Here is a 288358-nt window from a genome sequence, read left to right as displayed (position 1 = left end):
CTAACAATGGAACAGTTGTTGCACTTTCTTCACATTTCCCTTTAAAACATGTAAATGTACTATTTTTAGAGCTGTATTGAGCTGTATTAGTATGAATGAATGTATGAATGTCTGTTATATAGGATGTGGTTTACAAAATGAATTAATTAAAGACTTTTTTACAATCTATAACAAAATAAAATGAATTTGTGATGTAATACCCTTTGCCTTGTTCTTCAGTTGCTCTCGTGTTTCCGGCACCACCACCTGTTTCATCTGTTAGAATCCACTGTCTTGTTTTCATGTGCATATGCAATGCCATTCTAGTAAATGCAAAGTAAATCAGTAAAGAGGAAGCCACTCTTACCAGAATCATGAATGATGTTTCTCTTAGAATGTTGTGTTCTGGCAGTATATGGCACTATTTCCTTAAGAGAAACTCGCAGCGTTCTCCTAGTGATATCAACAAGGAATAGTTTCCTTTCTTTAACTTCTTTCCCTCCACGCTGCAGAGCACCTTGTTGTATATTGAAGCATATATAATCTAGCTACAACTTTTCTATGATATGCTTCAGCCTTACCGACCAGCATCTGATTTCAGACATATTCCTGCGAAACGGTTCCCTGTAAAGCTTAGTTAGTTAACCCACCACATTTATATTGAGAGGCTATTCACTTAAGTTAATGCTAGCATGGCACAAGTGACTTTGTATAGATACTGAGCTCAGGGAGTAAGTTACCGTTCAAAGGTGAACATGTAGGTGCATTTCAACGATGAACATGTAATGCTTTGTATAGCCTCTTCCCCTGAGAGATGTACATGTATATTCAGATAGGCTAGGTCTTTCCAGCATGATAGCATGCTTCTGCTTGTGGAAATGTTTAACCGAAGTATGCTCCTGGATAGCCGAATGACTCCTGCCTAGACATTTGAGGGTATAGTTAATGTCTGAATTGGTAAAGGGATAGCTTTATTAACTTAGAACAGTATCCACATACACTATCAGATTGCACTGAAAATGTTAGTTTGTGGATTATCACATTTTGAATAAGAATGCTATTAACAAAATGGGGTAATGTTGTTTAGGGTAATGTTGTTTAGCATCTAGTTTGACTTCTAAAATCAAATTATTATTTCATATTATTCTTGCTAGTTATCTTTGCTTTTCACGTTCCCTTTAGTCATGTGTCTGCTGCTGTGTGCTAATTGGTCAAAAATGTCTATTTTTGATTGGGGTGACGGTGGTGGTTATTAGATGAAGGATAAAGCCGTATATTTCATATAAAATATGATCCAGTAGTAGTTTGCATATCACACATGTTTGTCTGTTTTAAACTTGGTTTGTAAATGCACTGTGTTTAGATGGAACTCTTGCCAAGATTATTAGCACAAAGCAGAACGAGCCATCTTGTTTTTTTTCTAATATCTGCACACCCCCAGAAAGAACAGTCTTCTTTATCCTTTAAATACAATGTCAGTACCATCCAAAGAAAAACTTTATCTGATTCGGCTCTAATCCAAACAGAATCCTAGATGCAAGTTAATGGTTGCATATTGTAGGTAGTATTGAAGAATGTGAAAACGAAAATACAGTGAGAGTGTGTTGAGGCTGAGCATGTGTACTGTGGAAAAACAAAATGGAGTCCTTCCCCTGGTGCCTCTGGATGTAATGCTGTAAAATGTAACTCTGTTCGCCAAAACTGTATTATACCTGTATAAAGTGTTAATTGACAGCCACCAGTTTTAATTGTTTGAGGCTGGAATAAAAACAAATACTAGGCGATTAATTTAAATGCTATAGCACTCCATTACCAATAATGCTGTAGAAAGTAAAACTATCGTTGTGCCTTATAGGTTTGGAGGGGCTAAACCAGCCTTATTTGTTCACTGTCTTTAATGATTAACGCCTGTTTGAGCCATACCTTCTTGCAGCCTGTGCTAATATCTGTTACTAGGCAAATGAGCTATTGCTGGGCTGAAGTTTATCACTAGCCACCACCATCCTTCACTTATTACTGGTGTGCACCATTCTGGAGTGACTTCGCGGACATACACAGGTGTGCATGGGATGAGAGCAATGTGGAGTCCCATTTGCAATCAACCTGATAAAATGGCATTCATGTTTTTGACTATAGAGCCTCGTACTCATTCCACTGATCTGTTGTCTGACGATTTTCAAATATAAACGAATATCAACGACACCGCAGATTACCTATTTTCTAAATCCAGAACACAGGACAGGAAAAGAGTCATTATTGAAAGTGTATGGTAACTAGACGTTTTGTGGAGCCAGGGCAGCCATTTTGAAAGGTTTTTCAATTTCAAGTGTGACCGGATTTCCTCATTTGTAGCATCTAATAAAGCTCTCCTAACAAAGCAACATACTGAATTTATATGTTTCCCTATGTAAGTATCAACCTAATGAAATTGGTTTATTCTACTTGGGAATGTGAAATAAAAAAGTATCCATTAATATATATATACATATATATATATCATAGGTTGTCTGTGGGAAATGGGTGCAAGCACACACTTTCAACACTAGGTGACAGAACAGTTAAAAGTAGATTCTTTAATAGAACACAAAGCAGTTAAATGTACCAACCAACATACTAGATGGACAGATGGTGTAGGCGCCCTCCCCGTCTTTAGACGTGCAAGAATAAATGAGACACTCCCCAGACTGGGAATAATGCTACAAGAATAGGTTGCGTGAGTTCAAAAAATATTTTATCTAGTTGGCATCCAAAGAACTCTGCTGCCTGAGAGCGCTCTGACAAACATTTCAATTACATTACATTATAAAGAGAGAAATAGTCATAGATGGCGTAATTAACATAGGGTACTAAGTCAGCGCAGGATTGGACAGTCCTAATAGCACTATTTGTTTGCAGAGGCGCTGTTTCATCTGGATTGGTTGCTCCTTTGGCGGGAGGGTGGTCATCACGTGGCTCTATTGTCCATGTCCAGGAGGGGCGAAGGTCATGTTCCTGTGAGGCAATGTAATCACTAACTAAGCTAACATAATACATCTCTATGACGCATGCACTAAATGCTTACTTTGAAATATATTTATTGAAACTTCTACAAATCACTGAAAGCCTTGTATTTATTTACATAGTTGATTATTGTGGCTCAAGCGGGTCATCCGGTTACAAAGGTTTTGACCATCATGATAGCATTGATTGAAGCTTGGGTCTGTACCCATAAAGGATCTAAGGCACACTGGTATGTGTTAGTATTGGAAACGATATATGGTGACAGAGGTGTAATGTTGGTCAGGGGTCTGCCGGGTAGGCATCGTGGTGGGGTCACATATTTGGTACATCAAGAGAATACTTTGCAAGGACACAGGGTTACACTGGCAGTAATTTTCCAATAGCGAGGGTGAGGGGGCATGGACAGGTTTGTGGAGATGGATGTTTGGCTCAAGCCGGTTCACACACAGGGCAGTGATCTCAGAGGAAGACTGGGCTGTTACATTTGTTCTTTGTTGCAATTACCTCCGGCTTCAGCTTGAGAATGGAGCCGCAGAGTTTTCCAGGCACCAAGGGAAGAAAGGTGGGGGCCATGTGTACTGCGTGCTGTGTGGGTGTCACTATAACGACGGAGAGAAGCTTTTTCGTACTATCGCAGCGAGGCCTGGTTACCAAGATGATGTCAAGGGGGCACAAAGATGGATGCCCTGTGTCCTGCATGATGGTCCCATCTACGCTGATGCTGGCCAATGCTGACATCGCATAAGGGCACAGGGGCATTCCCCACCATTAGAGGCACATGGTCCACATTTGTACTACAGAAGTGAGGGAGGGGGGTGCCTGCTGGCCCCTTACTCCCATACATTCCCCCCTTTCGTTACATCTAAAGTAACAAACTATTAGTTCTTTTGTTCTCACTTTGGTAATACTCAACTTCAGCTATTGCTTCATCCCAGGCCGGTGTACCTTTTATGGGCATCCGCGCTCTTCATACATTCTTCAGGCTGTGCCCTTTCCTTGCATACTCATCAGGGGTACATGTCATATATATTCCTCCATCCCCATCTAAGTCCACCCATACTTCATTTTACCACTGTAACTCTCTGGGTTCTTTTATAGTAGTGTGATAAAGGTTGTTAACCCTATCCCCATTTTGGCGGTATACTGCTGTCATACGATATCTGGGTGTTTTAAGTTCCCCAGTTTGCATTTGGGCATCTGTCATGGTCGCTACCGTTGTCTGGTGGCCTTTTGTTACCAACATCATAGCTGAACTAGGCATAGATTTTGCACAACATTGGATACCTAATTGGCACACACAGAGAAATAGCATTATGAAGACGATAACAGGAATGAAGATTTTCATCACGTTGTTGAACCAGGATGGTATCCAGCTGAACATGTTGTCAAATCAGGTAGTAGGTTCTACTCCTCCTTCTTGTGACATTCTTTCTCCCAAACTATGCAATGCTGATATGACATGGGAAAGTGTTCCATTGTCTGCGTCTTCAGATGGCACGAACGTGCAACACGTGCTCCCAGTTTTTCACCAAATACCGCCGTCCATCGCCGTGAGGAGATCTAAAACATACCTGTTCTGCATTGTCATTAGGCGCAAGGCACGGAGTTCCACCTTGATCACATTGAACCCCTCTTCAGTGTCATAGGCGAGTTGGATCAGTTCCCAGCGCACGATTTGTAACAACTTGGCGTTTGCTCGAGCCTGGAGACCTGGTGTTAGGACTGAAGCAAATAATGTCTCTGCAGCAAGAAGATCAGTCGATTCGAAGGAGATATAGTTTGTTGATCGCCTTCTGCGAGAGAGTCTTTCCTTTAAGTCTTTTTCTGACAACAGTTCATATGCTAGAGTCTCTGTTACTTCTTGTTTGGGCGCTGCTGATTTGCCAGCCGATTCTCCTGCTGCCGGTATGTCAGCCGATTCTTCTTTCCCACCTTGGATGTGACTTTCTGGTATCACCATAAGAGCTGAATGTATGGTTACCATGGCACAAGTGCCCTTCCATGAGGCTGGGAGATGCAGGTATGCTTGTTTGGCGCAAATCCAATACATGTCCATGAGGGAGACTGTTTACTTTTTCATATCTGGTATTATGATTGTTTTATTGCAATGCCTGTTTGTTCCCATGGGCACTTTCCCTTCTCCGTGAAAGCACAGTTTGTGTGGTATCTCTTTCTGCGTTTTGATTTGTTTTTCTGGTGCTGTAACCCATGTTAGCTTGGCAATGTGTTGAGACCATACAGGCTTGCACGTTTCCTTTACCCAATTAAAGTTTTGTTCAGCCAGTCCTCGAAGTGCCTCAGCTTTGCACTCAATTGTTTCATCACACCATTTATTTTCTGTATATCTTGTTCCTTTTATGACAAAGAATGGTTCCTTGATGCAAATTACCCCTTGTCACCTGCTGGTGCACATTCTCTCTTTCTCCAACATTTCTATTGTTACTGTGTGTGCCTGGAAGGTGCTCCGAATCCTACACAATACGAGATGAATTAAACACTGGGCGTCAGACAAGGGTACCTCTGGAGGCACCAGTATTTTGGGTGTGCTTGATGCATGGGGAATAAGAGAGAAAACGTAACTGCTCTCATTGGAAGTTTCCTTTCTGTATCTGTGTCATAAGTCCACATATGCTTCTAGTTCACTTGAATGACTTCTTGCCTTTACCAACGCGTGACTCTCACACACTTTTCTTTGTGCTATTTCTCCTGGTTACTACTCTGCTTTCACACTATCCAATAGCGTTTTGCTTTTACTTGTTCACTTTGTTCGCAAATGCTGTCTCTTTAAATTCATCTTGTTTCATTCGTACAATAGTCTCATATCTTTTCCACAGTTCATTCAAAACTCATTAAGTGCTTTGCATCTTGTTCATTATTTAATAGTTCACGTTTAGTCTCCAGACCCATTTGTCCTGTATTTTCACTTGTCCAGCATCTGCCGTTAAACACACCATGCCCCGGAAGCGCCCTGGCCCGAGTGATCCTTCCCTGTCACTCACTGGTGTGTGGCCGTTCCTCCTGGTACCCTGGTTTCACGGTCGGGTTCTTGCTGGCTCTTCTCTCAATCCTGTGCAGCTCTGACGAGCAGCGCTCGCTTCCTCCAGACTCTCCTGCAGCGGTTGGCAGCATCGGGGAGGTCTCTGTGTTCCCCACTCCCAACAGGGAAAGCACCGCATAGGGCTCTGTTTAGCTCCTGATCCTCTCGTGGCCCGCTCTGGGCTCAGCGTCTTGTTGGCTTCTCTGGAGTAGTTGGCGTCTTTTTCACCAGCCTATATTCTGCATGCTCAACCTAAGTTTGCTGTGCTCTCCTTTGCAGCTGGATCTCGACCTCGAGCTGGATCTCCTACTCGGTCTGTTCTTTGCTCCTGATTTCTCCTTTTATACACCTTTAACCATTTAACAGGTTGTAGGTGTGAGTTCTTCGCTCCAATTGCCTGACCATAGTTATTGGGACATGCCTGATCCTCACAACAGTCGTCAGGCCTCTTCCTTGTCTCAGGCTCAGAGTGGTGAAATGACAAGTTAGTGTGTACTAGTCCTAGTCGCCTCTTCCGCATCCCAGTACTATGGTGATAAGAATGTGGGGAAGTGATTGGTAACAGCCTATAAAGGAGGGGGATACCATGGTTTCATGTGATAATGTCTCTTCAAAAAGGCTTTGTGTGTCGTGCATACTCACTGAGGTGCCGGCTGAGCGAAGGGGGTCCGGTTCTGCGGCGGCGCAGGCCGCGCTTGCCATCTGTCCCTGCACCTGCACGCGACTGTGCTTACCCTTTGCCTCCACTCCTGCCCGGCGGCTTACTACGTCCCGCATCTTGTGGCGCTCATGTCTGAGTACCATTTATTTGACTGATCTGGATGGCGTGGGTCTTCTATTTCATCTAATCCCAGGCCATGGTAGACATCATACTGTTTCTTATCCACCCCCTTTTTCCCTCCCCTTGTAGCTTTGCACCTTTTGATAATGTATTGGAAATACCCCAGACCATGCTGTGTCATTAATGTTATTTACTGTGTCTTTGATCGGTAGACCTGTGGATTTATCGATAGCAGCAATATAAGATGAGGTAGGGTCACTGGTTGTTTTTGCATTCATGTTTTGTTCAGTTAGGTTATGTGGCCAAAAATAATCACCATCATATTCATTCCACTCATTGTTGTTATATTCTCCTACTGCAGCAGCTAATGAGAGGGATACAGCGGATGTGTTACTAATGTACATCATAATGTGTGTTGTATTGTCGTCAATGTCATCAGCTGAATAGTTTTCTTTCCACAATGTTTTCACCCCTCTCCAAATTAACGTTGAACTTTCCTGTATTAGCTGGGCCCCGCTCCCCCCTCTTTGCATATCATCTACAAGGCATAATAGTGTGTAGTACAATGCCATAAAGAATAACATTACAGATAGCAATACTGCTGAATTTTTTATCATGCACTCACATTGTTATATTTGTTAGCTCTGTTTACATTCCTATCGTTAACTAACAGTAAACCATTCCCCTGGAGTGCACTCCTTTCGAACATTGTATTACCTGCAGGGGCGATATAACATGGTTAAGTGGCAAGCATATATTAACATTTTAATTTGCATAGGTATACTTCATGACTTTCACAACGTTTAATTTCACTTCATTTGAGCACTGTCATAAGTTCCCCCCCAAAACAGAAAAAGGTGAGAGAAATGGGGAGAGAGAGAGAGAGAGAGAGACATTCATGTAAGCATTTTATGATACATTTAATTCCTTAAATCCTTCACAATTGTTTTTCAGCAGTATTCCCCATTTCGGTGTTGGTTATTTGTTCACATTGGGGGAGAACCGTGTCACGTGCCCTTCTCACATCTGAGAGGTGCACCCAATACTTCAGTCCCTTTACTTTGACAGTGGTGGGTGTGCAGTACACTACCTCATATGGTCCATGAAATCTTGGTGAGTTCCACCGCCGCACCAAACTGCACACATACACATTTGTACCTGCCAGTAACGGGCCATTTGGGCTGTCAGGGGCTGTATTTACTGTGTCTGTTGCAGCATTTTCTGTGAATGGTGGGGCAATCTGGCTCGCTATACTACGTACTGCACGTGTCAACTGTGTAAGGTATTCCCTAAATTCTTCCCCTAGCACTGTGGCAGCTCGATGTGCATCTGATGCTTTTCTTATTGGGGAGAGTGGCATGTGTATACGCCGGCCAGTTACAATTTCATGGGGGCTCAAATGGTGGTCCTTGCTCAGCTGCGTTCTGAGTTGGAACAGTGCTAGGGGCAGGCAATACACTCAATCTTTCTTGAGTGTGTTGCACAATTTGGACAATTTACTTTTCAGTAGGCCATTGACCCTCTCCACCACCCCATTAGCCATCGGATGATAAATAGAACACAGTTTGTGCTTAACCCCCAGGAGTGATGTTACTTCCTTGAAGAGGTCATTCACGAAGTGTGTGCCATTGTCTGATCTTATGACGTCACAAATCCTCCATCTGGAGAAAACCTCCCGTACCAGGAATTTAGCCGCGCATTTCGCGTCTGCGTGGGGATACGGTCCTGCTTCCACCCATCTCGAAAACGGGCACACTACCACAATCAAGTATCTTGCTCCATTACATCTTTCGTCCATGTCTGCATAGTCAATGTGGAGCTCTCTAAAAGGCCCCACGTGCATTCTATGATGAATTTTGATAAGTATTCCTGCAGGTTAGGAATAAACCAGTGCTCTTGGATGCCTGTTGCGATATGTTGCTTCGTCACATGGGCTGGGAAATGTAATTGCAGGAATGCTACTTTTAATAGTTCCACTGGCATCACTACTTTTCCGCTCATTTCCTGTCTCCAAATCAAATCCGTGGGTGATTGCTTGCACCCTTGTGTTACCCATAGTTCTTGCTCTTCCACTGGTGCTCTCCTCTGTAGTTCTATTATTTGTGCTACCGGTGTGTTGCTATACCTCTCTTCTAGTGGTTGTGTGGTGGTCGTCTTAGTAATAAATTCAAGGGTGTGTGGTATATTAAAATACGAGGCCTCTTTTGCTGCCGTGTCGGCTGCCGCGTTCCCCAATGAGATTGTGTCTGTGTTGTTAGTATGGGCCTGGCATTTCACCACTGCCACTACTGACGGTTCTGCTAATGCTTCTAACAGTTTGTTTAAAAGCGTAACATGTTGAACTGGTGACCCATCTGCCCTTTAGAACCCTCTCCATCGCCATTGTGATAGCCCCGAGTGTACTGTTGTGGTGGCATAGGCTGAATCTGAGTATATAGTTACTACACATCCTTTTGCTATGTGGAATGCTTCAATTAATGCCATTAATTCAGCTGCTTGTGCAGAGAAATGAGATGGGAGGCGTTTTTGTATTATTGTTTCATAGTTATCTTCCTCCATTCTTACCACTGCCATCCCTACATATTTGTCCCCTGTTTCGGTGTCTATGGACGCTGACCCATCTATGAAATATATTTCTCCTTCCTGCAATGCGTTCTCACTGGCTTTGGGGATGTCGTCCTCTTCTCCTTCGTACGTTGTACAATCGTGCTCCTGCATGTCCCCCACAGTACATGGTTCTGTGATGAATGTAGCGGGATTTACAGTTTTACATCTCACTACATGTACATTTGGGCTAGAGATTATTATTTCGTAGGCTGTCGCTCTCTGTGTTGTTAATGTTGATTTTGATCGTTCTAAGATTGCAAAGAGTGAATGCTCTGCGTACAGTGTGACCGAGCAGCCCATTACAATTGTGGCGCTCTTTTCAATCGCAAAGGCCGCTGCAGCGAGAGCTTGTTTGCATGCGAAGTGACCTTGCATTACTGCGTCCAGTGTTCCACTGTAGTAGGCCAATGGCTTGTGACCTAGCGATGTTTTTTGAGTTAATACTGCAGTCATTATTGTTCCATTGCTGTGTGAGAAAAGATAAAATTCCCTGTCATAATCTGGGTTCGCAAGAACTGGCGCATTCGTGATCATGTCCTGCAGTTTAAAGTATTGTGTCATCATTTTGTGCATCCATTTTATGGGGATATGATTCTTTTGGGACTCTTTCAAGGCCTGCAACAATGGGCGGGTGTAGGCTGCATAATCAAGTATCCAGGCTGGGCAGTAATTGCAGATGCCTAGGAATTTCTGCATGTCTTTTACAGTTTTTGGCACTATCATGTGGTGTATAGCTGTTGCCCTGTCGGGAAGTATTCTTTTACCATCTTTTGATATGAGCTGTCCTAAGTACAGTACCTCCGCTAGGCAATATTGCAGTTTTTGTGTATCCACCTTGTATCCTTTTGTAGCAAGCAGGTTCAGCAGTGCAATAGAATCTTCTCTGCACTTTTCTTCAGTCATACTGCAGATGAGCAAATCATCCACGTATTGTATTACCACGCTCTTTACATCAATATTTTCAAGATCCTCGTGTAAAATTCTATTGAAAATGCTGGGGCTTTCACATTATCCCTGTGGTAATCTGCAATGTTCATATCTGTTTCCTCCCAGCGTGAATGTCGTGAGGTAACGGGAGCCTTCGTCAAGTGGTATGGAAAAGAAAGCATTTTTCAGATCCACCACTGTAAAGCACGTAGCTTCTTTGGGAATGCTGCACAGTATGGAGGCTGGATTAGGGACCAATGGGAACTCTTTCTGAATGACGTCATTAAGTGGGGGGAGGTCTTGTACCATCCTCCATGACCCCCCTTTTGCCTTTTTGATCAGGAAAATTGCTGTATTACATGGGGAATTGGATGGCACTATTATCCCTTGTCTCAACAGGGCACTTATTGTTTCGTTTATTCCTTCCTCTGCCTCTTTTGATATCGGGTACTGTTTAACCCTTGGGAGTACTGCACCTGGCTTCAATGTTATCTTTGTGGGAGTTATATCATGCAATAACCCTACATCATGTGGGCCTGTAGTCCAGACCTCTGGCAGTACTCTTTTCATATCTTCATCAAAGATTGTAGGTGGGATGTTTACGCTGGGCATAAGGGGGTTGTGCACTTCCCTATGTTGAATCATGATGTCACATGGCATGCTTATTTCCATTATTATCTCCCCATCACTCTCATTGTCAGTGAACAGTTCTTCATCGGTTAAATTGCACAACTTTATATTTGGGTCTATGCATAGCACTGTTCTCCATCCACAGCCATGCGTGTCCAGTCCTATTACCGTGTGTCATGATGCCTACCCACGGGCATCCGGATCAAGCCCATCAGTCCTGGGAGCAGGCATCCAGATATTTAATAAAACCCCAGCAGCCCCGGCTGGGGGCTGTCTGGGTTCAGTCCTGGTGCCTTAGGCGCCAGGCTCATAATAGAAATCAGTCCTGGCGCCCTAGGCGCCAGGCTCATAGACTTTACTTACCTCATGCAGACCATGTTGCAAATGAATCCAAGCCAACGTGAGGCCTGGATGGGACTATTTGACTACAGGGACTTTTTTTTACTCGGTTGTGGTTCTAGGGACTTCTGACCTGGAACTACTTTGGAGGCTATTTAAACCACGCCCGAACAGCAGCACATGCTTCGCGTTATTCTGCATCCAGCAGCGTAACGCTCACCGTGCCTGCAGTCAGCATCCAGTCTTCAGCCACGCCTGTCTCGAATCCAGAGCTCCTAGCAATAGAAGAAAGAAGAAGGAAAGGTTAGAATACAGATATTATTTCAATCCTTACCTGAATTCCGGATCCATCACGTCTTTGAACTTGAAAAGGACATTATTCTACACGCGTCGCATCGCCAGCTGCAACGCCGCGCCATACTCACCAGCCATCACAGCATTTTTCGATCCGGCGCAGCCTCCATCATTTTCTTCGCCGAATCCCACCATCTAGGGGACAAAAGAAACATAAGGTGAGCCGAGAGAGACAACAAATAGAACCTCTCCACCATAGACTTACCTGATTAACAACCGGAGGCATTATTCTGTAACAAACCGCAACTTCTTACGCCGCACCTGTAAGGAGAGAGAAACCAGCAATTTAAATACACGCATCTTTTACCGGACAGTGTTGGGTAATACAGACTCTTACCTGAACACCATCAGCTGCCACAAGACAATATCCCTTCGATCCAGCTGCAACACAAGAAAGGAATGTACAAGAGTGAACATCGGACATATTGAATTCTTTGAACTTTATACTTACGGGTTCTTGCCTGGAACCTCGGAGTCAATATTCATCCGGAACTCTTCTAACGCCTTCAAACCAGTGAAGTAACTGGTATCTACGCGCCCCTGCATTCCACGCAGGATGGAGAGCTCATTATTTAAAAACATAAGGTGAGCTTAGTGAAAGTGAATATCGGTGGTGATTAGTGGGGAGAACAGTAGGGTGCCATTACTAGAATCCACGGGTGGCTAAATCCCTTTCTCCACTTGCAGGAGAATACTTCTGTGGGTCAAGCAGACGAAATTAGGCGGTCCAGTCCAGTCTGTCATCTCTGCACTACGCTTCACGTTGGAGGAGGTTGCAGCTGTCCGGGTCCGATCGACGCCCCTGTGGGAGCCAGGTGAGCGTAACACCGTGATACGTTTGCTTGAAACCTAAACCCCCTCTAAATCTTTAGATAGGATGGTTCCTGGTACAACATCTGTATTCACAATTGGACGAAAAATGAAATCCGCGGGCACCCTCCATTCCTTTCTAGTTATTTCTGGTACCACTCGAGCAAGCACTCTGATGCCATAAATGAACATGTCCATGTCAATTGGTACCCCTCTTACCACCACTTCATTTGTCATTGTGCTGATCATTAGCATCGCTCGTACAGGGCACACTCCGGGAGTTGAACACACTATTCCCCGCTCAGTTAAGGAGATGGTCATGTTTAACTTGCTTAACAAGTCCCGTCCCAGCAAATTGATTGGCGCGTTTTTGTGATATAGTAAGGGAGCGTGCACTGTTCCCCCCCCCACCGTAATGTCCATACCTTTTGTGTAAGGAACTTTTAAAATAGCCCAAGAGAACCCCTGTGTTTCCAAATTGTTTCCCGAAAGTGGAAACCGGCCTTCCATGAGGCACCTTTTTTCTGTTCCTGAGTCTACCATGAGGATAAACTGCTTGTTTCCTATCTCTGCTCCCATTAGTGGTTCCTCTTCTGCACGTAGGGTAGTGGATAGGACTGGACACGCAAGTGCTCTCTGTGGGCTGTCCTAGTCTGCATATGTTTCAGTTCCTGGTGCTGAGAAAACATTGTCTCCTACCACCGCTGTGCCGCGAAAAGGCGCCGGCGCACCATTTGCTGATGTTGCAAAAATGTTGCTATTTGCACCACCTACTGTGTTTTGTCTGGCCATCGGTTGCAGTGCTCCCCTCTGCTGTGGTGGTTGTGGCTGGGATTGTTGCCTCTGTTGCATTTGTGGCTCACTATAGTATTGGTTACATTGTCCAACCCCTCCCAGGTTGGGACAATGTAACCCTTATGGGCTACGGATGTCCGTACTGTTGCTCATTTCTCATCGGTAGCTGCCCTTGATAATACCCCATAGGTCGCATTCTACAGTCTCTTGAATAATATCCCCATCGATTACAATTCTAACATGTTCCTTGTGGCCCTCCACTCATTCCGGGCCCTCCAAATCCCCTGTTCCCCATTCCTCCGAATCCCCCTTGTGGTCCTCTGTACCCACCTCGTCCTCTTGCTGGTCTTCCTTGCCACTGTGTCCTCCGTACTGCTCCTCTCCATCCCACTGTTCTTGCCCTTCCATAGCACATGCTACAGCCATCCTCACTGGCACGTGTCCTGCTCCATTGTCTCCTTCGCTGCTCCTATCTGTCGATGTGGTGGCGTTCAGTGCTGCGACCTTCACAAGCTTGTTCTGCACTAACTTTGCTTTGTCTGCCAACCTTTTCTGTGCTATCTCCTTTTCTCTTTCTTTGATCCTCCTGCAGTGGTGTACAATTATGCTTTGAATCTCAGGCCAGCCCTTGCCTTCTATCCCAGCTATTTTGTCCAAGACCTTCTGTACTTCCTTTGGGAGCCCCTTTTTAATTATGAAATAGAACAGGGCGGTGGACTGATTCCATGTCGTACCCGTTTCACTCCTCTACAGATCTTGCACCAGGAGGATGAATTACGTAGGCTCCTCGTCCTCTCCCATCGCGCACTGCATCACTAGGTGTAAATCTGGTATGTCTGGAAACGTGCGCCGCAATGCATCTCATACTTGTGCTCGAACATTGTTAAATGGCGATCCATCGTGACGGTCACAGCTCATAGTTACTCCCGGCAACCCCACCTTCACCCATACCGCATCTGCTTGATCTCCAACTGCAGACACCAACAAACTTTTCATTTCCCCTATGGTTAGTGGCACTCCGGCTGTGTTCTTTTCGAATGCGTGTATCCATTTTCCTGCCCCTCCCGAAAGTGGGGGGAGCAGTTTCAGCCAGTTATTCTTATCCATTTGGGCCCACGGAATATATTGCGGCCTTCCTGCTCCTTTGTGTATCAATGGCATTTGTAATTTTAATTTAGGTTTTCTTCCTACCTTACCTACCGTTCCCGTCTTTGTCTTACTCAACAGCATATTCCCTACTTGTTGCCTTAGTCGCCCCTGCCATCTTGGTGGTGATCTTTCATTTAAATCATCAAAATGGAATGGCAGCGGGGACACCACTGCTGCCACCCCTTCTTCGTATTCATCGAGGTCAATCCATACTTCTTCTACCTCTTCCTCTTGCTCCCTTTCTTCTCCTTGTCCTTCTCCCTGCTGGCTATCTGGTGTTGTTGGGCATATTATTCTTACTGGCTTCCCATTTAGGTGGAACAGGAACTCCCCTGATTGCCATTCTTGCCCTTGTCCTCTTGGTACCTGTCCTCCTTGTGATGGTGCTGATTATGATGGTGTTGGTGTAGCCGGTGTCGATTCTCCCGCTACACTTGGTGGGGGAGTTAGGTCAGTCGCCGCTAGTGGTGGTACTTCCCCTCCCCCTGGCAACATCTGGCCCTTATCACACAATGCTCTTAATCGTGTTATTTCTGTCTGTGCGTGTGGGAGTTGTCTATCTAATTCTCCAGTTATTCGGGCTAGGTTTACAGGTGGGGCACTGGTCGGCCCATATAGCCCGCGTGCCCCCTCTCTCGTACGGTGGTCGTGCAGTGGCTGTTGTTTCTGCAGAGGTGCTTGGAGCAGAACTTGCTGGAACATGTAGGGGCTCGCTGTATCCTACTGCTGGCCTTGTCACCAATGGGTATATTTTGGTGGTGTCGCTCTCATTTGCGGGTGTTGTGGACTCTCCTCCTGTTGGTTCACCTACCTCTCCTGCCATTTTCTCCTTCTCAGTTTCTTTGGTTGTACTTACCTCACTTGGTGTTATTTCCTCAAACATTCGCCACAATTCTAATATTTCCCTTCTGTTCTGCAACTGCTTTCCCCTTACACCTGGCCATTAAATGCGTCGAAACTAAGTCTAATACCCTTTTATCAAAGGATCCTCCCTCTGGCCATATCAGAGTTACACTATCTCCCTTTATCTCTGTCACTCACTGGTCATGATATTTTGTATCTTCTCACTATACAATGGGAGGTGTTGACAAATATGCGCTAAGGGTGTTACTCCCCTATGATAACGCAATTACCTACGTACGGGCTCATTCAATGTTAAGTGTAACCCTTTTCCTTCCCCTTCAATATCAATGTTTTTCAACAATGTTTCCTCTTTCACCACTTACCGATACCATAAATTATTTCAACCCTGAACATTCGTCACTTATTATTACACAAAACCTTTTGTACACATTGCATTTTCAATTTTCCTAGTCAACCTTAATCGCTTGGCATATGAACAGTTATTGACAAATTGACATGTAATATCTTGATGTGCACGAGAACATATAACATAAAGACACACCACATATAACATATACTACCTGCGTACTTTTACTCCTCTTTCTGTTTCTTCAGCTTCTCACCCCTCTTTTCTATCTTTCTGACGCACTCCCCACCTCTTATTTTCCCTTACTACCTCACCAAGAATTCTCTACACACGGAAAAAGAATATTCTAAATTACTACTCCGAGTCTACTAGATATATGAGACCCCTACTATGTTCTCTTTATCTTCACTTATTTAACTGCACTGGACGAGACAATGCTACGCGGCGCCGCCTTCTACCCTGTTCGGGGTAGGATTCCTCACTCTTCTCTTACTTCTTTATCTCAAAAAAAAACCTAATGGCCATATAAGGATAGATCAGAAAAAGCCTCAGTATCATTCACATAGACTCTAACTTTCTTTGAATCACTTGTTGCTTGTTCCCCTTTATTTTTAACCCCTCCCTTACCTCTTTGGAACTTACGCAACCGGTACTCACGTGTTCAGTCGGGTAGTCCGAGAGTCACCGTTCACGGGTCATCCACAATCTGGACCGCACCACAACCAAGCCGTGGCCCGCCTCGGGGAGCAGCTTTTAAAGTTGGGTTTTCGTTAACCAGGAACCCTTGACCCTTTCTCGTTGTGCGCAGAGGCTGGTCGGCCGCGGAGGCGATGGTTTTGCTGGGGGCATCCCGGATCTCGCTGCACTTCACGGGCCTTGAGGCACTCATCCCAAATCACGTCGGGGTGACCAAAAATGTAGGTGCCCTCCCCGTCTTTAGACGTGCAAGAATAAATGAGACACTCCCCAGACGGGGGGGAATAAGGCTACAAGAACAGGTTGCGTGAGTTCAAAAAATAGTTTATCTAGTTAGCATCCAAAGAACTCTGCTGCCTGAGAGCGCTCTGACAAACATTTCAATTACATTACATTTTAAAGAGAAAAATTGTCATAGATGACGTAATTAACATAGGGTACTAAGTCAGCGCAGGATTGGACAGTCCTTATAGCACTATATGGTTGTAGAGGCGCTGTTTCATCTGGATTGGTTGCTCCTTTGGTGGGAGGGCGGTCATCACGTGGCTGTCCAGGAGGGGCGAAGGTCATGTTGCTGTGAGGCGATGTGATCACTATCTAAGCTAACATAATACATCTCTATGACGCATGCACTAAATGATTACTTTGAAATATATTTATTGAAACTTATACAAATCACTGAAAGCCTTGTATTTATTTACATAGTTGATTATTGTGGGTCATCCGGTTACAAAGGTTTTGACCATCATGATAGCATTGATTGAAGCTTGGGTCTGTACCCATAAAGGATCTAAGGCACACTGGTATGTGTTAGTATTGGAAGCGATCTATGGTGACAGAGGTGCAATGTTGGTCAGGGGTCTGCCGGGTAGGCATCGTGGTGGGGTCACATATTTGGTACATCAAGAGAATACTTTGCAAGGACACAGGGTTACACTGGCAGTAATTTTCCAATAGCGAGGGTGAGGGGGCATGGACAGGTTTGTGGAGATGGATGCATGGTCAGAGGAAGACTGGGCTGTTACATTTGTTCTTTGTTGCAATTACCTCTGGCTTCAGCGTGAGAATGGAGCCGCAGAGTTTTCTAGACACAGAGGGAAGAAAGGTGGGGGCCATGTGTACTATGTGCTGTGTCACACTATCGCAGCGAGGCCTGGTTACCAAGATGGCGTCAAGGGGGCACAAAGATGGATTCCCCGTGTCCTGCATGATGGTCCCATCTACGCTGATGCCGGCCAATGCTGACATCGCATAAGGGCACGGGGGCATTCCCCACCATTAGATGCACATGGTCCACATTTGTACTACAGAGGTGAGGGGGGGGGGACTGCTGGCCCCTTACTCCCATACAATGGTATGCAGGATACAGCTAGTATTCTATATTTAGGACATTTTAAAGGAATCGAGCAGCACATTCAGATATGAAAATATAGATACACCCATTTCTGAAATCCAAGGTTTGTAGCAGTGAGGGATTCCTGCAGGCAGCACCTGGAAAACAATCTCATGCCCTGATTGAGGAACAGAAATGCCTTGTCTATCTTCCCTTCGTACATGAAGAACTTTCGTTCTTCAAATTCATGTATTTTATATGTTAAATTTGAATAACTCTATTCGCTCGATAGAACAGTTTACATTAGTAAAACATTGGTTTGTGGTTAGACAGGTTGTGCCACCCCTCTTGGAATCCAATCCAGACGTTACTTAGAATAGATGTGTAAGTAGTGATAGGTTATAAAATTCTGCTTCTAAACATTTTAATTTCTACCATTTTTTATTTTAAGAAAAGTGCATTAAAAAAAGCACTTGAATGTAAAGCAGTCTATTCTTTAATCTCTAAATATGTATATTTCTTTACACCTCTTTTCCTAAAAAGAAATACCATTATTGATAGTTCACAAGTGTCGATAGCTCTTAACGAGTAGGGCCCAAATAAGGTAAAGAAGTGCATCATCCTCTGCCTGTGTAATGAAGTTGCAACTCAATAAAGGATCAGCTTGACGACCAGCTGAAGAGGTGAAGCAGTTGCCACTCCAAAGCCACTTCAACACATGTTGACGATCTATGGAGCACCGCTGTTCAAGAACTTCTAAGTGCTATATTTACATGAAAGCTACGCAGATATGTGCAGGATGACACTGCAAGTTATATTATGGTCTTTGTTAATATACCGTAGCATCTCATTTTTCTAGAGCCAAGGCTGTGGTGTATGTTCAGTTTTTATGACCCTACAGCACTAAAGTGTATTTGTTTGAATTTACATGAAAAAAACGTTGAAGTTGCTCATGTTTATTTTTTTAAAGGGTGGAATTTAGATTTTGTTCCTGGCTCTGCAAATGGTATGTAATATTTTGTGTTTATATTTCAGTAATATAATTATCATTGTTTAAATCTTTGTAGCGCTGCTGTTTGAAATGGACCAAGCTTTGAAATGTTCAGATACCTCGAGGTTTGCCTTTCATATCTGCCGTCAATGTCAATGTATTGCTGTTAGCCAGACCGGCCATTATTTATTAATTTTGTGCCAGGGATTTTTCCTACAATATGTTGTAAATAAACTACCAGACCCTCTTCTTTGCAAGTCTGGCTGCTGTTTTGTTTTGTGATGTAATGTGAATACTAAATTCTGTGGGTGGAATGAGGGTATCACTGCTTCACAGCACTTGCATGGTTTGCCTTCTTATCAAGAATGAGCTTCCTAAAACTGCACTACAAAAGGGATATTTGGTTTTTCTTTGTTCAGCTCAACAAATGTCCCCCTTTTGTTTGAGGGAAGGGTGAACACACACCTATGGGGGTTACAACTTGGTAAGTGTGTACACGTTACTCTAAATGAATTTTGACAAGAATGTATCAAGACAATTCTGAGTACTGCAGTCAGATTTTTAATAAAACTGCAGTTTACGTGTTTGTAGGTACACTTAACTAGGAGTTACACAAGATACAACAGTATTTACACATTTTTCAGGTATAGTAACCAGTTTGTAAGTGACAAATTTCAAATATTTGTAGCGTCTTTCCAATGCTTACACATCCACTGAGGGGTCCTTGGGAAGGAGACCAGTGGATTTAGTGAGGTGATAGCATGTAATAATCAGCACATATACATCAAAACAATGTAGGGTTGAACAAGGACAACACAGACAATATAACAGTCAACACAACAGTGTTTCAGCCACAACAGTGTTTCGAGCTGAGATGAGCTCTGATGGTGTGGCCTTCATTAGGACGAGATATTCCAAAGCGGGAAGTATCTTGTGGGGTCTGTTGAGATAAACAGACGAGGTGTTATAGGAGTGGGCACATTCGTGGGTATCTAGCACAGGTAGAGGTATCAATACATGAAGGACCGGTGTTTACCGGAACTTGGGAGCACAGTGGCTCAGGGAGTAGCAGTGTCAGGAGTACACTGGAGGATTTTCGACATCCTAGAAGTGGCCGTTCCTGTGGAAGTAGGAAGGACATGGAGGCTGTGTGGGAGCAACTAATGGTTAAAAAGGGGTAAGAGCAAAGCTTACCTTAAGGAGGCCTGTTACCGTGCAAATTATGGGTGGAACAGGCTGGCGTGATGAATACGCAAAATCAACCGCAAGTGTGAGGGGCTGCGGAAAAAAGGAGACACAGGGCTCCGAATGCGGGACTCAGAGTAAAATAAGTGTCATGGTGCCCGTGAGGGCTGGTGAGGCGTGCAGGTCACAGATGGCCATGGATGAGGTGTGGCGGATGAATTCACGAGTGGGTAACATAACAAGTGTGTCCCACGAGGAAGTAGGTCGGAGCATGACTTATAAATGGACAGAAGTGTGAATCGTTGTGTTCGCGGTGTCAACGTCTGTGATGCTAAAAAGGGTATAATTACAACCTTAAAAACCCAGGCGGCGGATTAGCGAGCTTGCCAGTGCAGGATGCCATGCTACGGTGAAGGTCTGAAATGGAGGCTAGGCTCCCGTTCTTAAGTGAGACATGCAGCCGAGAATTAGGTGCAAGGGATCACATAGCTGCAGTGGTTGCATGCGCGCGTACTCACCTAGGGTTAAAGGAAGGATGAGCGCTTCAGAGCAGGCTGTCGGCGGTCGCGGTCCCTGGCTGCGCACGGAGTGAGCTGGGGAGCTGACTGTGATTAAATGGGGTGAGCGGCCATGATGAGGTGCGTGAGGCCGGGGTGCCTGGGAGGGTGCCTGACCAGAAATGGCGCTTGGTTCCAAAGGCAAAGTAAAAAACACACTCAGCCATGGGGGAGCATACTGGTGTGTACGCATACGCATGAAAGGATGCCTGGCTCAGGTAGGTTGTCCATGGGCAGGCAGGCGGGCGGAGGACGCCTGATGGCCAGGCTAGGATGCTGATTGGTCGGAGTCAAGGGTGTGGTGGAATGGATGATGCGAGCATAACAACATGTTTTGGTGACACATATCAAGATACATATTTACAGGAAATGCCCCATTTTTGATGGTGGTTATGTTTAGCAGTGACACAGGAAAAGGCACATATTAACCAAATAGGGTGGCGTTTGCAAAGTCCAGCAGTGCCACATGAGGTCAATTAGGAGTGGATGCATTGTCTCAATTAGAGGAAGTGTTTCCACTCTACGCAGATGTTTAAACCTGACCGGACAGAATTTAATTTGTGCACCCATTTCTGTTCTAAACGGGTTAAGATTCTGTTGACGTCTCCCCCTCTGATGGTGGCAGTAACTTTCTGTATTACCACCCATTTGAGGTCCATATTGGTGTGATTTTTCTTGACAAAATGATCTACAAGGGGTTTATTAGGTACTTTGTTTTTTATGCACGAGCGGTGCTCGCAGATCCTGGTCTTGACTGGTCTCATGGATTTGCCCACATAAGTCCACAAGGGCAAGTGATAACATATATGACCAGTTTCGTATTGCAATTGGTATGGTCCTGCAGAGTCCAATTAATGTCATTATGTTGGAATATTTTGGTAGTCTCTGTGAATTGGCAGACAGTACATTTGCCACACCGGTAGTGGCCTTGTACGGGTGGGAGATTCCATAGAGTGCTGGTAGACTTGGTGGGTTCGATGAAGGTGTCTACCAAGGATTCTCTGATGTTCCGGTTTTTCTTGAAGGCAAACAGTGGGACTTGTTGTAGTGATCCCACGTTTCTGATGATGGGCCAGTGTAGTTTGATGGTATTTTTAATGAGGTCACTGAGTGGGCTAAACGTGGTGACGCATATCAGTCTGTCAAGTTCCTTTTTGGGTGTTTTGGTGAGACGTATAGTGCGGTCGGTGTTGGTGGCCCACTTCTTGGCATTTTTGATGGCTTTTCTGGGGTACCCCCTGTCGGCGAGCCTAGTTTGGAGGTCAGTGGCATGTTTGTCAAAAAGAGGTGGGTTCGGTGCAGTTTCTTCTGATGCAAAAGAATTGTCCGTACGGTAAATTGTACTTCATGCTTTCCGGGTGGTAGCTGTTGAAGTGAAGCAAGGTGTTCCTATCGGTGGCTTTGCGAAACAGTTCTGTGTTGAGATGGTCGCCAGATCTATAGATGTGTAGATCTAGAAAATCGATCCCATGGAAATCCCAATGTATGGTGAATCTGATGTGGGGGTTGCGCTGGTTGAGCCATCCATGGAAAGCCATCAGATCTTCAGAGTTGCCTCCACATTCATGCCACCACTGCACACTATCCCTTGTGAATTTGATACCTACGAGAAAATGGTAACCAACGCGATCCAGAAAGGACTCTCTCAAAGGAATTTTTTATCTGGATAACCTGTCCACAGAAGAAAGAAAGGCCCTCTCCTCACTTAAAGCCAATCACGCCATCACAATCAAACCTGCCGACAAAGGCGGGGGTATTGTCATCTCCAATACCACAGACTACAACATGGAATGCTTACGTCTATTGAGCAACGTCAATACATGCTCACCTCTACACAGAGATCCCACCAAAGAACTGCAGGAATCAATTATGACCCTGACCAACCACGCTCTACAAGAATCCTGGATATGCGACAAGGAACATCGATTTTTGAACAAAAATCACCCGCGCATCCCTGCATTTTATATACTACCCAAGGTTCACAAAACCCTCACCAATCCACCCGGTAGACCTATTGTCTCCGCTTGTGATTCTATACTCGAACCCCTTTCGGTCTATACCGACTTTTTTCTCAAACCCTTCGTCAGCAGAATGGACTCCTATCTCAAGGACAGCACAGATACCATTCTTATGTTGAATGAGATTGACATGCAACCTGAATACATCCTGATCACCTTGGATGTGGAAGCTTTATATACATCGATACCCCAGCTAGAAAGCTTGGAAGTACTGAAACTTTTCCTCGACACCAGAAACAACATCACGGCAGTCCCTACTGAGTTAATCTTGGAATGTGTCAGATTGGCCATGACCAAAAACTTTTTCCTGTTCCGAGACTAATTGTATTTACAGATTAAAGGGGTCAGCATGGGCGCCACGTTCGATCCTGACATAGCGAACCTATACATGGCCCATTATGAAACAGAATACATCTTGTCAGCGCACAATCCCTACCAACAGAACCTCATCTTATGAAAGAGATATATTGACGACTTTCTTCTCATCTAGAAAGGCAACTCTGAAGATCTGATGGCTTTCCATGGATGGCTCAACCAGCGCAACAGCACATCAGATTCACCATAGATTGGGATTTCCATGGGATCGATTTTCTAGATCTACACAACTATAGATCTGGCGACCATCTCAACACAGAACTGTTTCGCAAAGCCACCGATAGGGACACCTTGCTTCACTTCAACAGCTACAACCCGGAAAGCATGGACTACAATTTACCGTACGGACAATTCCTTTGCATCAGAAGAAACTGCACCGAACGCACCTCTTTTGACAAACATGCCACTGACCTCCAAACTAGGCTCGCCGACAGGGGGTACCCCAGAAAAGCCATCAAAAAAGCCAAGAAGCGGCCCGCCAACACCGACCGCACTATATGTCTCACCAAAACACCCAAAAAGGAACTTGACAGACTGGTATGTGTCACCACGTTTAGCCCACTCAGTGACCTCATTAAAAAGACCATCAAACTACACTGGCCCATCATCAGAAACGTGGGATCACCACAAAAAGTCCCACTGTTTGCCTTCAAGAAAAACCGGAACATCAGAGAATCCTTAGTACACACCTTCATTGAACCCACCAAGTCTACCAGCACTCTATGGAATCTCCCACCCGTACAAGGCCACTACCGGTGTGGCAAATGTACTGTCTGCCAATTCACGGAGACTACCAAAATATTCCAACATAATGACATTAATTGGACTCTGCAGGACCATACCAATTGCAATACGAAACAGGTCATATATGTTATCACTTGCCCTTGTGGACTCATTTACGTGGGCAAAACCATGAGACCAGTCAAGACAAGGATCTGCGAGCACTGCTTGTGCATAAAAAACAAAGTACCTGATAAACCTCTTGTAGATCATTTTGTCAAGAAAAATCACACCAATATGGACCTCAAATGGGTGGTAATACAGAAAGTTACTGCCACCATCAAAGGGGGAGACGTCGACAGAATCTTAACCCGTTTAGAACAGAAATGGGTGCACACATTAAATTTTGTCCGATCAGGTTTAAACATCTGCGTAGAGTGGAAACACTTCCTGTAATTGAGACAATGCATCCACTCCTAATTGACCTCATGAGGCACCGCTGGACTTTGCAAATGCCACCCTATTTGGTTAATAAGTGCCTTTTCCTGTGTCACTGCTAAACATAACCACCATCAAAAATGGGGCATTTCCTGTAAATATGTATCATGATATGTGTCACCAAAACGTGTTGTTATGCTCGCATCATCCATTCCACCACACCCTTGACGCCGACCAATCAGCATCCTAGCCTGGCCATCAGGCGTCCGCCCGCCTGCCTGCCTGCCCATGAACAACCTACCTGAGCCAGGCATCCTTTCATGCGCATGCGTACACACCAGTATGCTCCCCCATGGCTGAGTGTGTTTTTTACTTTGCCTTTGGAACCAAGCACCATTTCCGGTCAGGCACCCTCACGGGCACCCCAAGGACCCCTCAGTGGATGTGTAAGCATTAGAAAGACGCTACAAATATTTGAAATTTGTCACTTACAAACTGGTTACTATACCTGAAAAATGTGTAAATACTGTTGTATCTTGTGTAACTCCTAATTAAGTGTAACTACAAACACGTAAACTGTAGTTTTATTAGAAATCTGACTACAGTACTCAGAATTGTCTTGAGACATTCTTGAAAAAATTCATTTACAGTAACGTGTTCACACTTACCAAGGTGTAACCCCCATAGGTGTGTGTTCACCCTTTGTTAATCAGCCAGGTATCCCATGACCTTGCTCATTTTTGCTCTTTAATATATGACTACCCACCTGGGTAGAGCAAGGCATCAACCAGGTGCCCTTTTTGACAAACATCCCTTTTGTTTGAGACATCATCATGCTAAATCTACCAACGGGAGGACAGCATGATGAGAGCATAACACAATCCATCTAAGTTTGGCAAGTCTCCTCGTAGGTTGAAGAACTTCACATTTTTGCTGCTGTTGACTTCAATTGAGCTTACCTTCACTCTGAGAGAAGTTGTCCAATATGGCTTTTGTGAGACTTATGATGTAACAGAAGGTATACTGTGTTCTTCACTGTCAGTTTGATGTGGACTGTTTGTAAAGAAAATAAGACCTCTATAGTTTCTCCATTATCTGGATGTGTTCGACCCTTGACTGGCTGGAGCACTTTGTGAGTGTCTACAAATGTTATGTCCATATGCTTTTATAGTGGCCTCATCACCACCAAAGTGGATTTACAGCACCAAGGCTCATCTAAATAGTGGTATATTGTGAGCACGCCCAAAGGCAAACAAAATGTGGTGGAATGGAAAACTGAATGAGTGCAAGGATAGAAGTGGGTGTATGATAGAAACAAACACACAGACAATTGAGGGTTGAAGGGAGGCTGTATGATTGTGGAAGTAGGGATATGTGTGTGTACTCCTCCGTAGTGGATCAAACAAATGTTGATTAGGAAAAGTGGGACTAAAACCTGCCTGTTGTGCCGAGCAATTTTCTATGAGGGCAGTTTCTAGTACTCTGATTGCATGGTACAAGAATTAGTCAGCTCATGGTTTTGTGATGAAGTTGACATGTACTAATGGGTGCCCTTGAAACAGGGAGGCTTTTTCATCAGATAAAGATTTTACATTTCACTCTTGTTAAAGCAAAATGATAATCTGGGGGTCCCAATCCAATTTACAAGAGGGGCTAGAACCAATTGTTGGCTGTGTAAAGGTGAAGGCAAAGGAATATGAGAAAGAGGATGGGGGAGAAATGAGTAATATTGCTTCTCCGATGGCCATACCTTCTTAGCCACTTGATGATGGATGAGATTCTGTGATCAATGTTTGGTAATGTGAGTAAAGTGTGGTGTAGTAATTGGGAGTAGGCTATCCAACCATCTTGAATAACAAAAGTAGACCCTGACCTCCCTATCCAGGATGTGTTCAGCTGCATACTAGAGGCCTCGCTATTTAATCCTGGTGAGGGATCCATTCACTGTGTCCAAAGCTGCTACTTTGAGAAGTAGATACACATGGTGTCATGATGCCCGCTCCCGGGGAGCCGGTTCAAGCCCTGCGTCCCCGAAAGTGGACATCCAGTCCCCAAGGAAGGACCCAGCAACCCCATATAGGGGCCCTTTGGACAGTGTCCTGGCGCCTATGGCGCCAGGCTCATAAAAGACATCAGGCCTGGCGCCATAGGCGCCAGGCTCATTATGGAAGTGCTTGGGTGCACTTACCTGATGCAGACCATGCTGCAGGATCCCGGCCTCCTTGAGGCCTGAAAGGAACTACTTTACCTGTGGGACTAATTTACCACCCGGGCGTGGACGGGGAAGGATACATACCTGATTGGAGGAAGGATACATACCTGGAACTTCTTCCAAGGCTATTTAAACCCCACCCGAACAGCCACACGTGCTTCGCGTTGTTCTGCATCTAGCAGCTGGACGCTCACCGTGTCTGCTCCTGCATCCTGACTTCTGCCACGCCTGCCAGCATCCTGGATCACCTGCAAAGGAAGAGAAGAAGAGAACAGAAGAAGGAAAAGTCCTTACCTTCTAAATCTGCATCCCGGAGACATCTCGCCGACAATCCTGAAAAGGAAGACTTTTATTTAAAAGCTCATCGCGTCGATCGCTGCAGCGCCGCATTCCACTCACCTTTACAGGGCGCCTCCATGTTCAGCAGCGATCATCCGGATTCGCAGTCACGCCCCAGCGCCTAGGGAGAAAAAGACCAGAACAAAAGGTGAGAGAGAGAAGGGAATAAGGAAAGCTAAATCTCCATGTTAAGACTTACCTGTTGATTCATTCCCTCTTCATTTCGGGTCCGCACCGCATCCTGGCATTTCCAGACCCCAGCCCCTAAGGGGAAAAAGAGACATCAGCGTTAATGAACGAATGAAAAGACATTACCAAAATACGCTCATTAAAGACTTACCTGATTTCTACAAGGATTTCACCTCTCATCTCGGGTCGGTGCCTGGTCCCGGCATTCCATACCCCGGCCCCTATGGGGAAAAAGACACTGGCATTAGTACATTAATGCATGGACACAAGGGGAACCTCTTATCAAAAACTTACCTGGAAGCCAAGCAAGTTTGGTTCTCACCAATCCGAAAATCCAGTGAAGTAACTGGATACCAACGCACCCCTGCATCAGAAGCAGGATGGAGAGCTCGTCCTTCCAGACCCTAAGGTGAGACGCTACGAGGAATCACAGAAGGGTTTCGAGGAGGGTGAGAGGGGAAAGTGGGAGGCTGATTGCATTACCCAGCAGACAGTTAATCCCCTATTTTCGCCTACAGAAGGATACTTCTGCGAGCCAGACAAGCACGATTTGGGGGCCCGGTCCAGTCCGTCTTCCGAACCCTGCGCATCACCTTAGAAGAGGTCACAGCAGCGCGAACCAGGCCAGCGCCTCCGTGGGAGTCAGGTGAGCGTTACACATGGCCCGTATAATGATCCTCCGAGAACTTCGAAGTAGGAGATCTTAAATGTATCAGAAATTGCCATAGGTCCTACATGCTTTAAACAGAAGGGCACCTACGTGCAACAGAGCTAAAGGTAAAATGAGGTTATACAATATAAAGAAGATACCCATGGACATTACTTAAAAGAACCGATGTGCAATTTGTTGATCCCGTAATCTTGGTAAATATATGCCTGGATTCCTAACGGGAACGACATGTGAATTCACTGTTTTCAAGCACCTTTTCGAAATCAACAGGGTATTCACAGGTGGAACAGAAAGACCCAGATCTAACACCTGGGAGTCCAAGTAGAAGGCCAGAAAGGCTAGATTGAAAACCATCTCAAGACTCGCAAACCCGCAAGCAATTCCAGAGACGCTGAAGGGCACGAGAGCAGTATCCATTTACTGACATGGACGCAGACTCTTCCATCATATTCAGAGTTTCCACAGCTCACAGACATAATTAAACCACTACACTTACTGAACTACCTGGCACCTGAAAGGCGTGGGATGTGGAGCCGCACCATACAATGTGATAAGGGAGACCTGATCTTGCCTTTACATTGGGCACCCGAGCAAATCCACTGAACGACCCGGCAGGCATAGAAATATATATAGTGATCCCAAGAGGGAACGCCCATAGGCCAACAGACGCCTTGGATGGTCTGGGGACGGCCTCATTCCCGGGGGGCAAGTGACCCCAGCCTGAAATGAAAAGAAAATGTAAAAAAAATATATTATTTGTTAAAAAGGGAGGGAAAAAATGCCGCCCTGGGATCGGACATGCACGTTTGTGCATATGGCATCCTCTCATGGCCCCCCACTAAACGTGCTTAGTGTGATGGGGCCAGGCTAAGGGTCTGTGGGAGTGGCTGACCCAGGAAATAGAGACCTTGGAAGCACGCTGTACCAGGATTATACGAGGTAAGGAGGGGGGACCTAGGGTTGTTTGTGGTAAGGGTTTGGGGGGGGGTTGGGATGTTTTTGGTGCAGATGGGGGGCCACAGGGTAGTTTCTAGAGCAGGTGGGGGCGCCCTGGGGTTGTTTTTGGAGTGGGTGGGGGAGCCCTGGGGTGGTTTGTGGTAAGGGTGGGGGTTATTCTGGGTGGTTTTCAGAGCCATTGGAGGAGCCCTGGGATTGTTTTTGTAGCGGGTTGGGGAGCACTGGGGTTGTTATTGGAGAGGGTGGGGGGCCCTGGGAGTATGCAGGGTGTGGGTTAGGGGAGGAGTGTGGCAGGTTAGGCTCGTCCATAATGGGTGAGCAGGCATCAACCCAGCGGCCCCCTTACCCATTATGGAGGAGCTAGCCCAGTGAAACTCTGAGCGTTCCCTTAGCTGCTTTTTCCAACTGTGGGAGTGCTCCTCAGTTGGCTCAACTGTCAAAGGGAAACGCTGTTTCCCTTTGACATTTCAGTTCCCCAGCCGCACATGCTCAATAAGCCATGCAGGGCTGGGGGTGTTTTGCTTCGCCTGCCTTGCATAGCTCATTACAAATGCTGGTTGGGGAACTGCATGTCTGTTTGTGCGAGGGGGCGCTCCTGCGCCTCCTCGCACATACAGAGTAGGCTGGAGAGGGGCGTTTCAGCACCTATCCTCAGGCCCTGCACGCATGTGCAGGAACCGGGAAACTCTTGCGTCCCGATTCCTGTTCATGGTTCAGATGCTGGAGCTCTGGGGAGGAAACTTTAGGACCGGGCCGAAGGTACATTTATGTTCATTTATTTTGTATTTAAATATGTGTATGGATGCATGCATGCTTGTGCTATGGGTGAGTGTATGATGATGGGTGCTTGTGTGAATTTGTGTGTGTGTGTTGGTCCGTGGAGCTGATTTTGGCGCGTGGGTGGTGGATGGGTTGTACAACAAAACTATTTTAAAATGCCTTTGTTGCAAAATCCCCCTACCCACCTGACAAAATCAGCTCTCCTTCTGAGGTGCTGTGGAGCCCTGGGCAACAGGGATGGCATTTCTTTTACTGTACATCTCTAATAGATGTCCAGTAAAAATACCATGCTTTCCCCCTGGTCCCCTTAGCGCCTTGCATACACACATAATCACTTTTATTGTGTGCATTTGTTAGGCCCTGTGAGGCCCAGGGAACAGGGTTGGTATCATATTACTGGACATCTATATAGATTTCCAGAAAAATGAATGCCATGCCTGCCATCGTAGCCCCCCCTCCAAGCGCCATTTGCAAACTGTTTGGCTTTTTACCCAATTTGTTTTAAAAGTATTCTCTAAAAGGCAAGTTTTTAACCCATTATTTTAAAGGAATTACTGGGGGTAGAACCATCCCAGAACCCCCTTGATTGGTTTGGGCTACCTCGCTACGGTCGGTCACTATGGCATATCTGAGGGAAATATGTATGCCCCTCTACTTGAAAAATTCTCCAGACGCCACTGGCCCTGGGACCGTGCTGGAAGCGGGGTGGGGAGGACTGGGGTGGGAGCAGGATGGGGGGAGCCATGGGATAGTGGGGGAGCACAGTGGAGAGAGCCCAGGGTCTGTGGTGGGCACGGGAGAGCCCAGAAACTGGTATGGGAGCAGAGGGGGGGTGGTGGGTGGCAGGGTTCATACTGGGAATAGGGTGCGATGACTGTGCATGATAGTTCATAGCCATTTGGATTTACTGTCCATTCAGCATTTTTGGGGGGCCTGGGCTGCCCACATTTTGCTCGGGGGGAGGGGCAGGCCAAGAAAGCTTGAAGATCACTGACCTAGCCATGTTAAGCCCCAGACAGAGAAAAGACTACACAAGAATCGCCCGAGATCCTGATATCACCTACACTTGGAGCAGGGAGATTTGTTATTGGTTATCATGATAGATAAAAAGAACTCAGAAACCTCCATTGTGCTGTTCTCTCTGCTCCCACAGTCCTAAGAGATGGTGGCAGCTCTGGGATTTGATGGCTTTATTGAGTCTCCATTTTATTCCTCATTAAAACCCTAACTGATGGCAAGCTATCTAGCTACAATAATTTGTAATTATAATTGGTTATTTATAATGCGCTTTATACTCACAGCACGGACCCGGGGATCGAACTTGTGTTGCTCCGCGTCATCCTGCTTCCAAGGCGTGTGCGTTGCCCCTGACCTATCCTTGCAACTAAGGGTGGTCTCTACAAACTGCCACCCAGGAGGAACATCAACAGATCTTAACACAGCTGACCAAAGTAGTTGCTTCCACTGAAGCCCATCCTGTGGCACCTTCCATATTAAAGAAACATATTACAGCCTATCTAATAGCAGTTTTTAAAGGGGCACAAAGATTGCCAATTGGCCCCAGTAACGATGGGGCCAGTTTATCACACCTCCATTATCGGGACAGCTAGAGATTGCTTGCCAACTAGCTGATCCAATGAGGAATACTCCTTATGTTGACATAATGCTGTCTTATTTGGAGTGACTTTGGCTTGATGAAGAGATCTATCGCCAGATGTTTGGAGATGCCAACCTAGGTCCTGGTGAGACCCCATGTTAGCTCTATTTTCGGTTTAAAGACCTGGCTGACAGGTGGCTGCAGCCAGACAACTGTGGTACAGGCCATCACTGACAAGGTAGGTCATTTTCTAACAAGGTAGGACAGTTTCTCTACTGCCTCCTCCCATTCAACAATGGGTCCGACAACATTACAAACCCATCCATAATGAGGCAAATAATACAGCATCAGTATATCAGAAGAAATATTTTGGCTTTCTGCCATATGCAAGGAGTAGCCTACCAAAATTATTTTCTAAGAGGGGTGGCCCCAGGATGAGAGCTGCTTCCAGAGCCCTGAATAGAGGTTCAGAAGAATAACAGAATTATTGAAATAGTGCGGATGAGAGGCCAAAGACACAAGATCAAGCTCGTCCAAGTTATCCTTTTGCCCAAACAACCTCAATGGTATTTATGTGGGGCATGGTGCCATGGTTACATGACTGCAGAAACTCTAGAACGTGTGGAGATTGGTGCCTCTCTCATTCAGAATGAGGCGGAAACTGGCAAGAGACATTCCTTCCGAGGCCTTAACCATATACAGGCGACATACTGATAGACGTAAACCCCACCTATGCCACGTACACAGTGTGCTGTACATAGGGAGGGCACAGAACCTAAGATCAGAATCTATTGTATACATAGAGATGTGAAACCCCACCCCTCTAAAAGGATTTCACTACAAGTGAAGGACAAGGAAATGGGAGTAAGGGCCACTGTACTTTCCTTCCTCCCTGCCGGCTCCAGTAGTCATTAGGGGTAACGTCCCAATGTTTGAAGAACTTTCTATGAGACGTTGAGCAAGAATGGTTACATTAAGCATCTTTTTCCCAGATTGACATACCGCACCTCAAACCCCAACCGAATAAAGACTTGATGAAAGAAGAGAGATGCTCAGAGAGAATGGCAAATCTCCAATGGGCAATTGGAGTTAATCGACTATAACTTGAAGAGGGTGACCAGAATTTCTGCATGCTTGTGAACAAGCAGACAAAGAAAGTAGACCCCCAACCAACTGAGAACCTTGGTTCTGCAAGCAAGGCAGATTGTACTATAGGATTATCACCAACCTGGTGAGACAAGGAGGAGTCAATTACTAATACCTGAACACATTGAGATCTGCTAGTAAAGATGGGCCGTGACTTTGGAGGAGGAAACCACCTGCCCATTATGGCAAATTCCCCCTTTCAAGAGCATGTCCAGAGGAGAGCACAGATTTGGAGTTTATAGGCAAAAATTATGGAATAGTCTCCCTTTGGAGATTGGGGACCTCCAATCACTATATCAGTTCTGCAGGGGGCTGAACCCCCATCTATTTAAGTAATCTGATAGGTGAGACACCTAAAAGTGGTTTACGTTCACATCGTTCGGATTGATCTCTGGTAATAAGTGGTTTTTTGGCTCACTTTTAATTGTTTATTGCTAATCTGCGCCTAGACATGATTCAGTTGGTTGTTTACGAATTGTTCGAATGTCAATTGTTCGAATAACAATTGACCTTCTGCACAATTGACCGAATTTAAATGGTCAATTAGGATATATATGCAGGGAGAAATCCCCCTCAAGCCCCCAACCAATCCAACCCCCACCCCAAACCCCTCCCAATCCCCTTATATTATTATTACACGAACCCAACCCATAATATATATTAAAATGACCATACAGTCAATTGTGCAGAAGGTCAATTAGGACCCCTATTATTCGAACAATTGTGTCATTCGAACAATTGTAAACGAACAATTCGGGTAATACCATTCAGTTTGCATTACAAATGATTCAAAATAACATTCCTGAAAATCATCACATGCTATTCTTTGCTGATTTTACTGGCTGGGAATATATGGTGAGACAACAAGATTTTGCCAAAAGTGCCCTGCATGCCAATTAAAAAAAAGACATGTTTAATCACACCGGCTCTGCTGCAATGTGTGCCTCTGATAAAAGTACCATTCCAAGAAATTGGCTTTGATCTAGTTTGACCACTAGAACCATCCAGTAGGGGGTGCTGATATATTCTAGTGATCGTAAACTGTATCCTGTTATCCAAGGCCTTACCTATGAGGGGTACATTGGCTAAACAAGTATGCGATCTACAGATATCCTTCTTGAAAAATGGTATATTGACTAACACAAAATAGCCACAAACAGATGGACCGGTGGAAAGATATCACCAAACCATAACACAGATGATCAATGTAAGGAATTGCCATCTGGTAAGGTCGTAGAAGCCCTAGATTAAAAAATATATATATTCTTGTATTTAATAATAAAATGATGCAGATAATTCAATCTCAGAAAGGGTAGTCTGTCAGACACCCATTTCAGAAACTCTATGCTAAAAGCATAGTGTACGCCTATGCCCTGCTGCATCAGTCAACTTTCTCTGCAACGTCCACTCTCCAGTGGCACAGGGCAGGTTCAAATGTTGCAGGTATAGTGGTTGACTGCTGCTTTGACAGGAAAGTCACTACAGGCCAAAGTTTCATTTATATGTCTACCTCTAATCCTAAACCACAATAATTATTATAAACTGCCACCTGTTGGCCGGGTAATCTTGAATAAGTCATGTCTGTGTTTTTGGTATGATGGCAGGTAGTTCACATAATTATTAAAGCCACATCTGGTTTGTAGCATGTTCATATCAACGCTGTGAGCCCAGGTCAGGAATGGAAAGGTTGTGTGTTTTCTCTCTAGACTGCTTGTCTCTGCTGCAACCAGCAGATGACGTTGTCTCTGTTTGATCCTTTGTGTGGTCGGGTAAACACCACTTTCCAGGCCAAAAAACTCTCAGTGGTGGGGTGTCCTTGGAAACAAGCTTCAAGGTGGCATACCATAAACAAATTGACCAGCATCAGAACAGGGTGTTGTATACAAAAGGGACTTTGAAGTTGCAGGCTGGGGAAGGGGTGGGATTAAACAGGCAGAGCAAAATGGAAAGAAGGGACGACTTTACCATCTTGATTTTCTGTGGGCTTACCTTTCCTTCCTGTCTCCTCCACTTCCTGCAAAGCAAAATACTTTTTGTATGATGCAAGAAGGCAAAGGTCACTTTTTACCTTGTCAGGGATTGGAATCCTTAAAGCAGGTTTGCTTTTACCCAATTCTGGGTGGCCTTTTGCCTTTATAAGGAATGGGTCTCCCTCTCCTTCCTTGATTCATTTTGGAAATTCAGTGCAGTTCCTTCGAAAGTCCTCCAGATGTGATGTATAGGCAGATGTTTCAATGCAGAGGCAAGCTCTGCTCTCTAGCCAGCCCCTTGGTGCATTGGGGTGAACTTCTATTGGACCAAGACCTGACTCTCTGCCAACTGCACTAGTACCCAGGCCCCTCATTGGAGGAGAATAACTCCTGTGAGTGCTCGCTAGTCTCCTCCAGTTGGGATTGAAGAAAACAACGCCAGTCAGATAGCACAGCAAGCAGGGCCAAGTAAGCCTTTCATCCTTCCGAGGTCAATAAATTGAGTACGATGGAGTGGGATCAAATTATCAACTGTTATTTCAGCGCTTAAAATCCTGCAGGTTTGTAGCGCTATATAAAACTAGATTTAAAAAGAAATGAGGACCATTCTTGACTCTGTGGTTCTTGGTTTGGACCAGATAAAGCAAAGCAGCTGGACTACTGCATTTTGCAGCTTCGAACCACCATCCAACCAGATCCTCCCCAGTTGGGAGTGAAGATATTGGGCCCATCTTATCCCCAAGCTCATGGATTGGGACTGTCAGCACGAGACTAAGCAATGCTTTTGGGTTGCTGCATTCTACAGTTCTGCATCTTCAAACAGCCATCGAACCAGGGTTGACCGTGTTTGAATGCCTTAGAACCACCAGTACCTGCAGTGTTGCTTTTGGCATTTTTTCGAACTGCTGTGCTGCATTCATCAAAGTGGCTCGACACTGCATCATGCCAATTGGAGTACATCCCCTGTCCGGCTCGAAACAGTAGCTTGCTGCTGTGGACGACTTCGAACCACCACATCTCGAATAACGCATTCAACCACCAGTTTTATATTGACCCAAGGTCAACTGTTGAAACAACCCCGGTGAGCTCATCAAATTGCATCGCCAAATGCCGCTTTGGAAACGCACAGAGCTTCCACTTCGAACCGACTCAACACCAGCTCAAGTGTGGACCAGCATTGGTCATTCCGCATACACCGCATTCCAAAGCCTTGTTCAACACGTTGAATACAGAGAACTAAGAAAGGTACTGTTCGAAAGGCCCTAGCCCTCATTGTGAACCAAGAGACTTCTACGTCACCCATTTGCACCTTTTTCAACAAGACATATCCTTTTTGGCAACATTGTTTACGATATATTACCTTTCATCCTTGCCACTTAGTGGTTGCATCATCTACATTCTGCATACTCTTTGTTCTTTCAACAGGGTTGTGTTTTGTTAGTGTTTTTATAGTACACTTGTTGCCTTTGGGTGTGTTTCAATAAAGTATATATATTTTCATAGAACCTTGAGCGGACATTTCTCTCAAGAGTATAGCTTGCCCTCGGCCCATATTACCACAAAAGGTGAAGGAGGTATATCTTTCGACTATGCCTGTTCCACCTCTACGATTGGGGCAGATGGCTCAGTTTGCAACACACATCGGGTTGTGAAATCTGGGCATTTCAATGACGGGCATTTAGACAACATGTCCTTCAGAGTGTCGGAGTGTCAATGCCCAAGGCAGCTTGTGCTATGTCTCTTGGCTTGGTTTTTTGGTGATGTTGCAAAAGGTTAGTCAGATGAGCTACCAGCATGGCAAGACGCATGATAAAACACTGGTAACGGCTAACAAACACCAGGAATATTACTATATCTGTTTTGGTATTTGGAAAAGGGAAGTTTGACCAATGTATACTATGTTGTTTCTGGCCTTGCAGCCCTTTTCTTTCTACAGTCCACCAGCCAGACCAGGGTGGACATCCTATCCAGGGGTTCACTCCATGCCCAATTGTTAGAGCTAGGGTGTGAATCCCCATGATATGAGCCCCTTGTCAAAATCTGCAAGGCGTTCACACGAAGGGGGGACAGGAACCGAAAAAAACAGGAAATCTTAAGGCCAGCTTTAACACCTCGGACTCCAATGGTAAAACCACAAAGAGGAGATGGAAAAGAAACGCAAGGGTCGGTGTCTCATGAGTCATTCCGCTGATGCTGAACGGTCCGACGGCAATATCCATTCACTGATACAGCCCCAGACTCTGAGCCAGGCAAACTCTTAATACGAACTAAGTGATGCAAGCAAAATGCAGTCACACAGTTTAACAAATGCCAGAGTACTCAACAGAAAGCAGAGCGACGTGGAATGGCACCATGCCACATCGGTACACGGTGCAAGAAGGGAGATATGACCTTATCTGTACACAGGGCACCGTAGCAAATCCAGAGAAGGGGCTGGCAGAGGGAGCAGCCCATAGTGATCCCAGAAGGGAATATTCTTAGACCAACATAGTCCACGGATGTTCAGGGGGTGGTGCCAGAGCCCCGAACAGCCAAGAGGGCAAAACCCACAGGAAATAGAATAAAAGCAGGAAATGGCCTGGAATCAGTGTTGTTCTTTTTTCCACCCCATACAAGAGACCAAAGATGAACTGGAAAGATATAGCCGGGCATATTAAGCTCCAGACAGCGATAATACAACATGGGAAAAGCCGGAAATGATGCTTCAAAACCTACCCATGAAGTAGGGAGACCTGATATCAGTTATTTGATAAATGTAGAACTCCGAAACCATAATGGAATCCTTACTTACCCTCTTAGCCAAGCTGAAAAAAGATCCTGCCTCTTGTGCATCATACTGCCCAATAGCTCTGCTAACAGTGACAGTAAGATATTTTCCAAAGTATAAGCAAATTGTTGTTTAGAGAGTTGTTGTTACCTTCTTTAATGTGAGGTCCCGTCATGGAAACAAATCAAAACCAATAGTAACGCTGAGGAAAACACCAGAGAGAAGGCAAGCTGCACTGCCATACCCTGCAGGAGTCCTGTAACCATGGTTCAATAAGGAGGGAATCACTGAGCGGTTTAAGGGAGTTTTGCAGGGCTTTGTAGGCTGGCTAGGAGGGAGAATGGTGCATTATCAGTTGGTCCCTGACGTTAGGGGTTTAGTGGTGACTGGCATGAGGTAAAGTTGAGAGAACATAGTGGGGGTCGTGTTTAGCAGCCGCCACAGCTCAGGTGCGTTGATCGTGGTTGAAGGTGCACATCTTGAACTACCAGGTTTATGTCCTTCCCTTTCTTCAGTGTAGATCATTCGAGGAGATTGAGCATGAAGCTCCACTGGGACTCTGCCAACCAATAGGTCAGAATCTGGAATGAACGCGAGCTCACTTCACGCTGAGCAGAATTGAAAGACTGGTTGTAATCCCAAGGCTAGGAATGATATGCTTAACGAAATAATGGAGCACCAACTCTAATTCTATGGAGGACTCAAAGCTCAATAGAAAACTGGCCGGCAGTTTGAATGTGCCACATGATATGTCAAGCAGCTCAAAAGATTCGAGCAATACTGCCTCGTCATACCGAGGGGAGTCTCAGGGATTCCACCAGAACAAGACATCTACAACCAAATCCATTGGTGGCCACACTGTTCAAACTCAAGAATCTGAAAAAGAGTGTGAAGACGTCTAATAAGAATGTGCAAGAGTTCATTAAAGAAATCAAGGGCATAAATGTCGTGCTAGCCTAGCAAGAGGACCACCAAAGATAACCAAATGAATAATATTAACAATCTAAACTGCAGAATCGTTAGCAAAATGCAAGGCCTGAACTCTAAAGTCAATGATTTGCAAAATGGTTCCAGTGGTGGCAACCTCTGTTTCATTGACCTCCATGAAATGAAGAAGGTCCCAACATCTATCCCTTTCTTCACACTAGTTCCTAAACCTATATGTGATCACACACCTCGATAATCAACTTCATTTTACTAATTGAGCAACATAATGAGCAGATTGTTCAATACTTCTGATCAGGTCAAGTAAAGGTACAGGGCTAAGTAATACAACTCTTCCATGACCGCTCTGCGATGCTACTTTGACAGAGAAGTTTGAAGAATCCCACCACTGAGGTGTTCATATGCTCACACCTGGAGTAACATTTCATCGAACAGATTGGGGGAAATGTCTTGGGTTAAATACACTTCAGGAATCCATAACATACCTATGGCAGCACTTCTCCTTTTTAGAGTACTCGCTTGATATGGAAAACATGAGTGACATTCAGAAGGGAAGTGATAGAACAGTCACATCTCAGTTTTGGACTTAGCAGTTGGCCATCGAAGGAGATCATGATGGTCAGTGTGGAAAAGCAGATCAGACTATTCTCTGGTATCTGCTATTGTGAAACAGGATAGTAACCATCATCCTAACTCCAATGCTCTATATAACTCTTGTCTGTGTCCTGATCTGCATTATGAATGTCCATCAAAGCATCCTTTTTGCAGTCAGTACACATAAGCAGAACAAGATGATGGACAGGCTGACATTTTACTAAACTTGAGTGGGAACTCTGGGGTTGCAGGCCTGTTCAACACGTTCCTGTTTTATTGTCAAGCATGACTTACGTTGTACATGTCTGGAAAAGGCTTCACATATTGGTCCCATAGCATACTGTCTGGTGTCTTAGTTGACGGTTTAACCGGGGCATCCACTACTGTTATCAATAGATTGCACCATGTTTTGGAGAACCTTTACATTTCAAGGTTTTTGTAATAACATTTGAAATGTAATCTATTGTTATAATTCACTGTGTTCCACAACTACATGAGATATAAACTACCAATCGCCTAATCATGCTAGGATTATTAATCCACATAATTAATACACGCACCACGCATTCCAGCTTACACTAGCGTGGATGCCGGTCCCTGAGATGGAGGATGGCAGGTCCTAAAAGTGGACTACTGCCACAATCGTAAAGGGCATGCATAAGGTACTCCACGCACAACAACTAAAACCAGTTACTGTTTGTCTTGTACAGCTCAATCGAGGCAGCCTCTTTTGACATACTTGAGGGATCTTCATTTGGCATCTGTCTAGCAAAGGATCTAGGATGGCATTGGAATAGCACATTTTAGATGCATGGTACAGGGAGGCATACCAAATGTGCCCTCTAGAGTTGCACAACAGGCTGGATTATGTTTATGGCTGGGGACAACATGTTGGGGTGGTCTATAATGGTCTCAAAGGGAAAAAGGGGGTTAGCATTGCATGCGCCATATTGGTGACTGGGGGGATGGTGATGCTGACGCAATGGTGCGATTTAGCATGTATCTAGTGTATGTAATGAGAATGGAACGAGTGTTACTATTAGTGTTATTTTGTGTTTAAGTTGATACATTTTAGATTTTCACGCACGTAGCAAGATAATGTCAAATCTGCCGATACATTAGGAAAATTATGTAGTTGTGTGGCATGCCACGTCGCGCCTAAAGATGGGGAATTAGGTGCTTCACATGAACACGAGAAAGGAGATTTGCGGATAGAGAAGCCACTGTGAGGGGAAGCAGTAATCTTGAACATACATGCACAGAAATATATACATGGGGGTCTTCAAGGAGATGTGTCTGGGATGGTTGGGGAACAAGGGCTACGTGGCAAATACACTGATCTGTATACCGCAGAGACCCTCATAGCTAGGCGTTGTGCAGGCCGCAGAAACCTGGTGTGGGGAGATAAACTGTGTGACCGGGGAAGCTGGTTGATCAAGGTTTGCAGGCTTGGGGAAGGCAGTTAATGCATGCGACCAGCTCAGGTTTTACGACTTTGTGCTATTGTGGAGAGGAGATGTAATCTTTTTAATTACATGGGAGTCATTGTCCAATGAGCAGGGAAGTCCGGCTCCGTGGTAGGGTTGACTTGGGGCCAGTTAATAAACCTGGTGCAAGAGGTGCTTAAGGGCAGAGTGAATAGATGGTTTATGGATTTCGATCAGGTTCTCAGGGAAGACCAGGATGTGGCCAGAGGCCATGCGTGCTGAAATGGTAGTTGGTAGGAATTAGCATGAATGAGGATGCCAGCAAGTCTGAGCAGACAAGATGCTTATCGTCAGTTGAAAGGAAACTTGTTTCTCTCCCACGTCATATTGTTGAAGTATCCTTGGAAAAGACATGCACAGCACGACTGGTATTAAAAATCCCAGACCAGTTGGAACTTGTAGTAAATTAGGACTGTGAAGATGTAATCATGCAATGATGTCACGACCTACTACAAAAAGATCCCAAAAAGGGGTGTGCTGTAAATATGAGATAATGCAAATATATCTTGAAAGGGGATGTGGTTAATGAGCACATGGGAACTGGAAGGAATTAGATTTCTTTGTATAGGGTTGACCAATAATGTTTGAGGGGGGATGACTGTATAATGAAATATGTGGGAATGTGTTATCTGTTGCCATACTGTAATGTATAATGTGAAATCTTTCTGTGGTTCGGGGAGACTCTGGTTAGTTTGGCTCAACCACGTTATCTAGCCCCCCCCCCGGTCGTTTGTACAATAAACGTGCTTTACTGACAAACTGCACTTGCTTCTTAAGAGGTGGGCCTAATTTTTGGGTAAGGAGTTCGGAGGTCCATCCACACAAACACTGTTCCACCAAAGCGGATTAGGGTTTGGATTGTTTGACCGTGGTAGAATTGTTTGTGGTGGACAATTTAGCCGCAAATACGATTTTACTGCGGCCAAACAAACCAAACCTATGTCCCCCCAATTCCCCAGTACAGCACCCCACACCTCCCACTTAGCTTTACTCCATCTGCCGCCTCTCCTGTATCCTGCAGCGTCAGTTCCGCACCTCTAACGCGTGTCGGACCCAACGTGGCTGGATTCGCTTGTCTTTTTCTTTTTTTTTTAATGTCATCCCCAGCCTCCAATATTGGGGAACGAGGGGACACCCCTGAACCCCAAAAATACCGAACATATGGAGTGGGGGACACTCCCACTATCTGTGTTCTGTATTTTGAAAACTCGATCAAATGGTACTGGCCGAAATCCGTCAAATGTACTATTCAATTGATTTTTTTCAATCAAGTTGGCTAATTCTGCGGCTTATACATTTTCCTGGTTTCAACATAGCCGTTATTCTCGGTTTGATTCAATGTTCATTCCTCTTACCATGCCCCCCGGCTGTGGAAGTCGACATTCATGTAATTATCATGCAATGTAAACATGGAAGCTGTATCTGGCTGTTGTACAGTATGCTGGCTTTAAAGAAAGATGCTGTCACATATACAGAATTATTGGCTTACTAATTATTTGCAGGAAGTAGTGCTTAATCTGTGCCAATGTTTGCAGTGCTGGTTCCCAGATTTATTTTACAGCTCCAGTACTTATGTTCTCATTTACATTGGCCCTCATTACGACCCTGGCGGAAAGTGACTGACCGGACCGCCACAGCGTAAATAGCGTTTCCGCCATTGCACGATGGAGCAAAGTGCGGCCCATTCCGACCCATCGGGCACGAGCACCACGGCATGGCGGAAGTGCAAAGTCCGCGATGGCGGAAATGACCCCAAAACGGCCCACACCGCCGCCGTACGGCGCCCTAGGTGCAACACCGCCACCCATCACAGCGGACACCGCAGTGTGCGCCTACCGGAAAGTACGTTGACCGGAAATATACGGAAACGGAAGTTAAAACATGGGCCCGGAACGGGAAACATCCCGCCGTACACCTATAAAACCACTAAAACCACACAACCACTAAAAACACTACCCAGAGACACACCCCAACCCGTCATCCACCCTAGCGAAACCAAGAAAAATGGGAAAAGTAGCGAAGAAAGCGTGCGACCGCAAGCGGCAGGTCCACTTCTCCCGTGAGGAACTCACCGTGCTAACAGAGACCCTCCAGGAGAATGCTGCCGTCGTCTTCTGCACGCAAATGACCAGGACGGCACTTGCAAACAAGAAGGCCATATGGGCTCTGGTGGCACAGCGGGTAAGTGCGGTGGGGACCGCACCCCGCACCCCACAGCAATGCCGAAAGCGATGGGACGACCTGCGGATACGCGTCCGCAGCATACTCTCTGCCAACCGCAACATTGCCACAGCCACCGGGGGAGGTCCTGAATCACCCATCAAGTTGACCCCCTGGGAAGAAATCTGTGCCTCCACCATCGGAATGGAGAGCATAGAGGGAGTCGGAGGGATGGAGAAAGGAGTGCAGACATCCGAAGATTCAGGTAGGTGGGCCAAATAAAACAATGCTAAATCCACAATGTCCAATCATGTGAAGTACCATGTGTCCACATAGTGCAACAGAAACACATGTCCAGGAGAACGTCCACACACATCGGCCTGATAGCGCACTTTAAAACTCACAATAAATACATAAATAATTAAAAACCCCTAAAACACCCACTACACGTGCAGCAGGCACACCCTAACTGCAGGCTGCCAAACAACTGCACCCTCACTCCACACACAAATGAAAGCACCTCCAAGGCCCCGACCCAAATCACCCTCAGGTACCACCCCAATGCATGTGATACAATGCCATTCCAATACCCACAGACCCATTAATAACCCTCGCCCTCCTTTACTCCACCACAGGGTCCGATCCAAACGACGAGCATCAGGACACCCCTACCAGCACACCTGCAAAGAGGGCCAAGACCAACGGCCAAAGACCCTCCACCTCAGCTGCACGCATCAAGACACGGCAGCAGCACAAATCAGGTGGCAGCACAGAGGAGGGAACATCAACAGGCACCCCAGCAGCCAGCATGCCCACAACACCACCACCACAGGTCCCCCCAACGGATGCCACAGAAGGCACTGCCTCTGGTGGCAGCAGCACCATAGGTGACACCCCATTGATGGCAGCATGCTCCGACACAGAAGACGGGGATGTCGAAGTCAGATCCATCCATGACCTGTCCCAATCCCCCTGTCTGTCCCATCCCGTACAACATGAGGATACCACGCAGGGGCACCCACAAGACGACGACTGGCCATCCCCCACAAGCCCTGTGGCAAGGCAACATGAGGTCAACAGCCCCTCTGTGACACCCCCGCAAATGGCCATGGCCCAGCAGAGGCAACAGTCCCTCGACCAGTTAATCGTGCAACAGCAGCAACTGGCCACGCTCCTCAAGGACCATGCCGATGAATGTGGGGGCACTAAGGCAGACATAGAAACATCAACTGAGACACTTAGGGCAGAAATGGTGAGAAGTACAGAGACACTAAGGGCACAAATGGAGAGTAGCACCGAGAGCCTGAGAGTCCAAATGGAGACTAGCACCGAGAGCCTGAGAGTCCAAATGGAGAGTGGCACCGAGAGCCTGAGAGTCCAAATGGAGAGAAGCACCGAGAGCCTGAGGGGGGAACTGCATGCGACGTCCACAGACGTATGTGCCGAACTTGCCGCAGTGCGCCGTGTGCTCACTGAGCTCTCACAAACCCTTAGGGACATGCATGGACGTGAGCAGGCAGAGACATCATCCGTTGCAAGTTCCGTCCAGGGCAGCCCCCAACGTAGATCTGGGAGGAACCTGCGCTCCACAGGCAGGGGTGCCCCTGATACCCGCAGAGGGGGCTTGCAATAGCGACAGCCCACTGACAATGAGCATCTTTGGACACTGGTGTTCGGGGGGGAGGTAGGAGGGTGGAGGGGGTGTGTTGGGCTCACTTGGGTGGCGGGTCGATAGGGTGTTCAATATGATATCACATATGCCATAAACAGTGCACGATCAACCAATGTGATGTGTGGACAATGATCATTGTGTACTAGGCCATCATAGGCGTACAGTCCATATTGTGCATGTACCAGACACACACAGTGCCACGAGTACCGTGTCCATGTATCAGCCACCAGGCGTGAGTGCTAGAAGCATGCATCAATGAGATGCTGACGAATGTCACGGCCCTCCAGTGCCTCGCAGACTCCTTGAGGTGCTGCCACATCCCCACCCTCATCATGACCATCATCAGGTGCTTGCAGTTCTGCGTCAGGGGGCATGGGCACATTTCTACGTACGCACATGTTGTGGAGCATGACACATGCCATCACCATCTTTGCAACCTTCTCATGGCGGTACAGGAGTGCCCCGCCAGACCTGCTGAGGCAGCGGAAACGAGTCTTCAGTAGGCCGAATGCCTGTTCAATGGCTACACGGGTACGTGAGTGGGCATGGTTGTAGTCCTCCTCATGCTGGTCCCGTGGGTTCCGGACTGGTGTGAGGAGCCATCTCTTCAGTGGATATCCAGCATCACCTGCATGTGGACGATAAACGGATTATGTGGAATGCCATTGCTACGTACGCACACCACCACCCCCCCTTCCTGCCAGGTCATTGCCGAATCACATACCCCACATTATCATGCATGTAATGAGACTCACCGAGTAGCCAGGATCTGTTCCCTGCGTGTCGCTCCATGTAGCGTGGTATTGTAGAGTTCCTCAAGACCATAGAATCATGGGTTGATCCAGGGAATCGGGCACAACAATGTGTAATGATCCTGTTGGAGTCACACACCATTTGTACATTCAGGGAATGAAATTGTTTTCGGTTGCGGTACTGGGCCTCCATGGCATGTGGGACGACCAATTCAACATGGGTGCAGTCGATGGCACCAATGCAACCCGGTATGCCGCCAAGTGCATGGAATCCCACTTTTGTGTTTGTAATTTCCTGCTCCGAGCGTGGTAGGGAGATGTAGTCGTCTGCGTGCTGCAGGAGGGCATCGAGCACTTGCAATAGTGTCCGTGAGAACAGTGGCTGAGAAATGCCATGCAACTGTCCGACTGTGTGCTGGTAGGTGCCTGTGGCCAGGAAGTGGAGTACAGACACCACCTTCAGTAGGGGTGGGATGGCGGTTGGGCTATCTATCATGCTGACAAGGTCAGCCTGTGTCATGTCCACAATGGCGGCTATGGTGTCCCGGTCCAAACGGTAGAGGGTGTGGATCTGCTCATCAGTGAGGTTGAACGGATGTGCTCGGAGGCGTGGGATTGCGGGCTGCCTGCGTGGTGGTAGTGGCTGTGCTGGCGGCCCTTGCCGGCCCTGCCTTGCCCTCCTCCTCCTCCTGCGTCTCCTCCGTGCGGCCGGTTGTAGTTGGTGTTCGTCTTCTTCTTGGAGTTGGAGTACTTGCAGTGCTATCAGGTCCCCCAGGGCCAACATCGCGAGTCCTGCCGGTAGCATTTCGGAGTGGGTGTGGTTGTGGGAGGAGACTGGGTGTGCAATTTATGTGTTTTCAGGCTGTATGGCCTCCACCTGTGGTGATTCATTCCACCTGTGCAAGCTGCTCTCCCCTTTGGCCGAGCACGTCCCGCACACAACGCTGCAATTCGGTAATGGCATCTTGCTATTGCAATCATGTATTTGTACCCGATGGCCGTGTAACATTTGTTGATATGTACATTCGGCTATGGTCCCATTGTTTCACATACAATCTTTGCCGTCGTGAACAGACTTGTGAAGGGTCAGTGGAACGTAGTACTCGAGTAACGGTGGGCCCTCATGCATCACTGTACCGAGTTGCACCGACGGGCGGGGCGTCCCATTTGTGGGTGAAGGCAGTTGCCATTTTCACACACAGCCGCACTAGATGGATTAATTTGTGATTTCAAACGGCCACAGATGCCTTTTCGACGTGATGTTGCAAATGAGGAATTCGAAGGGCGGCGCATTCGGTTTTCAGCTCGCGGCGAGGAGATGCCCACAGGTCTGACTGCAAATATAACGTTCTATTGTTCAATGTCCTTGAGACAGGGGCCATGGCGAGGAAGCAATGATTGATATGAATAGTTTGGGATGCGCAATAGCAACGTGGGCGATGAGGCCGGACGTTCCCAAATACATGTTACTTCACAACACTGGAATTACGGGCTGGGGCACTGTGGATTTTGCAGGCTGCATAACGCACAGACTCAATGGATATTTCTAATGTTATGTGAGTAAATGTTCTGGCGTTTTTATACCGGGATGAGGGAATGATGAATGGATGCATGGGCAGATGATTTGATACAGAGTTTGCCATGTTCAGGGCTTCTTGGAATCTATCCGCCTCCCCTGCGCTATGTGATGCAGGGCTGCCATAGTGGGACCATCGTCTATCTGGCCTTGTTGAGCCCTCCCTTTCTCGACGCGCCTTCAGACACTTGTGTCCATGCACGTTAACAATCCCATCTGATGGATTCTGTTTTCACAGACGCATGCACAGGTACACTCGTTTGTGATGGTGTTTACACCTCGATATAGATGGTTATGAGTCGCAAGTGGTTTTGGGGTGGTGATGATCCTTTGGAGTGGGCTAGCATGCATATGGCTGTGGATTCAGTGTGATCATTGAAGTGAGTTGTTCGGATGTAGTTCTGATGGCCATTCTGTTCTTTTTCTTTTCTTTTGGTTGACAGGTATCTCCTCCCCTTTTGCCACTGCCATCTGTATGCCACTCCTGCAGATGGCTTTTACTCCCGACACCTGCTGCTTCGTGTTAATCAGTGGAGCAGCATTACGATCTTATGGGACGATCGCCAATGGGCCACATGCCCTTACGCAGTACTGGTGGCTCGGAGCAACATTTCGGCCTTTCAGCTGGACTAGTGCCTCCCCATTGGGCCGGCCCTGCGGTTCTGTGCGCTTCCATGTTGCCTTTTCGTACGTGAATGTGGCTCTGTGTACCATGATGGAACAGGGCGTCACACAAGTAGTGGCTGGTCATTTCTTGCGGATGCAGCCCACAATGGTGAAATGTGTTTTGGAGTTCATGGCCTGATGGCTGTATGGGCTTGGTGATTTTGTTGTGCATTAAATTTCTATTCTGATTTGGCCCGTGTAGCGTTCTTCTTTGCAAGTGATGTGGCATATTCCTATTTGGGGAGCGATGTATTGTGAGGAGATCTGCATTGGGTTCCAGCTTCGGAGTTTAGTTGCGTGGTACTGTACTGGGCGCGTTTGCCTACGAAGCCCGTGAGGTCAGGGATGGGGGCTGCCAATATGACTGTTTGAATGTTGTCATGCTCAGGGGCGGGGGATTGGGTTTTGTGTAACAGATGCCGGTCAGCCAGGTGGACTGGTGGAATGATGTGATTTTAGGAATATTGCTGGTCGCAGGTGCCTGTGTTTGCGTGCGTTTCTTGGTGGGGGACTGTGGTCATGTCCATTGGGATGGCTTCTGTATTCGTGCCATCTGTGCCCTGCAGCTCCCATTGGCCCCTCTTGTGTTTCATTTGTTCGTTGGCATGCATGGGTGACTTGTACATTTCACTGGTTGCATTGTGACTTCATTGCACCTACGGGGAGTTGTACTTTGTGGCCAGGGAGCGGTGTACAGGCACTCAGTGGGGCCGTTTACGGTTGATTCGCGATGCCGTACTTCTCACCATGGCGGAATGGTACATTCCGCCATGCTTGATGGCGTTAGGTACATGTCCGCTAGGGTCGGAATTGGCGTACCCTTGCGCCATGGTGGTGTTTACGGTTTGGCATGGCGCGCGCGCGCTTGGTGCAGTTAGCGTTGGCGTTCACTACGGTGTCGCTAATGGCTTCGTACTTTGCGGTGACGGGTCATAGTCGCACCGAGCGCTATTCGATGGCGGTATTGCATTTCCGCCATCGTTTTTCGATTTCCGCCAGGGTCGTAATGAGGGCCATTGTCATGAACAGCATCTGGCTTGTGCATTTTCTTGCACAACAGCCAAAATAACATTAACAAGAGCCTGTCAAAAATGAACACATAAAATAGGAGCTCATAAATAAATATTCAATTTTTGCCTTTTAAAGTGGCAGTGAAAGGGCTGGTAGTTGGATGAGCCAACAATAGGCAAAACAGGCACTTTTCTTCTCTCACAAATTAAGCATTGGCAGAAAGTATCTACAGCCATTTGCTGGGGCACAATGACGGTAATGACCAGGGGGCATTGCACATCCAAGTGGCTATAGAAAGCTTTATGGTAGAAAATGTAAAGTGTCACTATGCGGTGTATAAAAACGGTGGCTGTGCAAAGGTCCTAACAGAGTTAACAAAAGGCTCGCTTGTCTGCATGAAAGTGAATGGGCAGCACTTGAAAAGTCAATTACTAAAATAAGAATTCAAAAAAAGGTAGCAGGCGCTCCTCTCCAGAAAGAACATGGCATGATAACCTGTTCTGAGACGAGAGTTTGCAGCACACTCTTTTTGCTCACTGTACCTTTCACAGATGGGAAATATCCATTTGCATATCAGTCTTTGCCCCGCCCACAAGGGCAGTCCAGCACCGAAATGCTATGGCAATTCCTCTCTGAACAAGAGTACTGACAGCAACCCCATCTGTGGGCACAGTGAGCAGGGAGTCCACGTCTGGTTGTCCCCAGGTAACTCAGGGTGACCAACCCCAAGTTCCTTGAAAGATAACCTGTTCTGAGATGAGAGTTTGCAGCACACGCTTTTTGCTCACTGTATCTTTCACAGATGGGAAATAAAGTAAGACTAACTTTTTTTTAATGCAAGCGGGAAACGCCTGAAGGTTGTTGACTGTCATGTTAAAATGCAAACAACAAGGCCATGTTATAAGCTCGATATTCACAGAGGGTGATACTGTAATCGTTGACCCCGAAGCTATAATCAACTGAAGTGCAGAGTGCTATGGAGGCCTATATGCAGAATGCCCCCACATCTCTTCATACCTGCCTCGGCCTTTGGGTATTTATTTGAGAGAGAGACTCTTCCGGCAATTGTGTAGTGGTGCCTCCGAAACTAAACACGCCTATCACAAGAATGGCGATAGAAATGGCAATAAAGGGCCTGATTAATGGAAGTGTTTTATAATGGCACAATCGTATACGAAAACGTTCCATGAATCAGGCTCAAAGGTTTTATACGGTAGTTGGCTTGCATGGTTGGATCGCCTCCCAATAGACCGCTACTCCAGAACATCGAAATGTTTCCCCAAAAACCTGAGCTGCTTTTTTGGGTGACTGACACCTCAAGAAAGGTACCCGTTTAAAATTTATGATGGCACCTTTGCCCTATTTTACAAAACATAAGTATGCATGATCATGCAAACCATGTAGGCAGCGTGTGTTTTGCAACCTTTGAAGGAAAACGAAACGCTTTTCTTGCCTGCTGCTGCCTGCTGCTGTGTCCTGCTGACCTGCGCTGGGAGTCAACAACAACTCGTGCTAAGTCACACGCTCGCTTCCAGGAGGAGGCGGGGCACCGTGGCTGTCACGTGAACAGTCACGTGACCTTTTTCTCACCATAAAACACAGCCCAATCCAGGCGAGCGGCGTGTGTTTTGCAACCTTTGAAGGAAAACGAAACGCTTTTCTTGCCTGCTGCTGCCTGCTGCTGTGTCCTGCTGACCTGCGCTGGGAGTCAACAACAACTCGCGCTAAGTCACACGCTCGCTTCCAGGAGGAGGCGGAGCACCGTGGCTGTCACGTGAACAGTCACGTGACCTTTTTCTCGCCATAAAACACAGCCCAATCCACCCTTGCGGCGATAAGCCCGGAGGGGTAAAGGGCGCTGGCTGTTGTGCGGCTGTTCGGCGCTGGAGGCGCACAAGACAATGTTAGCAGATTGACGGATAAACAACATCTGGGTAATCTTATCCAGAGCTGAGTTCGGAGACCGGCTGAACTCACTGCGCCGGACAAACAAGGTGAGCTAATCCCACACCCTTAGCAGATATTCAATTCTATCTAGTACTGAACGCCAATCAATAAGCGTACAACGTCAGATCCAAATAGTTAACCACCTGGGTGGGGTGCTGCCGGGAGTCTGCGGGAGGCCTGACCCCTTCGATCCCTAATCCCCCACAGTTCAGAGAACACTCTAAAACTGAGCTGAGCTAACCACACATTTGCAAAGTCTCGAGTACTCACACCAAAAAGAGAATGGCTGATACACAAGGCCATACTGGAAAACTTAATGCGGACCTATCAGTATCGACTAAAACGCTGTCTGCTGGCCGCATACACGCAGAAAACTTTGCACACCCACACACAAGATCACAGTTACGAAGATGGAACTCGCTGGCCACCTCATGTAAATCCCTACGGCCGCAGACGACCAAGCTCTATCGCAAACCCGAATGCAAGTCAGACTGTGACGGTGACTGCACGGGGGAGACAAACCGTTTATCATCAGCATCTGACCCCGAAAATAGACAAGATCTAGACCAAGACCTAGATCAAACACAAACAAGAGAAGAACTACTGAAAATTCCTGATGATATGATCAATAACCAGCGACACACTATAAGTCTGCAGAATGCGGGTCAAAATCGGATAGCAAGTTGCCCAGCTGCGATAGGTCTCGCTCTCACTAACACAAAAGGAGTCCCAGAAAGTGATCCCTCAAGCGTCCCCCTGAACAACGATATCTGTGACGCCGAGTTAGGCACGAATGGTTCTCCTTGCAAATTACCTCTACAAAGCGATAGGAGCCAGGTCTCGACCCACGACGAATGTAGCATCCTACCACAGGACACTGAGATGGAAGCGACGAAGGAAAGCCCATACATAAATAGACACGACTCCTCCACAACCTCCCCGAAGAGCTTACCAGCAAATGGAGAAGAGCATCTGCATTTAAAGCAAAAAACGGGACATATGGACGATTGGGTCGGTGCCTCAAATGACGATGAGGTCTTCCAACAAGCACATCATGACACAATTGAGACCCTTTGCATCAATGAGCCAATCGCTACGGGATCCAACAGGAGAAACTCATTGGAGGTCGTTAACAAGATACTGAACGACATCACACTAATAAATAAAGCACGAGGCGCCACAGCAAAAGACAAACTGGTCACTTCGATCAAAGAGCCCAGTGTCACCAAGGCCATTGAAGATATTGTAGATGTAATGAAGGAGACCTTGGGAGCTCCGTCCCTATCACAATGGAAAAACGCCCATGGGAAACGCAGGCGCATTGACCACAGCCTATCTCCTACCCTACCGTGTTCACAGAGAAAAGGCACAAAGATCCCTTCACAAATTTTAATGAGACCATCAACACCACCATCTAGGCATGGAGGCCTCTCAGAGACGACACAATCTCCCACCCCTCTTTCATCATCATCGTCTGACTCTTCTTACTCAGAGTCACAGCACAACAAACCAAGCTGCCCCAATCCTCGAATGCACCAACTCCCACAAAAAAAATATGCGGAGTTCTCTTCTGAAATAGTCAGTTGCATAATGAAAGAAATACAACCGCTTGTAATGTCCTCTCTTGCAATATCTATAGCTCCGTTTTTAAAACTGTATGAGCAAGTAGACGGCAACCTCAGAGACCTGTCCACACTAGTTGCAATGATCAATTCAAAACTGGTAGGTCTGGACATGGAAATTACATTAACAAATCAAGCGCAACAAGACTCCAACAAAAGAATTGAGGCTCAATTGAATACTCTCCTGGACCAAAGGAAATCTAACGGATCGGAAAAAAAGGTACTGGCAGAAATCGCTAAAGAAGCACTCAACCTCTTAAAAACAAGGAAAATTCCAACGCAGTCTGCCAACGATGAACGCATTAGTATCCGTCCGGATTCTCAAGAGCTGACTTGTATGAACAACAAAACAAGTCCTCAGGCGAGCACCAACCTGGAGCCCAATTTGAATAAACAAATTTCTCCATTGCAACAATTCGAGAGCACAACAATCGAAAGCCAAGGGGTGACTAGCCCCCTGCCTCCACCTATAGATCTAACCAAAGATGACGCCACACAGCAGATAAGTTTATATGATGACACAAGATCGGAGGAGACAAGAAATCCTGAAGTACATGATAACGCAACAAAAGCTATTCCATCTAACATGCACCCACAGGATCAACTTAACAAGCCTTGCTTTTAAACAATCTTAGATAAAACAAGATTGACACTGAATCCAGCCTCCCTCGATCCACAAACACCAACTACCTCAACTGACATCGAGAAATGCGCCAGACTACAAGACTGCGCCTCTGGGAATCTTGACACTGAAACTGAAAGAAATAAAGGCATCTTTGCGATCTTCAAGCAAAACACTAATCAGATCACGGGGACACATCCAAACCAAACTAGAAAGGAACCTCAAATTAAAAAAACAAAAAATCAACGCACTAAGAACTCTCGACGTGGAAACAACTCCAGAAAGTTCTTACGTAACATAAAAACAGTAAATGTAACTGTAAATCAGAACATAAAATCTGTGGATCCAACCCTGAATAAAAAGAGCACAGAAAAGGAGGTAATAGGCGAGCTCTCAAATCAAAAAAGCGAGGAATCTGATAAGGAAGCTGAACAAATGAACGAGTTGATAAATATGTCAACTTACGAGGACACTGACGAATTGGAGCCAATCGATCCTAAGACTTCAATTGGGTCACCTTCTAGTCTTAATGATCCATCACGAGACACAGTAAATAGGAACACAGAACAAAAATCAACATCTACATTGTTGTCCTCACATGTTTCAATGCTACAAGGAACTTGTACAATGATCCCCAAGAATGCAAACATCGAAAAAGCCACACCGGTGGAGGCTAGTCCTATCTTCCTCACTCTGACAGAAAGACGGGAAAGGCTGCTCAAGAAAAACGAGGATAGAGACTGTCAAAAGACAAAAATTCTCAAAAGCCTGCCAGAACCAGATCGCAGGAACGAAAATCGAGAGCCTTATGCTGATGTTCGAAAGTTTGCACCAAATAAGTGCTATGGGAAAGGACCCTCGGCGATCAAAGCTCCCGCAATAAAACATGTGCCTGGCGAATATAAAGGAAATGCCCTTCACCAAAATGAACAGCTAGGCAATAAAACAGCCATATCCACTTATAAAATAAAGATTGAAAGATTAGAAAGTCAAGACGACGTGATCATGAGCGGTAATAATGTTCTACGACTTCTCCACTGCGTCCCGCGTCTGAGAACGATACAATCGTATGACATCAAAACAGTGGAATTCCCACAGGAAGGCCAAAACGACCTCGTTCTACTACATCTGAAATCAAAAATGATAACCAACAGTATCTTGGATGCAATGCCTGAGCTGTTGTCACTCGGATTCGACATTCTGGAACTAACCAACGAAGATAAACACAAAAGCCACTCCAATAAAATTACAGAACCACAGCTAGTCTCATCCTTCTGGAAGAAAAGTAACGAAGCGAAGAGCCCTGAGAAAACGCAAGAGGTTGGTCAACACAATAGATATCAGTGCATCAACAGTGTCTGTGGCCTGAGAAAAGTGGAACACGCCCAAAACGACTCGGTGGAACAAATCCAAATCACAGTCTCTGGCACCCAAGCTTTCAACAAGAAAAACTGCACAGTGGAACTGGAAAACAACGAACACGAATCATCGGATAACTGGGGGTGGCTCGCAAAGGCCCTGAACAAAACAACTCAAAGCTAACGCCAACTAGAAAACTCGCCCTCAACAATCAAGTTTGGCTCTTGGAACACCAGAGGATTTGTGCATCTATACCAAGAGAGCTGCTTCCCAGAGTTGGATGTCGTGTGCCTTCAAGAAACGTGGCTGGATAACTGCCCCATCTCCGGAGAATACGAGATCGCTTTTAATCCAGCCATCAAACAATTGACGGGTAGGCCCATGGCAGGCCTTATTACTATGATCAAAAAAAGCTCTGGATATCAAATCCTCAATACTGAAAACGTGACTCCATACATTCAGGCAACGACAATTGCTCAAAGTTACGTAGGAAACAAGAAAATCCATATCCTGAACCTATACTGGAACCACAAGATTATAAGTGGTAATGGATATATAGATCAAGTTACAACTGTCATAGATGATTGGTTCGAAGCAGACGTTGGTGATGATACTGTGATATGTGGAGACTTGAATATGAACTGCCTAACTGCAAACAACGAATCAAACCCAAAAAATCCCAACAAAACACATCTCGCCAGTCAATGGGCGACAGAGATGGAGCTAAGAAACCTCATGCTGATGAACGGAAACTTAGCAGGTGATATCCCAGCTCAACCTACCTGGTCTAGAGGCACCCAACGATTGACGCTTGACTACTTTTATGTTAGTGAGAAAATACATCAACATGCAATATCACTCACGGTGCACCCTATGACCAATAGTGATCATGACTTAGTCATCCTGTCATGTATCACAGATTATGGAGTCAAACCCATAACATGGAAATTCCCGGTAATGATTGAATCCAACAGGGTGAGATTGAAATTAAAGAAAACAGAGGTCAAAAACATACTAACCACATATGTAGACGATCAAAAGGAGACTGAATACATCCATCTCTTAGACGACTACAAAGAAAAACATCAAGGATCCAAAGCACGTGGCTTTGCTGTTAGACATAAATTTGATCTAGAGCTGAGAAAAAGAAAGAGAGAATTAAGAGCGCAAATAAGACATCTATCGAAAACTGACTCCAATAGTTACTTAACTGCAAAAAGAAATTGCAAACAAAAGTACAAAAACTGGTTACGATCACACAAAGCAGATATGATGCAGAACGATTCAGAACTAATAATGCAAAAACTGCAAAACAAAAACTCCTCTGCTTTCTGGAAGATAATCAACAACGAAGGAGCCCCGCAAATGGCATTACTGACAAACGCAATTTCTGAAGCTGAGTGGATACAACATTTCTCGAAGCTATACAGCAAAAGAACAACCGCAGCAGAGACACCATCATCTACCTTAGAAAAATGGAAGTTGGAATTTGTTAAAAACGACATTGAGGAGATAATAAAAAGAGCTAGCACCAGGCCCGGACGGTCTAACAAACCACACAATCAAAGAAAACCCAGAGCTGTGGGCAGAGCTATGCCACATGATGTTCAAAAGAATAGCAGCTAATTGCAAAAGTCCGGATTCATGGAAATGCGCAATAATTATTCCTATTTTCAAGAAAGGGAATCGATCTGATCCAACAAACTATCGACCCATTGCGCTGCTAGATGTGTTAGGCAAAGTGTACGCGACTCTCTTACAACAACAACTTGTGAAATGGGCAGCTGATTCAAAACATCTGGACCCACGTCAGACTGGCTTTGTCAAGGGTGTAGGCTGCTCCTTGAATCTTCTCTTAATCAACCTCCTTAAAATGGAAGCCATAAGAACAAGAACCCAGGTGTATCTCGCACTGATAGACTTCTCACATGCCTTCGGCAGTATAGATAGAGAACTACTATGGGAGAAAATGAAGACGTGGGAATGTCCGGAAGATCTGATAGCGGCCATCAAAGAGCTACACACTGGCACAAGCATCAAAATCCGCCTGGACCAAAAAGGCACCCTGTCCAAAGCGATAAACACCTTTTGCAGGGTTAAACAGGGTTGCCCACTGGCTGCTATAATATTCAATTTATTTTTATCGGACATTGGAGGAGCAATTGACAGCGTACGCTCCTTCTCTCCAAAAATACACGGAGCCCCATTAAGCTGGATGCTATATGCCGATGACCTAATATTGCTAGACGTAACACCCATAGGCCTACAGCGAAAGATCGATGCAGTAGACCTATATGTGAGAGCTAATGGCTTACAAATCAACAAAAAAAAGTGTGAGGTGCTAACATTGCAAAACTTGAAAACAACAAAGCACAAAAAACCTAAATGGCACTTGGGAAAAGAGTGGCTAAACAACACAACAAACACAAGATACTTAGGCATGCAAATTAATTCAAGCCTGAACGACAGTCAATGGGAACAGGTAGCCAAATCCAAATGCCGGCAATTTGCATGCCAAGCTAGCGTATTACACAAGAAATACGGAAAATTTTCAATAAAACCGGTAAGGAACTTTTACTGTCAAAAGGTAGTGCCGGCCCTGATCTTTGGTGCTGAAAATGCCCTCGGATGCTCCGCGGATGTCTGGTCTACCTTCGAATACATCTTCTGGGTAAGAGTTCTGCAACTACCAAAGGGTACATCAACTGCATGTATAAGATACGAGCTAAACTTAACATCAATTAATGCACGAGTTAGTTGGAACCTGCTGAGCCTCTTCAGAAAGATAACCATGAAGAAAGTGGCCTTGCAATTTGAAATACTACAAAATCCTAGCAAAGGAAATCCCAACTGTCTGCTATCAATGTGGTATAAACGCTGCGAGGAAATTTTGGCTTTTTACGACATCGACCTAAAAACCCTACACGACAATCCGGACGCTGCAAAAATTAAGGTCTGGCGATTGGATTGGATCGTGACTGGGAACTTAAGATCAGCTAACAACTTAATGAAGGAGGTGCCGTGTGAAGCAAGAAATCTAAACACCCTACAGCCTTACATTGAACTGTCCCCAGACAACGGCAACAGAGCCTTGTTTCTACACTTCAGACTAAATGCATTTAAAACAAGAGAGTGGTCTAGAGAGCAACGCAAAACAGAAGAACTCAATGCAGCCTGTAGATTTTGCAATAAGAAGGAAGAAACTTTAAAACATCTAACACTCCATTGCAAAAGCCTACATCGGCAGAGAACATTGACATTAGGGCCTCAATTAACGAAATTTCAAACGCCAAGTGCGGACGACTGGTGGCAAGCTCTGTTCGACAGTCGGGAAAAACATCTGAATTACGCGTTAATTCGCTTTTTGAGCCTGTTGAAAAAACTACTGATGTAACACCTAAAACAAGGGCAAAACTGTGAGATCGCATTAAAGAGGCTCTCAACTGGTGAAGGATCGAAAGCGACTTACAAACTCATGATGTTAAGGTGTCAACAGACGAGAGATACCCGGCCATTTAAGGAGAGAAGAGTGAATAAACTGTAGTGTAATATTTGATCTCCTTTTTTAAAGGCATTTTATGCCAATAAAATAAAAAAATAAAAATATGTAGGCAGCTTTCCCTTTTCAGCTCAGATGGAAAATTATAAGCAAAATGTTGAACTTTGAAACTGGATCCATTGTTGCCTGAGCTGATGCATAGACCTCAACATCAGCCTTCGCTGACACAGTGCATTTGGTTATTTCTTGGCACAGAGAAGGTATCCAATTGGTTTAGGTGGGATTACACATTTAAAATGGCAAACACATTTGGCATCACAGTCCAGTTTGCACTGATGATACAGGTTTTTGTGTCATCGCTTCTGCCCTCACCAATGGCATCACCTCTGCTCCTTTACCCACTGACGCATGGCTTTTGTATCCCTTAGTTATAGACTTGAGTAGCCGTAAAAGGGCAGCAATAGGAAAGAATCGACAGAATGATGCCTAAACGCCAATGTAAACAAGTTACATCTCAGTATTTGGGGCCCCAATAAGTTGACCAATATCAACAGAATACATCATGACCTGGGCATAGCGAGCATAAAGAGACGTGCATTGTGGAGGGGCGGGCAGATTTTCTACCAACTCTCAGAGATATGCCATAATGACACCTTTAGAAGGTCATTCACGTCTGCTAATTCTGATTACCAATAGGCAAATTCTGCTCTGGGCGTCGTGGGGCATAAACTATGCTTAGTGACATTCTATTATTATTATGGTATTTATTGAGCGCAGACCTAGCATTGAGAAGCAACAGAGCGCCTTACAGAGCTATACACCAATACAAATGCATAACGGAGTGAATTACAGAGGTATACAACAGTAAAGATTTATAACTGAGCACTTTTCAGAGGTAACAACAGAACAGATATGCAGTAGTAGGGAGTACGATACAGAGGAGCACAGAGCAGTGGTACAGCTGTACCGGGTGGTGGGGACGAGAGGGGCGGGTGGCACAAGGTGCGATGTGATGGCCTAGATGTTGAGGAGGAGAGATTCCTTGAAGAGGTGGGTCTCTTGAGTTCTTTTCTGAATTGTATGAGCAAGGGAGCAAGTCTGATGCTGATGGGGAGGAGGTGCCATCGTCTTAGGATGCAGGCAGAGAAGGCTTGTTTTCTGGTCCTTTTCTTTTTACAGCAGCGGATTTCAAGTCTGAACGTGTCCTGGCTTCTGGTGGTGCGCTGAGATGCTGAGTTTCTCCGCAAGGTAGCTGGGTGATTTGAGGGTAACTGCCTTATAGATGATGCAATAAGACTTAAAGGTGATTTTTGCATGCAGTGAGAGCCAGTGAAGGTCGGTGAGATCATATCTGCGTAGCCCTTGATAGGCAGGCGGCCGAGTGTAGGACACTTCTCAGAGGCACAAGGGAGGATGACGGGAGGCCTTCGGGGAGTGTGTTGATCCCACCCCATCAAGGCGGGATAGGACCTGTGCTTCTAGGAGTATACGTCCTGCTTCCAATTTTAGCCCGGAGCAATAAAGAGACTTTGCTGCAACATTACCTGTTATGTCATTGTATGTAATTATAATTCTATTTTTTATAACATGCTTAATACCGAAAAGCTATCTAAGCGCACACCCGGGATTCAAACATGTGTTGCTCTGCATGGTCTTGTTTCCAAAATGAGCGTGTTGGCACTGAGCTATACTACCCGTGAAACATAATGTGACAGTGGTAAGGTGATGATGAGCAAATCGCACGGCTGTTGAGATAAAGTTATGAGTGTTAAAGGCACTGAATTCCCAAGGACCGTATTGTAATGCAGACATGTCTCTAAAAATGTGGGTTGCAAACAGAAACTAATGACTGTTTGTTTCTAGGATTTCCGGGTAGGAGATCGGTACGCTCAAGCTTATATCCAAATGGCATATGGTCCATCACATATTCTTTTGCAGGAGACCTAAGTAAATAGGTATCTGAACTTTGGGAGTCGGAAAGTTCTATAAAAGCTTTTTTAATCTCAAAAGCCTGTAAAGGATTCCTAAACACATTCCCTAAATTGTCATGTCTCGAAGTGATAAACGTACTGAGACATAGATATCTTACATTCTAAATACCTGTATTCCTAAAAGGTATCTTAGTACAGAACTCCTGAACACCTCCATCTCGGAGTCTTCCTGCACTGGTAAGCTTGGCAACCTGTCCATAACTCAGACATGCAAAGCCTCCCGATTTGGGTGGCAGACTCACGATTTTTAAATGAAAAATGGTGCTATTTTTCATGTTCTCCCACCTAAAATAATTCTAGCCCCAATGCATTCCTATGGGGAAATTAATTTCTCCCTATCTGTCTGATGAAATCCCTTCTTAGGTGCCTCAGGATGTTGGCCTGTATGATAACTGAGTGTCAGTCTATATAGGGTGACCAGATGTCCCGGTTTTGCCAGGACTGTTGCGGAATTCAGTGCTCTGTCTCCCTTTCTGAAGATTATGTTTCCATTCGAAGCTGCTGTTTTTTGTAGTAGGTCTTCATAGCTGGCAGGCAGGAAGGAATGCACAATGATTAATCCCTCTCACTAACGTGAGAGGGGGTTTAGATTCTATTGAAGACAAGGAGGCAAGTATTATGCAAAACAATCTTTACTACTGCCACATAGCAGCAAAGAAAATGTTTTGTAAAACAAACAACTTTTAACAGCAAAACAGGAAAACACAGTATTCCATTAGAATCACAGGGAGGAATCCCAGTCCAAGATGGGGCTCAGGTCAAGCCCTCCAGTAACCAATCAACAGGGATCCACCCCCATATAAATCCCTTCCTCTAAAAGCAACTTCTCCTCTGAAGCTGCACTCTGACACCATTTTAAGAGAAAACAGAAACGTGAACACTCCAATGAATGACCAGCTTCGGAATCCTCATATGCCAAACCATCCAGAGGCTCTCGAGAGACTTCCTTGCCTGAATCTCTTCAACCCGAAGCTGCATATAAAATAAAAGAGAATAGGGTGAGTGGGTGGTATAATACTCACCACCTTGTCTTTAATAGAATCTTAAACCCCCTCTCACATTAGTGAGAGGGATTAATCATTCTATGTCAAGACAGGAGGCTTCATATTATGCAAGTTTAAAGCCCATGCATTACATTAATAGCCACATGATCAATGCGCTTATAATGAAATGTCTTGAATGTGGACTCTCTGGACCAGTCAGCTGCTTTTAAAATTTGTTCAGGGCTCCCCCCATGAAGGCTGCTTTGGAGGCCATGGCCTCCCTTACTGAGTGTGCCCCAAAGGAAGAAATGTCAATCGCAGCTTCCTGCATCACCCACCTAATTCATCTAGCCAAAGTGGCAGGGGATACCGGTTTATAGGGTTTCCCGTAGGAAATGAGCAGCTGAGAGGTACCCGGGGGTCTAAGCCCCTTTGTCTTCAACTCAAAACATTTTAGACATTGTACAACACACAGTTTAACATTTAATGGAAATGCTGGATATGAAATGGAAGAAATCATGCATTTTGTTCTTTTAGACCCAAAGAAAGTCACCCCTTGCGGGGAGAAAACCTTATTGCCAACAGCCAGAGCTCTGATATCTGACACCCTTTTAATTGAAATGAGACACAAAAGCATGGCTAACTTTGAAAAAAGCTTGTGCAAGGATAGATCATCATTAAGGGGCCAAGAGAGGAACAAATCCAGGACCCTATTAACATCCCAAAGAACTGAATATCTGGCTTTAGGCAGAACTTTAATGTGGATCGACTTAAGGGCCTTCCTGACCATAAAATGCCTGCCCACTGGCTCTCCTTTAACTAGTACGTTGCCATCTGAGATGGCTGACCTGAACCCGTTAATGGTTCTATAAGCCTTGCCCTCCTTGAACAATTCAACCAAAAAATTAACTATCTCTACCAGAGGGGCAGAAATGGGATCGAGGTGCAGAGCCAAACTCAAGCCCAACCAGCAGCTCCATGCTGAGGAATAACCTGCTTTGGTGGGGGCTGCCCAGGAATCCTTTATGACACCAAGAGAGTCCTGCGAAAGTCCTCTGAAGCACCAGGAAGAGCTGAAATCTTTCAAGCCATAAGGGAGGGATGCCCCAGAATGACCAGGTCATGAGGGAGACCCATCAAATCCGTTAGGAGCTGAGGGTGGAGAGGTAGAAGACGAGGGACATCCACTGCTAACTCTAAGAGAGCGGGAAACCAGACCTGAGAGGGCCAATAGGGGGGTCACTATTTGGACTCCACTTTGTCCCTAAGGAAACAAGTGAACTCCCTGGCCTCATCCACAGCCACAGCCTATACCGGTAAACTTATTAAAGCATGCAGACCCTTCCTCTCACCAGCTAGTTGCATTATCCTAGCCAATGCACTAATCCTCTCAAAACTGGATTACTGCAATGCACTTTATGCAGGCACAAATAAATACATCATCAATAAACTTCAAACCCTACAAAACAACGTGCTCAGAACGGCCCTGAACCTCCCAGCTAGAGAGCACATCTCGAATGTGCGGAGAAAATACAACTGGCTAAAAATTAGCGATAGGATCACCTTCAAAATTGTCACGCTAACATTCAAATTTCTGAGCAATGCTGCTCCCCCATACCTTAGGGATAGAATAATAAGAAAAACCACTGCACGACCAACCAGAAAAGCCAACTTTCTGCCTCCAAACCCCTAGATTCCGACTAAAAAAAACAATAGCTAATAGCCCTGGTAACTGCAGGGGGGAGAGGTGCTAAGGAACACTCTGTCATGATGCCTACCCCCGGAGCACCAGGCCAGGCCCAGCACCCCCAGGAGCAGGCATCACGCCCCCGGGTAAAAGCCCAGCGGCCCTTTATAGGGGCTCTTTGGACTCTGTCCTGGCGCCGTTGGCGCCAGGCTCATGTTGGACATCAGTCCTGGCGCCATAGGCGCCAGGCTCATAAGGGGAAGTGTTTGGTGCACTTACCTGAAGCAGACCATGCTGCAAACTCACCTGATGCAGACCATGCTGCATGAAGAACCAAGCCAAATGAGGCTTAGGAGGGACTATTTTTCTGAAGGAACTATTTTGTTACTTGGGTGGAGCTGTGGAAGAATACTCACCTGGAACTTCTTCCAAGGCTATTTAAGCCACGCCCGGACAGCAACACGTGCTTCGCGGTTTTCTGCATCCCAGCAGCTGAACGCTCACCGTGTCTCCTCCTGCACCTGGACTCCAGCCACGCCCGCCTCGAACCTGGAACACCTGTAAGGAAAGAAGAGAAGAGAAAGGTGAAAACCAAGAACTTATTCAACCTTCTTACCTGCATCCGGAATCTTCACGCCAGCATTCCTGAAGGAAGACTTCCATTTAAAAGCACCGCGTTGCTCGCTGCAGCGCCGCGCTTCACTCACCTGTTCCCGTGACGCCGCCCGGCTCCATCGCGGCTCTCAGCACCGATCGCCACATCACTGCACCTAGGGGAGAGAAGAAGAGACAAAAGGTGAGCAAGGGAACACAAGAGGAAAGCCGAATTTTCAGCCATATTACTTACCGGCTTTTCTTGGTGAACCATTCCACATCTCGGGTCGGCGCAGCATCTTTGGCAGGTACCGCACCCGGCCCCTATGGGGAAAGGACAAAAGACATTACTGGGGAATTATAAAGACATTTAGAGGGGTCGCCCTCATCACTAACTCACCTGATTTTACCACCGGTAATTTAACCCCTCAGCGCATCGCCTTTGTTCTGCACCTGAAATAAAGGACGCACTTGAACTTTTGCATCTTCTTACTTACGGCGTATCGCTCAGAAAAGTCAAGTGGATTTGCCAGCGCCATTCTGAAAACCAGTGAAGTAACTGGACGAACGCGCGCCCCTGCACCATAAGCAGGATGGAGAGTTCATCCTTCCAAACCATAATGTGAGCTTAAACCGGGGGTTTTGGAGGAAGTCAGAGAAGAACGAAGGGGGAAAGGGGGGAGCAAGCACACTATTCAGCAGACAGTTAATCCCCTTTCTCATCTGCAGAAGGATATTCCTACGGGCCAGACAAGCAAGATTTGGGGGTCCTGTTCAATCGCTGGTCCGAATTCTGCGCATCACGCTTGAAGAGGCCACAGCAACCCAGACCAGCGCTTCCGTGGGAGCCAGGTGAGCGTTACACACTCCCCCGAACTCCTCATCCCAAAATCTTCCCCAGACCTTTCAGTTTTCTTAGAAGGCCTAACTTGGGTGCTAGCATCAGCTGAAGGGGCCCCCTCTGACCATTTGGATGCCTGCATAATTGTAGACCCCACACAAAAGAAAAAAAACAAATGGAAAAATGAAATGGTGTATTTATCAGAATACAACAGGGAGCACCTGGAACCCAAACAGGCTGAGGGGCCACCAATCTAAGTAACTAAATAAATAAATGAGAAAGGAACGTTCTTGCACAAAACTTCCACAAATACTGAAAAGGAGGAGTCACACAGGCGGCGCCTGCAGGCCATGCAGGCCACAAAACACTTCACAATGAAGGACTCTTAGTTACACAACGCTGTGCCTGGAGGCCAAGCAGGTTAGCAGACAACGCGTGCTTATGGAACTGGGAAAGGAGCAATGCTTTCCTCCCACTCACGCTTGTGTGCATCGAGCGTCGAGTTTGTGAGGAAAAAAGAAATTAAGATATGCGTTTGTCCTCTTTGAGCAGGCAAACGTTACTTTTCACAAAGAATGTCGCTCTTCACTCCGCAAATCAGGCGAATGCTAATTGCAGGATGTGGAAATGAAAATCAGCATTGAATGATAATGTGCCAGAGTGTCTGCGGAGCAGGTGAACGTTAAACAAGTAATGGGCGCATGAAAGGAAGTCCTCGCCGAGCAGGCGAGCGCTATGGAAACCACGGTGGGCGTTTGAGAGGAAAAGTTCAGCTCCAAGCACTGGGTGGACCAAAGGCAGAACTGCCTCCTCACACCTTGCAGCAGGGGAGCGAGAAAGGGCCAGAAGGCCTAAGTGAAATGGAAAGCTTCAGCCGCGTTCGATATACGTGACTGCTGAGGTCAAAGAAGCTAAATTCAGTGGTCGAAACAATGAATACACAAATACAATGCAACAAAGTATCACTAAACCCACGTTCTAAACAATCACTAGCAAAAAGTACAAGTGTGTCAACAAGTATACTTATCTCATGCATCAGCAGCAAAGAAAGAGGAGTTGCTTTTAGAGTAAGGGACTTAAATGGTGGTGGGTCCCTTTTGATTGGTTACTGAAGGGATTGACCTGAGCCCCATCTTGGACTGGGATTCCTCCCTGTGATTCTAATGGAATACTGGGTTTTTCCTGTTTTGCTGTGAAAAGTTGTTTGTTTTACAAAAATCTTTCTTTGCTGCTATGTGTCAGTAGTAAAGATTGTTTTGCATAATATGAAGCCTCCTGTCTTGACATAGAATCTCGCACAGAAGAAATGCTGCATTTTACAAATGTTAAAGGTATTTGTACTGCACACCGTCACCAACAGAGTTGGTCCCAGGCGCCATGCAGATCTGCAAACGAGAAGACGGGATGCGTTAGTAGGGTGAAGGGGGGAGTAGGATAGTGAGAGGAGTGGTGTTCTGTGGCAGGCTCATCTCGGTATACACCGTGCACTGAGCTTTGGAGCGAGTATCGGAGCGATATCAGTCCTCGTGTGCTGTTGGTGCGGCTTATGTGTTGTTGCGGTGTGGTGAAGTGCATGTGGCTTGCGGTGCGAGAGGTGGTTGTGTGAGCTTTTGAGAGAGTTAAGTATGCCGAAGGTTTGAGCTTTTTTTTTAGTGGGGTATATGTTTTGCAGCTAATCTTCATAGTATGGCTAAATGCCTAGATTTTGGGAATCCTGCATGGTGTGGAACAGCTAGATTTGAGAGTCCTGTATAGTGGAGAGAGGCCTGCGCCTAACAGAACAATTGGTATAGTATCATACACAGCTGGATTTGAGAAACAGTTGAATAATTCAGTACAATCCTAAAACACAGGCAGATTTAAGGGTCCCAGATAGTGCGAGAGAGGTCCACGCCTAACAGAACAATTAAGGTTTAAGCGCAGCGCACTCCCTGTTGTATTCTAATGAGCTATGTATAGTGTTGTATTCTAGTGGACTGTATATACTGGGATTGGAGTGTCTGTACTCTAGAGTGAGATTGTTGTCTATCAGGACCTCCAGGTTTTTTTACGATCAACAATGGCGCTGGGGTTGTACTAAGTTCTCTTGGCCAGGGGATGTAGTTTATGTCTCCTCCGTTTTTTGTGACGATCATTATCTCTGTCTTGCCTGGGTTAATTTTGAGGTGGTTCAAGTTCATCCAATTGAATATATCACAAAGGCAGTTCTCTAGTGTTGTGTTTTCTTCTTGGGTGTCTTGTATTTTGGAGATTATTTGCGTGTCGTTGGCGTAGTTGTAGCAGGTGAGGCTGTGTCTTTTGATGATTTTGATTAATAGATATAGGTAGATGTTGAATAAAAGCGGGGAGAAAGTTCATCCTTGTGGTACTCTGCATGTGGAGTCTCTTGGGTTGGACTTGAAAGGTTTCATCCATACGGTTTCCGTTCTGTTTGTTAGGAAGGATTTGATCCATAGTAGGGCGGTGTCAGTTATTCCCAGTCCTTCTAGTCTCATTAAGAGAATGTCGTGCTTAACTGTTTCAAGTGCCGCGGATAGGTCTAGAACTATCAAGGCAGTACTGTTGCCCGAGTCTGCGTTTGTTTTTAGGTCGTCCCATATGGAGAGGAGAGCTGATTCTGTTCCTCTCATTGGTCTGAATCCAACTAGTGCCTGGTCTAGTAGGCAGTGCTCTTCTATGAATTCTTGGGTTGTTTTGTAAGTGTACGTTTCTAGTTTGGCTATGTACGGGATGTTGGAGATGGGTCTGTAGTTGGATAAGTCCTCTACGTTTCCTGTTGTGCCTTTTGAGTAGCAGCCTGATGTACGCCGATTTGAAGGACTGTAGTACTTTGCCTGTCGAGATCGAAAGGTTGCGGGCATTCCTATAGTATTCCATGGGAGTTCCTTGTTTGAGAATTGATTTGTATATGTCCGGGGTCAGGGGTCTTCAACATTGATTTACCAGTTTGACGAAAGTCTCCACTGATATTTCGGGAAAGCTTCGTAGTTTGTTCGGATGTTCCTCGTGAGGATAGGTGGGGTCTATAATGTGATTGCGTGGTCTGCTTTGTGTGGTTTGTTGGATGGTAATGATTTTATTTTTGAAGTGTATCCTCGGTCATTGCATAGTTACATTAATGGCATTGGCGTGTTGTTGCATCCCGGTGTTTTTTTTATTTCATTTATGATTTTGAAGAGTTCTTTTTGGGTGTTTGGTGCTTTGAAGATTCTGTTGTTGTAGTGTTTCCTCTTCGCTTTTTGTATTTCCTTTTTGTACAAGCGGGTCTGTTGTAGAAATGTTAGTTTGTTCGCAGTGTTGTTGTTCATCCTTCATTCTGATCCTAATTTTCGTTTTTTTTCTGAGTAGTGGTGTGAACCATTTTGCCATTGTTTTTTGCGTGAGGGAGTGAAAGGTTTTTCTTTGGCGAGATCATATAGGGTTGTTACGATCCAGACGTGGAGTAAATCTACTTTTTGAGCTTCTTCCATAGTTGTTGCTTGTGGTTTGCTGAGTTCCAGGAGTTCAGTTAGGTTGGAATTTTTGATGGTTCTCCGGTTTCTTTTCATGGTGATCAGTGGTTTGTCTTGTTGCTTGTTTACTGGAACGGCCATTGTGATGATGAATGGGAAGATGAGGTGGTAGCTCCAGAGTATTTGAATTGGGGGTGCCGAGTTCTTTATTGGCGAAGATTGCATCAAGTGTATGCCTTGCCGAGTGTGTTGCTCCTTTGACTAGATGTTGTAGATTCATTGCTGCTAGTTGGGCAGTTAAAGATTTTTGTGTGGTTGCGGTTTCTTCATTGAACCAGATGTTAAAATCTCTGAGGATGATCAGTTGTTTGTGTTTGATGGCTACGATGATGATTGCTTCTGTGAAGGCATCTACGAAGGTTGCATCATAGGTTGGTGGTCTGTTTATCAGTATGAATTTCAGGTTTGTTTTGGGGTTTACTGATAGGCGTAGTATTAAGGATTCACATTTATCGATGTTTAATGGATCTTCCTGTCACGAGTGTTGGGAACCAGCGTATTATCCTCCAAATCTGATAAATCAATGTCCACCTCCCCTTTCTCTTCACCTGTCTCTTCCAGAACGGGGTTTCGTCTGAAGGTCTTGGTCTGGGGCTTCTTCTTCTTTGTGAAGAGGTACGGTCGTCCGCGGGAAGAAGCCACCCTGATCCCCTGATAAACAGGGAAGCAGCCAGCCCCCGTCCCGCAGAAACCAAGATGAGAGGAAAAAAGCAGCTGCTTAAAAAAAACCTCTCTACGGAAGTAGTTGGTACCAATGCTGAGCAGGAAGAGATGACTGTGAGCCCGGGAATGCAGGAAAAACCGGAACAGGATAATCAAGGTAAGTTTTCTCGGTGCAGCAGTAGGCTGGAGAATCCGGTGAAGCCGATACTGAACAAGGAGCAGTGCGAGAGACCGGAGTGGAGATACCGCCAAGAACCAGGAACGGGAGAAAGGAAGGAGAGGAGAGAAGTAGAGCGAAAGGATACCGCGATAGAGGTCGCGGTAAATGGCAACAGGAGTAAGGTAAGGAAAACAAAGTAGCACGGCAACAAGGCACAGGAAAACAAAGTTGCAACGCACGGAGCCCAGGGGAGGGCGTGGTTAAATACAGGAACAAGAGAATAAGACTAGACCGTCAAACCAGGAAGTGAAGAGAAAAAACACAGAACATTCTAATGGCGCCGCCAACGCCAAGCCTTCCATAACCGCCAGCGACCACCAAAAGACGGCGGCATGACAGTGTGCCCCCTCCCAAGGGACACCCCCCCCCGGCTTCCCCGGGAACAGACGTGAAACCGCTGAATCAACGCTGGAGCGTGAACATGAGACACCGGTTCCCAGGAGTCCTCCGAGTGTGGATACCCTTTCCAGTGGATGAGATACTCCAAGCGACCCCGCTGATAGCGGGAGTCACGAACGGAGGCCACCTCATACTCATCGGAAGGAACTGCCTTGGGGACCGGGTCCTGTGGCAAAGGGCGATGGTAGAGATCATCCTTGCATTCCCTCAGGAAAGAGGAATGGAATACAGGATGGAGACGGTGCATGTGTTTGGGTAACCGAAGGTGGAAGGCCACGGGGTTGATCTGGTGAAGTATAGGGAAATGACCCAGGTACCGGGGAGACAGTTTAGAGGGGCGAAGCCAGCGAGGCAGAAACCTAGTAGACAACCAGACCTTGGTGCCCCTCCGCCAAGCTGGAACGGGCTGGCGCTTAAGATTGCAGTATGATCGATACCGAAGACTGCTCGCCTGCAAACTTCCCGTGGCTGACTTGTGAGCCTCCGAGATACTGGTAAGTAAGGCATCCACAGATGGAGTGGTAGAAGGAGGAAAGGAGAGAGAAGGAATAAAGCTGGGATGGAAACCATAGGAACAAAAGAAAGGACTGAGACCAGTGGCACTATGCTCGGCATTGTTATAGGCAAATTCCGCGGTGACCAGCAGACTAACCCAATTATCCTGTTGGGCATTTGTGAAGCATCGAAGATACTGCTCCAGCGTGGCATTGGTTCTTTCAGTCTGCCCGTTAGTCTGAGGGTGGAAGCCAGATGATAAGGCCCGTTCCATTCCCAGTCTCTCACAAAGCTCCTTCCAGAACCTTGAAGTATACTGAGAACCTCTGTCAGAAATAATCTTGTCCGGAGTACCATGTAAGCGAAATATTTCTCTGGCAAATACAGCCGCCATCTCAGCGGCAGTGGGAAGACCAGCCAAGGGAGTGAAATGCGCCATCTTAGTGAAGCAGTCGACAGTTACCATGATGCATGAACAACCTTCCGAGGGTGGCAGATCCACAATAAAATCTGTGGAAATAAGGCTCCAGGGTCTCTTGGGAAGGTCCTGTTGTTGGAGAAAACCAATCGACTTTTGAGTGCAATGTTTGGATCGACAGCATACCGGACATGACTTGACGTAGGTTGAAACATCTTTGGCCATACCTGCCCACCAGAACCTGCGATGAAGCAATTCCAAAGTGTTCTTAACACCTCTGTGTCCTGCCGTTGGATCATCGTGGCACCACCTTAAAGCCAATTGACGGGTGAATCTGTCTGGCAGAAACAATCGCTGTTGCTTAAAACATAAACCATCTTTAAGGGATAGATCCTTTGAGAGAGGAGAGGTGGACCGCGTGGCCTTGCGGACCCTTTCTAAGAAAGACTCCACCGAACAGATTACTTTGACTTCAGGAAGCATGAGACTGGGAAATTCTTTCTGAGACATGTCTGAATAAGGCCTTCTAGAAAGAGCATCAGCCAGTATGTTCTTGGAACCTGGTAAGTAGGTCAATGTGAAATCATATTGGGAGAAAAAATGCGCCCAACGAGCCTGACGGGAGTTGACACATTCCATCTTTTGCAGTACTTTAAGATTCTTGTGGTCAGTTCTGATTTCAAAGGGATGGTTAGCCCCTTGTAGAAGATGTCTCCATTCTTCGCATGCAGATTTCATGGCCAGGAGTTCTTTTTCTATCACTGAATAGTGTGTCTGGCTGTCATTCAGTGTCTTGGACATGTAGGCAACCGGATGTTCCAAACCTTCATGTTCCTGTAGAAGGGCGGCACTTATCGCCGCAGAGGAGGCATCAGTCTCCACAATGAATCTTAGATTCTGATCTGGTTGATGAAGTACCGGGGCAGAGCAGAATTCCTCCTTAAGTCGTTGGAAAGCTCGGTTTGCCTCAGAAGACCAGATAAAGGGCATTGAAGACTTTTTTAACAGCTTTGTAATGGGAAGAACTCGATCCGAGAAACCTTGGATGAATTTGCGATAAAAATTGGCTAGCCCTAGAAACCTTTGGACGTCTTTGATGGAATGGGGTGTAGGCCATTGCAATATGGCGTCGATCTTAGCGGGATCCATGCGGATTCCTTCCGAAGACAGGATAAAGCCAAGATAGTTGACCTCGGAGGCTTGAAAAATGCACTTATCAGCATTGGCTTTAAGTAGATTGTCTTGCAGCCTTTGAAGGACTTGTTGGAGGTGATCCGAATGGAGTTGGGCGTCTTTAGAATAGACCAGTATGTCGTCAAGATAGACGACGGCACAATGAAAAAGTAGATCAGAAAAGATGCGATCCATGAATCTTTGAAATATTGCTGGAGCGTTGACTAGGCCAAAGGGCATGACACAGTATTCGTAGTGTCCGAAGGGAGTGCGAAAAGCAGTCTTCCATTCATCATCGGATCGCATCCGCAAAAGGTGGTAGGCTCTTCTTAAATCGATTTTAGAAAAGATGTTTGCTCCTTGTACTGCTTCCAGAATGTCTCCGATAAGTGGCATGGGATACCTATCCCTAAGCGTGACTTGGTTTAGGCCCCTATAGCCGATGCAAGGACGAAGCTCATTGGAACCCTTCTTTGGAACAAAAAAAAGTGAAGCCCCTGCAGGGGAGAATGAAGGTCGGATCAGGCCATGATGTGAATTAGAATCCAGATATTCCTTGAGAGCCTTCTTTTCCTTGAGGGAAAGGGAAAACATTCGTCCAAAAGGAACAACAGCATTGGGTTGGAGAATGATCTGACAATCCTCTGGTCTATGAGGAGGTAACTCCTGCGGGCCATCGTCCATAAACACCTCCTGGTAGCGGAGATATTCTTTAGGGATGCTGTTTACCTTCAACACATCTAAACTGGAGGTTATATCTGGTAAAATGTGGACAGAAGTATGCAGGGTCTGTGAAGAACATGACTGACGACAAAAAGTTGAGGTAAATGACAATTGGTTCTTTGTCCAATCAATGGTCGGGTTATGCTTCCGAAGCCAAGAGACCCCCAGGATTACTGGAAAATGAGCTGCTCGGATGAGGTCGAATTGAATGGTTTCGTTGTGATGTAGGATCTTCATCTGCATCGGAGGTGTGGTATGGGTGATTAGACCCGAGCTGAGTGGTCTACCATCTACACCTTCCACCTTTTGGTCCTCGTCTTTCTGCAAACGGCGAATGCCGACCTTTTCCGCCCAAACCAAGTCCATAAAGCAACCAGCAGCGCCGCAGTCCAGTAGTGCCAGAACCTCATAGGACTGCTGAGAGATAAATAACTCTACTCCGACTACCATGAGACGGTTGTCTTCTGTGGTAAGCATGGGTGTGACTGATAAAGAAACAAAGGGACAAGTAAATCCCCCTCGGTAACTTGTCCCTACTAGCTCAGAGGAATGGCGTTTCCCGAACGTCTTGGTGGTACATTAGGGCAGTCTCTAAGAATATGTTGGTTTGATCCACAATACATACACAGGTTGTTCTCCCTGCGTCTTCTTCTTTCTTCCGAGGTGAGTGGTCCTCGAGTAGTCCCAATTTGCATTGGCTCCTCTTTCGACGTACAGGTAGGAGAAGGAGAGGTAATCCCAGGATCAGGCGTAGCAGGAAAACCACGCTGTTTTCTACGTTCAGACCGCCGTTCTGAGAGACGGAAATCCAGCTGTACCACTGTAGACCACAAGTCGGTTAAAGTAGCTGGTCTGGTTACCCTTGCTAATTCAACCTTAAGGTCTTCCCTCAATCCTCGGCAAAATATGGTGTACTGAGCGTTCTCTTGCCAGCCTGCGTCTGCAGCCACCCGTTTAAAGCGGGAGATGTAGGACAGAAGATCGGAACTTCCCTGTCGAATATCCAGTAACTGTTCACTGGCGACTACCGCAGACTCTTGCCTTTCAAAGGCCGATTTGAACTGGGCGGTGAACCCGGCGTAATCGTGTAGTAACGGGCTGGCACTGGTCACAAGCGGAGTAGCCCAGGAAAGAGCGCTACCCGTAAGGTTAGATATCAGAAACCCTATGCGGGCTGCATCTGAGGCATATGTCTGAGGTCTGAAGGTGAAATATATTATGCAAGCCTCCATGAATTCTTTAAATCCAGTAGGTGAACCGTCATATTTACCGCAGGGTAAGGGCATGGGAGGCAGATCACTCCGGGACTGTTCGAAGTGGTCGACTCGCTGTCTTAGAGCAGCGTTTTCGGCTTTCACAGCCTGTAATTCTAATATCACATTCTGCATTGCTGTGAGCAGCTCTTGGACCTGTTCCGGAATAGACATTGTAATCTCTTTCTGGCGTTGCAAACTGTCACGAGTGTTGGGAACCAGCGTATTATCCTCCAAATCTGATAAATCAATGTCCACCTCCCCTTTCTCCTCACCTGTCTCTTCCAGAACGGGGTTTCATCTGAAGGTCTTGGTCTGGGGCTTCTTCTTCTTTGTGAAGAGGTACGGTCATCCGAGGGAAGAAGCCACGCTGATCCCCTGATAAACAGGGAAGCAGCCGGCCCCCGTCCCGCAGAAACCAAGATGAGAGGAAAAAAGCAGCCGCTTAAAAAAACCTCTCTACGGAAGTAGTTGGTACCAATGCTACTGTGAATGCAGGAAAAACCGGAACAGGATAATCAAGGTAAGTTTTCTCGGTGCAGCAGTAGGCTGGAGAATCCGGTGAAGCCGATACTGAACAAGGAGCAGTGCGAGAGACCGGAGTGGAGATACCGCCAAGAACCAGGAACGGGAGAAAGGAAGGAGAGAAGAGAAGTAGAGCGAAAGGATACCGCGATAGAGGTCGCGGTAAATGGCAACAGGAGTAAGGTAAGGAAAACAAAGTAGTACGGCAACAAGGCACAGGAAAACAAAGTTGCAACGCACAGAGCCCAGGGGAGGGCGTGGTTAAATACAGGAACAAGAGAAAAAGACTAGACCGTCAAACCAGGAAGTGAAGAGAAAAAACACGGAACATTCTAATGGCGCCGCCAACGCCAAGCCTTCCATAACCGCCAGCGACCACCAAAAGACGGCGGCATGACACTTCCAGTTTGATAGCCAGGTGTTCCTCGTGGATGATTGCTGGTCCCCCCCCTCTTTTAGTTTTCCTGTTTGCTTGTACGCATTTGAAGTTTTCAGGCAGGCAGTTGTTGAGAGTGATCTTGTAGTTGTCATCCAGCCATGTTTCAGTTACAAATAGGATGTCGATACATTCGTCAGATAGGAGGTCGTACATTTCGGTTCAATGTTTGGACATTGACATTGCGTTTATTAGATTACAGTGGATTTTCCTGGTGTGGTTTTGTTTATTGGTTGTTCCTTGTTCTGGTTTGTAGTTGTTCAGTCGTGGTGTTTCTGTATAGATGTTGATTGGATGAAGAACAGCGATGGCTGCTTCTTCATTGAAGCTGTCCACTGGGTTGATAGCATAGCTGTTCAATCGTGGTGCTTCTCCAGTGATGACGATTGGTTGAAGATCAGCGATGGCTTCTTCTTCATTGAATCGGTCTGTTAGGTTTATGGTAAGGTTGTTGGTTCCCAGGGCTTTGTTGTCTTGTCTGGTATGTTGTTGGTATCGATGGTGCCCCTCTGTTCTTGTGATGTATGGGGTAAGCGGGTTGGAATAATCCCACCCTCTTGTTGGATGCGCCTGTCTTTTTTCCGGATGTTTCGGGGGATTCTTTGTGGTGGCAAGGTAAGGTGTGAGATGTAAGGATATTTCTCTTTGTTTGTTCTGGTGATAGCCGTGTTAGGCGGGGTGTTTTCCACATTTGAGGCTGCTTCTGCTGGGTGCTGTTGGTTTTGTGTGTCCGTGGCCATTGTTGCACGATCTTGATCTCTTTCTCTGCATCCCTTTCTGGGTCGCGGCAATTTGGTTCACCGTCAGAGGTAAGTGGTCCTCTGTGATGTATTGTGCAAGCAAAGTATTGGGGTTTCTTTGGTCTTGATATACTCAGATGCTCTCAGGTTCAGCCTGTCCTTCCTGTCAATGGGTCGGCTGTGTTACCTATGGGTGCACTGTCAAGGGTTTTTGGGGTGGTGGGCGTTCGGCTGTCGGGTGGTATAGGACTCAGTTGGGTATGTAGTATTAGAACCCAGGTATTGGCCGGATGTTGGGGCTTGGTTTCGCCGGTGTGGATGATCAATAATGGCAGGCAGTGCTTAACGCTTCAATTGGGCCCAGATGGGCGGGGGGCCCTGTTTCAAACAGTCTCAGGTGATCTTTCGAATAGCTGTTTTCGGGCCCCTTGGTAGCTAGAGGACGGTCTGCGTTTTGGGAGTAATGATAAAGTGCCCAGAACTGAGGTGACTGTACAGCGGGAGAGGCCTGGCTTCAGGTAGTGACTTAACACATCTGGAAATGAGGGTCCTGTATAGTTGGAGAGAGGCCTACGCCTAGCAGAGGAATAGAGTATAATACCAAACACAGCTAGAATTGAGAGTCAGTAGGGCAGTTGAGGACAGTACCAAATGCTGTTAGACCTGAAAGTCAATTGCATTTGAGTGAAAGACTGAATGCAGCTAGATTTGAGAGACAGTTGAATAATCCAGTACAATCCAGCTGGATTTGAGGGTCCTGTATAGTGGGAGAGAGGCCTACGCCTAATAGATTAATGGAGTGCAATACTAAACCCTGCTAGAATTAGTTTGGCAATTGAGTACAATACCAATCACAGCTAGGATTGATAGTCAGTTGAGTAAATGAGTACAATACTGAGTGCAGTTAAACCTGAGAGTCAATTGTATAATTGGGTAAGAGACTAAATGGAGCTAGATTTCAGAAACAAATGAGCAATTCAGTACAGTCCTAAACACGGCTAGACCCGAGAGCCCCGTGTAGTGGCAGACACGCCCACGTCCAACAGAGCAGTTGAGTACAATCCTAAAACACGGCTAGGTTTGCGAGTCAATTGAACAGTTCTGTACAATCCTATGCACAGCTAGATTTGGGAGTCAATTGAACATTTGAGTTCAAACCTAAACACAGCTAAATGTGAGAGTCCTTTATAGTGGGAGGCCTACGCCTAACAGAACAATTGAGTACAATCCTAAACACAGCTAGATTTGAGAATCATTTAAACAGTTGGGTACAATACTAAACACAACTAAATTTGAGAGTCAGTTGAACATTTGAGTTGAATACTAAAACACAGCTAGATTTGAGAGTCCTTTATAGTGGGAGAGAGGCCTTCGCCTAACAGAACAATTCAGTACGATCCTAAACACAGCTAGATTTGGGAGTCAATTGAACAGTTGATGCAATACTAAAGACAGCTAGATTTGAGAGTCAATTGAACCGTTGGGTACAATACTAAACAGAGCTAGATTAGAGAGTCAATTGAACAGTTGGTTACAATACTAAACACAGCTAGATTTGAGAGTCAATTGAATAGTTGGGTGCAATACTAAACAGAGCTAGATTTGAGAGTCAGTTAAACAGTTGGGTACAATACTAAACGCAGCTAGATTTGAGAGTCAATTGAACATTTGAGTTCAACACTAAACACAGCTAGGTTTGAGAGTCAATTGAACAGTTGGGTGCAATACTAAACACAACTGAATTTGAGAGTCAGTTGAACATTTGAGTTGAATACTAAAACACAGCTAGATTTGAGAGTCCTTTATAGTGGGAGAGAGGCCTACGCCTAACAGAACAATTGAGTACGGTCCTAAACACAGCTAGATTTGGGAGTCAATTGAAGAGTTGATGCAATACTAAAGACAGCTAGATGTGAGAGTCAATTGAACAGTTGGGTACAATACTAAACAGAGCTAGATTAGAGAGTCAATTGAACAGTTGGTTACAATACTAAACGCAGCTAGATTTGAGAGTCAATTGAATAGTTGGGTGCAATACTAAACAGAGCTAGATTTGAGCCAGTGATATGATATATGATATGATATGGCATTTGTAACGCGCCTATACACAAGTGTTTCAAGGCGCGACGAGGCAGGGGGGGAACAAGGGGTGACAGATAACGATCCTACTAGGCCAGGTGTCATTCAGAACGCGCAAGTGCAAGGGTAGAGGGGAATGGGAAAAGTGCAAGGGGAAGGGGAGAGGGGAAAGTGCAGTACATGGTTAGTAGAATACAAGATAAATAATAAGGCCAGCTGGTGGCAAGTGCAAGGTAAGTGCCGGGAAAAGGGGATGTAGGAAACAGAGACAATCCCGTAGTGCAGGTAGGCAGTGCAGGGAAGAGTGGCTGGGCCAAGGACCGAGATCGGTGAATGGCCCAGTTGCAGATTCAGTGCAGGTTCAGTGATTTTAGCAGGGGAGAGAGGGAGAGAAAGCGGAGGCAAAGAGGAAGGTTTTGAGGTGCTTCCGGAACCGGAGATGGTTCTCCTCAAGTTTCAGGGAGGCAGGAAGGCTGTTCCAGAGGGAGGCCCCTGCTGCAGAGAGAGATCTACCCCCAACTCGTTGCTTGGAGAAGCGGCTGACCCTGAGGTAGTTGGAGGTGGATGAGCAAAGAGCTCGAGAAGGAAGATATTTAGGAAGAGCGAGTTGAAGGTATTTTGGCCCAAGGCCCCAGAAGGCCTTGTGGACAATGCAGAGGGTTTTGAACTTAATCCTCGCAGCCACTGGGAGCCAGTGTAGTGATTTCAGTCCTGGAGAGATACGGTCCCTGGGCTTGAGGCCAAGGACAAGTCTCGCAGTCCTGTTCTGGATGAGTTGCAAAGGGCGGAGAGTAGAGGCAGGAAGATTTAGATAGAGGCTGTTACAGTAATCCAGCTTCGAGAGAACCAGGGCTCTGGAGACAGTGAGCTTCTGGGGGAAGGAGAGGAAAGGAAGGATACCTCTGAGGAGGTGTAGCTGGTAGTGTGACTTCTTAGAGACGTCAGAGATGTGAGGAGAGAAAGAGAGTGTGGAGTCGAAGATGACCCCGAGGTTTTTTGCCTTGCAGGTAGGAGCAGGAAGAGGGCCAAGGGAGGCCAGCCAGAGAGCTGCAGGGAAGGAGGGAGTGGGTGTGCCGATGAGTAGAATCTCAGTCTTACTGGCATTAAGGCAGAGGTCGTTGGCGGCACACCATTCCTGGATAGCAGAAAGACAGTCAGAGATGAGGGAAGGGGAAGAGGAGGCCGACGGTAGCCTGAAAATGAGCTGGATATCATCCGCGTAGCACTGAAAGTTGGGACAGAGAGCGGCGATGCAGTGAGCAAGAAGTGCCAGATAATGGTTGAACAACCAGGGGGAGAGGTTATATCCCTGGGGGACACCACAGGTAGAGAAAAAGATGTCATAGAGGAAGGAACCCAGTTGGACCTGGGAGGGTCGATTGGAGAGGAAGGAGGTCAGCGACGCCAGAGCCTGACCAGTGATACCCAGGTTATCACAGAGATGGTTGAGCAGGATGGTGTGGTTGGCAGTGTCAAAGGCAGAAGAGAGGTTGAGCAAAATGAGAACACAAGGAGTGTTAGAGTCAAGGTTTGAGAGCAGGTCCTCACGGATGTTCAGGAGAGCGGTTTCCATGCTTCTGGCAGCTCTGAAGCCAGACTGATGGTCATGAAGACTACCAACAGATTCAGCATGGAGATTAAGCTGGGAGATGGCCAGTTTCTCAAGGGAGTGATAGAGATTGGGCGATAGTTAGCTGGGCAGGAGGGGTCGGAAGAGGGTTTCTTAAGAAAGGGGTGCACAAGGGAGTGCTTGAGGGGGATGGGAAGACTCCAGAGGCGAAGGAGTGATTGCAGAAGTCTGCCAGGGCAAGAGCCAAGGAGTCGATGTGGTCCTTGATAGTTTTGGAGGAACAGGGGTGGACCTGTTTTGACGAGACTTTCATAGATCGGACTTGTCTCGAAACCTTGTCAGCAGAAAAAAGGGGAAAGGCAGAGAAGGAGGGAGGAGGGGTGGCTGCAGAAGGGCCAGAGGAAGAGCAGGGAACATTTGGGTTGAATACTAAAACACAGCTAAATTTGAGACTCCTGTATAGTGGGAGAGAGGCCTACGCCTACCAGAACAATTGAGTACAATCCTAAACACAGCTGGATTTGAGAGTCAGTTGGACAGTTGGGTGCAATACTAAACACAGCTAGATTTGAGAGTCAATTGAACAGTTGGGTGCAATAATAAACACAGCTAGAATTGACAGTGTGGGGGCGAGGGAGGCGGTGGAAAAATAATCAGTGTTATAGATGAGTCTGCAAGCGGCTAGGCTTCCAGAGTAGAGTAATTGCTCTACTCCCCACCCAGCCGCTCCTACCGTACTAGTCCTAGTAGTTGCTGGTTGACGGCTGGCCGCTGGCTTCCCTGCTAACACTACAACTTAAGATAGTGCTAGTTTGTGATAAATTAATTGGAATATGTGTTTATTTGAATAGTAACACTTAAACCCCCTTCTCTGGCAAATGCTACTGAAGTGTAGTGCAGTGACAGCCACTTTCAAGAGTTAGTCCTACTTTTATGTTAGTTGCCATGTACCTTTTTTTGTACTTTTTTAATCTGGTCACCCTAAGTCTAGGGCCAGGATTCTTGCCAACAGTATATACCCTACCAAATGATGTGAATGAGTTATGCTATAACCATTAGAACAGAGGAAATCTATATAATGGGAAAGAAGATATCGTTCAATAAGATACACTAAAACCCACCAAATGAAGTATGGGTCCTAATGAGGGTCCAAGTGAATATCGAGAAATAAAAATGAATATTGTAAATGGTGACCCGGTGTTTCACATTCCTTTTCGAACTGAAAAAATAATGAGTGGTAACAGTGTTAATAGTATTCAAGAAAGGAGTTCAAATCATTGCAATCACTCAACGAATTGACAGAAAATAAACACACCGGACAGCACCCGCTCTCGTTTGCCAAGCAGAGGGCACCGCGCATGTGCACAGATGCTTCACGCTTACATGTGCAAAGGTAAATGTCATTGTTTGAGAATGGAGCGACCGGCAGGAGAGGCACCAGTTTATAGGTAACTTGCTGGTCCTTTCATCCCTATATAAACACTGGTGGATCTGCACAAGGGAGCATCGAGTTGGCTATTGTTATGGGCCTTGGGGCGTGCCGGGGCCTCGCTCGCACACACACACACGCATGCATGCAGGCACACAGAGAGTGGATGCCGGAGACGTGTGTCAGCTCCGGTCGCGGCGCGAACTGCCGGCGCACCGCCTTTAATGTTCTCTGCGCATGCGCGAGCCTCGATGCAGCTCGCACATGCGTATACAATTAGAATTGCTACGCAACATCCCTCCTTTTCCCCCCAAAACAAAACAACACTTTCAAACATGGGGGCCAACAGGGCCCATCATAACGTTCACGATACCTCTGCCTTAATTAAGAGGTAGGGTCCATGATGAAGTCTTTGAACCTCATCGGTGGCTTGCGCCCCGCCCTGCTCGGGTACCTGCGTGCTCCGGCGTCGGGGTCCTCGGGTGCCGCCGGAGCCTCTGGCGGCCCATCGTCTTCCACTGGCACTCCCGTACTCGGGTCGGGATCATCTCTGACGGCTGCTCCAGGGGTTTCAGGTTCTATGCGCTTGAAGAACGAAACATTTCTGGTCACAGTCCCTCTTGCATTGGTGGCCGTGACCATCGACCCTTTGACGTGGGTCACGCCCAATGGTTGTGGTTCATATGGCAGTGATAGCTTCCCCTCCGGCTTCCTGTTGTGCACCAGCACGGTGTCTCCTATTGCGATCGCCCTCTCGGGTAGTCTCCGCCGTGTGGTCTCTTTCTCATTCAGAGTGGACCTCGCTGTGCGCACTTTGCTGTTGTCGATCTCTCCTAGTGGTCTCCCTTCCACTTCGGGTAGTAGGCCTCTTGGTTTTCTTTTGAAAAGGGCTTCTGCGGGGGCCACTCCGGTGGACTGATGTGGGGTCGCGCGATACTCTCTGAGGAACTCGACCAGATTTCGCCTGAGATCTTCTCCCCCATTCACCGATATGCGGAACACTTTGTTAAGCGTTCGCATAAATCGCTCCACCTGGCCATTTGCTCTCGGCCATAATGGTGTTATTTTCCGATGTTTTATCCCCCTGTTCTCACAATATTGAGCAAAACGCTGGCCCTGAAACGGTGACCCGTTGTCCGAGCAAATTTCGAGAGGGAACCCATGTGTGGCGAATATTTTGTCCATGGCCAGAATGGTGTGGTCGCTGGATGTGGATTCGACCAATTCCACCTCTGGGGATCGTGACCACTGGTCTGTCACAACCAGAAAGTATAAGCTTCAGCCCGTAGGCCCAAATTCCGCGTGCACTGTCCCCCATGGGCGGTCACTCCTCTCCATGGCCTGAATGGGTGGCGCCTTCTCCACAGGGCTGGTGGCTTGACATGGGATGCAGGCCTTCACAAATTTCTCCACCCTTCCTTCTAGATCTGGAAACCAAACTTTCAATCTGAGCCGAGCTTTCATCTTGGCCATTCCTTGATGTCCCTTGTGGGCTAGCTGTAGGACTTTCTCAACCAGCATTCCTGGTATTACGATCTGGTGCCCTCTTAGCAGTATTCCATCATCCGCCACCAACAATTCGTGGCGTGCCTTCCAGAGTGCTTGTAGATCTCTTTGAGCTTCCGCGGTCCTTCGGGAGTTGTCAAGGAGGACCTCCCGCCATTCTCCTGTGTCCACCGCATCTTTTATTTTTCGGAACGCTTCATCGCTATTGGACTCATCTGCAATTTCCTGACGCGTCACAGCTACAGGCAGTGCTGCCTCCACAACTAGATGTACGGCTTCCACGCAGTCTGCCACCTCCAGTGAGTCCCTGGTCCTCCCGGTGCCCGGATGGCGCGACAGGTAATCCGCCGGGTTGTGTGTCCCTGGTCGATATAGCAATTTGACCCCATATTCCATGAGGGCCAACATCCACCTTTCTATGCGCGGAGGTGGTTTGGACGATGTTCCAGACAGTATGGGGATGAGGGGTTTGTGGTCAGTCACCACCACAACTGGCTTCCCTAGAATGTAGATTCTGAAATGTATACACCCGCACAGTATGGTCAAGGCTTCTCGCTCTATTTGGGAGTAACGCCTCTCAGTGTCGGTCAGGACCTTGCTGGCATAGGCGATGGGCCTCATGGTCCCTTGCTGGTCTGCTTGCATGAGGACTGCTCCCAGCCCTACCGGGCTAGCATCAACTACGATCTCCGACTCGCGACCGGGGTGGAAGTATGCCATTGTTTCTTGCTCCGACAGGGCATGTTTAATGGCGGTGAACGCTCTTTGTTCCTTCCCTGTCCATGTCCACGCCACGTCATTTCTGGTGAGCGCCCTCAGTGGTTCCGATAGGGAGGCTAGATCTCGGATAAAGCGGCCACAATAATTGACCATCCCTAAGAAACTTCTTACTTCAGCTGGGGACGCTGGCGGGGATGCATCTCGGATGTCTTTCACCTTCTCCGAATCCGGGGAAATCCCTCCAGCATGAAATATAAATCCGAAAAATTCAAGCCTGTCCTTCAGAAATTCGCATTTCTCCTTATGTAGGGTTAAACCGACACTGCACAGTCTCTCCAGGGTATGCTCGAGGCGCTTCAGGTGTTCCGCTTCTGATTTTGCAAAAACTAGGATGTCATCTGACATGTTGATGACCCCTTTTAGTCCTGACAGTGCCCCCCTGATGGCATTCTGAAAGACCTCTGCTGCGGACGAGATCCCGAAGCTAAGTCTTTTGTATTGATACAACCCCTCATGGGTCGTAAAGGTCGTAATATACCTGGACTCGGGGTGGAGTTCCAATTGGTGGTAGCCTGACCTTAGGTCTAGCTTCGAGAAGACCCTGGCTCCCTGGAGCTCTCCGACGATGTCATCTAGGGTCGGTGTGAGATGGCGTTCTCGTTTGATCGCTACATTGGGCAGCCTCATATCTACGCAGATGCGTACTGCCCCTAGTTGTTTCGGCTTCGGGGCCACCACAATTGGGGAGACCCAGGGAGTGGGTCCACCTACCCTCTCGATAATGAATGTCCTTGTCCACCAGTGACTGTAGTTCTTTCACCACTTGTTCTCTAAGATGAAAAGGGATACGCCGATGTTTAAGCGCAGGCGGCCTCACGGACTCATCTATGTGCAACCGTATGGGCTCTGCCTTGAGTTTTCCGATGCCAGTGAATATCTTCTCAAAACGCTGTAGTAGGCGGTCCAGATCGGTGAAGTACACAGCAAGGGTGAAGTGTACAATGTTGAGCGCTTCCGACGCGGCACAGTTTAGGAGGGAGTGTGGGCTTACGCTGGTGACGAAAAACCTCGCCTTTATTCTGTTTTGACCATGAGAGACCGGGGCCACAAACACTCCTTGGATGGGAAGAGGTGTATTCCCTCCGAATGCGTAGATTCGCGCTGTGGAATTCGTCAGCCTTGGTGGACCAGGAAGAGCATTGTATCGTTTTGTTGCAAGTACGCAGACGGACGCCCCCGTATCTATGAGGACCGGAGTTGGCATCTCGCTAATGTTGATGGTGCATTTGGGTTGTCGAAGGTCCCCAGGGCCTTGCGCAATGCTTGAGATTAAAAATATTTCTTCATCTTCCTCCTCCTCTTCCGCGATATTGAGATCTTGCATGCCTTGTTCGACAGAGGACACACCCCTTACTCTTCCAGCGACACCTCTGCCAACTCTCTCTGGTCCTCTCAAAACCGTAACTGCCGTCGTTGCCATGCACACTCTCGCATAGTGTCCCGGTGTGCCGCATCGACCACAGGTCCTTGACTTTGCTGGGCACTCTCCCGCATGCGGCAGATCGTATCCACAGTATGAACACGATGAGACATTCCCTTGCGTTGTGGGCCCTTCACTTCTCTTTGGTGTCCATCTTGCCTTCTCCATTGCTGAGCGTCCTATGGCGCATGCCTCTTCCTCCTTCCTGGAGCGTGTAGCAGCGTCCATTTTCGCCCCTCTTGCCTCCGCCAGTTTGTACGCTCTCCCCATGTCCAGAATTTGCTGCAGAGTCAGTCCGGGCTCTCTTAGCACGTCTCCTCAGTTTCCCTGAGCAGCAACCTTGCAGCAGTTGGTTACGAACCATTTCTTCCTCGTTGACCCATCTGCAGGAGCTCGCTAGTTGTCTCAGACGAGCGCAAAACTGGTCCAGAGATTCCTCTTCCAATTGTTTCTCAGCACCCATGACAAACCTGTCAAAGTCAACATTCGCCATAGGAAGGAAATGGTCGCGGAAGGCTTGCTTGACCGCATCATAATTCGCTGCTGGAATATTGAGAGTGTCATAAATGCGTTGAACCTCGGTCCCTGCAGAATAGACCATGATGGCAATCTTCGCCTCATCTTCCGTTTCCCCCGATGCTCTAAAAAACATTTCCAGCTTCTTGACCCATGTGATCCACTTCGGTCCTAACTTGGATGGGGGTCCCGTGGTATCAAATTCAGGCATAGGAGCTAGAGTACTGTGCATTCTGCGTGGTATTGGGGCGACAGCATTATCTTCTTCCTCTCCTTCTTCCCCCATAGTGTACTCACAGTGGTCCTTGTCTGGTAGGAGCCGAGGTAACTGGTGGCTTTCAGAGTGCTATCACACTCACTTTCTTGTCTTTACCACAACCCTGTGGTGTCTGGGCTGTGGTGGTTCCAAAAATTGCTCTGGAGCAGTGCAGGAGGCAGATGGCGCACGAGCACCCTCTCGGGCCGCAACCACTGCACTCCGCGTGTAGAGAAGAGAAAAAAGAAAATGACCGCCGGCCGTGCGCGTGGGTCCGTGTGCATCCGATCGATACACACGCAGCAGCGTTCCTTCACTCCGATGCCGTCGGAGCAGAGGATGGCTCCGTGTCCGCCCTCGTCGCCAGTGTTATGGGCCTTGGGGCGTGCCGGGGCCTCGCTCGCACACACACACACGCATGCATGCAGGCACACAGAGAGTGGACGCCGGAGACGTGTGTCTGCTCCGGTCGCCGGCGCGAACTGCCGGCGCACCGCCTTTAATGTTCTCTGCGCATGCGCGAGTCTCGATGCGGCTCGCGCATGCGTATACAATTAGAATTGCTACGCAACAGCTACAATGAGGTCATTGCGTAAGTGCGTGCTACCTAAGAATCATCCTGTGGCCATGCAGAAGATGGTCGCCGTCTAAATGATTGCCTTGATTCTGATTGTATCTGCCCTGTGCTTCTGTAATCTCAGGTAACACTTTCTTAAAGACTGCCATTTTCATTAAAAAGGAAAAAAGCCCCTTTGTGTAGCTATTGCTCTTGAATGAACGGTGCCGTGAATGAAGTTTAATACTCATTAAAACACCATCCTTATCAAGTAATGATATGTATATTGATGCGTTCATTCCAAAGCCCGCTCACCACGAGGCCTAGCTACACACGCCACCAGACAAAAACCTTTAATTTATATGCAAATACGCTCCTCCCTATCAGATAAAAGGCAAAGTTTGACATTTACATTTCGACATTAACAGGCAATTTCTGTCGGAAAATGGTCGAACACCTCTTTTTACATCTCGATTATTCTTGTTATACACAGAGGAAGACGGAGCAAGTCATTCCTATTCACAGCACTGCTGGTTAATCAGGGCACATGGTTTCTTTCGTCGGAGAATGATTGGAAATATTGAAACTGACCTAATTGTTTCTGTTAAAATCACAAAAAATGTGATGTATTCAGGGTCTCCTATGCTGGAACGTGATGTATGCTCTCATCTGGTAGCCTGTTGATGCACATCCTATGTTCTTACTTGTTCTTGAGGTGGGGTGGGGATAACTCAAGGGCAACGTGTTTGTCTTGGAAGAAGCAAGACCGCGCTGTGCAACACAGGTTTGAATCTCGATCCCACGCTTAGAAACCAATCTCTAATATTAAGCGCTTTATAAAAGAACAATTATAATTTTAATTATCTGTCTTCACATTCCCTGAAGATGGCAAGTGTATCTAATGCAGCAGAGCATGGTTTGTTGATGCAAATGCAGTTTGGGGTTCTACTGCTGGTGTCCATTTAGCTCCATATGCTCAAGTAAAAGTAGGATTTTCACGCCATATCATCTTTCCATGGACATGCAAACGGTTTTGGGGCACACACTTAAAAATGTAATTCACATATAAGGCTGCGACATATCCTGCCTACTGAAGACAAGCCCCTGCACGCTCACACCAGAAAAAATACAACCCACTAGGGAAAAAGGCCCAAGAAACTGCTTGTAAGGATAACACATTTTTATTCCTACAAAACAGAAGTGCATCAGCAAAGAACTCTGCTGCCGCTGAACGTTCTGCCAAATTAGCGGTGTGCAGTAAGCTAAAAGGGCGCCTGGTGTCTTCTATGTCGTCATTACATACAGTGAAAACTCGCAAGGCTGGTTGGCGAGACCCTATATATAGGAGGCCCACTCCATAGGGGATGCTAGGCCATTGGTCCCAGCCTTCTTGTCCGGCTCCATCCACATGGGTGCTGCTGGGCTCATTATCCCCAGTAGAACAGGGCCTAATAATCAATTAGTTACTTTGAAAACAATGCTACTCTATCACTGTAACGGTGCACCTGGCAGACACATATATGGGCCCAGGCGGACAGCAGAGGTCAAACTAACTCTCATACTTAATTCATTCCCAGATTCACCAGCAACTTCCCAAGGTCTTCCACCCTCGTTTTGGGCTATAATCTCATCCCTCCCCAGTACCTCGCAGCACAAATCACGTGACCCGAATGTGAACCCGAGATAGCCTTGCTTTCTGATCTTTTTGATCAATCGGGTATCTTACAGCTTTATGGTCAGTGGTCTGGGTCCGGCTGGCACTGTGGTATAAGGGTCTTGGGATCAAAGCATAGGAGGGCTGTAGCTCTGACGCAGGGGGTGTTGGGCCTGAGGGGTCATGCTATCTGTATCGTGGGATGGTAACTGGCGAGAGGCATTCTGCCCCCTTCTTGTGGCTTCGCAGAGTTAATTCGTCCCGGGGCGCAAAGGCCTACATCCTCAGGCAATGAAAGGCTTGTAAATCCCTGAAGCTCACTCGTGGTGTGGGCTGTGTCTGTTCTAATACTGCAGGCCTAATACTAACACGTTTGGTGATTTCGCTGCAGTTGGGCCTATGTTCCAAAATTACTGCCAATAACTAAGATGGCGTTTACACATGCCTCTACTTTATAGCTCCTAATGCATGCACTACATGATCGTGCACTCTCCTGCGTGCACACACCCCTGCTCTCTCGAAGTGTGGTCTATCGCTTGTTTCTCATTCAGAATCGCCTAGGAGGGTGGGAAGACGCTCTCCTTCCCAACATTCCCCTCTTTCATTAATTCTACATTAACAAACTCTCCCGCATTGTCCCCCATGCTGATCTCCCAACAATTATCCTCTTCCAATCTCTGTACCCCTAGTAACCCTTCAGCTTCCAAATATGGTGGCAATGCTTCCTTAGGAGCCCATGCTCAACACACATTGCTCAAACCTGTTCCAGATCTGGCATACTCCTCAGAGGTGCAAGTCATATATATATATATATATATATATATATATATATATATATATATATATATATATATATATATATATATATCCCATCCCCAGCTAAATCTAGTGCCATTTATTCTAAGGGACGTATTTGGATGTTGGTAGTTTGCTAAAGACCAATTTATGAACTTTACGCCGAAGTCGACTTAGGTTTCCTGGACGTAACCCAGTCTTACAGGCGAATGCTTTGAGTGCGTCGAGTGAGAGCACCATTAAGTCTTCCCCCGTTCTGGGGGTTTTAGGGTGCGCCTAATATTATCATGTGTGCTATGGCCTGGAATGAAGCACGTTTGGTCTGGGTGGATCAGATCTGGCATCGCCGGAGCTAGTCTATGTGCTAGGACAAACAAAACATATATTAAACTATAACTTTAAACATTCCCTTATTTTCCCCCTCCCTTCCCCTCTAACCCCCCTCCTACTGGTCTGCTGCTGCTAACCAAATACCTAGGTACTATGTAGCGGCTTCTAGCTCTGTGGAGTGCTTCAATATGGAAATTACTGCCCTACCCTCCTATCCCCTTCATTGAACAGGTTTTGTAGCAAGGCTTCCCAACCTATGAGCTCCGCTGTGCCCTTCCTCGACTCCCTCCCCATCGCTCTTCTCCATGCTGCCGATTCCGCCCTACCCCACCTATGAACGTCTTTCCACCATTCTTCAATTCTAGGACCTCGTGGCGATTTCCATGCCATTTATTATAAAATAAAATATTTATTTGATTTTGTATAGCACCGGGCGGCCCAAGGGCATCGTAGCGCTTGTTACAGAAGGCTTTTTGATTACATTCTTTTCTTATTTTCTTTAGTTATATACATACAACTTGGTTACAGGCTTGCAGGCAGGAGTGGAAGTTTCACATAGGTTACAGTGGTACATTGAAATTGTGTGACATGAATTCAGTTTATTATGCAAGGTACTTAATTAAACAGTTTGGCTTTGAGCAATTTTCTGAAAACAGTATAGGATTGTTCGTTTCTTAGAGTTGTGGGGAGGGCGTTCCAATTCTTTGGTGCTAAGTACTAGAAGCTGGCGCCCCCAGCTTTGGCTCTTTTGAAAGAGGGGACATAAATCTGATTGATGAGGTGAGATCTGGTGGGTCTGTCAGATGTGTGGGGGGTAATTCTTTCAGATAAGTACGGGGGAGCATTGAGTGAGAGGCACTTGTGGGTGATTGCTAGTGTTTTGAAAAGTATACGCTCTTTGACTGGGAGCCAGTGAGCGTTTTTTCTTGCTTGGGATATGTGTTCCCTTTTAGGAATACTTAGAGCATCTCTAAGGGCATTATTTTGCGCCACTTGCATTTTGTATTAAGTTTTTAGCAGAGGTGCCCAGGAAAAGGGAATTGCAGTAGTCACGTTTTGTGCTGACAGTGGCTCTGGCAATGGATAGTCAGTTTTGTATCGATAAGAAGGGTTTGACTGCGTTAATTATTTTTGTGGTGAGTCCTGCAGACGAGGCTATGGCATTTACCTGTCGGGTCATGGATAAGGATGAGTCGAGATATACCCCTAGTGTTTTTACTGCTGAGGATACTGTGATAGTGTTGCTGTCGACGTTAAAGGTGTTGTATTTTTGTGACAATTTGTTTAGCGTTTCTTTGGTGTCTACCACTAGGATCTCTGTTTTGTCTCTGTTGAGAATAGGGTGGCTGCATATTGTATATAGATGCCGGTGAGGGGGATTAAGACCTGTGTGTCGTCAGCATAGTTGGTATAAGCTATGTTGCGACTATCGCGCTCATTGAACAGTGGAAGGGTGAAGATGTTGTATAGGGTGGGTGCTGTGCAAGAAACTTGAGGTACTCCACAGTGTATGGTGGTTGGTGGGGCCGAGGCCGAGTCAGAGAAAACTCTCATGAGTATGCCACGGAGGAAGGAGTCGAACAATGCTGTGGCTTCTGGGGACAAGTGGGCAGCGCTTTTTAATTGCTTGCCTAGAATATCATGGTTGACGAGGTCAAAGGCAGTGGATAAATCTGGTAGAAGGAGAAGTGCCGGTTTGCCTTTGTCCATGATGTCTCCGAGTTGTATTTTTAAATCTAGTAGGGCAGATTCTGTTCCACGGCCAGGACGGAATCCGGATTGGCTTTTGCCTAGTATTTTGTTTTTTTCTAGAAATTGTTGTATTTGTGTGTATGCCACCTTGTCCAGAATCTTGAGGAGAAACGGTACAGTGGTGATGGGCCTTTGGTTGGTGGCTATTTCCGGGTCTAGAGTGGGTTTCTTCAGTAGCGGACGTACCCATGCTTCTTTTAACCAGTCCGGGACTGTGTTCATGTTAAAGGAGGCATTGATGAATGTTTTGGGGAAAGTGGCTAATGATTCAGTGCAGTCTTTGGCTAGTTTAGCCGGATATGCATCGCCTTTGCAGTTGGATGGTTTACTTTTTTTGACAATGTCTATTTCAGGTATTGTGACTTCCCTGAAGGAGAATGGTTTTATTTTCTGTGAGTTAGCCTTGATTTCAGGGCAGGCTGTCTGGGTGATGTGTTTGGAGAGGTTTTTGTGGTGTTCCAGGATCTTAACCTGCAGGAGCTCAATTTTGTTTACTAGGGCTGTCTGCACACTGGTGCACCATGCTATGTCTTTGGTGATTTCTATAGATTTGGTGGCTGGGATGGAGAGTTCTCTATAGATGGCGAAAAGTTCCTTGGATTCTGAAGTGGCGTTGGTGATTCTTTTGTTGTACGATAAGGATTTGGCAGTAACTATGGCTTTTTTTGTAACTAGCAGCAATGGATTTATAGGCCGATAGCGTATCGTCATGTAGGAAGGCTTGCCAGTTTTTTAATGCTCTCTGTTTTTGTGTCCGGAGTTCTTTGAGTTCAATAGTGAACCAAGAGTTGTTGTGTTATTATTTTTTTTGCTTTTTTGTTCTGGAGGGGTGCGATGGCTTCAATAGCAGATTCCATAATGGAGTTGTATGCTACTGCGAGCACAGTGGGGTCTGTGGAGGTGGGGAGGTGGAGGGATGGTGTTTCTAGGAAGGGGAGGATGTTTTCTTTAGTTAAGTTATGGGCACTTCTGGCTTGTGCCTGTGGGATGGGTTGGAACTTTTTGGACAAGTCTGTGCAAGTGGGGATGAAAAAATGGATGAGGTGGTGGTCAGACCAAGGAATAGGAGTGTTGGAGCCTACATCTACATTACAATTGTGGTCAACTACCCAGTCGAGGGTGCAACCTTTGCAGTTTGTGGGTGTGAGTTTTTTTTGCTGGAAGCCAACCTCGTGGAGGGTTTGTGCTAGAGCTTTGGCTGATTTGTCCTTGGGATCTGTAGATTGAGTGTCCTTGTGGGACTGCTTGTGAAATGGCTGGTCCTGCAGCTTGGTGGAGCCAGGACTTGGTTATAGCCAGTATGTCTAGGTTCAGGTTGGTTAGGAGGTCATAGATTTCTGTGGCATGGGCTGGGAGGGATCTGGCATGTATGAGTGTGCATTGGAAGTGGGAAGGCTCCTCTGGTTTGGACGCCTTTTTGTTTGTAGGGGGGGAAGGGTCGGCAGTGGTTGTGGTATAAGATTGTGTGGGTTGGTTCGAGATTTTGGTAATGGCAGTAGTGACTATAATATTATTACTAGTGGAGAGCTTGTTGGGTTGTGTAAGGAGGGGTGAGGTTTTGGAGGAGGCAGGGGGTGCTTTGTACTGGGAGATGGATGGGGGCTTGAGAGGGTTGGTGAGATGGGCATAGCGTGTGCGTACCCTGAGGAGCTTGTTTCTGCTGTTAAGTGGTCTGGGGCGAGTGGGGAATGTGGCGGAGCTGTGGTAGTGGGTTTGCAGATTTTCTGAAGTGGGTGTGAGTTTGGGGGGTGGTGTGATGATCTTGTGTTAGTGGTGTATGGTTTGTTGGGTTGTGTGAGGAGGGATGGGAGAAAAGGTGTGGGTGGGATGTTAGGGAGAAATGAACGTGTAGTGGTATCCATGTTGTGTGGCGATGTAGAGTGAGAGGATGAGAGTGGCTGGTAGGGTGGCGTGGGTGTGTGCATGGAAGTGTGCAGGGCAGTGCTGTGTGTAGAATGCATAGGCTGTGACTAGTGTGGAAGGTAGTGTGTCGCTGGCTGTGTGGGGCGGTGCGTGCTCGGGTGGTTAAGTTAATACATAGACCAGGGTAGACGGTTGACCTGATGAGGAGGTGCATATTGTAGTATGTTGGGGCGGGCATAGCCGAACGTGGCATACAATTTAGTTCAGTTTAGCAATTTTACAGTATGAAAAAAGTTGCCATTAATCACATTGAGCGGTCCACATTATGCTTGTTATATATGCGAGCAGGTTACGAGTAGTACGGCAGTTGATGCTAGGGCCGCGGGGATACTGTGGTGGCAGAATAGAGGAAAGAGTTAGGCAACACAATTTTAGGCCAGGTACCGGCACAGTAACATTTACATCAGTGCAACATAGTTTGGTATGAGTGAGCATAGCTATTGTTGCGGGGCGAGGAGATCATTTTACACATTGTTATAGATACTGTGGATACAATACATTGTTAGCGAGTTCTTGCATGGAGTATATGCAGGCTCTGGGTTTGGATCTTACCCCTTTAAAAGTTGGTGCAGCATGGGTGGCACTGAGTCCTGAAAGGGTCAAGGGATCAAGAACTTTCAGTGTTCGGAGGGAGAAAGCCCTGGGCAGCCCACAGCCCTTTTGGCTCTGACAGGCTCGGTACAGGGCCTTTTGAATCAGGCTTTCGGATGTCGGGCCAGCTTCCGCCTCCGGTGCCAATGGTGCATGTAAGAGGTGGCGGGGGCCAATCAGCTGCTTAGATGGCTTTGGCGGCCATTTTCCTGGTTTCCAAGGGAACGGATGGAAACACACGCTGATCAAACGAATTGTCGCGTGTCCTAGGCAATTGAAACAGGACTAATTCAACACTGCGGAAGACATTGGTTGTGCAGGGAAACTTGCACTCAGCTGCTGTAATGTGAGGGATTGCAGCCAGCAGTAGGAGCGGGTGCAGCAAGCGCGGCTCCTTTTGCGCTGCAACTTGTCTTGAGTAGAAAGGGAGGGAAGGGGGGGGCTCCAGCCCGGACCCACGCATTGCAGCTTCAGGAATGGCAATCCTGGGTTTGGCCAGGATACATGCCAAATCTTTCAGCTTGCTGATGTGTCTCATCCCTTTCGGGTGCGAAAAGCGGTCAAACAAGCAGGCCTCTGGGGACTGTGCATCCAGTACCACCTTCCATTTATGTAGTTTTTTGATACCTCTTGCCAATATGTCCTTGCTACCGGGCAAGCCCAAAACATGTGTAGCATCCCCGCTACAGCTGACTTGCACCTGGGGCACCTCTGCTCTCTCGCCCCCGGAAACTGCGATATTTGTTCCGGTGTCATGTAAGCTCTATGTTTCACCAGCAATTGCACCATCTGTAACCTCGCGTTCTGGGTCACTTTCTTGTGATATCCTAAGCTCTCCTTCCAGTGTGGCTCCATAAAAGCCTCTCCTACTTCTGCCTCCCATTTATCTTACAAGGAGTCGTTTTGATGCTTTTGATTTTTAATTTATTATTATTTTTCACATCGGCTTCTCTCCGCCGACTCCAGCACTAGACCAGGCTATCCAGCCCAACTGGCACCCGGACCTGGGAGGACCAGATATCAGCTCTAACCAGAACCCACCACCATACTCAATTAGCCCTGAAAAAGACTTAGGTTGAAACGCGCGTCGGCTGTTTGCACTCACCAATGTTGACCAACTGGCAGCATCTGCCACTTTGATGTTTCTTTTTTGCTCTGGTGAATTGACAAACATAATAATGAATTAAAAATCAAAAGCATCAAAACGACTCCTTTGACTTGACCATGAACCAAAACCAAAACAAATCTGCTATTTCTTGGACTATTGAACCCCCCCAGTGCCCTTAATCATCCACAGGTTTGTTATCCCATTTAAACATTCAGCAAATTGGGAACCCTGGAGTTGATAAACCAGGATCCAGGATGCAGGCTGACTTGGAATTGTCTAATAGAAGGAGCGCGGTGGATATGGAGTCCCGACCCAGACGACTCGACCCGACTGAAAACCATATACGCGATATAGTATGTCCGCCCGCTGCCATGTCATATTAGACATCCACTTTTTCGTGTTTCGCCATTAACTCGCTATATTCGGGCCACCGGAGCGTGATCACTCACTTCAATATGCCATACACCATGTATTGACCCGAGTGAATGCCTGTATGTTCAGTCAATTCCTCAAAGGGTATGTATACGGTATCATGTAATAAATCTCCTACACTGGCCAGTCCGCAGGTTTCCCAGTGCTTCCGGACTGCGATCTTTGCATGCACCAGGCGAGGCACCATGGAGACCAAAGGAATCTGTGTCAAGATAGGATCTGAGAGCCCCAACAGTACCATTGCTCTGTCCCACACCTTAACTCCCAGAGTCACTAGATCGGACCAACTTTCCCGTCTGGGCTTACCAAGCCATATTAACTGCACATAATTCTGCACATTAGCTTGCAGCATCTTTGTGTCTGGGTTGGGATCTTCTGCCAGCCAGTCTACCATGAATTGCAATTGTCCTGTTATGTAGTATCGCTCAAAACATGGTACCCTGATGCCCCCCTCTCTGTGCGGTCAATATAAAGTCAGCGCTATCCTATTCCTCCCATATTTCCACAGGAAACCTCTACAGACGCCCTCTATGGCCCTGGAGAAGGATCTTGGTATATAAAATGGTACTTTTACGAAATAATGCAGAAGTCCTGGCAGTACCACCATTTTCAATAAAGCCGCTCTACCCATCATTGACAAGGGTAGTTTAGCCCAGAATTTCATCGAGAACTTGATCCCTTCTAGGGCTTGCAGTGTATTCTGCGCGTATTTAACCTCTGGGTCGTGGTACACATTTATACATAGATATCTAAAACTATGCACTTTCCACTGCAGTGCTTGTACCGGCAAGTCCCGCACTGCCCTCCCCCAAGTCACGCTAGCAGAAATATCCCTGACTTGTCCATACTAATTGTAATTCCCCAACGCGCAGCAAACAACTCCATTGTTTCCAATAACAGTTATAGGTTATCCTCTGAGTTCTGAATATATAAAAGCGTGCCATCAGCATACAATGACATTAAATGCCTGTCGCCATCTATTTCAATCCCGGCCTCCCTAAATTCTGTCCTGAGATACTGGGCAATCAGCTCCATGGCTATGGTATACATATACATAGCTCCCATGCCACTGAAATGTGTTTCCCCGTTTTGACCCTTGCCATCGGCTCAGTGTACACCAGTCGGACCCATTTGATAAATGCCTGGCCAAATCCCAAACTATTCAGTGTTGCTTAGCGCCAATCCCAGTTCACTTAGTCATACGCTTTTACTGCGTCCAATATGGCTATGGCGCACGGTGCCTCCCAAGACCCTGTTACATCCAATACATGGCGTAACCTTCTCAAGTTCCAGGCCATGCTACGGTCTGGGACATAACCCGCTTGGTCTGGGTTCACTAGCTTAGTTATCACACCCTTCAACCTATTTGCTAGTATGGATGTTAATATCTTGCTGTCCTGATTCAGCAACAAAAATGGCCTGTACGAGCCACAGTCTAACAGGTCTTTATGTGGTTTAAGGAGAGGTATAATTAGTGATTCCCTTAGGCTAAGTGGGAGGGTCTCTGTTTCGTAGGCGTCATTGAACGTGGCCAGCAGATGGGGGCTAAGTCTTGCTCATAGTCTTTGTAGAATTCACTTGGTAACCCATCTGAGCCTGTCGGCAAACCCCTGATCCTAGTTTGTATTTCTTCCACTGTGATAAGCACCTCCAATCTGTCCCTCTCCTCTTGGGTCAATACTGGGAACACAACTTCACCTAACACGTCCTTCAATCAAGAGCAAACACCTGGGTCCGCTTTGATACAGTTGCTGGTAAAACTCTCGGACTACATCATTAATCCACTTGTGTGTGTGACACACTCCTTTCTGCAGAATATTTATCGCATATATGGGGCTCCTGTGTGTTTCATTCCTATATAGCCATGCTAGCAATTGACCAGGTTTATCTCCCTCTATATGTTGTCTTTCTGTATACTTTGCAAAGCTATGTTTAACCAGTCTATCCCAGCAATCCATACATTTCTGTTTTAGTTCCTCCTTTTTTTAGCTTATTATTTTGATCTTGCTCTTGGCTTTGTTCTATTATCCTCGATTGCTCCTCCGCAGCGGACAACTCCTTATTTACAGTTTCTTAAATGCTATTGGAACCTGCTATGACTGCCCCTCTCACCGCTACCTTCAGGGCTTCCCAGAAGACTCCAACCCTGGGTACACTGCCTAGATTGTTAGCTATATATTCACTGATAGTAGCTTTGATACTATCTCTGAATACCGGATCCCTCAATGATTCGCTTCTTTGTCTCCATGTGGGTATTGGGGCTCTAGGGACTGTGTATTGCCATTGTATAGGCAGAAGGGCGTGATCTGGTAGGACTCCCTCTTATATTCAGCATGCTTGATCTGGTGTTTTATTTCTTTCCCTACAAAATATAATCTATTCTTGTTTGTACTGCAGACATCCTCCAGAACAAAGTAATATAGGAGGGTCAGCAATGCTCTTGCAGGCGGTGCTGCCTTGGTAAATTTACTGTCCAATCTGTCCAAAACCGGATTCAGGGTACAATTGAAATCCCCACCCCATAACATATTACTGTCTCGATATGGTGCCAATCTAGAGTACAGGGTCTGGAAATATTTCGCAGTGCTATGGTTGGGGGCATATGTATTAATCAAACATGTGTCCACCTGTTCCAGGAGGCTCTGGATGAGCCCCATTCTACCCTCATTATCGGTCTTCACTTGAGTGACCTTGAAAGGTACTGAGGGCGCCACCCAAATCCGCACCCCTCTAGCGTACTGTGGGTCCATTGAGGCAAATAACTGGCCTTGCCAGTGTTTCCTTGGACAGTCGGATCCTCCGTAATATGCCTCTCCCCCACTGTGACAGCTAATGGGCCACTTGCAGGACGCTGTATGGCAGGGCATGCATCCGCTCTTCGCTGGGGCTGCTATTATACCTCTCCTCCTGACCAGATTCCACGGGTCCAACGCTAACGGTGCTTTTGCCGCGTGTGTCTACATACATTTTGTTTTAATTTTGTTGTATTTCCGTTAGACCAGGCAAGTGAATGCCTTCTTTGCACACTCCTAGTATGCACCTTCCGTTTGTGCAAAAGGGGGTCTAGGGCTCACCGGAGGGACTCGAGCACTTGCCTGTCACTGTGCTTGAGTCTCACGCTGCCGAGCCCCGCGGTAACCCTATAATGTAGTCCGTCCGGTCACTGTGGCTGCAGGACCTCTGATCACATCTTTTCATTTTCAGCATGCACCTCCGATACCCCACGTCGGTCTGTGCTAGGAGTCGCCGGCTTCTTCTTTGCTGCACGCCCTCCACTGGATTCGGGCTGCGCACACTCCAAAGGTTGTTTGGTTCCTCGCTCTGGGTCCTTTGTTCAGACTAGCACTGCAGCGCCATCTTGGGTCTTGCAGCTGTCCACGCCCGAAGTTTCGTCTTGCAGAACACTGCATCCTGCTGTACACTACACTCTGCCATGCAGCCTGGCGTTGCAGGGATCTTCATACATGTTGCCCTATATTTATGGACAATAACTTTTCCATAAAGTGCTGGTTTACTCAGGATGAGCTCGGATCTGGCGGGAGCTAACGAAGAAGCTGACCTACACCATCGGCTGTAGCCATGCCCCGAATTATAGATTCATATATGTTTACTGGACTGAATTCTATTTTTCCCCTTGAGTCTTTTATTGATGTTTTGTGCTTGCTACCCAGTAGCTGATTCCATTTCCTGAGGAAAACAGTTCAAATATTGCTCCGAAAACTATTCATTTATACAGTTTTCATGAAGTGCTGGATGAAATTGTTTCCAAAAGATTCAAAATTTAAAATGCCTGCAGTTCCTACAGTCACTGCGCGATCCGTGCTTCGCAAAAATAAAGAAACAATGTCAGCACTAAAAGCCTACCCTTCCCCAGTCTCCCCGCTAACCACGCAACAAAAACAAAGGCAGCAAAGAGAAACAACACACCACACAAAACAAAAATGGAAAGCGCACTGCTCACCTTGAAAACTGAAGTCAGCTGGATAAGGAATGAAGGCTGAAGCTCACCTCAGGAAACATGCCGCCGTGCACATGGAGAGCCGACTGCTGCCACCCGGAAATGCTTCAAATTACTTACAGCTGATCGCGACGCAGGAAAACTCCTCCTCCAGTCTTCACACGCGGTAATGAAGATGCTGCCAAGCAAGGTAACAAAAGATCTGTTCTGTTCTGCAAGCCAGTGGAAAATGACTAAGAAGTACAACACATGTACAAAAATAAACAGCAAACCCACGTGTCCTAATACCCAGTCAAATAACTACCCAATAAAACAACCTTAAAAACAGAACTGCTGTGAAAAAAATAATTTTGATATCAGCAAGCTACTTAGCTTAAATTATGTTTTTATTTCTTCTTTTCTTTAAATTTCTTCTTTCTTGAAAAAACCTGGAATCTTCTACTCTGCTTAGCTCGGTTGGCTAGCTCGGTTGGCTGTCTTGAAATACGGAACTTCTTCCTGTGGAAAAGTTTGCCTCACAGAAGACCTGGGCATAAAACTTAGGTACAACATTTTACATGACCTGCTCTCTGAAGAACTAAAATGAAAGGCAGTTTAGAATGTTTAGCCTTGTCCTTTGTTCTCCCATCCACCAATCTCGACTCCTGTTCCTTTCCTCCATCTTGGCTTGGGCCCCCACCATCATTCTGAACACCTCAGTTAAGGCCCAAACTGAAACCCAAAGAACTTCACTGAAGAAAGCAAATAATAAAATTATTAAAACTCAGGAAAGAGAAAGTGATCTACAAGGCAGGTAATAGTGTATGAAAACATGTTGGTAATCTTCTCAAGGACCTGAATTATGCTGGTTATGCTGGTTATATTCCCAGGGACCTGACACACTGGTCCCCCATCTCTGCCCTTCACATCTCTTGAATTTTGATAATGTACTGTGCAGGGTCCTCATCCTCTGCCATAGTGTGTTGCATTACAGACTGTACATTTGGGGTGTTGGGATATGCTTGCCGTAGCGCGTCTTACACTTGTGCCATAATGTTGTTGAAAGGTGCCCCATCGTGTGCATCGTTGTCCAATTTCACTCCCGGATATCCCGCCTTGACCCATATGTCCCCGGCCTGAGCATCAACAATTGCCACTAGCAAACCTTTGTAGGGGAGGCCTGGTATAACACTGACACAATGAGTACAATTTGTAAAACCTTTATTGAAGTTGTTGGGGCTGGACAAACTCCTACTTTGCCCTATAACTACGATGAGAGTAGTCTCAACTATCAAACGATAAACAAAACAGTCCTAATGGAGTCTGTCAAATCAAAATGGCTTATGCTAACAAAACCTAATGCCTGTCCTATCTCTTGTACAAAAAGTGTATAAAGAAGAAATGTATCCAAAGGAAAAATCAGTGTTCAAAAGAATAAATGTGATTGAACCAGCTCTCCTCCCCACGTTAGACCTCCCAGAGTAAGGCTGTCACTGTAGGCAGAATGACACACTCTGGCTCGGCTTTCAAAACAATAAACAGTTACACAACGTGGGTCGAAGCCCATCTGGCATTCCACGTTAAAGTCTCTTTTCCTGACTTCCAAATAATGTTTTAACACAAAGTTCACGTAGGTCTCCGCCCTGCACAGTAAAGTTCAACAAAAACTTGCAAGGGGGCTCCCTTCCCCAAGCTTATTTCACTTTGGGTCTCCATCTGTCGGCCTTGGACCACTTTCGGATGTCGAAGACTTTCGAATGTGCGTGGCTTTCTTTACAGACCACTGCAGGACCACTTCAACTCAAAGTTCACGATTTAATGTTCACTCTCCCTTTCTCTAGGAGTTCATCTTGCTTACTTCACTTTTGCTGTTCATTTGCTTTATTGCTTCAGACAATGTACCTTTCACAGAGACTTTCGAATGGGCTACTTCCTTTCGCCGGACCACTGCGTTATTAGTATCACCAATTTCACAGCTGTCCTTACTTCAAAGTTCATTCACAGGTTCACCACCCTGAGCCTTGTCTCCTCCCAGGTGATCCGCCTGCAGTACACCACCCCCAAGGTCAGGATGAGGAAACGTCTGCCCATGGGATGAGACTTCCTGTCTAATAACAAATTCTAAAGATCCATCTTTGAATAATTGTATGGGGAATACATCAACCCTTAAATCCAAGCCCATACCTAAAAGAACTGAAATTGTTGTTGGGAACTACAAGTCCATTAATCCCATGAGTACTGGTGCGATGAAGAGGGCTGATGAGTCATTCTGTGGTAATAGTCAGGCAATTAAGCCTAATAGGCCACACCTGAAGGAACCTGTGAGGCATAAAATGCCCCCTCAGGTGCAGTCTATGAGAAGACGCTGGAACTGTGACTAGAGTGTGTGCAATAGTAGCAGAAGCAGAAAGAAGAAGGCACAGTGTTGGCAAAGCAAGCAGAAGTGGGAGAACCAGAGGGACACCAGAACGTAATGGAGCAGATTTCACCTGCTTGTTCTAAGAGGGTCCTATTCCTCCAAACTCTGAAGTGCAGAGACTGTGCAGCAGAAGACATGCAAAGGGGCAGTCTTTCCCCATGTGAGCCTGATTGCTGTAGTTGCTGGAAACTTATCGAAGACTGAGGCGTGGAGCTTTGGGCGAGTCGTGGGTATCGGGGGTGAGAGGGGGTCCTTGAATGAGTGGCTGGACCAGTTACACCTGATCAGTAGATGTTGTACCCGAAGTCGTGGAAGTCAAGCAACCCGCAGAACAAGGATCACAGAAGCCGTTGAGTAAAACCTGGCCTATGATTCCTTGCGTGAGCACTGCCTGCAACAGTATCCAGTCTAAACTTCACTTGCGTAGAAGTAGAAGAAAGTTGAAGCTGTTTGTTGCATTTCCTAACAAGGTAACAATGGAAAGTAGCACTGGTGTATGATTGGAAAAGTCTCTCTTACTTGTGTGAAAGCAAATGCTAATGAAAGACATTGTTAAGCCCTTAAACGTTATCAAGAAGTGGTCACGTGTCTCACATTAAGCAGAACGAACATTGTGAAACCCATTGTTACACACTTAAAAGCTTCTACAACTTAAGAAGGGATCACGTGTGCCTAGTTTTGTTTTCTAAGTGAAGAGTGAACTTTATCTCTTTATTCAAACAAACACCTATTGCACATAAAATAAGTTGTGTTTAAACATTGTATCTGCAGTTGAAGAGAGTGCAAGCATTCCCCAAGTCAAAAGTATTCCCTTATTGAGATTAAAAGCAGCCTTTTTCAAAGTCAGTAAACAGTCTACAATAACTGTGAGCCCAATAGAAGATCACTTGTACAAGTTAAAAGAGTGCAAACATTACCTGAAGCCAAGAGAGTGGCAGCAAGGCTTCTGGGTAATTATCTGGCTAACAGTTGGCAGAGAGGTGAAGGCCAAGCTGGGGAAAGGAAATCTTGTTGCTTATGAACACTATTGAAGTTGTCTCAACCTATATTGCCAGAGACTGGTGTAGAAGGAACAATGTGGGTCTAAAAGGTCATTTTTTTATTTTTTATTTATAGGTTAGTTGTAAGGCACATATACAAAAAATGGTGTTTCGAGGCGCCACAAGACAAAAAAGGGAGGAACAGGGGAGAAAGGTAACAATAACGGTCCTACTAGGCCTTGTGACGTTTTGATCGTGCAAGTGCAGGACAAAGAAGTGCAAGGGGGGGTGTAAGTGCCAGTCTGCGCAAAATGCAAAGTGCTAGGGTGGGAAGGGAAGTGCAGGGTGAAAAGGAGAGAGAGAGTGCAAGTGAAAGAAGGGGTTGAGGAGGGGGGAAAGGGCCACAGGGCTTAGGCAAGTGCCCGGGATTGCATGGCGTGCAAAGGATGAGGGCCCACAGCTAAGTGCGAGGAAGGGGGTGGACTGGTGGGGAGCCTGGTGCCGTTTAGAACTCAGAGGGAACCAGGCAGCCAGTCACTGCGGCTGGAGGGGGTGTTAGCAAGGAATGAGGAGAGGGAAGGAAGGAGAGAAAAGGAGGATCTTGAGAAGCTTCTGGAACTTAAGAAGATCCGTGTAAAGCCTGAGTGGGGCAGGGAGACCATTCAAGAGGCAGGTTCCTGCAGAGGAGAGATATCTACCCTCCACTCTCTGCTTAGAGAAGTGACTGTTTTAGAGCTAGCAGGGGGGTATTTAGGGAGAGTCAGGTGTAGCGGGGTACCAGGCCCCAGAAGGCCTTGTGGATGCTGCAGAGGGTCTTGAACTTAATCCTAGCAGCAACCGGAAGCCAGGGGAAAGATTTTAGTGCTGGAGAGATGTGGTCCCTGAGCATGAAGCCAAGGATACGTCTTGCAGTCCTATTCTGGATTAGTTGAAAGTGGCGATTGGAGGATATGATATGATATGATATGGTATTTGTAACGCGCCTATACACATGTGTTTCAAGGCGCGACGAGGCAGGGAGGGGAGGGACAAGGGGAGACGGACAACGATCCTACTAGGCCAGGTGTAATTCAGATCGCGCAAGTGCAGGGGTGGGGGAGGGGGAAAAGTGCAAGGGGAAGGGGAGGGGGGAAGTGCAGTACAAGGTAAGTGGCGTAAAGTAATAAATAAATAAATAGGGCCTGCTGGTGGCAAGTGCGAGGTAAGTGCAGAGCAAGTGCTGGGGAAGGGGGGGGGGGCTGTAGGGATACAGAGACAGTCCCGCAGTGCAAAGGGGTTCCAGGGCATCAGTGCAAGTGGAGAGTGCTGGGCCCAGGACCGAGGCCGTTTAGAGTGGTCCAGTTGCAGGATCAGTGCAGTTTCAGTGAAGAATTTATTAGCTGTTCAGCAGGGGAGAGGGAGAGAGAAAGCAGAAGCAAAGAGGAAGGTTTTGAGGTGCTTCCGGAACCGGAGATGGTTCTCCTCAAGAGGTAGAGGCTGTTGCAGGAGTCCAATCTAGAGAGGACCTTGAGTTTCTGGGGGAAGGTGAGGAAAGAGAGAATGCCTCTAAGGAGGTGCAGATGATAGAGGGCCATCTTGGCAGGGTCCGCAATGTGAGGAGAGAAGGTGAGAGAGGAGTCAAGGATGACACCAAGGTTTTTTGCCTCACAAGAGGGTGAGGGGAGGAGATCCATAGAGAGCGGCCAGAAGGAAGGAGGGCGTTGGGGTTCCAACGGATGAGAGAGGAGGAAGAGGAGGCTGTAGAGAAAAAAACTTGGAGAGCTGCGTGTCGTCTGCATAACACTGGAAGTGAGGAGAGAAGGTGGAGATCAGGTGGGCCAGAGGGGCAAGGTAGATGTATATATAATAGAATATATAATATAATTGGTTATTTAGAACACGCTTAATACCAAAGAGGTTTCTAAGTGCGGACCAGGGATTCAAACCTTTGTTTCTCTGCGTTGTCTTGCTTCCAAGATGTATGCTTTGCCACTGAACTATACTACCCGTGCCAAGAGCCACGGCGAGAGCACAGAGCCTTGAGGTGCGCCACAGTTTGAGAGTGTGATAGGGAAGAGAAAAGGGCCCAGTTGAACCTGGGAAGGTCAGTCGGAGAGGAATGAGGTCAACCAGTCCAGTGCCTGGCCTGTGATGCCAAGGGTGTCACAGAGCTGATTTGTAAGGGTGGCCTGATTGACTGAACCGAATGCAGAGGAGAGATCCAGAAGGATAAGAACGGATGGAGAGATGGAATCAAACTTTGAGAGCACGTCTACACAGGTATTCAGTAGAGCAGTTTCCATGCCTGTGGCTGCTCTAAAGCCAGACAGGTGGTTTTGGAGACAACCAACAGATTCAGTGTGTTGGATCAGTTGGGAGATGACCAGCTTCTCTAGGAGTTTGCCCTGGAAGGGGGTGATAGAGATAGGGTGGTTGTTAGCCGGGCAGGAGGGATCGGCAGAGGGCTTTTTGAGGTGAGGATGCACAAGGGAGTGCTTGAGGGGTAACAAGAAGGAGCCAGTGTCAAAGAAGTAATTCCAGAAATCAGACAAGGCTGGCGCAAGGGAAGAAATGTTGTCCTTAATATTTCTGGAGGAGCAGGGGAGCACCTGTTTGGAGGAGACTTTCATAGAGAGTACTTGTCTAGAGACCTCATCTGGTGCTATGGGTGTGAAAGAGGAGAGTAGGTGGGAAAGGGACAGGGGGCCAAGGGAGGCTGAGGGCTGGGGAGGGATGAGGGAGGAGGGTAGAGGAGAGTGAGGACAGGATGTCCTGAGGTTTGGTTAAGAAGTGGGAGGCCAGTGAAGTACAGAGGGACAGGGATTTAAGGGGAAAAGTGGAGAATGCAGTAGGATTGGCAAGTTCCTTGCAGATTTTAAACAGTTTGCCCGTGTTGTTAGTGGCCCCAGAGATGCATGCTTGGATATGGGCCCTCTTCTTCGAGCGAGTCTGTATTGCCGTTGGAGCCAGCGTCAGTCCGATCTATCAGAGGATGTGCCTGAAGCCCACTACTTCCGCTCAGCAACTCTTCACTTGCATTTCAGATAGGCTTGGTCGGACTCATACCAGCGGCTGCGCTTCGAGGCAGGCTTCATACAGATCCTCATGACATGGGAAAGGATGTTCAGGGTATTAGTGAAAGAGAGGTGAAGATTAGCAAGGGCAGAGTCAGTGTGGGAGTCTGTGGCAGGAATGGGAGGGGGAATGAAAGTGGTGGCAAAAGCAGCAACTGACACGTGCTTCATCAGTTCAATGACAGGGAAGGAGACTGGCAGAACAGGCAGAGGCTTAGCCGTGGGACCTAAGAGATCCAGCTGAGAGGACAGGAGAGAATGGTCAAACCAGTAGAGAGGTGTAGTGAGAGGGTTGGAAATGGGGATATCTGCTGAGATGAGAGCATCCAAGGTATGTTCGGCTGAGTGCATTGGACCGGAGGGATAAATGGTGAGGGAAAAAAAGTCACAGAGGCTGCGGAAGAGTCCAATGGCCCAAACAGTAGAGTCAAGGTGCATATTGACGTCTCCGAGGAAGAGAAGCTTGGAGGTGGAGACAAGAAGAGAAGAGGTGAGGTCAGACCACTCCGAGAGGAAGAGGGAGACTGGATCAGGGGTCCTGTAGATGGTGGCGAGAGTCAACAAGAGGGTTGGAGAGACACCAAGCCTGCAGACGAGGCATTTGAAGGAAGAGTAGGTCTGTGTGGAACTGAGTGTAGCAGGGACCCATTCAGGGAAGATCAAGGCCACTCTACCTCCAGACCAGTTAGGCCTGGGCTAAGAGAGAATCTTCTAGCCCTCAGGGAGGAGTGTGTCAAAAGCAGTGGCAGAACTGACAGTGAACCACTTCTCAGTGAAAGCAAGAACGTCCAGGTCAAAATCTTCAAGAAGGAGACAGATATCAGAGGAGTGTTTAACAGCAGAGTGAGAGTTGAGGGTAGCTAGGTGAAGCTGGTTGCTACCTTTGAAGGTCTTCCGAGCAGGGGTACAGGGATGTGGTATGCCTGTCGTTGGTGGAGAAGGGGCACGAGGGGTGACAGAATGAGTGGCAGAAGAAGAGAAGAAGTTGATGAGAGATGGAAGACACCTATCAAGAAGGAGAAGGCTGGACTGAGAGCCCTGGGCCATGACAGTGCCATTCTGTTAGACATTAATGATACACCTAGAAGATCAGAAGCATGCCAAGAATACTTCCCATCTGGTGCCACCTTTAATGGGTGACGAAGAGAAAGGGGAGAGGACAGAGTCCATGTGGGGAGTTTATAGGTCCGTAGAGGGAGCGACAAAGAGGATGTCTGTGACAGTCTTCCTGGAAGAAGCATTCATATAGGTGTTAGCGATCGGCAGGCCTGGATTGGAGACCAGGATATCTTTTTTTAACCTTTTCCTTCCAGGCTTCGAGAGAGAGGTAGGATAGGTGATAGAGTAGCAGTTAGAGTGTAGGAGAGATGGAGAGCACCATGGAGGGATAGAGCAGAGAGAAGGAAAGGGGGAGAGAGAGAGACAGAGAAACTGCAATGCACAGGGAAACTGCACAAAGCACGACAAACTCACCAGGCAGCCTAGCAGCAAGACAGTTGCAGACAAGTTGGGTGCACGAGACGCCCAGGTCACAACAAAAAGAGTGGGTAACTTGAAGTATGGAGAGACTCCACTTATTAGATGCTTGGGGTAGCTTGGCCCCCATGCTTTCCGAAGTGGTGTGTATAATCAGGAGCCCTCCACCACTGGGGCCACTTTGCTGTGCCTGCTGCCAGCTTCAACTCCAGGGCCCAGATCACTGTGCGCTCCGCTCTGCCGAAAAGCCAGAACCATCTTAAGTGCCCTTCACCCCCAAGTCAATTTTTCTCATAGAAACACTGGGCCTCATTCTGACCCTGATGGTCCGGAAACAACAGTGCCGGTTGTTTCTGGACCGGCATACTACAAGTCTGCCTGCCGGAGCCGCCGTACCTGACCGGCTCTGACCCTGCATTGCACAGCAGCCACGGTAAGCAGACCGTCACAGAAGCACCGGAACGGTGCCGGTGCTTCTGTGGTCTCCACTCCCATAGAGTCCTATGGAATGGGGACGTACAATTTACCAGCGCCTCACTTTCCGGGTCATCTGGGTTGTAATCTCCCAGTGGCACCGGGAAGTCAGGCACTGGTAAATATTTACGGGTCCGGCAGCAACACGACGGTAGCACCAACACGGTTACCACCGGACCCATAATAAGCCCCACTGTCTCCACCGCTTCTGTGGGTGTGCTGCTCAAAAACCAAAAACTCCAGTCTTTACAACAGTCAGCACAGGGGGGTCCTCCATACAGTCCAGTTTTTTTTAAAGATTGCATACACTGCTGGTAAGCACCACTGTTTCCTGTATCAGGTTGCACTGCAATAAACAGTCCACCGTCCTCAGTCGACTTTCCTCATGTGCAGGAGGCAAATCAGTCCTTGAAATGCACCATATGAGCCCCTCTACCACCACAAGTGCCCTGGAGACCGATCCGGCTGCTCTAAACACACTTCTGCACTGTACCTGGGTGTCAAGTTCTCTCACTTGAGTGGCCCGGTATGAAGAACGAAGCCCGGACAGCTCCAGGACTCGACCAACATCAGATTCACTGTTCACTCTCTTGCTGGGGCTCACACCGACAGGGCAATCCCGGGGCTGACCAACAAAGGTAAGCGGTGGGGGGGGGTTGTCGGGCACCCCACAGCTACTAGCACGTTGCACTCTTCTCCCCTCTTCAGCACAAGCCAAAATCCAGCATGCAGGACCCTGGTCACAGGGCTTGGGCACAGAACCCCCCGTGGAGCCACCGGCTGTGCGCACACAGGGCTGAACAAACCTTCTTCTTCTTCTTCGTTTGCTGAGTTCTGTGAGCCTTGCTTTTGAAATTGTCAGTATCCCTGCACCACTCCTCCAGAGCGGCAGATGTGTACTCAGGCCTCAGGGGGACAAGTGGCGGGCCAATCGCCACTACCACTCTTCCTCACCAGCAGTAGTATGGGGAAGCAGAACGGCCGCTACTCCAGGACATAAACCCTGAGCCCGTTGCGGCCACCATCTTGGATTCATGGGGAATACCACCTTTGTTCCTCTCACGTTCTCTGGCAACTGGTCTGGCCTGTTTCACGGTCCAGGAGGTAGCCCACTGCAACCACGCCACATTTATGCACCGAACGGGCACTTTAGGGAGCCTCTCCATGCATGGAAGCTAATCAAATAACTGATCCACCGGGAGCCCCAAGGAAACACGTCCCAATGACATCACTGTGGCAGACAGACAAGAGAGGTAAAGAGGCTGCCCCTTTTGAAGAACGATATTCAAAGGTAGAGTGGCTGGCCTATTTGAAGGTGTTGCAGTGCCTTAAAGTGTATCTTGTCAAACTCTGTGTGATGCTGGAAATGCATCGGAGGGACAGGGCCTGTGTACCCTTGTCCTTTACTGCATTTTTATCATGTGTTCTGTCATGTTTTCTGCGCAGGAATTCATGTGGGACTCCTGGCGGTACAGCTCTCTCTTTTGGTTTGGTGAACAGACCCATGGCATACCCTTATGGGACCCATGGGTGGAGGTACAACCCTGTGCCCCTAGTGTATGTTTTTGGGCACCTGTGGGTGGCCCACAGAGCAGGGTATGGGCTGGTGGCAGCTCCATGCTGAATTGACAGGTGCTCTGAGTATCCTCCATTTTGGGATACCCAGGCCCTGCCATTGGAATCAGTTGATTCCTGATGGAAATCAAGATGGCCCCTGTGGCCTCTTGCCCAAAGTCCTGTGAAGCCCTAGCTCTGTCCCTTCCCCCTGACTGGCTGTTGGGTGGAAGTTCCATATATGGTGTTGTTGTGAAGTCCAGTCCAGACTGGCTGGAGCCTTCCCAGTGACTGTATGTTGTGGGTACGCCCTGTGGGTGGGACCTGGGTGAATGGAGTTTGTGACAAATATGCTCTTCTTGTTGTGGCTGTCTGGTTTCTGGTATGAGAGACAAAGACTGAGACAGCCCTGCCCGGAACTGGCCTGAATGCAGTGTGTAGTGTTGAATGGCCGGGTACTTGTCCCAATCCACATTCCTTTTTGTGAGTGTCTGAGAGGGAGGAAGTTGGCCTGAATGCACTGTATGCCTGATTGGCTGATTGACTGCATGAATGCCCTTCTGTATGATTGGCTGATGAGAGTGACCCAGCAGTGTGGATGAGAGACAGGATAGTATATCTGGGGACCTCTCACCACTGGAAATTGTTCAGAAGCTATGTCTACACTTGAAGAGTAACTGGAACTGCTGATCCTCGACGCCCAGCTGGAAGAAGAAGACTTGCTGTTGCATTCGCTTCAACCCGATCTGAAAGCTGCCGAATTCGTCATAAACTGATCCGAGAGAGGACCTGGTAAGGCACCCTCCTCCCGTGCTCCGAGGGACCATTGAGCGCCGCTAACCTTCGGTAAAGCTCCCTGGAAGTCAGACCCTCGAAAGGATGCCGACCCGAGACGGGACCGCTGAGGAGAACGAAGTGAAGCACCAGGACTTCGTCGCTGTCAAAGTCCATTCCCGTCGACCAGGGTTCGCAGGTTTGTGTAACCGCTGGAGGCCCGTCGAAGTTGTGTTGCCCAGACGCGGGGACCGCTTGATGCCGTGCCGCCGACGACTGGAGCCGCCCGCTCCTTTGCCTTAGAACATTTGAATCGAAGGACTCCCTTGTCCGCAACGTCGGCCGCTTTGTCCTGCCGGAGAAAGTCAAGGCCGCCGACACGCCGAGGAGAATCCGCCGGTGGGTTTCCCGCCACCTGAAGGCCACAAAGACTTCGACGACTCGACGCCCTTGCGGGCCACAGTTCTTCTGAAACTCTTTGTGGTCCTGAACAATCAATCGCCGAGGTGCCCCGCACACCTCATCCTCGCAGGACGTCGCCGACGAGCACTGCCTGGATCGATGCCGTGGTCTTGGAATCATCAAACTCAAGTTCACCTTCTTCGACGCCTCTCGACGATCCGTGGCTCCTGCTTGAAAGGGAGTCACTCAAGAAGGATCTGTCGACGCTTCTTCGAAGAACTCTACTCCACCAGGTACATTGGGGGGGTAAAAACATTATAGGAGAGAACAAGACTATTGAGCATTATATGGACTAGGTTTGTGCTATATCTTTATTTTACAGGTTGCCCACGTGGGGGGATCTCCACACAGAACTGTGTCTAGGTAACGGGCCAGTATTCTGCCAATTGTGTCAACCATCTTGCTTTCCCTCCTATCTCTATTGCTGGTTTCCTTGTTATTGATCTGTGTGACATTCTAAACAGTATAGTTGATGCAATTTAAAGAGATCTAATAATATTGGTGGTACCACTTTAAATTGTACATATTTACCATTGTTAATTTCCGAGTACAAAGTGTGTTATTGTGATCATGTACATACCTTTCAATATTAATTATATAAAGACTGTGTTTTCAGTAATACAGTGTGTGGACATTCCTTTGTGGGGGTTTGAGGACTACACTGTACTTAAGAACCAGCCTGCATCACCTCCTGAGAAGCGAGGCCTTGATTGCTCGTCCATTGCTACCTTATAGAGAATCTTGGCTGGGGTCCTCTGTGCCTCTCCTACCATATAGAGAGCAGAAGTACAGACAAGTACTGAAGCTGTGGTGCTATATCTGGTTGTCAGTAGATTCAAGACCTCTATGGTTGAAATGAAGTGGAATGCTATGAGGCAAGGAGAATGTTGTGTACAATGTGTAGAAGAGAAGATTGTTGAAGTAGAATTAACTGCAAAGTCATCCTGATAAATACATCTATTGTGAATTATAATCTGAATAGACAAATCATTACTGTTAACCAAGAATTGAGTTCCATTAACATTCTAGAAGTTGTATTTCTTATGAACTGTGTCAAGTCTTATTGGATACCTAGAAGTGGTAAAAGGGCATTGTGGCTGGGAATAACATTGATGGTAGTCTTGAGGAAGTGGAAAGTCTTTATTTCATCAGAAGAAGAACTTTTGTTGTTGTTGGAACTGTAGTTGACAGATCTGTATGTAAAATTGACTCTTCAAGAACTGAACTGAGACTTTGCTACTTATGTGGATTTCCTAATATTTGTTTGATGAACATTGAAGCTGAATATACCTTGATTTCTGGGGAAGGGCATTCTCTCAGGCTACTAAAGGTTTATCAAGACACTGGGAATATCATTTTTGATGTTGTATATTCAAATGACACATATTTTCTTTTGTATTTGATGTTTAGTATGAGGGCCAGAACTCCTGTGTTATAGTGTTTCCCTTCGTTTTGTTAGGTAGGGAAGCCCACAGTAGAGTAGGGAAAGTGAGCCATTTTTATATAATTTCTATTTTAATAAAAAGGCATATTTTGAACAATTATAAAACAGGTGTCTGCCTCGCATTACTGACCCCTCACATAATGCTATTTTTCATGGTAGACTTGTTATTACCTAGATCCTTATTCACTAATGCCCAAACCTTTTGATCGTCTTTACAGGCAAGAATACACAGAATGGTCTGCCATTTGACACGCTATGCTCCCATATCCAACTATTTTACATATATTTAGGCTTTCTAATATGAAACAATTTTTCTACCCTTTTGAGTAGCCGGTTTGTATTAACCATACAGAAAGTGCATCTCAGGAGGCGCTTACGCCCAGCAATGAAAGCATCATTGGTTTTGTGACTAGGATTGAATGCTACGTTTTTTCCCCAATTGTTTATCAAGAGCAATACCCAACCATTAAGTTCTTCTTCTGATCTAGGTGTCCCTGTATGCCCCTTAGAAACTATAGAAGCCCTAATATTGTGCTGAGACCAGTATAAGCGTATGCCCTTCTTGTTTGTAGTAAGTGCCCCTTTCATGCAATTTTCAGACGGCTTCAATTCTATGATCATAGTCAGCTTAATGATATTGTGATCACTCTGATTAGTGTAATTAAGGGGCCGATTCATGGAACCAACGTGCGCCGAAAATCTAGGCGCAAGCATGCGCAAGCATGCGCAAGCGGAAAAAAACAGGCGCACGCGCACGCGTGCGATCCATGGAAGTCCCTGCACGTGTTCACCGCGGGATGTGCGCCAAACCCGTGCATGGCGCACAAGTCACTGCAACATCGCGAAAGGCGTGCGCGACGGTGCGCGACGCGCACAGTGAAAGCGCACAACCTCAGCGCACACAGCAGAAAGTGGGCGGGACATGGGGCGTAACGCGCGGAATGGGGAACAACACGCGAAAATAAGGGCGTAACTGGGGATGCACTGCACGGAAGCAGAGGTAACGCCCACACGCACACGAACCACACGTATTCATGGAATGGAATAGGGCAAACCCACGCACAGCCAAAGCCGCGCACAAGCTGAAACACGTCCGCCACACGAAGGCAGGCGGTAGAGTCCCAGCGCATCAAAAAAGTGGCGCCGCGGGAAGTAAAATACGCGATTGAGCGGGGTACGTGTATTCCGGGTGTGTGCGGGAAGTGACACACGCGATTGAGCGGGGTACGTGTATTCTGGGGGTGCGCGGGAAGTTACACACGCGAATGAGCGGGGTACGTGTATTACGGGGGTGCGCGGGAAGTTCCACACGCGATTTGGCCGGGTACGTGGATTCCAGGGGTGCGCGGGAAGTTCCACATGCGATTTGGCCGGGTACGTGTATTTCGGGGTGCGCGGGAAGTGACACACGCGATTTGGCCGGGTACGTGGATTCCAGGGGTGCGCGGGAAGTTCCACACGCGATTTGGCCGGGTACGTGGATTTCAGGAGTGCGCGAGAAGTTCCACACGCGATTTGGCCGGGTACGTGGATTCCAGGGGTGCGCGGGAAGTTCCACACGCGATTTGGCCGGGGACGTGGATTTCAGGGGTGCGCGGGAAGTTCCACACGCGATTTGGCCGGGTACGTGTATTTCGGGGGTGCGCGGGAAGTGACACACGCGATTTGGCCGGGTACGTGGATTCCAGGGGTGCGCGGGAAGTTCCACACGCGATTTGGCCGGGTACGTGGATTTCAGGAGTGCGCGGGAAGTTCCACACGCGATTTGGCCGGGTACGTGGATTCCAGGGGTGCGCGGGAAGTTCCACACGCGATTTGGCCGGGTACGTGGATTTCAGGGGTGCGCGGGAAGTTCCACACGCGAGTTGGCCGGGTACATGTATTTCGGGGGTGCGCGGGAAGTTCCACACGCGATTTGGCCGGGTACGTGGATTCCAGGGGTGCGCGGGAAGTTCCACACGCGATTTGGCCGGGTACGTGGATTTCAGGAGTGCGCGGGAAGTTCCACACGCGATTTGGCCGGGTACGTGGATTCCAGGGGTGCGCGGGAAGTTCCACACGCGATTTGGCCGGGTACGTGGATTTCAGGGGTGCGCGGGAAGTTCCACACGCGAGTTGGCCGGGTACGTGGATTTCAGGGGTGCGCGGGAAGTTCCACACGCGATTGAGCGGGGTACGTGTATTTCGGGGGTGCGCGGGAAGTGACACACGCGATTTGGCCGGGTACGTGGATTCCAGGGGTGCGCGGGAAGTTCCACACGCGATTTGGCCGGGTACGTGTATTTCGGGGTGCGCGGGAAGTTCCACACGCGAGTTGGCCGGGTACGTGGATTTCAGGGGTGCGCGGGAAGTTCCACACGCGATTGAGCGGGGTACGTGTATTTCGGGGGTGCGCGGGAAGTGACACACGCGATTTGGCCGGGTACGTGGATTCCAGGGGTGCGCGGGAAGTTCCACACGCGATTTGGCCGGGTACGTGGATTTCAGGAGTGCGCGGGAAGTTCCACACGCGATTTGGCCGGGTACGTGGATTCCAGGGGTGCGCGGGAAGTTCCACACGCGATTTGGCCGGGTACGTGGATTTCAGGGGTGCGCGGGAAGTTCCACACGCGAGTTGGCCGGGTACGTGTATTTCGGGGGTGCGCGGGAAGTTCCACACGCGATTTGGCCGGGTACGTGGATTCCAGGGGTGCGCGGGAAGTTCCACACGCGATTTGGCCGGGTACGTGGATTTCAGGAGTGCGCGGGAAGTTCCACACGCGATTTGGCCGGGTACGTGGATTCCAGGGGTGCGCGGGAAGTTCCACACGCGATTTGGCCGGGTACGTGGATTTCAGGGGTGCGCGGGAAGTTCCACACGCGAGTTGGCCGGGTACGTGGATTTCAGGGGTGCGCGGGAAGTTCCACACGCGATTGAGCGGGGTACGTGTATTTCGGGGGTGCGCGGGAAGTGACACACGCGATTTGGCCGGGTACGTGGATTCCAGGGGTGCGCGGGAAGTTCCACACGCGATCTGGCCGGGTACGTGGATTTCAGGAGTGCGCGAGAAGTTCCACACGCGATTTGGCCGGGTACGTGGATTCCAGGGGTGCGCGGGAAGTTCCACACGCGAGTTGGCCGGGTACGTGGATTTCAGGGGTGCGCGGGAAGTTCCACACGCGATTGAGCGGGGTACATGTATTTTGGGGGTGCGCGGGAAGTTCCACACGCGATTTGGCCGGGTACGTGGATTTCAGGGGTGCGCGGGAAGTTCCACACGCGAGTTGGCCGGGTACGTGGATTTCAGGGGTGCGTGGGAAGTTCCACACGCGATTGAGCGGGGTACGTGTATTTCGGGGGTGCGCGGGAAGTGACACACGCGATTTGGCCGGGTACGTGGATTCCAGGGGTGCGCGGGAAGTTCCACACACGATTGAGCGGGGTACGTGTATTTCGGGGGTGCGCGGGAAGTTCCACACGCGATTGAGCGGGGTACGTGGATTTCGGGGGTGCGCGGGAAGTTCCACACGCGATTGAGCGGGGTACGTGTATTTCGGGGGTGCGCGGGAAGTTCCACACGCGAATGAGCGGGGTACGTGGATTCCGGGGGTGCGCAGGGAGTAGCACACGTGAATTGCACGTGTGGGTCCTCCCAGGTGTACCCTCTACACCCTCCACGGCCCCTGCAGGTGGCTCACACCACAGGGGCCTACCCAGCACATGTCCTGCAGGCACCCCATCCACCATGGCCATGCCCACCAGCCAACCCACATATCAACTAGCACTACTGCCCACCAACGCATGTCCCCCTGCACCCCCAGCCACCAGGGGCAGCCTCCAGCAGGCCCCCACCCATGTCTCCTCCCACCCCCACCCCCCACCAGTGCAGGGGCAGCCTCAAACAGGCCCCCACTCATGTCCCCCTGCACCCCCACCCCCTAGCATCCAGGGGCACCCTCCACCAGGCCCCCACTCATGTCTCCCACCACCCCCACCCCCCAGCATCCAGGGGCACCCTCCACCAGGCCCCCACTCATGTCTCCCACCACCCCCACCCCCCAGCATCCAGGGGCACCCTCCACCAGGCCCCCACACATGTCTCCCACCACCCCCACCCCCCAGCAGTGCAGGGGCACCCTCCACCAGGCCCCCACACATGTCCCCCTGCACCCTCACCCCCCAGCATCCAGGGGCACCCTCCACCAGACCCCCACACATGTCTCCCACCACCCCCACCCCCCAGCAGTGCAGGGGCACCCTCCACCAGGCCCCCACACATGTCCCCCTGCACCCCCACCCCCCAGCATCCAGGGGAACCCTCCACCAGGCCCCCACACATGTCCCCCTGCACCCTCACCCCCCAGCATCCAGGGGCACCCTCCACCAGACCCCCACACATGTCTCCCACCACCCCCACCCCCCAGCAGTGCAGGGGCACCCTCCACCAGGCCCCCACACATGTCCCCCTGCACCCCCACCCCCCAGCATCCAGGGGAACCCTCCACCAGGCCCCCACCCATGTCTCCCACCACCCCCAACCCCCAGCCACCAGGGGCAGCCTCCAGCAGGCCCCCACCCATGTCCAACTCATGTTCCCCACCCAACATGTCATCACAGTCCAGATCCCTGGTCTCTATGGTCAGCCCCCAAATGCAAAACACCCACCCGAGTATTGCATCCACCCACTCATATTCTGCAATTACATCACAGAACACCAATTGCAAGTTCCAAAACAAACACATGTCCCTCACATACACCCAATGGGTGTCAGTGATTCTCTAAACACATAACATGAAATGCATGAAAACAATGAAACACCACACATTGAAGTGCAACAAATAAATAATGTATTAAAGGAAAGATGAATAGAAACAAAAATGAAGAAACAGAAATGTGAATGGAAAAAAATGAAAAGAAGCATGTCCGTTCAAAAAAAGAAAAAAATCAAAGAATATAGAAATCCAAAGTAATGTAGTACAAAGTCAATGTCCACCAAACAAAATCCAATGTGAAAAGAAAATTATAAGCCATTGATCCATGGATAATGTCAAAAAAGAAAGTATGTACAAGTCCACAACTATGTACAATGCAAGAAGCCAGGGTCCATCATCCCAACAAAATAAAGGAAACCTAACTAACTACACTAACTAATAAAAAAAACTATATACAAAAATGTGGCCAATGTCCAAAAGGTCCAAATGAAATAAAAACAAAAATGAAACTTAACACTACCTACATAACTATGTACAAGGGCAGCGGGCTAGTTCCACGGCTCACTTCTGGATGTGCCGGGCCAGGGCATCATCGAACTCCTCCTCAATGTCCCGGAGGCGGTCCTCCTCCATGGCCCCGAGGGTCCGCAGGGCCGTCGACGTGTCCACCTCCAAAGCCCTGCGGATTGCCTCGAGGCACTCGACCCGCCTCAGGGCCCTCTGCATGGAGTTCTCCGCCCTGACCATTGAGAGCCGTGCCTCTTCCGCCCGCTGCCGCTCCGCATCTATGGCGTGGCCCAACCGCTGCCACACGGAAGACACTTTTTGTCCTGGGTCCTCCTGCCCTCCGGCCGATGCCTGCCCCTCCGATGTCGAAGGCCCCGAGCCTTCATGGCTCCCACCATGGTGCTGCTGCTGCTGTGCCTCTGCCCCTGCACTGCCTCCTGCTGCCTGCACATCCTCCGCCGGCTGGGGTGCAGTCGTTGACGTGGCCACCCCTGCTGGACGTCCGACTCCCGACTGTGGCAGGGATGCCTCCTCCACCAGCCTGGCCGCACCGTCAGAGGCAGCTCCACAGGGCACCCAGGTGACTGATGGGTGGGAAGATGGCACAGAGGACGACTGGCGCGTAGGGGGTCCAGCTGAGGAGGGGGTCGTGGCAAGCCCCATCAGACGGAGGAATCCGGCCTGGGTGACCTGTCCCAGCAGGCTGACGTGGTCAACGAGCCATTCGAGATGACCTGCAGTCTCTTCATGAAAAGACTGCAGGTCACCTCGCATGGCCCGTTGACGCAACGCCACTCCAGCCAGGACAGGCTCAACCCGGGCCTGGATAGCCACGTCCGCAGGCAGAGGAAGGCCAGTTGACGTCAGCTCATCCCCTGCCTGAAAACTGGTCTGGACATGGGCATCCCTGCTGGTGCAAGATGATGCAGGGACAGGATCAGGGACAGGATTGCACACAGGCACCTCCGCGGCGGCCTGTGCTGCCTCCTGTCCCTGGTCCTGCACTGCACCACTAGCACCAGTGGGATCCCCACCCCCAGACCCCGTCTCTGGTGCTTGCACGGCCTCCTCCTCCACCAAACCCCCCACCAACCTGGATGACTCTGTGCCATCTTCCCCCGTTGGGCCCTGTGGGGTCCCAGCTGCCCCTTCTGCTGCCGAGGAGTCCAACTGCAACCTCCGCCTCTTGGACCTCCCCCCGGCAGCTGCGGCCTGGGACGCGGCACCGGACTCCTCACTCCCCGACGAGATGACAACCTGGGAGGGGAGCCGGGCCTTGCGTCTCCGGCTGGCGGTGGGATCCCCGCCGCTGTGCTCCACAGCACCTTCTCCGCCCTCTTCATCAGTTGACGCTGCAGACAGGGAGAAACAAAACACAGGCATCAGGGCACTGTACAATGTACACATACACACATGACAGTTGTACATGAGTGGCATTGGCAAACCTCTGACATGTCATCACAATCCCCAACACACATGTCATTACAACTTGCACACACGAGCCATACCACAGCCATGTTGCAACTGCCAACACCATCCATACACATACAACAGCATCAGCAGCCAAAGGTGAGCCAGACATCACATGCAACACAGGAAGTGCACCACACATGTACACACACCACCACACTTGCATGCATGTGTACACCTCTGCTAAGTGTCGCAGTGTTCAGACGGGCATCCATGTCACATCTGCCCATCAGGCTTCCACATACCGCTGTCACATGCATCCATGTTGCATCACTGTTGCACCCTTGTCAAATACACACACATGCACATGTACACAGCGCTGATACAATCAGCTGAAAACAACATACATGCGTGACATCACGGACATGTCTACTCACATACACATTCATACAAACTTGTGTGCCCACACAACTGCATTTGGCATGCAAGCCCACACACACAGGCACCATCCATGTCTCACACATTACAGCCCTCGCATGTGTCAGCCCCACGGCCCTGTACACCCGCACCCATACTCGACCCCATACAAACAGATGTGCAACCTGCACACTACTGAACAATCACCACACGCACTGCTCACAATCAGGATGCATGTACACTCACCGCTCGACTCCAGACGGGTCTGCCTCTCAAGGACCTGGACGTGGAGCGCTGGGGATATGTGTTCCAGGACCCTCATCTGTTCTTCCGACAAGTGGCCCCGGCGCCCCTTGGCATCCGCTGCCTTCAAGAGGCGCCGGGCCTTGGTCAGGGTCCTGGACCTGAAGTCCTCCCAGCGCTTCTTGACATGTTGGAAGTCGCGGACTGCCACCCCCTCCGCGTTGATGGCAGTCACGATGTCAGTCCAGATCCGAGTCCGTCCTTCCTTGTCGGCGCGGCAACTTCCGAAGAGGGCATCATACTGCCCCAGGACTTGCTCCACCAGGACACCAACTTCGGTGGCACTGAAGCTGGTGCCCCTCTGCCTCTCTGGCCGGGGGTTGTCAGTGGTCACAGATGGAGTTTGCCCCGACATGACAACCCCAGAGGCAGGAGTGGGTGGGCAACTGGGTCCTGGGGCTGGGCTGTGGAGCGATGGAATCCCAGTCGGGAGTCTTTGGTTCCAGCAGGGGTGGTCACACCAACAGCACCCCTGGCTGATGTGCAGGCAGCAAATGGCAGGGCACGTGGGCAGCAGGCAGTCAGGCAGCAGCAGATGGCAGGTGGGAGCGTGCTCGGGGCTCTGGGGGGCAGTAGTTCGGCCTTCTGGGCAGGAGCGTGGTCTTCCGTGTGCTTACGCGTGGCCAGCTTGATACGGAGTGATTTGGCACGTGAAAATTCTGCACGTCAGCGTGTAATTCGAGGAAAGGCCCTTAGCGCGTAAGCGCGTCTGCACGCATACGCATTTTCATTGGACCAAAGGCCCTCAGCGCGTGAGCGCGTCTGTGACGTGACGTGCGAGGGAGTATCCCTCATTGCACGTGATGACAGTACACACGTGGATCCCAACCAATCGCGTGTGAAAGTTCACGGGACCCCGGAACACACGTACCCCGGCCAATCGCGTGTGGAACTACCCGCGCACCCCGAAACACACGTACCCAGGCCAATCGCGTGTGGAACTACCCGCGCACCCCGAAACACACGTACCCAGGCCAATCGCGTGTACGCTCGCTCCCCTCCGATCACACGCGATGACACCCGAATACGGGAAACCAACGAGTCCGCCCACACGGAGGCGTCCCGCGCCCGCGCACAGCATAAAAGTGCGCGCAAACAACAAACGCGTATATACAGCGACGATGAATGCCCCATTTGTTGCTGCAGTGATTGTGGGACACCGCAGGAGGAGGAGAATAGCCAGGGCACGCATTTTTGCACCACGGACAGGCCTTTTTGGGATGCCTGACGACCAGGTCTACGGCAGGTATAGGTTTCCACCCCATATCATCCTAGACCTGGTCAGGGAGTGGGAAGATGACCTCACATCCCCCACCCTTTGCTCCCAAGCATTGAGCCCCTTGGAGAAGCTGCTCAATGTCTTGCATTTCTTGGCCACTGGGTCGTTTCAGCGGACCACTGCCATAGTGGGGGGGGTCTCACAGGCCACGCAGTCACGCTGCCTACACCAGGTACTGGCAATCATGACAGCGCGCCCCTCAGTCCGCAGGCACATATACATGCCCAGAACACCCGCAGAAAGGCAGGCCGTTGTCCTGGATTTTTTCAGGGTGGCACACTTCCCCAAAGTGCTCGGTGCCATAGATTGCACCCATGTGGCCCTACGTCCACCTAGGGCCACTGAGCACATCTACCGAAACCGCAAGCACTGGCATTCCATCAATGTACAGGTGGTATGCGATGCAAAGGGAATCATCACCTCTGTGTATGCAAACTACCCTGGCTCCACCCATGACAGTTTCATATACAGAATGTCCGCCCTGAGCCGGGCCCTGGAAGCTGGGCAGCATGGCGACACATGGCTCCTAGGTGAGTACAAATGCCCTTGCACATGCATGCAAGTCACACACAGACAAATATACCAACCCTAATAATCTGAACAATTATCACCTCCCCAGGGGACAGTGCCTACCCTCTGAGCAACCACATGATGACGCCAATCCGGAACCCCACCACACCACCCCAGGTAAGATACAACGCTGCCCATATTGCAACCAGGGGCATAGTGGAGCGCACATTCGGAGTGCTCAAGTCACGTTTCCGCTCCCTTGACCGGTCTGGTGGGCAACTACTCTATGCACCAGCAGTTGTGTGCAGGATCATTGTGGCAGCATGTGTCCTGCACAATGTTGCAACACGGCAGGGCGTCCCGGTGGAAATGGTGGTGCCCCCACATCCCCAACCACAGGCACAGGCGCTGCCCATGGGAGGGGACAGGGCACGTGGCGAGGTAGCCCGGACCCAGCTTGTGGCCACATTTTTCACCTAAACTCCAACCCCTGCGGAGTGCACACAGGCCTGGCACATACCAGGTGACAATCGATGATGACAAAGTGACAGTCAACTGTCACAACCCTACCACCCTGAGATAGTTGCCATGGAAGTGCCACATCGTCTGCATCCCTAGCTACTTAAACACAAGCTATCCTGTGCAACCAAAATGCACACATGACATGTGACATGACATGAGCCATACACAAGTATTACAAGGCACAATGAGGCAGGGGGGGGGGGGGGAACAAGGGAACACAGAGAACGGTACTACTAGGCCAGGTGTCATTGTGATTGTGCAAGTGCAGGGGTAGGGGGAAGGGAAAAGTGCAAGGGTGGGGGGGAGTCCAGTACAGGGGAAGTAGGCCAAAAAATTATACATAGGTCGCCTGGTGGCAACTGCTAAGGTAAGTGCAGACGAGTGCTGGGAAGGGAGGGCTGTAGGGATAGAGAGACAGTACTGCAGTGCAGGGGTTGCCAGGGTGGCAGTGCAAGTGGACAGTGGCTGGGCCAGGGACCGAGGTTGGTGAGAGTGGCCCAGTTGCAGCTCCTGTGCAGTTCCAGTGAACAATTCTGCAAGGGAGAGGCAGAGAGTAAGCAGAAGCAAAGAGGAAGGTCTTGAGGTGCTTCCAGAACTGGAGATGGTTCCCCTCAAGTTCAAGTCAGGAAGTCTGTTCGAGGGGGAGGGCCCTGCTGCGGAGAGAAACCTACCCCCAGCTAGTTGCTCTGAGAAGCGGATGACCTGGACATGCAAGGTGTGCATCACACACACCTGCAAAACAGGCCATGGCCATCACTGTCATGTCAGTCAAACCCTCCCAAACATCAACATGACATGGCAAGCAATACCCATACACCGACCCAGTAACGATAAGGTACACATTTCCATGTCCTAAATGTACAGTGGCATCGGACAATGATGCCTGACCCGGAATCCGATGAAATGACAGACCAACAAAATGTCCCACCAAAAATAAGTCGATTCCAAATGCATTACAACAGTCGTAGACGTAACATCACAATGAATGCCTGGCTATATGCACATGATGCATTGCAAAATGAACACTGCAGCTCATGTGTGCAATGTCCTACTCCTGCATCACACTGCTCAGCGCACAGCACAGTAAACAGCCATTGCGTGTGATGCACACCCTGAGCATCACATCTAAGTGACAGACTACATCAAAAATCAAATTAGGCATGTACTCGAACCATAATCGGTCACAGAACATGTGCTGGCGGGACACAGTGGGCACCAGAAGGCAAACAGTGTACACGTGGATATGCAAGGGTGGGAGTACATGGAGTGCATCCGAGTGCAAGTGTGTGGTTCTGCAAGGACATGCACTCCACATATGCATGTGCACTCAAGTGACCATCAGTGTTCCCTACACATCACATGTGAACATCCACCATGTGTACACCCCAGCATGTCAAACCACTACTATCCCCTCGCACCTGAAAGGAAAACACAACACATGAACAGGCATTGATCAGCAGAACACAACATGTACATAGGACAACAACATTACAATGTCAGAGTTCCCATCACACTGCAGGGCAACGCAACTATCAACAACAACCCCCCCCCCCTCGCAAATGACCATGACCCACTGAACAACTGCACCTGGGTCATGGAGCCTCCAACCCTCATTCCCACCTGGCCACAGGATCACCTTTACCCTTCGTGTCCATCTCCCACCTTGTGTGTAAAGAGATGCCTGAACCCTCAGAATCCACACTCATTTCCATAATCACATAATCCAAGGCATGAAAAGGAACCCAAACACCCTCCAGTAGATGACTTGACATAGCAGTACGTCTCAAAGGCCAAGTACTACCACAATGATGCAACAACCAAGGTAGCACAGCAAAACAATGTCACGACAGGATGTGAGACATGTGTGGTACATGACATAGGATGATGCACCATGAATGGATGTGTACTGTCACAGATCCCCTGTACAGGCGCTGGAGTCTCATGAAACAACCACCCACACCATGTCCCGGGTGCCTGCAAGGTCAAACTCACACAGGCCCCTGAGATCCTGGTGGGGAAAGAGGTTCAGGGATATGCAGTCGGGACAGGTGTAGACACACTGGATGACTGGAATGCGTGGCAGGTGAGGGGAGTAGGAATGACACATGAAACCAGGGAATGCACGAAAATGTACAACCTGCATGAACACATGCACAATCCAAACAAACTTGGACATCATTGTCATGGCCTTCTGTAGTCCAGGCTCAGGAGTGGTACGAACCAACCACCCCCTCTAGGGTTTTGGCGCCTGCAAGTTCGGGGCTTACACAGGCATCCGCAACCCCAGTGGGGAAAGAGGGTCAGGGAACATTGCTTGGATAGGCATGGGAAGCAGGAACACCGGGTAGAGGGTACAGGTTTCGAAATTGCATAGGATCACGGGTGATTAGGGTAAAAAACATACCAAATAGGACCACACATACATCCATGCATCAGTACACTCCCCAGCAAGCCTATGCAGGGCAGTTTGTAAGAAAATACAACAAGACACTTAGCTCTGGTTTTGAGTGCTGGCCTCCTGCCTGCGCACTCTCAGGTCCGGTTACAGGAGCACTGCAATGCTGCAAAGAGAGACACAGTCAGCAACCTGTACGTGCCAATTACACAAAAACACAACACAAAACATGCCCCATAACAACATACAACTCTACAAACAGACAATCTGTGCTCCATGCTTCGTACCCATATATAACATCACCCCTGTGACGGGTCATTCACAGTTAATGCAGTAAGTCAGCCGCTGGTGGGTGCGTGGCAAATGGAACACCAATGTGTCACAATTCACACAACATGCAATGTTCCCTGGGTAAGCAGACAGACCCATATGGCAAGCCATGACTACAGAGCAAGTTGCGTACCACCATGACCAAAACAAAGTTGCCAGTGCATTTATCATGAAGTACGTGGAATAGACATGCACTGCACCCGAGTATGTCCCTTGCTGTATGTCCCTGTGAGCTGCCCCTTTCCATGTCTTGGAAGGCTACATGGTTGATACAAGTGCCTCAATGAACCTTGGTGTACCGCAGGGTATGTGCCACTGCCCCCGCATGTGTCCCAGACAACCCTACTATCAACAGCCATCAGTCCACAGACACATCTGAGCTGCATTGTGTGCTTCAACACCAATATTTGTCTAAGCTCACCCTCAGTGCTGTGACTAAGCCTGCACGTGCAACTCGCCTGGTGCAAGCTTTGCTGTCTAGTGGCCCCCCTGTGATGCTCACCTTGCCTGGAGTTCCTTGGAACATGTCAGCAGTTCTAGGATGTGGGTCTGCAATCACTGTGGCTCTGCATGTGCACACATGTGCATGTGGGCACCAACAAACGGGTCAGGAATTACGTCGTCCAATGGGCCATGTCTGCTGGCAAAGGTGCTCTGGTGCCTCATCCCCCTGCAGAAAGTGCATGAAACACATGATTAATGCATCAAAGTGATCTGTGTGTGTCTCATCATGCATCTCATTACTTGACCATGTCAGAGAGTCACATCACAAATCACACCATCAGTCCGTCTTTCACCTCCAAAGTGTGGAACACTATCTACAGCATGATTTGCAACAAGCACGTGTACAGGAAAGATATGAAACATAATACACAATGCATAGCAATCAATGTCCACATTAATCATGACACGCCCCATCTAGCAAAAGCTGAACAGTGGACAATTACACCTAAATCATCCCCACTAGGGGTGTCAACACAAGTCAAAAAGCACCAGACATGCCACAGATATGACAGTCCAAAGCCCTTGTGTAAAATTCTGTTACACCGAACCATCCTTGCGAGCCCATGGATAAGGGAGGCAGGAGTGGCATATGTGAGTCAAGGAACCCAAGCAGCAAACACATACACAAGACAACCATGAAGGGCCCAGCTGGAACAGACAGTGGATGCCTTCAAAAACCACAAGGCACCGCACTGTCACATGTAAGCACAATAGACTACAAATTTTAAACTAACTCAACTATTAACTAATTACACTAACTATGGAAAACCTACATTACCTATTTAAACTAACTATCAAACAGAAACTTAACTAACTAAACTAAAAGAAAAATCAAAAATGGCCACATACGACCCGGGGGGGAGGGGAGGCACCCAGGAGGGGGGAGGTACAGGGTGCTGCTCAACATCCACATGCGATGATGCTGAGCCAAAAAAAAATACCTCCATGGGCTCAACGCCTGCACAGCACGACCTATGTGGGAGATAGATGGTCGCCCGAGTCTGGCTCATCCTGAAAAGGAGGACGTGGCACAGTAGCCTGGCCACGCCTAGCCGCAGCTTGCCCCTCGTCGGCAGCAAGTCTGCCGGACAGGTGAGCCTGGTTCTGTGTGGCGATGTTACATAGGTCTGCATGCAGGACCTCACGTGATACACGTGCTTCCTCTTGCAAGGTAGCACGTGTAACACGGAGTTCCTCCTGCAAGGCCTGGCTGGACAACCGCTGCACCTCCCGGCAAGCCTGTAGCTCAGCCGAGATGGTGCGCTCAAGCTGTGCAAACCTCTCCTCTGCCTGCTGCCTCTGGGACATCATAAGGACACCCAGAGTGGATCTGAGGGAGGCATACTCCTCCCTCAGGGCATCCATGTGCGCCTCTGCGTGAGCAGCAATTGCTTGACGCAGAGACGACATTTCAGCCTGGCGTGCCCTGTCTGAGGCCGCCATGCCCAGCCTGAGTGAGCGGGCCGTGGACCGTGCCGCCTGCTGCTGGAGAAGCACCTGCCTAGCAGGGGGGAGCACAGATCGGGCCACACGCTCCATGCTGTCAGCGATGTTCTCCATTGCTGCCCCCTGCCGTTCTGAATTGGCAGTCATGTCTTGCTCCCACTCAGTATACAGCGGTTGCGCGCGGCGACCGCGTTGCCGGGCTTGACCCCTGCGGGACCCAAGGACCGGGGGACCTCGCTGTGTTGGCACCGCCTGCGGCTGCACGACTACATGCCCCCGTCTACGTGATGTCCCAGGCACATCAGTGACTGGTGTGGAGGGTGAGCCTGCGTCCCGATCCACCACGGGCGGAGGAACCAAGACTGTCTGATCCCTCAGTGCAGGGGTCGCAGACAGAGGAGTGTCCACATCAGAATCACTCACCCCTGACACATGGACTTGATGGTCATCCAACTCAACATGGACGTCAGAGTCGTCTTCAAGGCTGGACTCATAGGCAGCCAGAGACAGGATGGACTGCAGCACTTGGGGGTTTTCGTGGCCTACCACCCCACGACCCCCACTAGTGCCGGGTTGATGTGGTCTTACCAACCCTGTGTCTGGCATGACAACACCATCCTCTGCATCCATTGCGTCATCACCTGAAAAATAGAGAGGAAAAGGTCAGTACACATGTCAGAAGCACACAACACACACACACACACCGACAGCAAAGGCATCTGGCAGACATGTGACACACAACATATGACCTTGCATGCATGCTGGGTCTACTTAGAATAGCTTCTGTGATCAGACCTGTTGAAAGGTGGCAGTTTGCATGGAAGTGGGTCTAAGCAGTGCAGAAAATGTGTACGCCACTCACTACCTACATGTACAAGCACTCCATGGTGTGTGCCAGGAAATGTGAAGGCAGTGCAATGTCAAAATCAGACATCACGTGCATTGTGTATTCAATGTGTACCATGTCTAGAAGGCAAGCACCCCTCCACCCCAGTACCAAAGCAGGGATGCCTAGCATGGTATCAAACGGCTGACCATACACCTGTGTATTGACAAGCAGTGTTGACTGGCATCAACAGCTTAATGTGATTTCAATTACAACACTGCAAATGATGCTGGGACAGTGGGCAGGACACATGATGGAAGATCCGGAGGCCGGCCACGTGTGAAGAAGACACGACAAGAGTTGGACAGAGTCATTGGCCATTAAACAGGCTGAGGCCTGTGAGCCACACAGATTGTCAGAGCCTAAACATGTGTGCAACGCAGGACTGAGCCACAGTTGACATGGGGAGGCCGATGATATGGCAGGCAATGTATGTAACCAAGGACTCATATTACAGTGATCATCCAGTCAAGGACACATAGGGGCATGTGTGCAATGCACATGGAGCATGAAGGGGCACTCATGTCCCTGCGGGACATCTGACCCATGCACAGTACAAGTGGGATGCCCTGCATCGAGTACTAAGGCTGTACCACACGGCATATGTCTGGCAGTTTCTAAGCTGGATGTTAGCATCTACACAGGACACATGAACATGAAACTACACATTGGCAAGAATGTAGCAGACCAGTGCAAAGGTGGAACTGGGGTGCAGAGTGGCGGAGGAGGGGCAAGGGAGCATGGCCACATGGAGTCCCGCATGCAGGCAGAGGAGACACGCATGACGGTGGCATTGCATTACTTACACATCAGAACCATGTACAGGTCACATGTAGCAGCAATCATGCACAACACATCCCACAAGTGAAACACACACGTCCTCAACAACTACGCATCAACACTCACTGGACTGGGCATCAAAGTCCAGCATCTCTCCCACACCTTCCACCAATTCTGGTGGTATGAACTCCGCAACGAGAGCCTCATGCGGAGTGAGTTCTTCCTCCTCTGGTGCAGGCCCACCGCCAGTCACCAGAGTCAAGTTGTAATTTGAGGCACGCTTGGCCTTAGTGCTGCGCTTGATGTCATTCCAGCGCTTTTTGCACTCCTGCGCCGTGCGCACCTCATGGCCGAATGAACTGACATGTTCCGCCACATGCTTCCAGTGGGTGTCACGTTGGGCAGCCGTAGTCTGACTATTGGCACCCACTAGCATGTCACGGCTGTGTCCCCGCACGTAGTCCACGAGGAAGTCCAGTTCCTGCTTACAGAAAGGCTTCTTCCTCGACGTGCAGGAGGTCGTGGCTGTGTGTGGGGTCCCAGCCTGTGCTGCAGATGCAACCTTCCTCCTCTTGGACTGTGGCGCAGACCCTGGCTGGCTAATGCCGCCCTGACCAGTATGGCCAGTGGGTTGGGTGGATTGAGCCGAGGGAGTGGCAGGTGGAGGGATGACCAAAGGCCTGACTTGTGTCAGTGGCAGCTGGGTGCCCACTAATGGACCCTGCGCAGCAACATCAGCTGTGGCAGGGTCATTGACCGCAACGGTCCTGGTTGGCAGACTCACAACCGGGGTGCTGTTGGGTGCATCTGCCCCTGCACTTGCCAACACCCGGCTGTTCGGGGCAGCAGATGACATGACTGCCCCAGGGACACGTGTCTTGGTCTGAGCAGCCCGGCCTGCCCCAATGGTTTCCCCCCTGGCCTGTTGGAGATCTACCAAGGGCTCTTCAAGTGCCAACGCAGCCTGCGCTGGCAGACCCTGAGCCTGGGTGGCGGTGTCCACAACTGCACCTGCAGCTACCGCTACCCTTGGGCCCGTGGCAGTCGATGAAACGGACTGCCGGGTCATACGGGTGCCAGTGCCAGATGCAGGAGCTGCATCCCCCTGAACCACAGGGGGTGGTGGCATGGCTGCACCAACACATGGCACAACATTGTGCTCAAGTGGCGCACCCCTGCCTCTTCCCCCTCTGTGGCTGCCCTGGACACCCTGGAGTCCCCCTACTCCCTGGTCACCACGGCCACGTCCCCGACCACGCCCGCCACGAGGAGGACGCCCAGCTGAGGCGCCCCTCACCTTTGGTAGCCTCCCTACCATGGCACAGATGTAATAGTGCTGGCACAGATGGAGTGGTGCCAATGGGAGGTGTACAGCACAATTGACCTGGGCAATTGGGGTGAAGGGGGTGGGAAGCAAGATGTTAACAGCCCCCCTGCACCTGCAAGGCTGTATGTGACCCCGGTGATGTGTTGACGGGTCACGCAACGCTCAGGCACCCCAAAACTGCAGTAAAACCGTGCACGCAACCCTGCAGCCTACGTGCGTGGATTAAACCTCCCGCAGTACGCGGTGGCACCCAGTAACACGTATAACGCGTACGCGTGGGACACGCAGGCTACGATGACATCGAAAATGGGTGCGATACACAGGGGCACCCGCAGTGGGAAAAGGAGCGTTTGCGACTCACCGTCTGACTAGCGCAATGCAGAAAAACACGCGTAGCCAATACCCCCGCCAAAAGAAGAGATCCGTCCTTGAGAGCTGTGAAGTAGATGGCGCGCGAAACGACTGGAAGCAGCAACACACGTCGGTCTCCACGAAAGGCACGTACAGCGAACAGCTGGGCCCGCTCACCTTTAACCCGTGCTGAGGGAAACGCACGCGCGCGTCACGTCACATGCGGACGTGCACTTTTTCACGTTTGATTACGCGCATTACACGCGGACGTGCAGTTTTTCACGCGCGCACGCTTATGCATGGACCCTTTCCTCCTATTACACGCGGACGTGCAGTTTTTCACGCGCGCTTACGCGCATTACACGCAGCGTGCAGATTTTTCACGTGCCTATTCACTCCGTATGAAGCTGGCCACGCGAAAACACACGGAAGACCACGCTCCTGCCCAGAAGGCCAATTCACTGGCCCCCAGTGCCCCAAGCAGCCTCCCACATGCCATCTGCTGCTGCCTGCCTGCCTGCCTGCCTGCTGCCACCGTGCCCTGCCATTTGGTGCCTGCACATCAGCCATCTGCAGGGGTCCAGTTGCTGTGTCCACCCCTGCTGGTACAGAAGAGTCCCGACTCAAATGACATCGCTCCACAGCCCAGCCCCAGGACCCAGTTGGTCACCCACTCCTGCCCCTGGGGTTGCCATGTCGAGCACATCCACATCTGACACCAGTTGCAACCCCCGGCCAGAGGGGCAGAGGGGCAGAGGGGCACCAGCTTCACTGCCACCGAAGTTGGTGTCCTGGTGGAGCATGTCCTGGGGCAGTATGATGCCCTCTTCGGATCGTCCCGCGCCAACAGGGAAGGACGGGAGAGGACGCGGAGGGGGTGGCAACCCGCACCATCCAGAAGGTCAAGAAGCGCTGGGAGGACTTGAGGTCCAGGACCCTCATGAAGGCCCGGCGCCTTGTGGAGGGGGGCCGGGGCCGCATGAGTTCCATCCAGTTGAGGGTCCTGGAACGCGCACACCCAGCGCTCCACAGCCAGGTCCTTGAGAGGGAGACCCGTCTGGAGTTGAGCGGTAAGTGGCCAAGCATTGCTGTGTGAGACAGGGCATGTTGCAGTGTGCTGGTTGTCTGATACTTGCCTGCATGTGTGACATAGGCCATGTACGCATGTATGTGTGCAGGGACATCATGGTAATGCATGTGCGACCTGTAATGTGTGAACCGCATGGTTGTTGCATGTGTTTGATTGTGACATGGGGAGCCCTGTGCAGATTGCACACATGACAGCATGGAAGTCTCTGTTCCTGGACATGGGTGGGGGCCTGGTTGAGGCTGCCCCTGGTGGCTGGGGGGGTGGGGGTGCTGGGAGACATGAGTGGGGGCCTGGTGGAGGGTGCCCCTGGTGGCTGGGGGGTGGGGGTGCTGGGAGACATGGGTGGGGGCCTGGTGGAGGCTGCCCCTGGTGGCTGGGGGGTGGGGGTGCTGGGAGACATGGGTGGGGGCCTGGTGGAGGCTGCCCCTGGTGGCTGGGGGGGTGGGGGTGCTGGGAGACATGAGTCGGACATGGGTGGGGGCCTGGTTGAGGCTGCCCCTGGTGGCTGGTGGGTGGGGGTGGTGGGAGACATGGGTGGGGGCCTGGTGGAGGCTGCCCCTGGTGGCTGGGGGGTGGGGGTGGTGGGAGACATGGGTGGGGGCCTGGTGGAGGCTGCCCCTGGTGGCTGGGGGGTGGGGGTGCTGGGAGACATGGGTGGGGGCCTGGTGGAGGGTGCCCCTGGTGGCTGGGGGGTGGGGGTGCTGGGAGACATGGGTGGGGGCCTGGTGGAGGGTGCCCCACAGTGCTGGGGGGTGGGGGGGGGTGGGGAACAGGAGTTGGACATGGGCGGGGGCCTGCTGGCAGGTGCCCCACAGTGCTGGGGGGTGGGGGTGCAAGGGGACATGTGGCTTGGCTGGGGGCATGGCCATGGTGGATGGGCTGCCTGTGGGACATGACATGGGGTGCAGGGTAGTCCCCTGTGGTGTGGGATGCCTGCAGAGGTCGTGGAGGGGGTAGAGGGGAGACCTGGGAGGACCCACACTGCCAATTCATGTCTTGAACTTCCCGCACACCCACCACCCGCGCACCCCTGAAATCCACGTACCCAGGCCAATCGCGTGTAGACTTTCTCGCACACCCCTGAAATCCACGTACCTAGGCCAATCGCGTGTAGACTTTCTCGCGCACCCCTGAAATCCACGTACCCAGGCCAATCGCGTGTAGACTTTCTCGCGCACCCCTGAAATCCACGTACCCAGGCCAATCGCGTGTAGTCTTTCTCGAGCACCCCTGAAATCCACGTACCCAGGCCAATCGCGTGTAGACTTTCTCGCGCACCCCTGAAATCCACGTACCCAGGCCAATCGCGTGTAGTCTTTCTCGCGCACCCCTGAAATCCACGTACCCAGGCCAATCGCGTGTACACTTTGTCGCGCACCCCTGAAATCCACGTACCCAGGCCAATCGCGTGTAGACTTTCTCGCGCACCCCTGAAATCCACGTACCCAGGCCAATCGCGTGTAGACTTTCTCGCGCACCCCTGAAATCCACGTACCTAGGCCAATCGCGTGTAGACTTTCTCGCGCACCCCTGAAATCCACGTACCCAGGCCAATCGCGTGTAGACTTTCTCGCGCACCCCTGAAATCCACGTACCCAGGCCAATCGCGTGTAGTCTTTCTCGCGCACCCCTGAAATCCACGTACCCAGGCCAATCGCGTGTAGACTTTCTCGCGCACCCCTGAAATCCACGTACCCAGGCCAATCGCGTGTAGTCTTTCTCGCGCACCCCTGAAATCCACGTACCCAGGCCAATCGCGTGTACACTTTCTCGCGCACCCCTGAAATCCACGTACCCAGGCCAATCGCGTGTAGACTTTCTCGCGCACCCCTGAAATACACGTACCCAGCCCAGTCGCGTATGGTAACACCCGCACACCCCTGGAATACACGCTCCCAGCTCTGCGTTTGCTGCTGCCCTTTGCGCTCGGTTGGGGATTTTGATGGCTTTTCCCTGCGCGAGAGGCGTTCTTGGAGGCGTAACTGGCGCTGCTGCAGGGTCGCTGCGCAACTGTGCGCCACGGCTGGTTTTGGTGGCTGGTATCCATGAATACGCTGTGCGCAGAAATGGATTTTAGCGCACGCGGCTGGCGCAGGGATTCGCACGCGCACACTGTGCGCCAGCCGCGTGCGCCACTTGTGCGCTGAATTCTATGAATCGGCCCCTTATTGTCATACTGGTGAAACTTTACCAATTAGGAATATCCACAAATACATAGTCTAAAGGGGCTTGTTTATGTCCCAGATGCCATGTGGGAAGATGGGCATAGCCTCCCTTCGCTAGGCCATTGACCTTGACCGTCCCCATGCAGGCCTGCCATAAAGTTCAATAGCTTTCACCCATCTTTTGTACTGTTGTAGTTGATTAGTATTTTGGTTTTTCTCCTACTGATAAGAGATAATTTTTTCATAACATTAATTTGAAATAACATGGAGAAAATGATTATTTGATGGGGAATTGATGGGGAATTGCAATGTATACTACTCATAGTCAGGTATGCCACTTATTAACCCTTAGAGCCAAACCCACCCACCAGGGCCTCCAACCCTTCATCCCTATTTCATTAGGGTGGGGTTTCCCAAGGCCATCGTTAAAGACCAAGAAACCCTGTGTATGTCAAAACCTATGATGGAAATTAAAGATCTCCTTTGAATTAAAGCCTTGAAACCTGCTAAACCAACCCAGACAGATGGATTGGTGGAAAGATTTTATAACAAACACGTCAACCATGGTAACTTTTTAGGACATACATAATCAATATCAGAATATCACATTATACAGTGTTGTTTTCCGTCCTCCCCCCTCCCTCCCCTCAAACTCAAGCCATCTCAGCCTCATCATCTACATGAGCATTTTCGGGTATCTCCGTGTTCGTTGACTCATCTGAGTCTTCTGTATCATGATTGACCTGGTGGGGGCTTGCCATAGAGGTCACCAGCTGCCTCCAGGCTATCAGGGGGCCCACTTCCTCCTCTCCCCCCTTGGTGACAGCTTGAAACCATACCACAGTTTCTGCTTCCGCCCATCTCAAGAGGTCCGCCCACCATATCTCCACTCCGGGTCTGTGGGCCGCTTTCCAACACATTGCGATTCTGCGTTTAGCTAAAATATAGGCCCGGTCCTTCATTTTACTGATATGTTTCGAATGACATGGCCTGGGAAAATTCCCAAGCATGCAAGTCCAAGCCGATCCTACGTCCAGTATCACTCCCCCACCAGCCATTTTCATCTTTATTTCCTCCCAGAATCTATGCACCTCAGGGCAGGCCCAGAACATGTGCAGTAATCCTGCCTCCTCCTCCCCGCACCTGGGGCATTTTTTGTACAGCCAAGCCTCCAAACCTAGCTATTCTAGTGGGAGTCAGGTAATCTCTATGAGTGACATACAGCTGGATCTGCTGGAGTCTCGCATTCCGGGACACCTTTTTATGATACCTTTGGGCTCTGTCCCACTGTCCCTCTGTCATGAGTTCCCCCACCTCCTCCTCCCAGTCATGCCTCAATTGGAGCAGTTCCTTCCCCGCCTTCGTCCTCAGGAGCTCATATATCCTAGATATTTTGTGCCCACCCTCCGAGACATCATACATCGTTTATAGGGAGGCATTGGGTTCTTCCTCTAGCACAGTCTCCGGCCATCTCTCACCTTTTTCATGAGCCTGGTATAAGTAATAAATTGGCCTCTGTGCACCCCTGTCTCATCCTGCAGCCTCTGGAATCCCAATGATTCCCCTTCCTGCCATATGTCTCCAAGGGTGGCCAATCCCACTGGTTCCCAGTATCTGCGGACCGCTTCAAACAATTGGGAGTCGTCCCCGCATAGCACCGCCAGCGGGGCCTGCTGGGAAAGCGGATCTGGGTCACCCACCGTTCTCCATGTCCTGCGCCATACTTCCCAGCCCATCTTCAATAATCTCCCCATCTTTGCTATTTTAGTTTTGTGCAGCCATACTCTCTCCCTCAAGAAGTAAGGAGCTGATTCACCTTGCAAAAGCCTAGCTTCTGTCGAGTCTTCTTCAGACAACCATCTAGCCACAAACAACAACTGTCCTGCCAGGTAATACAGCTCAAAATTCGGTAGGTTTATGCCCCCCTTATCACATGCGTTCTGTAGTTTCCACAGGGACACCCTATTCCTGGAGTTGCCCCATATGAAGCCCCTGCACATGCCATGAAGTTTCACAAAAAAAAAGCGTTTGGGGATTAAGTACGGGACATTCACAAAAAAGTGCAAGAGTCTGGGCAAGACCACTATTTTGAGTAAAGCTGCTCTCCCCATCATGGCTAGGGGTAATTTAGACCAGAACACCATGCTATTTCTAACTCCCTCCATCGCCTTCTCTGTGTTATGTTTGTGCTCTGTCTCTATTTTGTGGTAAATATCTACGCCCAGATACCTGAATGTCACGGTCTGCCAGGGTATCTGCAAGACGGGCAGCCTCTCCAATGGGGTGCTCTTATACCTTCCCAGGGGCAACAAACTGGACTTCCCAGGGTTCACTGATATGCCCGAGAGGGTGGCGTAACGACCCATCACCTCCAACACATATTGCAGGTTCTCCTCCGGGTAGCGCAAGTAGAGAAGCACATCATCCGCATACAATGATATCAGGTGTGTGCCCCCTGTCGTACCGATCCCCACCTCCCCGTATTGTTGCCGCAGGCATATTGCCAGCGGCTCTAATGCCAGGATGTATAACATGGGTGACCAGGGACATCCCTGTCTGGTCCCCCTGCTAAGTTGCCATTTATCTGAGATTGTGGTTCCGGTTTTGACTCTCGCCATCGGGGTACTATATAGCATCTGGACCCATCTAATCTATCCTGGTCCCATCCCGTATCCCTTCAGAGTCACTTTCAACCACGGCCACCGCACTGAGTCAAAAGCTTTCACCGCGTCCAAGGACACGATAGCCAGCTCGCTCAAGTCTCCCTCAGTTTGGTCAATGATATGGTGTAGCCTCCTGTGGTTATCTGTAATATTAAACATAACCCGTTTGGTCTGGGTGTATCAATTTGCCAATTACCCTCTTCAACCTATTGGCCAGCACTGTTGTGAGTATCTTGCTATCCTGATTGAGCATAGACAAGGGCCTGTAGGATCCGCATTCCACGTCCGGTTTGCCTGGTTTCAGGAGCGGAATGATCACCGCCTCGCGGAGGGACGCCGGCAGTTCCCCCCGCTCATATGCTTCATTAAACATGGCCAGCAGCGGCTGGAGTAGCTCCTACTTATACGTTTTATAAAACTCGCTGGGTAACCCATCCGCCCCGGGCGCTTTACATGTGGGCAGGTGTTGGATCACCGCCTCCAGTCCGTCCACGGTGATGGGGGCGTCTAGGTCCGCTCGTTCTAGGTCATCCGAGGTGGGCAGCCCTGTGTCCTCTATCGTATCTTGTGTATCTTGACTCATGTCCTCTCATGTGTCCTCGTATAATCGCCTGTAATTTTTATTTTAATTTTGTATTTATTGTATATGGTTTACAAAGAAACCTTTACAAAAAAGTTCAAAAGAGAAAAAAAAACACTTGTTACATCCAAATTTTTGGTATACAAACATATTAAAAACATATATCCAATTTCCAGAAAGTAAGGGACACATTTAAAAGATTCAATGCAGTAACAATTCGACATAGAAATTTGAAATATAGAAAATACACAATAGAGCTTCAAATAACTAAACAGGAATTGAAAATTTCATGTAAACAGGCATAATCATGAAAGCGGGGCATACAAATCTAGAGCTTTAATAAAACCCGCCACAGCAAGTCCATCCTTGATATTAGTAATAGCAAGACACTGGGCCTCATTCCGAGTACGGCGCTAACCAATGGCGCTATTAACGCCTTGGTTGACGCCGCACCCGGACCGGCAGCGCCTTGGTGGATGGCGGAATCACCGCCCCATTTCAAGGTTGGCGGGGCGGTGATTCCCCATTCACCAAGGCTCTTCCCCATTCCCAAATGAGCCCCCATAGGGCTCAATGGGAATGGGGAAGATGCAAATAACGGTGACCGTTCATTATGGTCACCGTTATTGGCTTGGAGGCCCCTTTGCGCCCTCGACTTTAACACCTGCTCAAAGCAGGCGTTAAGGGCGAGGGTGCAGAGGGAACTCGGAGTATGGCGGTAAGGGAATACTGCCACCGGTCTCGTTACCGGTGGCCGCTATCCCTTACCGCCATACTCGGAATGAGGCCCACTGTGACCAGATAAGATTATCAGCCCCCAATTGACCCATTATGTTGAATCTAGCTAAATATTTGTCCCTTAGAGTTGTCAGAGCAGTGCATTCTAGAAAGAGATGCCGAGAAGTCTCACTCACCCCCAAAATTTTGCAGAAGCGACAGGTAAGTTCTAATTCAGAAAACTCCTTCCTTTTGTGTAAGACTTCCAAGGTGGGAAGGAGATTCCATCTGAGTTTGAGGAGAAGTGAACGATAATATCGATTAGGGATTTGAGTCAGAATAAAAGACAACAGACCTCTTTTCTTATGGTCAAATTGTAGGTCTCTAAGAGAGGGATAAGAATGCAGTTTTTCAATGGTATTACTCCAATCATGACTAAAAAGACACTCCTTAACCTTATTGGGATTCGTTAGCAGAGTGTCCCTATCAGTGGAAATATCTGACAGGGTCTTATCACAGAGATCACTGAATGCGTTAAGATAAAGATTACGATCCAGAGGTCCCTGGGAGAGAGTCGTATGACCCACATCAGCATAGAGGGTATCGGGTTTCGGAGAAAGTAGAACTGAAAAAAGAGTAAGGACCCTCCAAAGAATCCTGGCTCGCAATGAGACTAGCCCTAGTTCATATCTTATGGTTACTATTGGAATAGAATTCAGCAGTTTCAAAATTTTCCTCCAATAGATACCCTCAAGAGAGTCCCAAAAAGTCAAAAGAGCCGAATAGTGAAGTTCCATTCCATAAAGTAGCTTTGCGGTAACCTTACCCTTAAAAAAGTCTACTACAGGTTTGAGAGAGAACATGCAATATTTGTTGTCTAGTCTTATGGATTGGGAGATAAGTGGGAGCAGTTTGTGTCTAAGAAATCGTCTATGTTCAATCGCCGAGGGTTGAGCCAGAATAAGAAATCCAAGATAGACGATTTTGTGTGCTCTGATGATATTTTCACCACCTATTTTCCATACTTTGTTATTCCCTTTTCTCCCCTTTGAAAAGACCATAATACGGGTTTTGCTCTGATTGATTTTCAACCCATTAAGAATAGCGTATTCTTCAAATTTACAGATGAGCCTCTGCAGTCCAACTTTAGTATGATCGAAGAGAAGAAAATCATTGGCATATGCCAACCATGAGAGCCTAAGATCCCCCAGTTTAGCGCTTACCATGCCTGTATTTTCCAAAAAGTCGCCCACATCTGCCATATAAAGGATAAAAAGACAGGGAGCTAAAGAGTAATCCTGTCTCACCCCAATACTGGTCCTTATCCTTCTAGAAAGAGTTCCTGCCAAGTCAAGCCTAATATGAACCCCCGAATTTTCATACATTGCCATGATAAGAGTAAGAAGGCCAGCCGGAATACCCCATTTGGTTAACTTTTCCCAGAGTCTTGACCTAATTACCAAATCAAAGGCATTTGACAGATCAATTGAAGCAATGTAGAGACAGCCGTCATATTTACCCCAGGTAGAACTTTCTAGGGCAGTAATGATGAGACCATTAAGATTAGTTGAGTGGCCCGCCCTGAAACCTGTTTGTTGTTTCTGGAGAATATGATGTTCCTTAATCCAGACGTTAAGGTGGGACAGAAGCATAGAGGCAAAAAGCTTGCAGTCTTCATCGATAAGAGAAATAGGTCTATAATTTTTGACCAAAGTACGTAAACCTCTCTTAAAGATGGGCACAATGTGAGCGATTTGCCAGCTAATGGGTACATTCCCAGAATTAACAACGTCTTGGAAAAGTAAGGAGAGGAGGTTGGCCCAAAGATCTGGTTCAGCTTTAAATGTGTTGTTAGTTAGGCCATTAGGCCCCGGAGCCCTAGATTTCTTTGCTTTAGAAATAAGTCCAAAAACTATCTCAGAATCAATTATAGGCTTCCAGGAGTCTGTAAACAAATTCTTCCCCGAAGGACAAGATTCTAGTCCCTCAGCCCCTGTATCGAACAATTCAGTGTAATGCTCTACCCACTGAACCTCTGGGATGGCATTCAACTGGTCGGCCTTCGCCACATCGTCTAGGCTAGACAAAGTAACCCAGAATGCCCTCAGATCTCTTTTGATTAGTACTGCCAGCATATGTTCTGCGTCATTTTGTAGCATAATAGCTTTTCTTGACTTACAGTATTTTTTATATTTTTGGTGGATGGCTTTAATTTAAAAAATTTTATCAACCCACTCAGTGTCTAGCGCTTGTACACCTCTAATAAGTTTCCGAGTGAGGGCCTTTACATTAGCCAACTCTTGATCGAATCTATGAGGGTGAGATGTTTTGAAAACGGTCTTCCTAAGCTGGCCATGAATACTACTGTGAAGAGCATTAAGAAAACTATCAAAATAAACTGTATTGAAAACTGCTAATTTCCAAGAGAAAGAGGTATGAGTAAGGGAAGATATCAATTTGCGGTTAAGAAAACTGATATTAATAGGTGACCAACGTACCCCTGTCCCTTGTACCGCTGTTTGGAGATGGCTTGGACCCCCAGCGGGCAGAAACTTGATGGGAAAAGGACAGACAAATGAAACCCGGAGAATACCATGATCACTCCATGAGTTAAAAGAGACCTCGACTTCGGACGAGAGAGGAGACAGAGAATGATCTACATAGACATAGTCTAGAGTAGATGTTGATAAGGATCTGCGCCAGGTAGGACAAGGTAAGTTAATGGCATCATAGTAGCCGTTAAGACAGGTTAGACCAACCGAATCCAAAGCAAAATTCCAAAGACGCCCCGTACAAATTTCAGGTCTGGGTGAGAGTCATGCTCCATAGCCAATCCCAAGTCGTCATATTTGGATTCAGAAAAAATAGAGCAGTCAGAGTTGAGATCACCTGCAAGAATCACTTTCCCTCTAGGGTACAGAGATCTCCAGGAAAGAAGCATATCCGTTAACCTTTGTAGAAACGGCTCAAGTGCAGAGATTCCCTTGTGCCAATATACATTAATGAGGAGGAGACAAACCATTAAATCAAGAGAAGTCACCTCCAGGGCCAAGATGCCAAAAGGCATATCCGGAAGAACCTTATTCCTAAAGCCAAAGAAGGTTCTAATTCCTATAAGAAGACCCCCAGAGGGCCTCCCTCCCAAACTAGGTTTAGCATTTTGAGAAAAGATATCAAATCCATCTAGAACGGGAATTGAAAGCATCCATGTTTCCTGCAGAAAAAAACAGTGTGAAGCCCTAATCATAGTTACAGTGTCCAGAATCGTAAAGAGATGGGAATTACCTCTGGAATTCCAAGATAGAAACGCAAAACTATTTGAGGGGGAAACCTTGGTAGAAAGTTTCGAATGAATCGGATGGTACTCATTTCCACAGACCTGCGGTAACCTGTGCCCAGTTTCGAGAGTTTGCATTAAATCTGGGTGTAAATTGCCTCCGTTGGGGCTGTGGAACTCTTTCCGGGTGATATACCATAGTGTGGTTTCCCCTATAGTCTGCACCCCCTCCATTGTTACTGGGAAACTGAGTGGATTCTAGTAGGTTTGCTTCGAAACCAAGTTGCCTTAACCCTTCCCTATGCCCCATAATCAGTTCCAGGACCACACTTGATTTAAGAACGATATTACTAACATCTACCCGACCCTGAATAGGAAAGAAAATACTATCCTTGTCATAAATAGAGATGAGAGAGAGCGAGGGTAATTGGTGAAACATCTTTAAAATATTGCCACGGTTAAGACTGATTGGCATGTCTTGACCCCAGAGACTTGAAAGCTGAAGAATATCAAGAGGGTCTTTCACTTTTGCTAATTGAGGTAAAGAATCAGTGATCTTTTTGGTGAACTGAGTTAAAGAGTCCGCCTCCAAGTCGGTGCCCCTTGCACCCTTAATATAGACCTATTTTGGATTGCGTTTGGACCCACAGGGAATCTTTCACATGATTTGAACGAATTGCTGTAATGGGCAAAATCGGGCCCAGGACGATCACCTTCATTGCCCATGGCGGGGCCAAAACTAGACATACTTGAATGAGCTAAATTAAGAGAGTTAGGTGCGAAAGGACCCCCCACTGATCGTGCTCCCATACCACAGTCCCTCATTTTAGGCTCGATATTGGCAGGATGACCCTAAGTAACGGCAGGGAGAAGGGGGTCCAAAGATAAAGAAGGAGTAGATGGAGCCCCATCCTGAGACGGGATTATAATTGAATTAGGCACTGCCCCACTAGCAATTTTAGGAACAAGTAGCGCCTGGAATAGATGTTTAACCATGTCAATATTAACCAAGTTTGCCGTGATCGACGCGATAGTGGTCTCTGGAAGACGAGAATCCTCCCCAGATATGGAATTAGATGGAATAGTTAGAATTTCAACAACTGCGGAGGAATCCTGCGGCTTGGTAATAGTATTGGCGGATGATTCAGCTGAAGCGTTGGTGGACGTAGGTTGTGGTAAAGCTGAAACTATTGTAGAAGGGCTGGAGACCGAAATTTCCACAACCTCCTCAGTATTAGGCCCCACTACTAAAGGGACAGTATTGATGGTGGTAGGGCCATCTACCAAAGCGTCATATGAGCTAGATAGTACTAATGTAGTGGGAAGTGAATTGACTGTGGCCGGAGTGGTCACCATATTGGGAATAGAGGTCACAAGAACTGCAGGTTCAGCAAGATTCCCAGTCCCCTTGGAAACAAGTGAAGGGGTTGTAGAAGCTGAAGTGTTTGCCAGAAAAAGATTTTAAAAAAATTGATTAGTATATGAATTGATGTTTTTCAATTTCTTCAGATTTTTAGTTTTCTTCATTTGCTGAATGATTTTTTTTTTCCTTCCTATACAAGGAAAGCCTTTTTGGAATATCATTTCTTTAGCGAGGTCAATAGGATCAGATGTATTCTCTACAGTCGGAATGGATATAGGGTCCACAGAAGAGGCTACGTGGACACCCTTAAGTGGCTCAGCCAGTTCTACAATCCTCCCTACAAGGGGAAGAACTTGTACAATAGAATTAAGAGGATAGCCTGAGGACTCCTCTTGGACTTTCTCCTCCAATAATTCCGTAATGATTTTGGTGTGAGGGATAGGGGGTTTTACCTCCATACCAACAACCTCTCGCACACCCTCCAATGTCATTGGAGGAATCATCGAAGGATGATCACAGATAACCTGATCCGAGCATCGGGGAACAATGGTACCCGAACCCATGTCTAAAGCTACCCCTTGTGTAGTCAACGTTTTCCCAATGAGCCCTTGATTTGCCATATGGGCGTCAACAGTTAACTGGTTAGAGAGGATGGGCTCAGAGCCATGTGTAGGCATTACAGGGTGGTCTTCCTTAATAATTTTAACTAACTCTTCAAATCTATCAAGGCCCTCTAACCTGGAATACATTTCAGAGAGAAGAAGTGAGTGTGATCTAACATCTGACCAAATGTTATCATACAGGCTCACAAAGGAGCTCAGAACCATGTTCAGAGCTGAAAGAGTAGGTTGGGAAAGTTTAATTCTGTCATCCGCCTCTTTAAGAGTATGATGCAGAATGGACTTGCTACCATGATCCTTTTTTGAGTCAGGGAGTAGACCCCTTTCTCTCAGCCAATTTTGTTTTTCTGTATACTCATCAATAAAATTGATGAGATCAGAGGGAGTGCCCACATAGGAATCGTCACAAATTTGCTGAGTGACATTGTTTGTATTATTAGAGTTGAGACCCAGATGGCTATCAGCGATTGCCCTATCTGCACATTCTATTATGCTAATATCATCAATATCCTGAGCTTGAGGGTCTTCAATCACTAGTTTCTTAGCTACACCGACTAGATGAGAGTGATCCAATGTGGCCACTATAGGAAGTGAATGTAGAGATTTGACCAAGGTACTAGTTGCAGTCCTCTTTCCAAAATAAATAGAGATTTTTTTCCCTTGGATAGGTTTCCCTTGGGTACCCAAATTAGATTTTGTTTTAGGGGTGAGATTATAGGATTTATTAAGTGGAGTTTTAAACACAATGGATTTCACTGTAGGAGTATTGGGAGTTCCAGCTAGATTGGCAGAAAGATTAACATGAATAGAGGAGGTATGATTTACACCCCTAAAAGAGGAATAAATCTCCGGCAAAAGTTTAGTGGGAGGAATAGCATCGTTCCCATTGACCACAGGAAGGGAAAGGCGAACAACAACCTCTTTTGTCACCACCAATGAGTCTGTAGCATTAGCTACAGAGTCATCCACCATACCAGGCAGTGTAGGCGTCCTAGGATATAATTGAGCAGGGGTTGAAAGCACACTATTGACCATATTGTTGTTAGAATGGTCCATATGGCCCCAAGCCCTTGGTAAACTAAGGCCTTCCTCAAGATTAGAGGCTATAGTGGCTGCTAGGCGCTCTTCCTGTGTGTCCATGGAAATGTCTTGCTTCCCGATAAAAATGCAACTGTTATAGGTTGTTGTGCGTGGAATAATACCCATAGCATTAAATACCTCAGACCTATCCCTGGCATGAATTTGGGCCTGAGCCAGGGTTTTTAGGACAGAGGAATCAGGGGGAACATCTACTAATACATGATGTGAGTTCCCCAAAGCAGCAGGGATGGAAACATCTGAAGCAATAGTGACTGGCGAAGCAGAAGGGAGATTTCCTATAGCAGAAGGAGTAGAGACAAGAGAAGCCTCCATAGTTGTCTGACTTCGAAGTCCCTTACGTGTCATTCAGACAAAACCAAAACCCAGGGATAGATAGGGGGAGTAGAGGGATGACAATAAGGAATTTAAACTATAAAACTCGGTTTCAGTATATAACAGTTAGAATAGAGATAAACAAAAAATAGCATATAAAGCAGTCAATAAGATAGTAAACACTAATATGTAGAATATTACACTGAAACCAGAAGCAACATCAAACAAGTCTAAAACTGCCCCGAAAGCACTCTTAAAATTAGAAATTGCAAGTAAAAATGGATCTATGCGTGTCAAATAGAAAATTCTGCAAACAAATATAGTATAAAATGTATTAGTGTTAAGAATGTCCTTTCATCAGAACAAGATCAAGTTAAATCATTTAAAAATGACTTCATTCATCCATAGAACCCGGTGAAGCACTCAGTCTCAGGGAAGGGAACGCCCGACAGCTTATGGAGCTGCCAGAGTCCAACTCTCCACCCCTAACCCTGAAGACTGGAGAAGCTGGTATAAATGTGTTTACAGCTCTCGAGCCCGGACCAATTTACTCACAGGTCACAGCCAAACAGCACAACAGCGGCTCCAGCCCTTACAGCCTCCAGGGCTTAACGCCGCAAGGGTGGTTGGGCTAGCAATTTGTGGGTTGAGGCAGTCACGTGATGTGTCACGTGTCCGTGTAGAGCCCCACCTCCTCCAGGAAGCAGGGGGAGCAGCAAGAGCTCGGCTCGCAGAGCTGCCCAAATCGAGTGATTGCAAACTAAATGAAACGTTAGGTCTTTCACAGCACAACACACTCGCACCCAATCCTCAGAACAGCGCCGCTCGGGCAGTTGAGCCAGCAATTTGTGGGTTGAGGCAGTCACGTGATGTGTCACGTGTCCGTGTAGAGCCCCACCTCCTCCAGGAAGCAAGGGGAGCAGCAAGAGCTCGGCTCGCAGTGCTGCCCAAATCGAGTGATTGCAAACTAAATGAAACGTTAGGTCTTTCACAGCACAATACACTCGCACCCAATCCTCAGAACAGCGCCGCTTGGGCGGTTGGGCCAGCAATTTGTGGGTTGAGGCAGTCACGTGATGTGTCACGTGTCCGTGTAGAGCCCCACCTCCTCCAGGAAGCAGGGGGAGCAGCAAGAGCTTGACTCGCAGTGCTGCCCAAATCGAGTGATTGCAAACGAAATGAAATGTTAGGTCTTTCACAGCACAATACACTCGCACCCAATCCTCAGAACAGCGCCGCTTGGGCGGTTGGGCCAGCAATATGTGGGTTGAGGCAGTCACGTGATGTGTCACGTGTTCGTGTAGAGCCCTGCCTCCTCCAGGAAGCAGGGGGGGCAGCAAGAGCTTGGCTCGCAGTGCTGCCCAAATCGAGTGATTTCAATCAAAATGAAACGTTAGGTCTTTCACAGCACAATACACTCGCACCCAATCCTCAGAACAGCCTGTAATACTTGAGGAACTCCTCATTTACCCTTTCCTGGGTATTATGGATTTGACCCTCCACGTCCCTGACCTCTCTGATCACCGAGCGGGGGATCTCATTCTTGTATAACCAAGCCAATAACCTACCCGGCTTATCCCCCCCAGCATGCAGCCTCTCCGTATATTTCATATAGTTCAGTTTGCATAAGCTGTCCCAAAGTTCACTAAAAGCTAGCTGTAAATCCTTTATTTTAACCCTATTCGCATGGGTGGTCCCCTCATTTCGTATCAGGTCCTCTAGCTCTCTTTCTGTCTCTTGCAGTTCCTGTTCAATACCCCCTTGGAGCCCTTTGGATTTAGATATTGCTACTCCCCACACCACCACCTTGAATGCCTCCCATACTGCCACCACAGAACTTACACTGCCCGTATTAATCTCAAAGTATTCCTCGATGGCCTCCCTCAGATTCTCTCGAAAGCCTGCATCCTGTAGAGCCTCAGTCCTGAGCCTCCACTTTGGGATCCATGCTCTGGGGGGTTGATGTCGCCACTCTATGACCTTGGTGGAAAGATTTAACTAGATTGTGTAGGGTTTGTTATGGAAGTTAATTAGGGCAATAGAACAACATATAAAACAGGCCCAGGATAACATTTTCCTTTTCAGCTCAAAATGCAAAACATATTTAAAAAGTGAATTAAAAGCATGTCACATAACTGGAGGCAAGGATTGCAAAGTGAGTGGAAGTGTAAGCTCTGTTTATAAATGATTCAACATGCCTAGTAACTGCATCCGCTGATAACACGCCTTCCCATGTGACCACAGTGTGTTCCAGCAGTCTTGGGTAGAGCAAAATCACCTTAGGGTAGATTGGTACTGATCATGAATGGAGCAGGAATTATGTGGCAGGGGTGATGCAGACCTATGGGATACAAGTGGCAGGAGGGTGCAGAGACACACATTCAGGGGCATCCACTTTTAGGAAAAGTGGACAAGAAGCAATTAAGCTGAGAGGACTACATTATGCCAAGCAACCCTCATCATTGTCATATTAGCCCTTATATCGCATTCTGACCTTTTGCGTCCCTTCTTTGTAATGTTATCCTATTTGCATCAGTTAAGCTGGAAATTGGTTTGGTTTCTCGTCCTCCCTCCCCTAACATGAGTCGATTGGGGGTACTTTTGTTAATTAAGCCTTTCTTTTTTCTGTCTGCTGCAAGTCCTTGCTATCTCTGGCTGTGCTACTCTTACCACTCTCTATTTCCTAGATATACATTATTGAAACATCCAATAGCCTTTTCTACAGACTGGATGATAATCGCAGCCTCCTGGAGGTTTGGACTGTGTGCTTGTCACAACTTCGGCTTAATTCCATGGTCAATCTTAGTAGCATGAGTTGTGGTGGTTCTCCTGGGTCCTAGCAGTGCACATGTACATAGCCACTAGTCCCATCAGGGCTGTAATGTAGTTATCCGTTTACAGAAAAATAACTTGAACCTCTAGAAATGTGTTGGTTGTATGCCCAAAATGCATTTTAAGTTTCCACAGTTCCTTCTTATACTTAGATGTGGATGTGCTGGTAGCTTCCTCCCCATCTTGTATATCTGTGGTTGGGTCATGTAGGTGTCTTTATATTTGTAGCGTTACTGCTGCAGTGAAGGGATACTGCCTCATTTTGATTATCTCTACACCAGGGGGCAATGTGACAAGCTACAAGGCATGAAAAGTCACTTGCCACCTCAACTTTACACATACACTCAATTTCTAACTCGCGAAGATTCCATCATCACTAGCCGATGGCTAATCGCAAGTGAACAGTTTGAGCCTTGTCTATACTTGTATCTAACTGCCCAATGTACACCTGGAATGCATCCAACATGAACTCTTGTTGAATTGGTGGGTCTTCAGACTGGCAAGAATGGGGTGTTTGTTGCTAGATGCTGCATAATGGATGGAGATGGGCATGGGTAGGGTGGGTGCTATTGGGGGCAGTCACTGACAGAGGGTTGGGGCTGTTTGATGTCGGCATGGGGTGAATACTCAATAGACTTTCCCTTTTTCTTTTCCCAACTTACCCCTGTTTTTCTATTTCCTTGTTGAATGGCTGTTCACTTGGATGGCAGCATTAGTTTGGGCCCATACGCTGGCCTTTCCACTCCTGTACTTCCACAGGGTATGGCTGGTTGCAAATGAGCAGCACAGGATAACTGGATTGGGTATTTTCACTACAGGCCACAGTTGAGGATTGCCTGGTAATACCTGGGTACATAGTCAAATCATAAGTGCTCCCCACTCGCCATGCATCAAATCTGTACCATGTCTCCTTCCACAAACCCCTGTGGCAGTTTCTGCGCACAACACCCACACATATCGGCTCAGCTCTTCTCCCTCCTAGTGCAGCGGTCCCTGTGCCAATCCTCCACACAATTCCCGCTCGCTGAGCAGTGTGTGTGGTGTTGGAGCCTGCAGACTGAACAACATCACAGACTAGTTCTGATGCAGCACACGACAGGAAGGTAGGACTGCTTCACATTTGACATGTATGTCACTTTGGCCATGGTGCTGGATGCTCCCTGGGCGCCTGTTCCACTACCCCTGACCACCAAAATCATTGCACAGCCTAGCAGTTGTCCCTTTCAGTAGATATGCACTTCTGTAGTGCTCCTATATGCCATTAATTCCCAATGTGGGTTATGTAGAATGTTGCCCGCAATCACTGCTCATTTGAGACTTGCCTGGTCGGCAGTTTCCTCCACCTCAGGTCCACATTGTGGTGTGCCACCCCTCTTAGAGAACAGGTCCCTCCAGGGGCTCGTGCTAATGTCACATGGCTGTGACCATGTGACCTATTGAATAAAAGGGACGAGCCATTTCCGGCTCGTCAGTCGATGCCAACTGACTCCTGCCTGCTCTGTCTGATTTCTGCAGTGCCTACAATGACGAACCATGCTGCATAAGCATATATGTGGTGGATGTCGGGATTGAGACCCTGCTTAGCTGCAAGACCACTGGACAACTCAAGATCATACAGTTGTCGGTCAGTCTTCAGACTCGCAAAACGGACAACTGTTAGACAAAAACACAAAGCTATTCCAGGGGATCGATTAACTCAAGAACAGAACAGTGACTCTACTCATCGATCCAATTGTAAAACCCAAAGCTATACGACACCAGGATGTGCCATTCCAAATGAGGAAAGCAGTCGAAGAAGAGCTAAAGAAGGTGGAATACCCCTGTATCATCAAAAAGACATCAGGCCCAACCTTGTGGGTCTCTCCAATGGTGGTCACTGTGAAGCCAAAACAACCTCACGCAGTAAGGATCTGCATTGATATGAGGTTACCCAACGTAGCAATCGGAAGAGAAAGACACATCTCCCCGACCATTGATGAACTAAAATAGACCTGACGGGGGTCAATGTGTTCAGTAAGATACCATCAAATAAAACTAGCAAAAGATTCCTGATGCATGACAACGTCCTCATCGCACTTGGGACTGCAGTGATACCGCATGCTGAACTAACAAAATTCAAAAAGTACATAAACGTCAGTGACGATATACTTGTGTATGGTTGGTCCACAGAAGAGCGCTATGAACGCCTGGCATCAATATTCAAGTTCCTTGAAGAATCAGGCCTCATGCTCCATGCAGAAAAGTTGGAATTTGGAAAATAATTATCTATTGTGGTTTGGATACATATTTAATGCTGACTGAGTGTTCCTGGATCCAGCCAAGGTGACAGATGTCACGTGCGCTGACGCTCCTACCTCAGTGTCTGAGATAGGGAGCTTCCTGGGGATGGCAACATACAGTGCCCTGTTCACCCCTGACCGTGCAACAGTGGCAGCACCACTGCAAGAACTAACATGTAATGGCATGCTCTGGGGGTGGGGCCTCAAACAAAAGGCTGCATTCCAGAGAAATAAGGACACACTGTTAACAGGGACCATCATGGCATACTTCGACACATCCAAGAAAATTGAGCTGTTGATAGACGCCAACCCAGTAGGCTTTGGGCTGTCCTAACACAAGTAAAGAACAGAGGGACAATCCACCCAATTGCTTTCACCAAACGGTGCAGAACGATGCTCACATCGAGAAGGAGGTGCTAGCCATACTCTGGGGGCTGTCAATACTTCCACCTACGGGGACATCTGATAAAAGTGTACACAGAACACAAGTAATTGGTGCCAATATTCAAAGTATCTGCCCCCCACCCACCGGCCAGGATAGAACGGTGGATGCTGCAATTACAACAGTTCGCCATAGAAGTGGCTTTACGAGCTGAGGCAGACAACCAGGCAGACTACCTCTCACAGCACTTCCGACCAGCCACTCCTTCAGAATGTGAAGCTGCAAAAGCCAAGAGGCTACAAGATATAGTTGATGTGACGTCCGAGGACACTTTTCTGCAACTTGCCAATAATGCAGTACTGTCAGGAGAATGGAACAACTTCCTCATAGCAGTAACGCAACACACCCTGGCGGCTCAAGAGATGCTCCAAGGAATTTTCAGCATCCGGCATGAACTATCTGTATCCCCAGAAGGCCTCATCCTAAAACTGAATCATCCTGCCAGTTGCTCTTGAGCACCAAGCGTTTCATCTGACACACAAAGGACACCAGGGCATTGTGAAGACCCAAGCGTTCTTCAAATCCCGGGTGTGGATGCACAACATCCAAAATAAGGTGTTGATGCTTGTAGCATCGTGCGCTGCCTGCCAATCCACACAATGTCAGGGTCTCCCTGAACCTATCGCAAAACTGACTGGCAGCCAAAGGAGGTGGAAATCAACAGCATTGATTTCTGCACAATAGCAAAAGAAGCATACCTTCTAGTTGCAGTAGATTAATACAGCGGGTACCCAGAAGTGGAGCCGGTGAAAGTGACAGATACCCTGTCAGTAGTTACAGCACTGAAGAAGATATTTGCAGCATGTGGGCTACCCCGACAAGTTAAAAGCAACAACGAACCATCATTCCTTGGGAAGGAGATCCATGGGTTTATTCGACAATCTTAACATTAAACACCACCGCATAACACCATATTAGCTACAAACAAATGGAGATGCTTAACGATTCATGCCATTTATCAACAAAGTGGTAAGAATTGCAAAAGACCAGAGAAACCTATGTTTGCCAGAAGTCTACAGATTTCTCTGATCCCACTGACATACCCACACTCCTCCATGCAAGTCAGCCCAGTAGCCTTAATGTTCAGAGAATCAATACAAGTAGGTTTACCGCTACAGAGAACTGGGATGTCTCCAAAGTAAATGGCAAGCAAGCTGAATGACAGAGACAGGCTCACAATGCCAAAGAAAGCCAAGCGAGAGGAGCCCAACAACACAACCTGACCATCAGAGACTTAGTCGTGGTCAAGACAAGGTCCCCAGAAAAGGAGATTACGCTGCCATATAAGTCCCAGCCCTGGACAGGAGTAGAAACCAATCATGGGATGATCACTGCAAAGAGAGACACAGAATCTGTGACCCGCAAAACATAATATGAGAAGTTCCCTCCTCCATGTGGAGGGAGGAAACAGTGCCTACAACACCCCAGCCTCAACAGCATTCAGAAACGACAGAGCAGAGGTCCCGAACAGAAGTCACCAGTGGAAAACACCACAAAGCAAACATGAGAAACAGGAGCAGGCAGGTCCAACTCAGAAAGGACACCACAGCCTGGCCAGCGAAGGCACCTCAAAGCAATAAGAAGACAAAAGACATCTCAAGATGCTGCCACATCAGCTCAAAAGAATCAGTTCCAATACTCATTGCGAGAGCATCCAAAACCATTTACTAATCTCAGAGGCTATGTCCTTCAGTATTCCAGAGAGCCAGGAGTAAAGAGAACTCATAAACCTTTGATCCAAGTTGGAGAGGGATGTGATGTCCTGGCCGAGGTACGGTCAGGACATAGAGCCTTCCGGGTCTGACTAGAGACCCCCGAACTCCAGCAAAGAACGTCATGGTGCATAGGCCATGACGTGCCTGTAAGTAGGGATACAGGAATAAAGAGAGGCGGGCCCAGGAAACAGGAGTGTGAGAGACCATCTGTGTGTGTGGTGTCTTTTGTCTTCCACTGCTGCCGAAGCAGCGCACAACCCACACCATCACACCCTTCTTCGTTGCAATATCCAGACCCATTATGTTTCCCTCTCTGCAGCTGCCTCCACTCTCTCTGCAGTACTAGCTCTTAAATTCCCTGCCAACCTCTATGATCAATAACTTCACTCTTATAAGTCCACTTCAGCCACCTCAAACACAGCTCAATAGTGACCCGTCTTACAATATGTTCTGCTTTTCAAAGAGTGCACGGGCATATCTTACTTTTCTCACCAATACACTGAATGAAAAACCTTGAACGCAGTGAGGCAATGATTCACACATACACACGCTCAGCTGAATGATAAACAGGCTCTTATACGGCCCTTTATTCATCAAAAGCATACATGAATTAATAAATGCAACAAAAATCATAAGTGTATAAATGAATCAAAGAAGTCTAATGAAAATACATCACCATTGGAATGCCCTCATCTCGTCAGAATCCACTGAAAAGCCCAGAAACAGCTAGGCAGATAGACATTGGCAGCCAACAGGCTTGGAGCAAGGCACCCCCCCCTCCAAGGTAAGCCTTTCTGCCTGACAGTTCCAGTGGCCTGTATTTTAAGCCCTCTGCAAATGTGGGGTGGCACCTTCTAGAATCTTCTGGCCTGACTCTCTGCTCGTTAGTAGTTCGCGTGCGCCCACCCCCGGAGTTACCAACGGTAGCCTCATGGAGCCGGACTCCTCCCTTTCTCAAGAAAGCCACAAAAACAACTCCAACTCATCCTCAGTTTTGACAATGTTCATGGTAACCTTATCAGGTACCAGCTGGCACCTGCTTATCCCAGCCAGGTTGTGCACATAAGCAATGATTAACGTTGAAAGCATGTTTTCCAGTGAAATAGTGCGAACAATGCTGATTATATGTTTATAGTTCACAGCAAGTGCATATTCCACTGAGGCATGGAGCAAATGTCAATCAAGCTCACCAGAATGCACTGTGCTCAAAGTATTACACTATCCTCTAAACAATCTACACAAGTACACTGAAGAATCCTGTAATGGCCAGATAGGTTTTAACCGTGGATAGGCTTGTGAAATATGCCTGGGAGATAACCAATGGTGCAGCAGCCAGCCCTCTCTATTTCAAATAGAGTTTGCAACCATTCCACTATGTGAGAAACCAAAGGGTGCCTCACCCGCTAGTCCATCCAGGTGGCCAGGACACGGCCATCACTTTTGGATCCAGTTCCTGGGAATGGACTAGGCGGGAGGATCACCTGGATGAGGGGTCTTTCAGGGAGTCGGGGTGGGGCAACTGATGGTGAGACACGATATTCCCCTCTTTCCTGTACACCTAACCCATCCTATTTTTTAGGATTCTCCAATGTCCCAACACCCCCTTTCTACACAAACACTTGGCCGAGGAAGAGGTAAACTGATATTAAAGAGGCTAACCCATACATATTGCATTGGACATGTCCCGCTAATTGGGTCAGGCAAAGTCAGGTACTTGACTTCAAGTGCCTACATCTGATATCAATTAGCTCTCCTCACATGGATAAAAGGCGGAATATAGAGACACACTATGAGCGAGGTGGAACACGAGTAAGAGCAGGACTTTCGGGGCAAAGCAAACCTACTGGAGCAGAGCGGCGGATCGAGGGACAAGGGTAACGGGTCAAAGACCCCAGGAGTTCCCTGCAGGAGGTTGTTGCCTCCAAAAGGCCATGAAAGACACGTGGAGAAGGCCAAATCCCAAACAAGCAAGCTGCATTGTGTTTCAAGGACGCCAGTGACCCCCCTGGGTGAACGGCAGAGTTGGGAAGGCGAGGCCAAGCCTGTGGTACTAACCTTGGTTCGTGAATAGAAAAACTGTAAAAACAAGAAAGAAACGCACACAGCTGGTAAGTTGCCAAGCAACATGAAAGACCGGTGTGTGCTAAAGGAAAGATTGAAGTTGAAACATTATATTGCACAAGTAAATGCACGTGTGTGGATGAGACGCGAAGAAAGGCATACCTGTGAATGAACTTTGAAGTAAGGATAGCTGTGGAACCAGCGATACTGAGTAGCAGATTGGTCTGGCGAAAGTAAGTAGCCCAGTCGAAAGTCTCTGTGAAAATTGGAATGTTTACAGCGATGAAGTGAATGAACTGTAAAAGCGAAGTGATCAAAATTAACCCTGAAAAAAGGGTAGAGTAAAAAGGTGAAGGTTGAACTTTGGTGCTTATGACCAGACCAAGAAGCACTGGGGCAAATAACGCACAAGTGTTGAACTGTGTTAAGTCAGAGTGGTCCTGCTGAGGCCTGTAGAGAAAGCCAAGCACTTTTGAAAGTCTTTGACATCAGGAAATGGTCAGATCCCGACTGAGGGGGACTGGAAGTGTAATAATTTAGGGAAGCACTGGCGTAGCAGGGTCCCCCGCAGCCCCCACAGCACAGGGGGGGGGTGCTAGTACATGTCCTGGGAGGGGGCCCCATTTGGAGAAAAACATGTTTTAAAAAAATTCCCATTTTCCTTTTTTTTACATTTTCTTTTTGAATTCATTCTGTCTTCATAAAGAAATTATTTCTGTTACAGAAATACTTTGTTAATGAAGGCAGAACCAATAGGACTCTATGGGAGTGGGGACCACAGAAGCACCAGCACCAATAATAATGGTGCTGGTGCTTCTCGTACGGTCTGATTACCGTGGTCGCTGTGCCCTGCAGGATCAGACCTGCCAGGCACAGTGCCTCCGACAGTCAGACCCGTAGTGTGCCAGTCCGGTAACAATGGTGCCGGTAGGTTTACCAGCAGCGTTGGTACCGGACCGGCACACTTATAATGAGGCCCACTGTCTTTTTGAAGTCCGAGCGCTCACCTCCAACCTATGACATGGAAGACCCCAGGCTGGAGGCCTCCATGTCATGGGGTGGAGGGAGCCCTACGATTTCAAAAAGAAATAGCTTATTTTTGAAGTCACTCTGCCTTCATAAAGAAATTATTTCTGTTCTGGTTCACTCCTTAACCTAAATAATTTCTTTATGAAGTCAGAGTGACTTCAAAAAGAAACAATTTCTTTTTGAAGTAATAGGGCTCCCCTCAACCCCATGACATGTGCGTGTGTGAGTGTATGGTGCAAGGGTGCACACAAATGTATGGGTTGCTGGGTGTGTGTGTGTTTACAGTGAAAGGGTGCACGCTTGAATGTATGGGCGGCTGCCTGGGTGTTCCTGCATGGTGAAAGGGTGCACACTTAAATGTATGGGCGGCTGCCTGTGTGAGTGTATGGTGAAAGGTTGCACACATAAATGTATGGGTGGGTGCCTGGGTGTTTGTGCCTCTATTGTGAAAGAGCGCACACTTAAAGGTATGGATGGCTGCTTGGGTGTGCCTGAATGGTGAAAGGATGCACACTTAAATGTACAGATGTCTGGTTGTGTGTGTGTGTGTGTATATGGTGAATGGTGTGTGTGCTTGTGTTCAGGGATGCAACAAAACTGACATTTCGGGGGGGCTAATCCTTCAAATGTTGGGAGAGGCCCTAACTTCACGGGCCGTGGAGGAGCGGCAAACTTATTTGTGTGGGGGCATCTAACGAGACTATTCTAGTGCAGCTTCAATGTTACAAGCAGTTAACGCTCTCCTTTAAGTCTGAAAGCACCCACTTATGGACTGCTGCGAGAATGAGCGGTCTCCTGTTCCCTCTTGGTCCTGCCAATCACTCCCCTGGCATGCAAGTACTAAACCCACATCACGATTTAAATTGCTTAAAAATTTGGCATTTCAATGCAGGTACTAACAGTGAAATGCTTTATGTTAGTAATTGCTGGGCCCTTGTTAACATCGAAACCCAGGTGCCGTTTAACATCTGTGTCCTGTTCTGTCCAGCAACTGCTCTGAAGGTCAGCCAGGTTGAGTCAACATAGTCCAAACTTAGAGGGGGGGGGGGTGCTGAAGTCCAGTCAACTCAATGATGTTACTCCACTACTTATGTTTAATGCCTTGATTACTTATTGATAATCGTCATTACTCCTAGCCCTATTCCTCCTCCTCCCTGTACTTGTGTATGAGGCAGAACTTGTGTATGAGGGACTCTGCCTCATACACAAGTAATGGGATGAGGTAGAGGTACATGGAGATAATGCCTGACTTGGCTACCTGTAATCTTCATTACTTCTCGTCCCACTCTTCCTCTTCAACTACTTACCTATGAGGCAAGGAGCCTCATATGTAAGCTCAGGGACAAGGAAGAGGGACGTGAAGGTAATTCTGTTCAAGGAGTTGATTTTGGAGGTTGGACTAGGGGTGGGAGGGAGCAGGGATGTGCGGGGGCGGGATTGTGCAATAAATCATAATGATTGATCATGTCCAGGCTAAGCAGGCGATATATGTGGTATTAGTGGCTATAGGGGCATTTTCGTGCAGTCAGTCTAGTCATTCCTCAGTTTGGTATGACTTTTTTTTAACTGCGCATTTCTGATAAAGCAGTCCTGCTAAGTGTAATTAACTGGCTAGACTGGCATTTGGTTGCTGCCAGTCTAGCCATTTCTTACTGCGGCATTGTATATTTTTCTGGGCATCTGTGATAAGATGATATAGTATGATATGATATAAGTCATTTATAACACACATGTACACATGATTTTCTAGGCGCGACATGAGGGGAGGGAAGATAGAGGTAGCACAAGACAAATGATCTTAATAGGCCTTGTGTCATTCAGATCGTGCAAGTGCAAGAACGAGAAATGCAAGGGGAAAGGGATGTGGCGAATTGCAAGGAAGAGGGGAGGGGAAAACAGGGCAGTAATGCTCTGAGTAAGTGCAGCGAGGGCAGTGCGGCTCTGGGTAGTGCAAGGAGAACACAGGACTCTAGGGTTACAGTTACAGCCCCTAAGTGTGTGGTAGGCCCAGAGGCAGTGCAAGATTGACTGATCAAGAAAGAGCTTGGACTCAGTGAAACTCTGAGCATAGCCAAGCAACCAGCCATTACAGCAGACAGGTAGGACAGCAAGGGGGGGAGATAAAGCAGAGGAGAAGAGGAACATTTTGAGCTGCTTCCAGAAATTCAGGTGGTCTGCTCAAGTTTGAGAGGGGCAGGGAGGCCATTCCAGAGGCAGGCACCTGCAGAGGAGAGAGATCTACCGCCGGCTCTATGCCTGGAGAAGCATCTAAACCGTAGAGAGTTGGAGGTATCTGTGGCAAGGGCTCGATAAGGAAGGTATTTTGTAAGAGAGCGTTGTAAGTAGTGTGCCCAACCCCAGAAAGCCTTGTGGGCAATGCGCAGGGTCTTGAGCTTGATCCTTGCAGCCACCGGGAGCCAGTGGAGAGATTTCAGGGCCAGAGAGATACGATACCTGGGCTTGAGGCCAAGGATAAGCCTTGCAGTCCTTTTCTGGATTAGTTGCAGAGGACTAAGAGTAGAGGAAGGCAGATTTAGAAAGAGGCTGTTGCAGTAGTCCAGCCAAGAGCGAAACAGGGCTCTGGAGACAATGAGCTTCTGAGGGAAAGTGAGAAAAGGAAGAGTCCCTTTGGTAGTGGGACTTCTTGGTGACGTCCGAGTTGTGAGTGAGGAGAGAAAGAGAGAGTGGAGTTGAAGATGACAGCAAGGTTTTTTGCCTCGCTGGCGTGCGAAGGAAGAGGGCCCAAGGTGGGTGGCCAGAGTTAGAGAGGGTTAAGCAGGGGTAGGGGTGTGATGCTGGAAATGCATTGGAGGGACAGGGCCTCCGTATCCTTGTCCTTTACTGCCTTTTTATCTTGTGTTCTGTCGTGTTTTCCACGCAGGAGTTCATGTGGGACTCCTGGCGGTGCAGCTCTCTCTCTTTTGGTTTGGTGAACGGGCCCGTGGGATACCCTTATGGCACCAATGGGTGGGGGGTACAACCCTGTGCCCCTACTGTATGTTTTTGGGCACCGGTGGGTGGCCCGCAGAGCAGGCTATGGGCTGGTGGCAGCTCCATGCTGAATTTGACAGGTGCACGGAGTATCCACCATTTTGGGATACCCCGACCCTGCCATTGGGATCAGTTGATTCCTGATGGAAAACAAGATGGCCCCTGTGGCCTCTTGCTTTCTATTACCTATTACCTTGTTTTCCCAAAGTCCTGGGAAGCCCTAACTCTGTCCCTTCCCCCTGACTGACTGTTGGGTGGAAGTGCCATACATGGTGTTGTTGTGAAGGCCCGGCCAGACTAGCTGGAGCCTTCCCAGTGATGTATGTTGTGGGTACCTCCTGTGGGTGGGACCCGGGTGAATAGAGTGTGTGACGAATATGCATTCTGTGTTGTGGATGTCTAGTATCTGGTGGTTGACACAATGACTGAGACAGCCCTGCCCGAAACCGGTATGAATGCAGTTTGGAGTGTTGAATGGCTCGGTACTTGTCCCAATACACATAACTTGTTGTGAGTGTCTGGAGAGAAGTGAATGGCCTAAATACCTTGTGTGCCTGATTGGCTGCCTGCCTGCATGAATGCCCTTAGTCGTGATTGGATGCTTGAGTGTGACCCAGCAGAATGAATGGGAGATCAACAGTATATCTGCGGACCTCTCACTGCTAGGAATCGTGTTCAGAAGCTGAAGTCCACTACGATGAGTAACTGGAGTAACTGAAGCTTGACCTTGAAGCCCTGCTTGAAGAGAAGAATTGCTGTTGCTCTCCTTCACAATCTGAAAGCTGCTGTGTCTCCAAGGACTGACCCAGAGAGGACCTGGTAAGGCGTCCTCTTTCCGAGATACAAGGGACCATCGTGCACCAGCTGATCTTTGCCAAAGCTCCCTGGTAGACAGACCTTCGACAGGTGCCGACCCGAGACGGGGACTGCTGCGGAATCTCAAAGAGAAGCACCCGGACTGTTGTCCGCCACTGTCGACGACCGCTGTCGCCGACCGGAGCCGCCGTGCTCCCGTTTGCCTAAGAACTTCATTTGATCATCGGACGCTCTCGTCTGCATCGTTGCCCGCTTTATCCCGCTGGAGAAGGCCCGACCGTCGACGCACCGAGGAGCATCCGCCGGCGAGTTTCCCGCCACCTAAAGACCACAGAGACACCGACGACTCGATGCACTTGCTGGGCCACAGTTCTTCATCTTCTCTTTGCGGACCAGAACTATCATCACTGAGGTGCCCCGCACGCCTCTACCTTGCAGGACGCTAAAGCTCCGTCGTCGACAAGCACCGCTAGGAACAAAGCTGCCACTTCACTGCCGTAGTTCAACCTGTTCGCCGCCGGACGTTCGACGACCCGTGACTCCTGCCTTAAAGGGAGGGCACTCAAGAAGGGCTGTCGATTCCCCGACACCGAACGCCGAGTTCCTCGACGCCTCTCGACGATCCGTGGCTCCTGCTTCAAAGGGAGTCACTCAAGAAGGATCGGTCGGCGCATCTTTGGAGAACTCTACTCCACCAGGTACATTGGGGGGGTAAAACCTTAATAGGAGGAAATAAGACTATTGAACAATATATGGACTGGGCTAGTGTTATACATCTTTATTTACAGGTTGCCCAGGTGGGGGGATCTCCACACAGAACTGTGCCTAGCGGTAGGGGTCAGCATTCTGCCTATTGTTTCCACCATCTTACGTTCATTCCTATCTCTATTGCTGGTTTTCTCGTTATTGATCTGTGTGACATTTTAACCGTACAGTTGATGCACTTTAATGAGATTTGATAACATTGGTGGTACCACTTTAGAATTGTATATATTTATCATTGTTGACTTCCGAGTACAAAGTGCGTTATTGTGATCGTGTACATACCTTTGAATATTTATATAAAGACTGTGTTTTCAGTAATACAGTGTGTGGACATTCCTTTGTGGGGGTTCAGGGACTACACTGTACTTAAGAACCAGCCCGCATCAACTCCCGAAAAGCTAGGCCTTGATTGCTCGTCCATTGCTACCAATTGAGAATCTTGGTTGGGGTCCTCTGTGCCTCTCCTCTACCATATAGAGAGCGGAAGTACAGGCACCCCCACCAGTACTTCTTCACAAGGGGTCCCAATGAGAAGGATCTCTGTCTTAATGCCATTAAGGCAGAGATTGTTGGAGGTGCACCAATCCTGAATTGAAGATAGACAGTCAGGAGTGAGTGAGCGAGAGAGGAGAGGAGGCAAAGGAAAGCTGAGTGTCATCTGCATAAAACTGAAAGTTAGAGGAGAAGGTAGAGCTCAGGTGGGTCAAAGGGGCCAAGTAGAGGTTGAAAAACCAGGGTGAGAGGATAGAGCCTTGGCGAACGCCACAGGTAGATTGAGAGGTGGCGGTGAGAAAAGGACCAAGTTGGCCCTGGGAGGGGCAGTCGAAGTGGAAGGAGGTCAGCCACTCCAGGGCCTGATCAGTGATGCCCAGGTCTTGACGTAGTCCATTGATCAGGATGGCGTTGTTGACTATGTCGAAAGTATAGGAAGATCAAGGAGGATTATGGCAGAAGGAATGCTGGAATCAAGGTTACAGAGCAGATCTTCACAGGTGTTCAGGAGAGCAGTTTCCGTGCCTCTGGCAGCTCTGAAGCCAGACTGATGGTCATGGAGACAACCAACAGATTCAGTGTGGAGAGTATTTCCCCAGGAAAGGGGTGATTGAGATTGGGCAATAGTTTGCCGGGCAGGTAGGATCGGCAGGCGGTTTCTTGAGGAGTGGGTGCACAAGGGAGTGCTTAAGGGGCGAAAGGAAGGTTAAAGTGGAGTAAGAGTAATTACAGAAATTGGCCAAGCATGGAGCGGGGGTGTCAATCTGGTCCTTGATGGTTCTGGAGGAGCAAGGGAGCACCTGTTTGGATGACACTTTCATAGATCGGACTTGTCTAGAAACCTCGTCAGGTGTTGTCAGAGAGAAAGAGGAGAAAGGAGGAGGAAAGGTAGGGATGGCCAAAGGGGGGCCGAGAGAGGAAGAGGGAGAGGAAGAGGAGATAGAGGACAGAATGGCCTGAGTTTTATCAGAGAAGTGAGAGACCAAAGCCATACAAAGGGCCTGGGAGGGAACAGGAGAGGTAGAGACCGCTACAGTATTGACCATTTCCTTGCAGATTTTAAAGAGTTTGGCTGTGTTGTTAAGAGGCGTCAGAGACCAGGCTTGAATGTGTGCTCTCTTCTTGATGAGTGTTATTGCTTTGACTGGCATTTTGGTGCAACTAGTCTAGGTATGTCTAAATGTGGCCTGGCATGCTTTACTGTAATGTTATTATGTGTCTACACTGGTCTACATTGTGCAACCAGTGGGACATGTTTTCAATGTGGCATGGCATTTTTAATATCAAAGCATTAATGTTCCTTTGTACTGTTGGTGGCTTGCATGTATTGGATTGGTGTTACCCTACAAAACAATTGCAAACACTCTGGCTTTTTAGCCAATTTTTCTCAGAAAGTGTGCTGTATATTGCATTAAAACCCATAATTATATCTTTCTCCTAGTACAGTGTCTGGCATACCCCTTCAGCAGCACGTTTGTGTGTATTGTGCAAGCATGATAATCTAGGCCGGCCCAGAGTGTGGCACGACCCGTGAATTGTTGCCGAGTTTGTGGGGGGCCCTCTCAGCATCGCTCACAGGGGGGCCCCCACATGTTGGGTTACTCCACTGTAGGGAAGGGTACCCCTAAAGGATGTAAATTAAGCTTGGGGAAGGGAGCCCATGCGAGTGTTGTAGAACTTTTGTTTTGAAAGGTCTGAGCCTGAGTGAGGGGGATTGACGTAAACTTTTTGTTGAACTGTGTCTTGAAAGCTGAAAAGAGCGATTTTAACGTGGTAGGGCAGGCAGGCCTCGATCCACATTTTGAACTGCTTTTGTTTTAAGAACTTGAGCCCGAGTGTGTCATCCTGCGGGGACCGCCTTACTCTGTGCTGTCTAACGTGGGGAAGAGAGTGGACTCGGCCACATTTATTCCTTATATTTTAATACTGTTTTCCTTTGCATACACATTCTCCTTTATACATTTTTGTACAAGAGATAGGCCAGGCTTAGGCTTTGTTAGTATAGGCAATTTTGATTTGATGGGCTCAACTAGGACTGTTTTATTTATTATTTGATAGTCGAGACTACTCCGATCCTAATTATAGGGCAAAGTAGGAGTTTTTCCAAACCCAGATATTTTAATGAAGGTTTTACAAATTGTACCGTTTGTGTCGGTGTCATACTTGTGATACAATGCCTCTCCTACATATGCTGTTAGAATTGGGATCTGACTCAATTGATAAAAGTTGAGAACCCATGCTAGTAATTGTCAACCCACCGGAAGGGGAAAAAAGGATTATTGAAATTCTTTATTCTGATCGAATATCCACCATTACAGAGATTTTATTTTCCCAATTTCAAATCCCAGTTAGCCAACACCCGCTAGTCCTCTGGGACTTGTCATCCAGGTGGCCAGGACACACCATCACTTTTGGATCCAGTTCTTGGGGATGGACGAGTGCTGGAGGATCACCTGGATGAGGGGTCTTCGGGGAGTGGAAGTGAAACCCAAAGATTGAGATGCGAGACCCCCTTCCTTGTAACAACGTTTCCCCATCCTACCATGTAGGATATTTATAAGCTCTACCCCGCCCCCTCTTTCAGACACAAAAACTTTCTTACACTGTAACAGACAACAGACTAACACCAGGGCCATTTACCTGACATGTCCCAAGACAAGAGTCAGGCAGAGTCAGGCAATTGACATTCCCGCTAGCCCCCTGGGACTTGTCATCCAGGTGGCCAGGACACACCATCGCTTTTGGATCCAGTTCCTGGGGATGGACCAGTGCGGGAGGATCACCTGGGTGAGGTTTTTGTTTGGCAACAGTTGTTGAAATGAATTATAAATGAAGAAACAGGAGGCCACCAGTGGGCGTGCTTTTGGATCTAGCTTAAGTGTGTCGTTCCCGAATTGCAGGGTTAAAAAGTGGTGAGAGCCCCCACTAATGAACTCCCAAGGTGAACATTGACCGGGCCATAAGGTGTCGGAATGGAGTAAGCACACAGTCAAGAAACTGCATTTCCGTTCACCCAAGGTGGAGCTATGGCGGAATGAACTTGGTTGCAGGAAAGCGAAAGTAAAATCCCTGACGCAGTGCTCCGGCGGTCCTGCACGCAATGGAGGTAGCGGTACACTGCAAGGCCTTGGAGGTTAGTCCGGGGCCACAGGGAGGGGAGTGAATTACGGCAGAGGTATCCGGTAGTCGGAGGAATGACCAGCTCACGACTGGTGAGGGGCCCCCATAACAACATAATGAGGGCTTGATTGGATCACAAATCCATGGGTGATACTTGTGCATCTGGGGCCTAATTAGACATTTGGTCAGATGTGCAGGGAGGGCACCATGGATTGTGCAGTGGCAGACCCTAATCATCCCATCTCGGGCGCGGCTGTGGAATAAAGTGAGGACACGGAAGAGGCGCACTGGCATCCCCTGGAGTTAATAAGAATTCAGGTGTGGTATGACCCCACCGGTCAGGGGATTTTGTTCTGATCATCATGGTAAAGATAGTGTAAATCCCTCTGGGGATGACTGCTGGACCAGAGGCTGGACCCCGAAATCCACTAAACAAGGTGTGGGTCCCTAGATACAGAAAGGGGCGTGTGCCCCCCTTGTTTGAAGTACACATTCGCGGGAACAGAGATCTAAGATTGAGGCTTGTTGAATGGAATTGCTCCACTGGGTTGCCGGTGCCCCCCACCCCGCAGACTGAGTGTGGCCAGCCTGCCCCAGGCTGTAGCAGATGACAAAAGAATACCCTGAGGGGTGGAGAAAGGGGAAAATGGTGTAACATCTCTGAGTTAGCCTGCTACCCGTGGCCTGTGTGCTGGGGCACAAACCTGAAGAAAACAGTCTTGAGACCCACGGGGGTACCTATTGCGGACGGTTTTGGGAGTTTCGACAAGTGAGACCAGAGTCTGCAATTTTGTACCTCGCGGGAAGTACCAATGCATTAGGGGACAAAGAGAGGAGCACCCCATTTCCCGATAAATACAGGCATCTAAACCAGACGTTGGGTGTCTAAGGATGGGGACCCTCTGGGGTATTGCCGAGGATCGGCAGACTTCTAAGGATGAACGAAATTGGAATGAACCTGTGATTACCCAGAGCTCCATAAGAGAAGGATAAGCGTACTAAATCTGCCGGATCCTAGCTGGTGTTATATGGAAGGGAAATCAAGATTGGACGAATTTCAATATATACCGAAACATGAATCGAATGTGGGGGAAACATTGTCTGTTGCATAGACTATCGTGGCAGGAGGAGAGGACTCAATGGCTACTAAAAAAGATGTTTCCTCCTTAATGGAAGAGATAAGAGGAATGAGATCTGATATTGGAGACAAACTTGACAAGATCAACAACAGGATTGACAAGATGGATGACAGATTACAAGCGGTGGAACACAACCAATCTTCCCTGGATACCATAGAAACTCAAATGGATATAAGAATGGCAGAACTGGGAAGAAGAGAAACTGAAATTGCATTGAAAATGGGGGATTTTAAGAATCGAGAAAGGAGAAACAATCTACAAGTCTTTGGGAATACCGAAGAGGGACGGAGAAACAGAGAGGGACCTTAAAAGATCCATACAGGAAGTGGCAAAACTCTTCTTTGAAAATGATACCATTGATGAGCTGAAAATAGACAGATTCCATAGAGCCGGTGGATCTACCAGGTGTCTGAGGTTGGTTCTTGCTCGTTTTCATAACTACCCAGACAAATTGAAGATCCTGGAGAAGGCAAGGAAGACGGGTCCTGTCGTGCTTGATGGTGCGAGAATGACAGTGTTTCAGGACCTGTCGCTGCTAACTTTGGCCAAGAGACGCCTGTGCTCCCCCCTGACAAAATGGCTTACTGTAAAGGGCATCCGATATCGATGGGGATTCCACTTCTCCATCTCATTTGAGGTGGATGGATAGGAGTACAAGCTGGTCACCAAAGAGGATATCAACAGAGTCATGGGGGAATTAATTGGGACTGAAGCACCGACTGTGAGACCCGAAGAGAACGATGATGGGGATAGACCGTGGCCTGTGAAAGGCACTAAGAGACGTTGTGTCCAGGGCTCGAGGACATTTAGGAAACTAAATAATTCACCAGTGACAGAAAAAGGAACCTTCTAGGCTATAATGCATTGTCCTGTTGGGAAGACACAACTGACTGGTGTACCTGGAAAGGGGAAGATTGGAGGGTTTTACTTAATGGAGAGAGGTCCTGATTTCAAGTTCAAAAGGCAGAGACAGTGATATATGCCATGATAGAGAAAAGGTTTTAGATTCTATGGGGGGTTTAGAGTTTGGTTGGGGGGCATGAGGGGGCTTGCTCATAAGGAGTTTATGTTCTTATGACCCTGTTGTTCGGGTGCTGTTGGTGGTCTGGTGATTGCCCATTGATGGCAATTGGGGAGGAGCGGGCGCCTAAGGGGAAGATCGGAGGGAATAGGGTGGTAGGTGGGACAGAGGTTAATGGGGTATTTATGGATGTAGGTGAAGACTGTTGTTTTTACTATTGCGATTCAGTTTGTTTGGAACTTCCTTGGTCGAATGATGAGGTAGAAGGGTCCTGAAAGGGAATGATTTTCAGATGGCAGACATGATGAAGGGATTCAAAGAGGAACGCATGAGAGTCTGCACATTAAATGTAAAAGATCTCAACTCTTCGACTGAAATATCCCTGGTTACCAGAGAATTTCAGGGAATGGAAATGGACATACTCTTCTACAAGAGACTAAGTTCCTCCGACGAGAGTAAGGGAAAATCCCCTGTGGCCTTCTTGGTCATGCATACTGGGGCTCAGGGAATTCCAGGAGAGGCGGAGTGGGGATTCTGATTCACAAGAACCTTCGGATGGAGGTTACGAAAGTGTGGTTGGAGGCTGAGGGGAGAGCATTGTTGATCTCAGGGGTGATAAAGGGGATACATTTCCCATTTGTGAATGTGTATACCCCGAATCAGGGTCAGATGAAGTTTTTGTAAGGTATGTTGGCGAGATCTCTGAATGAGGGTATAGGATAACTGATCATTGTTGGGGATTTTAATATGTGGGCATATTTTACTTTGGATAGACAGGGACACCCCGGGAGCTGTTTGGAAGACTTTTGGAAGACTCTAGACCTATATGGATTACGGGATATAGGGTGCTTCTTCCATCCTCAAGAACAGGGGTTTACCTTTGACTCTTCCCTACATGGGACTTTTACTCGTATTGACTATGAAGACTTATGGGAGGTCGCAGGAGTATCGGAGATCCGTCCGATTAGTTGGTCTGATCATGACTTGGTGCTATTTGATCTGCGATGGCTTGGTCTATGCCGCAGGAGTCCTAAGTGGAGGTGTAATGAATCCCTCTGGAGGGACCCATTATTTAAGTAGGAAATAGAGACAGAGATCATAGAATTTTTTTCTAGTGAACAACAAGGGGGAGGTTAGGATGAGTGTGGTGTGGGAAGTGGGTAAGGCAACCTGGAGGGGGTTATTAATTTGGGCAGAGGCTCGGAAGAAACGGGAGAGAAATCTCTTGGAAAAGTAACTAAGAATTGAGATAGGGATTTTGGAAAGACATGCGCAGATTAGTATTATTATTGTTATTATTTATGCTTATAACGTGCCAAAGCCAGCAGGCATCAGGGCGCCATATAACGGAAGGACAAGCAACAAAAGCACTAAAAAACATAAATAGAGTGAGAGACTAGGAAGCAGAAATAGATCCAGGCAAGAGTTTATCATTGTATATGGGGAAGGCAACTATTGAAAGAGATGTGTCTTTAGCCTCTTTTGAAAAATGTGGAGGCTCTTCTCTGAGCAGATTTCCACCAGAAGGTGATTCCAGGCTAAAGTAGCAATAACCGGAAATGAACAACCTCTACCTCGACTTCTTTTAATTCTGGGACAGATGCACAATGGGTATCGTTCGATCTGGTTGATCTTCCCTGTGGTTCGGGGGTAAGACAATTTTTCAAGTAAATGGGAGAGTGTCCATGTAGGCACTTATGAGCCAAGGTCATGATCTTGAAAGTGATCCTGGTGTTGACAGGGAGCCAGCGGAGTTCCCTTCCGGACAAAATTATGTGTTCCCGTTTTCAAACACCTTTAACGATTTGGACTGCGTCATTCTGAAGGACTTGGAGCTTTTGTAAACAGTTCTTACTTGCTCCTCCGATGTAATGCATTGCAGTAGTTAATACGAAGCATTATGATGGCTCTGACAAGGGTATCACAATTCTTACTAGGCACGTAAGGCTTGACCAATCTAAGTAGCCTCAAGTGATACTGAGATTTTTGTATGACACTCGCTACGTGGGTATCTGCAGTCAATGACTCGTCCATTATTACTCCAAGAGTTTTAACCTGATCTGAGTTATTAATGGAATGATCATCAATTGTAAACTTTGCATATTCTGGCCCCAATTTTGACCTTGCTTGAGGGGACCCAAAAATCAATAGTTTGTTTTTTCCGCTATTAAGGCAGAGCCAGTGTTGAGTCATCCAGACTTTTATTATCAGGTAGATGTTCTGTACAATTTTTGCGTCATCAGTGAAGTTACCACTCAGCTCCACCAGTAACTGAGTGTCATCGACGCAGTTCGTAAATTTGACCCTTGCTTTGTCCAAGATATCACACAAAGGACGTAAATAGATGTTAAAAAGTACAGGGGACAGGCAAGCTCCCTGAGGCACTACACAAGTAGACAGTATGGATTCTGAGGATGCTTGGCCCCAACATACTCTCGACATTCTGCCTGACAGAAAAGAGTTCAGCCATTTCACTAATGGAGAACAATGGCCTACAGTGGACATGGTAGCTTGGAGTTTGGTATGGTCCAAGAGATCAAAGGCCGCTGATAAATCAAGAAGTATCTGTAGGCCTGCATTGCTCCTCTACATGCAATCGATCATCTGGCGATCAAGCAAGGCACTCTCCGTGCCATGATGCTCCCTGAAATCAGATTGTAATGAAGGGAAATGATGACAACTGAAGGGAAAGAGGATTTGAAAGGTGACACGAGGGGGAATAGGGAATAGTTGAGATTTTTGGAGGAGGGAAGGTTTATTCGTAATCTTCAGTTTCTAAAACAATAATATTATGAGAAGGGAGACAAGACGGATGCCCTTCTGGCAGTGTGACTGAGGGGACAGCGTGCAGAAAGATGGGCAAAGGAAGTTAAAGGTCATGGGGAAATGATGGATACATCAACGGAGGGAATACAGGTGGCCTTTGACTCCTTTTATGAAGTCTTATATAACGGTGGAAAGCAGAGAGCAGAGGAGGGTACTGGGATGTATTTAAGTGAGATTAAATTGCCTATACTGACTAGAGAAGTGTCAAATATCCTAGATGTTCCCATTGCAGGTGAAGACGTTTTAAATGCTATTGGGCTACTCCACCTGGGGAAAACTGCAGGGAATGGTGGGTTTACCTCTGGTTTCCATAAGTCATTTGCCTCAGTGTTGCTTCCCTTTCTGATAGAATTATCTAATGACATACTGGAATGTGGGGAGGACCCGCTGTAATACCCAAGGAAGGCAGAGACCCTAGAATTTGTGATTCATACCGCCCAATTTCCTTTCTCAATATAGATGCCAAAATATATACTAAAATACTTGTTGCAAGGTTAGAAGGGTTCATGCCACAATTGGTCCATCCGGACCACGTAGGATGTATTAAGCGGCGCAAGGGACCCGACACTATGAGGAAATCCCTACATCTGATTGATGAAGCTTCGGTTGGAGTGGGAGACACCACCCTTTTCTCGGTTGATGCAGAAAAGGCTTTTGATAGGGTTGAATGGGACTTCCTGAGGGCAGTACTGGTAAAGTATGGGATGGGTACCGAATTCTTAAAGGGGACTATGGCCATATACTCCTCTCCAAGGGCCTGTGTTGCTGTGAATGGGGGTTTCTCCCGGTGGTTTGAGTTTGGTAGAGAAACGAGACAAGGCTGTCCCCTTTCACCAATTTTATTCGCCTTGTCTGTGGAACCACTAGCTCAGAAGATACGGGTCAACCATCGGGTTGAGGGGCTAGATGTAGGTGGGGTTGAATATAAATTGGGGTTATATACCGATGATATACTCCTGCATGTACGGAATCCATTGATTTCTATACCGGCGGCAGTAGGGTTTATTGAACAATATGGGGAGTTTTCGGGATTTAAAATGAATAAAAGCAAGTCCACTCTGTTTCCCCTGGACCGGACAGGGTATCAGGATGTAGGCAGGTTCTCGGCACTTGGGATGAGGATTAGCCTTGGTATTCTTCGATATCTTCGGGTTAATGTTACAAGGGACTTACGCATGAAGCTATATGAAGCCATTTTACCCCCCTTAATGTTAAAATGGTATGCAGACATAGAAAAGTGTAATAAGTTAACTATGCACTGTTTAAGATCATCAATATCAAACATACCATACTTTTCACCCCTGCAAAAAAAGGTGTTCAGGGCAGACCCAAAGGAGGACTTATAATAGCAGTAAAAAAGACCTGTGGTCTAGAAGCAACCAAATCCAAGGTTCCCTCTGAATCATTTCAGGTGGTAAAGCTATCCAGTACTCATCAAAGAATAGCCATTATCAACATCTACTGGTGTAGTAACACATTAGCCTCAGAAGAGTTCTTTAAACAACTGGTGGAAATATTGGATGCACTGGCCACTGACTCCACCTTGACATACGTTCTGATATTGGGTGACCTTAATCTACATCTTATTTCAGAGGGGGCTGTTCCATTACCAGAAGATGAAATAAAATGGTGCTCAATTATGACTGAGCGCAATTTCATGATGGTAAATGGCAATGTGAGGGGGGATTGCCCTGCCCAGCCCACCTGGCAGAGAGGCTCCCAGCATGCTATAATTGATTACATTTACATTAATGTCAGAATGTTTAACTTAATACAAAAGTTCCAAGTGATCAATACTGATCTAAGTGATCATCACAAACTCAAATTGTCATTGCAGATTAATGATACTCAAATGATGCATTGGTCTAATATGAATGTAACAGGTGCTGTTCTAAACAACGGGAGAATTAGATTGTCCTGGAACAAAGAGAAATTGAGAACTCTAGATCATAACCTAGAGACCACATATCAAAGTAATCAGATGGTTAAAGATTATGCAACTGCCATAAAGATGTTCACTCGAGTTACCACTAGTGATGGGCTGATTAAACAGCGGCATACTCATACCTATGATTTAGAAATAAAACATCGAAAATCTGAGCTGAGACAAAAAATGTGATGTATACAGACATCGCAGAGTTTTGATATAACTAAAAAAATCAGAACAGCTAAGCGAAATTACAAGAAATGGCTCAGCATAAGAAGAGCCAAGTTGTATGAAGTAGAGGGAATAACTATGCTAAAACAACTAGTTTCAAAATCCACAGCTGGCATCTGGGCCCTGCTTAACCGTACAGCCGATATCCCTCAACATGTAGCACAAATCAACTCGATCTCATCTGAGACATGGCAGTTGTATTTTCAAAAACTATATCGCTCTCCCTTCCCTGACATGCAATTAGATCTCAATCTGCCCACAGCTTCAAAGGTACTCATGTTTGATATTGATGATCTTAAACAGTGCATATTGAAACTGAACTCGTCCCGGGCGGTAGGCCCGGATGGGCTGCATAATGCTATGTTAAAAATGCATATTGAAGAATGGGCAGGTATTCTCAACCGTATTTTCAATCAAGTACTGATATCTGGGGTTATTCCTGAAACCTGGAAAAAATCCATTATTCTCCCGATTTTTTAAAAAGGCAATCATGAGAATCCCAGATCATATAGGCCTATAGCATTACTGGACTGTCCTGGCAAATTATTTGCCAGACTTCGCCTGAAAGAATTTAAGCATGGCTACAGAGCAGTAACTTGCGAGATCCATATCAAACAGGCTTCTTACGAGGGATAGGCACTGGTATAAATATCATCACCCTATCAAGCCTTATACAGCGAGCCTATCAAAGGAAACAGCCCCTATATCTCGCCTTCATCGATTTTCAGATGGCGTTTGATGCGGTACCTAGAGAACTTTTGTACAAAAAACTGGTTGATGCCGATTGTCCGTGGTACATCTTAAAATGAATAATCCAACTATACACCAATACCACCATCCAAGTACGACTCACTAACGGTGGCTTATTATCCCCTACTATTCCAACAGCTAGAGGCCTGAAGCAAGGCTGTTTACTAGCGTCAGCGCTGTCCAATTTCTTTGTCTCCGACATCCAGCATAATTTCAGCAAACTGATATCTGACTCTCCGAGGTTAATGGGAGTTCAGATTCAATGGCTATTATATGCTGATGACATGGTCTTGATGTCGCACACTCCTAAAGGCCTACGCCAATTATTGGGTGCCCTCGATGTCTACACAAAAGCAAATGGTATAACAATCAACATTGCTAAAACAAATGTCATCCAATTTGGCACTAAGAAACAAAGTCTAGCTCAATATCATTGGCCTCTTCAAAATAGTAAGATTATGGTTACTAATGTCTATATATATCTAGGGATCGTCATCTCTAACTTATGTGCCTTTGACCAGTATAACAAACAAGGGCTCCATAAACTCCAAATGTGTATCTCACAAGCTAAGATCATTAAGGCGAGATATTGCAAATTTTCTCTCCTACCGATTCTTACATATTACAAGCCAAAATTGGTACCCGTCATCTTATATGGTGTTGAGACCCGACACATTATGTCATATACCTATTGGGCTGTCAGAGAAGGTCGATTTTGGAGGCAAATTTTACAGCTACCAACCTTGCAGCCCTTACCACCTGTAAGACATGAGTTAGGGTTAATCTCCCTATACGCAATCTATAAATGGAACTTATGTGCCTTATACCGCAAATGCCTCCTAAATCAAGCGACAACAGGAATCTCCAAAATCATATCCACATACTTACTAAACTCTATGGATACCTTCCCGGAAGCATGGCGACAAAAAATCCAGTCAATTCTAGAAAAAGCTCAAATAGATCTAACTTTATTAGTAGAGAACCCAGATAAAGCAAAATCAAAAATCTGGCAAGTTGACTGGATTCATACACGCATTGCCTGTGTAAACTATAAACATTTTGAAGCATTTCCTTTCGAACTCAAATGCTATAATTCTGTGGCTGATTACATGGTAAGATCTCCCAACTCAAGCCACCGGAATGGATTTATGAGATTTAGGCTAAACCTGTGGTCGACCAATGATGTGATCAATCGACGGGTTAATGTCGATAGCGAATTACCCTGTCGATTCTGTGAGCAACATCCAAAGACTCTCCACCATCTATGTACAGAATGTGATAAACTATCGTCAATAGGTTATGCTCACTTCAAACCTTTATTCATGTTCCAAGAGATTCTAACCCCGGAAAGCCTATGGGTTTTATTATTTCATACTAATAGAAAAGCTGTATGGTATGCTGTGGTTAATTATTTACATCATCTCAAAATACAGATGTATGCACTATCAAAATGTTGATTTTTTTTTTGAGCAAGACATACAATGTAAGATCTACTGCTGAAACGCCACAATGACTAATGTGTTAATCTGTCTACATGTAAAGATCTAATTTCTTTTTATTGTATTAGCATGGTTGTATGTATCCTAAATTGTGCAAATTGTGTAAATCTATGTAAATGAATTTTAATTTTTATAAAAGTTGAAAGGTCTCGACTTTGGTCGAGACCGAACCAACTAAATAAAAATAATAATAATAATAATAATAATAAGTTAACTATTTATTGGCTTAGATGACTTAATGCTCTCAAGATGGTTTTCCTCCCAAGGATTCTCTATTTGTTTCAGATGTTACCCATTCGGATTCCTAAAGAGTATTTTAATGATGTGAAACGACACCTTTTAAGGTTCTTATGGCAAGGGAAAAAAGCGTGGCTATCTCGCGAAGTTCTTGCCATAACCAAAGATAAAGGGGGTTGGCTTATAAGGTCACCCAACTTAGAATTCTGATCCCTTATTTACGGGCCCAAATAGACTTACAATGGGTAGACCTGGACAATTTCCATCTCAGGCCGGCTACTTTAGGAGAATGGTTATGGGTACCTAGGGGAAGGCTCCCCCGTAGAATCAGAGAACACCCCATTTTAGGGACAATTTGGAACATCTGGTGTCAAGGCCAGGAGATGGATGGAGTAACAACATGGCCCTTCCCACTGAGTCACATTTGGGTGCCAGGTGTGGAGAGACCTTCTTCCAAATACAGAAAGGTTTCAGAGATGGTACCAGACCAGTCTGGAAAGAATAGGGCAACTCTGGAAGGATGGTATATTTATTAGAATAACAGATTTGGAGGAAGCACTGTGGATTGGTCGGCTGTCAGTCTTCTCGTACCTGCAATTAAAAGGGGTGATTACAGCAGAGGTTTGGAGGGAAAGGCTACAGAGGGACCTCACTCCCCATCGGAACATTTTGGACATCAGAAAGGATATGAGGGGTCTGATCCCTTCACTAAATGGGGCATTAGTAGAGATGGGTAGGGGGTCCACAGAAGGAGTGAGGACTCATTGACAGAGAGACCTGAGCACAGTATTCGCACTTCCACTATGGCATAAATGATGTATGGTTGCTTTTAAGGTATCTATCTCGTGCCAATACAAACTTCACACAATTAAACTTTTGCATAGGTACAATATGATCCAGTCAAGCTTTCCAAAATGTATCAGGGCGTTAGCCCGCTTTGTTGGCGTGGATGTGGAGCAAGAGTTTGGGATGGCAGAGCATTTTGTGATTTTGGCCTATGTTGAAGTTAACCAGTTTGAAAATGTAAGTTGGCGATGTATAATGTTGAAATGTGAAAAACCTAGTAAAGCTACCATATAAAAAATAAAAAATTAAAATAAATGAAGAACCAGAGCAATCAATGTGAATTATTGAAAAACCTGGATGACCTAAGATTTGAACTGATATTGTTTTGAAAGCTGGAAAAGTTGAACTCTTGGAAAAGGGAACTGTGAGACATCTGAAGGTATTCTCCCACCGACTCCCCCAGGATCTTCCATTCAGGTGGCCAGGGAAGGCCACTCGCTTTTGGATACCGACTTTGGGGTGGCAAGTGAGGGAGGATCACCTGAGTGGAGGGTCATGGGGGATCGGGAGGAGAATACCCATGGGCGAGACACGGTATTCCCCCTTTCCTAATTGTAAACCAACCCACTCTCCATCAGCCTTTTTGGGGTATTTCCACTCTCACCCCATCTCCCTCACCCCATTTCCAATAAGCACTGGGACGGGAAAGAGGCGATCGTGAGCAATGAGGATTACCCATAGAAACAACATAGGGATACAAAGTGAGACCTACCATCTAACACCTAGCAACTGTGCCACTAATAGAGTCAGTCAAGGTCAGGCACATTTTCCCAACGGTGCACACCTAACTCCAATTGACTCACCTTCAGTTTAAAAAGGGTGGTTATGCCAGAGTCAATGAGCAAGCTCGGGTTGCTGGATGGAACCAGGAGGCCAAGGAGCAGGAGGCAACAAGGAGAGGAGTCTGGAAGGACCAGTGAAGTGTCTGTCGTTGAGACGCTGCCTGGTGTGTGTGAGGGGCTGCAGCATGGTGAGGGAGCTGTGCCTCCAGGAAGCCGGAGCGGGACAGGCAGCAGCCTACCGCCTTGTTTAGGTCAGTGCTTGTTCCTCTGGGACTTGTGCGGGTCCCAGGGGTGTCTAAGGGGCAGGTAGTGAGACCCTGACCTCCACCCAAAACCATTTGACCTGCTTGCCAGTGCTGCGCTACTATTGGTGAGTTTTGTGAGACAGAAAGAAACTCAGTAGCGTGCGGGTGGCTGGAGCTGGAGCAGGAGCGTTGTTGAAAGTGAACAGCCGGTTGAGTGGAAGCAGGAAGAAAGCAAGCGAAAGTTGGAAAGTGGTGAAAGAAAGCAAAGCGGAATGACAGCAAAGATGCGTTAGAGGCGAGGAACTAAAGTGCACTGGTGGCGTGGAAACAGCCAAGAATGGGTGCGAGTGACCGAATAGTAAGTAGAGTGGTGCAAGCGAATCGAAACCGAGAGAGACAGAAAAGCGACAGTGAGAAGGAAAACGGACAGTCAAAAGAGGGTGCAATTAACCCAAAAGTGATAAAGAGGGTGCAAGTGACTAGAGAGAAATACAGAGGTGTAAGAGGCACGTTAAAAGGAGAATGAAGATGCAAGAGAGCACAGTGAAAAGCAAAGAGAGGTGTGCAAGAGGCACAGGAAGGTGAAGGAAAGGACAGTGTGAAAGAGGCACAGAAAAGGAAAACGTGCCAGAGAACACCGAGCGGGGTTAGTAGTCAGAGTGGTTGTGCCTGGCAGGAGTAAAGAACCAGGCGTTCTCGAAAGTCTCTGATACTATCCCATGAAGGAACTGTACAGTGAAAGGTACATCCTCACATTAGGAACAGTTTGTTTGTCGAAGTGCGTAATGAGGGGCCTAAGCTTGGCGAAGGGAACCCTGAGAGGCCCACTGAAGATATTGTTGGACTTTGTGAAGAGAGCCTCAGACTTGGGAAAGGAAGCCCTGAGAGGCCTAATAAGAACTGTGATGTTTTGTTTCGAACTGGAAGGATCAAAGCTTGTGGAAGGCAAACCCAAGAGATGCAGAGACATGGGAACTCTATTGACTTATGGCAAGAACCCTGCGTGGAAGGTTCTAAGGACAACCCTTTTGAAAAACTGGCAGAACTACACGTACTGGTAAGACTGCCTGAAACTAGCTATGGTTCACATTTTCATTTGAATCACCATTTTTCCTTTAAGAAGACACCCTATCACATTTGGTTTAAGAGTGAGAGCAAGCATAGGTTTGGACACAGACGAACTTTGGTTTTGGACTTACGGACATCAACAGCCCTTAGAGACATCAGTTGAGGGAACAACCCCCTTAGAATTAGGGTGAGATAGGCATTACACCAACCCCACAAAGTTTGATAATGAAAGTTTACTTTTGAATTTCTGTCTCTCTTAATACCATGCCTGTCTCATAGAACCCTCAGGCCTTTGTGGAACTATTATGAACTTGTGGAATGGGAAGCTGAGTTTAAGCCAAGAGCTGGAAGAAGCTCAGAACTATAGGTTTTGGACACAGACAGAATTTTGATTTGAATTTACTGACGTACACTATCATTAGTTTTCTTTAGTTAGAGAAATCTCAGTTTAGTATAGGGCAAGTTAGGCCTTACTCCATCCTGACATTTATTCAAATAAAGCTTTCGATTAGAAAGCTGAATCTGTTGTCTGTGTCTTATGATATGATATTTTATTTATATCACGCTCATACACATGTGTTTCAGAGCGCGACCAAGCAAAGGGAGGGGAACAAGGGAGGACAAAAACAATGATCTTACTAGGCCCAGTGACATTCAGAATGCGCAAGTGCATGGAAAGGGGAGAAAAGGGGGAAAGGGTGTGGATGGGGAGAAGTGGAAAGTGCGGACCAGAGGAGAGAACAGAATAAATAATACGTGCAATGGTTTATAGTGAAAAGACCAAAAAAAAAATATCGAAAAAAAAGGTTGAACCAAAAAATCTTGAATTTTTTTGTTTTTTTCGAAATGGGGGGTTCCCCCCAATCCCCCTTTTTTCATTTCTTGTTATTTTACCCCTTTTTTTACTTACCTGACCCCAAAAATACATATAAATAAATAAATAAAAAATTAGATTTTTTTTTTCGAGATTTTTTTAGATTTTTGTCATTCGATATTTTTTTTCGCCCTTTTGACTGACCACCACGTGCAATAAATAAATAAAGGCAGTGAAAAGTGGTAGTGCAGCCAGCAAGTGGCAAGTGCAAGATTAGTCAGATAGGGTATATCTGATAAGTGCAGAAGAAGGATTGGGGACTGTATGGGTACAGATACAGATCCCAGGGCAAGGGGTGGCCCGGAGGCAGTGCGGGAGGGAAGCGGGAGGGAGGCAGGGTGAGCAGGTACTTGGGCCCGAAGGACAGAGGGTGGCCAGGTGCACAGTGCCGAGAGAGAAAAACAGATCAGCAGGGGAGAAGCGGGGCAAATGCAATAGTGAAGAGGAAGGTCTTGAGGTGCTTCCGGAACCGGAGATGGTTCTCCTCCAGTTTCAGGGTGGCCGGGAGGCTGTTCCAAAGGGAGGCCCCAGCCGAAGGCAGAGATCTACCCCCAGTGCGTTTCTTTGATGCCTTCATAAATGGTACCAGGAGTGGGGCTCACAAATTGGGCAACCCTTATGTTACTTGTAGTCTAACAACCCTCAGGGAAGGAAACCATTGTGAAGGTTCAGACTCAAGATCGAGTGTCAACAATAAAAAGGTAAAATTTCACCCAGTTGCAGATACCGATTAAGTGTCAATATTTAGTATATAGATCACAGATCCTTCTTGGCACCCTTCTCCTTGCCACTTATCATTTGAAACACTGGGACACATTTTTTTTAACCATCCGACAACCCCAAGCCTTTATTCAACCTGAGGTATTAGGGCCTTTTAACCTGGTAGAGGGATTCTCCTCTGCCATTCCCCCTCCTCCGCTCCCTCAATCAGTAAAAGATGAGGAGGAAAAACGCACAATGGGCCTAATCACGAGTTGGGCAGTAGCCCTTAAACCCGGCTGTAACGGTATTAGTGCCGCCAATATCACTCCACCGGATCACGAGTCGGCACAAATACCACCGGACCCAAAACTTGCCGGCGCTATTAGAGCCAGCGCTAATAGCGCTGACAACACAATGCGCAATTACAGCCGTATCACAAGTGCAGCGCTTATACAGCTGAGAATTACCCCCTGCCTCCAGCTGGAGGTAAATTAACCCAAGTGCCAGGAATCAAGCTACAGGTGAACACAATGCACACCAGAGGGCTATAAAAGACCCACCCAGGCCCAAAATACTGTTTCCAACACCATGCTGCCATTATTTGCTGCATGCTGGGACAGGAAGCTGCTCATACTGTGCCTGGACTTTGAGGTGCAGGACAACCGGGCCAGGGCGCAGGGAGGAGGAGAGAAGCACCAGCAAGGCGAGCACCCATCCACAGGATCAGACCATCACCTTAAGCCCTCAGTGATACCCACTTGGTAACTGAGTACCGCCTGGACAGGGAGACCATCACTGAGCTGCTGGCCAGAATACATGAAGAAATTGGGAGCAGGATTAACATCCATACAGCCATGCCCCCAGTGGTGAAGCTGGTGGCAGTCCTGCAATTCCTGAGGATGGCACCTTCCAGCACTCCGTGGTCATGATGCATGGCTTGGCACATTCAACATTCAGCGCAGTTCTGGGCCAGGTGCTGGATGCCCTCCTGCGCCATGTCAACCAACAAACCGCACTGCCAACCACCTAGGCCCAGGTCAATGACAAGAAGGCAAGCTTTTATGCCACCGCACAACTGCCCACAGTGATAGTAGCCATTGACTGCACCCATGTTGGTTTGGTGGCGCCCCAGGCCCATGAGGTCGTATTCAGGAACCGGAAGCACTACCACTCCCTGAACGTGCAGGTGACCTGTGGCCCTGACCTCATCATAAGACAATGCTGTGCCCGCTACCCAGGATCCACCCATGACTCCATGGTCCTACGCAACTGCACACTGCCGATATATTTGGAAAGGCACCGAGGACAACAGACCTGGATAATGGGTGAGTACAAACCCTTCCACATATGCACGTTGAAGCATAAGACAAAAAGGGGGGATAGCCACAGGGAGCATTGCATGTCAAGATGAGGCACTGGAAGCAACCATGCAGCACCTGCACCATCGATGGGGGGCATCCAAAGGTGCATGCACATGTTTGACACACATGATGATGGACACACACCGCTGCCATCACAATGACACATCAGACCACATGAACCACGATCCATCTTGAATGTGGCACAGCGCAGATCCACACAGCAGCACCCAACAGCATGTCCACCCATGCCACAGCCGTCTGCCCATGTTCAGTCAACCGGCACAAGCCACAGAACACCTGCCACAATGACACAGGGTGCATGTACAGGACAATGAATGTATGGCATAATATACAAAGGATGCACACCCATCACACATACACATTGCATGGGCTGGATGCTCACAAGAATGCTCACGGCTAACAATGGCCAGATACATTGAGACTGCAGACCCATGCATGCATGAGACAAATGACTGATATCCGTATTTCACCCCATGCAGGTGACTCTGGATATCTGCAGCTGGCATGGCTGATGACTCCTGTGCCTGACCCACGCATACACATAAGACCGCCTACAACCATGCCCACAGCGGGACCGCATATGAATAAAGTCCACCTTTGGAATCCTGAAGAGAACATTTCATTGCCTAGACCACACTGGAGGGGCCCTGATGTATGCCCCTGATAAAGTAGGGAAAATAGTCTTGGTGTGTGCTATGCTCCATAATATTTGCCTGAGGAGGAATGTGCCCCTACCCCATCCCCCCCCCCGTAGGCTGACAGGCCACACCCCAAGGAAGATGGAGATGACCACCATGTGGCAGGAGCCAGAGAAGACACCCACAGGGATGAAGTGAGGGAAGGCAGAATGACCTGACAGGCACTAATAGACTTACTAATTATTAAAAGAATTACTTCTAGTATGGTGACCTGACCTAGTACACAACCAGCACCCCAGCACACAATCCCCTATACCCCCACCCAACATCAACACCCCAGAACACACTCCTCCACCCACCAACAACACCGCGCACACAATTCCCCCTACCCCCACCCACCACTGTGTCCATAACATGGCCACTCAGGCCAACAAGAGTCATGCCATTCATGATGGCCGTGCACTCTTCTCCCAACCCCCAGCATATGCGAAGTGTGAGCGCAGCTGGTGCAGGGCCCTCTGCCTAGGGGTGCCTTGTTGAGATTGATCTGTGGGGGTGGCGGAGATGGATGGAACAGAAGCTGCCACCTCCATCTGCTATAGTCGGAGGGCATTGCTCTCCCTCATCTGCTCGGCTAGGGCAGAGACCCCCTTGCACATCTTGTGCACCCTCTGCCCAAACCCTGTCAGTGAGGATGTGCAGGCTTCCACAACTCTCCTGGTCCGTTCATTGTTGCGGGCCATCCTCCTCATGGCCGCTTGGATGGCATCACTAATAGCTGCATATGTTGGCTGTGTGCAGTGGCAATGTTCTCTATTTGGCGCTGGTGTTCCTCCATTGCATTTATCTGCTCCATGACAGTGCCCAGGGTGGCCATCGGCTGGGGTGGAGAGGGGAGACATCGCCTGGTGGGTCTGACAACCGTGGAGCCATAGGAGCTGGTGTCAGTGTCTGCTTCCGGCGTGTGTGCGTGCCACCGGCGTGCTGGGCCCTGTGAGCTTGGACTGCGCTCCATTTCCCAGACTAGTCTCTCGGGTGTGTTGGGTGGAGGAGGGCGGTGACTGTGGGTTGGTGTTGTAGGTGCTGCTGCATGGTGGCCATCACAGCTGCTGCTGAACACCCCTTGTTCCTCCTGGGTGATGGTTGTCAGGGCTGTGTCCTCCCTGACAGCCTGGACTGCCACTGTGGTCCTCACTGACAGCCTGGACTGCCATTGTGGTGTCCTCACTGACAACAGGTCTGCTCCTGGCAGGCTGGGCTTGTGGTGAGACCCTCATCGAATAGTGGGAACCTATTCTTCATCACCTCACCCACCTTCCTGAGTTGCTACAGACCCTTGAAGAGACCCTGTCTTGCCCATTTGAACTACCGCGTGTGCTTGCATTGCATGTTCATTTGTGTCAATGTCATGAAGTCAGGGGCACAGGCATGCAGGGGTCTCATGAACAGGAGACCTGGGTGGACACTGTCCTGGCGCCTTTGGCACCAGGCTCATGACCAAAAGTAAACAGGAACATCCATTTAACACCAAAAAGCTTTTATTATGGACATAGCACTTCAGATGCATTAACCTTGAACATTCCATCCATTAAGCAGGATGCGTTAACCTTGAACATTCCATCCATTAAGCAGCCGCAAGTGTATTCTTGGGTGTGGCTGCTAATGGATTGCCTTCGCACGTGCTCACTCTCTAGGAGTGGCAGGGTGTGGCTGGTAAACCGGCCCTAAATGGGCGTGCCCACGATCCCAGCTATATAAGCTGCCCCGATCCTCAAGACAGACGCTTCACGTTATTCTGCACTTGCAAGCAGCGTAACGCTCACCGTTGCCTGAGGTCAGACTTACCTTTGAAGATCCTGCTTCCTGGACATCCTGCTTCCTGTCAGCATACTTCCCAACTGTGGGAAGCTGTTCTTACCTGTACATCTCTTCGGCGAACCAAGTATTCATCTTTACACTTTCCGGAACGCGAAATCTTCATCTTGGCACCGCAGCATGACACGCACCATCGTCGAAAGCAGTGCCTGCAAGGAAAAACAGAAGACAAGGTTAGACATCGAAAAAACTGTCAGTTTAAGGTTGCGCTTCGACCTATTTCGCGCTTTCCTGAAACCATCACTTACCTGCTGTCGAACATTGCGGTAGCATCCATCTTCCATCCGGCCGCGTCTCGCGTCTTGCGTCTTACGGCTGCATTGAGGCCGCATTTCCATCTAAGGGAAGAAAACAGAAGAGAGACATTATTGCGGGCATAAATAGGAGCAACATATAAAGACATTCTGGGTCATTACGAGGTGGGAGGTAAGGGATTACCGGCACCGGTAAGGGTACCAGTGCCGGTAATCCCTTATCGCCCTACTAGGAGTTCCCTTTGCGGGTCCTCCCTTAATGCCTGGTTTTACCAGGCGTTAAGGACGGGACCCGCAAAGGGACTTTGGAGCTAATAACGGTACCGCAATTTGCGGTACCGTTATTAGCGCCTTCCCCATTCCCATTGAGCCCTATGGGGGCTCAAATGGGAATGGGGAAGGGCCCTGGTGAATGGGGAATTACCGCCCCCGCCAACCTTGGAATGGGGTGGTAATAGCTCCATTCACCAGGGCGGAGTCAGTAAGGATTTGGAGGCAGCCATGGCGCTATTAGCGCCATGGTTACCTCCAACCTTGTAATGAGGCCCATTAAACAGAACAAACAGCATCACAAGAGCTCAAGAAAGACTTACCAATCATAAGGAGAAGCATAGGTGCAGCTGGACTGGACTAATCCTTATCAGGGATCAGTGAAGGAACTAGATCCCATTTGATGTGCCCCTGATATGATAGTTTATTTATATAGCGCCTATACACAATGTGTTTCAAAGCGCTTCAAGGCAAGGGAAGGAACAAGGGAAAAAACAATGACATTCTTACAGGCCATGAACATTAAGGATGTGAAATTAACTATCATACTCGGCCTGACGACATTTCAGATAGTGCAAGAGCTAAAACATAGATAAGGAAGGGAGGGGGAGAGTGGGAAGGAAATGGAAACAGACAGGCGACTACCGTACTAGACCTGACAACATTTCTGGTAGAGCCGGAAAAAAACAAGAGTGAGGGAGAGGGGTGCAGAAAGGTAGGGGAGGAACAAAACAAGCGACTATCATATTAGGCCTGACGACATTTCAAATAGTGCTGGAAGGGGGTTGGGGAGGAAAAAACCAGTAATGGGAGGGAGGAGGAGACAGACGAGTTTGCTATCATACTAGGTCCAGGGACAATTCTGATAGAGTAAGTGCATAGAAGAAAGTAAGGGGAGGAGATAGGAAAAGGGAGAAGGGAAAGGAGGAGAGAACAGAGAGTTAGCAGTCAAAAGAGTGGAGAAGCAAAACTCTACGTCCTGCCAGAAGTAGCAGGACGTATAGTTTATCTTCCATAATTCACAGGTGAGCTTTATGGGTCGGCGTATGCTCACAGAAAACCACACAGGATCAGTATCACCACGTACCAGCGCTCACAGCTTTTCTACTGAGGGAGATGCCTGAAGGTGGTGATTCAAGTTCAGGGAGGGCGGCAACCGTGCCCCAATGCCTCTGCAGAGACCTACGCGAAGCCTCTAATACTCTCTGCCTGGGCGTTATGGAAACTTCAGAAACAGATCAGTTAGCCCTCTTACTAGGGGAATTACGGGCTGAAGTACATGCTTCAAGACAGGAAACCAATGCCATTACGGAGGGATCTTATAGTAACTCGAGAAAGAACTGACGAATTGGCAAGACAAATGCTACAAGCACAAGCAGGAATGGTTCCACTGCCTGGAGTGACCCATTCTTCTCATTCTTCCACACCACAACAATCAACACCGGTTCAGATGGTTCTTCCAGGAGCAGTGCCTCTAGCCCCTCCAGAACGCTTCATCGGCGATCCAAACAAGTTCACTGTATTTATGAACAAATGTCGCCTTCATTTCTTGTGCAGACCAGGAGCCTTTCCTAATGACCAAACCAAAAGTGGCGTTTGTACTCTTGTATTTAGGAGGTAGTGCGGCGACTGGTCTATACCTTTGGTAAATCAAGATGACACTTTACTCTGTAACTTTGGTAATTTCCAACATGAGATGGAAAAATTGTTTGCCCGTCATACTCAAGGACAAGCTCTGGACAACGAGTTGTTGTCACTCAGACAAGGGAGTCAAGATCTATTAACCTATATTGCAACCTTCAATCGTCTGATAGTCCAGACCAACTGGTCAGAAGAGAAGAGGACTACACTTTTTTAACGAGGGTTATGTGGAGAACTTAAGGATGTGTTGGCGCAAGTGGTGAATCCCCCTGAGAGGTGTGCGGACTACATAGACCTGACGGTGCAACTCGATCATAGGTTGCAGAATCCGAAAATGGACGAGCTAGATCAGAGGGACGGTCGGTTTACTTACAACCTCGTGAGAATCAGACTAAACCACATGAACAGTCTGAGCCAATGCAAATTGATGGATTACGAAGTCCCCTTACCAAAGCAGAAAGGGAAAAAAGAAGACAACTACAGCTTTGCTTATATTGTGGACAAGCAGGTCACTTCCTCCATGACTGCCCGGTTAAACCACCAAAGAAAATGGTTGGGGCAACTGACAAAACTGATGAAGAAGAAGAACAGAACTCGGGAAACGCCAATGCCCGGCAAGTGTAGGGGTCCGCTTGTCGAGCATGAAAAAGGAATCCGTACAGACCTCAGACCTAGTCCTTCCAGTGCTTTTGGTGAATCACAAGCAACCATCAAAAATACATGCCTTGGAGGCATATATTGATTGTGGAGCTGTGGGTAACTACATTGACCAAGATGTTGCTCTCCGAATAGGCCTTCCTCTTTGACAGAAGCAGAAATCGGAAAACGTCACTGCTGTGGATGGTTCTCAGCTATCATCCGGCCCGGTGACAAAATACAGCGAGAAAGTCAAGCTTCTGGGTCAGGACGGGCATCAAGAGGACATTACTTTCTATCTCATCAGTGCTTCTCCGTTTCAGATGATATTGGGAATGCCCTGACTAGAGACCCACAATCCTACGATCGACTGGCGAAAACGAGTTCTGACATTTCCTCATGATTGTGCCGACACATGTTACAAAAAAGATGACACCAATCTGAAACCGAAGCAAGGAATCGTGTTGGGCCTCATCAGCTCCTTACCGCTTGAATACCAATATTACCAGAATGTCTTCAAAAAAGAGCAAGCCAACGTTCTGCCCTCGCACAGACCCTACGATTGTCAAATAGATCTTGTACCCGGAGCCCAGATCCATTGCAGCTGAATTTACGCTCTGACAGAACAGGAAAATCAGCTTCTTAGAATTTACCTGGATCAGTACCTGGCGAACGGTTTCATTCGCCCGTCCAAGTCACCTGCCTCCTCGCCCTTATTCTTCATGCCTAAAAAGGAGGGGGACTTAAGAGCTTGCATCGACTATAGACCCATCAATCAGATCACAGTAAAAAATCGATCTCCTTTACCACTTATACCAGAGCTCCTGGACCAAGTGATACATGCTCAAATCTACACAAAACTGGATTTAAAAGGAGCATACCATCTTGTAAGAGTAAAAGAGGGAGACAAGTGGAAAACGGCCTTCCGCACAAAGTAGGCCTCTTTGAATACCAGGTCAATGACTGCTGGGAAAAACGATTGGGGCTGGGTCGAACCCCTAATCCGTTCAATAGCCCTTATCAAAAACGTGAAAAGTCCAAATTAGCTAGTAAGGAAACCTGGACTAGATCTCGTTTCATGGAACTCCTGCGGACACTCGATGCTCCATAGTTGGATGTCATTTTTTCCTGGTAGATGTAATGTAGACATTATCTTATTGTAGGAAACAATGAGTGTTCATGGCATTAACTTAGATGGATATGATACCTTTTGTAGTAACGCTATTAAAGGCAAATTGGGTCGTCCGATGGATGGTATTGCTATAGCAATTGACAACGAAATAAAATGCAAAACTAAAATTGTCTATTCATCAGCAATCAGCAAATATATTAGCAATAATACTTGATGAGTATAATGAAACTAAAGGCCCTCTGTTTATTATATCAGTCTATTGGAACCCTTTAAAACTACAGTTGGAAGATATGTTTGATGACCTAGACCGATGTTTTGAATGTTTATTTACCGAGAATCTTGGTTGTAATATCATCATTGCTGGTGATTTTAACTCAAGATGTCTGGATATGAAAGGAGAAAATTGGTCAAAACAGAATTTGGGAAATAATGCAGCTCAGACTTGTGTAATTAAGTGGTCTGCTTACCTTGATACGTGGGAGATAACATTTGTAAAGGTTGTGGAATCAGGCCAACAGCACACATGGAATCGAGGGGCAGCTGTATCAATGATTGATTTTTTTGCTGTCTCTAATAGAATGGTGCAAATAGCGGCACCAGTGGTTCTCTATCCGATCACTACCGGTGATCATGCTCCGATACATTTAAACTTAGACATGACCCATTTGACCTAAAATGTAAATCCTTTGCTTTCCTTGATAGACGACAACTGCCCCAAAATATCTATTAGATGGAATCCTCATTTGTGCAAAGAGATCTTGCAAAAGATACGAACTGAATTGGTAAGAGCGAAGAGGACCGCTACTTATCACCTATCGCTGTTTTCTAAAGAGAAGATGATAGGTGATATTGTAACCTTTGCTATACACTCAATACATGGAAAACCAGTAAGGAAGCCAATTCTTAATGCAGCGAAATATGATCCTAAGGTGCAATCGTTAAAGCGCACAAAAAAAAGGAAATTAGCCAACTTAAATTTTGTTTTAAGGAATACATCTCAATACTGCTATTTAAAAAAGGAATTCTATTGATTTATAAAAATAAATTAACACATTTGAGAATCATGAAATTCAATAGTCAAAACTGTGAGATTATCCAAAAACTATGTAAATGTGATTCTAGGGCAGTATGGACTTTTATACTGAATATAACTTCTTTACAACAAAAGAACATTGAGAATTCGATATCTGCTCAAACTTGGGTAAACTATATCTCAGCGATATTCGAGTGCCCTTTACGCTTTAAGGGAAAAGGAATCACATTGACTAAAAATATAAAATGGGACTGTCTGGTTTGGTCCGAGCAAGATATCATTTGGGCTATAAACAAACTTGGCCTCTCGAAAGCCCCTGGCCCGGATGGAATTCCCTTGTGTGTATACAAAGGTGACCCCATCTTGTGGGCATCGATTCTTAAGACCAAATTCGATATGATAATAAAAATGGGTAATATTCATGAACAATGGGGTACATCAATAATTGTCCCAATTTATAAAAAAGGCAATTTGAATGACCCCCAAAATTATAGACCCATTTCTTTAATAGATATTTGTGCCAAAATAGTCTCAAGTTTATTGCTATACGACCTAGAGAAGTTTATAGCACAAAATAATATCTTATCTAAAGCCCAGATTGGATTCAGGAAGGGGATGGGGACAGCTTTGAATGCGACCATGATCTCCCATATTATAGCTAACACAATACCGGGTCATGCCCTTCGGGCTATGCAATGCCCCTGCAGCGTTCTAATTCTTTATCAATGATGTACTCTGTGAACTACTGGACGTTTGCGCTCTTGTTTACATTGACAACATTCTTATCAACTCACATTCCATGGAAGAACATGTAGGCCATGTCCGGGCAGCCTTAGAGAAGCTTTAACAACACCAATTGTATGTCAAGTTGGAAAAATGTTTTTTCCATGTAACCGAGGTCGAGTTTCTCGGTTTCATGCTCACACCACAAGGCGTACATATGGATACACGAAAGGTGGATGCAATCCTCCAATGGCCCTCACCAACATCCACGAAAGGAGTGCAAAGCGTGCTCGGATTCACCAACTTTTACCGTCGATTTATACCTGAGATTTCACAAATTGTACATCCAATTACCTCCTTGTTAAAGAAAAATCAAAAGTTCCTTTGGTTGACAGAAGCTGAAGAAGCCTTCCAGAAGTTGAAACTAGCTTTCACTACAGCACCAGTCCTTCCACACCCACGACCAGACCTACTTTACATAGTTGAAACAGATGCTTCAAAAATAGCCATGGGAGCAGTATTGTCACAACGATTGGAGAAAAGGTGTGGTTAGCATCCAAATATATTCCCCCGAAGGGGCCAAGAGCTTTCTGCCCAAGATACCTGGGACCCTATACTATAAAGTCCATAATCAATCCTGTAGCCATGAAATTGGAGTTACCATCTCACATGAAAATTCACCCTGTATTTCATGTCTCTCTCCTCAAACCAATGAATTCCAATACATGGCTCAGTTCTCCGCCAGAGCCCGAAGTAATAGATGGAGAACCAGAATATGAAGTCAAATCCATCCTGGACTCCAAGGTGGTTCGATCAAAATTGTATTACCTAATTGACTGGAAAGGTTACGGACCTCAAGACTGAACTTGGGAACCCAGTGAACACGTCCATGCTCCGCGTTTAATCAGACAGTTCCATCGCAATAATCCCACCAAACCAGGACCCGGAGGAGAACCACCCTTGAGAGGGGCCTTGAGGGGGAGTGCTGTCATGGTCATGAAGTCAAGGGCACAGGCATGCAGGGGTTTCATACACAGGAGACCTGGGTGGACACTGTCCTGGCACCTTTGGCACCAGGCTCATGAACAAAAGTAAACAAGAACATCCATTTAACACCAAAAAGCTTTCATTATGGACATAGCAGTTCAGATGCATTAACCTTGAACAAGCGCTTTGTTAGTTCGCTGTCAAAGGTTGCTGTTACCGCTGCAAGACGCTGCTTCATGCTGGTTGGAGTGCCTTTATTGACAAGTGGATTTCCATCCTGCTAACAAGCCGTGCTGTGGCTAAGCTCCGCCCTTAATTCACAGGAACCTACTTACCAGACATGCAGGCGCTTAGCGCGCGGGCTTTGTAAGTTTGCTGTGGAAGGTTGCTGTTACCGCTGCGATACGCCGCTTTATGCTGGTTGGAGTGCCTTTGTTGACAAGTGGATTTCCATCCTGCTAACAAGTGAGAAACTTTGGAAAGCCTCTCTGATTCTAAGTGGCTGGATGGACTGTGCTTAAGCAACTGCTTAAGCAACCATAGACTTGGCCATAGACTTCGCTTCTAATACGTGTTTTTCCCATTTCAGGCCGTGCTGTGGATAAGCTCCGCCCTTAATTCCCACGAACCTACTTAACAGACATGCACACGCTTTGTGCGCACGCTTTGTATGTTCGCTGCTGAAGGTTGCTGTTACCGCCATTAGAGCGGTTACAGCGGAACAGGGTGAAAAGCTGCATTTGCGTGTGATACTTTTCTACTTTGTAGAACATTGTGTTTAATGAAAGTTATAACTTACACGCTCAAATCTGGGATGCCAACCAACATAGTTGTGACAAGAGCGTCTGTACATCTTAAGGCCACAACTCATAAGTCCTCACCCATTATTGCTCTAAAAAAAAAAACTAGCAGGGAAACCAATTTTGACACCGGAGAGACACAGTTCTGTTGGGGATATACAAGGATTTTGTATCCCAAGATGCGAATCGAACACGTTATCCTCTACATGTGTTGAAAACCATCCAAGGTTGTCTGACAATTTGAATTTGGGGAAACCTGAATCATGTGTAATGGGTGATAGTGCAAATACTTCTATTTCAGATACTATCATTGTTAATGAAATATGTGTAACACAACAGGGGACTGAAGGGGCTGATTCGGGCCCGTTAATTGATTTAACCACGCAAAATCCAAGTCATGTGGGTACAATATACCCGTAGCGGTTAATACACAAGGAGGGTAGTGGAACGGATAATAATGACAAGATGTTGGCGCTCCCGAACCTGAGGGATATAAATAAAGATAATCTCAATGATATCGATGCCGTTGCAGCTGAAGATGGCTCAATGGTGAGTGAATCTCCAATTATAAATGACAGAACTAAGGGTAATGATGGCAGTTTATATGGCTCGCCAAGTTTGTTTGATCATCATACACAGGGTTCCAAAGCCCGGACGTCCTCCTTTGTTTACCCGACACCACGTGCACCTTATAAGAAAGTAGCCATGAACTCAAAAAACTTGGATGGTAATGACATGCATGCATCTCTGGTGGAAATAACACTCAATGCCATAAACAATTACACTTCGATTATGTCTCTCTTCAAACTGTTTGAGTCCTTGGATGCAAAGATAACGCTCCAAGCCAAACAGTCAGATTTAATTACACAAAATCTGGACAAAATCACCAGATGCTTAGGCAATCAGATGATGAGTGATAATGAAGTAATCAAACTCACGCGGGGGATAAAATCCAGAGAGCTCAGGCAGCTTTCAATGTAGAAGGGGAGGTCGAGGCCGGAAATGTGATTCCTGTGTTGCCCACCTTTTCTGCGATTATATGCTCAGATACGCTCACAGATAAAGCTGTTTCTACTAGTTCCAATAACATTGAGACAGTTCCACCAACTACACTCCCACTCACCAAGGCAAATGAGGTCAAACTAGATACTAGTAAACGGAATACTGAGACTGTGGTTTACAACATGTTTGATGTACGGACTCATACAAAACAGAAGTCCGTACCGATGGCTAACCAGAAAAATAACAAGAACCAGAAACAGACTCCCCGTATAACGCAGTCCCTGACTACACAATTTATAAAGCGCATCCAAATTCCCTTGAAAAGTGGATCTATAGTTGGGGGCGGTTTACGCACCAAATACACTAACCTAAGGCGCCATAGACAGCCAGTGAGTAGTGAAACAGTGACGGTGGCAATGCCTGAGGAACACTCTTTGTTAAATGATTTGGTTTCCTTGCTTGACAGAAAAGGGGCAGATGAACAACCACAAAGAACGACAACTAATATTACTACCACAGAGACACGACTAACCCCAGTGTCAGGCATAGCTCTTTCTACCTGCCCTTTAAGCATTACAGTGTTAGACGCTGTTAACTCGAGTGGTGCTCCATCCAAGGATCCCCCTCTAGATATAATGAAGGGCATCCGGGCGACAATACAGAGACCAGTAGATGAATATCTAAAATGGAAGCAGGAGCAAGATTCCTTTACAAAAACACCAGTGGAGAAGGAAAATGTGACATTTAATTGTAATACCACGATACATCAAGATGAGCGTACACCAAACTATGAGTTGAGATTTGAACCAAATCAAAAGTTGGGTGAAGAACGGTTGACTGTTGGCCCCTTGAAGAAACTAAAACACGCCCTTGATCCAAACTCCTATCATAGATTTATTCTTAAATGTCACCCTACACCTCATATAGCTTATGATCTTAACAGAACAACTGTGTTGACGAGTTTTGAAGACATTGAAGAATTGGAGACATTACTTCAACAGATACCCAGCAAGTCGAATTTCTTAATGACGAAAAGCTAGATACTGTTCGACTGTGGATCTCATCTAACCTTGTCAGGAATACCATCTGGCAAGCGAGGATTGAGCTATTTTCTAATGGCTTTTTGCTAGCCATTGATCCTACAATTTTACCAATGTACACAAGCATTGAGCAAACTCAAGATAGAACTGATGGTCCTGTAATTAGACCGATTATAACTTATCAAAAGCGAAACACAGTAGAGCAACATAAGATGTTGGGAGGTCCAGGTAGTAATGAGCACAGATCATTTGGTACAACATCATAACAGTGGAAGTTACATCGCGAAACACTGACCTTAGCATGTTGGAATACTTGTGGACATGTACATCTCTCTGTTGAGGGTGGTAACAACTTAAATGATTCTGATGTAGTCGCTTTACAGGAGACGTGGTTAGTAGAATGCCCTGTGTGGAACAACCATGAAATTATTTTTCAATCAGCAAAAGCAAATCCGAAAGGCCGACCATCTTCAGGCCTGATGATTGCCATAAAAGCAGGCAAAGGGCTTGCAATTGCACCATGGGCATCCCCGAATATATTCATGCACCTTGCTAAAATTTCTTACTCAGGTGGCTGCTTGGCTATAGTTAACATATACTGCAATCCTGTGGCTATATCAGACAAGTTATTTGTTCAAGAATTGGACAACTTCTTTAACATGATCTTGATGACCCCTGAGATAACGAATGTTATATGTGTGGGAGATTTAAATCTACAATGTCTGAATTTGTCAAAAATGAAAAAGGGTTCAATCTATAAACGTTGGACGAATGTGATGTTCAGTCGCAATATGATGATGCTTAATGGTGCTATACTGGGTGACATACCCTCTAATAATACTTGGTGCAGAGGAAATAGTAGATCAATGATCGACTACATATACACTGATAAAACCACTTTTCAAAATGTCTCCCTATTCAAGATAATACCACAGAACTTTAGTGATCATCATAGGCTGACTATGCATTGGAGTTATAATAAAAATAGTGAAAAACTAGAACAACAGAGATATGCTGCCTACCTCATAACTAACAACTCAAGAATATGATTTAGGTGGACTGAGCTGAGACTGAATGACCTGAATAGAGAGCTGTTGGGGAAACAGGTGGATATGCAATGGGTTGAGGAACCTTACAATGTCACTTTGCAAATGTTTAGGATGCACTCCTCTACTAGAACTCTCGTGCACTTTACACCCAGACATAATTCTGATTAACAAGTACAAGAGCGCAAAACTACGCTAAGACGCAAAAAGACATTAGCACAGTGACTACTTGTTAATATTAGGCATGAGGTTGAACGTGCCTTGCAGCGTGCATATACAGCCTGGGTGCAAACCCACAGATGTATTTTAGCAAGCAGATGGAGAAGCGATGCTCAAAGCGATACTGACAAAAAATACAGCGCAGATCTGGGGTCTGCTTAATGCTGCCAATCATCTAAAACAGGCCCCGGTGCAGATTAATGGTGTAACTGAAGCAATGTGGGTATGTTATTACACAAAATTATATGCTGAGCCTGTTGCTCAACAGAGTGGATTTAAATCAGTAAATAAGAATATTGATGACTTGCGAATATCTATAGATGAAATACTAGAGTATATCCGTGAATCATCAAACCCAAGAGCTCCAGGCCCAGACGGGACCACTAATTATATGATGAAACAGCATCCTGAACAGTGGGCCCAGATCCTTCATAACATATTTTTATATGTGTTAAAAACGAACTGTATCCCAATGTCATGGAAATCATCCGTTGTTGTGCCTATTTTCAAAAGAGTTGATCGGTCTAGTCCCTCTAATTATAGACTGATCGCGCTCTTGGATATCCCTGGAAAAATCTTTTGCCGGTTCATTTTACGAGAATTTAATACCTGGGTTATAACACATAATAAGCAAGACCCGCACCAAACATGGTTTATACCTGGCATGGGGACGTCGATAAACCTGCTAACAATAACAGCCATGATACAACACATGCCTATCTATAGCAACCTTTATACTTCGTTTTCGTTGAGTTTAGAGCGGCTTTTGATTCAGTAGTGAGATCAATCTTACTTGACAAACTTGCCCGTGAGAAGTGCCCTACATATTTAATTAATCTGATAGGGATGCTACACTCTGCAACCAACTTGAGAGTTAAATTAAATCTACAAGGTCTACTAACTGCTGACATCATGACCTTTAGAGGATTAAAGCAAGGGTGTATACTTGCGTTGACCTTGTTTAATTTTTTCTTCTCCGATATATGTAGAGCCTTTGAGGAAGTTATAAGCGATGCACCAAAATTAACAGGAAAAGCACTTGCGGCTTTGCTATATGCAGATGATTTGGTACTAATATCGAAGACTCCCCGGGGGCTTCAAAATTTGCTTGATGCACTTGCAAAGTATGTAACAGAGAATATGTTAACAGTTAACCTTAATAAAACAAAGGTAATGATTTGTAACACAAATATAAGAGACACTGCTAAAAAAACAAGCAAGTACTAAAATGGCATATACAAGAACATCCTTTGGAAGTAGTATCTCAATATACATATCTGGGAGTCGTCATTGATGGACCAAACAACAACGCATATTTGCATAGCCTTAACAACAAATTAGATATGATGATATCCCAGGCCTCGGTTATTCAGGCTAAATATGGTAAATTTACTATCACTCCACCCTTATCATATTTCAAGCAGAAAGTGGTTCCGTTATTAATATATGGATCTGAAACCAAACCATACATAGCACAAAACATATGGGTGAGCTTTGAAAGCAGATTCTGGAAGACTATTCTAGGATTACCTAAATCTTTACCAATAGCCTTGATCAGGACTGAATTAGGATTGATATCACTATACGCACGCTACATATGGCAGGTGACATCCTTGTTTAGAAAATGTATTCCGGCATCTGGTAAGAACAAACTGATTAATGTGTTTGCTGATTATGTCTTTTCAACTGACGATAAATTCATGGTTAAATGGTGCCATGCTGTCATTGAAGCATTGGCTGATGCTGATGTCTCCTTTGATGATCTTTTGACGAACCCGGACAGAGCCAAAACTGAGATATTCCAGTGTGATTGGTCCCACACAAGGGAGAAATGTCTACAATATCATGACTTCCTGAAAAGTCTGTTCTTACACAAAAGATGCAGTGAAGCTGAACCATATTTGCTTAAATCACCATTGCATGCACATAGAATATGTGAGACAAGGGATTTCAAAGCGAAACGAAAATTGATACTGATGAAAGACAATATATGTCGCTTTTGTAAGATTATAGGCCAAGCAGAAACCACATCTCATCTACTCACAGAATGTTCATTTCTTAGACAGGAACAAGAACTACATCTTAAATCTATACTATATGGATATAGTTTATTAACATCAGACACTATGTGGTAGATGATATATTGTGGTCGAACTACTGCCCTAAGAATTGCAACAATTGCCTTTTTAAATTATTTGAAATTACAAAATGACCAAACTGAGGTAGAAGAATGAACATGTTGTAAAGAAGGCCGGTGGGGGGTGTCTGTACTTCTGCTCTCTATATGGTAGAAGAGAGGCACAGAAGACCCCAGCCAAGATTCTCTAGTACGGTAGCAATGGACGAGCAATCAAGGCCTAGCTTCTCAGGAGGTGATGCAGGCTGGTTCTTAAGTACAGTGTAGTCCCCAAGCCCCCACAAAGGAATGTCCACACACTGTATTGGTTAGAACACAGTCTTTATATAATCAATATTCAAGGTTATGTACACTTATCATAATAACTCACTTTGTACTTAGGAAAATCAACAATGGCAAATATATACAATTCTAAAGTGGTACCACCCTTTGTATTAGATCTCATTAAAGTGCATCAACAATACTGTAACAATGTCACACAGATCAATAGAGTGAAACCAGCAATAGAGAGAGGAGAGAAAATAAGATGGTTGAGCAATAGGCAGAATACTGGCCCCTACCACTAGACACAGTTCTGTGTGGAGATCCCCCCACCTGGGCAACCTGTAAAATAAAGATATAGCACAAGCCCAGTCCATATATTGTTCTGCAAGTCTTATTCCCTCCTATAATGTTTTTACCCCCCCAATGTAGCCGGTGCAGTCGAGTTCTTCGAAGAGGCGTCGACAGATCCTTCTTGAGCGACCCCCTTTCAAGCGGGAGTCACGGATCGTCGAGAGGCGTCGAGAAGCGTCGATGAACTCGGTGTTCGGCGATGGGGAATCGACGGCCCTTCTTGAATGCCTTCCCTTTCAAGCGGGAGACACGGGGCGTCGAACGTCCGTCGACAAACAGGGTAGAACGGCGTCGATGAGGCGGCAGCTTCGTCCGAGCGGTGCTCGTCGGCGTCGGAGCGTCGGCGTCCTGCAAGGCAGGGGCGTGCGGGGCACCTCGGTGACAATAGTTCTGGACCGCAAAGATTGTGGAGAAGGAGGCCCAGCAAGGGCGTCGACTTGTTCGAGTCTTTGTGGTCTTCGGGTGGCGGGAAACCCACCGGCAGGTTTCTCCTCAGCACGTTGGTCGTTCTCGACTTTCTCCGGCAGGATAAAACGGTCGACGGTGCGGACGAGGGAGTCCTTCGATTCGAATGTTCTTAGGCAAAGGAGCGGACGGCTCCGGTCGTCGGCGGCACGGCGTCAAGTGGTTCCCACGGCTGGGCAACACAACTTCGAAGGGCCTCCAGCGGTTACACAAACCTGCGAACCCTGGTCGACGGCAATGGACTTCGACGGCGGCGATGTCCGGGTTCTTCACTTCGATCTCCTCGGCGGTCCCGTCTCGGGTCGGCAGCCTTTCGAGGGTCTGTCTTCCAGGGCGCTTCAGCGAAGATGGAGCGGTGCTCGATGGTCCCTCGGAGCACGGGAAGAGGGCGCCTTACCAGGTCCTCTCTCGGGTCAGTCTTCGACGATTTCGGCACCCTTCGGATCGGTCGAAGCAAATGCAACAGCAAGTCTTCTTCTTCCAGCTGGACGTCGAGGATCAGCAGTTCCAGTTACTCTTAGAGTGAAGACTCAGCTTCTGAACGCTTCTGAACGCTTCTGAACGCTTCTGAACGCTTCTGAACCAATTACCAGTGGTGAGAGGTCCCCAGATATACTATTCTGTCTCTCATCCACACTGCTTGCACACACTCAGCAGCCAATCATACAGAAGGGCATTCATGCAGTCAGTCAGCCAATCAGGCACACAGTGCATTCAGGCCACACTCCTCCCTTTCAGACACTCACAACAAGGAATGTGGGTTGGGACAAGTACCCAGCCATTCAACACTACACACTGCATTCAGGCCAGTTTCTGGCAGGGCTGTCTCAGTCTTTGTCTCTCATGCCAGAAACCAGACAACCACAACAAGGAGTGTATATTGGTCACACACTCCATTCACCCAGGTCCCACCCACAGGAGGTACCCACAACATACAGTCACTGGGAAGGCTCCAGTCAGTCTAGCTGGGCCTTCACAACAACACCATATATGGAACTTCCACCCAACAGCCAGTCAGGGGGAAGGGACAGAGTCAGGGCTTCCCAGGACTTTGGGAAAACAAGGTAACAGGCAATAGAAAGCAAGAGGCCACAGGGGCCATCTTGTTTCCTATCAGGAATCAACTGATCCCAATGGCAGGGCCGGGGTATCCCAAAATGGAGGACACCCAGAGCACCTGTCAAATTCAGCATGGAGCTGCCACCAGCCTGTGGGCCACCCACTGGTGCCCAAAAACATACACTAGGGGTACAGGGTTGTACCCCTACCCATGGGTGCCATAAGGGTATCCCATGGGTCTGTTCACCAAACCAAAAGAGAGAGCTGCACTGCCAGGAGTCCCACATGGACTCCTGGGCAGAAAACATGACAGAACACACGATAAAAAGCAGTAAAGGACAAGGATTCAGAGGCCCTGTCCCTCTGATGCATTTCCAGCATCACAGTCGCCCCCCCCAGACTGAGGTGGAGGGTGTCTAATCTCCCACGGGATAGACACCCTCATCCAGACGGTCAACATACCTTCTGGAAAGGCCATCTGCATTATCGTGACTCTTCCCTGGTCTGTGCTCTATGGTGAAGTCTAGCCCTTGCAGGCTAATGGACCACCTGAGCAATTTCGGATTCTCACCCTTCATTTGCATAAGCCACTTCAGGGGCTTATGATCTGTTTGGACCTTGAAGATAGACCTCGTAAGGTAGGGCCTAAAACGCCTAAGGCTCCAAACTATGCTAAAACACTCCTTTGCAACAGTAGCCCACCTAAGTTCTCTACCCTTGAGTTGTCTACTGATGAATATGATAGGATGTTCTCTCCCTTTGTCATCTAACTGGGACAAGACAGCTTCAATTCCGGTGTCGCAGGCATCCGTCTGGACGATAAAGGGTCGGCTGTAGTCAGGCGCACACAACACAGGTGCCCTACACAGACTTTCTTTCAAGCCATCAAAGGCCCTCTGACAGTCTACGGTCCAATTAACCTTCCTAGGCTGTTTGGGTGAAGTTAGAGCTGTCAGGGGTGCAGCTATGGTTCCATAGTCTCCCATGAAATTGCGATAGTACCCAGTGAGGCCCAAAAAGGCTCTCACCTGGGTTTGAGTAGTGGGAGTCTCCCAGTTCTGTACATCCTGTACTTTACTGGAGAGAGGTTGATTTTGACCCCCTCCTACCTCATGACCAAGATAGGTAACTTTCCCCTGAGCTATCTGGCACTTGGTGGCCTTGATAGTGAGGTTAGCCCTTTTCAAGGCCTGCAACACCTTATCCAGATGTGTCAAATGCTCTTCCCAGGTGGAACTGTAGACGGCAATGTCGTCTAAGTAAGCCACACAAAAGGCTTCCAGCCCACTGAGCGCATGGTTGACCAATCTCTGGAAGGTGGCAGGGGCATTCTTCAACCCAAAAGGCATGACCCTAAACTGGTAGAGTCCCTCAGGTGTTGAGAAGGCCGTCTTTTCCTTGGCATGGTCCGTCAGAGCTATTTGCCAATAGCCTGAGGTAAGGTCAAAGGTGCTCACAAATTTGGCAGCACCTATGGTGTCCACGAGCTCATCAGCCCTGGGCAATGGGTGCGCATCAGTTTTGGTGACGGCATTGACTCCTCGGTAGTCCACACAGAACCTCCAATCCTTGGTACCCGCCTGGGAACTTGCCTTGGGGACAAGGACCACTGGACTGGACCAGGGACTGGTTGAGAGTTCAATAACACCCAGATCCAACATCTTGGCGACCTCAGCCTGGATGTGGTTCTTGACGGTATCTGACATACGGTAGCACCTGCTTTTGACAGGCACACTGTCACCAGTGTCAATTTCATGCCTACACCACGGTGTAAGGCCTGGCGTCAGTGAAAACAGAGAGGCATACTGTTGGAGCAAAGCCCTGCAGGCCCTCTGTTGCTCTGTTGTCAAATCCGGAGAGAGATGTACTCCCTCCACTGAGCCATCCTGAGGGTTGCTATGCAGCAAATCAGGAAGGGGCTCACTCTCATCCTCTTCTTGCCCTGAAGCTAGCAAGAGACATGAGACTTCCGCTCGCCTGTGGAAAGGCTTGAGCCTGTTGACATGGAATATCTGAGGGGCTACCCCAGAGGCTCCCATGTCAACCAGATAATTGACTTCGCCCATCTTGGAGATGATCCTGAAGGGTCCAGTCCACTTGTCTGCCAGAGCTCTAGGCTCGGTAGGCTCCATCACAAGGATTTCCTGTCCCGGAGTCCAATCCACTTGCGAGGCTTTAAGGTCATGCCAATACTTATTCAATTCCTGGCTGGCCTTGAGATTTGCTGTTGCCTGACCCATCATCTGTGTCATCCTCCGTCTGAGGCCTAACACATAGTCCCCCACTTGCTTGGCGGACCTGGAGGGGTGGCTTCCAAGCCTTCTCTGATCAAAGCGAGGGGCCCCCTCACGGGATGTCCAAAGAGTAACTCAAAGGGGCTGAAACCAACACCCTCTTGAGATACCTCTCTGTAAGCAAACAGCAGGCATGGCAGGAGGGGATCCCATTTCCTCCTTAGGGGTTCTTCTAAAGCCCCTAGCATGCCCTTGAGAGTTTTATTAAATCTCTCAACCAGACCATTGGTCTGGGGGTGGTAAGAGGTGGAGAACTTGTAGGTTACCCCGCACTCTTTCCACATGGTTTTCATGTAACTAGACATGAAGTTGGATCCTCTGTCAGAGACATCCTCCTTGGGGAATCCAACACGGGTGAAAATGCCCAGGAGAGCCCTGGAAACCACCTTGGCAGTAACAGTCCGAAGGGGTATTGCCTCAGGGTACCTGGTGGCATGATCTACCAAGACCAGGAAGAACCGATGTCCACCTGAAGTGGGAGGGTCAAGGGGACCGACGATGTCGATGCCCACCCTCTCAAATGGTGTGCCAACCACTGGCAATGGCTGCAGTGGGGCAATGACACTACCTCCAGTCTTGCCAGGCAACTGACAAGTTGGGCAGGTCCTGCAGTGGGACTCCACCTCTACTCCCATCCGTGGCCAGTAGAAATGGTCAGAGAGCCTCTGCTTAGTCTTCTTGGTCCCAAGATGACCAGCCAAGGGCACCTCATGCGCCAACTGCAGTAGGAAGGGCCTGTAATCCTGGGGTACCACCAACGTCTTGAGGGCACCAGGTTCAGGCTTAGTGGGCTCACTAACAAGGAGCTCACCCTCCCAATAAATCCGAATGTCCTAGGCACTTCTCCTTGTGCCTGGGACAGGGCCTGTTTCCTCAGTCCCTCGAGAGAGTGGCACTCTCTCTGTCCCTTACAGAAGTCTGCCCGGGAGGGTCCCCCTTCAGCTAACAAGCATTGAAGGTCGGGATGATCCTCCGGGTTGAGAACCTCTCCCACAGGAGAGTCTTCTGTCTCTTCTCCGACAGGAGTTGAGTTTGGGTTTTCCACTGGACCCAGCCCGTCCGGAGCATGGATCCCAATGGGTGCTGTCGGAACAGCAGGAAGAGAAGGTGTTCCCTCCACAGAGGTGGCCTTCTTGGTCTTCCTTCTTCTTGCCTTCGGCCTCGCCTTTGGCTCGGGTACCTGACCCACAGCCAGACCCAGTGTCACCTGTGACCTAGTGACTGCAGCAGCAGTCATGGGAAGACCATCCGAGATCAACCCCAACTCTACTAGATCATTTCCTAACAGAATGTTAGCAGGGACATTGTCCTGAACCAGGACAGGAAGCTTTGCTGTCTTGTCTCCAATCATGAGTGTGACTAAGGCTACAGGTGATAATTTGGGAGGCCCACCAGCTAACCTGGTGGTTTGCAGAGGAGCACCTACATAGTCCTCTGGCTTGAGCAGGGTCCTGTCCACCACTGTCATGCTTGCCCCAGTGTCTCTCAAACCAGTAGAAGGCTGGCCATTCAAGAGGACACCTCTCAAAAACCTACGGGTGTTCTGTGGGATAGTCGCCAGTACTTCTGCATACTGGTCCCAGGCCCCAAGGGACACTAAGGAAATCTCTACCGGAGCACCAAATGTGATCCCGGTAGAGGAGGGGAGGACAGTGGCCTCCACCTCAGACACGGGGTAAGGGTAGGTCAGGCTGACAGCCTGTACTCCAAGTGCCTTACCTTTACACTTGGAGTCACCCCTTTTGTGATCCAGAGCCCCACAGTCCCAACAAGCGCCAGGAGTGCGGGGTACGGTACTGGAACCACTGGGAGCCTGCTTTGCAGCAGGTGGACCAGTACTCTTATTCCCACCCACAGATGACTTATCCCCACTAGATTTTTGGGTCTTGGGAGAGGAAGGTTTAGGTTTACCCGACTGTGACTGCTTGTGGGACTCCTCAGCTTTCTGAGAGTCCCCCTTTTCTTTGTCCTTGTCCTTCCCACTGGAGTCCTTAGGGGACACCCAGTGGGAGACCCACTTGTCAGCCAACCTAGCCCGCTTAAAGGGGTCCAAAATGTTCTGGTCAGCCACATACTGACGCAGCTCTGGTGAACAGGCTTCAGAAAAATGCTCAAAAAACAAGAGGTGGGACAATTCAACAAAAGTCTTAACCTTGTATCCATCAATCCACCCCATCATGTTCATGTGCGCAGCACTCACCCAGTCAACCCAAGACACATTCTCTCTTTTCCTAAAATCCCTGAACCTTCTAAGGTATTGGGTAGGTGTCTTGCCAAACTTGGCAATCAAAGCAGAGTTCATACACTCATGCTGACCCCTTTCTTCCACACTCAGCTTCAGAATACAGTCATATCCAGTTTGAGACACTCTGCTTAACAAACACTTAGCCCAATCTCTTTTATCAACATCATGAATCGCACAAGCCATTTCAAACGCTTCAATCCATTGGAGGATATCTGAACCCTCCACAAATACACCAACCAAATCTTTCATAAACTTGGTGGCTGGGGACCTGACACTCTCACTGGTTTTAACTGAAGTCTCCACTCTAGCTTTCTCTAGCTGGATTCTCTGACATTCAGTGTCCTGGCTCTTGAGTTCAAGGTCCTTATTTCTGAGTTCAAGATCCCTATTATTGAGCTCCACTTGTTGAGCCAACTCCTCTTTCTTAAGTTCAGCATCTATTTCCAACTTGCGGTATTCAAAGACCAATTTCATCCTTAATAACTCAAGCTCCAAGGAATTGCTGGGGTTTGGAACAGAGCCAGCAGGAATGGCGGCATTCCCAGAAACAGATTCAGCAGAAACCCCAGGGGCAGAGTCCTCATTGGTTGCATTCCCCCCCTCATCAAGAGTTTCACCATCAGTCTGGTAGTCGACCAGGGCAGCTATCAGCTCAGCCCTAGACTTATCCACAAAGTCTAACTCCCTGGCTTCGCAAGCACTCTGGAGAGCCTCCAAGCTCATCCGAGTCAATTTGCCATTTGCAATAGACTCCATTGTTTGTAATGCAGTTATCTTGTACACAACTAAACCTTCATTTAATAAAGTGCGGATATCTTTTGTAAGTGGCACGGTTATACACTGATTCTTAAAACCATAAGCATCCCACCGCTGCCACCAGCTGTAAAGAAGACCGGTGGGGGGTGTCTGTACTTCTGCTCTCTATATGGTAGAAGAGAGGCACAGAAGACCCCAGCCAAGATTCTCTAGTACGGTAGCAATGGACGAGCAATCAAGGCCTAGCTTCTCAGGAGGTGATGCAGGTTGGTTCTTAAGTACAGTGTAGTCCCCAAGCCCCCACAAAGGAATGTCCACACACTGTATTGGTTAGAACACAGTCTTTATATAATCAATATTCAAGGTTATGTACACTTATCATAATAACTCACTTTGTACTTAGGAAAATCAACAATGGCAAATATATACAATTCTAAAGTGGTACCACCCTTTGTATTAGATCTCATTAAAGTGCATCAACAATACTGTAACAATGTCACACAGATCAATAGAGTGAAACCAGCAATAGAGAGAGGAGAGAAAATAAGATGGTTGAGCAATAGGCAGAATACTGGCCCCTACCACTAGACACAGTTCTGTGTGGAGATCCCCCCACCTGGGCAACCTGTAAAATAAAGATATAGCACAAGCCCAGTCCATATATTGTTCTGCAAGTCTTATTCCCTCCTATAATGTTTTTACCCCCCCAATGTACCTGGTGGAGTCGAGTTCTTCGAAGAGGCGTCGACAGATCCTTCTTGAGCGACCCCCTTTCAAGCGGGAGTCACGGATCGTCGAGAGGCGTCGAGAAGCGTCGAGGAACTCGGTGTTCGGCGACGGGGAATCGACGGCCCTTCTTGAATGCCTTCCCTTTCAAGCGGGAGACACGGGGCGTCGAACGTCCGTCGACAAACAGGGTAGAATGGCGTCGATGAGGTGGCAGCTTCGTCCGAGCGGTGCTCGTCGGCGTCGGAGCGTCGGCGTCCTGCAAGGCAGAGGCGTGCGGGGCACCTCGGTGACAATAGTTCTGGACCGCAAAGATTGTGGAGACGGAGGCCCAGCAAGGGCGTCGAGTCGTTCGAGTCTTTGTGGTCTTCGGGTGGCGGGAAACCCACCGGCAGGTTTCTCCTCAGCGCGTTGGTCGTTCTCGACTTTCACCGGCAGGATAAAGTGGTTGACGGTGCGGAGGAGGGAGTCCTTCGATTCGAATGTTCTTAGGCAAAGGAGCGGACGGCTCCGGTCGTTGGCGGCACGGCGTCAAGTGGTTCCCACGGCTGGGCAACACAACTTCGACGGGCCTCCAGCGGTTACACAAACCTACGAACCCTGGTCGACGGCAATGGACTTCGACGGCGGCGATGTCTGGGTGCTTCACTTCGATCTCCTTGGCGGTCCCGTCTCGGGTCGGCAGCCTTTCGAGGGTCTGTCTTCCAGGGCGCTTCGGCGAAGATGGAGCGGTGCTCGATGGTCCCTCGGAGCACGGGAAGAGGGCGCCTTACCAGGACCTCTCTCGGGTCAGTCTTCGACGATTTCGGCAGCCTTCGGATCGGTCGAAGCAAATGCAACAGCAAGTCTTCTTCTTCCAGCTGGACGTCGAGGATCAGCAGTTCCAGTTACTCTTAGAGTGAAGACTCAGCTTCTGAACGCTTCTGAACGCTTCTGAACGCTTCTGAATCAATTACCAGTGGTGAGAGGTCCCCAGATATACTATTCTGTCTCTCATCCACACTGCTGGCACACACTCAGCAGCCAATCATACAGAAGGACATTCATGCAGTCAGTCAGCCAATCAGGCACACAGTGCATTCAGGCCACACTCCTCCCTTTCAGACACTCACAACAAGGAATGTGGATTGGGACAAGTACCCAGCCATTCAACACTACACACTGCATTCAGGCCAGTTTCGGGCAGGGCTGTCTCAGTCTTTGTCTCTCATGCCAGAAACCAGACAACCACAACAAGGAGTGTATATTGGTCACACACTCCATTCACCCAGGTCCCACCCACAGGAGGTACCCACAACATACAGTCACTGGGAAGGCTCCAGTCAGTCTAGCTGGGCCTTCACAACAACACCATATATGGAACTTCCACCCAACAGCCAGTCAGGGGGAAGGGACAGAGTCAGGGCTTCCCAGGACTTTGGGAAAACAAGGTAACAGGCAATAGAAAGCAAGAGGCCACAGGGGCCATCTTGTTTCCTATCAGGAATCAACTGATCCCAATGGCAGGGCCTGGGTATCCCAAAATGGAGGACACCCAGAGCACCTGTCAAATTCAGCATGGAGCTGCCACCAGCCCCTACCCTGCTCTGTGGGCCACCCACAGGTGCCCAAAAACATACACTAGGGGTACAGGGTTGTACCCCTACCCATGGGTGCCATAAGGGTATCCCATGAGTCTGTTCACCAAACCAAAAGAGAGAGCTGCACTGCCAGGAGTCCCACATGGACTCCTGGGCAGAAAACATGACAGAACACACGATAAAAAGCAGTAAAGGACAAGGATTCAGAGGCCCTGTCCCTCTGATGCATTTCCAGCATCACACATGTCTACATCAATGTTGGGAAAGGCCATTCCTTGGAGAATTGGCAAACAGTTTCTATGATGAATACTATGAGATGGCGGAAATCGCCTCGTAAAGCTCACTTTGATTTTATATGGTTTACAAAATTTGTTTTAAGTGACGTGAACTAAATTAGACTATAATGATTAGTATATAGTTATATGGTTGGAACGTTATTTCTATGTACTTACGTAGGAATTGTACGGAACTTGACTTTTTTTTTGTTGTATATTCTCTTGGTTATTGTTCGTTTTTTTTATTGTATAGGAATTGAATTGATGGACAGATAAAACTCATCTTTTTTGTTTTTTCTACATTCTGGTTTGATGCCTTGTCTTTTATTGTTTTTTCCTGTCCGATATCTTTTCCTTTTTGTTTTTATTCTTAATGTATATATTAGATATGTTATAAAAGAATTATTGTAAAGCTGATTCAGTTCAGTTACATCAATAATAAAAACAAATAATGTTTTTCTCCTTGAACATTCCATCCATTAAGCAGGATGCATTAACCTTGGACATTCCATCCATTAAGCAGCCCCAAGTGTATTCTTGGGTGTGGCTGCTAATGGATTGCCTTCGCACATGCTCACTCTCTAGGTGTGGCTGGTAAACTGGCCCTAATGGGCGTGCCCAGGATCCCAGCTATATAAGCTACCCAGATCGTCAAGACAGACGCTTCGCGTTATTCTGCACTTACAAGCAGCGTAACGCTCACCTACACCTGAGGTCAGACTTACCTTTGAAGTTCCAGCTTCCTGGAAATCCTGCTTCCTGCCAGCATACTTACCAACTGGGGGAAGCTGTTCTTTTCTGTACATCTCTTCGGCGAACCAAGTATTCATCTTTACACTTTCCGGAACGCCGATATCTTCATCTTGGCACCGCAGCACGACATGCTCCATCGTCGACAGCAGCGCTTGCAAGGAAAAACAGAAGACAAGGCTAGACATAGAAAAAACGGTCAGTTTAAGGTTGCGCTTCGCCATACTTTGGACTTTCCTTAAAACATCACTTACCTGCTGTCGAACATTGCGGTAGCATCCATCTTCCATCCCGCCGCGTCTCGCGTATTACAGCTGCATTGAGGCCGCATTTCCATCCAAGGGAAGAAAACAGAAGAGAGACATTATTGCGGGCATAAATAGGAGCAATATATAAAGACATTAAACAGCATCACAAGAGCTCAAGAAAGAACAATCATAAGGAGAAGCATAGTCATAGCTGGACTGGACTAATCTTTATCAGGGATCAGTGAAGGAACTAGATCCCATTCGACGTGCCCCTGCCAGACGTAGCAGGATGGAGAGCTTATCTTCCATAATTCACAGGTGAGCTTTATGGGCCGGCGTATGCTCACAGAAACCGTACTTTGGGGTGAAGGGTTCAAGAGGTACAACAATCACAGATTGGCACACCCACACACTCTTATCTCCACGCAGGAGCAGTATCACCACGTACCACCGCTCACAGCTTTTCTACTGAGGGATTCAAGTACAGGGAGGGCTGCAACCATGCCCCAACGCCTCTGCAGAGACCAGGTGAGCATAACAATTTGAGCATTAGGCTCCACTCTTCTTAGGGATTGGACTGCCTCTTAGTTAGGAGTGTATTGGATGCTGAAGGGACTAAAGACTATTTGCACTGCTTGTTTCCTTCCCCTTTTAGGTTGTGGACCCATTTCGTGCATTAACCCTTTAGACCCCATTGGTCTTGTATATATGTATTTAGATAGGATTGTGTTGGCTTTATAAGTATTATTGTAATTTGATTTGTGTGTTTGAAATTCAAAGGCCTTGAAATAAATGTATATGTATTTTTAATAAATCTACACCTGACTGGGAGTGATGTGTAAGTGTCCTTTAGTCTGTGTGCTCATTGAGGTTTTTCAGTCACCCTCTACCCTCCTGAGACCTAGTTTTGACTGCCCCCAAGCTACCTTGATTGGTCTGGCTTGTCCAGAAGGTTACTCTGATCCAAGAAACTAGACTGGCCTTCTGAACCTCTGCCCACCAGGTCAGAGTTCAGAAATCCATCTTAACAAAGTGGTGTACATCGGTGGGATAGGACTGAAGGTATCCAGTGTTGCACACTAGTGAAGGCATTTCGAGTTATTCCTATCCAGGGCACATAGTGACTTTGTAGTGATAACTGTAAAAGGCCATAGACCTATCTAATATAATGGAAACAAGTACCTTTATAACCTTAAATGCTTCTAGATGATCAGAAACATTGAGAAAGATGTGTACTGAGAGGGGTTTACCTGCTCAAGGTACAACATTGAAAATGATCCAAAGAATCATGAAAATGCAAGAGTTGCAACTTGGTGCCATAGCTTCTGATGAAGGTGCAGAAGGAGGTGGGGCTGCTCCCACTGGCAGAACTGCCAGTTCTGTCGCTAACCTCATCAGTGGTGCCCATGATGACAGGGAGGATGCTATGTCTAATGTTTCCTCTGCAAGGTCTGATGCTGAGGCCATGCTGGAATTCAAGAAAAAAGAGCTGCTGTTTAGACAGAAGGAGCTTGAATTTCACATAGCTAAACTGAGAGTAGAGCAGGCAGAAAAACAGAAAGACAGGGATCACCAGTTGGAATTGGCCAAGCTTCAAGCTTCAAATGGATCCAAGGGATCTGGACATGGGTCTGGGTCCTCCTCTCAGCCAAGATTTCCTAAAGATCTGCTCAGTGTGTATGATGAGAAGAATGACATTATGGACTGGTTGAATGCGTTTGAGTATGCATGTGAAGTTCAGGAGGTTTCAAATGCTGATATGATTGCATGGTTGCTCAGCGGACTACCCCATCCTGGCTGCAGTGCTATTATGGAGATGTCAAAAGCTGAAAGAGTTGATTTTGCAATGTTAAAGCAAACTCTCATTTTGAGGTTTGGGAAAACTCCTGCCCAATACCTTAAAAGGTTCAGAGAGTATAAAAAGAAAGAAGAAAGTACTTGGGTGTCATATGTGACTGATTCTTTAAAAAACCTGACTGGCTAGGGTTGAAGGCTATAAGGTCTCCACATTTGAGGGTATGATATGTCTTGTCATGCTTGAACATATTTTTGCATCTTGTTCCCCTGAGCTTAAGCAGCATTTGGCAGATTCAAAGGAGTTAGATCCTAAGAAGCTGGCTATTGCAGCAGATTTGTGGGTGTCCCATAAGGACAAGACTCATCCTGGTCAGCAGGAAGGGGGGAAAAGCCCAAAGATAAGGAGGGTGTGGGATCTGATAAAACATCCTCCCAGAAGGGCCACAAAAAGAAAAAATAAGGGTAAGTCACAAGAGAACACACAGGGTAGTGTAGGTTATCCTCCAAAACAGAACTCTGGTTACAGTACGCCTCCCCATGTCAACAGACCCCATGGATCTTGTATGGCTTGTGGAGCAAGTGACCATGTGAAGGTGGACCCCAGATGTAAGGTCAAACCCTTGGTGGTCCACTCTGCTAATCTGGCCTTCTCCTCCTATGAAGAAGAGATTACAGGGGCATCTTCTCCTCAGATGAATTCCCCAGTGGGATAGATTCTGAGGTAGTTTTAGTTTCCCTGGGTTCCCGGGAGCCTAAAGTCTCAGAGGCTTATGCTAGGATTCCAGAAAATACTCCTGCTCTTAGGGATAGTGTGTGCAGTCGAACTGTAGTGGATTCTACCTTGCTAGACCAAAAGGAAGTTGCCAGAGCTCCTCTGATGCCCACTATGTTGGCTCATGGCCCACCTCTCCAGTTCTACCTGTAAATCATACTTTAAATGGTACAGTAGTCAGGATTCCAGTGAGCATTCAAAGAGATGTCCGAGGAAGGGTCTTGCTGGGAAATGATCTCAGAGCCTTAGGGCTTTTGGGAGATACAGCAGAAAGACCCTGCACAAGGTCTCAAACAGGGGCAGCACTGGCCAAGATCACTGCCATGCCCAAGCCAAAGGGGAAACCCAAGGCTAAAGGAGTCAAAAAAGACAAAATACAGAAAGAGAATAGTCCCCCTAACTCACCTACCACTGAGGTGGAGGTAGTTGGTCAAACACCATGACCTGACGAGGTAGAGCTGTTACCTGAAGTATTTGATCCAAATGACCATCCTGAACTAAAAGACTTGTTAGTAGAAGGTGGTCCTGACAGGGATGAATTCAGAAAGGGCCAACGTGAGTGCCCATCTCTGGTAGGCCTAAGGAGACAGGCCTGCTTGCAGCTGGAGGGTGAACCTCCTGGGAAGCATAGGATGTATTGGGAAGGTAGGCTCCTCCACAGTGAGCCTACAGAGTCTACAGAAGGAGACCATAGGAGGTTGGTGGTTCCCCTCGCTGTAAGGCCCTTCCTCCTGAAGTGCCCCTTGCTGGTCACCTTGGTATCAAGAGAACCAGGCAAAGGTTATCCATGCATTTCTACTGGCCCAAGATGGGGGTGCAAGTAGAAAGCACGGCAGGAGTTGTGCCACCAGCCAATTATCTGGTTAGAGTGGCTCAACAATCCAAGCTCCACTGGTACCACTCCCAGTTGTGGGGGTACGATTTGAGAGGGTAGAGATCGACATTGTTGGTCCCCTTGAGCCCCAAACACCCTCAGGCAATAGGTTTATCATGGTGCTGGTCGACCATGCCACCAGATATCCTGAGTCCATCCCATTGAAGACTGTGACTGCCAAGTCAGTTGCAAAAGCTTTACATGGCATACTAGGGTTGGCTTCCCTAAAGAAGTCGTCTCTGATAGGGGCAGCAACTTTATGTCAAAGTATATGCAGGCCATGTGGAAGGAATGTGGTGTCACCTACAAGTTTTCATCCATATATCACTCACAAACCAATGGTCTAGTTGAAAAGTTTAACAGGACCTTTAAAAGCATGATTGGAGCTCTGGAAGAACCCCAAAGATGAAAATGGGATCTTATGTTACCATGCTTATTGTTTGCCTACCACAGGAGGGTGTTGGCTTCAGCCCATTCAAGCTTCTGTTTGGTCTCCCTGTGAGGGGACCCTTCGCCATAGTCAAGGAGGGATGGGAGATGCCCACTCCCCCCATTACTACCAATATAGTAGACTATGTGCTAGGGCTCAGAAAAAAGATGGTACTTCTGATGGGTCTGGCTATTGAGAAAGTGAAGGTAGGGCAAGCACTGGTATGACCAGAAGGCTTCCCTCATCAATTTTACTCATGGTCAGCAAGTCCTAATAATGAATCCTATAAGGCCTCAAGCCTTACAGGACAAATGGTCAGGCCCTTACACAGTGGTGGAGTCACTGGGTGAGGTCTACTATTTAGTGGATCTTGGCAGGGCTGGTCAGGCTCCAAAAGTGTTCCATGTAAATAGGCTGAAGGCTTTCATCCTAAGAGTTGAAATCGCTGCACTGCTGCTGGCTTCAGATGTTGAGGAAGAGGAGTCCGAACCTCTCCCTGACCTGTTCCCAGCAGTGCTTCAGACAGCTCCATTGAGGGTGTCCAAGTGGCCCCTCACCTGACTGCTGATCAACAAGCAGAGGTGAAAAGTTTGCTGGGGCAATTTTCCCCCTTGTTCTCACAGTCTCCTGGTTTGACACCTTGGTGCAAACATGACATTAACACAGGAGACAGTGTACCTACCAAAAGTAGTGGATACAGGATGTCACACAAAGTAAGGTCTTACATTAAGACATAGGTCAACAAAATGTTGGATCCTGGGGTGATTGAACCCTCTAGTAGTCCTTGGTCCAGCCCAGTGGTATTGGTTCCAAAGCAGGTACTTCTGAGTTGAGGTTCTACGTGGATTACAGGGCTCTGAATGCTATCACCAAGACAGATGCACACCCCTTGCCTAGAACAGATGAGCTGGTGGATACTTTGGGTGCCTCCAAATACCTCACTGCAGGCTATTTGGCAAATGAAATAGCTCTTGCAGAACATGCCAAGGAGAAGACAGCTTTCTCAACACCAGAGGGTCTTTACCAGTTCAGGGTAATGCCTTTTGGGTTGAAGAATGCCCCTGCCACTTTCCAGAGGCTTGTGAATCATGTTGTCATGGTGCAAACTCCCACACCTCAGGAGCTGATGGGCCTACCCCAGTCACTGCACCCATAAGGGCTTATAAAGCCCCAAAAGGTTGTCCTAGGACTTCCTGGACTCAGCCCTGGCGCTGTTGGCGCCAGGCTCATAATATGTGCTAAATTGCATGGGTCTCCATACACAGCCGAGTGGGGCTGAGCCTTTCTGTCTACCCTAGGTGTGGCTGAGGGACTACTCTACCTGAGATGGCAGGGTGTGGCTGAGGGACTACTTTACCTGGAACTACTTGCAAGGTTATATAAACCACACCCTACCGACAGAACAGGCTTCGCGTTATTCTGCACTCCTGCAGCGTAACGCTCACTGTGTCTGCCTAGTACTCGACTTCAATAGCTACGCCCGTCCTGAGATCACGATCCATCGGCGCCTGAGAAGAAGGAAAAGAAGAGAACAGGAATTAGTACAGCAATTGAGGTCTTACCTGAAGCATTCCATCCAAAAGGCTGCGCCTTCGGATGCTCTTCGGATCGGCGCAACTGCAGAGAAGAAAGCATCTGCATGAACAGCCAATACTCACCCGGGGTCTGCATTCTTCTGGGATTTCATTGAAGTGGTTCATCGATTTGCCGCTCCGGGGCCGCGCAGCACCTGAATTGCTGAAAAGGAAAAGAACAGGAGGTTAGTCGCTCACAGAAAAGAACAAATCTTCTCAGGAAGAGGCAAATCTTCATCTGAAAACCACCCAAGGCGCGCCTGAAAGAAAAGAGAAACAAAGGTTAAAACTTGGGCATTAAGGACATTAAGCACCTATACCAAGCATCTATTGGCATAGAGACTTACCTGCTGAGTCCAGCTATTCAAGACTCCTCTACAGGAGTGAAGTAACTTGATCCAGGGAAAGACTGAGCATACCACGCCCCTGCTAGAGATCACAGGAAGGAGAGCCCACCATTAACAACCCCAAGGTGAGGCAGAAGAGTTGAAGGGCATCAGAAGGTTAAGGGAGGTGGGAACCAGACCCGCTCCTCACGGTTGGCTAATATCTTGTTTCGACATTTTAGGCAAACGCTTCCTGGGAAGTGATAGTGAGGGAGAAGACGGGTGCAAGCATTATCACTCAGGCTGTGCAACGCCAGTGCAGACATCATTCGTGCAGCTTCGTGCTATGCCCCCGTGGAGACCAGGTGAGCGTGACACATGTGTTGAATGGGTTGGATGACCTCTGTCTAGTATATCTGGATGATATAGCAGTTTTCAGTGCCACCTGGGAAGACCATGTGAAACACCTTAGGATTGTGCTACAGGCTCTTCAGAAGGCTCACTTGACCATAAAGGCCAGTAAGTGCCAGATTGGACAAGGATCAGTGGTGTACCTTGGACATGTAGTAGTTGGATGGAGATACAGCCTCTACCCAGTAAAGTACAAGCAGTACAAGACTGGCCTACCCCAACCACTCAGACCCAAGTGAGGGCCTTTTTAGGACTCACTGGGTACTATAGAAATTTCATGGCACCACAGCTACCCCTCTGACTGCTCTCACCACTCCTAAGAAACCCAAGAAGGTAACTTGGTCTGACAGATGCCTGTGACGCTGGGATAGGAGCTGTACTGTCACAAGTAGATGAGAAAGGTAAGGAACACCCTATTGGCTTCATTAGTCGCCAGCTTAAGGACAAGGAGCTGAGATGGTCCACAGTAGAGAAAGAATGTTTCTCTGTTGTGTGGGCCTTAAGGAAGCTGAAGCCCTACCTCTATGGGACCCACTTCTCTGTGAAAACTGACAATAAGCCGTTACAGTGGCTAATGAACATGAAGGGAGAGAATCCAAAGTTGCACAGGTGGTCCATATGTCTGCAAGGCTTTGACTTCACTATTGAGCATAGGCAAGGTGTGAGGTGTCCAACATAGCAATGCTGATGGGTTGTCCAGAATGTTTAACTGACCTGAACATGAGACTCATCCAGGGGTGGATTAATTCTCCCTGTCCTTGGTATGGGAGGGGCGAGTGTTAGGAAAGATTTCCATTCATGTGTAATTTTCCCTCCAGTTGTGTACCCCCCAACTTTTATTGCTGCTGTTTAATACCATAGTGTGACTTTACCATGGGAGCCCAGCCTTCTGCTGCACTCCTCTGGGCTTTTGCTCACTTTTTATGGGGAACCTGACATGCCCTTAAGACAGTCAGTACTGGGAGACTTTGTTTCCCTTAGTCCTTTCCAATGTTGCAACTTTTCTGTAACATGTAACAAGTGTACAATGTACCTTCCAGTACTGTACACGTGGGTCTCATAGTAATTTCCAAAGGCCCTAGATACTGTCGAAGGATTTTTTAGGAGATGTGCAGCTTATCTTTTCTTGTAATTTTAACCCTTTCCTGCCAGGTAAACCGCGATTACTGCGTTTGGCACGAATAGGTGGCCTGTCTCCAAAATGGCCATGCCACGAGGTTCTTTGTCCTGTCCTTTGGCCATCTTGCCCCTTCGCCTTCCCCAGGTCGAACCGACACGGGTAAATCCTTATTTGGGCATGCATTTTCCCGCCAAACACCAAGCTTTTGTGGGCTTCTGCATGCCTTGTGTGTGTGCCTCCAGGATGTGGGCTTGGGTGTCTGTCCCCAATACAAATCTGGGTGCCAGAGAGTCTGGAGTGCGGTGAATGCCTGCGACCACCGTGGTCCGTGATTGGTCCACGTATTGTGTGCCTGTATGTGAGCAGATCTCCCATTGGGTCCTCTTCATTTTGAGCGAAGGAGATTCTGGATAAGAGAAGCCCCCAAACACCCATACCATGTCGATCTCTGGAGTTCTCACTGGACGAAGGATAGGATCCAAGTATCCTGAAGCTAAGAAGCCAAGTCGAAGAACTGCTGGTGACCCGCTGGAAGGTTTAGCACCCTGAGCCCGCTGTCGTCCCGTGGGACCCCTCTACATCTGGTCATCCTAGAAGGTCTGCGAAGATGCTTCAACCCATTGGAATAGTAGGACCAACTATTCTCGGCACCTTTATCAAACCCTGCAAGTACATTTTCTCAGAAGTGTTCCTGGGCCAACCAGTGGGCTGACCGGCTTACGCAGGACCTTTGCTCTGTCTGCGATGCCGTTTTGAGGAGGCCCTCGAAACTTGGTATATCGCTAGTTCTGTGTTCACGGCACCCTCACACTGAATTTTGTACACTTGGCATTCCCAGATCTGAAGTGAGAAGAGTTCACCCGAACCGGAGCATACGCGGTTACCGTGTTGCCCAGCCGTGGTGAGGACTTTTGCAGGTGCGCTGCATTTGTGCCCCTCTTGCCCCTGAAGCCTACTGCAGTGAAACTGGCCTGATCCATTCCATCCACCAGGAGCAGAGAAATCACCACTGTCCCGTTTGAGAACCAATGCTGTATCTTTGCCGCTGAAAGCTGCAGAGCTGCCAAATTGCAGCACTTGAACCTGCAACCGAAGTGGACTCGTCTGCCGAAGTTTGGTCTGGAGTGCGCCGGGGGTCGGTGAGTAATCGCAACCCTAGCCGGTGGCCTCTAGAGCCTCGATCCATTTTTACGTGTGAGGGGCCTCTGAGGGCCCCTCTCCTTTACACAGCTAGTGCGAACTAGTGAACTATTCCCAACTCTTGGAATCGACTTTTCCCTCAAGTGGGGACCCTCATCGAATGGTGGGAACCTATTCTTCATCGCTTCACCGACCTTCCTGAGTTGCTACAGACCCTTGAAGAGACCCTGTTTTGCCCATTTGTACTACCGCGTGCGCTTGCATTGCATGTACATTTGAGCATTAGGCTCCACTCTTCTAAGGGATTGGACTGCCTTTATTTAGGCATGTGTTGGATGCAGAAGGGACTAAAGACTATTTGCACTGCTTGTTTCCTTCCCCTTTTAGGTTGTGGACCCATTTCGTGCATTAACCCTTTAGACCCTTTAGACCCCATTGGTCTTGTATATATGTATTGTGTTGGCTTTATAAGTATCAAAGCGTTTGAAACTCAAAGGCCTTGAAATAAATGTATATTTATTTTTAATACATCTACATCTGACTGGGAGTGATTTGTAAGTGTCCTTTACTCTGTGTGCTCATTGAGGTCTTTCGGTCACCCTCAACCTAGTCTTGACCGCCGCCAAGCTACCTTGATTGGTCTGGTTTGTCCAGAAGGTTACCCTGTTCCAAGAAACTAAGCTGGCCTTCTGAACCTCTGCCCACCAGGTCAGAGTTCAGAAATCCATCTTAACACACAGAGAGAGTGTGGGTGCGGGGTAACAAGGAGGAGGCAGCCAAACAACCGCCTCAGGGGGCGAGGGAGAGAGCAGCGGCCACCGGCTCTCACAAAGGCAAGAAGGAGGCAGGAGGGTAAGAGGCCCCCCAGGAAAGGGGCCACCACAGGAGAGGAGATGAAGCCCCCCCAGGAGAGGGGACACAGGTGGACCCCCCACAAACACTGCCCCCCGTCCAGCAGTGGGGGAGAGGCTTGGGACTCTCCAGACCTCAACAAGAGCCGCAGGGAGAGACCTAACAGAAACAGGAGGGGGGCGGCGGGCCCAGGAGTACATACGCATCTCCCCCATTTGGTGGATCAGAAATACCCTGACAAAAGGACAATGGAGTCCCTCCCTTCGAATGCCCAGAAAAAGATTTATGTGATTCTGATACTAGCGGGGGCCCTAGTGATCGCCCAGAAGTGGAAGTCGAAAGATCCTCCCACAGAACACGAATGGGTGAGCAAAATCTGGCAATTTGCAGCAATGGAATGGGTAACCTACGGCCTTCAGGGGAAACACCAGGGTTTCCTAGCGGACTTGGACTTGGTACTGAAGTTCCTTCAAAGAGACTCCAGAGGAGCATGGTGCCCGAGGAAAATGAAACTGATGGGATTGGTGTGAAAGGGAGTGGGAGGCGGTGTTTTTAGCCCAGCGAAGGAGCGAGCAGAGTGTGGGGGCCCAAGGGGAGACGTCTGACATTTACGGGGGAAAAGACAGCTACCTCAGCAAATTCAGGGGACAAGGAATGCATATACAGAGATTGGATGGGGTTTGGGGGGAGGGGAAGGGGGAGTTGTTCAATGTTGTTGTTGTTAAAAAAATGTAATAAAAACTGAAGTGAAAAAAAAGAATATGCTATCTTTATAGTAGTTAGGAAAGAAGACCTTACCTGAAGTGTTGGAAGCCCCAAGTATAGAACAATGTATCAACTCATGACCTCCTTCACTTCAACGGGTCGTTTTACAACTAAACAAGCGCACCCTCTCTTTAGCCCTTGAAACAAGACAAAATGTTGCTGATTCTAACAAGCATTTCCATTTACTACACCGAACAGAAGAGAAGAAAGAAAATAGGGGACCACCTTGTTCAAATGTTTTCCCAAAAGAAAAGTAGATTTACCTAATCGTTCCAGGGACCTTAATAGTGGGGAGCGGGGAAAGCTAGAGAAAATATCAGACCCCAAAACCAAGGAAAAGGGGAAAGAGAAGACAGTAGACCAACAAAACCCATGATTCCAATTTGTTTTTCGTTTAAAGAACCATGACATCTAGCTGGAAATTGTCCCCAGAATAAAAGAGAGGAGCCCATGAAAATTCGGGTGTATGGTAGGAAAGAAATGGCAGGATCCAGAGCAAAGAGCAATTTGTTATGTGTAACATCATCCCAGTCCAATCACAAATCAGTTTTTGTGAATGGAATCCCGGTTCAGGCCGTAGTAGATTCTGGTAGTAAACAGACAGCAGTATGAGCAGATCTAGTACAACCTGAGAAATTAAAAGGGGCATCCTTAGTACGAATCACTTGTGTCCTTGGAGACCAAGACATCTACGCCAAAGTGGCTATACCCATTTGAGTGCAAGGAACAACTACCAATTTCCCTTCAGGCATTATCCCAGGTCTACCAAAGGAAAATATTATTGGGACTGACTTTCCTAATTTTCCATCACTGTTGCAGGAGGTCACCACATGCCATTCATAGTTGTCACCCTTGAAAACCTGGCAAGAAGAATCTTTTGTACCCACAACTTCTGTGTGGGATTGGTCCACGATTCCAATAGGCTTACAACAAGAACACCCCCCTGCCACCCGGGAAGCCATCAGCATATGCCCCATGTGCGGGGGCCTTATTAATAGAGGAAGGGAAAGAGCAGAGCTACGTGCTTCAGCATTCCAGGACAACAAACGCTGCTCGTTGTAGCTCCTGCAAAAGGAAGGCAGAGCGAAACAAAGCTGGGAAGCAAAGCCTAGAAACACGAAGGAGACGCTGCACAATACTGGTGAGTGACAAGAAGGGAACACTCATACAGGGGCGCTATGGGGACTGTAACCAAGCATGTGTGAATGCTGAGCAAGTTACGAATTGTTATAAGTACGGTGGAAGGCCAAAGCCAGTATATCTGAATACCGAACAAGCTGCAAGCTATTACTAGGGCTTTTGAAATTAATTTGAAACACGTGCCTTTGAATAACGAAGTGACTGAAACACAGAAAGAATATATGTGGATACATATATGTGGATACTGTATAGAACAAAAACAAGTAATGAACATTTATGAAGGAAATAGAAGCAAGGTGGTACTAATGGGAATTACTACGGAATGAGAGGTGTGAGAGACAAGGGGTGGCAAAGCCAGAAAGCTATCATTAAGGATCTGAAATGAAAGTGGAAACCACAAGTAGTGGCCAAGTTAAAAGATTGCTATGACGGATATGAGATGTGAAACTGAGCACTGGTTGAATATAAAAGAATCCAATGAACTGCAGGTTAAGGGAGAGAAAGCCTGCATTGGCAAAAACCAGAGGAGCACAGAAAGAATATGGAAGTATACCGGGGTATCGGTTATGTCACCTGTAATGGGCGGACCGTGCGGTCCGACAACTGCGCCTAGCCCGAGTGACCCCTACTTGAGTAAAGCCAAGGTAAGAAAATGTCAAGAGGTTTATGTTTGGCAACAGTTTTTTAAATGAATTATAAATGAAGAAACAAAGCAAGCAATGTTAATTATTGAAAAACCTGGATAACCAAAGATTTGAACACTTGAACTGATATTGGTTTTGGAAGCTGCAAGAGTTGAACTCTTGAGGAAGGGAACCCAGAGACTTTGTGAACTGTGTTGAACTCTTAGGGTAGGGAATGCTGAGGCCTTTGTGGAACTATTCTGCACTTGGGGAAGGGAAAACTGAGTTTAAGCCAAGCGCTGGTAGAAGCTCGGAAATTTATTTTTGAACAGTAGTCGTTTTGCAGCTGATATCCCTACACATTTTATACAGTTGTTAGGGCAAGTATAGGGTTTGGACACATACAGACTTTTGAATAAATGGGTTAGTACCCTCTGTTTTGTTAACGGGGGCTGATTCTTGAGGGATGGGTCAATTGGAAAACACAAGAAAAATGGGTCAAGGCTTTCCCACCCTTAAACACACAGGTAATGATACTTGCCCACAGGGGGCTGATGTGTATTTTCCTCAGCCATTTGTGATCAAGCTAACAATTTTAAACACTGTTGAAACCAGTTCTATTCTCAATTAATGATGTATCAAGGCTAAAAAAACATACGAACAAATACCAGAAGACATGACGGAAAAGTTAATTCACAACACAAGGAACTGTGACAATTCTGACTATGAACAAGTGGGGTTAGTAACTAAAATTGATTATATGTGCTGCAAGCAGTAACAGCAGATTTCATCTGTTGACACTTTTGTGTGTTTCCAGCTCAGGGATAACTCAGAAAAGTTCTAGATTCAATGTTTGTATTATCCTCCGAACTTTCTTTAGGACACTGGTGCTAAGAGCAGTGTGATGTCGTTGTGGAAACCTTGCGGATGGATGTTTCATCACATCTAAAAAAAAAAAAGCAAATAAGACTGTGTCGGAATGGTATGTACAACGGGACTCTGATCAAGAAAGAGGCCCAATGTTGGACTTTGATAACTGTGGGTCACTACCTACCTACAATTTCTTCTCTGTGTCTTGGCCTGAGTTACAAAGGAATGCCATCTGTGCAGTGGTGTATATTTCTTTATCTCTGGTGGTGGCTGCAAAGAAAGGCAGAGAAGGGGCTTAATGTACCCCGTTCTACAGGCAGCTGATCTGGTTATCTATGTGTGTGCTGCCAGCCGGCTATTATTTGAGAAATTACCTGGTGATCTGTTTTTGCCAGGAGATGCAGCAGTTGCTCTGGTCCAGCAAAACTGCTGTGACTGAAAGTTATTCTATAAAGCGAATTATTCCCCTCCCATTTCTTTACGTATTTATTACATTTGTTACATGCCCAGACCCTGAGGTATCACGGCATAGTTACAGACATCTTTAGTATTGACATTAGGCATAATTACAAGCAACATAGCAGAAAGATCACTTTACAAAAAATATTTCTTGAGACATAACTGATAATATTCATACTGTGGAAGAAGCAGCAAGCAGATTTATTAGCAAGAACATCTCAGTCCTATAAAGGGTGAAGGTTGTATTACCCCTAGAGGGATGACAAGGCCTAGTCAACTGTCTTGATTTGCCTAATATTGGTTAAATGACCATGTTTTCAAGGATTTTTTGAATCCTAAGAAGGATTCCTCCTTTTTGATATTAAGAGGGAGGCAGTTCCATTGTTTGCAGGCAAGGACTTGGAAACTACTGCCTCCTGCTCTCGAGTATTTGAACCGTGGGATCTCGAGGAGTGCATGGTTGTTGGATCTAAGAGTCCTAATGGAAGTTTTTTTCTTAATGATGTTGTTCATATTGATGGGGGCTTTGTTAGTGAGGCATTTGTGTGTGACACATAGGCCCTCATTACAACACTGGCGCTAAACCATGGCGCTATTAGCACCATGATTGGTGCCGGTGTTGTAACGAGTCCGCCATGGTGAAATGGGGAAATACCGCCCCATTCCAAGGTTGGCGGGGTGGTATTTCCCCATTTCCCCATGGCCCTTATCCATTCCCATTTTTGCCCCATAGGGCTCAATGGGAATGGGGAAGGCGGCACTTACGGTACCGCAAATTGCGGTACCGTAATTGCTTGCGAGGTCCCTTTGCGGGTCCCTACTTTAACGGCTGGTGTAGACCAGCCGTTAAGGTCGGGTCCCGCAAAGGGACCTCGTAATTAGGCGCTAAGTGTTTAACGGCGCCGCAGCCTTTTACGGGGCCGTTAAACACTTAGCGCCAGGGTCCTAATGAGGGCCATAGTGTTTTTAATATGATTCTAGCCTTGATGGGGAGCCAGTGTGTGTCTGAAATTATTGCCCTGCCCTGAAATGATTCCATTGCCTCTTCTTCCCCACCCGTGTTGTCCCCTCTGCTGTTGAGTTCCACTGCCTGAGGTTACAAATTGCGGTACCGTAATTGCTTGCGAGGTCCCTTTGCGGGTCCCTACTTTAACGGCTGGTGTAGACCAGCCGTTAAGGTCGGGTCCCGCAAAGGGACCTCGTAATTAGGCGCTAAGTGTTTAACGGCGCCGCAGCCTTTTACGGGGCCGTTAAACACTTAGCGCCAGGGTCCTAATGAGGGCCATAGTGTTTTTAATATGATTCTAGCCTTGATGGGGAGCCAGTGTGTGTCTGAAATTATTCCCCTGCCCTGAAATGATTCCATTGCCTCTTCTTCCCCACCCGTGTTGTCCCCTCTGCTGTTGAGTTCCACTGCCTGAGGTTGAGGGGCCTTCGTTGGTGGAGTCAGAGTCGACCTTTATGGAATCAAATGGAAGTACAATTCCTTTACCAACTGCCACAGAAAATGGTCAATATATAGCATAAAATGTCCTTGTGGACTTATTTATGATGGTAAATGCAAAAGAGAAATACGCCAGCGGATCTGCAAACAAAGATCATGCCTTAAAAATCAAGTGGCAGACAAACCCATGGTGGCACACTTTAAGGCGAAAAATCACAAACATTCAGACATGTTCTGGTTCATCATACAAACATTCAGAAACCCGTCCCAAGGAGGAGACCGGATCCTTATACTCAGAAAACTAGAACAAAAATGGATTTTCCGTCTAGACTCTGTGAAGAAGGGCCGAAAATGCGTCAATCGAATCGAACCTTTTTTTCAATTAGGCACACATCATGAGAACAACTAAATATTGGCATATCAATCAAGCATGCTTGTGAATGCTTGGACATTAGGCAGTGTATATAGTCAATGCAATTCAACTCCTGCATTTCATCCTTTGGTGGCCTATAGCTAAAGATTTCTATTTGTGTGCATCCTTGCTAAAACACTCCCTAAAACACCCTAGGTTTCTCCTCCTCAACATTGCCTGCAGCAATAGTAAATGTGGGGTTTTGGATGCACGTGAGATACACTCTTGCTGTGTTTTTGCAACCTGAAATTCCTTGAAGTGCCTTTTTCCTTAACAACCTCACAGCATGGTATTGGCCAATACATCCGCTACTGATATATAAGATTCCCTTTCTGGTCGTACAATATTCACTATTTTGTGCTTGCTGTATCATCATATACAGCCTTTGCCATCCGTCGTGATCTAGATGCAGTGTCATATGCTGCCTAGCAACGTAGCGTATGCCTGTGGTGTCTATAAAGTTAGTCGGACACAGTCAACTCATTTTTTGCCCAGACGCATGCGCGCACTGGAGCCACTACACGGATTCGATGCCGGAGTTTCCCACAAGAAAGCTGTCTGCGCGAATCTCTTCAAAAAACGTAGAATCTTCAGAGTGAGCATTTTTTTCCTGTCATCCTGCACAGATACTCTTAGACCCACTGCGCGATCTCACTTATTGAATTTTTTTTGCTGCATGAAGTACCGAAGGCAGGTTGCCTAGCAAGCTATATCATTGTAGAGACTCACGCCTACAAGCAGTGGCCCTCATTCCGAGTTTGGAGGTAATCATGGCGCTATTTGCGCCATGACTACCTCCAATACTGATACCGAGTCCGCCCTCGTTCAATGGGGATTTACCGGTCTATTTCGACGTTTGCGGGACCGGTAAATCCCCATTGAAAAAGACATTCCCCATTCCCATTTGAGCCCCCATAGGGCTCAATGGGAAGGGGGAAGGTGCTAATAACGGTACCGCAAATTGCAGTACCGTTATTAGCTCTAAAGTCCCTTAACGGGTCCCATCCTTAACGCCTGGTAAAACCAGGCGTTAAGGAAGGGACCCACTAAGGGAACTCGGAATAGGGCGCCAAGGGATTACCGGCACCGGTGTCCTTACCAGTGCCCGGTATCCCTTTGCGCCCAACTCGTAATGAGGCCCAGTGTCTTCAACATTTTGACTAAAATGTCCTTAACAAGTTAGCGCCACTGCATTACTTTTCTTGCGGTTGCGGACCACTGTAATTTAGTGTTTCACCCAAAATCATTATACGGTTAATAAATGTGGCATTCAACTAACCCGTATACCATGGGATAGAATGAAATTCCGGTGTTTTATTTGAAACAAAAAGTCAAGAGCCACTCGATATTCCTAAAATCTTTCATTTGCCTTATAGAATAACTGTCAGTCACAGCCCATCCAGTTTTGCTGGATCAGAGCAACTGCTGCATCACCTGGCAAAATAAGATCACCAGGTATTTTCTCAAATAATAGCTGGCTGGCAGCACGCACATAGATAACCAGATCAGCTGAGCTAAAGAAATATACACCACTGCAAAGGATGGCAGTCCTTTGTAACTCACCCCAAGACATAGAGAAGAAATATTATATAGGTAGTGACCACAGTTATCAGAGTCAAACATTGTGCCTCTTTCTTGATCAGAATACCTTTGTACATGCCATTGCGACACAGTCTTATTTGCTTTTTTTTTTTAGATGTGATGAAACATCGATCCCCAAGGTTTCCACAACAACATCACACTGCTCTTAGCATCAGTGTCCTGAAGAAAGTTCAGAGGATAATACAAACATTGAAACCAGAACTTTTCTGAGTTATCCCCGAGCTGGAAACACGCAAAAGTGTCGACAGATGAAATGTGCTGTTACTGCTTGCAGCACATATGATTACTTTTAGTTACTAACCCCACTTGTTCATAGTCAGAATTGTCACAGTTCCTTGTGTTGTGAATGAACTTTTCCGTCATGTCTTCTGGTATTTGTTTGTATGTTTTTTTAACCTTGATACATCATTAATTGAGAATAAACTTTGTTCTAACAGTGAGTAAAATTGTTAGCTTGATCACAAATGGAAAGAAGAGGAAAATACACCTTAGCCCCCTGTGGGCCAGTATCATTACCTGTGTGTTTAAGGGTGGGGTAGCCTTGCCTCATTTTTCTTGTGTTTTACTTCATGGTGCCTTCAAAAAGGAGAGTGGCCCCAGGTGTTATGCTTACGATTCCAATAAGCTTAAATAAGTATGATTGTACTCACAATGGATGGGTCTTTCAAATGCGACAGTTACTGATGCCAGCAAGAATGGACCAAAGAAGCATATTCCCAAGAACGATCAGCTGGGGAATAGCCCTTCAAGGGCACCAGATTCTGAAGACGTCCATGAAAGTACCTGGAATCACATATCCATGACACCTCAAATTCCGTACCTGAAGGAGTCAGAATCAGCGGAGGACGAGAATGAGCACCTCTCCCATAACTATCAGGGAGATTAGGTTTTAATTGAGAGACGTGGAATACAGGGTGCAGCCTGGACCACGTAGATGGAAGCTTCAAAAGAAAGGCTGCTGGTCCCATGTAAGCAAGTATCTCAAATGGGCCAAAATATTTGGTAGACAGCTCAGATGGTACATTCAACGAGGGAGGAATCGAGACGACAACCAAACTTTATCCCCCAGAGTCAAGGAAGGAATAGCACTACGATGATGGTTCACAAAGCGTTTGCTGCGTACCTGTGCTGCCGAAAGTGCCATCTGAACTTGCTTATGGCCTTGTTGGATGTCATGAACTAAGGCGTCAACATCTGGGAACCGAGTTGCAGAAACTGGAAATGACGGAAAAGGGTTGGAAGGCATAAGAGACAAAAAAAGGACTATTACCCAAAGACAAATGCGAAGCATTGTTATAATCAAAATCGGCCCGTGCTAGGGTCTCAAGCCAGTTGTCATTGACTGCGGAAAACAAAACATCTTAGATAGATTTTTAGTGTTTGATTTAATCTCTCTGTTTGTCTGTCTGTCTGCTGGTGAAATCCAGAACTTAAGACCCTTTGGATGTTGAGTACTGAACAGATCTGTTTCCAATACTGGCAGTTTCCATGTTTGGGCAAGGAGGAGGCGTGTAGGATTAAGGAAGCGTTAGCTGGGCATGTATAGAATGAAGGAACTACAATTCCCATCAGCATTGGGAGAGAAATGTAGTGCTTCCACACATGTGCTCTTTCCCAGTTGAATGCAATTACTGGGTCTATTTACACGCCGGCCGCCCGTGTCCAGGTGCAGATTATTGAAGCGTTAGGCACGGGCGGTCACAGCGGCATGCAGGAGGTTATCTGGTGATTCCTCCGATGCCAGGGGACTGTTGGCTACGCTCCTGGGCCACGGCAGTGAGCTTTAAGTCAGGAGGCTTCTGGGGCGACACAGAGTATAGGGCACTGCTATTTTCATGAGCGCAGTGCAACGGCAGCCCAGGTCGCTGCAGTGAGGAGACACTTCTGGACATTTTCACTGCATCATCTCTTCGGGTCCGGGTGATCTCGTGAGGCGGCCCGGACACTAAGATAAGCACTCGCATACCCTATGAGTTGATGTATGGTTTGGTTTAAGTTGTAAGTGAAATCTAATAAAACAACTGGGAATACATGTGCACATCATGAAAGGGGTTCAGACCCGTTACGCTGATTTCAAGGACGTTGTAATATGGATGTGTTCAAGCGTGTGCTCTTTAAGTTTGATTAAGAACAATATGTAGGTGGCAGAGGCATGCCAACACCCCCATCCGGTATTCTTTAAGAACTGCTCAAGAGACTAACATATGATGGGGGGGGTCTGCTGGAGGTTACAGCTTCTATGTTAACTGTTTGTGGCTTTGCTTGCCCGGAGGGCCATGAGTATGTGTTTTTTCATGGAGCCATGAGTATGTGTTTTTTCATGGAGGGTAAGCTTACCGGCAACGTTTCTTCCAGACCGGCATATTACAGGTCTGCCTGCCAGAGCCTCAGTGCCCGACAGGTCTGACCCTGTCAGGCACAGTGGCCACGGTAGGCAGACCGTTCACAGAAGCACCGCTACCATTAGCAACAGTACTGGTGCTTCCGTGGTCCCCACTCCCATAGAGTCCTATTGGACAATTTGCTAGTGCCTGCCTTACCGTGCCGCCGGGGTTGTAATCCCCCAGTGGCACTGGAAAGTCAGGCACCAGTAAATATTTACAGGTCCGGCGGCAATCAGCCGGTAGCACCGGCACGGTTACCGCCTGACCTGTAATGAGCCCCTTTGTCTGTAGACCAGCAACGGACAATGAAACATAGTCATGAACATCAGAAGAAATGTCTGGCCACCAAACGTGCCTCAGAAGTAGTTCTAGAGTACCTGACACTCTGCAATGACCTACCATGAGAGAGTCATGACACATCTTTATTGCTACTTTCTTTAGCTAAAAAGTGTGTACAAACACTTGATGGGTGAGAAAATAGTCATCCGTTTTCTAGACAGAGCATCAGCAATTCAATTTGTGTTTTCAGGTATCACTGTAAAAGTGACGTTGTACAGGGAAATAAAATGCACCCACCTTGCTTGACGGCTATTCTGAGTTTCCACATACTGGAGACTTTTCCGATTTTGATGGTCTGTTCTTACTTCAATATTGTGTTTTGAGCCCAACAGAAGATGCCTCCATTCTTGAAATGCACGTTTGGTTTCCAACAGTTCCTTTTCCGGGACTGTGTAATTAATGTCTGCAGATGCTAAGATCTTGGACATGTATGCAATAGGGCATTCTTCCCCTGTATCTGAGACTTGTTTAAGTATGGCTCTCAGGGCATGGTGAAAGGTGTCTGTCTCTACTATCCTATATACCCTCTCGACTGGTCGGGAGTTTTCAACACCAAAGCTGTTGAAAAAGCCATTTTGAGGGATTCAAAAGCATAGGCTACCAAGTGAACTTGACACCTTTTTTCAAAAGTACAGTGAGGGGAAGGGTGATTCTAGAATACTCTGAAATAAACTTCCAATAGAAATTGGTGAATCCAAGAAAACATTGCAATTCTTTCACGGTAGTTGCGGGGGACCATTTGAGAACAGCTGACACTTTTTCCGTGTCCATGGAGATTCCATAGGCTGTTCGAACGTAACCAAAATTGTGTACCTCCTCCCTACCAAATTCACACTTTTTCAGTTTACAATAGAGATGGTTATCCTTCAGATGTTGCAATACAGTATGTACTTGACTGGTATGATCTAAAGGATTATGCTAAAAGACTAGTATATCGTCAAGATAAACCACGACCGATTGGAAAAGGAGATCTGCAATAAAATGATCCATAAACCACGGGAAAATAGTGAGAGCATTCGACAGTCCGAAAGGCATCACCCTTTATTCAAAATGTCCAAAGGGGGTTTGGAATTCCGGCTTCCATTTGTCCCCTGTTCTAATTCGAATGAGATGGTAGGCTCCTCTAAGATCCAGTTTGGTGTAGATAGGGACTCCCTTCACAGCCTCCAATATATCAGGGATAAAGGGCAAGGGGTACCTATCAGCTACCTCATCTTGTTCAGACCTCTGAAGTCTATGCAATGACAGAGTTCATCCGTGTCTTTTTTTAGGAATAAACAATAATGATGTCCCAGCTGGCGAGGTTGTTTTCGTGCTTAACCTATTTTTCAAATTAGTTTGTAGGTATTCTTTAAGGACCGTCTTCTTTCTCTGGGAAAACATATATATCCGTCCAAAGAGTACAGGCTGATTTGGTATCAGATTGATAATCCAATCATCCCTCGTATGAGGTGGAAGTTCCTTAGATCGTTCATCTGAAAACACTTCCTGATATCCCAGTATTGACTTGGGAGTTGGTGTATCTTGTTGATACTCATGGGAGTGAACGAATTTGAAGGAATAGTAAAAATAGCTTTTGGATCTGACTTGCCAGGATGTAAGCAATTTTTCACACTGTGTTCTGACCCCAGAAAGAGAGTATTGGCCCTCCAATTGATGTAAGGATTATGTAAGTAAAGCCAGTGGAGACCTAAAATAACAGGGTGATGTGCAGCCTTAATGATGTCGAAAGAGATCAATTCATGATGAGATGAAACAGAAATAAGCAAGGGTCCTGTTTGTTCACGAATAGGACCTGATACCACACGGGTCTCATCAACTCTTTCTACAGGGATATGTATGTCTTTAGCAACACTGGGGATTTTGTTCGTCTCAGTCCCATTGCTGTCTACAAATAAGCCAGCTGCTCCACAGTCTATCAGAGTGGGTATGCATTGAATTATTGATCCAGAGAAGGTTAAGTTGATAGATATCATCACCATATGTAAGGTAGACATCTCCGGTGAAGGAGGCCTCATTACGACCCTGGCGCTAATGGGTTAACAGCGCCGTAAAAGGCTGCGGCGCTGTTAACCCATTAGCGCCTGATTACGAGGTCCCTTTGCGGGACCCGACCTTAACGGCTGGTCTACATCAGACGTTAAAGTAGGGACCCTCAAAGGGACCTTGGTGCTAAGTACGGTACCGCATTTGCGGTACCGTACTTAGCGCCTTCCCCATTCCCATTGAGCCCTATAGGGCAAAAATGGGAATGGGGAAGGGCCATGGAGGAAGGGGGAATTACCGCCCTGACAACCTTGTAATGGGATGGTAATTCCCCCTTTCTCCATGGCAGAGTCGGTAAGTTACCAGCATGGACCATGCTGCTATTAGCACCATGGTTTTCCGCTTGGGTCGTAATGAGGCCCACTGTATTCAATTTGTTGAAACCCTTTCCACTATCCCTAATCATGGGATCCCCTACAATTTAGAGTTGGTGTTTCCTACCCACCTGGGTGTGGCCAAAGGACAATCCTTACATAAATTGTATGGTACAAGCATCGAAGAACTCAATTTGTGTGGGTTCCCGTCATATTTACCCTCCCCCCCGGAAGTGGCCATGGAGGCAATTCAGCAAATTAACAAGGGGGAGTGTAACACTCACCTGGTATCCACGGGGACGTCACTCAGCCTGTTCTGACCTCTTACGACCTCGAACCCTTCCCTGGAGGCTATTCGACTGGAGACTGGGCCTGAAAGACAGGATTGGTAGAGTTTAACTCCCTATTGTCTCTGTGTGCTTGAACCCCTTCTTCCCCGGGGTCCAACCCTTCCCTTTGATCCACAGCTCAGCTTGTTTTCTTGGATAGTGTGCTCTCCGTCCTGCCTTCAGCGCAGGGGCGTGTTGATTGATGCGGGCTCTTTGCTGCCTAGTTCCTTCACTGGCAAGAGTCTGACAGGTAAGTATAATGAGTCTTTTGAACAGTTCTCTAACTTCGTTCCTTTCCTTCCTTAGATGATGGCCGGCGTCCGGGGATGGTGGCGTGCTGCTGAGATGAGTAGCGCTGAAGGTGAGGGAGAGCGTGATACGCGATGCACCCCTTTCGTATTTGCATTGAACAGAGTTCTTTTTCTGTGTCTTTTAGGTGCCGCAACGTTTTCAGCGTAGATGCCGGTTATGAAGAAAAAATGTGGTGGGTAAGCGCGTTATGCTGCGCCTCTAGATGTTTCCAGGCTAACCTGGAGTGTCTTTTCCCTCTTGCAGATGGATGAGAAGTTCCGGAGACAGAGTTCCCCCCAGAGCGGCTGGGATTCAGGTAAGCGTTTGAAGCTCGTACAGTATTTAAAAATAAGCGAAGATTTGCAGAATGCTTACTAATGCCTTTTTTCTGTTCTTTTCACCTTTTGCTTAGGAAGCGGTGTGCCGGGATGGGAATGACACCGCCGAAGGTGCCCGCAGAACAGAAGGAGTGATGACTGATGGGCAGAAGCACCGCAAGGTAAGGCTGTTCCTAACGGTGTTCTTGTTCTTGCAGGAGCTGAGCGCAGAAGAAAGATGCAGGCCTACTGGAGACCGATCCGAACACGGTGAGTGTCACGCTGCAGGTGCAGAAAACGCAAAGCATGTTTCTCAGCCTGGGTGTGGCTTAAATAGTCTCTGGGTATCCCAGGTGCCTCTGGGCTGAACCACACCCAAAAGACTAGACTGCACATGCAGTTCTGGGAACCGAAATATGTGGGGGCATCCATCTTGTCCCCATCAATGCACTACAAGTCCAATCACCAATGTTATCCTATGGGAGTGAGTGAGTCTGGTGCCTCAAGCGCCAAGTCTGACTCCAAGTGGGTCTTTGGAGGGATGGAGAGGCCCTTGAGGGCCATGTAGGTGATCGTGGCCTGGCTCCAGCCTGTCATCTTGGAGGGCTGGGGACATGAGGGGCAGGAATCATGACAGCACTCCCCCCCCCAAAGCCCCTCTCAAGGTGGCTCTTCTGTCTGGTCCTGGTTTGGTTGGATGGTTTTGATGAAATCGTCTAAGCAAGCGAGGTGCATGGATGTACTCACAAGGCTCCCGTGTCCTGTCTTGTGGACCATACCCCTTCCAGTCTACTAAGTAGTATAATTTGGATCTGACGTACTTTGAATCTAGGATGTCCTTGACTTCGAATTCTGGCTCCCCGGCGACTACTACTGGCTGCGGTGGCATTGCTACCCGGGTCCCAGGTTGAACAGGTTTAAGGAGAGACACGTGGAATACAGGATGAATTTGCATGTTTGACGGCAAAGCTAGTCTGACTGCCACAGGATTTATCACGGAGGTGACAGTGAATGGACCCAGGTATCTTGGACGGAAAGTTCAGGCTCCTTTAATGGACACGTGTTTAGACCCCAGCCAGACTTTGGGCCTCATTACACCGACGGCGGTAACCATGGCGCTATTAGCGCCATGGTTGCCGCCGGTATTTTACCGAGTCCGCCATGGTTAATGGTGGAATTATCTCCCTATTCCAAGGTGTGTGGGGGTGGTTGTGATGCTGGAAATGCATTGGGGGGACAGGGCATCCGTATCCTTGTCCTTTACAGCTTTTTTATCATGTGTTCTGTCATATTTTCCGTGCAGGAGTTCATGTGGGACTCCTGGCGGTGCAGCTTTCTCTCTTTTGGTTTGGTGAACAGACCCATGGGATACCCTTACGGCACCCATGGGTGGGTGTACAACCCTGTGCCCCTAGTGTATGTTTTTGGGCACCTGTGGGTGGCCCGCAGAGCAGGGTATGGGCTGGTGGCAGCTCCATGCTGAATTTGACAGGTGCACTGAGTATCCTCCATTTTGGGATCCCCAGGCCCTGCCATTGGAATCAGTTGATTCCTGATGGAAAACAAGATGGCCCCTGTGGCCTCTTGCTTCCTATTACCTGTTACCTTGTTTTCCCAAAGTCCTGGGAAGCCCTGACTCTGTCCCTTCCCCCTGACTGGCTGTTGGGTGGAAGTTCCATATATGGTGTTGTTGGGAAGTCCATACTGACTGGAGCCTTCCCAGTGACTGTATGTTGTGGGTACCTCCTGTGGGTGGGACCTGGGTGAATGGAGTGTGTGACCAATATGCACTTCTTGTTGTGGCTGTCTGGTTTCTGGTATGAGAGACAAAGACTGAGACAGCCCTGCCCGAAACTGGCCTGAATGCAGTGTGTAGTGTTGAATGGCTGGGTACTCGTCCCAATCCACATTCCTTGTTGTGAGTGTCTGGGAGGGAGGAGGATGGCCTGAATGCACTGTGTGCCTGATTGGCTGACTGACTGCATAAATGCCCATCTGATGATTGGCTGCTGAGTGACCCAGCAGTGTGGATGAGAGACAAGATAGTATATCTTCTCACCACTGGAAATTGTTCAGAAACTGTGTCTACACTTTAAGAGTAACTGGAACTGCTGATCCTCGACGCCCAGCTGGAAGACGAAGACTTGCTGTTGCATTTGCTTCGACCTGATCTGAAAGCTGCCGAACTCGTCAAGGACTGATCCGAGAGAGAACCTGGTAAGGTGCCCTCTTCCCGTGCTCCGAGGGACCATTGAGCACCGCTAACCTTCGCCGAAGCTCCCTGGAAGTCAGACCCTCGAAAGGCTGCTGACCCGAGAAGGGACCGCTGAGGAGAACGAAGCAAAGCACCCAGACTTCGCCGCTGTCGAAGTCCATTGCCGTCGACTAGGGTTCGCAGGTTTGTGTAACCGCTGGAGGCCCATCGCAGTTGTGTTGCCCAGCCGTGGGGACCACTTGACGCCGTGCCGCGGATGACCGGAGCCGCCCGCTCCCTTTGCCTAAGAACATTTGAATCCAAGGACTCCCTTGTCCGCAACGTCGACCGCTTTGTCCCGCCGGAGAAAGTCGAGGACGACCAACGCACCGAGGAGAGTCCGCCGGTAGGTTTACCGCCACCTGAAGGCCACAAAGACTTTAATGACTCGACGCCCTTGTTGGGCCACAGTTCTTCCAAAACTCTTTGCGGTCCTGAATAATCTATCGGCGAGGTGCCCCGCACACCTCATCCTCGCAGGACGTCGCTGACGAGCACCGCCTGGATCGACATCGGGGTCTCGACACCCTTGAACTTCTCATCGCCGCCGTCGACGACAAGTTCACAATCTTCGACGCCTCTCGACGATCCGTGGCTCCTGCTTTAAAGGGAGTCACTCAAAAAGGATCCTTCGACGCGTCTTCGAAGAACTCTTCTCCACCAGGTACATTGGGGGGGGGGTAAAACATTATAGGAGGAAATAAGGCTATTGAACAATATATGGACTGGGCTTGTGCTATATATCTTTATTTTACAGGTTGCCCAGTTGGGGGATCTCCACACAGAACTGTGTCCATCGGTAGAGGCCAGCATTCTGCCTATTGTTTCAACCATCTTACGTTCCTTCCTATCTCTATTGCTGGTTTCCTCGTTATTGATCTGTGTGACATTTTAACCGTACAGTTGATGCACTTTAATGAGATTTGATAACATTGTTGGTACCACGTTAGAATTGTATATATTTATCATTGTTGATTTCCGAGTACAAAGTGCGTTATTGTGAAAGTGTATATACCTTTGAATATTAATTATATAAAGACTGTGTTTTCTGTAATACAGTGTGTGGACATTCCTTTGTGGGGGTTCGGGGACTACACTGTACTTAAGAACCAGCCTGCATCACCTCCTGAGAAGCTAGGCCTTGATTGCTCGTCCATTGCTACCGCTTGAGAATCTTGGCTGGGGTCCTCTGTGCCTCTCCTCTACCATATAGAGAGCAGACGTACAGGCACCCCCCACCAGTATCTTCACACTGTTGGCAGCGGTGGGATGCTTATGGTTTTAAGAATCTGTGTATAATCGTGCCACTTACAAAATATCTGCACTTTATTAAATTAAGGTTTGGTTGTGTACAAAATAACTGCATTACAAGCAATGGAGTCTATTGCAAATGGTAAATTGACTAGGATGAGCTTAGAGGCTCTCCAGAGTGCTTGTGAAGCCAGGGAGTTAGACTTTGTGGATAAGTCTAGGGCTGAGCTGATAGCTGCCCTCGTGGACTACCAGACTGATGGCGAAACTCTTGATGAGGGGGGGAATGCAACCAATGAGGACTCTTCCCCTGGGGTTTCTTCTGAATCTGTTTCTGGGAATGCCACCATTCCTGCTGCCTCTGTTCCGAACCCCAGCAATTACTTGGAGCTTGAGTTATTAAGGAAGAAATTGGCCTTTGTATATCGCAAGTTGGAAATAGATGTTGAGCATAAGAAGGAGGAGTTGGCTCAACAAGTGGAGCTCAAGAATAGGGATCTTGAACTAAAAAATAAGGACCTTGAACTCAAGAACCAGGACACTGAATGTTAGAGAATCCAGCTAGAGAAAGCTAGAGTGGAGACTTCAGCGAAACCCAGTGAGAGTGTCAGGTCCCCAGCCACCAAGTTTATGAAAGATTTGGTTGGTGTGTTTGTGGAGGGTTCGGATATCCTCCAATGGATTGAAGCGTTTGAAATGGCTTGTGCAATTCATGATGTTGACAAAAGAGATTGGGCTAAGTGTTTGTTAGCAGAGTGCCTCAGACTGGTTAATGGTTAATGGTGGAATGGTGGAATTATCTCCCTATTCCAAGGTGTGTGGGGGTGGTTGTGATGCTGGAAATGCATTGGGGGGACAGGGCATCCGTATCCTTGTCCTTTACAGCTTTTTTATCATGTGTTCTGTCATATTTTCCGTGCAGGAGTTCATGTGGGACTCCTGGCGGTGCAGCTTTCTCTCTTTTGGTTTGGTGAACAGACCCATGGGATACCCTTACGGCACCCATGGGTGGGGGTACAACCCTGTGCCCCTAGTGTATGTTTTTGGGCACCTGTGGGTGGCCCGCAGAGCAGGGTATGGGCTGGTGGCAGCTCCATGCTGAATTTGACAGGTGCACTGAGTATCCTCCATTTTGGGATCCCCAGGCCCTGCCATTGGAATCAGTTGATTCCTGATGGAAAACAAGATGGCCCCTGTGGCCTCTTGCTTCCTATTACCTGTTACCTTGTTTTCCCAAAGTCCTGGGAAGCCCTGACTCTGTCCCTTCCCCCTGACTGGCTGTTGGGTGGAAGTTCCATATATGGTGTTGTTGGGAAGTCCATACTGACTGGAGCCTTCCCAGTGACTGTATGTTGTGGGTACCTCCTGTGGGTGGGACCTGGGTGAATGGAGTGTGTGACCAATATGCACTTCTTGTTGTGGCTGTCTGGTTTCTGGTATGAGAGACAAAGACTGAGACAGCCCTGCCCGAAACTGGCCTGAATGCAGTGTGTAGTGTTGAATGGCTGGGTACTCGTCCCAATCCACATTCCTTGTTGTGAGTGTCAGGGAGGGAGGAGGATGGCCTGAATGCACTGTGTGCCTGATTGGCTGACTGACTGCATAAATGCTCATCTGATGATTGGCTGCTGAGTGACCCAGCAGTGTGGATGAGAGACAAGATAGTATATCTTCTCACCACTGGAAATTGTTCAGAAACTGTGTCTACACTTTAAGAGTAACTGGAACTGCTGATCCTCGACGCCCAGCTGGAAGACGAAGACTTGCTGTTGCATTTGCTTCGACCTGATCTGAAAGCTGCCGAACTCGTCAAGGACTGATCCGAGAGAGAACCTGGTAAGGTGCCCTCTTCCCGTGCTCCGAGGAACCATTGAGCACCGCTAACCTTCGCCGAAGCTCCCTGGAAGTCAGACCCTCGAAAGGCTGCTGACCCGAGAAGGGACCGCTGAGGAGAACGAAGCAAAGCACCCAGACTTCGCCGCTGTCGAAGTCCATTGCCGTCGACTAGGGTTCGCGGGTTTGTGTAACCGCTGGAGGCCCATCGCAGTTGTGTTGCCCAGCCGTGGGGACCACTTGACGCCGTGCCGCGGATGACCGAGCCGCCCGCTCCCTTTGCCTAAGAACATTTGAATCCAAGGACTCCCTTGTCCGCAACGTCGACCGCTTTGTCCCGCCGGAGAAAGTCGAGGACGACCAACGCGCCGAGGAGAGTCCGCCGGTAGGTTTACCGCCACCTGAAGGCCACAAAGACTTTAATGACTCGACGCCCTTGTTGGGCCACAGTTCTTCCAAAACTCTTTGCGGTCCTGAATAATCTATCGGCGAGGTGCCCCGCACACCTCATCCTCGCAGGACGTCGCTGACGAGCACCGCCTGGATTGACATCGGGGTCTCGACACCCTTGAACTTCTCATCGCCGCCGTCGACGACAAGTTCACAATCTTTGACGCCTCTCGACGATCCGTGGCTCCTGCTTTAAAGGGAGTCACTCAAAAAGGATCCTTCGACGCGTCTTCGAAGAACTCTTCTCCACCAGGTACATTGGGGGGGGTAAAACATTATAGGAGGAAATAAGGCTATTGAACAATATATGGACTGGGCTTGTGCTATATATCTTTATTTTACAGGTTGACCAGTTGGGGGATCTCCACACAGAACTGTGTCCATCGGTAGAGGCCAGCATTCTGCCTATTGTTTCAACCATCTTACGTTCCTTCCTATCTCTATTGCTGGTTTCCTCGTTATTGATCTGTGTGACATTTTAACCGTACAGTTGATGCACTTTAATGAGATTTGATAACATTGTTGGTACCACGTTAGAATTGTATATATTTATCATTGTTGATTTCCGAGTACAAAGTGCGTTATTGTGAAAGTGTATATACCTTTGAATATTAATTATATAAAGACTGTGTTTTCTGTAATACAGTGTGTGGACATTCCTTTGTGGGGGTTCGGGGACTACACTGTACTTAAGAACCAGCCTGCATCACCTCCTGAGAAGCTAGGCCTTGATTGCTCGTCCATTGCTACCGCTTGAGAATCTTGGCTGGGGTCCTCTGTGCCTCTCCTCTACCATATAGAGAGCAGACGTACAGGCACCCCCCACCAGTATCTTCACACTGTTGGCAGCGGTGGGATGCTTATGGTTTTAAGAATCTGTGTATAATCGTGCCACTTACAAAATATCTGCACTTTATTAAATTAAGGTTTGGTTGTGTACAAAATAACTGCATTACAAGCAATGGAGTCTATTGCAAATGGTAAATTGACTAGGATGAGCTTAGAGGCTCTCCAGAGTGCTTGTGAAGCCAGGGAGTTAGACTTTGTGGATAAGTCTAGGGCTGAGCTGATAGCTGCCCTCGTGGACTACCAGACTGATGGCGAAACTCTTGATGAGGGGGGGAATGCAACCAATGAGGACTCTTCCCCTGGGGTTTCTTCTGAATCTGTTTCTGGGAATGCCACCATTCCTGCTGCCTCTGTTCCGAACCCCAGCAATTACTTGGAGCTTGAGTTATTAAGGAAGAAATTGGCCTTTGTATATCGCAAGTTGGAAATAGATGCTGAGCATAAGAAGGAGGAGTTGGCTCAACAAGTGGAGCTCAAGAATAGGGATCTTGAACTAAAAAATAAGGACCTTGAACTCAAGAACCAGGACACTGAATGTTAGAGAATCCAGCTAGAGAAAGCTAGAGTGGAGACTTCAGCGAAACCCAGTGAGAGTGTCAGGTCCCCAGCCACCAAGTTTATGAAAGATTTGGTTGGTGTGTTTGTGGAGGGTTCGGATATCCTCCAATGGATTGAAGCGTTTGAAATGGCTTGTGCAATTCATGATGTTGACAAAAGAGATTGGGCTAAGTGTTTGTTAGCAGAGTGCCTCAGACTGGGTATGACTGTATTCTGAAGCTGAGTGTGGAAGAAAGGGGTTAGTATGAGTGTGTGAAATCTGCTTTGATTGCCAGTTTGGCAAGACACCTACCCAATACCTTAAAAGGTTCAGGGATTTTAAGAAAAGAGAGAATGTGTCTTGGGTTGACTGGGTGAGTGCTGCGCACATGAACATGATGGGGTGGATTGATGGTTACAAGGTGAAAACTTTTGTTGAATTGTCCCACCTGTTGTTTTTTGAGCATTTCTCTGAAGCCTGTACACCGGAGCTGCGTCAGTATGTTGCTGACCAGAACATTTTGGATCACTTTAAGCTGGCTAGGCTGGCTGACAAGTGGGTCTCCCATCGGGGGTCCCCTAAGGACTCCAGTGGGAAGGACAAGGACAAAGAAAAGGGGGCCTCTCAGAAAGCTGAGGAGTCCCAAAAGCAGTCACAGTCGGGTAAACCTAAACCTTCCTCTCCGAAGACCCAAAAATCTAGTGAGGATGAGTCATCTGTGGGTGGGAATAAGAGTAGTGGTCCACCTGCTGCAAAGCAGGCTCCCAGTGGTTCCAGTACCATACCCTGCACTCCCGGCACTTGTTGGGATTGTGGGGCTCTGGATCACAAAAGGGGTGACTCCAAGTGTAAAGGTAAGGCACTTGGAGTACAGCCTGTCAGCCTGACCTACCCTTACCCCATGTCTGAGGTGGAGGCCACTGTCCTCCCCTCCTCTACAGGGATCACATTTGGTGCTCCTGTAGAGATTTTCTTAGTGCCCCTTGGGGCCTGGGACCAGTACGCGGAAGTACTGGCGACTATCCCACAGAACACCCGTAGATTTTTGAGAAGTGTCCTCCTGAATGGCCAGCCTTCTACTGGTTTGAGAGACACTGGGGTGAGCTTGACAGTGGTGGACAGGACCCTGCTCAAGCCAGAAGACTATGTAGGTGCTCCTCTGAGAACCACCAGGTTAGCTGGCGGGCCTCCCAAATTATCGCCTGTAGCCTTAGTCACACTCGTAATTGGAGACAAGACAGCAAAGCTTCCTGTCCTGGTTCAGGACAATGTCCCTGCTAACATTCTGTTAGGTAATGATCTAGTAGAGTTGGGATTGATCTCGGATGGTCTTCCCATGACTGCTGCTGCGGTCACTAGGTCACAGGTGACCCCGGATCTGGCTGTGAGTCAGGTACCCGAGCCAAAGGCGCGGCCTAAGGCAAGACGAAGGAAGAACAAGAAGGCCACCTCTGTGGAGGGAGCTTCTTCTCTTCCTGCTGTACCTACAGCACCCATTGGGATCCATGCTCCGGACGGGCTGGGTCCAGCGGTAAACCCCGTCTCAACTCCTGTGGGAGAAGAGCCAGAAGACTCTCCTGTGGGAGAGGTTCTCAGCCCGGAGGATCATCCCAATCTTCAATGCTTGTTAGCTGAAGGGGGACCCTCCCGGGCAGACTTCTGTAAAGGACAGAGAGAGTGCCACTCTCTTGAGGGTCAGAGGAAACAGGCCCTTTCCCAGGCACAAGGCGAAGTGCCTAGGACATTCCGGATTTATTGGGAGGGTGAGTTCCTTGTTAGTGAGCCCACTAAGCCTGAACCTGGTGCCCTCAAGAGGTTGGTGGTACCCCAGGTTTACAGGCCCTTCCTACTGCAATTGGCGCATGAGGAGCCCTTGGCTGGTCATCTTGGTACCAAGAAGACTAAGCAGAGGCTTCTGCCCATTTCTACTGGCCTCGGATGGGAGTAGAAGTGGAGTCCCACTGCAGGACCTGCCCAACTTGTCAGTTGTCTGGCAAGACTGGAGCCAGTGTCATTGCCCCACTGCAGCCATTGCCAGTGGTTGGCACACTATTTGAGAAGGTGGGCATCGACATCGTCGGTCCCCTGGACCCTCCCACTTCAGGTGGACATTGGTTCATCCTGGTTTTGGTAGATCATGCCACCAGGTACCCTGAGGCTATACCCCTTCGGACTGTAACTGCCAAGGTGGTTGCCAGGGCTCTCCTGGGCATTTTCACCCGTGTTGGATTCCCCAAGGAGGTTGTCTCTGACAGAGGATCCAACTTCATGTCTAGTTACATGAAGACCATGTGGAAAGAGTGCGGAGTAACCTATAAGTTCTCCACCTCTTACCACCCCCAGAACGATGGTCTGGTTGAGATATTTAATAAAACTCTCAGGGGCATGATAGGTGCTTTGGAAGAGCCCCTAAGGAGGAAATGGGATCTCCTCCTGCCATGCCTGCTGTTTGCTTACAGAGAGGTACCTCAAGAGGGTGTTGGTTTCAGCCCCTTTGAGTTACTCTTTGGACATCCCGTGAGGGGGCCTCTTGCCTTGATCAGAGAAGGTTTGGAAGCCACCCCTCCAGGTCCCACCAAGCAAGTGGGGGACTATGTGTTAGGCCTCAGACGGAGGATGACACAGATGATGGGTCAGGCAACAGCGAATCTCAAGGCCAGCCAGGAATTGAACTAATACTGGCATGACCTTAAAGCATCAAAAGTGGATTGGACTCCAGGACAGGAGGTCCTTGTGATGGAGCCTACCAAGCCTCGGGCATTGGCAGATAAATGGACTGGACACTTCAGGATAATCTCCAAGATGGGCGAAGTCAATTATCTGGTTGACATGGGAATCCCAGGGGTAGCCCCTCAGGTATTCCATGTTAAAAGGCTCAAGCCTTTCCACAGGCAAGCCAAAGTCTCATGTCTCTTGCTGGCTTCAGAGCAAGAAGAGGATGAGAGTGAGCCCCTTCCTGATTTGCTGTACAGCTACCCTCAGGATGGCTCAGTGGAGGGAGTGCATCTCTCTCCAGATTTGACAGCAGAGCAGCAGAGGACCTGCAGGACTTTGCTCCAGCAGTATGCCTCTCTGTATTCGCTGACGCCAGGCCTTACACCGTGGTGTAAGCACGAGATTGACACTGGTGACAGCGTGCCTGTCAAGAGCAGGAGCTACCTATGTCAGATACGGTTAAGAACCAAATCCAGGCTGAGGTCGCCAAGATGTTGGATCTGGGTGTTATTGAACCCTCAACCAGTCCCTGGTCCAGTCCCGTGGTCCTTGTCCCCAAGGCAAGTTCCCAAGCAGGTACCAAGGATTGGAGGTTCTGTGTGGACTACCGAGGAGTCAATGCCGTCACGAAAACTGACGCGCACCCATTGCCCAGGTTGCTGATGAGCTCGTGGACACCATAGGTGCTGCCAAGTTTGTGAGCACCTTTGACCTCACCTCAGGCTATTGGCAAATAGCTCTGACGGACCATGCCAAGGAAAAGACTGCGTTCTCAACACCAGAGGGACTCTACCAGTTTAGGGTCATGCCTTTTGGGTTGAAGAATGCCCCTACCACATTCCAGAGATTGGTCAATCATGCTCTCAGTGGGCTGGAAGCCTTTTGTGTGGCTTATTTAGACGACATTGCCGTCTACAGTTCCACTTGGGAAGAGCATTTGACACATCTGGGTAAGGTGTTGCAGGCCTTGAAAAGTGCTAACCTCACGATCAAGGCCACCAAGCGCCAGATCGTTCAGGGGAAAGTCACATATCTTGATCATGAGGTAGGAGGGGGTCAAATCCAACCTCTCCCCATTAAGGTACAGGATGTACCGAACTGGGAGACTCCCACTACTCAAACCCAGATGAGAACCTTTTTGGGCCTTGTTAGGCAGAATTCTCTGTTTAGGCTGAATTTCCTAACCTAGTGAGTCCCCCAGCAGCTTTGCTGGATTTTTGGGGTTTATTTTTTTCTCCTGCCAATAGTGAGACTCTTTTACCCTCACTCTTGGGCATGATTTGAGTGTGTTTCTTTGAATCTAGATGTGTTTAATGGGCTATGGGGTCTTTTACTCCATAGGGCTTCATGTGTTTTTGTGATGTGTGTTACCCAGCACCCTCAGTGCAGTGACACAGGGGTGTCATAGTGACCCCCCAGTAAAGACTCCATACCCTGGGACTGACTACTGTCTCCCAGGGCATGTAAAGTCACCATTGACTTTACTAGTCTTAAATTCTGAACAGAACCAGTACAAACCATCATATTGTGGACGTACTGTCTGGGGCAATTCAATTGCCCCGGGGTCTGTTAGTCGAGGGGGCACGTCTCCGTCCCCCCTGATCGAGTTTTGGCTGGTGGCAGTGGATACTACTTTTTATATTCAACCGCGATTATTTTCCTATGGGATTTCCCATTGTTTTAGGCTACTATCTTTATTTAATTATTTACGGTAGCCTCAAACATACCGCCGGTTTATTTAATTAATATTAATTCTCCGGTTGGTATTTTTTGCCAAAACTTGATTCTAAAATGGTGTTTGTGTTCTCTTCTGTGACTCCAACCCAAGTCGAGCCCTTTGTTCCACTTTTTGGCGGGCTTCTCCACAGAAGCCCTCCAAAGTGGTGCCACTCTGTCTGGGGTACTTAGGAGGGGTGGAGGGAAATTTAAGCACCCTGGACTGAGTTGCCTAGGCAACTCAAGTCGCACTCCATCCTGATTGGCCCAAGTGGTGAGACGACTGGCTCACCACTTAGCATGTTTGAGTGACAGCTAGGCTGAGTGAATGGGGGTTTGCTGCATAAAAGCAGGGCTTTGGGGACTGGAACTTCAGAAGTCGCCACAGGACCTAAGAATAGGACGAGGGAGAAGCTGAGCCGACCTACCATGACACCATGACCGGTGGAGCCCTGCTGGACCGTCTCACCACTTTTTCCCAACGACAGAGGAGATCTCCCGCCGGAGAGTCTTCTTCCTTTAACTGGTGGGGATAACCAGTTTCACCGTCTTTTCGCTTCCCGACGTATCTCGTGGCCGCCTTGCCCGTGCCAAGCACCCCGGCAACCGGGATACCACGTTTTACCACGAGCGCGAAACCAAGGTACCACCTTTAACCGGAAAACTCCGCGGCTGGTTTCTGCCCTGGTAGTGCAACGACCTTCATCTTTCCTCCAAGTCGAGATCTTCTCTTCCCCTGGACGACGACGCAACTTGCACCCACTACCAGGAACAACTGCCACCGCTGGAGGATCCTTTCCACTTAAGGTACCGTGTCCCGCCTGGCTTCCCTTGCTATCGACTGTACGGGGTAGATTTAGCCCCCGGCATTCGAACCTGGGTTAGCCTGGGACACGTTGGCTAAACTTTTCTAAGCCTCTCTAAACGCTTTTCTGAACCCTCTGCAAGACTTTCTAAGCCTCGTGTAACTGTGTGATCTTGGGCTCATTTGTGCTCTGCTCTCTCTAAGAGTGGGCCCAGCCTTTGGACTTTGGCTCACCAGTGACTTTTTGCTCTCTGCCTTGCTAACAGTGTTCTGGAATCGTAGAGTGGTGTACCTCTTCTTATTCTGTCTTTTCCCTCCCTTTTTCACAAACTTATTAGAGTGCAATCTAGTTAAGCGCTCACCTCTGTATGAAAATAAGTGGTGTTTTACTGTGATTTTCTAATAGGGAAAAAAGGGGTGTTTATATCATAATAGTAACTGTGTTTAGAATATTTTACAATAAGAGTGCTGGAGTGTTTCAACTGTGTGTTTTTAAATAAATAATTATATACTTTGATACCAAAACTCTGGTCAGTGTTTGCTTTAATTATTGTATTTGAGTGCCTATTGAGTATACTTTGCATACTGCCTAACTCTTCTTGAGGGAAGTCTGACTGCTCAGCCACAGCTACCAGGTAAATCTGGGTGGTACAGACTGCTACCAAGTGGGTTTACTGCCAACACCTGTAGTCTTAAATATTTTGCAGTGGTCCCTAAGGGAACTGCACAGGTTTCTGCCTAACAGGCCTCACTGGGTATTATCGCAATTTCATGGCGGACTATGGAACCATAGCTGCACCACCGACAGCTCTGACTTTCCCCAAACAACCTAGGAAGGTTAATTGGACGGAAGACTGTCAGAGGGCCTTTGATGGCTTGAAAGAAAGTCTGTGTAGGGCACCTGTGTTGTGTGCGCCTGACTACAGCCGACCCTTTATCGTCCAGACGGATGCCTGCGACACCGGAATTGGAGCTGTCTTGTCCCAATTAGATGACAAAGGGAGGGAACATCGTATCATCTTCATCAGTAGACAACTTAAGGGGAGAGAACTTAGGTGGGCTACTGTTGAGAAGGAGTGTTTCAGTATAGTTTGGAGCATTAGGCGTTTTAGGCCCTACCTTATGGGGTCTACCTTCAAGGTCCAAACAGATCATAAGCCCCTGAAGTGGCTTATGCAGATGAAGGGTGAAAATCCGAAACTGCTCAGGTGGTCCATTAGCCTGCAAGGGCTAGACTTCACCATCGAGCACAGACCAGGGAAGAGTCACGATAGTGCAGATGGCCTTTCCAGAAGGTATGTTGACCGTCTGGATGAGGGTGTCTATCCCGTGGGAGATTAGGCACCCTCCACCTCAGTCTGGGGGGGCGACTGTGATGCTGGAAATGCATCTGGGGGACAGGACCTCCGTATCCTTGTCCTTTACTGCCTTTTTATCGTGTGTTCTGTCATATTTTCCGCGCAGGATTTCATGTGGGACTCCTGGCGGTGCAGCTCTCTCTCTTTTGGTTTGGTGAACAGACCCATGGGATACCCTTACGGCACCCATAGGTGGGGGTACAACCCTGTGCCCCTAGTGTATGTTTTTGGGCACCTGTGGGTGGCCCGCAGAGCAGGGTTTGGGCTGGTGGCAGCTCCATGCTGAATTTGACAGGTGCGCTGAGTATCCTCCATTTTGGGATCCCCAGGCCCTGCTATTGGAATCAGTTGATTCCTGATGGAAACCAAGATGCCCCCTGTGGCCTCCTGCTTCCTATTACCTGTTACCTTGTTTTCCCAAAGTCCTGGGAAGCCCTGACTATGTCCCTTCCCCCTGACTGGCTGTTGGGCGGAAGTTCCATATATGGTGTTGTTGTGAAGTCCAGTCCAGACTGACTGGAGCCTTGTCAGAACAACTGAATACTTGATATGGAGCGAGTTGCCTCGTAGTGTAGATGAAGAAGTCTTCCAAATAATGTACCTGTCTGATTGTTAGAATTCACAACCAGAATGGTCTATTAATGGAAAGACAGGAGACCGATGACACTGGCGTCGTGGAACTGGATACAAGGTAGGCAGGAGTACACACCACTGGCGTCGTGGAACTGGACTCAAGGTAGGCTGAAGTAAACACCCCAGCTGAAGACAAGGCAATAGTCAATATCGTATAACCAGGAAACACAAAGTACCCAATAAAATAATAAGCAGCCAAGTGAATTCACAGAGAGGGGAACCAGGAATTAGGAATTGGCTAAGGCAGAACATGAAAGAGTCAAATTAGCAGAATAACAGTCTTACCGTATTGGACTCCTGTCCGACGGCCAAAACGAAGTTCAAGAGCAACTGACATGAGTGGCAAGTTCCTTGATGGCAAACGTACACCCAGAAGTCTCTAGTCCGTGTACTGAGTCCCCAAATACAATCTATTTTCCAGGCACTGTGCAAAGTTCCGTGAAGCAAGGAGAGCAAAGTAAGGTAGACGAAATCAGAAGACAATCCTATGAGTTTTCCAGGTCAGGCAGCGTGCAGGCGGCAAGGTACTTAAACGTGCCCAAAAATAAACCCAAAATCGGTCCGTGATCAGGCAGGAGGCAGGCAACGAAGAGTTGAGTCGAAATCCAAAGGCAAAACAGCAGCGGTCCGTGGTCAGGCAGGGTGCAGGCGACAAAGGCAGAATCAGAATCCAGATAAGCAAAACTATTAGCAGTCCGTGGTCAATACGAGGAAGGCAAGAAGAAAAGTTTACAAAAAACCAAACAGCAAGGTTCGTAACTCCACCGAAGGTAGTTCAGAAGCGCCGGCAACTTCAGAGGGAAGGGCTTAAGAAAGATGAATCATGTGACTGCATTGCGTGCTGCCGTCAGCGCAGGGCAGGCCAACCTGCGGTGTAGAGGACGCCAGCGTTGCCAAGAGACCTTCCAGGCGCCAGGCTGTGTTCCGGGTAAGCAGAAAGTTTTATGGATGCGGCCCGCATCCTGGTGCAAAAGCATGTGATTACGGGCGTGCCTACACTTGTATTTCGCTACTGCCCGCACCTTCCCTGCTACTTTACCAGGACGGCAGGGAAACCTGACAGTATCCTCCCTCAAAGAGGCCTTCACCCTGCGGGCAGACCAGAACCGGGACAGGAGATCAGGGGGCATGTATGTTACTTGCAGGTTCCCAAGTACGATCTTCCGGACCATAACCCCTCCAGTCCACCAAATAAAACCGTCTGCCCTTACGTATCCGTGTCCCCAGAATAGCGCTCACTTCATATTCATCAGAAACGTGAACTCTAATCGCGGGTGGGCGAGATGGAAGTCTAGCAGAAGGATGGCAAGGTTTCACTAGCGAAACATGAAAGACTGGATGGATCCTCCAGGCTGACGGAAGTTCCAGTTGTACGGCCACTGGATTTATCACCTCTATAATTCGATATGGCCCCACAAATCGTGGCAGCAATGCTCTGCGACCTGGTATTCGCAGATTGCGTGTGGACAGCCAAACCTTCATTCCTTTCTCATATAGAGGTGCCGGAGATCTATGTACGTCCGCAGACTCCTTCACCTTCGCTTGGACTTGAAGCAGGTGTTGCTTAACCATCCTGCGTGTTCCAAATAAGTCTCTCACACAAGCAAGCGCCGCAGGAGTATCCAGCGGTGGGTCGAAGTGAATTGGAAGGGAATGTGGATTCATGCCATACATGGCATAGAACGGGGAAACACCCGTTGCAGTATGCAATGAATCGTTGTACGCATACTCTGCGAAGGCCAAAAGAGAAACCCAAGTGTTCTGCCGCTGATTGATGAGACAACGTAGATATTGTTCCATAGTGGCGTTCAGACGTTCGGTCTGCCCATCCGTCTGTGGGTGATAGGCGCTGGAATATCTGGCGTCTATACCCAGGGTAGAAGTGAGTGCTTGCCAGAAAAGGGAGGTAAACTGCGAACCACGGTCCGTAATAATGATCTGAGGAAGACCAAAACATCTGAACACCTTTTCCAAAAACAAGCCAGCCAAGACAGGAGCAGTGGGAATACCCCGACAAGGAATGAACAATGCCATTTTCGTAAAATAATCTATGACAACCCAGATAGTGTCATATCCGTCCACCAGGGGTAATTCCACAACAAAGTCCATGGAAATCATTGTCCAGGGTAACTCGGGTACGGGCATGAGTCTTAGCAATCCCACGGGCTTGCCATGCGGATTCTTACACTGGGTGCAAACCGCGCAGGTTGCCAAATGGTCTTTGACATCCTTCTCCATACAGGGCCCCCAACACCAACGTTTCAAGAGATCCAGAGTCTTCCGGATTCCTGGGTGGGCGGCAACAGAAGAGTCGTGGCACCATTGCATTGCTTGAAGTCTAGTAGAATTATCAGGTAGGTAGATTTTCCCTTGTTTATAGGGTAGAGATTGCACTACCTCTAAATCAAGAGTGGTGATCTCACGGGGAGACGTTCTGACCCAATCACATATCGTCTCCTTTAGAGAAGGTTGGAGAGTACACCCACAAACCACTTGATTAGGCAAAAGCAGAACCCCATCCATGCCATTGGGTCCGGGATTTTCATGGTTACGAGAGAGTGCATCAGCTTTAGAATGGAGAGCCCCGGGGCGATAGGTGATCACAAAGTTGAACATAGAGAAGAACTCATGCCATCGGGCATGACGTGCTGTGGTACATTTGACAGATTGAAGAGCAAGCAGGTTCCTGTGGTCAGTGAATACTTGGACAGGCTCCGGGGTACCCAGCAGGTGATGTCTCCATACCATGAAGGCATCTCTCACTGCCAATAACTCACGTTCTGTGATCGTATAATTTCTCTTGTATGATGTGAGCTTTCTGGAATGATAAGCAACAGGGTGGAGGTTGCTAGTCTCCAGGCATTGCTGGGATAATATAGCACCAAGGGCCATATTAGATGCATCCGCCTCCACAATGTATGGCCGCGTCGGATCAGGGTGTTGGAGTATCGGGGCCGAAGTGAAAGCGATTTTAAGGGTCTCAAAAGCATTCTGAGCGTCCTCATTCCACCGAAATGCCCTCTTAGAACTGGTCAAAGCAGTAAGGGGGGAGGCGATGGCTGAGAAGTCCTTCATAAAACGCCAGTAGAAATTAGAGAACCCTAAAAAGGATTGTAGTTCTTTCAAATTCAGAGGGATCGGCCATTGCAATACTGCAGATACTTTGGAAGGACTCATTTGCACCCCATGATCGGTGATCCTGTAGCCCAGGAATTCAACCTCATGAACATGAAACGTACATTTTTCCAACTTGGCAAACAAATGATTTTCCCTCAAGCGTTGTAATACACTCGTTACATATGTAACATGGGTTGCAAGATTAGGAAAGTAGATAAGAATGTCATCTAGATGGACCACTAGGAACCGGTCCAACATGTCGTGGAAAACCTCATTGATGAAATACTGGAAGGTTGCTGGTGCATTGCACAGCCCAAAAGGCATCACACAGTATTCGAAGAGACCATATTTAGTTTTAAATGCGGTCTTCCATTCGTCTCCCTTGCGTATTTTTACCAGATTGTACGCCCCCCCCCAAATCTTATTTGGTAAATACGACAGAGGTGCCAAGTTGGTCCAACAGGACTGAGATCAGAGGCAGTGGATATTGGTTCCTGATGGTAACAGCGTTCAATGCCCGAAAGTCAATGCAAGGGCGTAGGTCCCCCTCTCTCTTGGGAACAAAGAACAATGGAGATGCTGCGGGGGATTTTGATAGGCGGATGAAGCCAGTTTTTAATGACTTATCAATGTACTCTTTTAGTATTAAATCTTCTTTAGGGGTTAAAGAGTAGATACGCCCGATGGTATTTTTGCCCCAGGTACTAGTTCTATAGGGCAATCGTAGCTTCTATGAGGTGGCAGTATATCGGCTCCCCCTACATCAAACACATCCTTGTACCCTTGATATTCATGTGGCAAAACCACGTTGACAACCGCCCCCACAATGGGAGCTGAGTCAAGCAAGGTATAACTGGGATTCGATGAGTCCAGACTGGCCTCCAAGCAATTAGTTTCACAATGATCAGAAAGGAACATCACCTCCCCTGTTTGCCAATCAACGACAGGATTGTGTAACTGCAACCAGGGTAGTCCCAGGATGCACCCGAACTGCGGAGCGGCAATGAGATCAAAGGTAATCTCCTCCTTATGTCCACAACCTGTGGTCATAACCAAAGTGGCAGTGCACTCTGTTACAGGACCTGAAACCAGCGAGGACCCATCAACCGCATTAACAGTTTCTGGACAAGACTTGGGTACAATAGGTAAGCCTAACTCTCGAGCCTAGGTTCCATCCACGTAGTTCCCAGTGGCTCCTGAGTCTAGGACGACCGACACTTCTCTTAAACCAATCTTTTCCGAGGCTAGGGTAACAGACAAAAGATATGGAACGGACATCTTGGATCCCATAGTGGAAACGCCCGGCAGCTGGACCCCTTCTACTGCCGAGCTTTGGCGTTTCCCTGTTTCTTAGCCGGTTTCTTAGTACAAGCACGCAAAAGATGGTCTGAGGCCCCGCAATAGAAACACAAACCATTCTTTCTTCTGTGTTCTCTTGTTTCAGTGGACAGGGGACCTCGTACAACACCTATCTGCATAGGTTCAGAAGATCCTGAGGCTTGTATGGGAGAAGTGACGGCAGTAGGAGGGATTGTTCGTCTTTCCCCTTTCCTTTCCGCACGTCTGGAATCAATCTGTAAGACTATATCAAGGAGTTCAGGAAAGGTATTCGGAAGTATCGGAACAGTAGCCAAGGTGTCTTTCAAGGATTCAGATAGACCTTTGTAGAATAATGAAGCCTTTTTGTCCTCAGGCCATCCAGTCTCTGCCACAAGCTGGTTGAATTTGGCCAAGTATGCAAGAAGGGATAGGTCCCCTTGTTTGAGTCCGAGCAACTCCAAATCAGTTGCCTGGGTCGCATAACGTGTATCAAACACCCGGCTCATCGCCTACATTAAGGCGTCGCAATTATAGAGCAAACGGCTGCCATCCTCTAACAAGGGGTTGGCCCAAGCAGCCGCAGTTCCTCCTAGATGGGATAGTAAAAAGGCAGCCTTTGTTGTAGAGTCCGGGAAGGAAGCAGGCCTACAAAGAAAATGTAGCCTACATTGATTCAAAAAGGTCTGATATGTCTTAGGATCCCCATTGAATCATTCTAGGGGGGCCAAGGGAAACTGGGCAGTCATGTACACCGGTCCTGTACCGGATACTGCCGGTCCTAAGCCCGACCCAGATGCCATGTCAGGGGGTGGTACCTGTACGCCAGGAGGTTGAAGGCCCACTTGTAGCTCATCAATCCGTCGTGTGTGGCGGAATGAGCAGCCGTCATGTCATTACGTAGATCGGCCACTAATTGAAATATAGCAGCTAAGGTCTCGTTCGCTTCCATAATGTATAAGGCTTCTGAATCTGTCAGAACAACTGAATACTTGATATGGAGCGAGTTGCCTCGTAGTGTAGATGAAGAAGTCTTCCAAATAATGTACCTGTCTGATTGTTAGAATTCACAACCAGAATGGTCTATTAATGGAAAGACCGGAGACCGATGACACTGGCGTCGTGGAACTGGATACAAGGTAGGCATGAGTACACACCACTGGCATCGTGGAACTGGACACAAGGTAGGCTGAAGTACACACCCCAGCTGAAGACAAGGCAATAGTCAATATCGTATAACCAGGAAACACAAAGTACCCAATAAAATAATAAGCAGCCAAGTGAATTCACAGAGAGGGGAACCAGGAATTAGGAATTGGCTAAGGCAGAACATGAAAGAGTCAAATTAGCAGAATAACAGTCTTACCGTATTGGACTCCTGTCCGACGGCCAAAACGAAGTTCAAGAGCAACTGACATGCGTGGCAAGTTCCTTGATGGCAAACTTACACCCAGAAGTCTGTAGTCTGTGTACTTAGTCCCCAAATACAATCTATTTTCCAGGCACTGTGCAAAGTTCTGTGAAGCAAGGAGAGCAAAGTAAGGTAGACGAAATCAGAAGACAATCCTATGAGTTTTCCAGGTCAGGCAGCGTGCAGGCGGCAAGGTACTTAAACGTGTCCAAAAATAAACCCAAAATCGGTCCGTGATCAGGCAGGAGACAGGCAACGAACAGTTGAGTCGAAATCCAAAGGCAAAACAGCAGCGGTCCATGGTCAGGCAGGGTGCAGGCGACAAAGGCAGAATCAGAATGCAGATAAGCAAAACTATTAGCGGTCCGTGGTCAATACGAGGAAGGCAAGAAGAAAAGTTTACAAAAAACCAAACAGCAAGGTTCATAACGCCACCGAAGGTAGTTCAGAAGCGCCGGCAACTTCAGAGGGAAGGGCTTAAGAAAGATGAATCATGTGACTGCATTGCGTGCTGCCGTCAGCGCAGGGCGGGCCAACCTGCGGTGTAGAGGACGCCAGCGTTGCCAAGGGACCTTCCAGGTGCCAGGCTGCGTTCCGGGTAAGCAGAAAGTTTTATGGATGCGGCCCGCATCCTGGTGCAAAAACATGCGATTACGGGCATGCCTACACTTGTATTTCGCTACTGCCCGCACCTTCCCTGCTACTTTACCAGGACGGCAGGGAAACCTGACAAGCCTTCCCAGTGACTGTCTGTTGTGGGTACCTCCTGTGGGTGGGACCTGGGCGAATGGAGTGTGTGACCAATATGCACTTCTTGTTGTGGCTGTCTGGTTTCTGGTATGAGAGACAAAGGGCCTCATTACAAATCAGGCGGTCCGGAAATAACGGTGGCCGTAAACTCGCCGCCACCTTTGTTTCCGGACCGCCTGATCCCGACTCCTGCAGGCGGGAGGTGATGTTCCCGCCAAGTTTGACCTGACGGGTTTAACACCGCCTGCCTGCAGGCAGACGAGGAAACACCGGAGGTGGAATGGTAATACGAGTCCGGCGGTAACCAGGCAGTTTTACCGCCTTGGTTACCGCTGGACTCGTAATGAGGCCCAATGACCTCATCACAGTCCAATCTCACTAAGCCACACCTTAAATATCCTCTTCGACATCCACCCCTTAATAGGGGTAGCTCACTTAACGGGCCTCCACCGATTACCGTCAGGAGAATGGGGGCCACAGACCCCAGATGGTATTCTTTTCCACCATGGAATCCATCACCAATAGACCACCAATACCCAATTGGATCACGCTTCATGATCGAGCCTTGTTTTCTCTCAGATATGGGACCCACTCTGGCCCTTTCCAGCCCGCGGGACCCTGAGAGACGTCGACCTTCAGGAAACTACGGCCCATTGTAAGTGTATTTCGCACCTACAATCCAGCAAACCTTTGAGGATTGTCCATAGCATCCCACTGCTATTGCAGCAGCAGGTAAGCTGTACACCGATACACCACATGATGTATCATCAGGGCACCACTCAGCCTATATTAAGTATTTACGTGAATTAGTCAATTACCTCCCTAGATCCTCAAAGCCTCTTCTAACCCACAGATTCTACAGACCACATCGCAATTGGTGTCCATCCTGACGAAGGCCAGCATATAGAGAGGCTCCAATCAAGCCCTACTTGGCCGAAACACACCTGTGTCGATACCCCGTGACACAACTGTACCATCCCCTTCTCGTGTATGTTTTGTAAAAACTGTTGTGTACACCTTGTGTGAACCACGCCTGGGACCACTTTCAGTCCCGGGCACACCCTCTTCCAATTGTAGGTCCTTCCTAGCTCATTTTGTGAATGTGCCTATATGTGGAGTTTTGACCTCAACATTTCTGAGGTTGACACTTACCTGTGTTACCACTGTTTACAATCACTTTTGTCCGTTTGTTTCAAACTTTCGTGCTTATCGAAAGTACTGTATAGTAACTATTGAGTCACCGAAAATGTTCTGTGTCATTTTGAAATAAATACAAACATTCAGAACCACACAACCGCTTGTAGGATCTTCCATCCTGATTAATTTGCATATATATACATGTACCCACCTTGGTAAATCAGGACTCCGCCAGGTGCCCTATTTTTCTATTTGTTCTTTCTGAAAGACATCTTGAAAGTCCTGGTATTCACTTGGTAGGGTGCCGATTGCCACAGTCACAAGCGTGGAGGTTCTGGTGTCTATTGGTTGATTCTCTTGGCGATAACATGTGTGGGCGCAAGTCTCGGTAAAGGCCAATTCTTTTGCTCGCCAATCGATTCGAGGATTGTGAGCTACCAACCATGGCATTCCCAAAATCAACCGGAACTGTGGTGCCTTAATGAGGTCGAAAACAATAGATTCTTGGTGTCCATCCTGGCACAGAAGGGTTAAAGCTGCAGTGCATTGGGATACTGGACCAGAAGCTATTTCTGTGCCGTCAACAGTGGTGACAGTGTCAGTGGTTGATTTAGGGCGTAACGGAAGCCCCATCTTTGCCGCAAGATCCTGGTCAATGTAATTCCCAATGGCTCCAGTGCAAAATGGGAGGTCTGTAGTTCACTTTCTTCGCTCGACAAGTGGACCCCTACACTTGCCGGGCTGGGGAGTTTTCCGATTCCTTGATGGTATCTTCCTTGTCTGGGGCCCCTACCGTCCTCCTCGGTGGCTTCACAGGGCACTCTTTAAGGAAATGACCTGACCTTCCACAGTACAGACATGACTGCTGCTGTCTCCTTTTATCCCTTTCTGCTTTAGTCAAGGGGGATCTGACCCCCCCGATTTGCATTGGTTTTCCTGAACATTCCGTTGTTCGGGCAGTATTGTCCTTTGAATGCACATACATAGGGCGAGGGTCCGGTCTGGTTCGATCTGCTCTTCGGTCCTGCAACCTATGATCCAGTTGAACAACAAGGTCAATGAATTCTGAGCAGTCTTTCGGGGGGTTCACTACTTGTGCGAGAACATCCTTGAGCTCCCCCCGCAACCTCTGATGAAATAACATGGTTCTCTTCCCCACTGGCCATTCTGCTTCAACTACGAGTCTATTGGACATGGCTATGTATGCTAATAGGTCTTGATTCCCTTGGCGTAAGGACAGAAGTTCGTTGTCTAATGCCTGCCCATGAGTACGACGGGCGAACAGCTTTTCCATCTCCTGCTGAAAGCCCCTGAAGTCATGCAGCAAAGGATCGTCTTGGGCCACAGAGGGTACAGACCAGTCCGCGGCGCTACCACTCAGGTAGGATAGCACAAAAGCGACCCGTGATTGGTCATTCGGAAAGGCCCCTGGCCTACAAAGGAAGTGCATGCGGTACTGGTTCATGAACGTTGCAAACCTCTTGGGATCCTCCGTAAATCCTTCGGGCGGGGCCAAGGGATCTGCCCCAGGAAGGGTTATCTGAACGGGATTGGCTGATGGCGCTGGCATCGAGGGCACGCTTCCCGGCAATGGTGCATGCCCTGCATGTGACTGGAGAAGTTGCCGGCTTAAATCATCAGTGCGTTCTTTGGCTACTATCAGCTCTCTCCTCAGGGTGTTGGTCTCCTGCCTGGCTGCATGTACTTCGGAACGTAGCTGCCCCAACATGTGGGCTAACTGGTCGGTTTCTGACGTTTCCATGACGCCCAGGTGGATTTTGATGTGACTCTTTGCGTTCTGTAACGCTCACCTGGTATCCACGGGGACGTCAGTCAGCCTGTTCTGACCTGTTACGAGCTCGAACCCTTCCCTGGAGGCTATTCGACTGGAGACTGGGCTTGAAACACAGGATTGGTAGAGTTTAACTCCCTATTGTCTCTGTGTGCTTGAACCCTTTCTTCCCCGGGGTCCAACCCTTCCCTTTGATCCACAGCTCACCTTGTTTTTCTTGGATAGTGTGCTCTCCGTCCTGCCTTCAGCGCAGGGGCGCGTTGATTGATGCAGGCTCGTTGCTGCCTAGTTCCTTCACTGGCAAGAGTCCGACAGGTAAGTATAATGAGTCTTTTGAACAGTTCTCTAACTTCGTTCCTTTCCTTCCTTAGATGATGGCCGGCGTCCGGGGATGGTGGCGTGCTGCTGAGATGAGTAGCGCTGAAGGTGAGTGAGAGCGCGATGTGCGATGCACCCCTTTCGTATTTGCATTGAACTGAGTTCTTTTTCTGTGTCTTTTAGGTGCCACAACGTTTTCAGCATAGATGCCGGTTATGAAGAACAAATGCGGTGGGTAAGCGCGGTATGCGGTGCCTCTAGATGTTTCCACGCTAACCTGGAGTGTCTTTTCCCTCTTGCAGATGGATGAGAAGTTCCGGAGACAGAGTTCCCTCAGAGCGGCTGGGATTCAGGTAAGCGTTTGAAGCTCGTACATTATTTAAAAATAAGCGAAGATTTGCAGAATGCTTACTAATGACTTTTTTCTGTTCTTTTCCCTAGGAAGCGGCGTGCCGGGATGGGAATGACACCGCCGAAGATGCCCGGAGAACAGAAGGAGTGATGACTGATGGGCAGAAGCGCCGCAAGGTAAGGCTGTTCCTAACAGTGTTCTTGTTCTTGCAGGAGCTGAGTGCAGAAGAAAGATGCAGGCCTACTGGAGACCGATCCGAACACGGTGAGTGTCACGCTGCAGGTGCAGAAAACGCAAAACCTGTTTCTCAGCCTGGGTGTGGCTTAAATAGCCTCTGGGTATCCCAGATGCCTCTGGGCTGAACCACACCCAAAAGACTAGACCGCACATGCAGTTCAGGGAACCGAAATATGTGGGGGCATCCATCTTGTCCCCATCAACGCACTACAAGTCCAATCCCCAATGTTATCCTATGGGAGTGAGTGTGGTGCCACAAGCGCCAAGTCTGACTCCAAGTGGGTCTTTGGAGGGATGGAGAGGCCCTTGAGGGCCATGTAGGTGATCGTGGCCTGGCTCCAGCCTGAGATCTTGGAGGGCTGGGGACATGAGGGGCAGGAATCATGACAGGGGGTCCTGGTTACGAGAGACTTACCCAGAGTCACAAAGGAGAAATATCCAAAACATATCATTCTTTGTCCTGCCCTGGGTCAGTCCAGCACCGAAATACTAGGCAATTCTCCTCTGAACAAGAGTACCAACAGCAGCCCCAGACACATGTTTCGGTATGGTTGGACCTCATCAATAGGGTAGAGCTGTGCCTCTCTAAGAATAGTGAGCAAGGAGTCCACGTCTGGATTCCCCTAGTAATTTAGGGTGAGACCCAAAGTTACTTAAATATGCAAATTAACAAGCAGGATCCTGGGTGTTCCTCTGCCAGAAATTAGTCCTGGTTATGAGAACCTTACCCAGAGTCTTTAGCTCTCTATCTTTCACAGAGGAGAAATAACCAAAACATATCAGTCTTTGTCCTGCCCTGGGGCATCCAGCACCGAAATGCTAGGCAATTCTCCTCTGAACAAGAATATCAACAGCAATTCCAGACAAGTGTTTCGTTCTGGTTGGACCTCATCGGTAGGGTGAAGCTGTGCCTCTCTAAGAATAGTGAGCAAGGGGTCCACGTCTGGATTCCCGTAGTAATTTAGGGTGAGACCCAAAGTTACTTAAATATGCAAATTTACAAGGGGTGTTTGGGATATTTCTCCACTGTGAAAGATAGTGAGCTAAAGAATCTGGTAAGGCTCTCGTAACACATGATTATTAGCTGGACGGACAAATTTAATACTCAAAAGTAGTGTCATAGCTTAGTTTTTCATCAGACTAACGTCATAGTGCATGCAGCTATGGATAATATCTGTAAAACATATAAGTGAGAGTTGGAAGGTATTATAATTCGTAATTATCCGAAGCATGACTGTACATTAATGCCTGGTAAGTAGCTGCTTGATTGTCTTACCTAAAGAGTAATGTAGCGTTCAATTCACATCAGATGACTGGCGTTCCTTATATCAAGAAGTGTGTATAATCGCTGTGTTAAATATAAACACAGATAAATATGTTTCATTCTATAATTCCAAGATATTCACAAGTGTATGTTATCAGGCCTGACCTGCTGGGAGTTCAGGCCCCTACCAGCAGGCTTGTCACTGAAGCACTGGCACCGTTACTAACAGTGCCGGTGCTTCAGGTTTCCCATTCCCATGGAGTCCTTCAGGACTGTATGGGATTGGGAAATAACCGTTTCACCGCTGCCGGTGCGGTAGCACCGGGATGTCAGGCGGCAGACACGGTATTAGGGGGTTGGTGGTAGCCCACTGCCTACCAGCGGGTTTTACCGCCGACCCCATAATGAGGCCCTTTATCTTGAAGAAGTTGAAGAAACCACCAAAGTGTTTTGGGTATTAACTGTTACGCTCACCTGGTATCCACGGGGGCGCCACACGATACTGGATGGAGGTCTAAGCGCTATCCCAGACCCCTCTCTGCTTAGTTATGTGGCAGACGTTGGGTAGCGCCTTAGGTTTATGTGCGTTGAACTCTCCGTCCTGCGTCTCTGTGCAGGGGCGCGTGGTTGGTGCGGGCATTCCGTGGACCTAGTTGCTTCACTGGTCTGTGTGTCCTTATGTCGGGTCCAGACCGGCTGTGACTCCGACTCTGCTTGCTGTCTTCCAGATGAGTTATAATGTCTTTTCTGTCTTTATTCTGTCTCTTTCGTTCCCTCTGTTTTCTGTCTTCTCAGCGTCTTGCTCCACTACGCTGTTCCCTAACAATGTCTCTTTTTGTTTTCATAGGGATGGTTGCGATCTCGGAGTTGCTGCGCCGATGGTGAAGACAACAGTGAGTTATTGATGCGTGGAGCGCTGCGCTTTTTATTGGTGTTAATTTCTAAGCTGTGTTCCCTTCCCTTCTTTCTACAGGTTGCAGTGATGTTCCGGAGTGATGAGCGAGCGAATCGCTGCTTGCCCAGGTAAGTGCTTTGTTAATGCTGACCTTGTTCCTTCTCCCTTGCAGGTTGCGGTGAAACCCGGAGATGGGCGAGGTAAGCGAAGCGCAGGATGGATTCAAGATGGGTTACTTCACAGGTAAGTGTTCTTGCTCGCTAATGCTGTTCTTGTTCTTCCAGGTTATTAATGGAATCCAGATCTAGGGCTTCAGGATCAGGCCACTGGAGAAGCAGATGAGCAGGAGCTGGACACAGTGAGCGTTACGCTACAGGAGTGCAGAATAACGCGAAGGGTTTTCTGCTGTTTGGTTGTGCTTTAAATAGCCCAGGTAAAGTAGTTCCAGGCCAAGTAGTTCCTGGCCCAGCCACACCCAAAACACTAGACCGCATGGCTTGTTTCTAAAGAACTGAGCTGTGTAATAGGCGTCCATGTTGGATAAAGGTCCAAAACTGGTATTGCTTTATTCCTGATAATGAACCTGGCGCCAAAGGCGCCAGGATTGACTCAATGTATGTTTCTGATGGAGTTTTAAGGCACTTGGGGCCAGTGTGAAGGGCTTTAGCCCCACTGCTGCTAGGGGGCTGTTATACCTGAGGGAGTCAGGGGCATGGATCATGACATTAACGCAGAATCATCTTGACAAATTATTATCGCTGAAGCAAGTGTGGTGTGAACTGCTGAAGAAGTATTTAATATTGTCAATCATGCGGTTTTGTGAACTGCAGATATATCCTGACAAAGACCTTTTTTGTTGAAACAAATTAACTAAGGAACTACTGTATATTGATGAAAAGAAGTATTTCAAGATCCTTGTAGCAAGTACTTTGTTGAATACTCTGGAACTGTTGGTTGAAGATACATTTTGGTACTTTGTGTTATCAAGTTGGAACAAAGAGAACTGAAGTGGAACTTGGTTACAAGACAGGATTTCCTTCACTCTTATTTTTAACTATTGAACAAAATCCTGCTTGCATCTGGGGAAGGGGAATCAACCCAAACTAGAAGGAAAACATTTGGTTATTATGTGAATTTAAGTATTATATTAGTTGCTGTTGACCTGCCATATATTACCTTGTTAAATTGTTGTATGTTTAAGTGTGAGGGGCAGAAACCGTTGGGTAGAGTGTTTTCTTTAGTTTATGCTAGGCAGGGAAATCCTCATCACAGTAGGGATAGTGAGGCATTCATCCAACCATTTAAGCTAAGAAAATGGCATCTTTTGAAAAGCCTTCACAAAGTTGTCTGCCTCACATTTCTGAGCACTCATAACTGTCACTGTCTCCACCTAGATGGCCATCTGGTCTACCATATACTGGCTTGGCACTGCTCTGCGTGGCAATACTGCGCCTGCCCTGGTCCCAGAGCAACCCATGCTACGTATATTTGTCAAACATTACGTACGTGATGTCCAGCTATGGTATTGCCCACAACATAACTGTTCCCCTAATGAATGGTTATGGGCTAGCCTGTCTGCTATGTCTAGATGTTCACCTGTGGCATGCTGTATGGAATGTATGGAATGATGTCAATCCCTCACGTGTGTTTGTGTGAGAACCTAATGCAGCATGGTTGATACTAATTCCCATCTGAGAAATGGACCATTGGTTGCTAGGCACATTTCTCAGATTGGAAATAGCTGCTTCACCGTGAGCAGGCTAGAGAAATAGTCCTTTTTGCCCCTAGTGATCCTTCATAATAATGGGTTTTAGATTATCTTCACTGGGAATGCTAGTTCCCACTAGAGAAAGGGCCAATTTTGCTCCTTTAGTGGTCAGGTCCTTTCATACTATTGGATTTCAGATTATTCTCACAGAGAATAATAGTTCCCATTAGAGAAAGCACACATTTTGCTCCCCTAGTGGCTAAGTCCTGCATTATCATGGGTTTTAGATTGTCCTCAATGAGAATGTTAGCTCCCATTAGAGTAAAGACCCATTTTACTCCCATGATGGTCAGGTCTTGCAGGTTGGAGGTCTCTTTCTCTAATGGGAATTAGTTGCTGCACTCTGAATTGCAGGCTAATTGCCATTAGACGAGAGAAACTCTTCCTCTCCCAGGGTTAGGGTTATGTTTCTAGAATGGGATATGGCTGCTTCGTTGTGAATAGGCTAGTTCCCACTAGACAAGAGGATCCCCGAGTCTCCTTGGGTTGGGGGGTCTGTTTCTCTAATGGGAAATAGCTGCTTCATTGTAAACATGCTAGTTCCCATTAGACGGGAGGACCTCTTGCTCTCCCAGGCTTAGGGGTCAGTTTCTTGAATGGGAAATAGTTTCTTCGCTGTTAAAAGGTTAGTTCTCACTAGAGAAGACCTCTTGTCCTCCCAGGGTTAGCCCACCATGAGCATGACCTCTAGATCACCCCGGTTGGAGGTCTGTTTTTTGAATGGGATATAGCTGTTTCACTGTGAGCAGGCTAGTTCCCATTAGATGAGAGGACTTCTAGGTCTCCTTAGGTTAGGCGTCAGTTTTTCAAATGGGAAATAGCTGCTTCTTTGTGAAGAGGCTAGTTCCCATTAGGCAAGATGACCTCTTGCTCTTTGAGGGTTAGGGGATGTGTCTCTAATGGGAAATAGCTGCTTCATTGTGAACAGGCTAGTTCCTATTATACGAGAGGGCTCTTGATCTCCAAGGGTTAGGGGTCAATTCCTCTAATGGGAAATAGCTGTTTTACTGTATGCAGGCTAGTTCCCATTAGATGAAAGGACCTCTTGCTCTCTCAGGCATAGGAGTCAGTTTCTCGATTGGGAAATGTAATGAATCCTGCAGAGTCCTCAAAAAGACTGTACCTAAAGTCTGCTCCCAGGTGGCCAAGGAAAGTCAGACACTTCCTGATCCTGACCCTGGGGGTGGTATTAGCTGGGAGGATCACCTGGGTGGAGAAGGACCCCAGGGGAACAGGGGGACTCCTTTGGGTGAGGCACGGCATTTGTCTTCCACATGGAAGGAAATATCATTGATACCAGAATAGGTAATGGCTTGCTGTCAGAGAGCGCTGTTAATTTCCCACACTGACGGAGGCACTGTTGGACGCCGATCAAGATGGCCGCCTGAGCGTGTAGCTGCGCCGATAATCAACATCCTACTTCAAAATCCTGCAGATTAAGGGAGAATAAAAGCATAAAAGTTGGTCACCAGACCCGGAAATCCTAAGAGAGTGCGTGGACCTGATTGTGGCCTGCCGCACCGTGTGGGGCCCGAGATGCACTGTTGAGCGGCTGGCGTGTATGCAATGTGTGGCTCCCCTCCCCCTCTGGTGTAGCAGAGCCTGTCCTTAGACACTGGGATCCCTCGTGGGGGCAGCAAAAGTTTCACGTCCGAAGGCGGACATAGAGGATAAATTGTGAGCCTAGCTGAGGTGTGCCGGGTCCGAAGGCTCGAAGAAGCGGGCCGCAGGAAGCAGAACGGAACGTGTGCCCACCACACAGACCTGATCCGGGCTGAACATCAAGGACCTCCCTTCCGGCGACCACTGTGTACGCTGTGAGTGAGCGGCTTGTGTGCCTGGGTCGAGGCAGGCCCCCCCGGTGGCGAGCAGCAGTAAATAAGAGGTACGTTGACCCTCTGCGGCGTTGCACCCGATACCCCCACCCGGTGAATCATCATTGCCCTGATCACACTGTGAAACAAATTCACAGAGGCCCAGGGGGTGTGGTGGAGCAGAGTGCCCCCCCGCTAACACTAACAGCTTGCGGCCCCACAGAGACATAAGGAGGCGGGCGGGAAATATCAGCCAAACTCTGTAGCTGGCTGAGACAGACGGGGGAAAGCCAACACAGTACAGTACTCACTGGCCCATGGGGCTCTGAACTGCAAAAGACAGGTCTCCCTCCAGAGCTACAGACAACATCAACTGCTCCATAGCCAGGCCCCATGGCGAGTGAAGAGGAGACTCAGACCCCGTGGATACTGGAGAGAGGTGCGTGTGCCTTTAAGGAAACAAGATCTGCTGTTCAGCTGACTTTAAAAAGCCACCTCTACCGCCCTTGTGGCTGTAAGCCCTGTGCTGAAAGGGCTGGAAAACTGCTGTTAGGCTGTGGCGAGTGAAGAGGAGACTCGGACCCCGTGGATACTGGAGAGAGGTGCGTGTGCCTTTAAGGAAACAAGATCTGCTGTTCAGCTGACCTTAAAAGTCCGCCTCTACCGCCCTTGTGGCTGTAAGCCCTGTGCTGAAAGGGCTGGAAAACTGCTGTTAGGCTGTGGCGAGTGACGAGGAGACTCAGACCCCATGGATACTGGAGAGAGGTGCGTGTGCCTTTAAGGAAACAAGATCTGCGGTTCAGCTGACCTTAAAAGGCTGCCTCTACCGCCCTTGTGGCTGTGAGCCCTGTGCTGAAAGGGCTGGAAAACTGCTGTTAGGCTGTTTGGCGAGTGGCGGCAGCGCAGACAACCTATGGCTACTCCCGCATCAAGAACCGTGCGCAGAAGAAACGTGGTAAGGTGGAAACTGTTGCAGACAGTAATGCTAGCAGTGAGGTAAATCTGCACGGCCCAAGGAAAGCAAGTCGCTTTTACACATGCTCATCAACTACTGAGGAGCTACGTGAGGGTGGGGGTGGGGACGACAACAACACTATTACTAACACTCCCAATAATAAATCTACTAACAATGATGCAACGGAGGCTTGTTCAGAGGCACTCCATGAGCATGAACATGGACCCGAACACAGAACGTTAAGCTGTGAAGCTCTGAAAGCAAACGATGAAATCAACAAGAGCTCGATGCCCTCTAAAGCATGTAATCCTGACAGTGAACAATCTTTGTGTCACACCCCACGACGCAGGGACCTCAGCTTTGGCGAGGGGGGTGAGGACGGGACGAATGGGAGAGGGCCCCGACAGAGCTCAACATTATCTGATGAGAATGAGCCCAACGCGAGGGACAACTTACTCGAGATGTCGCCTGTTCGGGAAGGCGTCTGGGAAGGCGCGGCCGCCACGCTGGGTGTACAGGGATCCACGCTGGAGGCACGACGAGAGCTCGGGCGGCAGGTCCACTCTGAATGCTTGGCGCGGACTGGCACAGCTTGTGGAGAGATCGGCAGAATCCTGCAGGAGGAGTCGCGCATGAACGACGGCGCGCATGCTGCAGCGCAGCCTCAGATAGATGCATGAGCCATTCGGATGGCGAGAGAGACGTGCCCGTGAGCTTGGGGGAATGGGCCCCTCTGCTCGCGTCAGGGCAAGTGCCAGTGATGATTAGAGACGCCGACTTCACTGGAGTGTCACTACAAGCAGCCGAGAGAGGGGGAACGCTACTGTGTGATGGACCAACTGCATGTTCTTTTGCATGCAACCCACAGGTAAGATCTGCAGCTCTCTCGACTGAGCTCATCCCTGGGGAACTGAATGATGAGGTATTCTGCTCAACGATGGGCATATCTCATGATCTTTGCACTCCGGATGATCAAACAAAAATACCAACAACAGAAGAGCAGGCTGATTTAAAAAATGACGAGCGCCGTGACTCCATAGATCTAGTTAATAACATACTGCATAACATGATTGCATTGAATAAAATATACAACAACAAATCGAAAGAGGGCAATAACTTGCAAGATAAAATACCACAAATGCAGAAAGCAGACCTAAAACGGCAGAACACTCAATTAATGGAGCCAAATGAGGATATCTGGACAAATGTCCATTACAAACGTGCAAAGCAGGCTTTTGCTGTTCCTACCGAGGAGACAAGTGCGGCTGCGCTGAAGGACTTGTCATTTCATCAAATGAATTCACAGAAAAGAGCCGTCAATGCGAAATGGCATGAACCTGAGGTAATACCAATGAATACGAAAAACCTACAGACAAGCAGCTGTTCAAACTCATCGGTCAGTTGTGATCCATCTGACTCGTCTCTCATGGAACACCCTTTCCCCAAAATAAGGAGGGGAAGGCCTTCCAAACAAAGAAAAGTGAAGAAGCGGAACTCTAAGGCCAGGACCACTGAGGGCTGTGACGCTGGCCTGAAAATAGATCTAAAAGCCGTTATAATGTCCTCACTTGCGATCGCCATGGCCCCTTTCTTGAAGCTCTATGAAAATTTCAATGATTCACTAAAGGATGCTTCAACCTTGATGGCCCTATTGAACACTAAAGTTGCCCATCTGGACTTAATATCCAACCAATCTTCCTGTAACATCAAGGAAGGGTTAAAAGGACTAGACACTTTGCTTAGAGCTTTAAGGTAACAAAAGAGAAATGACTCCTTGGATAAAAAACTCTTAGCCGAAGTTGCCAGAGAGGCACTGGCTCTATTTAAATATGAAGGATTAACTCATACAGGTCCTCACTGTGCTAATGAATCAAACAGCTACAACACACACCAAAGAAGCATACCAACACCTTTAATGGGGTGCCTTGAGTTAAAGAAAGTAGACGTTGGGGCTGTAACTTCAACTACAATGGAGAAGGGATCTCACGCGTTGGAGGACCGTGAGCCAGCAGCTCCGACACAGGTGATAGATCTTACTAATGGTAACGATTTGGCTCAAATTGGGCTAGCCCATTCGAAACCAGCCGATGCTGTGGTAAATACAAGTGGACAGGATCAAAACATCATACACGAGATTGAAAAAATTGTCGACATCTCTTTCAATACTGCCTTTGAACAGGCGAGGGCCTGCAAGAAAAATTTGGCCTTTGTAAACCAAAAGCCAACAACTTCAAACACAGTGCTTCAAACAAGTAAGGATGAAGACAAGCCAATTGTTAGTAAAGGCGTGGAGAAACCAAATGTATTCTCGATCTTTGGAGGTACTCCTGTAAATCCCGTGACATCAAGTGAATCTAAAACTAAGCCTACAAAGACAATCAAAAAACCAAAGAACCAACCGATTAAAAGAATTAACAAAAATACAGGAGCAAGAAAATTTTTGAGGAACGTAAATTTTGTTCAAATAGTAACGAAAGACTTAACAGAACCCAAATTAAAAGAAAAGACCCTTAGACCCGAGCTGACTAAGGAAGTGGATAGCATCCACTCAGAGATAGTGGCTGTTAATCCAACGATTGAAATTCCTGAAGAGCTTTTGAATATGTCTACCTATGATGACACGGAGGAAGTGGAGATTATAAAAGGACACGATAAAAGCCCCACCAAATCGACTATAGACACACAAAAGAACTTACCTAATGATCGTCTTGTAGAAACATCGATGGAAATTCCGACAGGCTTGGGTTCCAGCGATCACACCACAGAGGCGGCTGCTTCTTTACAGACGGGGATTTTAAAGTCTCTAAGAATATGTCATCTTGCTAATGACCGCGCAAATCCAGAAGCAGACCATAAAAACCTGAGAAGTCCGCCGTTTGTGACCCTCTATGAAAAAAGGACTAACCTGTGCACTAAACTAAAAGCTGCACAAAAAGGTGAAAGAGAGAACTTCAGAAACACCACGAAATGTGACGAGAAAGTAAACTTCGAAGACAATCGAAGAGACGTGGTAGGTGTGAACAGAACATATGAAGAGAAAACAAACGATTCTTTAACCATCACTCATACGGCCCCACTAGTGGTCTCCCATGGGAGACACAAAGGTAAGGCCAAACGAGAGAATAAAATGGAACAAGATTTTAAGGTGATGATTGAGAGGATCGACTCGAAGTATAGGTTGATCCTAAATCGAGCAAACATCACCAGACTATTTAACTTGATCCCAAGTCTACGAGCCATCACGTCTAAAGACATAAAAATTGTCAAATTTCCCAATGAAAAAAGAAACGACAAAATAATTTTACATGTCGGATCTTCATTGATAGCGAACACAATTATCGAGGCAAATGTTGCACTATTTTCATTGGGATTTGAAGTTTACACAGTGGATTGCGCCAGCCAGGGACACGATTCATCGACCTTACGAGACGATGAAGAAACACTAAGTTGTCTATACCAGAGTACTGAGTTGCGCTCTCTGAACAAAAAAGAACACTTGCAAATTAAAACGATCGAAGGAAGGCCAAGGGCTGACAGTCAGTGCTCGAACTTAACATGTGAAGACAACAGAAAAAAGGTCTCAAACTTCAATTTCAAGATGACGAATGACACAAACGTATCGGAAGCACCCAAAACAGAGATCAGAATCACTATAAGTGGAAATCAAGAGTCTCAATTGTCAATATCTGGAATGCATAATTTCACCAATCTAGGCAAGGAAAATGATGATTGGGGCTGGCTTGCCGCAGCACTTAATACAAAAGATCAACAATAATGCCAGGAAGTGTCAAACTTAAATGTGTGTTCAGTGGCCTCCTGGAACAATGCGAGGATTTACATATCTTTTCAACACTAACTGGCTGGAGGGTTTTGCGGTTGCATGTCTGCAGGAGACATGGCTAACCGAAATGCCATTAGCAACCAACTTTGAAGTGGCCATGAATCCAGCAGTAAAACTGGCAAAAGGGCGCCCCATGGTGGGGTTGTTAACAATGGTAAACAGGGCCTCCAGCTTTAGGATTTTGAAATCCTACAACCACTCACCATTTATTCAGGAAACGACTATTATAAACGGGACTTTGGGATCCAAGCCCGACGACGAAATAACACTTCTAAACGTCTACTGGAACCATCAGAAAGTAAGCAAATGCGAGTTTATACAGAAAATTGCTGAAATTCTCGATACCCTCCTCGAAGGGAGGGCAAGGGCGAAAATCCTGATATGTGGGGACCTGAACGGGCACTTCTTTAAATTGGCAACTGAAGGAAAAAAGGCGATTGCCAATGACTGGCTTGAAGAAATGGAAATCAGACAACTGCAAATGTTGAACGGAAACACGATTGGGGACATCCCTCCGGCCGCGACGTGGCGGCGGGACGACCAAACATCAACAATCGATTACGTTTTTGTATCAACTGATCTACATGCCAGAATAAAATCGTTTGAAATCAAGAGCCAAACAAACAGTGATCACAACATGTTAATAAAGAAACTCCTTACCGCGTCAAACGATGCCCCCTTGGAATGGAAACACACTATCTCAGCAGTAGCTAACAGGGTAAGACTGCGGCTGGAAGAATACGAAGTCTCTGAGATATCAACTGCTTACTGTCAGGACAGTACCGAACTGGAATATGACCAGCTTTTGTTCCAATTCAAGATAAAGAATTCCCGATTGAAAAAACCTAATTTGGTTCGAAAACATTGATTTGATCCGGAAATTCAGAAAAAGAAACGGAAGTTGCGACTGGAAATCCGACAGGCTCGACCATCATCCCCGAATATTAGAAAGCTGCAAATTAAAACAGCGAAGAAGTCTTACAAAAACTGGCTAAAGTCCCACATACACATGACTTTGCAAAATGATGCCGAGATAATGCTATCCATCCTAAAGAATAAGAACACAAAAGAGTTTTGGAGGATAACAAACAACATGCAGACACTGCAAAAGTCGCTGCAAACGTGTCCGGTGACTGAAACAGCATGGACGTCACACTTTGAGGACCTTTACATGGGAACTGCACTTGCGTGTGACGAGGCAAAAACAATATTTCCACCTAGAAGTCTGACATATTGTAAAGATGAGATCGTGGACATAATTAAAAGGGCCAATAATTCAAGAGCTCCCGGCCCGGATGGTCTAGCAAATTACACCATAAAACAACATCCCGAGATCTGGGCTGAGATATGAGCCGTATTATTCGAAAGAATAAACACTTTGGGTAACTCCCCCAAATCTTGGAAAACGGCGATCATTGTGCCAATTTTCAAAAGAGGGGATAGGTCAAACCCGAAAAACTATCGGCCAGTGGCATTGCTAGACGTCCTGGGCAAAGTCTACGCTACCACCCTCCAGCAAAAATTGGTCAAATGGGCATCAGAATCAGGTCACGTCGATGTCAGACAGGCAGGCTTTGTCAAACAAGTGGGCTGTTCTCTAAATTTACTCCTACTAAACTTGGCAAAGATGGAGGCTATAAAAACCAACACTGTAGTATATATAGCATTCATAGATTTCTCAAGCGCATTCAACACTGTCGACCGTGTCCTCTTGTGGACAAAACTGCGGTGGTGGGGTTGCCCGGAAGAACTTGTATCTGCAATTCAAGAACTACATACGGGTACATCGATCAAGATTCGTCTGGACGAAGCCGGAAGGCTATCATCGGCAATAGCTACAAGCAATGGTGTAAAGCAGGGTTGCCCGCTTGCCGCAGCCATCTTTAGCCTGTTTATAGCGGATATTGGCACCTCAATAGGCGCAACACGTTCTTTTCTGCCGAAAATAAATGGATCTCACATAAGTTGGTTGCTCTTTGCCGATGATCTTGTAAAAGAGAATCGGCTGCTGATTAACTCAAACAAAAGTGAAATCCTAGTATTTAAGAACTTGAAAGGAGGTTCCTTGAAATCAAGTAAAAAGTGCAGTTGGACTTTGGGTGGAATTCCTCTAAAGATATCCAAAAGTGTGAAATACTTGGGAATGACACTAGGTTCCTGCATTAATGATGGTCCCTGGATAACGGACACGAAGAGGAAATGCATCCAACTATCCAGTCAAGCAGTAATCATGAAAAAGAAATTCGGGAAGTTCTCTCTTGAACCTTTAAGGCTGTTTTATCAACAGAAGGTTGTTCCAGTATTGATCTATGGGGCCGGAAATGCGCTGGGGTGCACACACGAACTATGGTCCTCTTTAGAGAATCAATTCTGGACGAAAGTTTTGGGATTCCCAAGAGGAACGATGACGGCTTGTATCAGATATGAACTTTCTCTCATTTCACTTCAGGCTAGAATCACTTGGAATCTACTATCCTTATTCCGTAAGACCAGAGTACAAGAAAACATTCCGCAGTTTGAAATTCTCCACAGCGCATCGGAAAACGGTCAGAATCTAGTGTCCATGTGGATGCAGAGATGTGAGAGTCTATTAACTGAATTCGACATTAAGATACACATATTACATGAAAACCCGACCGCTGCAAAAATAAAAATATGGCGTATTGATTGGGAGCGAACATGCGCAGATCAGCAGCAAAACTGATGATAGACGTCGCAGCCGAAGCTCGTGCATTTGCAACGGCACAACGCTACATCAGTCTTTTTCCAGACCCATAGGCACGTAGACGTTTTATGTTATTTCGCATGAACTTATTCAAAACTAAAGAGTGAATACAGAGATGGAAGGGGAATAGTAACATGAATTTCATTTGCAGATTTTGTACAAGTAAACCGGAAACATTGAAGCATCTGGTTCTGTTTTGCACTAATTTCCGCAATGAAAGAACTTTACATCTGGGCCCCTGGCGGGATAAACACCCCTCTTTGGATGCGGATGACTGGTGGAACCACATGTTCAATGGAACTGATTTCAAATTGTTAATCCCTCTGACCCTCTTTTTAAGAATAATCGAAGAGCGTCTAAGTCTGGTTGATGCCGCTTAACAAACAAGAAACGGCCAGAAGGAGAGCAGGGCGAATCGGATGGTGGAGGGAGGAGGAATCCATCAATGTTTCTATGGAAGTGCTCCTGGAGGAAGTCATACGAACGGCCCTACCGGATGCCCAGTTTTACCAGCAATTCCTGATTGAGAGGGCTCATAGAACAGCAGCACCTCCCCCAAAGCCATGGGCACCACCACGTACGCTAATTGCCCCCCTGCTGAACTACCACGATAGATATCAAATCTTCGCCTGTCCATGGAAAATGGAACACTGTCGTATGATTCTGCCAGAATCCATGTATACCCTGATTTTCACAGCGAGGTGCAGTTGGCGTGCCGTACCTTTGACCAGGTGAAAATAGCGCTCAGGGCAAGATCAGTGCCGTACGCAATGCTGTTTCCCATGAAACTCTGTATACAGCAATCCGGGAGGGCACGTTTTATTGATTTCCCAGAAGAGGCTATGACCTATATAGAGCACAACATTCCACTGCCTCTGCGAGATAAGGACTCAACAGCCAAATGAAATGCGAGACAGATAAAGATATGCAGACAACACGGAAAACTACTCACCTCCTCCGATCTGTGATTCTACAGCGCAGCGGCCCTCAGGGCGGTCATGCTGGGTAATAGTGAGCGGCGACCCAGCGTAGTTACCCACCTTTTGCAAATGTTGAAGTTTATCAATGGGGACACACTGTCCAGTTGGGGGGATAGTGAGGGAGGGGGGAGGGGGTTGACAAGGGCATGTTGCCCAGTTGGGGAAAAGGGAGAAACAAGAAAAAACGACTCCGAGGAAACAGTGACAACACGACGACTATGGCAACGTCAGGGAAACCACAGGAGGTGAGACTACTCACGTGGAACATTAGAGGCCTTGCTCACCCAATCAAGGCGAGGAAATTACTGAGCTATGCAAATAGACACAAAATTGACATCCTCCTATTACAGGAGACCCACACAACGAGGAAAGTGACCGATGTATTTTCCCGAACATTGGGCCCCACAAAAGCCACCACTAATTACTCTACACAAGCCAGGGGAGTGCTCACAGTGGTTCACAAGCGAATGAATTTTCGTCTCACCAGGTCCGAAACAGATGAAGAGGGCCGCTACGCAATCATATGGGGTACACTGTGCAACGAAGAAATGATTATAATCAACACTTATGGCCCCAATATAGATTCCCCAAGCTTCTACCTAAAGATCCTTGCAGTGGTATCCCCGATAGGCCATGCCAGAGTGCTGTGGGGCAGGGACCTCAATACGATCTTGGACCTGGACCTGGACCGAACCTCTGGAAGTAGCAGGAGCCACTCCAAATCCTCCCAGACCATACTTCAAGCTATGAATACACTCCCCCTCGCAGACGCGTGGAGAGAACTGCACCCTCAGGAGAGGGAATACACCTTTCATTCTTATGTGCACGGCTCCAGTTCACACATAGACTATTGGCTATGCATACCGGATGTCATAGCAGACGTAACCACATGTACTATATATCCTCGTACAATGTCGGATCACTCCCCGGTCCTTCTTGAACTAACACCATCCACCGCAGAATATACTGCCCGGAACTGGAGAATACCCCCCGCACTACTCAGGGACGACACACTGATAGAACTCCTCAAATTCGAAATAACAGACTTTTATGAATGAAACGCAAATCCAAGGCAGTTATCTGGGAATCCTTCAAGGTCTGGCTGCGGGGGCAGTTAATGGTGCAAACTCATGGAATGCTGAAAGACATAAGTAGGGAACTAGACCATACTGAACGTGAACTGAGAGACCTGGAAAAGGCACACGCTACCAACATCACCGAACCCATCCTGCAGAGCATCTCAGAGCATCTGACAAAATTCAGATCACTGGCTGATCGGCAACTCTTCTATACGACACAACCTACTAGAGCCAGGAGATACGGTGAAGGGAATAGAGCCGGCCGTACACTGGCTAACCTAATCAAAGCCGAGCAAGGAATGAGGCATATCACTAGCATCACAAATGCGGATGGAAATGTGCGGACTAAAACTGCTGATATCAATGAGGTATTCAAATAATTCTACAGCGAACTCTACACTAATAGAGACCAGGTCTCCCAAAGTGAACTACGAGAATACATTTACTCAATTCCCCTACACCAATTGAATGCAGCCGACAAAGAGACTCTGGACCTCCCACTAACCATTGAAGAGCTAGAATCAGCCATAGCGGACCTGCGGGCGGGCAAGGCCCCCGGATCCGACAGAATCCCGACCGATCTATACAAAACATTTAAAGGGGAATTGGCCCCAATGCTACTGGAGGTCTGGGAGGAGGCTCTAGGTAAAGGGGTATTACCAAATACAATGAAAGAAGCAATCATAACAGTACTCCTGAAGCCCAACAAACCACCACAAAATCCCACGTCCTACCGACCTCTCTCCCTCTTCAATTCGGATGCTAAGATATAAGTAATCGCAAACCGCCTCATAAAATACATGAATGTACTTATACACCCCGACCAGTCGGGATTCGTCCCCACCAGATGCACTGCATTGAATCTCATGAGATTCTTCACCATCACCTCACAGCTCGATCCAAATGCCAAAACAATAGCGGTCACATTAGATGCTGAAAAAGCATTCGATTCAGTATCCTGGAACTATATGTACACTATACTATACCAGATGGGATTTGGGCCGGCATTCATTAAATACATTCGGGACCTATACACTGACCCTAGAGCAATGGTCAGACAAACAAATCATTATCCCCAAGCTTTGCACTCGGAAGAGGCACCAGACAAGGCTGCCCACTATCCACCTCATATTCGCCCTCAACATAGAGTGCATGGCAGCCAAACTGAGACACGAGCATGCATGGAGAGGTATTCGCATCAGGGGTCCACCCAATTTGTATCACTCTACGCAGACGATGCAATGTTGTATGTCAGAGACCCCAAAACAAATTTACCACTGGTAATGCACGAAATAGAGACGTTCACCAAATACTCTGGGTATCAAATCAATCAGGCAAGATCGGAAATCATTCCGCTCACACAATCCACAGTGCAGTCGCCAGCCACCGCACAATTGAAATGGTCGCCCACCACTGCCCGTTACCTGGGAATCATAATGGCTATAGACAAACAGACTCTGTATAACAATAACTATGAACCATACTTAACACTCCTGGAACACAAATTAAATGTATGGGACAAACTTCCAATATCATTGAATGGGCGAATATCGCTACTCAAAATGGTAATAGTGCCAAAACTATTGTACCTGTTCTGTAATATCCCTATCTGGCTAGGCGGACCATTTTTTCAGAAACCTCAGAGATTGGCATCAAAGTTTGTATTGGGAGGAGGAACCATGAGACTTCAGTGGCCCAAAATGTGCAAAAAAAGTACGAAACCGGTGGCTTAGCAGCCCCAGACTTTCAGTTATATTTTCAGGCGGCCCAGGCCCACTTTGCAGAATACTGGTCCGACACGACCGAGGCATACGCACACATACAAGCTGAAAAGTTTGCGCAGCCCCTGTCAACTAACGGGCAATGCCCTACTCCAAAGCGCTAAGTGAACGGGGGAGGTTGACCCGGTGGGTTCCACAGTGCGAGCGTGGTCTAAAATTATGGACAGAGTGGGGTGCGACAATCCATACTGGCCACATACCCCGCTATGGCATCACCCAAAGCTCGAACCCACTCTAGACACGACACTCCAGAAAAGGTGGGACCCAGGGAAAGAAATGCACCTGGGAGACCTGTACTCTGTCGGGAAGTTTGCATCCCTGAAAACTGTCCAGGCGAAGGTTGAGACTGGGCTAGTCACGTCACTACAATACTCCAGGCCAAAGGCAGTATGTAAGAAACAATGGCCATCCTTCCCGGAAGCCCCACCCACTCACCAATTCCTGACCGATGAAATGACACCCGAGGGCTTCAAAGGAGGAATTTCCACTCTTTATAATGCTGCCCAATGGCACACCCCCTCCAAGACCGCTATGAAGGCCAAATGGTAAAGAGACCTGGGGATTACCATCGAAGACACCCAATGGGCAAAATACTGCCAATTCATTAAATCAATCTCCATATGCACAAACTTCAGACTAATCCAATTCAAGATATTGAATCACCGACGTATCACTCCTAAAAAAATTGCCACATTCGACCCCCTGACTAGATCAGAATGCCCCAAATGCCAGACCCAAGGGGCAAACTCTTTCCACATGTACTGGGACAGTCCCCTGATTAAAAAGTTTTGGGGTGAGGTAGCCGAGACGGTAAGTGACATTGTCGGGCTCTGAATCCCAGCAACTCCATTAAAATACTCTGCGACATCGGAAAAGTATCAATTAAAAAACGTTGCCTGGTCACATTGCAGGGGTGGTCGCTAAAAGGTGCATCCTTAGGGCCTGGGAGGCAAGAGCCCCTCCCATTCGGCATGCCTGGTTGAGAGACTTAATACATGTGCAGGAAACTGAGGAAATATAGGTTCAAAACGTGGTGCCTACCTGCAGACTGAAAGATATTTGGGCCCCACTGAGGAGATATCGGAGGACATCCCCCGACACTTCGGGAGATGAATCATCCATTTCGGCCAACGACCTAGTCAACGGTTCTATGTGACTATCCCAGAGACCAAGCCAAGAACGCGAAAAAAGTCACCCACACATATAATGCAAAGCTAACCCGAACTTGATACAGTACAGTTTGTTGTATATTATGAATGTTTACAGTCAACACTTGTTGGACATATGTGATGCACTTGTGAAACCTTAAAATAAAGGTTTAAAAACAAAATCCCACGCTGACTATCCGACTAGTTGAATGTGAGTGAGAACTTTTATTACCAGTTATGTATTTTCAGTAAGAAAACTCCTTTTAAAATCACTGACATTAATAGGGATGAAAGCTCCTATGACTTCCTGGGGAATAAAAGAGATGAGTCTTTTAATGTTGCCAATTTAGACTCTAGAAACCCTAATTCCTCTATAAAGCCAAATTCTTCATGTAATCCTTGTGATACTCCTTTAAGGAATATAAGTGAGAAGACAGCATCCAGTCACCAACTCATGAAGCGTCAGATGGTGATTTGAGCCAGGCTCGTTCCAAAGCGCATATAGCGCAAAGTGTAGGCAATGAAGCTATCCCTTCTTTAAAGTGGTTTTTATTTTTGCTATCATCTCTTTTAAAAGGCCATTGAGTTTCTCACAAATTCTGCTTGCTTGCAGATGATAAGCGAAAACAAATTTATGCCTAATGCATAAGAGTTACCCAGTCTATTATTCTCCTTTATTTTAATAAATACATTGTTTTAATCTTTTTGAGCAAGCACCATCAGTCGCCACTCATAATCTGTGAATCAAAATATTTTGAAAACTTTTTACAGCACTACATATCTCGTTCCTTCATTTACACTTTCTATCAATTATTTATTTACCATTCTTGGTTTTTTAGTATCTCGAGGTTCTCTTCTTTATTTAGATATTAGTTTCATCTACTTTTGACCTTCTGATTGCCATCAATCCTTTATTTAAAAAGTGTACCAAAAATCAGCAGAATTATTTTTTTAAATAGCTCAGTCACGAAGTGCGGCCTATTGTTAGATCGCAAAACTTCGCACACACCCCATCTTGGAAACACTTAGCGCACAAGAAACTTGGCAGCGCACGCCGCTTCAGGGTGCATGTATGGACCCATCTTGATCGAAAAGGGATATACTACAACTAACATGTACATGTATCCATTGCAAATCTGCAACATATCTACATGACCTATGTGCATATGCTGGAATGGTCCACTTGGTCTGGGAATTACGCCTCTCACTGTTCACAGAGTGTGACCTGCAGTACATTTCTGGGATACAATACAGTTTATATTGAACTGTGCCACATGTTCATATAGGTTCAGTACAAACCATTCTTCTGGATTGATAGCAGCAATAGTAGCTGCATGCCTCCCCTACTTCTGCATATACTAAATGTACTAACTTACTGTAGCCCCAACATTGTGGCGGCTTTCTGCAATCAAATCCTCTTTTTCCTTGAGGGTTTTGAAATTCACCTCGTCCTCCTTCCTGAGGCCCATTCCCTCTGCCTCTTGGCATAAAATTATATCCTTTCAGATCCATTGCATATGTTGCATTATAATCTTGTGGCAGCTGCACTGTTTGTGCTGTTGCTCCCTCATTATTTGTAAATACCACTCCTTCTATGGTATATTTTGATAGTTTTTCTGCACCAACATCGCCTCTTCCTGTTTTGTTCCTCCTGCTTTCTTTTTGTCTTTCTCCCATGAGATTCTACAATAGTGCACAATTCCATGTATCTCTGGCCATGTCTTTGCTTCTATTCCTACCTGTTTTTTTAGTTGCTGTTGCACCGGTTCTGGCAGCCCTTGACACAAGATATGGTAAAATAATGCTACTGTTTTGTCCCATGATTCATGCGTTTACAAATTACATCTGTCTTGAATCATCTGAATAAAGGCAATGGAGTATTCAGTCTCCCCAAGTTTCCTAGTAATTATTGCCCCAATATCCGATGCATTAGGATATTGTACTCTAAGTGATCACCATACATCTGCTCTACAATTATTGAATGGTGCTCCATCATGCGCCATGTTTTGTGCAGTGACTTTAGGATACCCTGCTCTTTTCCACACGTTGTCATCTCTCTCTCCTAGGATGGCTGATAATAGCCCTTCAATATAGCCTATAGCTAGAGTCGCTCCTGGCGTCCTTTTCTCTAGTTCAGAATTCCATTTTCCCACGCCCGAAGTTAAACTTGGGAGCGTACACTTTATATTCACTTTATCCATCTGGGGCCACGGTATATATTGTGGTCGACCCCCCCCCCTTTCTCTAATAGTGGGAATTGCCACAATCTAAGTTCCTGATCATACCCACCCACGGTCCTTGTTTTCCAAGCAGCGTTGTCCTCGCCGGTTTGCCTCCGTCCTGGCAAAGCCATTAATCTGCTTATATAAAGTGGGGATATATCCCCTGCACTACTTGGCCATGCTGGCGTGCTACCAGAATCAACATATGGTGTTGATTCTGGTAGTTTGTCTATGGGGTCCTCTAAATCTGACTATTTTACTCCTTAATTTGCGCTCGATTCCCTTGAAAATCTGCATGCACTCTTTCATTGCTCTCTCATTCGCCTCTCTTTCTTCATCTGACATCATTATGCCCCAGCTCGTGTGGCTGTTGTCTTCTTTTATATCATCAAGATCTAACCTACTTAAGGACATTGTTCTATGGTCGTCTGTTAGGTGCACTTTGATTTACCTTGAGTTCCCTTTAGTTGGGAACTTTGGATGTTCTCTTGAGTCTCATACCTTTCTTAGTCCCTCATCTGCCTATATAATTTCCCAAGCCTCTTTCCTGTACTCCATCAATACCCTTATCATCTAGTTTGTGCAATATTTGTCCTCCCATCTATTCATTCTGTACTATTGACATGCCCTTAGCTGTATACTTTGTTCCCTTCTGTCTTTCTGCTTTTTTCTCTTTCCCTACTTGCTTGTTTTACCTTTCTTTTCTCTCATCACAGTGTTTATTTTCATTGTGTGTTAATATACTTTGTTGTTCTCTATTCCTGCTCTCTTCCAAGATGTCTTCGCTATTATAAGCAGGAGGCTCATATATTGGATTAACGTACCCCACTGCTGGTTTCAATTCCTTTAAAGGATAAAATCCCTTTTCTTCAACTTTTTCATCTTGCTTTTCAGAAAGTAAAATAGGAGCTGAAGGTATTACATCTTCTCCTTTATTCTGATTAAGCATCCATTCTCTCTCAACTGGATCTTCTTTCTTACTCTAATACATTTTCCAGAGTTTTAAAACTGCTAACCTTTTCTCGAACTTTTTTCCTTTCTGAGTGGCATGTAAGTATGTCATCATGTGACGCAATATCGATTTCGATAATGGATCCTCTTGAGGCCATGACATAAGTGCTTGATTAGTTGTGCCCTTGATCCATTCAGAATGGTATTTTCTAATTTTGGCTGTATGGCTCGACAATGTTCTGCATAAGTGTGAAAGTGGTGTGTCTTCCATGGTGACAAGTCAATTCAGACTGTCAATAGTTACCCAGTCTATTATTCTCCTTCTTTATTTTAATAAATGCATTGTTTTAATCTTTTTGAGCAAGCACCATCAGTCGCCACTCATAATCTGTGAATCAAAATATTTTGAAAACTTTTTACAGCACTACATATCTCGTTCCTTCATTTACACTTTCTATCAATTATTTATTTACCATTCTTGGTTTTTTAGTATCTCAAGGTTCTCTTCTTTATTTAGATATTAGTTTCATCTACTTTTGACCTTCTGATTGCCGTCAATCCTTTATTTAAAAAGTGTACCAAAAATCACTTGTAATTATTTATTTTAGTTTGTATTTTTTTATACGTTTAAACATGCAGAAAATGTTATAAAAACACTTAAGTTTCTTCCCTTACATACGTCTTCCTTTACTATTGTTAGTAAATGTATCTCATCTCTTATTGGCTCTGTCTTGGAGCTTAATACACGCCCGTCTTTTTGGCTTTACACCTCAGGAATCCCTTAACACTCCTATATGGAGTTATGGCATGTATTCTTACCGTCCCCCACGTTTCAGCACGGGACAAGGTGTAAAATTTGAGCTTTGAACACACTCTAGCTTCTTTGAGCACCAGGATGCAGTTCAAAATTCAATAGGACCTTCTGCTATAAAGTCTCTCGTTCTCCACAAGTGTCTTGCTTGCAAAATGCCACAGGTTACCCAAACAACACTTAAAGTTGTCTCTCCTCAAAAGTTCACTGTCCTTCATTTTCAGGTATAACATTCACTTTGGGTCTCCCTCCGCCGGGCTCATATCCTCTTCTTACTGTAAGAAACCTGAGGGTATTCTTTCAGGTAGACCTCTTTCAGTTGGCACTCTCAGATCCCAACCCTGGGGGCGGACGAGTGAGGGAGGATCACCTGGGTAGGGGAGCCCAGGGTTATGCTTGGAGGAATACCCCAGGAGAGACTGAGTATTCTAGCAGGGACAAAGTCTCTGAAGCTTTCCTTGGTTATTCCACATCCTCCTCCCTTCCAACCAAAGAACCTCCCTTAATAAAATCCAACCAGCCTGTTGCACTCAAAAACCACAACTCCCAGAATCCTTGTTTTCCTATTACCTCACTGAATATTCCTGGTCATTCCTTTTCACATCCCTCTGATTGTTTTCTCCGAAACCCCAGTATACCGCATTGACAACACACTACCATTCCCACAAGCCCCCGTGTGCTGGTCACGGTACATACTCTGTTAATTTTTGTTCATTGCACAACCCCTACCAATCTCACTCTTCCGAACGTACTCAAAACCCTAGTACGAGGACTATACTCCCGTACAACACCTTTTTTCCATCCTATCCCATAGGATACTTAAAAATCCCAATACAAACGCTTGCTTGCACAGGTTACTAACAATGGGCCAATGTTAAAACTGTTTGCCTGACCAGCTGTTTGCCCACCAGCAACAGAGGCGTCCGGCACCATGTGGGTGCTCACGCAGGAAACTCTGGGCGATTAACCAATGGTAGAGACGACTGTAACCAGAAGGCCTTGAGAAGAGGCGAAGAGAGGTCAAAGTGGTTGTACAAGGGTCTTGTAAAATCCTCTGTACCATTGAAAGTCTTTGACGGACAGATGATTGTGAAAGCTACGGGAAACGAGTCCCGCATGGTGAAATTAGTACATGAACAGCGCGTTGCAAAGGTTGGCAAGAGTGAATCCGGGGGAGGTATGCTAACAAAAAGGGATGAAGTCTAAAGACACAAAATACAGTGAATTGCTTAGTAACGTTTGGCAGACGTGAACCCGGCAGAGGGTTGCTGGCAAAAAGGGGCGAAGCCTGAAGTCCCTATGAACCATGTGTTGACAGGAGTGAACCCGACCAAGGGATGTTCACAGTAAATAGTTTGAAAGACATTAAGACTTGTTAAAGTAAGAATAGCCATAGTGAACCCGAAGGAGGGAAGCTGGCGTTTGAATTGTTTAAAAGGACATTGTGATTCGTGAATGCAAGAAAAGCCATTGTGAACCCGAAGGAGGGAGGCTGACATCTAAAAGGTGTCCGAATCCGAAAGAGGGAGATCCTGGGCTGAAATGTTAACACCCAAAGGTTATTGCGAAAGGAACTGTTTAGTTGATTTGTTGAATACGACTTGTGAGGGGTCTGCGCCTGCTCACAAGAAGTCCTGCGGGGACCATGCTGTGAGCCGCACCTAGGGTTTCTGGCGACCGGCATCGACTACCAGAGAAGCGGCGAGACACAAACCCAACGCTCCAGCCCTCCAGCCTATCCCGGAAGACGGTATCTGGCTGACGTGCAGGACCATTGGCAACGGCAGGAGGGACCCCAGCACCACATTGATGAGCTGGCGAGTGGAGGCCTCCATCAGAGGCGCCGTTGAACGAGGGCTTCCACAACGCCCAGGGCCTAACACGGGGGAGGAACTGAAAGGGAGATGGAGAAGCTGCTCTAGCCCCTCCCAGCTGGATCAACAGGTATCCCACATACAAAAAGGCAGACAGTCTCCCGCTCGAACTGAGTGTGGGGACTCTGTCCACCCCCCACTGTGCAAGGCACGTCTATAAGCAGCCCTGACCACCGGACAACCACAGTCAGGGATGGCCCAGCCCACCCCAGAATCTCCATCCAACGGGGACAGCCACGTTGCAGGACCTACACCTGAGGGAGGAACACCTGTTTGCTGCCCCCCAGCGAAGCAGGGTCCCAGGCGGCAGGGCTACTGCAAAGGGAGACGGAAGCCAAAACATCCGACATCACCAAGGTAGCTGTGGTGGCAGCAGGTCCACCTCGGGCCCCACAGACCAGCAGCAGAGACTTAGCGCCCCAACGCGGAGGCGCCTTCAGATGCTGTAACCACAAGGTAGCGCTACACTCACAATCCCCAACAACGATGCCGCTCACCCCCGGGCCGGGCATCCACGCTTGGGCCCCTCCGCACTCCACGGGGAGAAAGAGGACAGCGCTACACCTGCAGAGGTGCCTGGATTGCTGGAGCAGCCCGACACCAACATAGTGGAGGGGCTACCTGGGCCGCAGCTCCTCCACAGTCCTGAGGGACAAGCCCCGGCAAGAAGCAGAGACACTTATAAAGCACCTCCGAACACCGAGATAAGGAGAGCAGAGGGGTTGGGGAGGTACATGACCCAGCAAGCACCCACAGGGAACCACAAGAAGCAACCAAAAAAGTAAAGGCAAACCTTCTGAGGCCCCACAGAGACTTAGCAGCAACTGATACGAAGGCAAGACATCTCCTCTCTCCCTCCTGCCAACAGCACACTCCCTGGCGCACTGGGCTCAAAACGGCTTGCAACTAATAGGAAGCGTGGTGTGCAGGCCTTTCCGGGACAGATTTAGAACATACAATTGTAAGCAATCCCACCCTGCCCTGCCTAGGAGAACTAACTTCTCCCTGGTTCACGAGGAGGGCCATTACCCCTCAAGAACACCAACAGCGATTAGAGCGGTGCTGCCCCCGTGGCAAACCCAACTGAAGAGGGGTAAACACGGACTCAGCACTCGGGTCCCCTACCGAGCACCCCAAGCTGGGGCGAACCACAGACAGAAACCCTACTGTGGAGCAACGGGAGCCTGCACCACCCGGACGCACTCAAGCATCCTACGTACACAGGGCGGATCGGCTGGCAAACCAATACAGGGCGGTCTTACGCACCGGTCGATGAACCCGTTAGGCGTGGGACATGAGTTCTCAACCACACCACACCTTGGGGGATAAATCAGTGAATTGTGGCTGGAGAAGAAAGGGGTAGAGGAGCAGACCCATCCCAGCATAGCCCAAAGCAGAGACAAGCGAATTACCAACGTGCTTAGGTAGACTACACAGGCGGAATTGCTCTCCGAGTACTTCCCCTGAAGAAGGAGACGAACCGAAAGCAGTGAAGTAGGACAAATCTTTTGAGCCGAGGAAATCGTTGATATATCTTTTGGGGCGAGGAAATTACCAACATAGGTAAGATTGCGGATGGACCAGCATCTAAAAATGAGTAATACGTAGTTGATCATTCAAAACACTTACACTTGTTATTCTTTGTGTATATATTTCGAGAACCAACGAGAATTGACTTCTGTGCTGGGATTCTTAACATCGCTATTACCCGATACTGCAGCAACACACAGGTAACACACTGACTTTTGAATCTAAATTTGTAGAATTGGAAAGCGTTTTTATAGCCTGACACATATTATTATACCTTATATAGAATGTAAGCTGACTAGGCATTACGGTGAACACATCGACACACAGTGTATTACAGAATCTGGAAACACACAGGACTTGACAACAATACTCAGGTAGGAACAAGGATACTTATCCTTCTAACACCATAGTGACGATTTGATCTAACCATTATCTAATAAACATATCACTATTATTATTTTTAGAACATATGAGAACTGTTTCATAAGATGACGTTTCCATCATTCCACATCGAAATGGACAATTGAAGTCCTAAAGAAAAGAAAAACGCAGTTGTTTTGTGTTTGTAAGAGAAATTATTTGTTGATATTTATTTAGAGGATTGGTGAATTATCATTATTAGGAAATACTGTGTTTAATGAAGTAGTTATTGCTCCTTAAGAAGAGAGGCATACTCTCGAAACACGTAGAGCTACATATCAAGAATGTTTTGCATTTTATGTAACCATGAGTGAACTGAACTTGGATTTTTGTTGAAAATAAGCACTAAAAATATCATGTGGATAAAATAATAATTTTTGTATAATACTGTGTCTATTGAAACTTGCTTTCTAATTAAGAATTACAAAACAAAATGATTTACGTATTTAGCTGTTCCAAAAACATAAACTAGTGAAAATGATGACATTTATTTAAATTATGGTTGGATCTTTTTTCCAATATCAAGAGGTGTGCAGGGGACGGGAGTTCCTATTATTAATAGGAATTCCAGGTTTTTTCATTGTTTTTCATTATATTACTTACCTTTGATACCGAGGTTGTTGGTTTTCTCCCCCGCACCCCTAAAGAGTATTTAACGACTGAACAAGCCATTGGAGCTTTGAATTTCTTTAACGGAGATTAACAACTTATTTATAATATAGGGTGTGCAATTTCTTTTTTGCATTTTCTACAGGAGTTCTCAACCACACCACACCTTGGGGGATAAAGCAGTGAATTGTGGCTGGAGAAGAAAGGGGTAGAGGAGCAGACCCATCCCAGCATAGCCCAAAGCAGAGACAAGCGAATTACCAAGGTGCTTAGGTAGACTACACAGGTGGAATTGCTCCCCGAGTACTTCCCCTGAAGAAGGAGACGAAACAAAAGCAGTGAAGAAAGCAGAAGCACAAAGGAACGAGCCCCCTCTTGCTCCACTGTTTCCGAGTTTCCCAAAGGAGCAACACAGATGCCAGCGGCAGGGTGAGACTCGGACAGCCAAAGACGAGAACACCGGCTAAAACCTAGGTGGGCCAACTTGAAAAGTGCTGGGGACAGAGATGACGAGCGGAGAGCGATTCACCTCCTCCCCCCGGAATGACCTAACCACGCAGTGACATCACCACTAACCACCATGGCGTTGGACAAGGAGGAACTCCTAAATTGTTTGAAGGGGATAGAAGCCAGACTCACGAATACGTTCCACAACCAGCTGGAACAGATGAAGGAGGAACTGAAATCTTCTCTCGAGGAGGTAAGCAGAGAAATGGCGGACATGGGAGGCGGAATAGATATCATCGAACATGGCTTATCAAATGTAGCAGAAGAAACTAACCAGAACAGCGTCCTTCTAGACCAGCTGGCTAACGCAACAACCAACTTGGAATTACAGGCAGAGGACCTTGAAAACCGCTCAAAAAGATCTAACATCAGGGTCAAAGGCCTGACTGAAACGATCCAGGATAGAGACCTCAAAGATACTATGCAACAATGTTTCAGTAGCATCCTCCCGGACACGCAACCAGGCCAAATTGGGTTTGATCGGATACACAGAGTTGGCCCAAAACGGAACAACCCTGGAGCAAGGCCTAGAGACGTCCTAATAGCAGTAACGTCCTACTGCCAGAAAGAACACATCCTGAGAGCAGCAAGACCCCACAATGATCTCACAATCAACGGCTCTCACATTCAACTATACCAATGTGATGCATTGGAGGGACAGGGCCTCATTATCCTTGTCCTTTACTGCTTTTTATCGTGTGTTCTGTTGTGTTTTCCGCACAGGAGTTCATGTGGGACTCCTGGCGGTGCAGCTCTCTTTTGGTTTGGTGAACAGACCCATGGGATATCCTTATGGCACCCATGGGTGGGGGTACAATCCTGTGCCCCTAGTGTATGTTTTTGGGCACCTGTGGGTGGCCCACAGAGCAGGGTACGGGCTGGTGGCAGCTCTGTGCTGAATTGACTGGTGCCCTGAGCGTCCTCCATTTTGGGATGCCCAGGCCCTGTCATTGGAATCAGTAGATTCCTGATGGAGACAAGACGGCCCCCATGGCCTCTTGCCTTCCATCGCCTGTTACCTTGATCTTCCCGAAGTCCCGGGAACCCTGACTCTGTCTCTTCCCCCTGACTGGCTGTTGGGTGGAAGTTCCATATATGGTACTATGGGGAAGTGCTGACAAGACTGCCTGGAGCCTTCCCAACGACCGTATGTTGTGGGTACGCATGTGGAGGGACCTGGGTGAATGGAGTGTGTGACGAATACGCATTCTGTGATGTGGGTGTCTAGTATCTGGTGTTTCACACAATGTCTGAGACAGCCCTGCCCGAAACCGGTATGAATGCAGTGTGGAGTGTTGAATGGCTGGGTACTTGTCCCAATAAACATACCTTGTTGTGAGTGTCTGGAGGGAAGTGAATGGCCTGAATGCACTACGTACCTGATTGGTTGTCTGCCTGTATGAATGCCCTCCGTAGTGATTGGATGCTTAAGTGTGACCCAGCAGAATGAATGGGAGATCAACAGTATATCTGGGGACCTCTCACTGCTAGGAATCGTGTTCAGAAGTGTTCAGAGCTGAAGTCCAAACTACGAAGAGTAACTGGAGTGAAACTGACGCTTGACCTTGAAGCCCTGCTGGAAGAGAAGAATTGTTGTTGCTCTCCTTCACGATCTGAAAGCTGCTGTGTCTCCAAGGACTGACCCAGAGAGGACCTGGTAAAGCGCCCTCTTCCCGAGCTACGATGGACCATCGTGCACCAGCTGATTGTTGCCAAAGCTCCCTGGTAGACAGACCTTCGACAGGCTGCCGACCCAAGACGGGGACTGCAGCGGAATTCCAAGGAGAAGCGCCCGGACTGTTGTCCGCCACTATCGCCGACCACCGTCGCTGACCAGAGCCGCGTGCTCCCATTTTGCCTAAGATCTTAATTTGATCCAAGGCTACCTTCGTCCACATCGTCACCGCTGTATCATGCTGGAGAAGGCCGACCGTCGACCCGTCGAGGATTATCCGCCGGTGGGTTTCCCACCACCCAAAGACCACAGAGACGCTAACGACTCGACGCCCTTGTTGGGCCACAGTTCTTCAAACTCTTTGCGGTCCACAACTATCGACTTCGAGGTGCCCCGCACGTCTCTTCCTTGCAGGATGTTTTCGTTTCTCCGTCAATGAGCACCGCTAGGAACGGAGCTGCCACTTCACCGTCGTAGCTCACCCTGTTCTCCGTTGGACGTTCGACTACCCGTGACTCCTGCCTTAAAGGGAGGACACTCAAGAAGGACCGTCGATTCCCCGATGAGGGACTCTACAATGCCAGGCACTTTGGGGTTGCAGAACTATTGGAAAGTCTCTTGTGAACAATATATGGACTGGGCTTGTATCTTTATTCTACAGGTTGCCCAGGTGGGGGGATCTCCCCACAGAACTGTGTTTAACGGTAGTGTCCACTATTTCTGCCAACTGTTCTTATCAACTGCTTTCCTCTTTTCTCTACTGTTGGTTTCCTTTACGAACTGATTTGTGTGCCAGTTAACCGTACAGTTGATGCACTTTAAAGAGATCTAATAGTAATTGCGGTACCACGTAGAACTGTATATATTTGCCATTATAGATAACTGAGTACAAAGTGAGTTATTGTGATATTGTACATAACTTTGAATATTAATTATATAAAGACTGTGTTCTAACCGATACAGTGTGCGAACATTCCTTTGTGGGTGCTTGGGGACTACACTGTACTTAAGAACAAGCCTGCATCACCTTCCTGAGAAGCTAGGCCTTGAATGCTCGACCACGCACCAATAATAGAGAATCTTGGCTGGGGTCCTCTGTGCCTCTCCTCTACCATATAGAGAGCAGAAATACAGACCCCCCCTCCAGTCTTTACACTGATGGCAGCGGTGGGATGCTTATGGTTTTAAGAATCAGTGTATAACCGTGCCACTTACAAGGATATCTGCACTTTATTAAATTGAGGTTTAGTTGTGTACAAGATAACTGCATTACAAGCAATGGAATCTATTGCGAATGGTAAATTGACTTGGATGAGTTTAGAGGCTCTCCAGAGTGCTTGTGAAGCCAGGGAGTTAAACTTTGTGGATAAGTCTAAGGCTGAGCTGATAGCTGCCCTGGTGGACTACCAGACTGATTGTGAAACTCTTGAAGGGGGGATGCAACCAATGAGGACTCTACCCCGGGGGTTGTCACTGAATCTGTTTCTGGGAATGCCACCATTCCTGCTGCCTCTGTTCCAAACCCCAGCAATTCCTTGGAGCTTGAGTTATTAAGGATGAAATTGGCCTTTGAATACCGCAAGTTGGAAATAGATGCTGAGCTTAAGAAAGAGGAGTTGGCACAGCAAGTGGAGCTCAAGAATAGGGATCTTGAACTCAAAGATAAGGACCTTAAACTCAAGAACTGGGGCACTGAATGTCAGCGACTCCAGTTAGAGAAAGCTTGAGTGGAGACTTCAGCTAAACCAGTTGAGAGTGTCAGGTCCCCAGCAACCAAGTTTATGAAAGATTTGGTTGGTGTGTATGCGGAGGGTTCTGATATCCTCCAATGGATTGAAGCATTTGAAATGGCTTGTGCAATTCATGATGTTGATAAGAGAGATTGGGCTAAATGTTTGTTAAGCAGAGTGTCTCAAACTTGATATTCTGAAACTGAGTGTGGAAGAAAGGGGTCAGTTAGGTGCATATAGTCTGCTTTAATTGCCAAGTTTGGTAAAACACTGACCCATAACCTTAAACGGTTTAGGGATTTAAGAAATGAGAGAATGTGTCTTGGATTGACTGGGTGAGTGCTGCGCACATGAACATGATGGGGTGGATTGATGATTACGAAAACGTTTGTTGAATTGTCCCACCTATTGTTTTTTGAGCATTTTTCGGAAGCCTGTTCACCAGAGGTGCGTCAGTATGTTGCTGATCATAACATTTTGGACCCCTTTAAGCTGGCTAGGTTGGCTGACAAGTGGGTCTCCCACCGGGTGTCCCCTAAGGACTCCAGTGGGAAGGACAAGGACAAAGAAAAGGCGGCCTCTCAGAAAACTGAGGAGTCCCAAAAGCAGTCACAGTCAGGTAAAGCAAAACCTTCCTCTCCGAAGACCCAAAAACCTAGTGGGGATAGGTCTGTTGTGCGTGGGAGTAAGAGTAGTGGTCCGCCTGCTGCAAAGCAGGGTCCCAGTGGTTCCAGTACCGTAACCCGCACTCCTGGCACTTGTTGGGATTGTGGGGCTCTGGATCACTGAAGGGATGACTCCAAGTGTAAGGGTAAGGCACTTGAAGTCCAGGCTGTCAGCTGACCTACCCCTACTCCGTACCTGAGGTGGAGGCCACTGCCCTCCCCTCCTCTACTGGGATCACCTTCGGTGCTCCCGTAGAGATTTCCTTAGTGCCATTTGGGACCTGGGACCAGTACGCAGAAGTACTGGCGACTATCCCACAGAACACTCGTAGGTTTTTGAGAAGTGTCCTCTTGAACGGCCAGCCTTCTACTGATTTGAGAGACACTGGGACAAGCATGACAGTGATGGATAGGACCCTGCTCAAGCCAGAGGACTATGTAGGCGCTCCTCTGAGAACCACCAGGTTAGCTGATGGGCCTCCCAAATTATCGTTTGTAGCCTTAGTCAACATTACGATTGGAGACAAGACAGCAAAGCTTCCGGTCTTGGTTCAGGACAACGTGCCTGCAAACATTTTGTTGGGAAACGATTTGGTCGAGTTGGGGATGATCACAGATGGTCTACCCATGGCTGCTGTGACAGTCACCCGATCGCAGGTCACCCAAGGTCCGGCTGCGAGCCCGGCACCCTGGCTGACGTGGAAACCCAAGGCGCGAAGGAAACGGAAGAGTAAGAAGGCCACCTCTGTGGAGGGAGCCCCTGCTCTTCCTGCTGTTCCGACAGCACCCATTGGGATCCATGCTCCGGACGGGTTGGGTCCAGTGGTGAATCCCGTCTCAACTCCTGTGGGAGAAGAGCCAGAAGACTCTCCTGTGGGAGAGGTTCTCAACTCGGAGGATCATCCCGATCTTCAATGCTTGTTAGCTGAAGGGGGACACTCCCGGGCGGACTTCTGTAAGGGACGGAGAGAGTGCCACTCTCTCGAGGGTCTGAAGAAACAGGCCCTGTCCCAGGCACAAGGAGAAGTACCTAGGACATTCTGAATCTATTGGGAGGGTGAGCTCCTTATTAGTGAGCCAACTAAGCCTGAACCTGGTGCCCTCAAGAGTTTGGTGGTACCCCAGGTTTACAGGCCCTTCCTGCTGCAATTGGTGCATGCGGTGCCCTTGGCTGGTCATCTTGGGACCAAGAAGACTAAGCAGAGGCTCTCTGTCCATTTCTACTGGCCACGGATGGGAGTAGAAGTGGATTCCCACTGCAGGACCTGCCCAACTTGTCAGTTGCCTGGCAAGACTGGAGGCAGTGTCATTGCCCCACTGCAGCCATTGTCAGTGGTTGGCACACCGTTTTAGAGGGTGGGCATCGACATTGTTGATCCCCTTGACCCTCCCACGTCAGGTGGACATTGGTTCTTCCTAGTCTTGGTCGATCATGCCACCAGGTACCCTGAGGCTATACCTCTTCGGACTGTTACTGCCAGGTGGTTGCCAGGGCTCTCCTGGACATTTTCACCCGTGTTGGATTCCCTAAGGAGGTTGTCTCTGACAGAGGATCCAACTTCATGTCTAGTTACATGAAAACCATGTGGAAAGAGTGCGGGGTAACCTATAAGTTCTCCACCTCTTACCACCCCCAGACCAATGGTCTGGTTGAGAGATTTAATACAACTCTCAAGGGCATGCTAGGTGCTTTGGAAGAGCCCCTAAGGAGGAAATGGGATCTCCTCCTGCCATGCCTGCTGTTTGCTTACAGAGAGGTACCTCAAGAGGGTGTTGGTTTCAGCCCCTTTGAGTTACTCTTTGGACATCCTGTGAGGGGGCCCCTTGCCTTGATCAGAGAAGGTTTGGAGGCCACCCCTCCAGGTCCCGCCAAGCAAGTGGGGTACTATGTGTTAGGCCTCAGACGGAGGATGACACAGATGATGGGTCAAGTAACAGCAAATCTCAAGGCCAGCCAGGAATTGAACAAGTACTGGCATGACCTTAAAGCATCGCAAGTGAATTGGACTCAAGGACAGGAGGTCCTCGTGAAGGAGCCTACCAAGCCTCAGGCTTTGGCAGATAAATGGACTGGACCCTTCAGGATAATCTCCAAAATGGGCGAGGTCAATTATCTGGTTGACATAGGAACCTCTGGGGTAGCCCCTCAAGTATTCAATGTTAACAGGCTCAAGCCTTTCCACAGGCGAGCCGAAGTCTCATGTCTCTTGCTAGCTTCAGAGCAAGAAGAGGATGAGAATGAGCCCCTTCCTGATTTGCTGCATAGCAACCCTTAGGAAGGCTCAGTAGAGAGAGTGCATCTCTCTCCCGATCTGACGACAGAGCAGCAGAAGGCCTGCAGGGCTTTGCTCTGGCAGTATTCCTCTCTGTTTTCACTGACACCAGGCCTTACACCGTGGTGTAGGCACGAAATTGATACTGGTGACAGTGTGCCTGTCAAAAGCAGGTGCTACTGTATGTCAGATACAGTTAAGAACCACATCCAGGCTGACGTCGCCAAGATGTTGGATCTGGGTGTTATTGAACCCTCAACTAGTCCCTGGTCCAGTCCCGTGGTCCTTGTCCCCAAGGCAAGTCCCAAGGATTGGAGGTTCTGTGTGGACTACCGAGGAGTCAATGCCGTCACCAAAACTGACGCGCACCCCTTGCCCAGGGTTGATGAGCTTGTGGACGCCATAGGTGCTGCCCAATTTGTGAGCACCTTTGAACTTACCTCAGGCTATTGGCAAATAGCTCTGACGGACCATGCCAAGGAAAAGACGGCGTTCTCAACACCAGAGGGACTCTACCAGTTTAGGGTCATGCCTTTTGGGTTGAAGAATGCCCCTGCCACCTTCCAGAGATTGGTCAATCATGCGCTCAGTGGGCTGGAAGCCTTTTGTGTGGCTTACTTAGACGACATTGCCGTGTACAGTTCCACCTGGGAAGAGCATTTGACACATCTGGATAAGGTGTTACAGGCCTTGAAAAGGGCTAACCTCACTATGAAGGCCTCCAAGTGCCAGATAGCTCAGGGGAAAGTCACATATCTTGGTCATGAGGTAGGAGGGGGTCAAATCTAACCTCTCCCCAGTAAAGTACAGGATGTACATGACTGGGAGACTCCCACTACTCAGACCCAGGTGAGAGCCTTTTTAGGCCTCACTGGGTATTATCGCAATTTCATGGCAGATTATGGAACCATAGCTGCACCCTGACAGCTCTGACTTCACCCAAACAGCCTAGGAAGCTTAATTGGACTGAAGACTGTCAGAGGGCCTTTGATGGCTTGAAAGAAAGTCTGTGTAGGGCACCTGAGTTGTGTGTGCCCGATTACAGCAAGCCCTTTATCGTTCAAACTGACGCCTGCAACACCGTAATTGGAGCTGTCTTGTCCCAGTTAGATGACAAAGGAAGAGAACATCTGATCATATTCATCAGTAGACAACTTAAGGGTGGTGAACTTAGGCGGGCTACTGTTGAAAAGGAATGTTTTAGTATAGTTTGGAGCCTTAGGCGTTTTAGACCCTACCTTACCGGGTCTACCTTCAAGGTCCAAATAGATCATAAGCCCCTGAAGTGGCTTATGCAGACGAAGGGTGAGAACCAGAAGCTGCTCAGGTGGTCCATAATCCTGCAAGGGCTAGACTTCACCATAGAGCATAGACCAGGGAAGAGTCACTGTTAGGCAGAAACCTCTGCAGTTCCCTTAGGGACCACTGCAAAAGATTTAAGACTACAGGTGTTTGGGAGTAAACCCACTTGGTAGCAGTCTGTACCACACAGATTCACTGGTAGCTGTGGCTGAGCAGTCAGACTTCCCTCCAGAAGAGTTAGGCAGTATACAGAGCATACAAAATAGGTACAGAAATACAGTAGCACAAGCAAACACTGACCAGAGCTTGGGTGTAAAGGTATATAATTATTTATTTAACACACACTTATAAAACACACTAGCACTAAATCGGTAAGATCAGTTCAAAACACAATCACTATTATCATATGTACATCCGTGATTACTTGTTGGACAAGTCTTAGTTAACACCACTTATTTCCAGACAGAGGTGAGCGCTTAACGTTCGATGACACTCCAACAAGTTAAATAAAAAGGGAGGGAAAAGCAGAATTATGGAAGCATACACACTAACCACTTTTTAAAGAACCACAGCAAGTTAGGAAGGCACAGTCTACTGTTGAGCAAGGAAGTTTAGGCGCCAGGCCCACTTTCAAGGGAGCCGGGCGGAAGATGCCCAAGATCAGACAGTTACACAGAGTCTTCAAAGTTTGTGGAGGTAGTTCGAAAAAGGTTTAGTTCAGTGCAGGAAATTTAGCTAAGGTGGCGCAGGCTAGCCCAGGTTCGAGAGACGAGGATTTAATACACCCCGTTCAAACGGTTGCAAGGGAAGCCAGGCGGAACACGGTACCTTAAATGGAGAGGATCCTCCAGCGGGGGCAGTTGTTCCTGGCAGCAGGTGCAAGTCGCAGCGTCGTCCAGAGGAGGAGAAGATCTCATCGTGGAGGAAAGATGAAGGTCATTGTACTGCCAGGGAAGAAACCAGCCGCGGAGTTCTCCGGTACAAAGGTACTACCCTTTTGGTTCGCGGTAGTGGTGAAAACGTGGTATCCCGGTTGCCAGGGTGCTTGGCACAGGCAAGGCGGCCACAAGATGCTCCAGGAAGGCGAAAAGAAGGTATACTGGTTATCCCCACCAGTCGAAGGAAGAAGACTCTCCGGGCTGGAGATCTCCTCTGTCGTTGGAAAAAGTGGTGAGACGGTTCAGCAGGGCTCCACCGGTGGTGTCGTCGCTGTGGGCCGGCTCAGCTTCTCCCTCCTCGGATTCTTAGGTCCTGTGGCGACTTCTGAAGTTCCAGTCCCCAAAGCCCTGCTTTTATGCAGCATACCCCCATTCACTCAGCCTAGCTGGCAAAAAATACCAACCGGCGAATTAATATTAAATAAATAAACCGGCGGTATGTTCGAGGCTATAAGAATTAAATAATTAAAGTTGGTAGCCTCGAACAATGGGAAAATCCCACAGAGATATATTCACGGTCGAATATATAAAAAGTAGTATCCACTGCCACCAGCCAAAACTCAATAAGGGGGGACGGAGACATGCCCCCTCGAACAACAGACCCCGGGGCAATCGAATTGCCCCGACCAGTACGTCCACAATATGATGGTTTGTACTGGTTTCTGTTCATAATTTGGGACGAGCAAAGCCAATGGTGACTTTACATGCCCTGGGAGACAGGGTATGGAGTCTATGTTGGGGGGTCGCCACGACACCCCTGGGTTACGGCACGGAGGGTGCTGTGTAACCCACATCAAAAAAACACATGAGACCCTATGGAGTAAAAGACCCTGCAGCCCATAAAACACATCGAAAGTTAAAGGAACACCTCAAATCATTTCTAAGAGTGGGAGCAAAAGCATCTCACTCTTAGCAGGAGAGAAAAAAATAAACCCCAGAAAATCCAGCAAAGCTGCTGGGGGACTCACTAGGTTTGGGAAATTAGCCTTACAGAGAATTCTCCCTAACAGTCACGATAACGCAGAGGGCCTTTCCAGAAGGCATGTTGACCGTCTGGATGAGGGTGTCTATCTCGTGGAAGATTAGGCACCCTAACCTCAGTCTGGGGGCGGGCCACTGTGATGCTGGAGATGCATCGGAGGGACAGGGCCTCTGTATCCTTGCCCTTTACTGCTTTTTATCGTGTGTTCTGTCGTGTTTTCCACGCAGGAGTTCATGTGGGACTCCTGGCGGAGCAGCTCTCTCTTTTGGTTTGGTGAACAGACCCATGGGATATCCTTATGGCACCCATGGGTGGGGGTACAACCCTGTGCCCCTAGTGTATGTTTTTGGGCACCTGTGTGTGGCCCACAGAGCAGGGTAGGGGCAGGTGGCAGCTCCGTGCTGAATTGACTGGTGCCCTGAGCGTCCTCCATTTTGGGATGCCCAGGCCCTGTCATTGGAATCGGTAGATTCCTGATGGAGACAAGATGACCCCTGTGGCCTCTTGCCTTCCATCGCCTGTTACCTTGATCTTCCCGAAGTCCCGGAAAGTGCTGACTCTGTCCCTTCCCCCTGACTGGCTGTTGGGTGGAAGTTCCATATATGGTAGTATGGGGAAGTGCTGACCAGACTAGCTGGAGCCTTCCCAACGACTGTATGTTGTGGGTACGCCTGTGGATGGGACCTGGGGGAATGGAGTGTGTGACGAATACACATTCTGTGATGTGTGTGTCTAGTATCTGGTGTTTGACACAATGACTGAGACAGCCCTGCCAGAAACCGGTATGAATGCAGTGTGGAGTGTTGAATGGCTGGGCACTTGTCCCAATACACATAACTTGTTGTGAGTGTCTGGAGGGAAGTGAATGGCCTGAATGCACTATGCACCCGATTGGTTGCCTGCCTGCATGAATGCCCTTCGTAGTGATCGGATGCTTAAGTGTGACCCATCGGAATGAATGGGAGATCAACAGTATATCTGGGGACCTCTCACTGCTAGGAATTGTGTTCAGAAGTGTTCAGAGCTGAAGTCCAAACTACGAAGAGTAAAGGGAGTGAAACTGACACTTGACCTTGAAGCCCTGCTAGAAGAGAAGTATTGCTGTTGCTCTCCTTCACGATCTGAAAGCTGCTGTGTCTCCAAGGACTGACCTAGAGAGGACCTGCTAAGGCGCCCTCTTCCCGAGCTACGAGAGACCATCATGCACCAGCTGATCATTGCCAAAGCTCCCTGGTAGACAGACCTTCGACAGGCTGCCGACCCGAGACGGGGACTTCTGCGGAATTCCAAGGAGAAGCGCCTGGACTGTTGTCCGCCACTGTCGCTGACCGCCGTCGCCGACCGGAGGCGCCGTGCTCCCGTTTTGCCTAAGAACTCAATTTGATCCAAGGCTACCCTCGTCCGCATCGTCACTGCTGTATCCTGCTGGAGAAGGCCGACCGTCGACGCATCGAGGAGTATCTGCCGGTGGGTTTCCCGCCACCCAAAGACCACAGAGACGCCGACGACTCGACACCCGTGTTGGGCCACAATTCTTCAAACTCTTTGCAGTCCAGAACTATCGACATCGAGGTGCCCCGCATGCTTCATCCTTGCAGGACGTTTTCGCTTCTCCGTCAAGGAGCACTGCTAGGAACGGAGCTGCCACTTCACCGTCGTAGCTCACCCTGTTCTCCGTCGGACGTTCGACGACCTGTGACTCCTGCCTTAAAGGGAGGACACTCAAGAAGGGCCGTCAATTCCCCGACGAGGAACTCTACAACTCCAGGTACTTTGGGGTTGCAGAACTATTGGAAATTCTCTTGTGAACAATTAATGGACTGGGCTTGTATCTTTATTCTACAGGTTGCCCAGGTGGGGAGATCTCCACACAGAACTGTGTTTAGCGGTAGTGACCAGTATTTCTGCCAACTGTTCTTATCAACTGCTTTCCTCTTTTCTCTACTGTTGGTTTCCTTTACGAACTGATTTGTGTGCCAGTTAACCGTACAGTTGATGCACTTTAGAGAGATGTAATAGTAACTGTGGTACCACGTAGAACTGTATATATTTGCCATTATAGATAACTGAGTACAAAGTAAGCTATCGTGATATTGTACATAACTTTGAATATTAATTATATAAAGACTGTGATCTAACCGATACAGTGTGCAGACATTCCTTTGTGGGTGCTCGGGGACTACACTGTACTTAAGAACCAGCCCGCATCACCTTCCTGAGAAGCTAGGACTTGATTGCTCTACCATGCACCAATAATAAAGAATCTTGGCTGGGGTCCTCTGTGCCTCTCCCCTACCATATAGTGAGCAGAAGTACAGACACCCCCTTCAGTCTTTACAACCAAGACCTAGCTTTGATCACTCTCCACAAGAGAAGAATGATACAGCCAATTACAAAATACTCCAAGCAAAGCAGTTACGATACAGGTGGACACATCCGTTCGGCCTCTCCTTTATATGGCAGGGCCAGCAGCAGAAAATCACTACCTGTGAGGAGGGCTGTTCGATCCTACAGCTAGAGGAAGACCAAGATCATACGAATGACCGACCACGTCCCAATCCACCAGTCACCGGGAATAAACCGTGGGAATCGTCAACTGAGAAAAAACTAAAGTCAAAGAAAACAGGGCAATCCAAGGTTCCGCAACAAAGCCAGGAATAACTACTGATGGAAGAACACTAGGAGAAGCAACCAATAGGAGAGTGCACAACCTTAGAGCAATGGTCGAGGACTACAACACACTAAAACATACAAACCCCCCTCGGAGGAAGAAGAACAACACATCTGGGAAGTGGGGAGGAAGAGGGAGGGTTCGAGGGGAAGGGCAAAGGAACCAAGAGGCACAGCAACAGAACAAGCTAGAGACCCAGGGGACGGAAAAGGAAAATATGAGAGTCACAGGAGCGCTTGAAACTGCGCAACTTCCCCTACACAAAAATGGCTGAGTCAAAGATAATGGGCCTCATTACATGTTAGGCGGTGGACCAAGGTGCTATTAGCACCTTGCTCCATGCCGGTAAAATACCGGCACCGCCTTGGTGGAAAGGGGAATTACCGCCCTATTCCAAGGTTGGCGGGGCGGTAATTCCCCCTTTCACCATTGCCCTTCCCCATTCCCATTTTTGCCCCATAGGGCATAATGGGAATGGAGAAGGTGCTAATTATGGTACCGCAAATTTGCGGTGCCGTAATTAGCACCAAGGTCCCTTGGCGGGTTGGTTTTTAACACCTGCTAAAAGCAGGCGTTAAAGTACCAACCCGCTAAGGGACCTCGTAGTAAGGCGGTAAGGGTTAACAGTCACCAGTACCATCACCGGTGACCCTTAACCCTTACCGCCTACCGTGTAATGAGGCCCAATGTCTCTGAATGTACAGGATCTGAACTCGCCAATAAAACGTCAGGTGATACTAGCCAGGCTGAAAACTGCAGACGGCGATCGGGCTCCTACAGGAGACACACCTCCTCCCTAAGGACGAGAAGAGAATGGCCAAACGAGCTTATTGTGATGCTGGAAATGCATGGGAGGGACAGGGCCTCCGTATCCTTTTTATCGTGTCTTCTGTCGTGTTTTCCGTGCAGGAGTTCATGTGGGACTCCTGGCGGTGCAGCTCTCTCTCTTTTGGTTTGGTGAGCGGAACCGTGGCATACCCTTATGGCACCCATGGGTGGGGGTACAACCCTGTGCCCCTAGTGTATG

At 47.7% G+C, this 288358-nt stretch overlaps 1 long non-coding RNA gene across 1 annotated transcript; it reads right to left on the bottom strand.

Moving 5' to 3' along the window:
* Positions 1-59154: 59154 nt before the first annotated feature.
* Positions 59155-218274, bottom strand: LOC138581932 (uncharacterized). The gene is made up of 4 exons (XR_011304884.1): positions 218192-218274; positions 186338-186447; positions 95782-95956; positions 59155-59433 (listed from the first exon to the last, which is right to left on the bottom strand). It is a non-coding gene; the product is annotated as an uncharacterized lncRNA (long non-coding RNA).
* Positions 218275-288358: the final 70084 nt, after the last annotated feature.

This window comes from Ambystoma mexicanum, chromosome 3q (assembly GCF_040938575.1).
Source record: "Ambystoma mexicanum isolate Mex_15411 chromosome 3q, UKY_AmexF1_1, whole genome shotgun sequence".
NCBI classification, from domain to species: domain Eukaryota; kingdom Metazoa; phylum Chordata; class Amphibia; order Caudata; family Ambystomatidae; genus Ambystoma; species Ambystoma mexicanum.
The sequence above is the reverse complement of the archived record's forward strand: the minus strand, read 5'-3'. Positions and strand labels throughout refer to the sequence as shown.